The sequence below is a fragment of the Acinonyx jubatus genome, chromosome E3, assembly GCF_027475565.1.
Source record: "Acinonyx jubatus isolate Ajub_Pintada_27869175 chromosome E3, VMU_Ajub_asm_v1.0, whole genome shotgun sequence".
Classification (NCBI taxonomy): Eukaryota; Metazoa; Chordata; class Mammalia; order Carnivora; family Felidae; genus Acinonyx; species Acinonyx jubatus.
In genome coordinates this window covers 31,730,516-32,015,624 of record NC_069398.1, presented here as the reverse complement: position 1 = coordinate 32,015,624, position 285,109 = coordinate 31,730,516, and the positions used below count along the sequence as shown (strand labels likewise).

General features: G+C 46.6%; 7 protein-coding genes, 4 long non-coding RNA genes and 1 other non-coding gene across 31 annotated transcripts in view; 6 read left to right on the top strand and 6 right to left on the bottom strand.

Annotated features, from left to right (window-relative positions):
- The window catches only part of LOC113594549 (uncharacterized), a 7,615-nt gene extending 5,635 nt beyond the window's left edge, over positions 1-1,980 (top strand). The window contains exon 3 of the long non-coding RNA XR_003414942.2: positions 1-1,980. This exon is cut by the window's left edge and continues 153 nt beyond it. This is a non-coding gene — a long non-coding RNA (uncharacterized LOC113594549).
- RNF216 (ring finger protein 216) overlaps positions 1-69,641 on the bottom strand; it is a 139,149-nt gene extending 69,508 nt beyond the window's left edge. The window contains exons 1-13 of one of the 3 annotated variants that reach the window (XM_027042297.2): positions 69,482-69,641; positions 56,572-56,703; positions 51,090-51,223; positions 42,580-43,437; positions 41,353-41,429; positions 34,040-34,142; positions 32,254-32,418; positions 25,174-25,288; positions 21,347-21,486; positions 19,846-19,896; positions 18,797-18,934; positions 17,273-17,421; positions 16,678-16,756 (exon numbers count right to left, since the gene is read on the bottom strand). In XM_027042297.2, the coding sequence (XP_026898098.1) occupies positions 16,678-16,756; positions 17,273-17,421; positions 18,797-18,934; positions 19,846-19,896; positions 21,347-21,486; positions 25,174-25,288; positions 32,254-32,418; positions 34,040-34,142; positions 41,353-41,429; positions 42,580-43,437; positions 51,090-51,223; positions 56,572-56,638 (2,076 nt within the window). In that variant the 5' untranslated portion in view covers positions 56,639-56,703; positions 69,482-69,641. Of the gene's footprint in view, positions 1-16,677; positions 16,757-17,272; positions 17,422-18,796; positions 18,935-19,845; positions 19,897-21,346; positions 21,487-25,173; positions 25,289-32,253; positions 32,419-34,039; positions 34,143-41,352; positions 41,430-42,579; positions 43,438-51,089; positions 51,224-56,571; positions 56,704-68,510; positions 68,650-69,481 lie in introns of those variants that run through there. The other 2 variants (XM_027042298.2, XM_015082722.3) reach the window with 2 other exon arrangements.
- A 44,280-nt stretch (positions 69,642-113,921) lies between these two features.
- LOC128313680 (uncharacterized) lies at positions 113,922-119,989 on the top strand. The gene is made up of 4 exons (XR_008294697.1): positions 113,922-114,351; positions 114,449-114,573; positions 118,302-118,394; positions 119,592-119,989. It is a non-coding gene; the product is annotated as an uncharacterized LOC128313680 (long non-coding RNA).
- Positions 119,990-120,000: 11 nt separating this feature from the next.
- Positions 120,001-135,811, top strand: LOC106984519 (zinc finger protein 658). Of its 4 annotated transcripts, none has more exons than XM_053213560.1 (7): positions 120,001-120,496; positions 122,703-123,013; positions 124,085-124,127; positions 127,786-127,922; positions 131,454-131,580; positions 131,829-131,924; positions 134,295-135,811. In XM_053213560.1, the coding sequence occupies exons 4-7, from the start codon at positions 127,812-127,814 to the stop codon at positions 135,257-135,259; spliced, it is 1,299 nt and encodes a 432-aa protein (XP_053069535.1). In that variant the 5' UTR covers positions 120,001-120,496; positions 122,703-123,013; positions 124,085-124,127; positions 127,786-127,811; the 3' UTR covers positions 135,260-135,811. The 4 variants fall into 4 exon arrangements, with proteins under 4 accessions (XP_053069535.1, XP_053069534.1, XP_014938213.3 ...); XM_053213559.1 differs by having other exon boundaries at positions 120,001-121,186; positions 121,422-123,013; XM_015082727.3 differs by lacking the exon at positions 127,786-127,922 and having other exon boundaries at positions 120,001-121,186; positions 121,422-123,013.
- A 5,376-nt stretch (positions 135,812-141,187) lies between these two features.
- Positions 141,188-193,802, bottom strand: RBAK (RB associated KRAB zinc finger). 4 transcript variants are annotated; one of them, XM_027042276.2, is made up of 5 exons: positions 193,685-193,802; positions 183,764-183,822; positions 172,082-172,208; positions 171,699-171,794; positions 162,434-168,513 (listed from the first exon to the last, which is right to left on the bottom strand). In XM_027042276.2, the coding sequence occupies exons 2-5, from the start codon at positions 183,776-183,778 to the stop codon at positions 166,598-166,600; spliced, it is 2,154 nt and encodes a 717-aa protein (XP_026898077.2). In that variant the 5' UTR covers positions 183,779-183,822; positions 193,685-193,802; the 3' UTR covers positions 162,434-166,597. The 4 variants fall into 4 exon arrangements, with proteins under 4 accessions (XP_053069525.1, XP_026898077.2, XP_026898075.2 ...); XM_027042274.2 differs by lacking the exon at positions 193,685-193,802 and adding an exon at positions 184,990-185,454; XM_027042277.2 differs by lacking the exons at positions 183,764-183,822; positions 193,685-193,802 and adding an exon at positions 184,990-185,454.
- Positions 193,803-194,153: 351 nt separating this feature from the next.
- LOC106982598 (speedy protein E4-like) lies at positions 194,154-201,521 on the top strand. The gene is given in 9 exon segments (XM_027041873.2): positions 194,154-194,213; positions 194,215-194,257; positions 194,260-194,298; positions 194,786-194,983; positions 195,632-195,690; positions 196,187-196,272; positions 198,642-198,810; positions 198,971-199,075; positions 200,699-201,521. Coding segments are annotated over 8 exon segments (678 nt in total). The 5' UTR covers positions 194,154-194,189; the 3' UTR covers positions 199,031-199,075; positions 200,699-201,521.
- Positions 201,522-204,237: 2,716 nt separating this feature from the next.
- On the top strand, positions 204,238-223,441 carry ZNF12 (zinc finger protein 12). 8 transcript variants are annotated; one of them, XM_027042278.2, is made up of 5 exons: positions 204,239-204,715; positions 205,656-205,720; positions 211,327-211,453; positions 211,702-211,797; positions 215,571-222,770. In XM_027042278.2, exons 2-5 carry the CDS (start codon positions 205,682-205,684, stop codon positions 217,418-217,420), a joined length of 2,112 nt encoding a protein of 703 aa, XP_026898079.1. In that variant the 5' UTR covers positions 204,239-204,715; positions 205,656-205,681; the 3' UTR covers positions 217,421-222,770. The 8 variants fall into 8 exon arrangements, with proteins under 8 accessions (XP_053069529.1, XP_026898079.1, XP_053069527.1 ...); XM_053213552.1 differs by lacking the exons at positions 204,239-204,715; positions 205,656-205,720 and adding an exon at positions 205,753-206,275; XM_053213556.1 differs by lacking the exons at positions 204,239-204,715; positions 205,656-205,720 and adding an exon at positions 222,816-223,441 and having other exon boundaries at positions 206,282-211,453; positions 215,571-215,675.
- Positions 213,830-213,914, bottom strand: TRNAL-UAA (transfer RNA leucine (anticodon UAA)). The gene has a single exon. It is a non-coding gene; the product is annotated as a tRNA-Leu (tRNA).
- Positions 223,442-225,156: 1,715 nt separating the features above from the next.
- On the bottom strand, positions 225,157-249,345 carry LOC106982606 (zinc finger protein 33B). 2 transcript variants are annotated; one of them, XM_053213549.1, is made up of 6 exons: positions 249,236-249,345; positions 248,400-248,576; positions 247,459-247,517; positions 236,469-236,610; positions 236,086-236,181; positions 225,157-233,179 (listed from the first exon to the last, which is right to left on the bottom strand). In XM_053213549.1, the coding sequence occupies exons 3-6, from the start codon at positions 247,495-247,497 to the stop codon at positions 230,514-230,516; spliced, it is 2,943 nt and encodes a 980-aa protein (XP_053069524.1). In that variant the 5' UTR covers positions 247,498-247,517; positions 248,400-248,576; positions 249,236-249,345; the 3' UTR covers positions 225,157-230,513. The 2 variants fall into 2 exon arrangements, with proteins under 2 accessions (XP_053069524.1, XP_053069523.1); XM_053213548.1 differs by lacking the exon at positions 249,236-249,345 and adding an exon at positions 248,941-249,193.
- A 2,268-nt stretch (positions 249,346-251,613) lies between these two features.
- Positions 251,614-254,269, bottom strand: LOC113594547 (uncharacterized). Of its 2 annotated transcripts, XR_003414939.2 has the most exons (4): positions 253,178-254,269; positions 252,756-252,879; positions 252,160-252,205; positions 251,614-252,053 (listed from the first exon to the last, which is right to left on the bottom strand). It is a non-coding gene; the product is annotated as an uncharacterized LOC113594547 (long non-coding RNA). The 2 variants fall into 2 exon arrangements; XR_003414938.2 differs by having other exon boundaries at positions 251,614-252,205.
- Positions 253,394-259,273, top strand: LOC128313713 (uncharacterized). Its single transcript, XR_008294768.1, has 3 exons — positions 253,394-253,538; positions 255,684-255,801; positions 257,853-259,273. It is a non-coding gene; the product is annotated as an uncharacterized LOC128313713 (long non-coding RNA).
- Positions 259,274-262,906: 3,633 nt separating this feature from the next.
- ZNF316 (zinc finger protein 316) lies at positions 262,907-282,081 on the bottom strand. 3 transcript variants are annotated; one of them, XM_027042273.2, is made up of 6 exons: positions 281,943-282,081; positions 277,424-277,800; positions 277,093-277,211; positions 276,146-276,272; positions 275,477-275,590; positions 262,907-268,387 (listed from the first exon to the last, which is right to left on the bottom strand). In XM_027042273.2, the coding sequence occupies exons 2-6, from the start codon at positions 277,770-277,772 to the stop codon at positions 266,064-266,066; spliced, it is 3,033 nt and encodes a 1,010-aa protein (XP_026898074.2). In that variant the 5' UTR covers positions 277,773-277,800; positions 281,943-282,081; the 3' UTR covers positions 262,907-266,063. The 3 variants fall into 3 exon arrangements, with proteins under 3 accessions (XP_026898074.2, XP_026898073.2, XP_053069835.1); XM_027042272.2 differs by lacking the exon at positions 281,943-282,081 and adding an exon at positions 278,245-281,779; XM_053213860.1 differs by lacking the exon at positions 281,943-282,081 and adding an exon at positions 281,379-281,779.
- Between the last annotated feature and the right edge of the window lie 3,028 nt (positions 282,082-285,109).

Genomic DNA, 285,109 nt, shown 5'->3' with positions numbered 1-285,109 from the left:
CTGTGTGCTGCCACTAATGTGTGCTGAGCTGGCATTCTGGTTCCTTCACCAGGCTGCACGGGGCAGGAATTTCGCAGCCCCACTCTCATGTTGTCGAAATAGCTAAACGTTTGCTTCCTACCTACTCCTATACTGATTTCTGAACAACATTTACTTACAATCACCTCAAGGGCCCATGGATTTTACAGGTAACAAGGCTACAAATAGATACTTTCTGAAAAACCTTGGCTGACTCACACGCAGACCCACCAGTTGAGAACTGTACTTTTATTAGTCCGGGTTTCTGTGGCCCATCATTAATGGAGGCGATTGGTATACCAACAGACCACTGAGGACACGTACAGATTTGACCTATCCTGGAATCTCTGCAGAGTCCACATGTAACTGAAAGACATAAGCTGGAGGTCTTCCTCAAGCTACACGAACCTGGCACTCAGTCTCTTCCCTGCACCTGCACAATGAAGGTGCCGGGGCCATATGATCTCCCAGGTACCCCTTGCAGATCCAACGCCCGCAATCACAGATTCGGGAAACCAGAGGCCAGGATCACAGAACCGTGCGGGCAGGCCCAGTGCAGCTCCTCCGAACAGGGTCTGAACTACACATTCACGTGTCCCGCTCGGCCAGTGCTGAGGATACCCACACTTGTCCTGACCTCACGCTGCCCATCAGATGGCACGTGACCCACGCCCTGCTCTCGGACACCCCCCGCCCCGCAGCCGGGCCTAAGCCAGAGGTGTGCTCTTTCCAAGGCTGTCTTCTGCTTTTTCACTGCAGTGCAGAAGGCACCGCGGCTCTACACAAGCTTCGTTGTCCTTTTATGGTAGAAAAATGAATTGCTTGCCCAGCAGTGGAGCTGAGAGAGATGACAGAACGGAAAGTTGTCATTTGTTGTGGTTCTGGCAGCAACAGAAGAGAGCGTTCTCCCCTCAGCCACCCTGGGATGGACAGTGCACGCCAGGCATTCAGCGGGGGAAAAGCAAACCCAGCCAAACTGCTCCCAGAGGCATTCCTCCCTTGCCTGGCCTGTGAACGGATGTGTTTATTTATGAAGAGTGTCAAGATTTATTTTGGGGGAAATGCACTTTTTACAAAACAAGGTATAAAAAGGCTGTTTTGTGTTCTGCTAGAAGCTCTTAACAGAGGTACCCCAGAAAACACGGTTCCAATCAGATCGCATCCAAGGAACGGGCTTCATTTCCTTGCAGGATGAGGCTATGGGACTGGAGCTGGGCGGGGAGGTGACCTCGCTCAGAAGGGGGGGGGGGGGGCGCAGCTGTTGCTGAAGGAAGCCCAGCTCAGCCCACTGCCTGTCTGTCTCTGGCTCAGCTCGGAGGGATGGGGGAGTAGCCACCAACTCCAGATAAATACATTCCTGGGAAAAACACACCAATATCCAAGTCCCTGGGGTAATAAACAGCAGTTGGTACCACAGGGCCTTAAATTGTTTGCATTTCTGTCAGGAGGCCCACAGAAAAAAAGCAGGCCTCCCAGCAGCTGGGAAAACATGTTGCAAAAGGAGAATTAGGCAATTCTCTGTATGCACACTGGAGTTAGGGAAATTAAGCTTATCTGAGTGAGAGAAATTAAGCTTATCCAACATGCTTTCAGCTGGAAAACAAGCCATTTTAAATGGGTGGGGGAAAAAACTTTGTGATGGTTACATGGTTTCTTCCATATTTAAAGCACCCAAGGACTAAAAAATCACGCTGGCCACCGAGTGGTAGCTAAGTAGCAGCCACTAAAAGAGGGGCCAAACGTCCAGTTTTCCTACAGCCAGCAATGCAGACCCTTCCGCGCAGCAGGGGGTGTGCTCCAGAGATAGCCAGCCTCTGGACATGTGCACCCAGGATGTGTCCACCTGGCCTGTGAACGGATGTGTTTATTTATGAAGAATGTCAAGATTTATTTCCTTGCACTGTCTCTGCCTCTATCATCGCTCGTAACCACTGCTGCCTTTACCTTCCAGCCTCCCGCGCCCCCCCCCCCCCCCCCCCCCCGTCAGCCCTCGGAAGACCAGCGTTTCTTCAGGGTAATCCACTCCCACCGAAGTCTTCTGGAGAAGGGTCAAAGATTGCTAGTGAACACCCACAACACTGCACTAATGGGCTTTGGGACTGGATGGTTTGTTGACCAAGGACAAAGAAGCACCGTGCATTCCCAGGTCGCGGGTCACTAGGTCACCAGAAGTGACCAGATATTCCAGCCCCCCTAACGCTGTGTATCTAGTCTCTCCCCCCATCATGCCCTCTTTCATGGCTCTACAAGGCCCGCGCTCCCACCAGAACTCTGATCACAACATTCCAGCATTAGGCTCGCAACGGCTCCCTGGGGTGTCTGCAACCAGATTCAGGCCTCTGCTCTGCAAACCCCTTTCTATCTAAGGTCCACTCCTCCTCTCAGTGTGTACTCTTCCTGCTCTGTCACACCCGTCTAACGGCTGACCCTTGTTCGGCTCTGCTTGCATCACTCCCTGGCCAGGAATACTGGTCTACCTGTACCCATCAGGTCCTGTTAGGACTCAGGCCAAGACCCAGCTCTTCCATGAAGTGTTTCCAGACTGCCCAATTAAAGTCCCCCCACCCGCCCCACCCCCCATCCCCAGCTCCCTCCAGCAGCCCCTGTCACCATCTCACTATTTAGCTGTCTGCATAAGGAGTCGGCTTCTCCGACCCTGATCTCAGGGTACGGTTGTGGCTGCCCCTTCTGTATTTCTTCAGGCATGGCAATACTCAGTCAAAATCTGCTGAATGAACCACCAAATTCCAATCAAAGCCAACCGGCCTGTCTTGGCACAAGCCTATGCCGACGGAGCAGCAAAGCAGTGTGTTCAAAGAGGGAAGAAACGTGAGACAGAAGGGGGAAGACCCTCATCAGCTTCTTCTACAGGAAGACAGCAAGGCAAAGGGTTTTAAGCAAGAGCGAATCCAAAGGAAGAACTCAGGGGAGAGAGAAGAGCTGTAGGGCAGAAAGGGCCACGGTGACAAAGGGCTTGGGGGCACGGGGCTTGCCTGGACAGAAGACCCACCCTGGGAGAGCTAAGTGGAGGTCAGAGTGGGCACTGGCCTCAGAAGGGAGGAAGAGGCCTTTACAGGAGGAAAGAGCCTGGGAGCTAAGAGGATTGTGACAACAGGAGACGTTTTAAGCAGCAAAATCTCGAAGAGGGGACAGGAAGGGAAAAGGACATGCAGGAGTCAAAGACAAGAGAAGAAAAAATTGTGACCTATCTCACTCTCTTTGGGCTAGAATCTGGATCAGCTTCTCAGGTACAGGGAGCTTTTGAAATTTAAAATACTTTTCATATGAATTTCTGATGGAAAATAAAACTGAAAAGTGCTTTTATGAGACTACAGGGATTTGATCTGAGAAACTCTTAGCCTGTTTCTCTTTGAAAACGAAATGCCAACACCAGTTTCAAAACCCTCAGTATTCTAGAAACCAGGGACTTTGGACTGGAAGGACACTCGAAAGGTCATCTGGTCTCTTTTCTGGCCTTGAAGCTGCACCACTTGCTGGAAGGCATTCCAGAGAAGGGAGTCTGTCCAGAGCTGTCCAGCAGCCTCTGGCAGGGCCTCAACATAGGGCTCCAGGCTCCTGGAACAGTCTCCCTGTTACAATATGGTCTAGTGACCCATCTTGGATTCCTCCTGGGTACCTCAGGTCTTTTTTCTCAGGGAAGCTGGAAAACACCAGGTCACTACCACTCCTACGGAAGAATCTTGTACAAATAGAGACCCTCTCCCCTGCTCCTCCCTCCTCCTTCCAGGAGGAGGGGCCCTTTCACACCTTCCCACAAAAAGCTTTTGACAGTTTCCTACACATTTTCCTAATCTCTTAAAAAAGTGACAATGCCACAGAACTGGACATCCGATTAAGGGTCTTTCCAGTTCCCAAGACTGAGAGGCCCTCAAAGGAACAAAGTAGGTAAGAGCACAGATACAGAAAAGTCAAGTGAAATCAGATTTTTAAAATGCAGTATTTTTAAAATTAACTTCGTTATGAAAAAATTTAAATATATAAAAAAGTAGGCAATAAACATGAGTGATGGATCCCCACATGCCCATCACTCAGGTTTAATAATGATCAGCTCAGGGCCAATCTGCTTTCTGTACCCCATCTACTCTCCCGTCCTCTCTCACCCAGTGTAATTTTAAGGTAAACCCCAGACGACATATCCTTTCATTTGTAAGCATTTCGGTTTGTATCACCAAAAGATAAGAAAGGAGTGTTAAAACTGGCCAACCATACCCAAATCACACCTAAAACCACAGAACAGTGAGGAAGGCAGCCTTGGATTTGACTCCTGATGTTGTCACTTGCTAGCTGTGACTCTGGAGAGACGAGGAGCAGAAAATCCCTGAGAGGCTGTCGGCTGGAGCTCTGCTGGCAGGCTGCTCGGCATCTGCCTGTCGAACTAGGGAGCCGACCCCCATCTCAAAGGGCCCTGAGCACCTGCGCGAACTTTCTGGCAGAATGGCACAACAGCTTGTGGGTGTGCTTCTTCCCCAACCGCAGCCGACTGGACCGTTTCTCAGCGCTGATCCTAGTCACCAAGGTCATTCTGTGCCCGTTTTCTCAAGGCGCATCAGTACGTAATGCAGATACAGAGCACACAAGCTGCCCTTCAGTTTCATGGGCTGGCAGGGCTGGCTCTTTAGCCTGTGACAGTGGAGACGAAGGGCAATGGGTTCTGGGTCTGGGCGGTTCATCCCACGTAGAACGGTAAACTGGCCCACAGACAGGCACGCGTTTCTAAACATGGTCTGGGAGAAAGCCATGCGGCCTCTGGGGACTAGAGAGGTGACAGAGGCCCTCCTCATTCTCTGTATGTTTGTCTCAAAGTCAGAGAGGACACCAAAGAGTAAAACGCCATGCTCAATGCTTAGTTACTCCACAGCGACAGGAAAATGACCTTGAGTCCAGCGGCACACATGAGAAATCCCACCCTGTGACGGCTCCGCTCCGTGCTTTAAGCCTTCCTCTTTGCTCCCGCCTCCCGTGCCCCCACGCCTCCTCCCTGACACAGACACCCACGGGGAGATGGGGTGTTTTCACGCTTGTGTTGTCACCATAGCAACCATTTCTCTCCTACCTGCAAGGCTGGAAGCCCTCAGTGCTCTGTGCCGAGAATGCAAAGAGGGCACACGAAGGCTCTGTGCTCCACAACACACACACAGCACACATGCACATACACGCAAACACGTGTGATGCATGCACACACTCCTTCAAGGACACTGCAGCCAGAACCACTAAAACAAATTAAAATGCTGACACCGGGTCACACAATTAGCAATTAGACAAAAAGGCAGCAAATGACTATAAAATGACATTTTGTAGACATCAATTCTTGAGGGATTTAAAAAAAAAAATTTTTTTTAATGTTTATTTATTTTTGACAGACATACAGAGCGTGAGCAGGGGACGGGTCAGAGAGAGAGAGAGAGAGAGACACACACACAACACACACACACACACACACACACACAGAATCCGAAGCAAGCTCCAGGCTCCAAGCCGTCAGCACAGAGCCCGATGATGTGGGGCTTGAACCCACAAACCACGCGATCATGACGTGGGCCGAAGTTGGACACTTAACCAACTGAGCCACCCAGGCACCCCAATTCTTGAGAGATTTTTAACGTGAGATTTCTGAAGACTCTGAATCAAAATGCATCTCTCCTCTGATGAGGCACACGCAAAAAAGCCATTAAGTTATTTTAACAAAACATATAAAGGCACTAAACAAATAATGTGTAGTTTCCAGAAAGACAGGCACTGAAAACTTACAGTCCCCCTATGGTTTGTGAACAGGGTTAGACTGTGGAGAGCCTGATACGCAATGGCTCATGGTGGCCACAAAAACCGTGAGAAAGGGGTCAGAGTTTCAATTTTAGTAAGTGCCCATACAAATCTGTTAAAAATTCAGTCTCTCTCTTTATATACTACAGATAACGCATCTTATTAGAAACCAAGACACCAAAGAGAGACAAGGAGGGATGTCTTTTCACTCCAAGGTCAGTGAAAGGTGAGCAGCCCTGACCTCTAGGCCTGCCTGCTGCACTGGCAGTACGTGGGGCAGTCAACACCCCAAGATCAGTACCTTCCCAGGAAGACAAAAAACATACCCAATGAGTCATGGAGACAAACCATGGATTTTTATCTTTACTTTGTGACTAATTCTGACTTCTCTAGCAAAATGTACAATCGTTTTTCTAGGTCCATCCTACACTCATCTCTTTGAATATTATTCCCTGGGATGCCAGTTTTTTCAAATAGGAATAACACCACCACCACTACCACCACCACCACCACAAGAAACTCAAGAGGAGGGACAAACCAGTGCTGTGGACCAAGCAACTGAGACTGACAGAACAGACCCACAGGTAGCCTTCATTAGGACACAGCTCTCCCCAGGGTAGCACAGGTCCCTCTCTGAACTTGAACAACGCAGGCTCAAGCGACAGCAGTCATTTCTTCCAGAATGTATCAGGACAAAATTTAGCTTAAAAAAACCCATCCCCTTTCCACAGTGGCATGCTAGTAAGAAAAGAGTTTTCTGAGTACATGATTTGAAAAACTAGGTATGCAAGGAGTCATTTGTGGGTCCCCCAAGGGACTTCACATCTACCCATTTCAGGGGAATCCCACCCTCTGGTGGTGGCGGACATTTTACAAACCTGGGAGAAGCTCCTCCTTTCTAGGAACTCCTCACCTGCACACGCTCACTGCTGGCATCAGTCTCCCCCTTCCTTGTGCGGCAGCTGTTGTTTCCTGACCTAAGAAGTGCCAGACTCTGGAGCGAGCGCTTCACCTGCATCACGCCGTTTACTCCTGGGCCCCTGCTTTAGGACACACGGCCGTTCTCGTTTCACAGATTAAAGAACCATGGCTCGGGGAGGGGACGTATTTACCCTAAGTCACAAAGTCAAGAAGTGGAAGAGTTGGAATGAAAGCATGAGCCGATTTAACATCAAAATCCCTGGTCTTAACCACTGCGCCAGACTGTCTCCTGAGCCGCAGTGCAGGCGACAGCCACGGGCACCTCGGGGTCTACGGCCTCACCACACCCAGCACAGTGCTGGATCCAGAGCAGCACATCAACGAATGCCTCTCGTATAACTGTTTCTGAAAGAATCTCCAAACAGCGAGCTTAGTAATAAAGCCCAGCAAAAGCGCCTGTTCCAAGCTATGCTGACAGAGGAGGAACACAAAGCCTGGGAACAAGAAGCTGTGTGACTGGCCTCCTGGAAGATGGCAACATTTTAACCATCTAGAGCAGTTTCAATGGGCGAGAAAAGAAGCACTGGAATGTTCTCTGGGAGCAAGACATAGTAATGCCCATGCCCACCTCCTGCAGGTCAAGGAGACAGGCAAATACCAAGTCCACATGGACACTTCAGCCTGTCTGGACCGCCGGGCTCTGAAATGCACTCCACTACCTGGGGGAGGGGCTGCAGTCAAGCCTTGTGCTTCAGGGGAGGAATGCGAGGGCCGTGCCAGCCCTCCTGAGGGGCAGCCATGGCAGCGCTGCCCGTGCCCACTTACCAGCCTCCTCTAAGGCCAAGGGGGACAGGCTGCTGTTTTCACCATTCGGTGCCCATGATCAAGGGATAAAAAGGATGAACTGTAGGAGTAAAAACTACTCCTGTGGGGCTAAGGGGAAACAAAAACAAATGTTTTATTCATACCGGCCTTTTCATTTAGCCCATGTGTGTGTAAATATACGTGTACATATCATTACCTTTCCTCCTCTCAGATAGAAATCTACCTCCCTTTCAAGTAAGTGCTGCAAACAACAGCAGATATGGCATTTACAGGACTTTTACTGGGAAGGCAGGGGAGGAAAGAGGTAAGCAATATTTACCTTCTGTATTTTTATTCTTCTCGGGAACACACAAACACGCACGCACACCCACTGGAAGAACCAAACTCTCTAATCGTTGTTAGATGTGTTAAGATGTCAAATAATGAAGTGTAATTATCAACCAAAATTTTTCAAGGATCAAGCAGCCTATGACGAACAGATTCACTATGCTGTTTGCTATGAGGAACTTTAAAAAGCGGAAAATGACAAAAATATTAAGTTCAACATAGGATTAAATCCTGAAACCTCACTGCCATGATGCCAGCTCTGCTCCGTGCTTGACGGGAGGGCGGCTGACACGGATGCCGCCTGGGATCCCCTCTGGGATCGTGTCTGAGGTGGGGAGGCCTCCCTCTGGGTTCTCGCCACTGGGCGATATTGTCACCCGACTCCACACCTCCGTGGCCACTTGGTAGGGCAGCTGTGGGGAATGCCGGAGTCCTGTGAGGCACCTACCCAGCATGCCTGCGCACCACTGCAGCCCGAGGTCTTAAGCTATTCAGCGAGAACCCTCGGAAGGAAGTGACTCACCTTGCGAGCAGGGGCAGGCCACCTCCCCCGAGAGGGAATTCCCACCCCACCCCACTCCCTGTGTGGACTCGCATCATGCAACATGGACTTCCACGCCAGTGAATGAGCCCTCACTCTGGAACTTAAAAAATCCTTTTGTTACCCAAACATTCGGTTCTTGTCAACATAACTTCCTGAATAAAGATCCTCCCTAGTAGTGGGAACAAGAGGATCAAGCTTCATTCACATCTAGATAAATGTAAATGCCTGTGCTCAGCACAAGAGTCAGTTGACTGGCTGGGGCTCAAATTATAGTGCTGCTAATAAGTGCCAACCGTCCACTGTCACAGCTGGAGCCACCCTGGCACTGACAGCTGGGCCAGGCTCATTGACATGCTCTTCACGCAGCCATTCAGCTACTGTAGGCGGCTGCAGATGCCTGTTTTTTAGCAACAAACTGGCTCACTGCAGATGTGAATTTTGGTTGGATTTCACTGCTACAGAGTCAATCAATAACACTGAAAGCTACAAAGGATAGGACAGGGCCTAGAAAGGGTAGAAAAAGATGTGTAGGGAAGAGAGATGAGAGACATAGGAAAAGAATGCAAGAAAGAGACAGGGAAACAAAGACATGTGACACTGGGAACAGACGAGTGTTTGCACAGCCACACTCACCCTCTTAGCCTCACTAAGGGACACCAAACCAGGTGTCCTTCACAGTTCTGTGGACTGAAGTCTCATGGCCTGATAGGTCTCCCTTCTTGAGCACTTACTTCCTGAATATTCTCAAACCTCCACCTTGTGGCCCTGGCTACCATTCTGGAAAGTTCTACCTACAAACCTCTGAATTTATGGAACAAATCTATGGTTCTGGGAAGGTACAGAAGGACTCAACAGGGAATAAATATTCCAGGAGCATCGCTTTGAAATCTCCTTTTATCTAACACTCAGCAGTCCCACACCAAACATCCAATTCACTCCTAAAAGCAGCATGCTGAAAACAAACTGATGAATCCTTTATCTGAAAACACACAGGGCGCTAAGGGCCTGGACAAAAGCATTCCATCATATCAATGAGACAAAGACTCTCTCTCCATTTCATCAAAGATACAGGATCTCATTCTCTTCAGGGATTTTGGAGGAATGAGTCCAGGCATTCAAGCCCCCGTCTAGATAATGCATTAATATAAACGCCTCATCTCAGAATGACAAGTTCCTGGAAATCTAACCGGAGTTTAGATTACTGGCAAAGATGCTGCAATGAGGAAGCAGATGCCCTTAGTCTCATGTGGGCCAGAATCAGTTTGTGGCTCATTTCTTAAACATTAGCAACCTTCAAGGATGAACGGTTTGTTTAGCCACCTAGTTGAAAAGAAACATCATAAAGATAATTTGTGTAAGTCTAAAGGTCAAAGCGTATGTTCTAAAAACACTGACATCTTTGAGGTTACATTCTGAATGCACATACTGATTTGCTTTGGTACTAAGCCCAAAAGAATACTGTCAATTCTGTTTAGGAGACGGTGTCTTGCTGACTGACATACTTTTGAAATGCTCCAGAGAAAACCCTTCCTCGTGGAGTATCAGTGCCACCTAGTGGTGACTCTCCATAGCGCTTGATAAGAATGGACCAGGTTGGTCCTAATGGTAAGCTCTCCTGGGTGCAGGTTCCCAAGAGACAGTTTTCACTTTATTTTCCATGGTGGGCCAACCTCTGCAGACCTCACCCCAGTGGCAGAGAGCGCGTCTCTAAGGCGAAGGCGCATGCTATCACCTGCAGGGGTGGGTCAAGTTCTGCTGAAGGACACTGTAATTGATAACGCCTGCCTTCTGATGCACTTTCTTTACTGGAAAACGTTACCAAGGGACGTGAAAAGATCTGCATAAATGGAAATACCTACTTTGAAGTTAGCAGGACTCACCACTTTAAAGATAATAATTTCCCCAAACTCACCTATGCATCTGAAGAGATCCTAAATCAAATGCTAGCAACATTTCCTAACTCGGTCACCTACTTCCTAAATGCCCCACCGCAGGCCTGCTGTATTCCCAGCTGCGTTCCCTGTCCCGGGGCTCCCTCCTTTCAATGCTTCTTACTCCTGACTCCCCAGATTTTCCTCTAGCTTAGCTCTCACCTCATGTTCCCGACTCTAGCACTGTGCAAGTAATTCCCGAGCACCTACCACGTGCCAGGCATTAGCAAAACATGCACATACTCAATCTCCCCATCCTCAAAACTCCGCCTTCCCAAAACAGAATTAACCTTCTCTCCTGGAATCTCTTTCTCTTCTATTTTCAATTGTGTGTGAATAGCATCATCACCCACTTAGTGGACTAAACCAGAGAAGTGAGTCATCTGGACTTCTCCCTACCCCCACAGTCAGAATATCTTCTTCGAATCCTATCTCGCCATTATCTTTCAAATCTGCTCTTTTTCCCCATACTCATAGTCTCCATACTCATAGTCATGATCTGTATTGGTCCAGACGTGTTAAGTCATGCTGGTGGGAATAAATTCAAACTCCGGTAGCTCAAGAGAGAGACTTATTTCTACATGTCCATCTTGGCAGAAGGAAAAGAGACAACAAACCATTAGATCTCTCTCTATTGTGTTTAAAAAAAACCAAACAAGTGAAATCCTATTAACAAATCTTACAGTGTACAGTACGGTATCGCTAACTGCGTGTGCACTGTTGCATAGCAGGCCTCTAGAACGTGTGCATCTTGCGTGACTGAAATTTTATACCCACCGCACGGCAGCTTCCAACCCCCCCCCCCCCCCCCGCCGCCTCTGGAGCCACCATTCTACTTTCCGCTTCTGCAAGGGACTACACCTCCAGTAGGTGGAATCCTACAGTATTTGTCCTTCTGTGATGGGCTTGTCTCACTAGTATAGTATTTTCAAGGTTTGCTCATGTTGTAGCATGACAGGATTTCTTTGTTTTTTGGAGAGAGAGCTCATGTGCACTTGAGGAGCAAAGGGAGGGAGGGAGGGAGGGAATCTTGAGAAGGCTCCACACTCAGTGGGGAGCCCGATGCAGAGCCCCGCGAGGCTTGATCTCACAACTCTGAGCCGAAATCAAGAGCTGGATGCTCAACTGACTGAGCCACCCAGGCACCCCAGGACTTGTTTTTTCTAAAAAACCTGAATAACATTCCATTGTATGGATAGATATCTCCTTTAGCCATTCATCCATGGATGGACATTTAGGTTGTTTCCGGATCTTGGCTACCGTGAACAATAATGCAATAAACAGGAGTACAAATATCTCTTCAAGATCCTGTTTCTAATTTTTTAGGACAAATACTCAGCAGTAAGATTCCTAGATTATATGGTAGCTTTATTTTTAATTTTGCAAAGACTTTATTAAGTAATCTCCACACACGAGGCTCAAACTTACTACCCCATGATCAAGAGTCACATGCTTCATCAACTGAGCAAGCCAGGCGCCCCTATTTTTAATTTTCTGAGGACACCCCATGCTGTTTTCCACAGGGATGTACTGTTTTACACGCCCATTAACAACGCACAATGGTTTACATTTCTGCACATCTTTGTCAACACTTGTCATTTTCTTTTTCCTTTTTGTGAGAGTGTACATCCCAGTAGATGTGAAGTGATCTCACTGGGGTTTTGATTTGCATTTCCCTGATGATTAGTTATGTTGAGTACCTTTTCATACACCTGTTGGCCATTTGTACGTCTTCTTTGAAACACTGTCTTTTTTTTTTTTTTTTTTGGGGGACAGAGAGAGACAGAGCATGAACGGGGGAGGGGCAGAGAGAGAGGGAGACACAGAATCGGAAACAGGCTCCAGGCTCTGAGCCATCAGCCCAGAGCCCGACGTGGGGCTCGAACTCACGGACCGCGAGATCGTGACCTGAGCTGAAGTCGGACGCCTAACCAACTGCGCCACCCAGGCGCCCCGAAAAACTGTCTATTCGAGTCCTTTGTTCATGTTTAAACAATTTTTTAACGTTTATTTTTGAGAGAGAGATAGAGACAAAGCAGGAGTGGGGGAAGGAGAGAGAGAGAGAGGGAGACACAGAATCCAAAGCAGACTCCAGGCTCTGAGCTGTCAGCACAGAGCCTGAAGCGGGGCTCGAACTCACAAACCACGAGATCATGACCTGAGCCGAAGGTTGGGCCCTTAGCCGACTGAGCCACTGAGGCGCCCCCTGGCCATTATTTTTTCAAATAAGCTTTCTGTCTTTTTCTCCCTTCTCCTTCTGAAACTCTTATAAGATATACACTGTTTCACTTGATGGTGTCCCTCGCATTTGTCTCTTAAGCTTTCCTTGTTCATTTTTTTTTCTTTTTGCTCTTCTAAGTAATTTCAAATGACTTGTCTTTGAGTTCACTAATTCTTTCTTCTGTTTAGTCAAACTGGATACTGAATCCCTGTAGTGAAATTGTCCATCAGTTACTATACTCTTCAGCTCCAAATTTTGTTGGGATTCTTCTCTATATTTTCTCTTTGTTGATACTCCCATTTTGTTCACGTATCATTTTCCTGAGCTTGTTTAACAGCTTTATGATTATTTTGAATTCTTTGTCATGTAATTCTCATACCTCCCTTTCTACAGGGTCCTTTCTGGAGATCTACTTTGTCCCTTTGGTTGGACCATGTTTTTCTTGTGCCTTGTTACTGTGTGGTAGGATCTACACATTTTAAGCAACAGTCACCTCTCCCAGTCTTTACACACTGGCTTTGTGCAGGGAAAGACCTTCACCAATCAGCCTAGCTAGAGATTCTGGGAGCTGTTACTGAGGATATGTCTTCTCTGGAATTAAGCGTGAATTCCCAATTTGAGAAGTTTCACAGCTTCCTTATTCGTGAGCCTGCAATTTCGTTCTCCCTCTGGTGTCTGTCTATGGTACTGCAGGTTCTCTGGAGCTGGTGTAAACTGTCCAGCTCCTTCTCGTTCTCCGCGGTTCCTGGGCATCTGGAGTACGGTGGGTCTCATCAATGCTGAGCTCGGCAAGTCCCTTAAAAAACCTCCTTCCCCAAGAAGCTAGAAACTGGGTACATGCTCCACTCTTCCTTTCCCTGAGGGAGAAGCTGCCAAGCTGTATCAGCCTCTGCCTCTATCTGTGTGAACTGTGGGTCCTCTGGGGTGGTAGCCAGCCTCTCGGCTCTCCTGTGTTCTCAGAGGCATCCAGGCATCTAGAGCATGCAGGATCCCGTCAGTGCTCTGAGTCCGGCGAGACAACAACCAGTCCTGTAGACAGTACTCCCAAAAGCCGGAAGACTGGACACACGTTCCAACTCTTTCCCTATTCCCGGGGAGAAGCCAGAAGTTGGCAGTTTTTCTCTAGTTCTTTCCACACTAAGTTGAGGGGAAGGGCAAAGGTACAGGAGCGTATGCTAGTTTAAAATACTGCCTTTGGGGGTGCCTGGGTGGTTCATTCGGTAGAGCATCCAATTCTTGATCTAGGGGTCGTGACTTCAAGCCCCATGTTGGGCACAGAGCTACTTAAATTAAAAAAAAATAAAATTAGGGTGCTTGGGTGGCTCAGCTGATGAAGCATCCAACTTCGGCTCAGGTCACGATCTCATGGTTTGTGAGTTCGGACTCTGTGCTGACATCCCGAAGCCTCCTTAGAATTCTGTGTCTCCCTCCCTCTCTGTCCCTCCCCTGTTCATGCCCTGTCTCTCTCTCTCTCTCTCTCTCTCTCTCAAAAACAAAACACTGAAAAACTTAAAAAGTAAATAAATAAATAAAACGTAGTAAGTAAATAAAACGTTGCCTCTGTTCGCAGCAGCCTCCAACCTGGTGCCCCTTCCTGTCAGTGCTTAGATTCAGGAAAGACAGAAGCCAGCCCCTTGGGTAGCTGCCCAAGAAGTCTGGATGCCAGATATAAGCTCCAGTCTTTCCTTTCCCCCCTCCAGGGGGGAAGCTAGGATTTAGGGGTTTCCTGGATGTGCAGGTGGGAGTGGCTCTGGCAACAGAGTTCCATGAATGTTCCCACAGGCTTTAATACAGCTGGCTTTGCAAAGTTTGGAATGAGGGAACCTCTTAACTGGTTTCTAAATTTCTCCCAAAGGGAACTGGTCTGTGTACTGCTCATCAGCGTTTCGGGGGGGGAGGGGGGTGGGGGGGGAGGGGGAGGGTCTGAGGCTGCTGACTGTGCCATCTTCTTGACATTACCCCAAATCATGTCTTGACCACTTTTCCTGCAAGTGACTGACTTCATCCAGACTGGCATTTCATTGACCAAAAGAAGTTACATGACCACCTCCAAGTTCAACAGGGCACGTATATCCCTTCCACAGAAAGGAAGCGGAATATTTGATGTTTCTGCATCAGATCCTTTAAGAGTAGGCTTCATGCCTAGTGTGGAGTCCAACATGGGGCTTGAACTCATGACCCTGAGATTGCGACTTGAGCTGAGATCGGGAGCCGGAAGCTTAACTGACTGAGCCACCCAGACGCCCCTCTGCTTCAGATCTTAAAAGCCACTGGGAGACTTTCACTCACATCTCAGGTTGGATGTTCTCAAGACACTCACAGGACACTGTCAGACACATGAGCGTAACTGTCTTTGGAGAATAATGGCTGTACCTTCAGTCTTCCAAATTGTGTATGAACACTTTTATTGGCAGGGTCTAATTTGGAATTCTATCAGGAAGTGCAGTTCCCAGCTCCACCTTAGGCAATTCATGGAGACTCCACAGTTGGTGGCAGTAATGTGCATCTTTCACCTGGACTACACAACAGCCAGAGAGACCTCCCTGTTACCTGTCCCTTTGTCCCCCCTCTCTTACTGGTGCTCCAGGCCTGCATGGCCTGACCCCACCTACGTCTGTAAGCCTTCAGTATGCTACTGTTCCTCAGACCTAGACTATTCCAACATCTTCACTTCCCCCCACACCCCTACCTTTCCTTCCCTTGGCTACTGGGGCCTCCCCAGGCATTCTGGTGCTGGGTGCATGGGAAGCACACAGGGCAGACAGGTACTACGCTTAGTTCCAAAAGCCGGAGACTATTGGGACAACTGTTATAGCAACAGCCTGCAGTGGGGATAAATTATTACATGGACACATCAGTTCTAAGAACGCATTCAGATTTTACACAGAAATGTGAATGCTGAAAACAAAGGGAATAAAGTTTCGTCCATTAGTTTAGTTTCTTCCTCCTTTTCCAATGACTACTTTCATTTCTCCCCTCTCCCATAAGGCAGAGATATTATAATGTTCAACTCTTGTCATGCTATTTTCTTTTTGAAAGTAGGCTCCATGCCCAGTGCAGAGCCCAATGCAGAGCCCAGTGCAGGGCCTGAACTCACAAACCTGAGAAAAAGACCTGGGTGGACGCTTATCTGAGCCACCCAGGTGCCCCTCTGGTCGTGCTATTTTAGAAAAATGGTTTAAAAATACTTGTCTAGGTTGCTGCCCATATTTATCAAAAGCTCTAAGTGGTTTGTAAACAGTTAACATATTTACATTTTTATTTTATTTTTTAAAATTTTAACGTTTATTTATTATTGAGAGACAGAACATGAGCGTGGGAAAGGCACAGAAGAGGAGGAGACACAAAATCTGAAGCAGGCTCCAGGGTCTGAACTGTTAGCACAGAGCCCAACGTGGGGCTCGAACCCACAAACTGCGAGATCATGACCTGAGCCGAAGCCGGATGTTTAACCGACTGAGCCACCCAGGTGCCCCAATAGTTGACACATTTTAAAACACTTTTAGTTAACAGAGGAGCCTAGTTAAAAAGAAGAAACATTTTCTGCCACGAGGTGCTTAGATGGCTTTGGTCTCACCCGACACAATCAGTTCTCCTGAGAACAGTGAATAATCAGATGCGACAGAGAGGATGCCATGATGCCCAGTCCTTTAATCAAAGCAGTGTCACTTGGACTTCGAAAGCCACAGGGAGGGAGGGGGAGAGAGAGGGAGAGGGAGAGAGAGAATGTGTGTGTGTACACGCATATGTGTGCACACGGGGGAAGTATTTGAGTACAGCAGGGTAGTGAAAAGAGCAATCAAGAAAAATACTGGCCCAGTAGAAGAAACTAGAAACCCTTCACGTTTGACGTGAAGCTATCTGCCCTCCTAGGAAAAGGTATAAAACAGGGGTCCAGAGCTTTGTGACAGGATTCCACACGTGGCCCGTTTCTCTGTAACCAAGTCAAGCATGATTCACAAGTGGTGATCTTCATTTGCTTTCATGAAAAGCAGAGCACACAAATCCTGCTCACAGGTCAGCATGCAACCAGCCACTATCTGGGCCATTAGTGTTGTCCGCAATACCATAATTCAAATATGAATACGGAAGAACATGTGCCTCCCTACCTTTCGGCAGCGAGGATTGGGACAGCTGAACCTCTTCACGTCGCTGTCCAACAGGGCCGGAAAGCTACAGGAGGGGCACCTACGATCAAAACGGCAGAAGGAATATTGCTCAGAATATGGAAGCCTGACTTGGCTCCCTGTGACCGTTCCCACGAAGATGGGGTTTTCGGCGGGACAGCTGTAGCTCCTGACTTTTAATTAAAACATGGACTGAGGCTCTCCATCATGCTGGCTCTTATCAGGAAATGCAGGTGCCACTCTGAGTCCTGCCTCAGTGTAAACCACTCCATAAACACAGACCTTCTACCTTTGTGAGAACGCCTCACACCTATGTCATCTCTCCCCCAGCCCCCCAACCCCATGTGTAATGACGGTCCTATAAACCAAGTGATGAGAGGTGCAAGGAATGTGGTTACAAACATGAAAGGCAGATCTTCCCTTAGTAAAATTATTGTTACTGCTCAGGAGAAAACTGCCAGAAAACCTGGAAGATCCAGCTTTGTTACAGAGGTTTCGTCGTCTGTGACAGTGGTTAGGCAGTCTTCCGAACGGGGACTGAGATCACAGATGACAAGCTCCAACTCAGAGGACTCACCTGACAAGCTCATCAGCGTAAGCGGCGGCCACTTCTTCTTCCGCTTTCCGCTCGTAGTACTTATACAGGACGGTCTGGGGAAGCACCTTCTCCAGTTCGCTTGCTGGGAATGAACACGTGCAACTGCCCTCCATGCAGCTGAGCTCTGACTAGAATTGGAAGGTCAGGAGACAAAGAAAGAAAAGAAAACTCAACCAAGTTTTCAGAAACACAAAAGCCTCAGTGGTTCAATGTATTCCTCAACGGGAAGCAAATAGTGGATAAGAAAGAGATCACACTCAAAATAAGGAAAGCATGAATAAACCCTACAAAGTCCATCTCTGGTGGCACCAGAGGGCCCGTCACAGTCCAAACCACAGGGACACGGGAGAGTGACGAGGAAGGACACGGCACAGTGTCTGAAAAGGAGGGATTTGTGAGAAGCGAACGGATTCCCTCCACAGGCCCTGAAAAGGTTGGAGGTTGAGACCACATGGGAGGCAGAGGTGAGTGGTACAAGGGACTGACGAGAGTACAGAGTAGAGCTCTTCCAGGAGAAAGGACAATGGCCTCCGGGACAGCTGCACCCAAGGGCCCTGGACGTTGTCTTCAAAGCCACCAGCAGCTCACCGAGTCCTTCCCACGTCACGCCACATCCTCTTCTGCTCTCGCATCCATTTTTAAGGACTCCTGTGATTACACTGGGCCCGCCCTGGATAACGCAGGGTCGTCTCCCATTTCAAGGCCACCAGACTAGCAACCTTAGTTCCCCTGTGCCATGGAGGTAACATTCCACAGGCTCTGGGATGAGGACATGGACGTCTCTGGGGAGGCCATCATTCTGCCTGTCACACCGCTCTGCCCCCGTTACTCAGTTCTTGACTCAAGTACAAGCAACTTTAGAATAACTGAGGCTGAGTGGTTTGATTATTGGTTAGGCATTCACAAAAAGCAATTTTGGGTTTTATGTATTTATTAAGACAAAACTCCTTCCCACACCGTGTTATGCTAACGTCAAGAGACACCAACTCTGGACAGAGAAATATGATCTTGTACAGTTATTCATTTTTTTTCTCAAAGCCTACTTACCTATTTTTAAGTAACCTCTACATCCGATGTGGGGCTCAAACTCATGAGCCCAAGATCTAGAGTCACATATTCATCAGACTGAACCAGCCAGGCGCCCAACAGTTATTCATTTTAATGCAACCATCAAATTCTTCAAAAATTTTATTAAAAAAACCCCCAACAACACACTCTCACATATTCACATAGCTGCAAAGACCTCTGAGTTCAGGCTTTTTGTTATGAAAATGAAGATGAGTGAAGGAGGTGCTCCTGGAGCAGGCACAGGGGGGCACCGGGCACGGAGAGTGACGCCACTCGCTTACGACACCATCGCTGCAAGCAGGGACCGCCTAGGAATCTCACACACGCCAGCCTGTCTCACCCCCCAAAGGGCCATTCCACGGGGCATGTGCACTGGTAAGTGTGTCACATCCTCTGTGAACACCTCGCACGCGTGGACATGTCCCATGTTCTCACCTTCCCAGATCCGAAGACGGCCTCTTGGGCGTATCTGATGAGACACTCTTTGCAGAACAAGTGCGCGTCTGCACACTGCGTCAGCTCCTCAAACGGAAACTCCCCGTAGCAGCAGCGGCACTCGATCAGCTGGCCGTCCTGCGGGCCGTCAGAGACACTCGTGAGACGCCCCGCGCGGAAGCAGACAGGCAGCTATGGGCCACGGTCCCCCATCCCCAAACACGTTCTGAGGTAAAAAGCAACCTTCAGACGCCATCAAACAATGATGAATTGTTCTTTCCTCCCCAAGGCTAGCCCGAGATGCTAATACAAACAGTAATCTATAACCGGAGACAGGGAGAACCGTCATGGGTTTTTATTCTTGGGAGGCATCCTTTGTACAAAGTTACCGTATCAGGAATCCCATGTTGCCAGTAGAGCGAGCACACCTACTCTCCGACGCTGACATGATTACACGAGTCAGGGGAAAGTGGCATGAAGGATGTTATTGCGAAAAGCTTCAAAAAGTAGGTTTTGCTCTCTTGTAAGAAGGCAGGAGTGTGAGGGGCTGCATCTGAGCCCCAGCTCTATGTGCAGCGGCCCCTGAAACTAGCTAGTGCAGGAACCTCCGGCACCGTGAGGACCGTGAACTTGCTCCTCTCGCTAATGGTAGAGATCGAGCCAGTCACCAGTCCATTCCCTCCGTGCTAGAAAAGGCCGCTACATGAGGACAGCAGAGAGCGTACAAGTCACCTGGTCCTCAGGTCAGACACGGCGCTTCCTTCTAACCCTTTGGCACCAGAACTAAATTTGCCTCTAAGAGCCTAACGGATTCCAGGCAATGTTTTTCAAGACGAACAATTCTGTCATTCTCTCTGCTTCAATTCTGACCCAGTCTGGGATCAAGAGTGCCAACCATGGTTCAAGTATCTGACTGCAAGTTGGTTGAACCACAAAGTCAGTACATCAACAGGTTATACAGGAACCAAAATCTGCCACCGGGAAATGTCGTAAAGAAAACAGGTCACGTAAATACCCAGAAAAAATGAATGCGTGGGATTTCAAACTACCTTTTGATACTGTTCTTCATTCATCTGCAGGGCGAGCAGAAAGTCTTCATGCTGGGGAACAAAAAATAATACATGCAGATACAATTTAGGAAAGATGCCACAAGCATTTAGCATTTACTTTCATAAACAGAAAAGGACTCAATTACGAAAAATCATCTCTTCGCTTACACGGTGTAGTGGTTTAAAAAGTTACCTCAGAGTAAATTTAAAATGCACCAGAAAGCTAAATATAAAAAAGGAAACCGAACAAATACTGGAAAATATGGGGGAAGCTTGCTTACATCGGATTCAAAATGTGGAAGGAATGAGGGAAAATCCGTGTACATAACACTTCTGAACAGCAAAGACTAGCGCAAGCAAACAGTAATGTGAACGGGCCACAACCTAGTCTGACCCGGTGTTTTGTCGGCATGGCTGGAGCGACGCAGGCACTCCGCTCACATGACCGCTACGGGCACACCTAGCACCACAGGACTAAGTTACGTGAGCAATTACCCTTTGACTCATCACCTGCACTTCCAGGAACGTATCCCCAAGACGCTCTGGGGCAGAAAGGAAATCAGGTACACGTGGGGGTTTTTACCACGGAAACACCTTAAACGTCCACCAAGAGGAATCACCGAATTAACACGGGTAATGCAGAAAACTGCACACCAGGCGGTTTTAAAAAGGAAAGGGGAATCTCTGGCTTGCCTAACAGTGACCAGCAGGGTGCACTATTAAGTTTAAAGGCAAGGGGCAGAAAAGTGGGCTGCCTTCCAGGTAAGAGAGCAAGAACAACAGAAAACAACCTCCTCCCAATATATCTGCTTTTACATAAAATAAGGAAAGACAGACTAAAAACTATTAATAATGGTTACATATAGAGGGACTCAGGGGTCATGGGAAGAAGGGACAGGACAGAAGGTAGGTCTCTCTGTTCCTTGTTTTACAGTTTTGACTTCAGAACTAAAAATATTTTATAAAATCAAATAAAAGCAAATAAAAAACCAACTCCTTAAAACTTACAAACTTGTTTATCATTTATCATATCAAAACCCCGCTGTTTATCAAGTTAATGGCATAACCACATAGACTTATTTCAAGTGACTTTTTAAGTAGGGGCGCCTGGATGGCTCAGTTGGTTCAGTGTCTGACTCTTGATTTTGACTCAGATCATGGTCCCAAGGTCATGGGATTGAGCCCTGTGTCAGGCTCCATGCTGAGCGTGGAGCTTGCTTGGCATTCTCTCTCTCTCTCTCTCTCTCTCTCTCTCTCTCTCTCTCTCCCCCCCCCCCCCCACTGCCCTTCTCCCTAGCTCACACTCTCTCCTGAATAAATAAAAACAACAAAAAAAAGACTTTTAAATCTGCATACCACAACGTGGGGCTTGAACTCATGAGATCAAGAGTCGCATGCTCTTCCAACTGAGCCAGCCAGGCACCCCTTAAAGGACCATTCTATACTAAGCCCTAAGAGCAAACCAGAACCCCAGAAACACACCCCAAATCCACTCTCCTACCTCTGCCATTTCCTTGATTTTCTGCTCATAGAACTCCTGCTCTTGCTGCACAGCTGGAAGAAGGGCACGCCGGTCATAGGACCTACAATGTCGCCGCTTATTTTCCAGAAAGAACATCCTCTTTTCTATTTTTATGTCACCTGGAAGATATGTGACCACACAAGATCATGCAGACAACTAACTGTTGCTAGGAACGCAGGGCGGCCATCCCAGTCTTCTGGGGCCCAGTCCCCCCCGACACCCTCAGGCAGTGCGTTTCTGACTCTCGAGAACACATTCTACCGTCTGGGAAAACTTGGTCCCTTACCGTTCCCTAACCTACCACGCACTTTTTGACTTCCATGTTTTCTTCCCCCTTGTTATGCTCCTCCTGTCGTAGCAGTATTGCACCGTGCGAATATACCAGTTTATTAGCCATTCTACCAAGGGCAGTTGGGTGTATAGTTTTGGGTTGTTAGGAACACGTCTGCACTTCAGCTGAGCACACGTGAAGGAGTGGACGTGCTGGATCATAGAGCTGCATGTCTGCAGCTTCAGAAAACAGCACCAATTTTCCAAACAGTGGTGCCAAGCAAGGTACACTCTCCCTCCTCCGGCAATGCGTGCAAGCTCCAGTCACACCACGTCCTCAGCACCTGTGCCATCGGCCTGTAATTTTAGCCATTCTGGCAGGTGCCCAGGCATCTGATCAACGCTTTTTGAACTTTTTACTTTGAACACCTTCCTACAGAACAGCTCAAATAGTAGTACCTACATTCATGGTAAGCAACATTTAGAAGAAAAAACAACAGAATGACAGATGTCAGACCATGTAATTGACCTGTTCAGGTTTTTTATTTTTGTGGATTTCAGAACTTACATTTTCCAGAAAACTGTCTATTCCACCCAAACCTTCTATTCTTTCACTAAAGTCTCTTCTTCATAGTATCTTTTGCTTTATCAATATTTTCTACATCAGGTTCCTGATACCTCTCCCCCACTTCATTCTTTTTAACAATTAAATTAGCTATTCCAGTACCTTGCCTTTCCCTGTAAATTTTAGGGTAAGGTTGCCTGTAGCCACCAGAAAGTCTTGCTGGGATTTTGACAGGAATTACATTAAGCTTGTGTATCAATTTGGGGAGGATTTATGTCTTTCCTATGCGGAGTCTTCCTGTCCATGAACACAATACACGTCTCCATTGACTTCTTTCTCCTCTGATTTCTTTCTTCAGTGTTCTGTAATTTTTGTCACACAGGTCTTATAAGTGTTTTGTTAGATTTACACCTAAATATTTAATTTGGAGGTGTGGGGGAATAATTATAAATAGCATTGTATTTTAAACTTTGATTTCCACATACTCATTCTGGCATACAATTGGTTTTTGTCGGTTGACGTCGTACCCTGCAATGATACTGAACTTATTCAATAATTCTAGACGTATCCTTGGAGTTTCCTATGTAGACAATCACGTTATCTGCTTATAGGGGCAGTTTATTTCTTCCTTTCTGATCTGTGTGTTTACTTTACTCCACTAGCTATAATTTCCAGTACATGCTGAATAGCAGTAAATAGAAGATATCCTTCCCCTGTTCCCAATTTTAGGGGGCAAGGATTCACCATTAAACAGGACATTAGCTTTAGGTTTTCTTGCAGATGCTACCAAGTTGAAGAAGCTCCTCTCAAATTCCTGAGTTTTAATCATACGCAGGTGTGAAATATTATTAAACACCTTTCTGCACCAATTAATATGATGTAATTTTTCTTCTTTAGTCTCTTAATATGGTGGATTATATGGATTGTTTTCCAAAATATTAAACCAGCCTTGCACCCCTGGAATATACTCGACTTGGTCACAGCACACAATTTTTTTGTGTATCGCTATGTCCTATTTGCTAATATTTTATTAGCGATTTTTGCATGTCTATTTACAGATATTGGTCTAGTTTTTGTACGGTCTTTGTCTGCTTTTGTTATTAGAAGATCCTGTACAGAATTAATGTTCATTCTTCTAAAAAAGTTTGGAAGAATTTTCTAGTGGATTCAACTGAGGCTGGAGATTTCTTTTTTGGAAGACATGGAAAACAGTGGATTCAATTTCCTTAATAGCTACAGGGCTATCCAAATGATCTATCTGAACATGGGTAAGTCTTGGTAGTCTGTGTTTTTTGAGGAACTGGTCCATTTCACTTGTAAAATCTTTGTGTGCAAAGCTGTTCACAATATTCACTTTGGCTGTCTGTAGGGTCTACAGTGATATCCCCCATAAAAGGTGCTAACTCCTAATATTGGCAATTTGTGTCTTATTTTCTTGGTCAGCTTTGCAAGAGATGATAGGTTGTATTTTTTCTTAATGCTCAGTTTACATCCAAATGCTCCCAGAATCTTCATGAGAAGACTGTGTCGTTATCAACGGATTAAACCATAAACAGTGGAGGAAGAATCCTGTCTCCTCTTTGAGCCAAGCAAGGTACAACCCAAATAGCAGTGCTTGGATGGCAAACGGCTGAAAAGGTGGACAATGAGATTCCTGGAACAGATAGAGGACTCTGAGACTTTCTGTACTTATAAGCTGCTGTGAAGAAAGGTTAAATGTATCTGTAAGTCATAAATATCAATGCTGTGTGTTGTCTCCACGCAGCAGACTCACGTGGAGTATGTCCACCCAGACTTTCAAAGAGCTTCTGACAAGCAGAGGAGACACACAGAGAAGGGCAGTCAGGAAGATGAAGCAGCAACAGACAGATTCCAAGTCTTCTCAGAGACAAGAACTACACCCATGGCAGGAAATTTCGGGAACATTTTGACCGGATATAAAAGAACTCCATAAAAGACAGAGCTGACCAACAAGGGAGTGGACCATCTTGCAAAGTGGCACTTTCTTTCCTCTACCACTCAAAGTTAGAAACCAATATGGAATGACTATGTACTTGGGATGCCTAGTCTAAACCGTGGATAAATTTAGCTGAACGAAGAACCACCTACACGCTGTCCCCACTTTCTTAGCCTTTGGCAAACGTGTGAGAACGTCATGGCAGGAGAGCAATGTACCACAGACTAGCTTGGGGACCTCACAACTCAGAGTCTATGGGTTTCCTCAAGAGCTCAGAAACCCAAACACTTTCCAACTCCCTGGTTGCCTCCCAGAGTTTCCATTTAGTCACACCTGCAATCAAGTTACGTTAACTATGTGCAGATTTAAGAGAAAGACAAATAGAAAACAAAAGGGAAATAATCCTTTTTCTGACATAACCTATAGGAAAATTTTATGGCGGGCTCTTTTATTGGACACAAACGACTCGGATCACATCTGATGTAAAATCCAACAAGTTTACTTGGACCAGATGTGATGTAAAGTCCAACCCGAAGTGACCCCTCTGGAAGAGCTTTCAGAAATTATTTCATCAACAACAGAATGTCCAACAAACAAGTGGCTGTTCAGGAGCTGTGTGCTTTTCCCGTGCAGAAGCCACTTTCTCGGGCACACAGATAATCAATCTCTGGTCTAGATAATTTCACCAGAGATAAAGTGAATTCTTGTCACACCTTCAAGACCGGCCCCACCCCCCAAGTTTGAGAGTGTCCCCAAACACTTTCTCACACGTGAACTCTGACACTGCACAGAATGTTCTGGTCATGGTGTTCCCTAGGCAGAAAGAAGGTGGGCGGCATCCACAGCCACTTTCTAAACACATGGATGTGCTCTCAAAGCAGTCCATGCAGTCGGTCCCTGGGCTGGCCCGGCAGGGCGGCCACGCCACGACTGGCCTTTACGGGCTGTGTGGGAAGGAGACGGTCTGCACAGTCACTACACGGGCTGTGAGCAAAACTCAAAGTTGGCCGTTACCTTGTTCAAACTTGAAATCTATGTAAGAATACTGATTCATTTCTTTTCTCTTTTTTCTTTTTCCACTGGTTTCTGGTGATAGCTCCTGCCATTTTTTAATGGCATCAGAAAAGGCCTAGAAATTGAGAAAGGGAAAGGTTACCGCTGTAAATGGGACACAAGAATACACGAAAGCAAGCCAGGCAGCCCCAAACCTTCTCTGACACACAGTTTCAGCTATCTCCCCTGCATGGCTTACCAGAAACGGGCACCAGAAACGGGCCGCAGCAAAATGAATAGGGAGCATTTCATTATTTTCTCTTCTTTCACAAACTGCCACAAGGGCAGAAGCAAAGGCTAACTGACAAAGGGCGACATAAGGAAACACCAACTGTTCAAGCTGTCCTCGACTGCGTCCAGGGTAGGTCACCTAACAGATGGCTGACGAGTTCCACTCTACAGGCATACCCTAAATGGTCTACCTCTGGCCAACACTCCCCATCCACTTTCCACGAACATCCCCATGTTGCTTGCAGCTTCCCCTGAGTCCTCTCCCTGTACAGCACACTGCAAGGCGCGAGTCTTAGGCCAGCAGTAATAATCCTTTTTCTTCCATACCCTCAGCTTCTCTCTTTTTCATATCTTTCCAATCGATACTTCAATGTGTTTGAGCCTTTGCCATCTTAAAGAAAAAATCCTTCCTCCCCTTGCCTCTTTCCCCTTTCAGGTACCAGCCACCACACCCCAGCCCAAACCTGTCAAAGGTGCCATCTGTCCACTGTTTCCTCACCTCCTGGACGTCTTCCAACCCCTTCCTATCGGGCACCGAAGCCCATCTTTCAACTAGCTTACCTACTTGGTAACAGGCGGCAAACTCTAGACCCCGTGTTTTAGTCCCCGTGTCACCAGGCCTCTCAGCAGCACGGATGACGCAGACTGCTCTTCCCTCCCAGGGTCCCGCGCCCTCTCTGCCCACTCCTCCTCGCCACCCTCCTCTACTTGGCTTCTACATGCAGGGAGGCCTCCGGGCAGCCTCAGCTCTCTTCCTGTGCCTACTTCATCCAGGCCGGGGAGGTCACCCTGCGTGTGCTGATGACGCCCACCAACCCACTTCCTTTGGCCATTCAAGCATCCAGATGAATTCTTTGTACTTGTAGGCCTCACAGACCTCACTCAACATGCTGGCAACTCAACACTTTCCAGATGGAATTCATGATCCTTTCCCTTCCACTTAGCTCTTTTACAGTATTCCTCATCCCAGGGAAGGACATCCCCCCAAATCCCTCTCACTGAACTCCTACTTCTAGAACATTCAAGGTTTGTGCTTAATATCTCTTGCTCAGGGAGGTGCTCCCGGAGCCTCTTGGTCCACCTTAGGTCCTCCTGTTACACTTTTTCTGAGCACCTTACATCTTTCTTTCGAAATGCTGCTAACGGTAATTACACACTTATTTGTCTGATTCTGCTTCCTGTTATCCCCTCTACGGACTATGGGCTTCTGGGGGACAAGGATGGCTACCGAGCCCAGGCTGTATCTGCAGCGACCTGCAGAGTTTGCATTTCATACTCATTTGGTGAACAGTAAAAGGTTCAGGGATGTGTACTTGTTATAGGAATGTTGCTAAAAAGTCACATTCTGAATGTCTGTGGGGAGCAGCTAGGTTGGCCCTCTGGTAAAGTGAAAGCAAGAGAAAACGAGCATTCCAGCTCCAATAAAGGGAGTGACACCCTTTCACCTTCACCTACCTTCCGTCCCTTTTCAAAATCTGAGGTCTGGGAACCTGAAGGGAATGGCTGTGCGCCTCCGCACTGATGCGAGCTAAGCCCTTCGTGCGGCATGGATACGACTTATCTCACAGCACCCCCGAGGGAGGTGTTCTTTCACAGCAGAGGCAAGTGAGGCTTACGGACGAAGGACCTGCGCCCAGCCAAGTTGACTAACACTGGGATATGAACTCAGGCCAGTTGCATGACTAAACCTCCTTCCTCTCTTTGACACTGCCTGGTCCTCCCAGAGCGGTTCAGGGAGACCCACCAAGAGCCGGCCAACAGCACAGCTCATCTTACTGCCTTTCCATCTCCCCGACCAACGTCCTCCCTTACTCTGTTTCCTCTTTTCGGAGTTCTATCTGAGGTGTTCCCCACCAACACTTAAAGTCACACGTTTGTGTGGCAAGACCACTAATTCCTACCAAGTTTTACCTAGAAGTAAATGCTCCATACTTGAACCAGGGCTATCTGCAAAAACCCAGGAAAAAAGGCAGGGCAGGCACAATAATCTGAATATTATAAAGGAGGTGATCAAAGGGTAGATGCCATTTGTCAGCAACTAATGAAACCGGAATGTGAACTAAGAGCTTGTAACTGGCAGCCCACTGGGTTTGCAACTGCACCACCCTCCTGTCTAGAAGTGAAATAGGATCACTACCTTTCTCCCATTTAAATACTATTTCTACTGGGGCGCCTGGGTGGCTCAGTCGGTTAAGCGTCTGACTTCGGCTCAGGTCACGATCTCGCGGTCTGTGAGTTCGAGCCCCGCGTCGGGCTCTGTGCTGACTGCTCAGAGCCTGGAGCCTGTTTCAGATTCTGTCTCCCTCTCTCTCTGACCCTCCCCCATTCATGCTCTGTCTCTCTCTGTCTCAAAAATAAATAAGCGTTAAATACTATTTCTACTTAGCAGCAAAAGAATCCAAACTGGTTCTTGTCAGGAAACTGTATCTTAAAACAGATGTTGCCAACAAATTAAGGAGCCTCCGAAATCTTACCTCAGTAGTTGTATCAATCAGCACTTGTCTTAGTATTAACTAAACGTCTAGTGAAACAGACCAAATAAAATTATAAATCAGAATCCTTTCCTTATAGGAACTGCTAGAGTTCACACCTACATACCCAAAGGCACCGTGGTTACTTTTTCTTGCCTCTGCACTCAAGATTCCTCTAGTGAAAACACCCTTCCCTTAAGATCTTATTCAAATGACGCCCTCATTTCTTTCCTAGTGTTCTCGTGTACCTTTATTCACTCTTTTATAACACCATGTTGTTTTAATCATTTTTCCCCTTTTAATCTTCTCAAATAGACTGAAAGCTCTCTGGAAGGAAGTTAATTTGTGTTCTACAGAAGCCACTGTCCTTAGGGTCTAGGTGCTAACTATCACACAGGAAGTACTCAAAAAACCTACCAGGAGGAACACAGGAATACGAGATATTGAAGATCATTTTTCCTTTTACACTTAGCTGGCATTTCTCCCTCCAGCCTGCTCACATTCACAAATCAAATCCCCACTCAAGGTATTGGTCCTGAGAATCAAGGATACAATCTGGTAAGGATACAAGATTCTTAGGATATCTTGACAATAGCCAAAATTCCTTCAAGAGAGGACCTAAAAATACTACAATGGGCATTTGATGAAATAAAAGTTGAGAAGTGGCCAGAGACTCCTGTATGGAGGCTGACTGAGGTCAGGTCTAGAAATGGGGACGTGTCGCCTGCATGGAGACAGAGGTGATCATTAAAGTACACAGGGGAGACATCTAGGAAGGCTGGGGAGTGGAGACACCCAGAATGAGCACATGGCAGAGGACTGAAGGGCTGATTAAAAGACGACACCGCCCACTAGTATTTTAAGCTCCACAGGGGAAAGGATCTTGCAACTGTTCACTGTGACACTCCTAGTGAATGGTCCGTAGCAAGCACTCAACACGCTGTCCGAATGAAAGAATTAGATCTGTGGCAGAATCACAGAGGAAAAACTTGGAGGAGAAACCCAGCGGTACTATCGGCCACGTGTGAGTGTGTACACCAAGAGAAAGTTGTCAGGTCTAGAACACAGAGGATCAACCTCTGTCCAAAGGCAAAGGGAACTCCTAAGCTGACAGCCATGTTAAGAGGTGCAGAGGAGGAGAGGGAAAAAAAATGAACTGAGAACTAATGGATAGGTTTGACAATAGAAGCGTGTTTTAGAGTTGTTGGCCATGAAAAGACAGCCACAGGATCAAAAAATAAAGCAACAACAAAAAAAGCAAATGAAAAAACCAGAGGCAACCAATTTTAACCCCAAGAAAAATAGAAAATTCAATAAAGGAAACATTATTGTAGTATATTATCTTCCCTAGCAGTGAACATTTACATGAATCATAACAAAAACTTTAAAAACAGATTTAACAAAATCACGTATCAAAAAGGTGAGTGTGTACGGGTAAGACGTAGATCCCTGTCTACTATAAAAGAAAACTAAAATAATTATTAAAACTAATAACTCAAGCATAAGCATGTGTTAATAAATGTGGAGGTAAGTACTAGAAAGAAGACAGAGAGAGAGTCGAGTTGTCTCTGGAGAACAGAGGAAGAGGGTGAAGAAGGGGGCTTCAGACCGTGGTTTAAAGAATTACCCACCCCCCCCCCCAAAATTACAAATAAGCATTTTGGCACAAATTGATTTTTAAAACTATGGCTGAAAATTCCTTTGATAAAAATTAGCATTCATTTTACTAAGCAGTTCCTGCCGTGAGTTTTAAGGATGACCTGTTCCCTCTAGTCTAGAAGTTACTTATTTTTGAGAGCACCTTTGTCCCTACAGAGGGTAACAGCTGGAAGAAACATTACTGCAGCTGCACTGTGGTGTGCAAGAAACCTACCCACAGGATACGTCCATAAAAAGAGTTGAGCTAAAATATATCTGACCACACACGCACTGGGGACGAGTCTTCCTGAGCCCTTGGCCTCCATAGCACAGGCTGGGAACAAAGCAGAGTAGGCCCTCGGGTCCTAGGCCCCTCCAGGGGGAGCTCAGTGCTGTGAACTTAAGGAGGCCAAATCACAGAAGGTTCTTGTGCTCTTGTAATAGTACTCTGAGAACGGACTCTTAAAATCACACTGTGAGGCAGTTACCGAGTAATTTCTAAATACAGAGGCTTGACAAGTGTCCCACAGCACACAGAAGGAAGTGTGGAGGGAGGGAACTTCTTACTGAAACCTGATACATGCGAACCACTGTGACGGGCTCGCTCCACACTGTACCCAACCTGATTCTCCCATTAGCCACGTAAGGCATCCACTGTTCACCAAGAAAACTGAAGTCCCACACGTTTAAGACATTTGCTCAAAATCAGAGACCTACCTGGTAGAACTGGAATTAAAACTCAAGGGGTGGGGGAATCAAACCTAAGTTTGATCAAGATTCTAGATCCAACTAGAATCGGTCAGATATGTTAGAACCGGTTAATGATGCCACAGCATACAGTCAGCAAAATCTACATGGTCAAAACCTACAGGATAAATAACCTATTTTTTTCAACAAATGATCAGCAAGTAAAAGTAAAGGGGGAGGAAGGAGAGAGAAGTTATAGATTGAAAGAGATTTAAGTAACCTATCAACCAGCTGCAATAAACAGATTTTACTTGGAACTCAATATAACTGAAGGTTTTTGACACATCCAGAGAAATTTGAACAATGACTGGATACCTAATAATGTTAATTTTTAAGGTGTGATAATGATATTTTGATTATGTTTTTCAAAAAAAGTCTTTATCTTTTAAAGGTAAACACTGAAATAGTTATGGATTTAAAGAAAGTGAAACTTTCCTTGGAATTTGCTTCAAAACAGTCTGGGAGAGAGGGAGTGGGCAGGGTGGGATGAAACAAGACTGGGCGGCACTGATAGTTACTGGAGTGATGGGTAAGCATGGGCTCGTTAAAATACAATCGCTAATTTTATACGTGTTTGATGTTCATAATGAAAGGGGAAAAAAATCCAGGGAACTGTGATGGACTCTGGTGAACATGCGTATGTTAGTAAACTAAGCGATCATCATGCGTGCAGGGTGGCACAGGGAAGGCCTACTGTGGCCATAATGAGAAACATCCCTGGGTGTGCTTCCCACACCCTACCCACGTGGGCGTCGCTGTCTAGGGCAAAACTCTTACGCACCATTTGCATACAGCAGGGAGAGGTTCTGAACAGAGGGCATCAGGTTTTAGCTTCTGCCAAATAGAACTTCCCCTTGAACACCCCACTTCCATTCGAACAGTCCAACCCACCCCATTTCAAAACCCAGTAAAATTTCAAACTACCCACCCAAACAAGCAGACACCACAAAAAATATGAAGGGCCAGAAAAACCAAGAAAGGGATAAGGAAAGTATAAATAACAGGGGAGCCACAAACCCCTACCACCTCCCACCCAAGTGATAAGTGGGCTGTGGGATGACCAGGGACAAGCATCTGCTAGCCAAGTTCCTTTTCCCGGTCCCAGGACGGTGGCAGGGACACTGCTCCCAGGACCAACCCACCCCCAGGCCACAGGAGCTGTCCTTTTCACTTCTCATCTGGGCTCCCTGGGAGCTCAGCAAAGGTGTCAGGCACCAATGGAGCAGTGAAGATGCTAGAAGAGCCTAAAGATGAAAGACCCTTTCTTTCTTGTGGTCGCTGGTTTTGGGGGGAAGCTCATTCACTTTTCCCTGACAGTACAGCATCCTCTATTTAGCGTGAGGAATGAGATTCAGAAATAGAAAGCACTAACTGTGCGGTCCCCTCAGAGTAATTTTACCTAAGCGTAACCTACAATTAGAGGAGTTTGTGGACAGCTGCGTGGATCCTCCTGGCCATCTAAAGGGGGAAGGGGCTAGACTCAGGGTGAGGCCACATTCACCCATGTGACCTGTGCCCAGCTGGAGAGGAAATCAGGGAGGGGCGCTGGAACACACGTTTCACACCTAGCCATCTGGCTCTCCACGTGACATTCGTTACCCTCTATATCCTCACGGGTAAACCAGAACTTCCCTGCTTCTTTTTTGACACATTTTTTTAAAAGTAGGCTCCACACCCAACGTGGGGCTCAAACTCATGACCCCACGATGGAGTTACATGCTCCACTGAATGAAGCAGCCACAAGCCCCTACAACTTCCCTGCTGCTAATCTCTTTCTTTTCATTCAGTTCTTCCTGATCAGCAAATACCTTTGTCTATTTATCTTCACCCTGACAAACTCCTTAGCTCTCTGCCATCATAAACCATCCAATTTCCACAAGCTAAACTCTTCATTCTGTTATCAAGGGAAGAAGTAGTCAAGAGGTGTGACCCCACCAAGAAGACCAATGAGCACCTTTCGGGTGATTGCATAGTGTCCTTTGAGCTCATGCAGGGCCCACTTGATGTCCTGACTGCTGAGCATTTTGAAGTCGGCCATCAGGAGGTCAGCAGCTTGGATGAAGCAGCGCTGGTCAAGAGGAGCCAATTTAGAATAGTCAAAAAAGTCTAGTTTAGGCAACTGAAATGAGAGAGAGGCATAACGTTAGGAGAACAGAAGTGCATTTCCCATGTGGCACAAATCACTTTAAGAACTGCTTATTACAAGGGGCGCCCGGGGAAGCTCGGTCGGTTAAGCATCCAACTTCAGCTCAGGTCATGATCTCGCAGTTCGTGGGTTCGAGCCCCACGTCGGGTTCTGTGCTGACAGCTCAGAGCCTGGAACCTGTTTCGGATTCTGTGTCTCCCTCTTTCTCTGCCCCTCCCCCACTCACGCTCTGTTCCTCTCTGTCTCAAAAATAAACGTTAAAAAAAAAAAAAAAAAAAAAAAACAGAACTGTTCATTACAAAATAGAATACTCTCACTTGTACTGATAATCACTCTATGGGGGTTACCAGCCCTGCACAGAGATGAAGAAATTGATGGTTCAGAGATGCTAAATAAGCTGCCTAGAGTCCGGTGACTAGTTTTACCAGCCAGAACTAGTAAAAAAGTATAGCTATGGATTTGAAACCAATCTGTCAGTCATCTTCTTTCCACAAAATGTTCAGAAAAAACTAGTACTTCTGTTACAGAATATGTAGAAGAGTCAAAACAAGGTGTGGAGAGTAGGACTGAGCAGCCATGAAGCAGTTCTGTTCTAGACTTTCCTTTCCACCTGACACACTAAATACCAGTTAGGATTACAAATAAAAATGATGATTAAGATTTTAGTAAATCAAACTGTTTATACCGTGATACAGGATTTAGTTATATAGGTACATGCACTGTATATAAATCTCACATCAAAAGAAAAACTATAAACAGACAATGAACTCTAGGCAATGAAACGCATGCTTAAGTATGTACGGAGAAGTGGGGCGCCTGGGTGGCTCAGCTGGTTAAGCTTCCGACTTCGGCTCAGGTCACGATCTCACGGCTTGTGAGTTAGAGCCCCGTGTCGGGATCTGTGCTGACAGCTCAGAGCCTGGAGCCTCTTCAGATTCTGTGTCTTTCTCTCTCTCTCTGCCCCTCCCCCACTCACACTCTTTCAAAAATAAAAAAACATTAAAAAAAATTAAAAAGTGCTTGGATCATTTAAAAAAGTGTGTATGGAGCAGTGTTGATGTTTTTGTGATTTACTTTGAAGTGCATCATAATGAAATGAAATATAAGAGAGATGTACTGACAGACAAGTGGATATGTCATTCTATGGGGTGGATATTATAAAGTGGATATAATAAAATGTTAACTTTTACTAGTACTGCTGGTACTTGGGTATAGAGGTGATCCATGTAAAATTCATTTGGCTTTACTTACCATATGTTTGAAAATTTTCATAATAAAATATTGAAAGAAAAAAAAGAAATGAAAAATCTTGGCCAATTCCGGTTTCATTTTAAAAACTTGCTTTGTAAGACTAAAGATATGGAGGGTTTAACTTTTGTGGGAAAGAGAAGATGGAGTGACAGTAAAAGAAGTTAAATACAGAAGCCAAAGTGGCTCAGGATAGAAATCCCACTGAAGGAGAAGTATATTCTGAAATCCTGTTTTGCAGTCTGGTCTTTAAGGATGTGTTCTGACCAAGCACTTTCTTCCCACAAAAATGAAAACAGCAGAGCACTTCCAGGTAGAGACTGCAAACAAAGAGCACGACACTTGCCTTGGTCTCATCTTGGCTGGCAAGCAGGCTGCTACTGGGGTTGATAATGACTCTGTCTTCCCTCTTTGGATAATCTGGATTTTCCAGAAGAAAATTACAAAGTCTGCAAAAATAAATAACATTATTTTCATAGCGCTTCCAAATCCTACACTGCCCACTGATTCAAAGACAACGTTCGAAAAATAACGTGCCTTGTCATACACTATGATTGGCTTAAGAAATTAAAATGTGGATCAGAAAAATGAAACAAATCAAAAAGATACACTTACTTTCTACTTTTTGCTTCTAACTTTAAAAAGCAGTAAGCATACTAAAAACGCACACTTCTCTGAAGTTTTCTATTAGTCAATGTAATGAAGTCACCGAAATTCTTACTGGTTGAACTGGATGGAGCTGGAGAATCTAGATGAAGAGGATCTACCGTTTGTCAGAAAACTCTAACAAATAAAGGATGGGAAAACGTATTCGCATTCACAATTAAAAACAGTTTGCTGGGAGCCTGGGTGGTTCAGTCGGTTGAGCGTCCGACTCTTGATTTCGGCTCAGGTCATATTCTCAGGGTTGTGGGATCGAGACCTTTGTCAGGTTCTGTACTCAGCGTGGAGCCTGCTTGGGATTCTCTCTCCCCCTCTCTCTCTCTCTCTGTCTGCCCCTCACTGCTTGCATTCTCTCTCTCTCACTAAAATAAAACAAAGAACAAAAACCAGCTTGCTAAGTAAATAAATGGAAAAATTAACCTTCTATTAATATTTTTTTTAACCCTATGGCAATATAAATCCCCATGAGCAATTTGAGTGACATTCAGTTTACACAGCTAACTGCAAGGCTGAAGGAACAGGCCATGTCTGCTTAAGAATGGACTGTCTTTTGGCTAAAATGAAATCAGGAGACTATAGATGCTGGAGAGGATGTGGAGAAATGGGAACTCTCTTGCACTGTTGGTGGGAATGCAAACTGGTGCAGCCGCTCTGGAAAACACAATGGAGCTTCCTCAAAAAATTAAAAATAGAACTACCCTACGACCCAGACATAGCACTGCTAGGAATTTACCCAAGGGATCCAGGAGTACTGATGCACAGGGGCACATGTACCACAATGTTTATAGCAGCACTTTCAACAATAGCTAAATTATGGAAAGAGCCTAAATGTCCATCATCTGGTGAATGGATAAATAAGATATGGTTTATAGATACAATGGAGTGCTACTTGGTACTGAGAACGAATAAAATCCTGCCATTTGCAGCAACGTGGATGGAACTGGAGAGTATTATGCTAAGTGAAATAAGTCAGTCAGAGAAAGACAGATATATGTGGAAGTTGAGAAACTTAACAGAAGACCGGGGGGAGGGGAAGGGGGAAAAATTACAGAGGGAGGGAGGCAAACCGTAAGAGACTCTTAAATACAGAGAACAAACTGAGGGTGGATGGGGGTGGGGGGGAGGGGAAAGGGGGTGATGGGCACTGAGGAGGGCACCTGTTGGGATGAGCACTGGGTGTTGTATGGAAACCAATTTGACAATAAATTATGTTAAAAAAAAAAAGGATGGACTCTCTTCATACCAAACCCACAGCCTTGTCCTTTCATCACTCATGAAATACTTTAAAGGTAAGGAATATAAATAACACACGCTGATATATCATTGCCCAGATTTAACAAATGTTAACCAGCAAGGTTCTTCACCCCGAAACGACCCAATATGGCAACAAACTCAGCTCCTGGGACGATTCCACAGCGACAGCAACAGCCTGGGCGGCATGCAGCACAAGCCGCTGCAGTAGCAGGGAAGCTTACGGGCCACGTAAGGGCCACGGGGCTTCCCTGCGGGATGGCTCCTCCATCCTTTTCCCCTCCCTTGCTCCTGCAGGTTCTTAGGATGACTCCGCTCCATGATTCTCAACTCTCTCCTTTCCAGGTCTCTCCTGCCCTGTGTTGGCTCCAATACTGGAGCCTTTACTTGTTAAGACAGGTAGTAAGTAGGTAAATAAGATAGGAAGAGGACAGAGGAAAAGCACTCCCCTCCAGCATCTCTTCTCACCCACGGGCCAGTGCTGGGGAACCGAGCAATGGAGAGGCATGCTTCTTCTGCAACCCCGAGGGCTATCGGCCCGATTGCAAAGCCCCCTCCTCAGCCTCCTCAAGGACCTGGTCAGCACTGGTCGGCATCCCTCCACATCTTCTTCTTCACCATCACTTCAGGAACCCCATGTGCTTACCATATCCAAGCTCTCTTGGTGATCACCATGCCCAGTCTACTGGAACATAGTGCCAGAGGCCCAGAGAGGGAAAATCCTCTTCCTGCACCACAGCTGTAGCAAGGAGAGGCACCCCAGGTCAAGAACTCTGAGCACGTCTCTCTTTGAAACCACAGTCGCTAACGGCGATTCTCTTTTCTGGTATGAAGTGATGAGCATTACGGGCTATACAGATCTTGGCAGGCTGACCTGAGGATTAGCCATCACCAAGAATCACTCAGTATCTACGGGGAAAGGCCTCAAGGTCTAAACTCTGTCCACGTGCACATCTGGACATACTAGAACCCAGAAGTGGAACAGCTCCTCCATTTCAAACATGCCTGTTCGTAATGTTTTGGTAAGTGTGGCTACTACAACCCAACAAACTGCCAGGTATCAGGAATTTGGGGAAAGATAAAAAGGTCACACAGTGAAGAAGCTTCTTTGATAGACTAGTTATCCACGAGTGAAGCCAATGGTCTCCAAGTGGGATGCATGAAAGATGATCTGCTAGGGTACTGGAAGAAACTACTACAACTCCTGTTTTTTAAAGTCTCACCCTTAAAAACGTTTTCTATTTTTACGTATTTTCTAAAGTGTGAAATACAGAATTACAGTATAGGACACAGAGGTAGAATGGGAAGTATACTTTCTGGAAAACAAAACAAAAAACCTCCCAACCATAATTTAGGGGGCTCTTCTCTGACCCATTCACCTTGTATTTTTTATTATTATTTTTAAATGCTTATTTATTTTTGAGAGAGAAAGAGACAGATTGCGAGCAGGGGAGGGGCAGAGAGAGAGACACACAGAATCTGAAGCAGGCTCCAGGCTCTGAGCTGTCAGCACAGAGCCCAACGTGGGGCTCGAAATCACAAGCCGAGAGATCATGACCTGAGCTGAAGTCACTTAACTAACTGTGCCCACCCAGGCACCTCTCATTTTGTATTTTAACATCTTCAGATCACATACTGAAATGCTGCAAGATACGGAATTCCACAAGGCAGAACTCAAGAGGTTCTCATTGTTACATGTTTATGTTCCAATCTTTTTTGATAATTTTAAAAAAAGTTTTACTTATTTTTTCAGACAGAGCATGAGCGGGGGAGGAGCAGAGAGAGAGGGAGATACAGAATCCTAAGCAGGCTCCAGGCTCTGAGCTGTCAGCCTGGAGCCTGACGCGGGGCTTGAACCAACAGACTGTGAGATCATGACCTGAGCCGAAGTCGGATGCTCAACTGACTGAGCCACCCAGGCGTCCCAAAAATTTCAGAAATAAAAAATTCCTGCTTGAAAATACCAGTAGCCTAGAGGATGGTGAAGAAGGCTAAATCTGGTGAGGAATGGAGCATGGGAGGCATGTAGAAGCAGGTTCAAAGGTGCATTATTTGTGAAAATCAAAAAGTGGAAACAACTCAACCGTCTATCAAAAGGAGAGGGAAGGCGTGCCTGGGTGGCTTAGTCAGTTGAACGTCCGACTTCAGCTCAGGTCATGAGCTCATGGCTTGGGAGTTCGAGCCCCGCATCGGGCTCTGTGCTGACAGTGCAGAGTCTGGAGCCTGCTTCAGATTCTCTGTCTCTCTCTGCCCCTCCCCTGCTCGCGTACACTCTCTCTCTCTCTCTCAAATATAAACATTTTAAAAAAAGTAGAAGGAAAAATTACAGTATTTTGATACAAATAGATACCACATGGCAATGAAAATGAATGAATTATACTTACACAGGGCACAGAAGAACCCCAGAAACAGAATGCTGAGTGAAAGAAGGCAGTCACAAAAGAATAGAGACAATATGAAATCTTCACAAAATCTTCAGTGTTCACAGATGGTGGCAACATTCACATTTTTGAGGACTTCTGGGTGGTAGTTACATGCATGCTTGATTTGTGATAAATTAAGCAGCTATCTTTACTTTGTCCATTTTTCCGTATCAGTATTGCAGTCCACAAAAAAAAAGGTTTGAAAAATGCTGAATATTAAAAAAACTTGCAAAGTACATCAAATTATAGTTAGGAGTTCCCAGGAGTCCAAACCTAAGCGAAAGTAAAACCCCAGAGAAGTGAGCTAAACACAGAGGCAAGACCGTCCAGAGTGCACTCATCGATCCTAACAGACTCGAGGCCTTAGTTCCCAGGACGCACAAGGTTAAGAGACAAAGCTCACAAAGCACAAGGAAAAGCAAGCCTGAACACTGACGATGAATGGATGGAGAGGAAAACCAAACGCCCTGTGAGAACTGGTGAAGACCACCCAGTCCTAACCCAGGACTAAATGCTGACTCTCTGGATGATCCTGCAGACAGCCCTGCAGACAACAATCTGAAATATAAAGTGGTACTAGACCAACACCACCCCTGGGCACATGAGGAAAGACACAGCAAATCCTCCCCTGAAGGAAGAGTTTCTATCAAGACCTCAAAAAATGAGCTCACAATCAAAATTTACAAGAAACACAAGGAAACAGGACACCAAGAGAGCCGGCAGAAACAACAGAATGAGATTCATAAGAACTTGACATCAGAATGATCACACTCGGAACACAAGCTACGTTTATTCGCTGTGTTTGAAGAACTAAATGAATTAAAAATACAAGTAAAAAATAACACTAGAAAAATGTTAAGGAGAATTATAAGGATGCCAGAATGAAAAAAATATAGGAACCGGAACCAGAAACATAGTGGATGAGTGTAAAGGCAGATTACACGCCATTAAAAAGACACTTAGTGAGCTGGAAGACATCCCTGAAGAAATCATCCAGAGTGTATCAATCACAGAGACAAAGAGATGGTGTTAAGAGCCACAGAGCACGGGGGAGAGCGTTAAAGCAGAGGGGAGAAAGAGAACAGGATCTGAACAGACAATGGCTACCAAATTTCCAGAACCAAGGAACATCATCCAATCATCCATCTGTGGCCTACAACAGTCTGCATTCTAGCTGTACTGCCTCAATGCATGAAGCACAAAGTAACTATCAAACATTTCTTACTTCATTCAATCAATAGTTTTCATTAATAGTAACATTGGTACAATTTTACCTTATTTTATGTATACTGTAGGACAAAGAAAATATATTAATGTTATTAGAAATTAACGTTTTAGTGGAAGAACACATAAATGTAAAATTTAGAAAGACCAAGAAAAAAAACCTTAAAATGTTAAATCTGGATGGGAAATTATGAATATAAGTCCATGATTTAAAAAGCCTTGTCTGTCCCCTGAAATAGCCTACAAGTGATGACATGGTAGTGGCAATGAGGAGCAGGTCTAGTCCTCAGATATTAGTTTATAGGATCAACCCTTACTCTGTGGAACCTAGGTTTCTTGGAGAAACGACAAGATTCCAGGTTTAGGACAGACAAGTTCAAGGTAAGCAAAGGCAACTCAGTATTTTAGAAAGTAAGGACGCCGGCTCAGACTAATAAGGACCACGCCAAAAAGACACAGATGTATCTTAAGAGGCTCCTACTGGTCAAACTTAGGATAATTCTGTATCAAACACAAAAAGGTTGTAACTGACTGTAAAACACCACTTCTGTAAAACCTTTAACTCCATAGTAACTCTAAAAAAGAGCAAGAAGAAGTAAAGGGGCAAGATGTTCCTTAAGCACATAACAATCCATGTGGCAGATGTTATCGATGCTCACCGTACAGTCTTTTAACCTATGTTAAAAAATACTAGGGGGAAAAAGTCAATGTCATTAAAAAAAGTAAGTGGCGGGGCGCCTGGGTGGCTCAGTCGGTTAAGCGGCCGACTTCGGCTCAGGTCACGATCTTGCGGTCCGTGATTCGAGCCCCGCGTTGGGCTCTGTGCTGACAGCTCAGAGCCTGGAGCCTGTTTCCGATTCTGTGTCTCCCCCTCTCTGACCCTCCCCTGTTCATGCTCTGTCTCTCGGTCTCAAAAATAAATAAACGTTAAAAAAAAAATTTTTTTTTAAAGTAAGTGGGGGACTATTCTAGATTAAACAGCTAAAGAGATAAATACACGATGAAAACCTTGACTCAATCCTGGTTTAAAAACTGGTCACAGCGCTGCCGCTGGGCAGAGGGCAATAGGGTGGCCACTGGCACCAATAGTGTCTTTGTACAAATTAGGAATAAGCATCTCCTCTAGGCTGCTGACCTGGGAAACGGGGCTCTTCCCTCTCGGCCATGGCAGGGAACAGCTCCCAGCTGCACCCTTGCCTGAGTGAGTACCACGGTAGAAGCTATAATCTCTGAGGATGGAGGTTTTGGTATACTCCCCCTTCTGTGTTAATTAGCTGAAAATTTTATTAGTTTCAATATTCTACTGTTCTTAATTAACTTGTAACTGTTTTACCTCCGCACGCTGTAAGGAGGGGAAAGAGTGTGAAAGGAAAGAGACTTACTTTTCATTTTGTATTCTTTGGGACACTGCTATTTTTATTTATTTAAAAAAATTTTTATTCTTCCCCCTCCAACCAGACCATTTATATTTTTACAAAATCACAGTTCACATTTTTATGATAAAGGGACTAAAGAAACACTTCTATGCATTTTCCCAAATAGAGAAAGTGGTTGCAGAACACTGGTACAACCACAGGGAAGAAAATGTCTTTTAACAACCTGACCAAAATACAACCTCGACCAAAATGAGTTATCAATGCTCAGAATTAATGAAACACCTTCATTCCACAGCCACGCAGGATTCAGTAAAACCCAGAAAACAGTCTGTATGTGACAAAAATGAGAAGTCTTCAAATAGGATTATTAAAAATGACAAAATGCTAAGTGAAATAAGCCAGTCACAAAAAGACAAATACTGTGTTATGCTCCTAATATCAAGTCCCTAGGGTAGTCAAATTCAGAGAGACAGAAAGTAGAAGTGTAGGTCCCAGGGCCTGGGGGGCGGAGGAGCGGTGGGAATAAGAAGTTCATGTTAAAGGGGACAGACTGTCAGCTTGGGAAAATGAAAATGTCTGGAGATGGTGTTGATGGTTGTGCAAAAATGTGAAGAAACTTAATGCCAATGGTCTATATACCTAAAAAATGGTAAAAATGATAGGTTTTCATATGATGTGTATTTTACCACAATAAGAAAAAAAAGGCATGGTAGTGTACTTACACATTCAAATCATAATAATTCTTCAAATGAATTATCTCCTCAACATACCCATTTGCAACATCTGGAAATCTTGCTTCCTAAAAAGGAATAAAGACATTATTTGTATTTTATCCACTACAACGGTTTCAAATTGCAATAACAGCCAGAGGGCAAAAAGTAAAATGACTGAAGATGACAAAAGGGCTGTAAAGCAGGTCTGTGCCCCGACTTCTCTGTCTACGGAGACTGTGGACTCTAGAGAGGCCCCTAGCAATTATCTGGTCCTCTGCCACTTTGCATATCCATTCTTCACTCTTTCAAAAAACACTGAACATCTCAGCCCTGGCAAAGGCAATCCAAAGGGGAGTAAAGCACTACCCCTTAAGGTGCACGTGAGCTAGTGTGCCGGATGAAAACACCTGGGGGAAGGAGGGTTAAGGGCTTGTTCAAAGGCAAACAGCAGCTGAGCCAGAACACACAGCCCTGCATTACGTTCTACATCAAGGATATCCAACAGAACTCCATTCAATGATGGAAACGTTCTATTCTGTGCTTGCCACCATGGGAGCTATTCAGCCCCACGTGGCTATCATGCACACCAAATGTGACTAGTACCACTGGAAATGGAATTTCAGGTTCTATTTGTTAAGACATTTAATTTTTTTCTTCAACGTTTATTTATTTTTGAGACAGAGACCGAGCATGAACGGGAGAGGGTCAGAGAGAGAGGGAGACACAGAATCTGAAACAGGCTCCAGGCTCTGAGCTGTCAGCACAGAGCCTGACGCGGGGCTCGAACTCACGGACCGCGAGATCACGACCTGAGCTGAAGTCGGATGCTTAACCGACTGAGCCACCCAGGAGCCCCTATTTGTTAAGACGTTTAAACTTAAACAGCCACACGAGGCTACCACGTTAGACAGTGCACCTCTAGCCTGTTTTATGGGTCCGAATTAGAGTTAACTGAAAGCCTTTTTAAAACCAGGGGGATTGCTCTTATGACAGCACCACGGTACCCATGATCTGCTGCTAAAATCCCATAGGGCTTGTTGGGGGGGGTTAAGGATAGATTAAGGGATCCTAATTTAATTTCTGTATCATCAGAGTTTCTCTTCTTCTGTTCTATATATCTAGCTGTATATCCCTTAAGAAAATGAAGCCCCCCGACCCAACACAATGATTTTGAAGTAAAAGAAAATGCAGCTCATTTAGGGTCTATAATTATTTACTTAATAAAATAAAACTTACTGTTTCTTTCACTAAAAGTGCAACGAGTTCTTGATCTACCTCAGTAGCTTCATGCCCCCAAAGGTTTTCCAAATTGGGCTCCTGAGATCCTTGTAGTGGAAAGGCTGGCCCGGGCTCCTCATCATCTATTGCTAACTGCTGGTCTTCAAGCTCTCCTAGAGGATGGCCAGGCTGCGGAGAGGAGGGGCCCGGAATCCCATCCTGCTGGGGTTCTGGTCTTGGAAAAGCCGGCCTTGGAAAAGCCAGCCCTGGGGGCTCACGTTGATACAACAATGGGCCTGGTTCTGCTTCGGGCTGCTGCCGCTCCTGAGGAACCACCTGGTTTGTTATCTCCCGGGGCTGCTGGTTTAGGGACTGGAAGTAACGATGGTCTAACCAGCAGCCTTCTTCGATGACCTGATCATCCAGGATACCAGGTGATTCTCCAAAGTTTGATAAAAGCTCTGTTTCTGAATCAGATGACTGGTTCTGAGAGTCCAAAGGATCACCTTCTGGTAAAAGAAGGCCACGTTCTTCCAAGATAACGATTTTCTGCTCTGATCTGGGGTTGACAATGTCATTTGCTACTTGGTTATGACTTGGTCCAGGTTTGGGTTCTCTTTCTGTTTGGCCACTTGGCTTAATGAATTCAGAAACTCCAGGAGGCCCAAGATCCAGAAATTCACCGTAGTCATCTTCAGAATCATCCTGTGCCCCAGAATCAAACAATGAGCTGTTACACACTGAAAAATAGCCGTTCTTATCTGATTCAAAGGCTGCTCTAGACTTTTTAGGCCTTTCTTCTCCCAATCTTTTGAGATCTTGCCACTGGGCAGCTGGTTTGATGAGATTGGGTCGTGATGTCTGAGGTTTATTTGTCTAAAAAAAATTAAATTTTAATAATAATAATTCAATTTCTTTCCTATGTCTTTGTCTCCTTGTGTACTTATGTTGAGCTTCTGAGACAGGACAGGAAAGAAACAAAACCCCAAACACCCTAACCCACAAAACCTATTTTTCCCAATAGTGATCTTAACACTGAAATTTGATCACATTATAGTAATTCTAAGAATCAAAGTAGCCATTCATAGATTGGAACCTGAGTTATAGTTTGAATTATAATCTCACCTGAAACCACTAAAAAGTAACTATGAAGTAGAGGAAGTAATGAAGGAATGACAACACAGTAGGAGTGTTCAATAAACATGAAAAGAATCTAAACTTCATTAGTTACTACCAAAATATAAATTAAAAAAGATCCCCCCCCATAAGACTGGCAAACTTTTTAGTTAGATAATATCAAGTACTGATAATTAGTTAGATAATATCAAGTACTCTCGTGCTATTATGGTGAATTTAGGACAGCAATTTGGCATTATTTATTAAATTAAAAAATGTATATAGCCTTAGCAGCTTTAAGTGTAACCTTTTCCCATCTATCCCATGAACCCTTATGTATCTACAGGGGACATATAAAAAGCTTTCACTGCCACATTGCTTGTAACATAAAAAGAAAAAAAAAACAACCAGACATTCTAAAGTTTATGCCCAAGAAATTAAATCAACTATTATCTATTCTACAAAATATTCTCCCAACTCCCCTCCCCCAAAAGAGGTAGCTCTCTATGTACTGAAATGAAAAGCTCACCAAGAAATGTCATTAAGTGAAAAAAGTTGTAAAACAACACAAACACAGAATGATTATTTTAAAAAATCAAAACACAAGACATAAACATAACCACTTCTAAAAGCATATATGTGTAACACACACACTAACACACACACACACACACACTCTCAAAGAAAATGATCTGGAAGAAAACATGTCAAACTGATAACAGCAATTCCTCAGGGAAATCTCTGGAGAGGAAGGGGCTGCTGAAAACAGACTTTAGCTTATCTGGATTGTTTGAATTTCACGTGTTACTTGTAAATGTAAAAAATTGAAACGGATGTCTATTTTAAGGTAGCAGAATACAGATGCCTTTGACCCTTCTCTTCTCGAAATCACCCTGTCCCAGGGAGGAGAATGAGACACAACTGAAAATGTCTGATGAAACCAGCAGACATCTGTAATCCCCAATCATAACATATATGAGGAGGAGCAGAAAAATGCAGTGAGGGAAGCACAACCACAGATTTCAGGCAAAGCAGAGAAAGCATCAGAAAGGCAGAGATTTTTCCCAAAAAGGTGGTGTGCCCTGGAAGGGCAAAACCAATATCTTGTTTGGAACAAAGGGCACCTCTACCCCATTCGGCAGCGAGGAGTTTCTGAGGAGGTTGGACTGTACAAGGACAAACACCTCTGTTGAAAGGTAGGATATCAAAGAGACAGGATGGACAGAACTTTGAAATGGGCGTCTCTGGAATCAGCAATCTCTGTCAGGTGGTAAAAAGTGAAGGCTAAATAAACCTACGTGCATGTGCACAAACACCCCCCTGCCTACACACACACACACACACACCCTCTGTTTTAAGAGGGAGAGCTCTTGCCAGCCAAGAACAGTGCCTGAGCCCCTTCCCAACACAATTGCCTACAAAGAGCTGGTTCTGGAAAACTTCAGCTTCATTCAAAATTGAGTAACAAAAATCAACTAGAAACTATATAAAGATACCCAACTTGAAAAAAAAAGAAATGGCAGATGAAGAACATAATTAGAAAATTAGTACTACATGGGTGCCTGGGTGGCTCAGTTGGTTAAGTGTCTGACTTTGGCCTGGGTCATGATCTCACGGTTAGTGAGTTCAAGCCCCTGCATCAGGCTCGCTGCTGTCAGCACAGAGCCCACTTTGGATCCTCTTGTCTCCCTCTCTCTGCCCCCGCACGCTCTCCCTCTCTCTCTCTCGAAAATAAACATTTAAAAAATAAAATAGTCAAAGAGAAAACAGTAAATTGAATGAGAAGTCAGAAGAAAACAGCCTAAATAAGGCACAGATACAAAATGATTGAAAATTAGGTAAGAAAACAGTAGAAATAAAGAATATAGCAGAAAAAAAGGTTTTACCATCTATGTAAGTGAGTTCTGAAAGAAGAGAGACATAAGCAGTATTTGAAAACAAAATACAAATAGCCAAGGACAGTGCTTGATTTGTTTTAAAGATCTCAGCAGGATGAATTAAAAAACCCCAAACAAGAGAAACCTAACAACAGCACCGCAAGACTTCAGAAATCAAATACAAGATAAATTCTTAAAAGCAGCAGCACATATTGCCTTCCAAAGATAAAGACTGACTTTTCAACATAAAAATGAAAGCCAGAAAACAATGGAATAATATTATTCCATTGTTTTCTGGCTTTCATCTTTCTAGTGTTAAAGGCAAGTAACTGCCACAAAGAATTTTATATTCAATGAAAATATCAGATTTACTGTAAAGGAAATCCTAAGGACTGTTCTTGAGATAGAAGAATAATCTGTTTGTAAGGCCAGAGATGCAGAAAGGAATGAAGAGCAACAAGAAAGGTAAATATTTGGAGAAGATGAAGTGAATGCCGATTGTATAAAATCAAGAACGCATTGTGTAGGGTTTTAAAAATGTATACACAATTAAAGTATATTTAAAAAACAATATGTAAGTCGGGAGATGAGTAAGTAGAATTCAAGTGTTCTAAAGTCTTTACATTATCTAGGAAGACTTTAAAGCACTAATCTATATTAGCGCTGAGGCCTCTACCTGCCCTTAAAATAGATCATATGTTAGACGTGACACCAAAACAATTGACAAAAGAATAAGCTGAATTTCATCAAAGTTTAAAACTGTTATAAAAGCTTCAAAGGAAAAAAAAAAAAGCTTCAAAGGACACTATCAAATAATAAAAAGACAATTCATAGAATGAGAGAAAATCAGGTATTTGATAAGGGTACAGTACCCAGAATATATAAAAATTCAATAATATAAAGATAACCCTTTTTAAAAATGGGCACGGGGTGGGGGGTGGCGGCACCTGGGTGGCTCAGTCAGTTAAGCGTCGGACTTGGGCTCAGGTCACGATCTCACAGTTGGTGGGTTCAAGCCTGACACTGGGGACTGTGCTGACAGCTCGAAGCCTGGTGCCTCCTTCAGATTCTGTGTCTCCTTCTCTCTCTGTCCCTCCCCTGCTTGTGCTCTTCCTCTCTCAAAAATAAATAAACATTAAAAAAATGGGCACAGGATCTGCATAAGCATTTCTCCACAGTAGATAAACAAATGGCCAATAAGCACATCAAAAGAGGCTAAATATCATTAGCCCCAGGGAAATGCAAGTCAAAAGTATGAGATACCACGTCATGTCGACAAGGATGGCTATAATGAAAAAGATCTATACTATACTAACAATTGTCTGAGAGAACATGGAGAAACTGGGAACTGTCATACGCTGCCAGAGGAATGTACAACAGAGCAGCTGCTCTGGAAGACAGTCTAGGAGAGCAAAACACAGTTACCATATGATCCAGCAATTCCATTCGTAGGTGTATGATTTCTATGGTCTGAATGTCTGGGTCTCCCTTCTCCACCCTAACGAACCTGAACAAATGGAATCGGTGCCTTTATGGGAAAGGCTCCGAGATCCCCTGCGTCTTTCACCACATGAAGCCACAGTGAGAAGTGCTACCTATGAACCAGAAAGAAGACCTTCACCAGAACACAACCATGCTGGAACCCTGATCTGGACTTCCAGCCTCCATAACTGTGAGCATTAAATTTTTGGTGTTTATAAACTACCCAGTCAGTGGTATTTTATTATAGCAGCCAGAATGGACTAAGACCATCAAGAGAAACAAAAAGGTATGTCCTCACAAAAACTGCTACGTGAATGTTCACGGCAGCATTATTCATACGAGCAACAGGTGGAAGCGTCCCAAATGTCCATCAATTGATGAATGGATAAACATGTGGTACATCCGCACAATGAAATATTATTCAGCAATAAAAAGGAATAAAGTACTGATTTATGACAGATGAATCTTGAAGACATTATGCTAAATGAAAGCTGGTCACAAAGGATCACATATTGTATGATTCCATTCATATGAAATGTCCATAAGAAGCACGTATGTAGAGACAGGAAGTAAATCAGTGATTGCCTAGCATGGCGGTGGGCAGGGAATTAGGATTCACTGCTAATGGGCACAGGGTTTCCTTTCGGGATAATGAAAATGTCTTAAAATCGACTGTGTTGATCGGTACAAAACTCTGTAAATAAACTAACAACTACTGAACTGTACCCTTTTTTTTTTTATAATGTTTATTCATTTTTTTGAGAGAGAGAGACACAGAGTGTGAATGGGGGAGGGGCAGAGAGAGAGGGAGACACAGAATCTGAAGCAGGCTCCAGGCTCTGAACTGGCAGCACAGAGCCTGACACAGGGCTCAAATTCACAATCTTGAGATCATGACCTGAGCCGAAGTCGGAGGCTTAACTGACTGAGCTACCCAGGCGCCCCTGAACTGTACGCTTTAAACGGAAGAACTGTATGGTATGTGAGCTAGATCTCAAAAAAGTTGTTTAAAAAAAATTTTTTTTTTTTAATATTTGAGAGAGACAGAGCGTGAAGCAAGGGAGGGGCAGAGGGGAAACAGAGACACAGAATCCGAAGCAGGCTCCAGGCCCTAGACCCTGAACTGTCAGCACAAAGCCCGACGTGGGGCTTGAACTCGCAAACTGTGAGATCGTGACCTAAGCTGAAGTTGGATGCTTAACTGCCTGAGTCACCCAGGCACCCCATCAAAAAACTTGTTGTTGTTGTTTCTTATTAAAAGTTTATTTGAGAGAGAGAGCAAGCTGAGGAGGGGCAGAGAGAGGGAGGGGGAGAGAATCCTAAACAGGCTTCACACTGCTAGCGAGGAGCTCGACGTGGGGCTCGAACTCACGAACTGTGAGATCATGACCCAAGCGGAAATCTAGAGTTGGATGCTTAACTGACTGAGCCACCTAGGCACCCAAAAAAGTTGTTTTAAAAAAGGAGAGAGAGAGAGATCCTATGTAGAAGTCCTGAAGAGAGCAATGTCTGCCAGCCTCCAGCTGCTCCAGTCCCCTGCTGCCCAGCTCCAGAACCATCTGGCCACAGTCACATGAGCCAGAACCAACCAGCTGAGCCTTTCTCAAATTCCTGATCCACAGAAACAAACGACTGCAGCTGTCTTAAGCCATTAAGTTTTGAGGTGATACATTACATGGCAATAAGTAACCAGAATAATAATTAATATAAAAGGATAAAAGAAGAATGAATAACTCAAGTAGTAAAAGGACCATAAGATAAATGCTAAGGAAGTATGTTAAATATACTAAAGCAGAAGAAAAGCATTGAAGAGAAAAACAGAAACTGATTAGTAAGAAAACAAATGGTAGCACTATGAAATAAATCTCAAAGCAATTTCTTTCGTAAAAGAGTAAGAGAAGACGGGAGGAAGGAAGATAATGGTTAGTTCATTAAATCAGGAAAAAGGGGATAAAACACAAGTACACAAAACAGAAAAGGAAAATGGAGGAACCATAGATCAGAGGATGTAGAAAGAACAGGTTATTTTGTTTTACTAAATACACTAAAAAACCTTGAAGAAATTATTTTGTAGGAAAATATCTATTATACCAAAAAACTGGTATTAAAAGTAACAGAAAATATAGACATGTCAATGACCACAGAGGAAGCTGAGATAGTTTCAAAGAACTGACCTCTAAGAAAAGCAACAGCTCCAAATGCCTGTATGATAAATTCAGGTAACTCCAATGTTATTTCAAATAGTGTAACAAAGCACAGAAGAACAAAGAAAACTTCTAAATTCTTTTCATGAAGTCAGAATCAATCACGTTTATAAAAAACCTGTCAAGGATAGCACAGGCACACACATACATCCATGGGCCAATCTCACTTATGAGATCTACGAAGAAAACCTTAAGTAAAATCTCATCAAATGGAATTCAAGAGCATACTACCATTATATTACAATACTATTCCGAAGTAGTCTATCCAGAGACAGCAGAATAATTTACCTTAACAGATGAAAGAAAATCCTATGATAATCTGCACAGATGCTGAAACAGAATTTGACAGAATTCTAAATTCACTCATAATAAAAACTTAAAGAAGAGGGGCACCTGGGTGGCTCAGTTGGAGGAGCACCCGACTTCAGCTCAGGTCATGATCTCATGGTTTGAGTTCGAGCCCGACATCGGGCTCTCTGCTGTCAGCACAGGTCCTGCTTAGGATCCTCTGTCACCCTTTCTCTCTGCCCCTCCCCCACTGACATTTTTTCTCTCTCTCTCAAAAATAAATAAGCATTAAAAAAAAACCCACCTTAAAATAGATGGCTCCTTCCTTAATGTACTTTAAAAATGGTATCTCAAGCAAAAACCACCATCACAATTAGCGAAGAAACATTAGAAGTATTCCCATTTAGGGGAACCTGGGTGGCTCAGTCAGTTAAGCATCTGCATGATCCCACAGTTCATGAGTTCAAGCCCTGCATCAGGCTCTGTGCTGACAGCTCAGGAGCCTGGAGCCTGCTTGGTATTCTGTGTCTCCCTCTTTCTCTGCCCCATCCCCACTCATGCTCTCTGTCTTAAAAATAAATAAAACATTAAAAAAAAATTTTTTTTAATGAATAGTAAAAAAATTTTTGTAAATAAAAAGTAAAAAAAAATAATTATTCCCATTTATGTCAGTTGGTATTTTTCTCATTCCTATTACCACTATTAAGGTATAATTTAATTAGATAAGAGAAAAATATAAAAACTGGAAAGGGAGAAACTGCAAGTATCTTTATTTCCAGCTAGATCAGATGCCATCCCTTGAGAAGTTAATAGGGTCAACTGAAAAACAACTACAGACAATAAAAATAAGGTGACCTGAGTATGAAATTATCATAAAACCCAACAGACTCTTCAACTAAAAAAGAAAAATGGTTAAAAGGAACAGTGGGAAAAAAGATGCCATTTACAAAAGCGACAGAAAAGAGAAAATAACCAGAAAGAAACAGCAAAAAATGTTTAAGATTTATAGTAAGAAAAATTCAGAACACTCTGGCTGAGGGATATAAAGGAAGTCCAGACCGAATGGAAGGAGAAAGTTAGAAAGGGTCAGTATTATAAAAATTGTTCTGTAAACTTAACAATAACATGTGTTCTGAATTTATCTACCTTTTGGAATTAGAAAAGCTGACCTCAAGATCTGTATAAAAATAGCACAAAAACATCCAGGATGATTCTGAAAAATGTAGAGTTACAAAGGGGAGATAAACACTACCTGATATTAAGACGCATGATAAGATTTAGTGATTACAACAATGCAGACTCATGCACAAATAGAGCCAATAGTGCAGAAGTCCGGAAACAGACCAAAACATACGGCCTCTAAAGCTATGGGGACACTGGACGGGGTAAAAAGGTACTGCTCTCAGAGATGCAGGGTGACAGCACACATGCAGCGGCACAGGCTGCACGAGCGGTGCTCTCAGGCGTCCTACAAGGCCCTACCTCCCACTGCCCTGGGGCTGAAGAATCAGATCACTAACTTGCAATGATGCCTCATCAGGGTAAGTTTAAGAAAACTCACTTCCGTCAGGATGACATCATCATCCAGGTCCTCTTCGTCATGTTGCTGAGGAGCTGGGGTGACCAGCATGGGAACCCCTTCCTCATCAGAGGAGTCAGATATGGTGATGGGTCCATCTCTGAGATTGATCCAGTCTAAAAGGAGGCAGAGAACACGTTTACCAGGAGGCGGGCACAACCACATTCAGTCTTTTAATTCAATTTTGGCATAAAAAGGGTCAAGCCTAAAGCCAAGCTACTGGTATGTTAGCTTATCTCCTCAAGCAGCATGTGCACCCAAATATTAACAGCCAGGTTTCCATGGAGATCTTCGTAATAATACATTTTGGGAATCCAAAGAAATAATCTGACAGTATTATCAACTTTTTCTTATACAAGGTTGGAAAAATCTGTTGATAAAATCCTCACTGCAAATTTTTAAAAAGTGAAATCACGGTCTCCCCCTCATCTCTACTCCTCCCAGGGAATAAACATTGTTTTATTCAACGGATCGGTCTGAAAAAACTTTCACTCAAACACGGTAAAATTTCATTTAATATTTAAAATATCAAAATTTACTCGCCTTAGACATTAACCTTAAAAATCATTTATGCAAACACAGTTGAGTGTTTTTTTTTTTTAATTTTTATTAGGAAAATTTTTTTTTTTTTACATTTTATTTATTTTTGAGAAACAGAGTGAGACAAAGCGTGAGCGGGGGACGGGCAGAGAGAGAAGGAGACAGAATCTGAAGCAGCCTCCAGGCTCTGAGCAAGCAGTCAGCACAGAGCCTGATGCGGGGCTTGAACCCACAAACTATGAGATCATGACCTGAGCCGAAGTTGGACGCTCAACCGACTGAGCCACCCAGGCGCCCCACAGTTAAGTGTTTTAAACACCATTTAGTATCCATGACAGTAAACAATAGAACTTTCCTAATTTCCTTTTAAATACAACTATCTGGATAACTATATGTTCAAAGTTGCTAACTTTTTTTTTTTTGTCTGAAGATAGAGCGTGTCCAATTTGAATTACTGAATAACAGAAAGTGTTAATTTTTTCCTGCCTGACCCATGGAAATGTTAAAGGTTAAAAGAAGCAACGAAGAGAAAATGCATTCAGTGTCCTAGAGAAAAGGTTAGGGGGAAAAAAAAACCAAAACGAGAAAAGAGGCATCATCATTACAAACACTGAAATTTTTCCATTAAAGCTCTAATATCTTTCTCAAGGTTAACGCCTCATTTATTTTTATGGCACCCAACAATTTGAACAGCAATCTGAAGTCAATTATCTCACATGATTCATCCCTGTGACAGAGCTGTGGGGACAGCAGTTTAAAGCAGGTAAGTCTGTAAAATCTAAGGTTCGACCTCCGAGGTCCAAGTCTCTGCTCTACCATATGCCAGCCATATGAGGCTGTTATCTAACTTCAGCAAGCATCCACTTCTTCAACATTAAAAAAGGTTAGTGCAGAAGGCTCAAATCCGCAGCCTGCAGGGGGGACAACCAACCAGAGCTGGCCTAATACATGCTGCAGAATTCTAGATTTTCCTGAATGTTCTCAATCATTATATGCCTTTGGTCATTTCCAGTCATTAAATGGCTGTTTTTGACAATTTTGTCTCATTTTATCACTGGTTTTGGGGAGAGAATTTGCCAAGCTCCTCGGCCACTCCAAAAGCCCCACCCTGAGGAGGCCCATTATGAAGAGACACTAAGGCAGAGTACTAGACACCAGGCACGGGGTCAAGAGAGGAAAGAGGTGCCCGTGAAATAGAATAACGAACGAGGCCCTGGATGCTTTCTGTTGCTTAGCTCCCAGAATGCTGGCAGCCAGTCTTAGATTCCATATGCAGGAAACTGTAGACTCCTCTCTGGAAGAACTGGTCCAAGAAAAAAAAACACTTAGAGACCACCTTGGAAGACCCAATGAAAAAGCTGGCTTGAAGCTTCTCACCTCATAGTGAGGTCCAATGGTTGGCAAAATACTCCCCCAGCACACCATGTATAAACACATCAGCTTTGAAAAAAATAGTTTAAAAAACTAAAGTGTAACAAAGTCTACGAATCAAAAATATAACTTCATGAATACAAAAGGCCCACAACTGGATGACCATCACCAAGGTCAGTAAATACAACATTTCGAGTACATTAAAAGCTTCCTGACTCCACAGACTAGTTGTGTCTGTTTCTGAGTATGCATTCATTTCTGGCTTTCTTGCAAATACTGGTTCCACGTATCCATGTGGTGGCATGTGCAGTAGCTCTCTCTGCTATCTGCAGTCCACCACGTGACAACATTACAAGTTATTTATTCTTCTGTCAATGGACTTTTGGGTTGGTTCCAGTCTTGGCAATTTTGGATACTGAACATTCTTACACACGTCTCTTGGTGTGCTCATTTCAGTTGGGTACGTTCTAGGAGCAGAAGAGCTGAATTATATGGGAAGCATATGTTCAATTTTAGTGGACGATGCCAAAAAATTTTCCAAATTATGCCAATTTATATTCCCACCAGCAGTGTGGGATGGTACCCGCTACTTCCTGTCCTCACTGGAGCATAGCCATGCTCATTCATTTATATATTATCTACAGCTGCCTTCACTTTTTTTAAAATAATTTTTTAGAATGCTTTTTATTTTTCAGAGAGAGAGAAAAATAAAGACAGAGAGAGAGAGAGAGAGAGAGCACACGTAGGTGAGGGGCAGCGAGAGGGGGACAGAGGATCCAAAGCAGGCACTGCGCTGACAGCAGAGAGCCCAATGCCCCATGCGGGGCTCGAACTCACGAATCATGTGATTGTGACCTGAGCTGAAGTCAGACACCTAAGTGACTGGGCCACCCTGGTGCCCCTGCCTTCAATTTAACATATAGCTGAGTAGCTGCAACAGAGACCACATGACTTATAAGGCAAAAATAGTGACTTGCTGGCTCTTAAAAGTTTGCTGAGCTCAGGTTTAGATTGTTCAGTTAGATGAATCTCATGAGCTTCAAGATTGTATTTTCATTACCATGCAATTAAAAATATTTTCTAATTTTCATTGTGACTTTTTCTTTGAACCATAAATTGTTCTGAAGTGTATTCTTGTTTTCCACGTACAGGGATTTTCTAATTATATTTCTGTAATTGATTTACAACTTAATTCCAGCATGGTTAGAGAACATAATCTATATGATTTCAATCCTCTGACTCTGTTTGGTGGCTCAAAATATGGTCAATTTCGGTAAATACATTGGGTGCAGTACCATCTATCTATTATGTCAAATTTGTTGATTATGTTCTTCCATGTTCTATATTCATACAAATGTTTGCGTATGCTTGCATCAGTTGGTGAAAAATACATTTAAAATCTCCCACTCTGATTGTGGATTTATCCATTTCTTCTTTTAGTTCTGTCAATTTTTGCTTTTGACACCACGTTACTGAGTGTATAGAGGTTAGAAATGTTTTATCTTTCCAGTGCAATAACCCTTTTATCATCATGAACTCTATCTTAATATTAATACTTTGGGCTAAAATGTCTATTTTACCTGATAACACATAGACATACCAGCTCTTTTTTTTTGTGCTACGATTTGCATAACCCATCTTTTTTCATTCTTGTACTTTTAACCTTTATTTTACCTTCATTTTTAAGCCCATTTCCACTGCATATAGAATTCTAGGTACATACTACTCAGCAACTAAAAAGGATTTAATTACTGATACGTGCAACGTGGATGAATCTCAAACCACTCTGTTGGGCAGAAAAATTCAGGCATAAAGGTACACACTGTCTGGTTCCATTTATATGAAGCAGATCAGCGGTCTCCTTAGGCCAGGAGTGGGGTGAGGACTGACCACAGATGGGGCATAAAGGAACCTTTGTGGTAGGACAGAAATGGGTGGTCTATGGGTACATTCATTTTTCAAAGCTCACTGAACTATACAATTAAAATGTGTGCATTTATTTAAGTAAATTATACTTCAATAAAGATGATTTAAAAATTAAAAAAAAAAACTTACAGGGGTTGGCACAATAAAAATTATGGTGAAAACACCACAGCTAATAAAAACAAAACAACACTGCACGCCTAAAAAAATATCCTCATGCTGGGTGCAAAATACATAAACCTTGTCTCACAGAAAAAAATGCTTCCAAAGTCAGTAATTTCCTCAAAGGAATTAGATGTTCTGAAATTCTGTTCAAGTATATTTAAAACCCAGTTAAAACACTACTACAACATTAATTTGATATACATGTGGAAAAATTTTAGAAATGATCACATATACAAATTATAGCTAAGATTTAAAGCTTTCTCAATCACAGTGAATTATGGTTACACTCACTACCAAATTAGAATAAACTATTAATAATAAAATTCTAAAAAATTTAGTACTTCTTTTGCATTCATAATGTGCCTAGTTTAAGCATATTAATTTATTTTTCTCAATATATTTGCTTAATAAAATCTGTTCAACTTCTAATGTTTTCTGAAAGCCAAATGTATATAATTTACACTCTACTGGGAAAAAAATAATCTTCATAAGCACAAAACATTAATAGGAAAAAAACAGCAACAAAAAATGGTATAATTTCTTCCATGGAATCTATACTTGTAAAATATACTTTTTCCCTACTCATCAGCATGAATTTTTTCCTTTTAGCCAAAGTGTAAATGTGAAGTAGGATTTGACAGAAAATTGCATATACATTTAGGAATGTTACATAAATACAAGCTCCTTTCCCTTTAAGAATCAATGAACTTGCCCAAATTTTAAATACTGTAAAATGAATACATGTTCTAAAATTCCCTGTAAGGGGGTGCCTGGGTAGCTCAATTGGTTAAGCGTCCAATTCTTGATCTCAGCTCAGGTCATGATCTCACAGTTTGTGGGTTTGAGCCCTGTGCTAATAGCGTAGAATCTGCTTGGGATTCTCATTCTCTCTCTCTCTTTCGCTCTCTCTCCCCCTCCCTCCCTCCCCGTCCTTTCCCTGGTGTCTCTTTCTCTCTCTCAAAAATAAATATTTAAAAATAAAATAAAATTCCCTGTAAGGCAACCAGAATCTCCTGGCAAAAAATTAAATTAAGCACCATATGAGGGGGCAAAAATGCTCCAGCATCACTTTACAGCATCACCTGTATGCTAGAGCATACAGGCCTGGAGGAGCCCTCCTTTGAAGACCCTATTTCTTCAAAAACAGAACTGCCACTGTTCCTGTATTCCCACTTCACTTCCTAAGATCCAATGACTGCACATTCACAGCTCTTTTTGGCTTGCTCATTAATAGCTTATGAATCCAGTTGTGAGGAAACATTTTTAAACTTCATTCATGCCAGCAGGTATTACCATTTGACACAAAGTTTTAGACCGATGAGTCCATTACATCAGATGTTCTGATGTCTAAAAATGAAATGTCTCTGGGTTCTACGAGGTGCAAAATAGGTTCATTCCAAAGACTATGTAACTGTAACATAAAAGGAGAAAGCAATGATGAAAGGAAGAAAGTGAGAACACTTACCTTGTCCCCGGTGGCAGTGAAAGTTGTTCAAGTGAATTACCTCTTCATTGTTGTTTCCCTCTGCCATTTTCAAACGCAGACATATACATACGTACTTGCTAATATCTGAACATGGTGACTATTCAAAAGGGTCTGAAAAAGAAAAAAAAGAATACTAAGAATGAGGGATTATCGAAACTCTTCCCACATATTTGGTCAAGGTAGCATTCTAAGCTTATGGTGAAAACACCACTAAAGAAAATAATAAAAGAATGTATAACAAAAAAGCTAATGGTGGGGGAAAAGAATAATTAAAAAATAACTAATTATTGCATAAGAACATATAAGAGAGGAATAAAGGATTAAAGAACAGATGGAACAAATAAAGAATAAAAAAAATACACTTAAAAACTCCATTATAGCAACCTATAGAATGAGAGGAAATATTTCCAACTCATAATATCTGGTAAGGGGTTCAAATACAAAAATATACAAAGAACTCCCGCAACTCAATAGCCAAAACCAAGTAATCCAATTTTAAAATGGGCAAAGGACCTAAATAGACATTTTCCCAGTAAGATATTCAAATGGCCAACAGGTACATGAAAAGGTGCTCAGTATCACTAATCACCAGGGAAATGCAAATCAAAACCACAAGCTATCATCTGAACCCTGTTAGAATGGCTATCATCATGGCCTGAGATGAAACCAAGAGTCAGACACTTAACTGACTGTGCCATCCTGGTGCCCCCACCAGAGAAATTAAGAATGAAAGGCAAGCCAACAGGAGAAAAAATCTGCACTACACATAACAAAGGGCTCCTATTCAACAAATAAGAAAGAATGCTTACATGCTGATTGAAAAACAAACCAGACAACTTAAAGGAAAAATGAGCTAAAAGATTTGAACTCCCAATGTTGAGTACCTTAAGGAAACCCAAAAGGCCAGTAAACAAATGAAAAAGTACCCAACATTATGAGACATCAGAGTAATGTAAACTGAAACCACAAAGGAATTCTGACAAGATGGCAGCACCACAGCTTTTGAACTAAGCTTTTATTTTCATCTAAAAACAAAAAATTCCAGGGCGCCTGAGTGGCTCAGTCGGCTGAGCGTCCAACTTCAGCTCAGGTCATCATCTCATGGTTCATGAGTTCGAGCCCCACATTGGGCTCGCTGCTGTCAGCGTGAAGCCTGCTTCAGGTCCTCTGTCCCCCCCACCCTCCACCCCACCCCACCAGCGCTCTCTCTCTCAAAAATAAACATTAAAAAAAGAATTACAAAAAATTCCAAGTTAGAAAAAAAAAAAAAGCTAAGAATAACTTAAACCCCAAAATATGAGCCCGTGAGGACAAATCACCAAGAGCCACATGATCTTTGAAGTACCATTTGTGCTTCAGAAAACACACGGAATTATTCAGACGTGAGGATAAGCCCCAGACAACCAACAGGTATCCACTGAAAAGCACACAGGCTAATCTGAGAAAGCTGTGAACACCAGGAAGGGGTTTGCTCAGCTCAAAAGTGGGTGAATGCAAGGGATGCATGTTAAGGTCTGGGAGGAGTGAAGCAGCCTAGGACCCAGAAAGTTTCAAACCTGATCTAGCAGGGCTCCCTTACAAGATGAAAAGCTGGGAAGAGTGACATTGAGTAAAAAGAGACAACAGAAAGAAAGGAGAGAAGGCAGGTCTACATGAGAACAGAGGACAAAGCCAGGAAATCTCAAAAAGCAAGGTATCGTATTTTGAACACTGCATGAAAAAGGAGTTCGGTGAAGCTAGAAAAGCTATCCCAAACTACTCTCCTGGAAGTCCAAGAAAACCAATTTCATTACAAATGAGCAAAGAAGAGAGCTGATGTCAAAGCTCATATAAAGTTCTAAGAAAAACAAGAAGCAAAACAACATCCCTATAATTAATGAATACATGCCAGGAAGAGGAGACAACCTAAAGGACACTTAAAAAGTACATAAGCCATAAAACAACATAAATCAGAACTAAAAAAACTCAAATGGAATGACAGCTCTCAGGAAAGAATTAGAAATAAAAGGAAAAAAAGCTTTAGGAGTGAAGACAAAATTAGAAGGAACACAAGTGTGAATGAACACAACACATACTGCTTAGAAGAACTAAAAGGTGAAAGGAGGAAAGTTTTAAATAGAAAAATAAAAAGACAAAGGAACAAATAAATAATCAAGGCCAAGACTGTGTAACATAACAAACAGCAGCTCTTGAATAACTCAAAAGGGAAGAGAATACTAAAAACTGAAATGTAAAAAAAAATTTTCCAAACGTGAAAATGTTGAGGGGCGCCCGGGTGGCTCAGTCAGATGAACATCCAACTCAGGTCATGATCTCACAGTTCATGTTATCGAGCCCTGTGTCAGGCTCTGCCCTTACTGTACGAAGCCTGTTTGGGATGCTCTCTGTGCCCCTCCCCTGCTTGTTTACATTCTCTCTTTCTCGCTCTCAAAATAATTAAATAAACTTAAAAAAAAAGTTAAAAGACCACATTTTGAAACAACCCCGTATATACCTAAAACAAAAAACCCCTCACCCAAAATGACAACCATCAAGACACATTCTAGTGAAATTACAGGACTTTAAAGAAAAGAGGTCTCTTTAGGACCTGGGCTTGAGACATATAAAAGAATGAAAATTAGATTAATAATAGACGTTGACCGTGATGCTTTATGCCATTAGAAAAATGGAGTCAAATTCTTTTTTTAAAAAATGGGAGCCAGAGAACACCTGGGTGGCTCAGTCGGTTGAGCATCCAACTCTTGATTTCAGCTCAGGTCATGATCCCAGAGTTGTGGGAGTGAGCCCTGCGTCGGGTTCCACGCTAAGTGTGGAGCCTGCTTGGAATTCTCTCTCTCCCACTCTGCTCCTTCCCCTCTCAGTCTCTCTCAAAAAAAAATTTTTTTTAAATGGGAGCCAGATATTTTCTATCCAGCAAAAATAATTTCAAAGAAAAGGGGCACAAATATATCAACATATAAGAACCTATGGAATACTGATTGCTTCTACAGGTCCTTCCTGAGGAATTCACAGAAAAATAAACTTCAGGCAACCAAAATGACTAAAGACACCACCACGAAGACTGGTAGTGAACATTAAATGTGTAATTACTTGTAGCACAAAGATTAAATGCTAACTAAAATCTAACAATACAGTACAATTATAAAAACTATGGGGAGGGGAAGCATATGCAAAATTTTAAAGGAATGTAATCATATTGGTTGTGATGTTCTGAGACTTTCATTCTGATAGCTGTGTGCATATAAGATAAAAAAACTAGTAGGAGTTATGGAATATTCTAGTTCTATTAATCCCTATGTCCTTGAGAATCAAGATTCTCCATGTGGAAAAAAGAAATTTTACTTATAGAGAAGTAAAACCCTAACAGTCTTAAACTTAAGTTATAAATACTAGTGTGAACAAAAATATTTTAGTTTTGCACACAAAAAAAAGAAAGGCCTGAAAACAACAATTTACTTGTAGCAATCAGTATCTGTAGTGCCTAGATCATGGTCTTGATTTAAAAGTTTATTTATTTGTGGGGGGGGGGGGGAGAGGGAGAGAGAGTGAGTGAGAGAGAGGGAGAATCCCAAGCAGACTCCACACCATCAGTGCACAGCCCGATGTGGGGCTCAAATTCACAAACCGTGAGATCATAACCTGAGCTGAAACCAAGAGTCAGATGCTTAATCAACTAAGCCACCCAGGCGCCCCTAAGTTATGGTCTTGAAATACTATTTCCCACCAAAAGAAACCAGGGATTTTTGGGAGAAATTACTAATTCCATATCTGAAGCAAGAAATGTACAAAATGAGCCTACAACATCTTGTCCCATCACATATCACGGAAACTATCAAAAACTACCTATCAAAGACTGGGTCCTGTCAGAATGACTCAAAGAAAAAAAAAGTTCTGAAGAGGTGCCCATTGGCCAAACATAGAACATTCTGAGCACCAATAAACATAATAATATGACATGACTCTCTGAAGAAAATATATACAAGTGTTCGTAATGATTAAAAAAAATTTTTTTTAATGTTTATTTATTTTTGAGAGAGAGAGAGAGAATGCAAGTGGGTTGGGGCAGAGAGAGAGGGAGACACAGAATCAGAAGCAGGCTCCAGACTCTGAGCTATCAGCACAGAGCCCGACACGGGGCTCAAACCCACGAGCCATGAGATCATGACCTGAGCCGAAGTCGGACACTCAACTGACCGAGCCACCCAGGTGCCCCAATAATTTTTTTTAACAGGTCATTTTTAAAGTATGATATCAACCGATACATTATCTTTAAAATTGGTAAAATCAAGGCACAGATTCAGGTATTTTCTTGTCTTTCCTATATAAACTATAAATCACTGGATAACCAAATAGAGGGTAAGAAAATGGTTTCTTTATAAAAGTATTCCAATATCAATTAAAAACTTCAATTAAGATACGATCATTTTGTAATCCTTAATGAATTACTGGATCTAGACCTTGCAAATCACTGGCTGTTAACATCACAGAGACAAGACAAAAGCGCATTCTGAGAAAAGAACACACTAGCTACAGCCTTGTGAAAGAGATTGAACCAGAGTTTGGTGAAGGATCTGGACTCAGCCACATTTTTAGAATAGAAGCTCCAGGAAAAAAATGAAATTCTGAATTGCACCCTAAGTATGCAATCCAGACCATGTATTCTCAATGGGAGTGCTTTTGCAAGAGTATGAAAAGATCTTAAGGTGTTACAATGGCTTGTGACTCTTCAAAATTCAGTTTCACCCAGCAAAATCTTATTCCTTAGTAATTAATGGGGAGGGTTAGGGGGAAAAATTGTCTAAAAAGGCTCTCTCTATAGGGGAATGATAATTTCTTAGAAGTCTGATGAACACATATTTAGGCTCTGTGAAACTACGGGTCAAACAGTTCAGGTTCAACAACAATTACGTTAAAAGGAAAAAAGAAAAGGAATGGAAGAACCTTAGATTTAAAACATACATCAAATCTTTATTTTTTTTAATCTTTTTTTTTAAGTTTATTTATTTTTGACAGAGAGAGAGAGAGAGAGAGAGAGTGAGTTAGTGTGTGTGTGTGTGTGTGTGTGTGTGTGTGTGTGTGTGTGAGAGAGAGAGCGAGAGAGAGCATGAGCTAGGGAGGGGAAGAGGGAGAGGCAAACACAGAATCAGAAGCAGGCTCCAGGCTGTCAGGACAGAGCCTGATGCGGGGCTTGAACTCACAAGCCGTGAGACCATGACCTGGGCCTAAGTCGGACACTTAACCGACTGAGCCACCCAGGCGTCCCATATGCATCAAATTTTTAAAATGAGTTTATAATACCTAGGGATGTACTCTTGGATGATAAAACCATAGAGAAATACAAGAAAATGACTATAAAAGTCAGACTAATAATTTTAGGGGGAAGGAATGAGTTATGATCAGGACAGGATATGTGGGAGGGTGCTGGGGGTGGTCTACTTTTTAAACTGGGTGGTGAGTACAAGCATCTTATAATTCATTACGCCATACATTTGTTTCACGTGGTTCTAAATATGGTGTTTTAGGGGCACCTGGGTGGCTCAGTCGGTTGAGCGTCCGACTTCGGCTGTCATGATCTCACAGCTCGTGAGTTTAAGCCCCGTGTTGGGCTCTGTGCTGACAGCTCGGAGCCTGGAGCCTGCTTAGGATTCTGTGTCTCCCTCTCTCTCTGCCCCCTAACCCACTCACATCCTGTTTCTGCCTCTCTCAAAAATAAACATAAAAAAAACTCATTTAAATATGGGTGTTTCATTTTGAAGGGTAAGAAAACCCTCACAAGATATTATATACCCACAGAATTGCTAAGGGGCACCTGGGTGGCTCAGTTGGTTAAATGTCTGACTTCAGCTCAGGTCATGATCTCATGGTTTGAGAGTTTGAGCCCCGCACTGGACTCTGCATTGACAGTGAGGAGCCTGCTTAGGATTCTCTCACCCTCTCTCTCTGCCCCTCCCCTGCTCACTCACTCAAAATAAATAAAAAATAAACTTAAAGAAAAAAATATGATAAAGTCTGATACTTTATCATAAATTATAGTGGAAGATGATATGCTCTGACCCAACAGCCCACCACTAGCAATCTAGATTATAGAACCTTTGCTTATATGCACCAGGTCTATGTATAAGAATGTTCACAGCAGTATTTTTCTTTTTTTTTTTTTTTTTTTAACGTTTATTTATTTTTGAGACAGAGAGAGACAGAGCATGAACGGGGGAGGGTCAGAGAGAGGGAGACACAGAATCTGAAACAGGCTCCAGGCTCTGAGCTGTCAGCACAGAGCCCGACACGGGGCTCAAACTCATGGACCACGAAATCATGACCTGAGTCGAAGTCAGCCGCTTAACCGACTGAGCCACCCAGGCACCCCGGCAGTATTTTTCTAAGAGCCAAAAACTAAAAAGGACTCACATCAACGAAGGAATGGACAGATATCCAGTGCTATGTTCACACAATTAAAAACAATACAAAAAAAAAACCCCAAACCATTGTGAAGTCACACACACAACATGGATGGACCCCAAGACATAAAGGTTGAGTGAAGGAATCCAGACATAAGAAAGTATGTATTGAATGATTTCATTTAGATAAAGTTTAGTTTAGGCACAGGCCCAAGCTCAGTCTGGGGTGAAACTTCTTTGTGTGTACTGTATTTCACAATAGAAAAGTTAGGCAAACAAAAGCGATTATAAGAAAAAAAAAAAAAAAAGAAGTGGTTGCCTCTGTGAAACAGTAGGTGGGGCGTCATGAGGGGAGAACTACTTTTAAATCTTCCTGCACTTTGATTTTTGAGCCATTTTCTTGCTTTAATTTGATGAAAGTTAGGAAAATGAAAATAATTAAGAACGAAAGGAGGACAATTCTAACTGCCATGGGGCCCTTTTAGTCCCAAGATCCTATCTATAACCCACCCACTCAATGTTTTTCCTTCTAAGAAAATCTCAATTTTCTTTGCCTTCCTGGGAGAAACCACGTGCTTTAGAGAAAGTAGGTCCCCAGACCCTGGCTTCTCATTAAATGATGTCTACAAAGACTTAAAAGTCAAATTAACATTAGAATTTTTCCAACTTAGAGAATACTAAGTTGTGTATCAAGACTTTTTAAGTCTTTCAACAGAATTCTCTGGTTATCTATACCTGGACAAAGGTAACTCAATTTTTAAAAATTACAAGTCTCACTTGAAATAATAATTAGGACGTCATTTACAAAGAGCACAGGAGAAAGGTAAGAGCTCTGATGTCAAATTTGAACTGCATCTATTCAAGAACTTTACTTTTCTTCCAAATACAATTTTTTAAAAGTATTCTGAACACTTAATTCTACTAGTCAAGTTTCTTGTTTCACCACAAAATTCCTTCAAGTTTATGACAGAAATCCAACAGAAATGTGATTCATTTTACATCTACCTAATTTAGTTAAAATGTCAAACTTGTGGTTGAACAGATTACTCGTGGTGCTTTAAGAGCAAGATTCTGCACAAATGAGTGGTACATAAAAAGACCCCAAGTTGCAGTGAGAAAAGGAGTCTGACGACAGAACTCCTCCTCCTGACTAGCTTCTCTGCAAAGGTCATGTCCTCTCATTCAGGCTTCAGATTAAACTACCTAAGCATGAATGCTGGTTTCACCATTTAGTCAATCAGTGACTGCATAAATTGCTTAATTTCTTGGACCTAGTTCATTTGTGAAATGAGAATAGTGGTTTTAAGATGAACTGCATTAAATATATGAAGTGTTTAGCACGGTACCTGGCACACAGCAAGTGTCACATTATGACTGTTATTTCCTATAATGAAAATAGCTATTCTTACCTTGTAAGGCTGTGGTGGAAGATGAAATCAGAGGCCATTTGTAAATGGTAAATGCCAACAAAACAAGAATTTTGTTATCCCAAGTACACAGATGTATAGTGTTTATTAATTAGTCGGTGAAACATACAAACGTTGGGGGAGGGAAGGGCTTTATTTTCCTTTTCCAGGTTACTTTTTACTAGTTTTATTAGAACTATTCACAGTTAAACTTTTACTTCTTTCTATAAGAAACTTCATTTTTTCTGTGGAAGTAGGTTCTTGATCAAACAGCTGAAGAAAATGGTTAAATAAATGTGGAATCCAGAAATTGGAAATGCTACCTGAGAGTATTTTATCTTGCCTCTTCCTCGTATTGTAAAAATTTTCATATGTACGTTTATGACTATACTCTATAGTCAATAAGGCAGTTGATGCTTCCAAGCCAGAACCAAAAATTAGCATATATTTCATCACTTCATTATTCCGTGGAGAATCTTATGTAGTACTACTATACTGTAAAAACTTAACAAAATTAGATGACAATTCTGTTTTCTCTTCTGCCTCCTACAACTATTTTTCAAATCCCCTTCTTTTCCTTGAGTGGATGTATCAACATATGAAAAAGTCCACATCTGAATCATGTTCTCCACATGTCCTTGACTATCTTATTCATAGCTGTATTTCCTGCATCTCACACAGTGGCTGAATGAATGAGTGGCTCCAAAAACATCTTCCTCTGTCAAGAGTCCGGAGCTGTTCAACAGAGCCATACAGAACCAGAGTCTGATTAAGAGACCACAATCAGTTCATCAGGATTTTCTTCAACTATAAATAATCTTCTTCTCATTCTTCTATTCATGTTACATCTCCATTTTTCCTTCTACAAGTTCCTAATATAATACTGCATGGTCCTAGGGTTTTGTAGTGTTACCACTTTCCAGAGTAATCTCCATCAATGTGTCGGTCACTTCTGCAACACTGATTCTGGGGTAATAAAAGATGTTTCCCACTTAACGAGTTAAACTCTTTGGCCACTCCAGAGAAAGGTGGGCAAAGCCGAGCCAGGCATAATCTGGGAGAAGCTGACATGCCCATGTCATACCGCTCCACAGCACCTCTTCCCGGAATGGTTTCTCAAGTGTCTATAAGTGATTATTGCTCTTCATTCACATTCTAGCTTCTCATCTTAACCATTATTTGGATATCTATTTATTTTAAGTCTGTACTAACAGTTAATTAGCATTAAATCAACAAAACAAAAAGTTAGTGAGGTTATTACTAAGTATTAAGTTTCAGGCAGTTATACTTTTTTGCTTTCTTATACGTTCTGACTTTTCTAGACGATAAAGAGTTCAGCAAATATTTATTATGTTCTTGCCACATGGTATAAAAAAGTTGTTATGCATCACAGGAAAACCCAACACGGATCTTGCCTCAAAAAACTTGGGGGAGTCCGGACAGTGAGAGAAACTACGCACACAATTAAGTACACTACAAATTAGCACAACAGAATGAAGTATTTGTGCAATAAAGACACTATCCCAGTTGGGAGAGGGCAGATAGTTAGGGAAGCTTAGCCAAGATAGCCGTATTTAAGCCAAACTGAATGCTGTGCTAGTTCCAAACTTTGCTTTTAAGATAACTTTTTTTTTTAATGTTTGTTTATTTTAAGAGAGAAAAAGGGAGAGCAAATGTGTGTGCTTGCAAGCAGGGGAGGGGCAGAGAGAGGAAGAGAGAATCCCAAGCAGGCTCCCCGCTGTCGGCAGAGCCCAGTGCAGGGCTGGATCTCAGGAACCACAAGACCATGACCTGGGCCAAAATTCAGAGCTGGACGCTTAACCAACTGACCCCCCCCCCCACCCCCCACCCAGGTGCTCCTAAGAGAACAGCCACTTCCACCCAGGGCTCCTGGAGCCCAGAAACACCATAAGAATTCTGACTACCCTGCTGGAGAGATCACACGGAAAGCCCTAACTTCACGTGGAGAAAATGTGGCTGAGCCCAGCCTCCCAGTAGTCCCTGACAAGGCATGGGAGTGAAAAAGCATTTTGGAAGTAGAACCTCCAACCCTACCACCTCTACTAGCAACATGTGGATCAGAAAAAAACAGCCCAGGTTAGCCCTTCCCTATCTCCTGACTCACAAAATTGCCAACAAATAAAACTGTATTAAGTTACTAGGTCTGGGGGTGGTTTGTTATGCATCTATGGATAACTGAAGCCCGGCTCAAATTTTATTTTCTAACCAATGGAAAGCAATGCACAAAGTTGTACTTTAGGAAAATCAACCTCATTGCAATATGTAAGACTGTACAAATATCTGGTAGCAGGAAACCCAGAAAACAAGAGGCAGTGAAGTATGAACTAGAGGTAACAGTAAGCAGGACGAGGAAAAAAATACGATACCAACCACAGTTAGATTCTAGAGGACTTTTGTATGTAAACAGCCATCGGGAAAGAGGAAGAAAGGAGTCAAAGTTGACCTAGATGTTGGGTGACTGGAGGATGGTGATACTATTAAAAACAAGGAAGGTAGTAAGTTCAGAATAAGAAAACACAATGTGCACAAATTTTAACATGTAGACAAAATGGCTCAGTCAGGTGAGCATCCGACATTTGATTTCAGCTCAGGTTACGATCCCAGCGTCATGGGACCAAGACTTGTGTTGGGCTGCAAGTGAGCATGGAGCCCTCCTGAAATTGTCCGTGTCCCTCTCCCCTGCTTACTTGCGCTCTCCCTTAAAACAAAACAAACCAAACCCTCTTGTTAGTCTTTCCACAAGAGGAAACGTTTTAAACCAAAAATTAAACTCAACGATCTTCCGTGGGTGCACTAAACAGTTTAACATATTAACCTTAACATTTTCCTCAAATGTCAACTGAAAATTGGTTCAGAAATTAGATTAAGCAAGCACATCCTCATCCACAAGAGGGAAAAAAAATCAATGTTTTCAATGATTTTTTTACAGTTCAATGCTCCATGAACTCATGAATGCAGTGCCCCTGCTACCCCACAATGCCTCCAGGTTCTACCCTCTGATGTATTTTCCTATACCACTAAGGGTTTTTTTGTTTTCGTTTTTTTTTTAAATCACAAAATCTCATCATGGTAGAACCAAAATCTCATGGCCTGTGAAATGGTGTCTCGCATGATCCTTGCTGACCTAGCTAACCTCACCTGACACCTCTCCCCCATTCACCATTCTGCAGGGACAATGGTTCAGTCCTTTGAACATGCCATGCTTCTTCCTCCTCTGGTTGACTGATGACTTTTCATTGCCTCCCGGACCAAATTAACTCCATTCATCCTTCAGTTTCTCATTTTAAACGACTCCCTCAGATAAACCTTTCCTGACCATCCCCAATGACAACATATCTCACCCCTTCAAAGTGGCTGCCACAATAACCTACACTTACTTGGGAAGCTACGTTAAATCGCTATCTCCTCTGCTACCATCAGTTCCGAGATTGTAGGACCCTGCAGCTTATTCATTCCATAGCTACAGGACATAGCACGCCGCCTGGCACAAAGCAAATACTCCAGAAGACCTTTTTGAAAAAACATCATTTACAGACATAGCAGAATTATTAGAAATACGAACTATGGAACCAAAATGAGTTCGAGTCCCAGCTCTGACCCAGTTCTGTGACTCAAGAAGTTATTTTTCAGCACCTCATTTTCTTCCTTTTTAAACTAAGGACAATAACAGAACCCCCACCATTGAAGATTGAGAGTTTTTAAAGAAAATGCTTAAAACGGTGTCTAGCACATGGTTAGCATCATGTTTTGTCTCACTGACAATGAAGATAAAATAACATCGCCAGGCAGGAGAATTAGTCCTGAGGTCTGCAAATATCTCAACACAGTCTAGAATATAGTGAACGCTCGTTAAATAGTAGCTATCGGAGTTGGCAAACACAGGCTCACTCAACTACCTTATTTCATAAACTTGCAGTCTCCTTGACTCGTATCTCAACTTCCTTTACCAGATTCCTCCATAGGGGCTGGAAGGCTTCTTTCACTTGCTGCCGCTAGGCTCTATTTAAGAGTTAAGGTGATCCAAAATCTGGTCCCAGGCTCCCTAGCTGTTTCCTCCAGTTCACGCCACTCCCTGCCCCCAGCCCCAATAAATTACCTATAATAATAAACGGAACAAAGCAAGGTTGTTTCTTTGCGGTCTTCAGGCAAGCGTGCAAGACTGAGGTCGGTCCTAAAATCTTCCCTGTCCTCTCCCAGCTCCCAGCAGGGTACAAAAATCTTCTCTTTGCATTAGCAGAGTGCCTAGGACAAGCTGTACCCAGGAACTTATCACACTGTATTGGAGTTATTTACAAGGCCCCCTGGCTGGTTTATATCGGACCCTGCCGGCGCTCAGGGAGCTCTCGCACGAGACTGGAGCGGCCCGAAGTTTCGAGACGAGCGTTCCACACAGCATTCAGCCACATCCCACGCGGGAACAGCGGTCTCGTTCACTGCGCGGCGCTCCAGGTACATTTGACGGGTTCGCGTTCCCCGCGCTGCAGAGGGTTTTGACGCACTTGGATGTCCCCACAAGGGCTGGGTGGGAGTCGCCGGCTTTCTCGAGAAGAGAGCCCTCCTGAACCGAGTCGGGAGGGTTTGGGACTGAGGCCCGGCGCCCCTAGGCCGGGGGCGCCGGAGTTCAAAGTCATAGGGCATCGCCGCCCGCGCGCTCCAGGCCGCGCTCGGCTCCACGGACGCCGCCTCCCGCGAGGTGCCGCCGGGGAAACTCGGTCTTTCGGCGCTTTCGCCTTCGCGCAGCAGGCCGGGGGCCGGCCCGCGAAACTTCCCGAAGTGGCGGGAGCGGGGGAGGGTCCGCCGGCCGCCTGCGCCTTTGTGGCTCCCGCCTCGCCGCCGGCCCCACTGCTCGCGTCCCTCGGCGGCGCCCCGCGCGGCCCCGAGCCCGCTCGCGTTGGGGCGGCCGCCGGGCCAGGCCCGCGCCCCCGACTCCTCGGCCCCGCCGCCCCTCACGGCCGAGGCCCCCGCCCCCGCCCCCACCCCGGGGCTTAATGGAGGCGCCGGGCGGAGACGCCACTCGCCTCACACGGCCTGCCGAGGAGCTGGACGCACCCCGCGGCCGACACTTACTCGCCACTCAGCTCGCCGGCTCGCCAAGCGGGCTCGGCGGCCTCTGTCGCCACGGCTTTTAGTCACCGGGAGCGGCCGCCGACAGCTTCGTCGCCGCCGCCTCCGAGGCTGCCGCTGCACTCCTTCCGGCCCCGCCGCGGCTTCACCCCGCGCCTGCGCACAGCGCCCCCTCCCGACTAATGACAGGAAGAACCATAGAGGCACGCCGGGTGCTAGGGAGGAGGGACCTGGGGAGTAAGACCATAGAGAGGGACGCCTTTCCGCTCACCACCCAGTGAGTCTTGACTCCCCCACGGGGTGGGAGGATGAAGGAAACTGAGGTACCCTTCCCGCCACCCTAGGAAGTGTTGCCATCTCCCTAGAGATGAATAGGTCGGGGGTGGGGGTGGAGGTGGAGGTGGGCAGAAACAGGTGCCCGTGAAAATCCGCTGGATATGCATTTGTTTGCACCCCTTGTCTTTGGCAAGTCATTCATTCAATACGTATTTTCCGAAGAGGTTCCTGTCAGCCAGGCACTGTTCTAGGAATTGGGGATACAACGGTATGGAGGGTCCCTGTTCTCCTGAAGCTTATGTTTTAGCGGGTGGGTATATAGCTAGGGAACTCGCTAACTAGTAAACTAATGAACTAAAATACTGGTTCGGGCAGAAAGTGTTCAGGGAAAGAAAAAAAAACACGCATAGGAAAAATAAAGCAGCGAAAGGGATAGAGCGTGATGTGATGAGGATACCAGTGTGGTCAGGGAGTCTTCCGAAGAGGGGACATTTCAGCAGAATACGGAATGACATAAGGAGGTGAGAGCGATGGTGACCACCTGGAGGAAACACACTTCAAGCACAAGGGAGATGCCTGGCGTGTTAGAAAAACAGCGAGCCTGCAGTGCGGTGAGTGAGACGAGTGTGGTAGGGAATGGGGGTTGGCCAGGTGGTAGGGGGCTAAATCATAGGTCTTTTTTTTAAATCTGTATTTATTTATTTGGGGGGGGGGGAGGGACAAAGAGAGGAGAGAGAGAATCCCAAGCAGGCTGCACACTGTCAACACAGAACCCCACATGGAGCTCCATCCCACCAACTGTGAGATCATGACCTGAGCCCAAATCAAGAGCTGGATGCATAACCGAATGAACTACTCAGGTGCCCTCATAGAAAGTCTTGATAAGAAATTTGATTAAAAAAAAATTTTTTTTTAATCTATTTCGAGAGAGACAGCATGAACAGGGGAGGGGTAAAGAGAGAACAAGAATCCCAAGCAGGCTCCTGCCTGCCAGGACGTAGCCTGATGCGGGGCTGGAACTCAGGAACTGTAAGATCATGATCTGAGCTGAAACCAAGAGTTGGACGCTTAACTGACTGAGCCACCCAAGCGCCCCAGAATCTGGATTTTCTTCCAACTGTGATGGGAAGCCACTAGAGAATTGGGAACAGAGGTGTGGGCTGATTTTTCCGAGAACGTTTTCCAAAGATGACCCTGGTGGCTATTTGAACAACAGACTCTAGAGAGCTCAGAGTAGAAGCAGGAATGTGTTAGGAAGCGATTGCGGGAGTCAAAATAATTATTACGTGATGGTGACTTTAACTAGGATGGTCAGGAAGGAGGTGGTGAGAAATAATCACATTAGGGATTGATTTTTTTTTTTTTTTTTTAGGTAGAACAGAGACATTTGCAGGTGGATTGGATGTGAGGTGAGAGAGAAAGGAATCAAGGGTAACCACAAGGTTTTTGGCGTGTGCAACTGAGTAAATGGTGGTTCCACTCACAACTAGGGGGGGAAATTGGGAGGGACGGGTTTTGGTCGGCCTAGGAAGAAGTGAACGTGTTTTGGACGCATTAAATTGCCAGCTAGACCTTCAAATAGAGATGTCAATAGGCAGTTGGATATATGAGTCTGAAGCTTCAGAAAGACAGGATAACTCAGGCTAGGGATTTACAATGGGGGGGTCACTGAGATATGGATAATGTATAAAGCCATGGGACTGGCTATACTCATACCTAGGGAATGAGTAGATAGAGGAGAGAGGACGGAGCTCAGGGTCACTTCAACGTGTGCCATGTAGAGGAGGGTGCTGAGGAGGAAAGCCCGGTGAAGGAGAAGGAAAACCAGGAGCGTGTGATATCTCAGAGGCCATAGAGACAAAGTGTTCCAGGAAGGAGGAAAATTATCGGTGTTGACAGATGCTGCTCAGAGATGCAATACAATGGAGCTGAATCTCAGGGAAACCAGAAGGAGGGACATTGGCTGAGAGTGAGGCCGGGTGCAAGAACTTGCAGTTTTGTAAAGGAGAGAGACAGGATGAGCTGAATGCTGTGGCCTTGCTGGCTCTGGAGTTCTGTGGTCAGAGATTTAAAGTGAAGCCAGGCAGCAAGGATATGGGGCTTTCTCCAGCCACCCACTTGGATGCAGGGGGAAGAAAGGAGCTGGAGACAGTGGGTCAATGAGAGGTATGCTTGACATTGAGATTTTGGAGATGATGCAGTTGTTGGTAATGATGAGCCAAGGGATCGCTGAAGCGCCACGACGAGGGTGCCTGAGGTAGAGAGGAGGCGTAGATCATCGAAGGGCAGGGATTAAGAAACAAAGGGCTGGGTGTAGATAGATTATATAAGAGGATATTAAATCGTCAAGAAAGATGTCAGAAACAGAGGTGGGGCGTGGAATAAGACAGTTCCCAAAATCTTCAATGAATGAGGAGGACTGACCAGCAGCCCAGCAGATAGTTGCCCAGGAAAGAGGGTGGTATGGTTTCACGGCACGTGCTTTGAAGATTCAGTTAATCGTCATTGTTGTTTTTGATTTGCTTGTCCTGCTCCATCTTCTCAAGATGTCACAGAGGAGCCCACACCTGCCCTGTCACTGAACCACAAAACAGCAGAGCAGGAAAGGGAACAGCCTTTAACAAACCTCAGACTTTTGAGCAGTATGGGAATATCACAATTTTTGCCTAAGTGACCTATTGCCTATAAGTAATATTTTGTTCTTTAGACGGATTCATTTTTCGTCAAAATATATTTTTTTAATTTTTTATGTTTGTTTATTTTTGAGCAGCGCGCGCGCGCACACACACACACACACACACACACACACACACACACACAGTGTGGATGGGGGAGGGGCAGACAGAGAGGGAGACACAGAATCCGAAGCAGGCTCCGGGCTGTCAGCACAGAGCCTGATGCATGGCTCAAACCCACAAACTGTGAGACATGACCTGAGCCAAAGTCAGACACTCAACCAACTGAGCCACTCGGGTGCCCCAAAATATATTTATTTTAAAAGGGAAAACTCATTTCCCTCTATAAATAGAAAACAAGTCTCACTCTCCATAAAGCAGAAAGTGACCATAAAAATAGGTTCCAGGAAATAAAACAATGTTACTGACTTCTTTTTTTTTTTCTTTTTTTTTTAAAGTTTTTTATTTAATGTTTATTTATTTTTGGAGGAGACAGAGAGAGAGAGAGAGACAGAGCGTGAGCAGGGGAGGAGGCACAGAATCCAAAGTAGGCTCCAGGCTCCGAGCTGTCAGCACAGAGCCTGACGTGGGGCTCGAAACGGGAGATCATGATCTGAGCCAAAGTCAGACCCTCAACCTACTGAGCCACCCAGGCACCCCTGTTACTGACTTCTTAAAAAGTTATAATTAGAGGAAACCAACCAATAAACCAGCCAACCAATAAACTAATAAACCAACCAATAAAATACAAGTAAAAATGAAAATACATAACACCGTATGTTAACTAATTGGAATTAAAATAAAACTAAAAAAAAGAAATGAGGGGGGCCTGCATGGCTCAGTTGGTACAGCATGTGACTCTTGATCTTGGGGTTGTGAGTTCGAGCCCCACGTTGGGTAGTACTTAAAAAAATAAAATAAAATAAATTTTAACTTAATTAAAAAAAGAGAAGGATGGAATAGTTTGTGAGCAGTCAGAAGTATTAAGGGATTTTTGCTCCATATTTTTATTATAAGGAAAAATGTTCTATGTCAATAAGAGGAGTCACTTTTTTTTTCTTTTTTTGCTTTTAACGTTAACCAGCACCCAAAATCAGAAAGGGCAGAAGAGATCTGCCTGCAGACAAAACTATTGCCCAGAGCGATGGTTTGCTACTTTCCTAGGAAGAGTTTTCCCATCTATGGAAACTCGTCCCATGTGTATTGGCTATACTTCCGTGCAGTTATGGTGGAAGGTGTGCAACATAAGAACACTCTGAGCCTTCCAGAAAGCTGGGGTATAATTCATACACCTCTGTGAGTCATTGCAGTACTGCTTCCTGTATTTCATTTTCTGGTTACAATTAGTTTAATGTGCCTGCCACCTGTAAAATCATTTATAATCGTAGAGGACTGCCATTTCCACACTCTGTATATCATCCTCACTCCCAAGAGCTGTGAGTATTGCCATCAGTTTTATCTCGATGAAGCCGTGCTAGTCTGGCCATGGAGGAAATTATTCCTGAACTCGATCTGCTTTCAGAAGCAGTAATTTCCTGCTATTCTAGCGCATTGCTTTTTTTTTTTAATCAGTGTTATTGCAGAATGATTTATATGCAATACGACGCGCCCACTGTAAGTGTACATTTCTGAGTTTTGACAGATTCATGTGCCCACGCATATAACCTCCGCTGCAATCAAGATAGAGATCATTCCCATCACCCCCAAATATTCTCTGGTGCTCCTTCCTCAACCTGTAGTGGTTGATCCGCTACCTCCAGTCCTGGATGCTAGGCAACCACTTATCTGCTTTCTGTCACTTTAGATTAGAATTGCTTTTTCTGTAGTTTCAGATAAAGGAGATCATAAAGCATGCACTCTTGTGTCTGGTTTCTTCTGCTCAACATATGTTTATTCTCTCAATTTTTATTGTGGTAAAATGCACACAACAAAATCTCAAATCTTAACCATCTTTAAGTGTATGCCTCAGTCGTATCAAATGTATTCATAATGGATGTTGTGCAAACATCATCACCATCCATCTCCATAACTGTTTTCATTTTGCCAAACTGAAATTCTATACCCATGGGACAATAGCTCCCCATTCCCCGCTCCCCCCCCCCCGGCCCCTGACAACCACCTTTCTACTTTCTGTCCCTATGATTATCAGTGCTCTAAGTACTACGTGTAAGTGGAATCATACAGGATTTGTCTGTGGCTGGTTTTATGTCACTCAGCGGAACATTCTCGAGGTTCATCCATGTTGTAGCATGTGTCAGAATTTCCTTCCTTTTTAAGGCTGAGTAATATTCCATTGTGTGCCTTACCACATTTTGCTTATCCATTCATCTGTCAATGGACATTTGGGTTGCTTTCATGTTTTAACCCTTGTGAATAATGCTGCTATGGACATGAGTATACAGCGATCTCTTTAAATTCTTCTGGATATATATCCAGAGTGGAATCACTGGCTCATAGGGTAATTCTGTTCTTTTTAATTTTTTTTTTAAGAGAGAGAGAAAGAGCACAAATGGGGGAGAAGGGCAGAGGGAGAGAGAGAGAATCCCAAGCAGGCTGCATATCCAGCATGGAGCCTGACACAGGGCTCGATCTGACAATTCCGGGATCACGACCCAAGCTGAAATCAGGAGCCGGACACTCAACCGACTGAGCTACCCAGGCACCCCTGGTAATTCTATTTTTAATTTTCCGGTAAACATCATATTGTTATCCACTATTTGACATTTCCACCGACTGTGTACGACGGTTCCAATTTCTCCACATCTTTACTGATCTTTACTATTTTCTGTTTTTTGAAAGTAGCTATCCTAATGAGTATGAAGTAGTATTATAGTCCTGATTTACATTTCCCTGATGATTAATGATCTTTAGCATTTTTTCACGTGCTTATTCACAGTTGTATATTTTGTTTGGAGAAATGTCTATTCAATATTTTGGCCATTTTTATGTGGATTTGTTTCATTGCTGTTGAGTTTCAGAAGCTGTCTGTATATTGTGAATATTGATCCTTTATCAGATACATGATTCCCAAATATATTCCCCCATTCTGTGGGTTGCCTTTTTAAAAAAAATTTTTTTAATGTTTATTTACTTTTGAGAGACACAGAGACAGAATGCAAGTGGGTTAGGGGCAGAGAGAGAGGGAGACACAGAATCAGAAGCAGGCTCCAGGCTCTGAGCTGTCAGCACAGCTTGAACTCACAAGCTGTGAGCTCATGACCTGAGGTGAAGTCGGACACTCATCCGACTGAGCCACCCAGGTGCCCCATGTGGGTTGCCTTTTTTCACCTTGTTGATATTGTCTTTGATGCACAAAATTTTTAAATATTCACGAAGTCCTGTTGGTCTGTTTTTAAATAGACACCTATACCTTTTGTGTCACAGCCAAGAGATCTCAAGATTTGGCAATCTATAATTGCCAGATCCAATGTCATGAAGCTTTTGCTTATTTTTTTAATTAATTAATTAATTAATTAATTAATTTTTAAGTAGGCTCCACACCCAATGCGGGGCTTGAAATCATGACCTTGTGATTAAGAGTCAGATGCTCTACCAACTGAGCCAGCCAGATGGCCCTAATTTTATAGTTTTAGATTTTCCTTTTAGGTTGATCCATTTTTATATCACTTTTTTTAATATAGAATTCTGTAATTATTTTTTTTTCTTTATGCCAGGACCACACTGTTTTGAGTACTATAGCTTTGGAGTGAGTTTTGAAATCGGGAAGTGTGACTCCTCCAGCTTTGTTTTCCTTTCTCAAGATTGCTTTGGCTATTTAGGGTCCCTTGAGATTCCATATGAATTTTAGGATGGGTTTTTCTGTTTCTATTAAAAAAAGTGTCACTGGGATTTTGATAGAGATTGCCCTGAATCTGTAAGTTTCTTTGGGTGATACTGACATCTTCACAATATTAATACTTCCAACCCATGGACATGGGAGGTGTTTTCATTTGGTTACATCTTCTTTCAGCAATGTTTTGTAGTTTTCATTGTACAAGGCTAGGTCAGCATATGTTTTTGGGGTTCCTCCACTTTGCGTGTGCCAATGGTTTATTCCTTTTGCTGCTGAGTAGAATTCCATGACACAGCTATAGCACAGTTGGTTCCTTTACTCACCAGATGATGGGCATTGAGTTGTGTCCAGTTTGGGGCTATTTTGAATAAAGCTGCTAGGAACATTAATGTACATGTTTGGGGGTGGATATCTGTTCTCATTTTCTGGGTGTGGAATTGCTGAGTCATGTATTAAGTGGCAAACTGTTTTCCAAAGTGGTTGTACCATTTGACTTGTCCCCTGGCAAGGAATGAGAGTTCCGGGTGTCCCTCATGGTCACCCACAGTCTTTAATTCCAGCCATTGTAATGGACGTATAGTGTTGTATTGGTGTGGATTTAATATGCATTTCCCTGATGGCTAATTGTGTTGTGCATCTTTGCTTGTGCCTTTTTACATCTTCTTTTGTGAAGTTTTGGGTTTCTTGTTTGTTTGTATTGGCCCATTATTTTTTTTCAAAGATTTTATTTTTGGGGGTGCCTGGGTGGCTTAGTTAAGCGGCCGACTTCAGCTCAGGTCATGATCTCGCAGCCCATGGGTTCCAGCCCCGTGTCAGGCCCTGTGCTGACAGCTCAGAGTCTGAGCCTGCTTCAGATTCTGTGTTTCCCTCTCTCTTTCTCTCTCTCCGCCCCATCCCCACTCATAATCTGTCTCTCTCCCTGTCTCAAAAAAATAAATAAACACTACAAAAAATTCTTTTAAAGATTTTTAAAAGTAATCTCTGTACCTAACATGGGTCTTGGACCCACAACCCTGAGATCAAGAGTCACATGCTCTAGTGACTGAGGTGCCCCTCGGCCCATGATTTAAATTGAGTTGTTTGTCTTATAATTGAGTTGTAAGAGTTCTTTTTCTATTTTGGATATGAGTCCCTAAGTAGTGTGTATATTTTCTTTCACTCTCTTGCCTTTTCGTTTTCTTTATATTTTGACAACATAATTAACAAGTTTGATCTAATGAACATATATAGAATATTACACGCATCAGGGGAATACATGTTACCTTCAGATATGTATTTATGAAAATGATTATGTACTAGATCATAAAGCAAGCACCAAAAAATCTGATAAACAGTATTTATAAGAAACATTAATGGTAAAATAAATGGAATGTACCATGTTCAAGAAAAGGATTACCCAATAGTCTAAAGATAATTTTCCCCCAAATTGACCTTTAGATATGATGTAATCCCAAACTAAATTTTGGAGGCATTTGTTAAACGAATTACAAAATTTATACAATAATGCAGAGCGAAAAAAAAAAAAAAAAACCCAGTCAAGATATTTCTGATGAAGAATAAGGTAAGAGGACTTACTCCACTGGATCTCAAGACATTTTATAAACACATAGTAAGTAAGACAGTGTGGCAATAATAGAGGAATAGACCGGTGGGATAGATCAGAGAGCCCAGAAACAAATCCACACATACGTGGAAACCTGACATCTGACAGCTGGTATCACAGGGAGAAAAAGGATGCCCTCACCTATATATGATTTTGGTGCACGCGGGTGGCTCAGGCTCAGTTGGTTAAGCGTCCGACTCTTGGTTTCAACTCAGGTCATACCTCATGGTTCATGAGTTTGAGCCCTGTGTCCGGCTCTGTGCTGATGGCGTGGAAACTGCCTGGGATTCTCTCTCCCTCCATCTCTCCGTAACCTCCCCCATGGGTGCGCGCGTGCGCGCGCGCGCACACACACACACACACACACACACACACAGTCTCAAAATAAATAAATAAACATTAAAAAATAAAATTAATTCTTTAAAATATGTAGATTCTTGAGACAACTGATTATCCGTATGGAAAAAAACAAAGAAAATAGATCCCTCCCTCACACACACACACAAATCAACCGCAGATGGAAAAAGGGCCTAAGCAAGAAAGGCAAAACTTTGAGAAAAAAAAATATATAGGAAAAGAAACAATTCTTCAGGCATCCAGATGAAAAAAGGAAAGCTCCTGGTAGCCAAATTACAAAACCACAAATGCCACCTCTGGTCCACATGACCTGACTTCCCTTGTTCCTGCTGAGGCGTTGAGCCCGATAGGTGACCCTGGTTGCTCTCTGCATTCCCCAGTTCTGCGAGTTATTGCTCAGCTTGACTTTCTTGCACAGGCTCCCGGGGACCTCTGTAGCTGCAGAGTGTGACAGGATTCTCCACGGAGCCTAGAGGGTAGTAGGAGGAGAGGCTGGCAGGAGTGGGGTGGGACTGCCTTTGCATTTTCTTAAGAGTGTCTTCTGGGGGCACCTGGGTGGTTCAGTCGGTTAAGCTTCAGCTCAGGTCATGGTTTCACGGTTCGTGAGTTCGAGCCCCACATCAGGCTCTGTGCTGACAGATCAGAGCCTGGAGCCTGCTTCAGATTCTGTGTCTCCCTCTCTCTGTGCCCTCCCCCTGTTCATGCTCTGTTTCTGTCTCCCTCTCTCAAAAATAAATATTTAAAAAAAAATTTTTAAAAAGTGTGTTCTGAAGGGCAAATTTTAGTTTTGATATATATATTTTAAATTTTTTTAAAAAGTTTATGTGTTTTTGAGAGAGAGAGTGCAGGGGAAGGGCAGAGAGGGGGAGAGAAAGAATCCTAGGCAGGCTCTGCACCATCAGCATGGAGCCCGATGTGGGGCTCGAACCCATGAACCATGAGACCATGACCTGAACTTAAGAGTTGGACACTCAACCAACTAAGTCAGTCTGGTGCCCCAGTTCTGATACATATATTTTTAAAATTTCCATTCAATTTAAACATTTTCTTATTTCCCTTGTGATTTCTTTGTTGACCCATGGGTTATTTAGAATTGTGTTTAGGGGTGCCTGGGAGGCTCAGTCGGTTAAACGTCTGACTTTGGCTCAGGGCGTGATCTCTCGGTTTGTGAGTTTGAGCCCTATATTGGGCTCTGCGCCGACAGTGCTGAGCCTGTTTGAGATTCTCTCCCTCTCTCTCTGCCCCTTCCCCACTCTCTCTCTTTCAAAATAAATAAATAAACTTAATTTTTTTTTTATCTTTTAGTTGGGGGAGTTTTAAAGACATTTCTCTGGTTTCTAATTTAATTTCTTTATGGCTAGAAAACATACCGTGTAAGCTGTCCAACTTTAAAAAATTCATTGAGACTTGTTACAGGGCCGGGGAGTTTCTGGCGAATTTTCCATATACATTTGGAAAGAATGTCTATTCTGCCCCTCCTCAGTGGCGTGTTCTGTACATGTCAACTAGGTCAATGTTAAAAGCTACATCCTTCCTGATTTTCCATCCCCTTGTTCTTGTAATTAGTGAGAGTCAAGTCTTGAACCCTCCAGCTGTGACTGTAGGTTTGTTGACAACATAGAGTTGAGTCTTGCATTTTTAGCCAATCTCACAATCTCTGTCAATTAAAGTGTTCAGAGTATTTTAATTAAATATAATTCTTGATGTGATTGGGTCTAAATCTATGTAGATTATCTTGTATTTGTTTTCTATTTGACCCTCCTATTTTTTTTTCCTGTCTTCTTTTGGATTTCACTGAGTAATTTTGAGATTTCTGTTTTTCTCTCTACTATTGGCTTATTAGCTATACTTCCTCGTATTACTATTTTAATGATTTCACGAAGGTTTGTAACATGCATGCTGATCTTATCACAGCCCATCTTTAAATAATGTTATTCCACTTTATGTTTAATCTGAGTCACTTACAAGAATATACTTCCATCTCTGCCTTCATCTTTTGTGGTTTTAATTCCACGTATAATATGAACTCCACAACCCTGCCCTTCCCAACATTATGCCTTCCGATTTCTAGCTGCCTGAGTCTCTGAGTTCTGATCTCTATCTCTTCCGCTTGATAAGGCTCCGGGGTTCTGATGAGATTCCCCTTCCTCGCTCCTCTCTGATCCGGAAATTGCTTCCAGGCATAAGCTGGGGTGGTGTTAGGCTCACTCAGCTCATTTGTTATCTTACTCTTGGGCACCCAGTCCTGGGCTGCATGCCGCCAATGCCTGAAAACCACTGTTTCATGATATGCCCAGTTTTCCAGTTGCTTGCTGTGAGCAGATGACTCACCAACTTAGGGAGTGGAAGTCTTAGCACCATTTTGTCCTTCTCCTGAGCAATAATGTTTTTGAAATCATGGATTTTATATTGTGTTTATATTGCTTGTATTCATATTAAAATAAATAACTGTTGGGGTGCCTTGGGTGGCTCAGTCGGTTAAACGTCCAGCTCTTGATTCCGGCTCAGGTCATGATCTCACTGTTGAGCCCTGCATCAGGCTCCGCACTGTCAGCACAGAGCCTACTTGGGATACTTTCTCTCTCCTTCTCTCTCTGCCTGTCCTCCCTGCTCAAAGTAGGTAAATAAACTGAAAAAAAAAAAAAACCCAACAAAAAACTATTAATGTGAAAACACGTATCAATTAAAATGATTTTGCCCAGCAACAGTGGTATGTGTGTCTGCCTTGGAAAATCTTGAGCCAGTCTAATCTCAAAGTATTATAAATAGCTGGAAAGCAGAGGGCCTGTGACTTGCCTGAGGTCACACGGACTGTTAATTTCCAATTCTGATGTGAAACCCAGGCAGTTTACCAATTTCCAGATTCTTTCTATTGCAAACCCCACCCCATGCCCCATTGCTTTCTCTTCTCCTTTGTCTATCTCTTTTCACATCCATGTTTTAAAGGAAGCTTCTGAGGGAAGAATCAGACTCTAAAATGTGTGTTGAGTGCCTACACTTAGCCTATTCATCATTCAGTCATCGGATCAAATGCTGTTTTTCTCACAGAAACCTTCTCAGACAATTTGGGGGTAGATCAGAGTCCCTTTTGAAATAGTCCTTTATAGTCCATTTACAATTTTTAATTATGTTTGAATTAGTGATTAGTTATTATTGGAGGAATGCTCTCTCCTCCATTGTGGTACACTATGAGGACTGGTGTTTTTCTTTCTTTCTTTCTTTCTTTCTTTCTTTCTTTCTTTCTTTCTTTCTTTCTTTCTTTCTTTCTTCTCTGCTCACTACTCTTCCTCTAGTGCATAGTGGCTAGCACATAGAAGCCACTCAATAAATACGTGTTGAATAAATTTGCTAAAAACATCATCAATAGAGAAGCTTTAAGCCACTCAAAGTCTCAAAGAGATGCCTGAGTAAGATCTGATCAGGACTTGCTGGTTGAGCTCTAAAAAGCAAAAAAGCTGCAGAGTGTATCCCCAGATCCATCAAAGTGACCCTGGTATGGGAGGTCTGGTCTGCCCCTCTGGGGCAGATGACGCCAGCTATCTTTCAGTCACCACCTTGGAAGAATGCCAGGGCACACTCAAACCCCCTGAATTAGCCAACATCACCAGGGGATGTGAGCCTCGGTATTGTCCTGAGATCCAGCCATCACAGACCACCCATTAGAAATCCAAATTCATGACTCTCGTGGGACTCCAGACCAGGGGGAAAGAAGGATTGAGAACCAAAGAAGCGATATTTACACATACCACCAGATGGAGGGACCATCTCATTAAAGGCCGTAGAGGTTGGCATCCCGACAATGATCCTGGGAATTTTACTGCGCATTGGCCATTGGTACGGAGAAGATGAAGTGGGTACAGAACCTTGAAGGACAAAAGCCTTCTTGCTGGCAAGAAGTACCTTGACAGGAAAATGCCCATGTCAGGGGCTTGCCCACGAAGACACCAAACTGCCTTTTCTAGAGAACAGTTGTACACCTGTGGTCCCCAGTGCTCTACCTGCCTGTGAGAAACTCTGAATAACAATCACCTTATTCACCTTGAGAGCCAGCGAGGTACCCAAGAGGTGCTGAAAGTGATTTCCTTCATGCCCTGGCTTGAATTTAATATAGGTGACAAATGTTCTAAATTAGACTTCCGAAGGTAACACTGTATGTCATCTCTAGTAATAAGCTTAGTGTCAAATTCTTAGGAGGGTGATGTTATGGGCTGAGCTGTGTCCCCCAAATATTCATGTGTTGATGTCCTAATCGCTAGTACCTCAGACAGTGACTGTATCTGGAGACAGGGTCTTTAAAAAGGTAATTACGTTAAAAAGAGGTCATTAGGGTGGGTCATAATCCAATATGACTGAAGAGACGAGGACATAGACAAACACACAGAAAAGACCAAGTGAAGACTCAGAGAGAAGGTGGCCATCTTGTGCCAGGGACAGAGACCTCGAAGAAACCAAATCTGCCAACACCTTGATCTTGGACTTCCCAACTTCCAGAACTGTGAGAAAATACATTTCTGTTGTCTAAGCTGCCCAGTCTGTGGTACTTGTTATGGTAGCCCCAGCACACCAATATGGGCAACTAGCCGTAATAATCAAGTAAAGAAATGACGAGAAATACTCACACGGGACAAAGGAAGAAGCTTTGTTAATAAAGATTGTAATGCCCGTACTAAAAAAAAAAATGCATCAATATGGAACTGTAGAGACACAGTGAAGGGGGTGATCATTCATTCCTGGGGGGGTGGAGACTAAAGAGGGAGGGTCCGTCAACGGAGGGTGAGGTGGATTCTGGAAGGATGAGCAGCCATTTATTGGGTGAAGAGTTTGGGCTGGAGGAGGGGAGGAGAGGGTGAAAGAATGTGAAGGGTGCTCGGGAGCAAAGTCCTGATGGTGAGCAAGAACACAGTGAGCAGAGGATCTAGGAGTTGACTAAGTAAATCAGGGAGTGGAGAGGGGCGGGGGGGGGTGGGAGACAAGGGAAGAGAAAAGCTGGGACCAAATCCCAGAAGACTTGGGGCGCCAGGCTGAGGGATCTGACAGCACCATGGAAGGTTCGGGAGCCACTGGAAGCGTTGCAGACTTCCTTTAAAAAAAAAAAAAAACCACTTAGGGGTGCCTGACTGGCTCAGTCTGTAGAGCACACAACTCTTAATCTCAGGGTTGTGAGTTCAAGCCCCACATTGGATGTAGAGCCTACTTAAAAAAAAAAAAAAGAAAAGAAAAGAAAAGAAAAGAAAAGAAAAGAAAAGAAAAGAAAAGAAAAGAAAGAAATGACAAGGGCAGCCTGGGTGGCTCAGTCGGTTAAGCATCTAACTCCTGATCTCACCTCAGGTCTTGATCTCCAGGTCATGAGTTTAAGCCCCATGTTGGGCTCCATGCCAGGCATGAATCCTACTTAAATTAAAAAATAAAATAAAATAAAAATTTAAAAACCCACTTGGAGGATGGCTGTGTCCACTCAAATAAGATCAAAGTCATTGAGACAAGCCTTCCACTGGACACAACAAAAACAATGTGGATGTCGCATAAAACAAATTCTTAAAATAATCACAGAGCCACAAGATCTTGAGTCATTACTGGGCTGAGAGATCCAAAGAGAATGTTAATCCAGGGGAGTCAATCAGGCTCAGGGCTGCCTAGGCCTGGGGTCACTCACTGGTCCTTTCCTAGGAGAGACTCTGAGGGTTTCATGTGACTAGGGAGGGGATGAATGTTCTGACTTGGGAAACTTGACAGGTGGGGTACAGAAGAACTTCCATTCTGGAGGTCAAGGCCGTGCTTTTCAGCTGGGACTTCCTGAGTTGAGATGCCTGCCCCCATGAACCGCCATTGTCTCTCGCCACACGTGGGCTACTCCCCTGTGGTACAGGGTCCATAAAGGGAGCTGCTTTTGAAGAGCCTGGCCATCAGCCTTCCCCCAGGTCCATTTTTGCCTTGCCATGTCCATACTCTTTATCTTGAACTTGGAGTACTTTGGGTTTTCAACTCTGCTCCTCTCCTTGGTTCAGCACTATGGCCCTTTTGGGAAAGCAGGCCCCTAACAAGAAGCCTCTTCTACCAGAACTGCCTTCTCTGCTTTCACAGGAGTCATTTTGAGCCTCAGTTTGTCTCTTTCATGAGGGATCTCCTAGGAAGGTTCCCCAAAGCAGCTGATGTATTCCAACATCCTGAATTTGTCTTGCTAAATTTCTGACCCTAATTCAAGAAGATGTCCCTGCTTAACATGGTGCAAACATTTCCAGATACAGTCCCAAACAGTCATTCCTCTCTGGAGGGCATTTCTGTCCTGCCTGTTTGCCATGTAGGAAATGCTACATACGCAATGAAAGAATGATGGCTGAGATAGCATCGCAAACACATATTGTGCAACTATTTTGTCATGATTATCACGTTTGTTTTCATTTAGGCAAATCTTTCAGAGTTGTTGGCGTTGGTGGGGGGTGGTGGTTTTCAGCAGGGGAGGCTTCTTTTTACTTAGTACTGCTGGAAACCATGTCACAAATACCTCTTAATTCAAGTAGGAAGGTATGTAGGAAGGTGCACGTATCATGAGCTTGATGAATTTTCACGAAGTGAACACACTTGTATAATTGGCCCCCAAAACAAGACAAATAACTTGACCAGAACCCCAGAAAACCCCTCCTGCTCTCTTTCGGGCACTGCCCACCTCTCCCTTAGATGATTAAGGGTAGTCATTATCCTGACTTTTAAGGCCATGGATGGGGTTCTCCAGGCTTTTGTGCCCTTTATTTCCTAAATGTATACAGAATTATATTGGATATACTCTTTTGTGCCTCGCTTCTTTCACTCAGCATTACAACCGGGAGGTTCATTCCTATGTGGGTGTGAGTCATTTTCATTGTTGGAGAGTGGTTCTCGAAGTGTGGTCTGGAGAGCCCTGCGGCTTCCCGAGACTGCTTTCAGGGAGTCTCTGAAGCCAAAACTTTTTTCATAGAAATACTAGGCATTATTTTCTATTTTTGCTAATGTGCAAAACAATGATGGGTAAAAGTGTTGGTGTCTTCACATTAATCGAGACAATGGCACTAACCTATACCCACATGCACTTGCAAGAAAAAAAAATCCAGTTTCACTTAAGAATGTACTTCATTATTGGGTCGCCTGGGTGGCTCAGTCAATCAAGCGCCGGACTTCGGCTCAGGTCATGATCTCACGGTTTGTGGGTTCGAGCGCTGTGTCGGGCTCTGTGCTGACAGCTCGGAGCCCGGAGCCCGCTTCGGTTTCTGTGTCTCTTTCTCTGCCCCTCTCCCTCTCTCTCTCTCTCTCCCTCTCTCTCAAAAATAAAATAAAACATTAAAAATTTTTTTAAAAAATGAATGTACTTCATTAGAAGCAGTGAAAGTATTGACTTCATTGGGACACCTGGTGGCTCACTTGGATGAGCATCCGACTTCAGCTCAGGTCATGATCTCGTAGCTTGTGGGTTCAAGCCTCACATCAGGCTCTCTGCTCTCAGCACAAAGCCTGCTTTGGATCCTCTGTCCCCCTCTCTCTGCCCCTCCCCTGGTTGCACTCTCTCCAAAATAAATAAACATTTAAAAAAAAGTATTGACTTCATTAGATCTGGACCCTTGAGTACATGTCTTTTTCATACTCTGAATGGAGAGTATGCCCGAAACAGGGGTTGTCTTGAGGAAAAGGCTTTGGGTAATAGCTGAGTCATGAACTAAACTGGCTACTTTTTTTTTTTTTAATGGAACACCATCTTTTTTTTTTTAATATTTATTTATTAAAAAAAATTTTTTTTAACATTTATTTATTTTTGAGACAGAGAGAGACAGAGCATGAACGGAGGAGGGGCCGAGAGAGGGAGACACAATTGGAAGCAGGCTCCAGGCTCCGAGCCATCAGCCCAGAGCCCTACGCGGGTCTCAAACTCACGGACTATGAGATCGTGACCTGAGTCGAAGTCGGACGCTTAACCGACTGAGCCACCCAGGTACCCCGTAAATATTTATTTATTTTTGAGAGAGAGAGAGCACACATGGGGGAGGAGCAGAGAGAGAGGGGGACAGAGGAGCTGAAGCGAGTTCCATGCTGACAGCAGAGAGCCCGATGCGGGGCTCAAACTCACGAACTGCGAGGTCATGACCTGAGCTGAAGTCAGACACTCAGCCGACTGAGTCACCCAGGCAGTCCTGGAACACCATCTTTTAAGAACGACTGGCCAATAAAGTATGATATTTCAGACTCTGGCAGTTGGCAGACACTTTCTTGAAAGCAAATTTAAAAAAGTAACCATGTGTTTACTGCCAGTGATAAAATTGGAGCTTTCAAGAGAACATTAGAATTTTAGAACATTTATATCTGCCACTGTGAGCTTGGCAGTTTCCCAATACTTAAAAAAATTTTTTGATGAAATGGGTGGTGATATTAACAGATACTTTATGAAAGTATTTATGAAAGTATCTTATACTTTATGAAATGTGTCAACATTTGGAAAAGATGCATAACTCAGTGAACGAGTATTTTCTGAATGAGCAAAGCCTCATATAACAAAATCATGCACGTGTAAAAGATCACTATAAAATGCAAGATAGACCAAGGGCGCCTGGGTGGCTCAGCTGGTTAAGTGTATGACTCTTGGTTTTGGCTCATGTCATGTTCTCACGGTTTGTGAGTTCAAGTGCCGAATGGGGCTCTGTGCTAACCGCACGGAGCCTGCTTGGGATTCTCTCTGCCCCTCCCTCTCTCTCTCTCAAAGTAAATAAATAAACTTAAAAGAATTATAAAATGCAAGATAGACCAAAGGATTTTAGTGAAACAGAGTTTAAAAATGTAGGTTGAGGGGCTCCTGGATGGCTCATTCAGTTAAGCGGCTGACTCTTGATTTCAACCCAGGTCGTGATCGCGGGGGTCGTGGGATTGAGTGCTGCACCAGGCTCTGTGCTAAGTGTGGAGCCTGCTTGGGATTCTCTCTCACCCTCTCTCTCTGCCCCTCCTCTGCTTTCTCTCTTTCTCTCTCAAAGTAAATAAATAAAATAAACTTTTAAAAAAATATTTAAAAAAAAAAGAAAGAAACTACCACTTGCTGGGGCACCTGGGCAGTTCTTTCGGTTCAGTGTCTGACTCTTGGTCTCAGGATCTTGAGAGATCAAGCCCCGTGTTGGGCTCTGTGCTGGGTGTGGAGCCTACTTAAAAAAAAAAAAAAAGAAAGGCAAAGTAAAAAGAAACTACCACTTGTCAGGTTTTAGTAAGATATCAAAGAAGAATATACATGATTGTTTGAAAAGACTATTAAAACACTCCTTCTTTTCATCATGTATATACGTGTAAGGCCACAATTGCTTTACACACTTCAACTAAAACAACATATTGCAACAGACTGAATGCAGGAGCAGAAGTGAGAATCCACCTGATTCCTATGAAATCTGACATTTAAAGAGATTTGAGAAAATGCAAAACAATGCCATTCTTCCCACTCATGCTTTTTTGAGGGGTTGTTTTGGAAAATATAGTTATTTTCCACAGAAATAAAAATTTATGTTACTCTGTAATAAGTTCATTATTATTTTTTGTTAGTTTGTAATGAGTTCATTATTTCTAAATGACCTTATAATTAAGTATTTAAAGACCTCTCAATTTTAATTCCTAATACAGTAAACACGGTAACACTTTAGGGTCTCAAAATTTATGTAAAGGGCTTACAAAGCAAGTAAATTTGAGAAATTGTGCTGCACCACATTTTTTTAAACTTTTTTTTTTTTTAATTTTAAAAACAGAGGGTAAGAGAGAATCTTAAGCAGGCTCCACACTCAGCAGGGAGCCCAACGTGGGGCTTGATCCCACAACCCTGGGATCATGACCTGAGCCAAAATCAAAAGTCAGGTGTCCAACTGGCTGAGCCACCCAGGCGCCCCTGCATCACATTTTATGAAGGTAAAATTTTAACTGCAAAAAAGAATTTATTTGCAATCATTTCCCCCCCCCCCCCATTACTTGGGGAAAAAGCCACCATTCAATTCTGGGTCAGCGCTCAGCTTGAGCAGAAGTTTGGGACAACACCAGGTCCTAGGCCATGTCGAGGGTACTGGAAATGGGGAGTTTCTCCTAGAGTGGTGGGCTCAGCTATGGAAATGGAAACCAAGGACTATGGTAGGTTGTTCGAGTAATCACCTCCCCGCCCCCACCGGCAACCCAGCCCCAGTGAATCATGTGTCCATGCAATTTGCAGTGTGACTTTGCCCCGCCACCCAAGAGGTGGAGTCAGGTAGACCCCACCCTCTGGATCTGTGGCCTCGAGACCAGCAGAATGCCACAGAAGGGACACCGTGCAGTGGTCATTTTAAAAGTATCGTCAAGATGGGGAGCTTAAACTCTGGAAGCAAAGATTCCTCGGAGAATGACCGAGTTGATAGCACCGTCCCTGTCTGTCTTGGGGATGCTATGATGACTGGGCTGGGATGCCCGCCCAGGGATAACGGAGACATGTATTCGCCCTCCAGGCCAGAGTGGAAGATTGTTATCAGAGATTGCTCATGGAATCAGCCGAGAAGGTGGTGGCTGGTGGGGGTGAGAGGGACCTGGACTCCCAGTGTCGCTTACAGGGTTAAAACTATCAGACCCAAGAAGATTCAGGGTCAGTATCAATGCTGTAGCGGAGGGCCGATTTCTTAAATTTTGTGCATGGCAGGCTTGCGTTGGAGGGATGGGCCAAGCCTGGCGATGCCCGGGGTTGCGTCACACAAGTGGAAGTCGTTCCGAGAGCACTCATTTATTCAAGCCCTTTTTCTCAGCGATCTCGAGTTTCCCCTAGAGGTGGTTCTCTCTGTTGTGTCGAAATGCTTCCTGGATGCTTACTCTTAGCCTCCTTTGGCATGATTTGCTCGATCACGGGAGCTGGTGAGTGCCAGGCATGCCCGTGTGCTCCCACTTTGGGTAGTCACACTGGTTATCATGCTCGCTGTGTTCCGGGCTCTCCGCGGCTGTGATAGGCACGTGAGAGGAGGGGCTTTCTCTAGCGAGGATCAGCTGTGGAACTTTTCCTGGCATGTTCACACTTCCTCTTTTCCCAGGCCAGCTTTTTATCAAAGCACAGTGGTTTTCTGGGAAACGTTTTACAATCTCCTCTCAAAAAAAAAAAAAAAAAAAAGCCATGACTTGCACCATTTGATGATTGCCATGGGTAAATCCTTCCACCGTGACTGATTTCAGCCACCAGCTTGATGTCGACTGACTTGCAAAACTTAAAAATGTAAAAGCCATCGCTTATAAGCCGGCGTGGGCTGGATCCAGCATTCCGCCCGGCCAAGACAGGAGGTATTTTGGAATCTCCTGTGCTACTGGAGTCTTAAACTGTTCCTGCTGTTTTGGGCTGTGTTTCTAACACGCCGGGATAGGCCCTGATCACCCCTGTGAACTTCCTCCTCCGACCTCGCCTCCTGCGCCCCGCCTCCAGTCCACAGCTGTTCCTTAGTCCTGGAGGGCTGACTCAGTCTCCCAGAGCGCAGCACTTCAGAGGCTCTCTGGAGTCATGGGGTGGCACCGCCTGATGGCACAGCTGCTAACTGAACACATCTGGCCTCTGAGAAGAGCCTGGAACCCCTCTGCTCCTGCCGTGGCTGTAGAGGAAACTCCTCCGACAGTGTGGGCGGAAGCCGCTGCAAATCATGGCATCTCACTCTGGTGGGCGCTCAGGGGCATTCCACAAGCCCTCAGATGTCCTTGGTCCCCACTCTGTCACACTCCTCACACCAGCCTTCCCAGCCGTCCACGTCTGTTCATGCCTGCGCATCGTCTGACTTTGCTTCCTCACTGCAGAGATCTGGTCTGCGCTCTCATAGACCTAGACTCTTCTTAGACATCACAGCGAACCATCAAGCCAGTGGCGTGTCGGAGCAGGAAGAGCCCGTTGTGTGCAATTCTTCCTGACTCTGCGTTCAGTGACATCGCACCGGTAGCTTGAAATAGGCCACGGGGGAGCATTTACCCCATAGGAATCAACAGCGCTGCGCACCAGAGCTCACTCCCCAGAGAACCAGTCGTGAAGCTTTTACTAGCCCGTATAGCGTTAGGTCTCTGTTGCAAGGCAATGACTGACCTCCCAACCATTTATCTCATTCCCAGATCTTTCTTTCACTTGCCACTCGATACAGTCTGATCCATTTTGCTATATCTAAGTTTTCCCATAGCTACTTCAGGTCAGGCTTGCTGTAACCCTATCAAACCTGCTTGGTCATCATCGTTAGTCAAGTAAAGTTTCTGGGGCCGACATTGTTAAAATAGTCCCCACTTCTGGATCTGAAATTCAAGAATTATGATGGCAACTACGAAAGAAGTCAAGCACATTTAGAACAGTATGGTGATAAAAGCCACTTCGTGTCAACATTTACGCAACACCACAATGACATAAAGACGATGATCTAAACACGTTTCTGGGGAAACAAAAAAAAGCTAAATAATGAAGTCTGAGGCAAACTTGAAGCAGCAAGAAGAATGACCATAAAGATAGGGTCAACTCAGGAATCAATCAGGCTTTTCCGTCAGGGCCTGCCAGAGACCCCACACATGCCGTGGTTCTCTCTAGCATCACGGCACCTGCCATGGGTACATGGAGCACCACGGCTGGTACCTGTAATATAGGCAAGGACTCCAGCAGCCTGGCCTTTGGCCCCCAGCCCGGGCCTGCTACAGAGCTCTCTCTTGCTCAGGAAGCACTCAAAAATGTCACCCTTCTGAGTCACCTAAAAAATTGTAGCTCTATTCTCATGTGTGATATGTGTCGTCTCCAAAATCTAGAGAGGCCTATCAAATGCCCAGCCTCTTTCTTGACAATAGGAGATAAGATGTATAATAACTTGTCTTGGGCACCTGGGTGGCTCAGTCGGTTAAGCGTCCAACTTGGGCTCAGGTCACGATCTCACAGTTCGTGGGTTCAAGCTCCATGTCTGGCTCTGTGCTGGCAGCTCGGAGCCTGGAGCCTGCTTCAGTTTCTGTCTCTCTCTCTCTCTCTCTCTCTCTCTCTCTCTCTCTCTGCCCCTCCCCTGCTCATACTCTGTGTGTCTCTCTCTCTAAAAAATAAACATTAAAAAAAAAACTTTAACCAACCTTAGCATATGAATCATGGTCCTCCTAGATTCCTAGTCTGATAATTCCAACATCCCTGCTTGTGGGTTTCTGCTGTGGTGAGCTTGACTCTTTCTCTCTGTTCACCTGTCTGTCTAGTTTAGGGGGCAGTGGCTTACCCTACGACCCTTACCCTATGACCTCACCTCTCTGACAGACAAGTTGTTGTTTTCAGTTTGTTGAGTTTCTTACTTGTCGTTGGGATGGAGTGGCACCTTCCCAGACCCTCGCATGCCAGACTGAGATCAGAGTTCTGTCCATCTGTTCTTAGGCCCTTTGTCTGTCTACCTTTGTGTGAATGTGGAAGTTGGTGGGCACTTGGTTGGGGAGAGGTGGCAGGCTCCGCCCTCCCTCATTTTCCCTGTCGGTGTTGTTCACCTCTTTGGGAGTGAGAAGACTGGAAACCTACTGCAAACCAACCAGGCTCCTGCAGCATTAAAACATTTTATTTTCTCAGTGCCTAACATATGCCAGGAATTGGTCTCATCACTGGAGATACAGCAGCTAATAAAACACTGTTCCTACCTCCTGGCACCCGCCTTCCTGCCTGCCTAGGGAGGATGCATTCATCTTTCGAGTGCCAGCCTTCCATGCTGCTTGTTCTGTAAATGTCAGCTGATAGCGTGCTCCGGGGAGGCGGTGGGGGTGGCCGTTAAGACATCAACCTCCTCTAAAGTGCCTGGTGCTGAATGAGGCCCAGATGCATGTAAAAGCTAGAGCAGACAGCGGGAACCGGTGTCACTCCTCTCCAGATCCCATGTTTACATTTCATATTGAATTCCCTTCCGACCTGGAGAGCTGCCTGGAGGCCAGGAGTTGAAGGTGTTTTGACTGCAGAGAAATATTTTCCCATTACCACGTGCAACTCCAGCTGATACAAGAGAAGATCATTTCCCTGCATGCCAACCTCAGGGGCAGAAGGATGATGCCATCTTCCTAAAGGAAGACACAGGAAGAGATAAGCGAATGAGGAAGTCTTGCCTCAGTGCCGTGGTCTCCGCTATCGGCCTATCTACATTCCTCTCCCGCCAACTTGCTCTGCCTCGTTCAATCAAACAACGCTCCTTTGTTCCTCCGAGTGGAGGACAAAGCTTCAGATTTGAAATCAGCCCCCAAATCAGCAGCCCAAATGGACACTCACAGGCTTATCCTCTCTGAATCAACATTTAATTAAAAACAATCCAAACAAAGAATGCGTACAAGGATATGAAGGCTATCTCAACAGTAAATGACTTTTTTTTTTTTTTTTTTTGGTTTCGTTTGTGTTTCCGTTTTAATCTAAGGGGTTGGACTGAGTGGGTGTTCTTGCCACTGGGCCCCAAAGGATCGTGATTCTGCGATTCTGTGTTGCCATGGGGATGGGATTACATGATTCAGATGCGCAGCAGGGTCCGCTGCCGAGGGAATTACAGGCCTCTTCACCCTCTCTCTCAGGGCTTGTTTTCTCACAGATATTAGCCACGAGACGAAATAAGCTCGGGGCCTCAGGTGCTGAGAGAGAAGGGAAAAATCAGCTTTGTGGGAGGTTTTGGAGGAAGTGAAAAATTCCACTTGCTGGTTGACCTGGGTGGTCTCCTGGAGACAGCCGGACACACGGATGGCATGGTTACAAGTGTCTTCAGAAGGCTCATTCCGAGGCACGAGTCAGTGCCTGCCATTCCACAGGGGCCTGCTGGGATCATGGCTAGATGGCGGCGAGACCCAGAAGGTTTGAGTGCTCCAGAAGGCATCAGAACCTTCCAGACCCAGGGTACCATGGAGGATGAGCGGTGAGGAAAGGAGGCATGAGGGAAGTTTCTGACGCGATAGACAATTGTCTCTCCTGACTGGGTTTTAGTTACATGGGTGTATTTGTTAAAACTCATCAAATGGCACACCTCTGTTCTGGGCATTCGCCTAAAATGTAAATTCTATCTCAATAAAAGCAATACTTCAGATGGGAAGGGGAGACGGCAGCCTTGGGGAACCACAGGAGAATAGCCCTAGGGTGTCTCTAAACTTTTTTTTTACCCCCTATGGAGTAGAGATAGTTTAGTATTTGCTACAGGGTACATGGCAGGGCCTGATGTTTGCATTCGTGTTTCATGTGCACATTGACCACCCCGGTTGTGGTCCCCTGAGGATGATCGTGCCAGTCTCCTCCTCCTCCCTCTCAGCCCAGGACCTCCGAGTGTCATTCTGCGTTGCTGTCCTGTGTTGATTGGGAGGGCCTAGCATTGGAGCAGGAGTTGGGGGAGCAGGACTCCAGCCCCTATCTGGTCACTAATCCACTGAACTCTAGTTAAATTCTCTGGGCTGCAGTTTCCCCAGGTGCAAAATGGGGTTAGCGAAGCTCAGGGTCACCACGAAGGGAAAAAGCACCCTGGAGGGGTCTGTCCTCGCAGCGGAGGAGACCGGAGCCTGCCCAACGTGTGAACGGCAGGCGTGATGTAGAACACCGGCAGCTGTCAGGCACTCGGGGGCCTCGGGGTCTTCTGGTTTTGGGGGAAATCAAGAAACAAATCATGCGTGTGGGGTGGGGGGATGCATTTTAGAACAAGGTGGTCAAGTCAAATTGTAGCTTTGCCGCTTCTGATCTTGTATGGCTGGGCCAAGTCATTATTTCATTTCTCCTACATCATAAAGCTCCCTGAGTCTCAGTTTGCACAACTGTGAAACAAAAAGCACGATCACAGCAAGTCAAAGGAGAAGAAAGCAGTGGAAAAGGTAACGTGTCAAAGAAAGTGTAGAATTTCCCACAGCCTGGATTTTGTGGATTGTCTCACTGTGGTGTCCTTGGATATTTTTCTTCTGCTCCTTGTTTTTCCTGTCCTGTGGGCAGTGAGATCCACAGGCTTAGACGGGTTTTGTTTTGTTTTGTTTTTTTCACCACTGCTCCTTGACTATGTTGCCTACAACCATATCAATGAACAGAATATCTGGCTTTCTCGTTTTTGTTTTTGTTTTTGTTTTAAACGTCAGCAGTTGTTGGCGGTCATTGTTTAAGATCATTAGGGATTGCAAAATGACGAATAGTATTATTCTATCAATTCTTAATTGACAGATTACCCCTTATCAGTTACTGGGTTACCCAAGGTACTATTTATATAGGAAAGACAAGATGTCTGCTCCTATATATACCCATTTTAAAAATAATGACTTGAGGGGCACCTGGGTGGCTCAGTCGGTTGAGTGTCTCTTGATCTTGGCTCAGGTCATGATCCTGGGGTCATGGGATCAAGCCCTGTGTCGGGCTCTGTGCTGAGCACGGAGCCTGCTTGAGTTTCTCTCTCTCTCTTTCTCTCTCTCTCTCTCTCTGTCTCTCTCTCCCTCTGCCCCTCTTCCCTGCTCATTAGCACGTGCTCTCTTGCACTAAAATAAGAATAAAAATAAATAAAAAGAATGATGACTTGGTCTCCTAGTATCTTCCAAAGGTGATTAATATTTTTTTCAACGTGTCAGCAAACATGGTTTTTTTCTAGTCTAATAGGTGAGAAATGGCCTCTCGTCTTATCTCTCTTATAATGAATGTGGTTGAGCAATTTTTAATGTTTTAGAGAACTTGCTTTTTTTTTTTTTTCCTGTGAGCTCTCTGTTCATGCCTAGTGTTCATGTTTAGGTAGGGCTTTTGTCTTCTCTAATTTTTAGGATCTCTCTCTGTATTAGGCATAGTAACCCTTTGCCTATGACCTACATGACAGGTATTTTCCCCAGTAAGTTCTTTGCCTTTCTACTCTGGTCATGGTATTTTAAGCTTTGTAAATGTTGTTTAAATTTTCATTCAGTCAAATTTACTAATCTTTCCCACTATTGTATCTGGATTTTAAGTCATATTTATAGGGTAGTTTTCTTCATCCCCAGTAATAGAGGAATTTCCTCGTGTTTTCTTCTTTTTCTTTTTTCTTTCTTTTTTTTTTTTTTTTTTAAGCATGGCACCCAATGTGGGGCTTGAACTCGTTTGTGACCCTGAGATCAAGACCTGAGCTGAGATCAAGAGACACCTAACTGAGCCACCCAGGTGCCCTTCCTTGTGTTTTCTTCTAATACTCACATGGTTTCATTTTTTTATTTTACATTGAAATCTCTGATTCATTTAACATCTATTGGTTGTATGGTGTGAGGAATGGATCTAATTATATCTAATTCCATTAGGCCAGCCAGCTATCCCAGGATCACACATTAAAATGTCCTCTATCCCTCTTACTGATTGGAAATGCTATCTTTATCATGCACTTATTTTGCATCTGCAGTTGATTCTTTTTAAAAATTTTTTTGAAAGTGTATTTATTTATTTTGAGAAAGAGAGTGCAGAAGGGGGCAGAGAGAGAGGGGGAGAGAGAATCCCAAGCAGGCTCTGCACCATCAGCGTAGATCCCGATGTGGGGCTCAAACTCCCAAACTGTGAGATCATGACCTGTGCTGAAATCAAGAGTTGGATGTTCAACCCACTGAGCCACCCAGGCGCCCCTGCAGTTAGTTCTGATTCTGGATTTTGTCTTCTCCTTCTGTGCCCTTCTGTCCATGAACAGGCCGGTGTCCCATTTTTAATGACAGAGGCTGCATCTGTGTTCTAATATATTGAAATCTGGCTGTCTTTCAAGCATTGTGTGGCTGTTCTTATTTCTTCTTTTCCAGATTATAATCCACTTGTTTTTCATTCCAGGGGAAGGAAACTAATAGTATTTTTTCCCCTTGAGATCTTGTTAAATTTATACATCAACTTAGGGAGGGCTGACATCTTCATGATGACCCTATCCAAGAATGTCACGTGACTTGTCATTTGCTGCAGTTCCCCCTTTGCCTTTCAAAAGTGTTGTTAGAGCTTCTTATGTGAATTTTTTAGACATTACTTTTTAATACTTTGCTTAAGTGTTTTATTTTGTGTCACCAATAGGGTCGTCTCTTCCATAATACCTTTTTTCTCCCATTATATCTTTTGAACAGCTTTTGCTTATACAGATTTTTGCATGCCGGTTTTATAACCTTCTTTTACAAAATCTCCTTGTGTTGTAGTGTTTTTCCATTGAGCCTTTTGTGTATTCGAGAATATGATCACACCATCTGAAATTGTAGTTTTATCTCTTTCTTTGTTCTAATTTGTTTTTTCTTATTTCATTGCAGTGAATAATTCCAACACAGTATTAAAGAGCAGCAAACAAAGTGGCCTTATCTTAGTGAGAAAGATTCTAGTATTTTCTCTTTGGGATGAAGTATATATAGTTTTATTATGTTAAGGAAGTATTCATTATCTCCTGTTTTTATATATCTTTTTTTTTTTCCAACTAGGCTTCCCACCCAGCATGGAGCCCAGTGTAGGGCTTGAACTCATGACCCTGAGATTAAGACCTGAGCTGAGGTCATGAGTCGAACGCTTGACTGACTGAGCCACCCAGGTGCCCCTGTATAACACTTTTATCATGAATGGGTGTTGACTTTTCAAAAATGCCCTCTGCTGCTTCTAATTAAAATGGTCACATAAATTTTCCCTTTAGTCCCATTAATATTATATACTAATGACTTTTCCAACATTGAACCACACTTGCAATCCCATTAGAAACTCAATACAATGTCTTACCTTTATTTTATTTTTTAAAGATTTTACTTTTAAGTAGTCTCTGCGTCCAACGTGGGGCTCGAGCTCACAACCCTGAGATCAAGAGTTGCAGGAGATCAAGACTGCCTGGCTGACTGAGCTAGCCAGGGGATCCCAGTGTCTTCCTTTTAAAATAGGATTCTGTTTGCTAATATTTTATTTAGGATTTTTGCCTATTTCATAAGTAAAGTTGGTCTGAAAGTTTCTTTCTGGTGTGTAATTGCTGTGAGCATTGGACATAAATGACATACTTGCTTTATAGAAATATTTTGGTCCTACTTTTCTTTTATCTTTAAAAAATTTTTTTTAGTTAGTTAACATACAGTGCAATATTGGTTTCAGAAGTAGAATTCAGTGATTCATCACTTACATATTACACTCAGTGCCCATCACAAGTGCCCTCCTTAATACCCATCACCCATCTAGCCCGTCCCCCACCCGCCTCCCTCCATCAACGCTCAGTTTGTTCTCTATCCTTAAGAGTCTCTTGTGGTTTGTTTTTCTCCTCTTTTTTACCCCCCTTCCCGTATGTTCATCTGTTTTGTTTCTTAAATTCCACATGTGAATGAAATCGTATGGTATGTGTCTCTCTGACTGACTGATTTTGCTTAGCCGTAATACATTCTATCTCCATCCACGTCATTGCAAATGGCAAGATTTCATTCTTTTTGATGGCTGAGTAATGGTCCATTGTACATCTATGACATCGTCTTTATCCATTCATCACTCAATGGACATTTGAGCTCTCTCCACAGTTTGGCTATTGTTGATAATGCTGCTATAAACATTGGGGTGCATGTACCCTTTTGGGTCTGTATTTTTGTATCCTTTGGGTAAATACCTAGTAGTGCAATTGCTGGATCATAGAGTAGTTCTATTTTTAGTTTTTTTCCTACCTTTATTTATGTTCTGGAAAAGCTTGAGAACAACTGGAATTGTGTAGTCTTTAAAGGTTTGGTATAGGGGCGCCTGGCTGGCTCAGTCTATAGAGCATGTGACTCTTTCTTGGGGTTCTGAGTTTGAGCCCTACGTTGGGCCTAGAGCCTACTTAAAAATATGTTTTTAATTAAAGCTTTCATATAATTTCTCAATTAAACAATGTGGACCTGGTGCTTTTGTATTACTCTTCTCTGTTTCTTCTATGGTAATTGATCTATTTAGGCTGTTTCCAGTGGGGTCAATTTTGAAAAATGGTATTTTTCTAGAAAACTAGAAATTTCACATACGTTTGCCAATCTTTGGATAGAGCTCCAGGTTTTCTAATTTATTTGCATAGAGTTGTGTGAAATAAGCTAGTGTCTTATTATTTTGTAAAATATCCCTGTTTCGGTACCTATTTCCCCTTTGTCGTTTCTGATGGAGACTCATCAGATTTATCCGAAGGCACCCTGCGTTTACCAGGACGGGGAGGTGCTCCTTGATAAAGTCCAATGCAATTCACCGTCATTCTGGTGCAGAGAGTAAAGGTTACAGCGGGAACAGAGACTGAAAGGCCTAGCATATGTGGGAAGATCCATTAAGCAGAAGAAAGTAGGTGCTGTTACATATGTTAATTTTTCAAGGAGCGTTTCTGATAAATACATGTGTGGGTGTGGCCCCCAATCCCTGCTCCTCCCCACACGGTAATGTGAGGAGACTGGTCACGATTAATCCTTTTTAAAAAATATTTATTTATTTACCTTAGACAGAGAGAGCATGAGCAGGGGAGGGGCAGATGAGAGGGAGAGGGAGAATCCCCAGCAGGCTCCTCGCTGTCAGCACAGAGCCGGACATGGGGCTCAAACTCACAAACAATGGGATCATGACCCGAATGGAAATCAAGAGTTGGGCACTTAACTGACTGAGATGCAGGTGCCCCGTGATTAATCTTTTTTTTTTTTTAAGTTTATTTATTTTTTAGAGGGAGAGGGAGACAGAGCATGAGCAGGGGAGGGGCAGAGAGAGAAAGGGAGACAGAATCTGAAGCAGGCTCTAGGCTCTGAGCTGTAAGCACAGGCCTCAAACTCTAGAGCTGTGAGATCATGACCTGAGTGGAAGTTGGACGCTTAACCGACTGAGCCACTCAGGCGCCCACAGGATTAATCTTTTGAAGGAGTGTTTATCTCAAATGAGTTTTAAATTCATAGGCTAGAAATCCCAGACAGCTGGTATCTTGATGAAGAAGAAACCAAGGGGATTCCTGGTTTGTGAGTTCGAGCCCCAAGTCAGGCTTTGCGCTGATAGCATGGAGCCGGCTTTGGATTTTCTCTCTCTCCCCCTCTCTCTACTCCTTCCCTGCTTGTTCTCTCTCTCTCTCTCTCTCTCTCTCTCTCTTTCTTTCTCTCTCTCTCTCAAAAATAAACATTAAAGAAGATGGAAGAGGAGGAGAAGGAGGAAAAGGGGAAGAAGAAGAAACCAAGGAAGTTTTCTGTGCTACTCCGACTCTATCTACTCTCCTCACTTTCTGCTCTGGTTCTCAGCCCAAAGTCCAGGTCTAAACTATAGAGCACCATCCTTTGGCATGCTGGCTTTGGATTCAGAAATGCTGAATTTTTAAAAGAATTTTTTTTAAGTTTATTTTACTTATTTCGGCTCCTGAGCCGAAATCAAGAGTAGGATGCTCAACCAACTGAGCCACCCAGGTGCCCAAGAGATGCTGAATTTTTAATCTTGGCTTCTAACTATGTGAGTTTACACACGTCATTTTAGTCCCTCTCAACCTCGGGATCCGCACTTGTCAATTGGAGATCCTAACGTACCTGTCTCACGGGGTTGTGGTAAGAATCCAACAAATCCCGCATGGGAACAGTCAGGACAGTGGCCGGCGTTCAGTAAGGAATCAGTTCACGTGAATCAGAAGTGCTGGTGGGGTGGCATGGCGTGATAGGCTCATGGGATGCCCTTTGGCTTAGAAAAGGAATTTGGACGTCAGATTTTTGAACTGCTGTGATGGTGGTAACGTTGCTGGCATTTTCGTGATTGTATGGATGAGGGGCTAGTGCTGTGGTTATTTCTTTCTTAAAGTCATCCCGGACATGCCTTTCTCTCTCACCCCACAGCGGATTTATCAGCAAACTCTGTTGACTCTGATATCAAAATGTAATACATATTATATCTAAATTATATTATATATATTCAATATTATCTTTAAACATCCAACCTTATCTCAGAACTTCTACTCGTGTGACCATAAAATAATGTACTCGGATTATCGCAATAATAGCATTTGAAGTCAGGGTCAGCCGACTACTGCCTGCGGGCCGAATTATTGGTTCATATCACTTGCACATTTCAGGCGGGTTTTTTATCTTTTGTGGGTTGATATGTAGGCAGCAGTCATAGAGTCTGGATACTAGTCATTTGTCTACGGTGTGTTTTACGACTGTCATCTCTGAACCTTTAGCTTACTTTCTAACATTATTTATGGTGATATTGTATGTAATTTTTCACATTTTAAATATCAGCTTACTAAATTTTAAGCTCCTGAGGGCATGGGTCTTGATTCGCGCAACTTTTTTTTTTTTTAATTAATATACATATTTTTAAGAGCAGTTAGGTTCACAGCTTATTGAGTGGAAAGTATACGGAGTTCCTGTATAACTCCTGTTCCCATATAGGCACAGGCTCCCCAACTATGGCTACTATGTACAGGGTGCTACATATGTTACAACTGATGAACCCACTTTGATGTACCATAATCACCCAAAGTCCACAGCTTATGTTAGGGTGCACTCTTGCTGTTACACATTCTATGGGTTTGGTGGAATGTATAATGCATATACTTACCACTGTAGTATCGTACAGAATAGTAACATTGCCCTAAAAATCTTCTGTGCCCCACCTATTCATCCCTCCTTCCCTCCTAACCCCTAGCAAGCGCTGATCTTTCACTGTCTCCATAGCTTTGCCTTTTCCAGAATGTCGTATAGTTGGGATCCTACCATATGCAGCCTTTTCAGACTGGCTTCTTTCACTTGAGAAGTATGCATTTACATGGCTTGATAGCTCATTTCTGTTTTAGAATCGAATAATACTCCATCGTCTGGGTTGACCACCGTTTATCTATGCGTTCGCCTACTGAAGAACCCCTTGGTTGCTTCTAGGCTATAAAAATCAGCCTTTTGTGTGGACGTAAGTTTTCAGCTCCATTGCGCAGATACCAAAGACTGTGGTTGCTGGATCATCGGGTAAGAGTATGTCTGGTTTTATAAGAAACAGCCAAACTGTCTTCCAAAGTGGCTGCACCATTTTGCACTCCCGCCAGCCGTGAATGGGAATTCACTCACATCCTCACCAGCATTTGGCGATGTCAGTGTTGGATTCTGACCATTCTCAGAGGTGAGTTAGTGTATCTCATTGTTGTTTTTAATTTGTGATTATCTGATGGCAGATGTGTTCAGGGCAGGTCTACAAGCGACACATTCCCTTAGTTTTGTTTCTATGAGAAAGTCTTTATTTCTTCTTTTCCTTTGAACCATAATTTTGCACGTTACATAATTTTAACTTAGTGGGTTTTTTTCCTCTTAATTCTTTAAATATTTTACTCTGTCCTCTTCTTGCTTGGGTGATTTCCGAGAAGTCAGGTAATTTTTACCTTTGTTCCTCTATAGGTAAGCTGATTTTTCCTTTGATTTTCTGAAGTTTGAGTATGACATGCCTAGATATATTTTTTGTTTGTTTGTGTTTGGGCATTTATCCTGTTTGGTGTTTTCATTTTTGCTTGTTTTTTGTTTTGTTGTTTTGTTTTGTTTTGGTGTTTTCTGAGCTTTCTGGATCTGAGGTTTGATGTCTAACATAAATTCTCAGTCATTTTTGTTTAAAATGTTTCTTCTTTTATCTCTCTCTTCTACTGGTATTTCCATGACCTATATGCTATGTCTTTTTTAGTTGTTCTTAGATATTCTGTTCTGGTTTTTCTTTTTCTTTTTCCTGTTTTTCCCCTCCTCCTCCTCCTCCTTTTTTCTTCACTTTTTAGTTTTTGAGGTTTAAGATTAAAAATTTTATTTATTTATTTATTTTAGAGGTGGCAGGGAAGGGGCAAAGGGAGAGATAGAATCCCAAGCAGGCTCTATGCTCAGCATGGAGCCAGACCTGGGGCTCAATCCCATCACCCTGGGATCATGACCGGAGCTGAAATCAAGAGTTGGACGCTCAACTGACTGAGCCACCCAGGAGCCCCAGTTTTTGAGGGTTTCTATTGAGATGTCCTCAAGCTTAGGAACTCTATCCTCAGATGTGTCCAGTCCCCTGATAAGCCCATCAAAGGCATTCTTTATTTTGGTTACAGTGCTTTTGATTTGTAGCATTTCCTTTTTATTCTTTTTTGGAATTTCCATCTCCCTGCCTACATTATTCACCTGTTTACCTGTTGTCTGCTCTTTCCATTAAAGCCTCAACCATATTAATCACAGTTTTTAAAACTTTTTGGCCTAGGAATCCAACATTTCTGGCATACCCGATTCTCGCTCCCATGGTTGTTCAGTCTCTTCAAACTGTTTTTTGCCTCTTAGTATGCCTTGTAAGTTTGTCTTGATTGCTCGACATGACACACTGGGTAAAAACTGCTGTAATGGGCCTTTAGTAAAGTGGTGGTAAGGTGTCAGGGAGGGAGAGCACATCCAATGACTAGGTCTCAGGTTTGTAGTCACCCTGTGCCTCTGGCCTGTGAGCCTCACACATGCTGCTCATTCCGTCTCCCTCATTGGGTGGGATAGTATAGTTACAGCTGGCTGGAGCTGAGAATCTCCCTTCCTCTGGTCAATTAGGCTCTGATAAGACCCCAGTAGGTTAGGCTCTGGTTAACTAGTTTCTCCTGAGGGCGGGCCTTATTAAGAAGAACAGAATGCTCTGGTGTATTTCAAAATGGCTACCGTTCCCTTCTCCCTGCGGGAAACGTGAGGGAGTTTTCCTCGCATGGTCGCTATGAGCACCGGGGGGAACTCCTGAGGTAAGACTCATGAAAGCGTGTCCCCCTCCCAAGGTTTGGACTCTCAGACTTGTTCAAAACACTGAGCCTCCAGCAACTCATCAGCTTCAGTGCAGGTTTTCTTAACCCAGACCGGTTCACGTGGAGGTTTCTGCTCTGGTAAGTGGTGATTCTCTGAATCTTCCTGCCTCCCTCTCCATTTTGGGGCCCCGTGGCTTGCCCATGCCCTCACCTCCCTGATGGATCTAAGTAGAGTTGTTGGTGTTTTAGTTTGCTCAGTTTTTAACTTGTGAGGGTAGAGTGGCAACGTCTAAGCTCCTTAAGCTACTGTGGTATTTATGTACAGGTGATTTGTTGGCATCTTGGAAAAGTGGAAACAATAGCTTTGGAGGAGAATTGAGCCACCCCAGAGATGCTGAAGGAAGCACGAACTATAATGGAAAACGGTCCAGAGTTGAAAGCAGGAAGGCAGATTCTACTTAGGTACCTGCCACCCACATAAGTGGGGCTATGCAGAATTTTTACAGTAAGGAGTAAGAGATTTACTTCATTAAATTTTTCTGGGGCACCTGGGTGGCTTAGTCGGTTAAGTGTCTGACTCTTGATTTCAGCTCAGGTCATGATCTCACGGTTCCTGGTCTGAGCCCTGCATTGGGCTCTGTGCGGGCAGTGTGGAGCCTGCTTGGGGTTATCTCTCCCCACTCTCTCTACCCCTCCCCTGTTGGTGCTCGCTTGCCTGCTCTCTCTCCCTCTCCCTCCCTCCCTCCCTCCCTCCCTCCCTCCTTCTCTCTCTCTGTCTCTCTCTCTCAAAATAAATAAATTAAAAACATTTTTTTCTAAGGAGGAGAAGATTTCAAATGGGATATTAATTCCTTGGTTGAAACCTGATGATATCAGGAGCTTGTAATACTGAAATCTGGGACTTTTTATAGTGTTGGCGTTGTGTTAGTTTAACCGTGACGTCACTGGCTGTTTGTTAGATTGTTACTGGTTGTCTCAGGAAAATATGGGGCTGCTTTCCCACTTATGGGTGTTTCTATATTTGGAAAGAGATTTGATGCTGAATCTGAGATCTGGAGCTGCTGTCTGGGGCAATATTTCCAACAGGAATGAGCGACAAACCCTGTTGTATAGTTGTATTGGGGATTCCAAGTCCAGCTCCCAAATGGAGGTGCTGAAGGAGCCCATCAGTTCCCATGGAAGACGGCCCAGGCTTCAGTCATGGAAGAAGGAAAGCAGATTCTACCTGGCAAGCCACATACTCTGGACTCAGGTTTCTCATGATTTAAATCCCTGGTCTGATGAGGCTGTAACTCCCTGACTTTGCATAAGCTACGTGATTGTCTTAAACAAGTGGTTCTCGATTTGGGGCAATTTTGCTTTCCCTCCACACCTCAGACACACGTGGCAACGTCCGGAGACATTTTCGGTGGCCGTAAATGTGGAGGGTGCTACTGGCATCTGGGTACCGCTACACGTCCTACAGTGCACAGGACAGCACCCCTGCGACGGAATTAATTTGGCCACAAATGTCAGTGGTGGCAAGGTTGAGAAACTTGTTCAGCAGGGCGTACCTAAAGGTGAAATTGCCGGGGCTTAGCATACATGCATTCATCTGTCCTGTGGCATGCCCAAATGTCACCCTACATTAATCTCCACTCTTCACCAGTAATGAGTGTTGCTGTGGTTTTACTGCTTTGCTCATCCTTGGAGTTGCCTGTGCCGCCTTGGTGGCTTGTAGTTCACGTTTCCTTGATCATTACTAAAGTTGAGCACCTTTTTGTGTCCTTCATTGCCCATTTGGATCTTCTCTTCTGGAAAAATACCTGTCCGTGTTTTTTTGTTTTTTTTTAATTTTTTTTTTAACGTTTATTTATTTTTGAGACAGAGAGACACAGAGCATGAACAGGGGAGGGGCAGAGAGAGAGAGACACACAGAATATGAAACGGGCTCCAGGCTCTGAGCTGTCAGCACAGAGCCTGACGCGGGGCTGGAACCCACAGACCGTGAGATCATGACCTGAGCCGAAGTCGGACGCTCAACCGACCAAGCCACCCAGGCGCCCCCTGTCCGTGTTTTTGATAATTCTTTTTTCCATTGCATCATCTACTTTTTTTTCTTACTGATTTCTAGGAATTCTTAGTTCTTCAGATGAGTCTTTGTAAGTTATGAGTATGATAGATCTCCCACGCTGTGGCCAGTTCATTCATTCTCTTTAGGGTGTCCTTACTCTTGGTGCGACCTTACCAACCTATTCCTTCATAGTTAATGATTTTTGTGTTTTTCTTAGGAAATCACCTTCCTCATTCTGAAAATCACGAAGATATTCTGTAACTTCTCAAAGTGATATAGTTTTGTCTCTCACAACTAGGTCTTTGGGATTTTTGACCCCCTTTATTTTCATTTATCTTCTATTTTACCAGTTTATTCTCCAAACTTAGGATCATTGTCATGCTCATTTCTTTGGGTTTAGTTTGCTGTTCTTTTTCTGAAATTCTTAATATGGGAGTGTAAAAATATTAAACACAGAAAAAAAGCAGCTTATTTGCAGAAGAATAAATCCCCCAAATCAGAAGAAAATGGAATGACATTTATATATATATACATATATATACACACATATATATATACACATTCCTGGGTGCTTCTGAATTCGGTACATAAACATTTATAATTGTTAGCTCCTTCTGATGGATAGACCCTGTAATTATTATATAATGCCCTTCATCATCTCTTGTTACAACCTTTAAAGTCCAGTTTGCCTGATATAAGTATGGCTACTCCAGCTTTCTTTTGACTTCTAGTAGCATGATAGATAGTTCTCCATCCTCTCACTTTGAATCTGTAGGTGTCCTCAGGTCTAAAGTGAGTCTCTTGTGGGGTGCCTGGGTGGCTCAGTCGGTTAGGTGTCCGACTTTGGCTTGGGTCATGAACTCACGGCTCATGAGTTCGAGCCCCACGTCGGGCTCTGTGCTGACAGCTCAGAGCCTGGAGCCTGCTTTGGATTCTGTGTCTGTCTGTCTGTCTCTCTCTGACCCTCCCCCATCATTCTCTGTCTCTGTCTCTCTCAAGAATAAATAAACATTAAAAAAATCTAAAAAAAATAAAGTGAGTCTCTTGTAGATAGCAAATAGATGGGTCTTGTTTTTTTATCCATTCTGATACCCTATGTCCTTTGATTGGAGCATTTAGTCCATTTACATTCAATGTTATTATTGAAAGATAGGGGTTTAGAGTCATTGTGTTATCTGTAGGTTTCATGCTTGTAGTGGTGTCTCTGGTAGTTTGTGGTCCTTGCAACATTTTACTCACAGAGTCCCCCTTAAGATCGCCTGTAGGGCTGGTTTAGTGGTGATGAATTCCTTCAGTTTTTCTTTGTTTGGGAAAACCTTTATCTCTCCTTCTATTCTGAATGGCAGACTTTCTGGGTAAAGGATTCTTGGCTGCATATTTTTCATGTCCATCACATTGAAGATTTCCTGCCATTCCTTTCTGGCCTGCCAAGTTTCAGTAGATAGATCTGCCAGTACTCTTATGTGTCTACTTTAGAGCCTGTTTACCCCTAGCTGCTTTCAGAATTCTCTCTTTATCCTTGTATTTTGCCAGTTTCACTAGCATATGTTGTGCAGAAAATCAATTCAAGTTACGTCTGAAGGGAGTTCTCTGTGCCTCTGGGATTTCAGTGCCTCTTGGCTTCCCCAGATTGAGGAAGTTCTCAGCTTCCCCAGATTGGGATTTGTTCAAGTACACCTTCTTTCCCTTTCTCTCTCTCTCTCTCTTCCTATGATACAGATCTTGTTCTGTTTGATTGAGTCACTTAGTTCTCTAATTCTCCCCTCATGATCCTGGATTTTTTTCTCTCTCTCTTTCTCAGCTTCCTCTATTTCCATAATTTTATCTTCTGATTCACCTATTCTCCCCTCTGCCTCTTCAATCCACACTGTGGCCGCCTTGATTTTATTTTACACCTCATTTATAGCATTTTTAAATTCATCATGACTATTTTTTAGTCCCTTGATCTCTGTAGTAATAGATTCTCTGCTGCCTTCTATGCTTTTTTTCAAGCCCAGTGATTACTTTTATGACTATTATTCTAAATTCTTGTTCAGTTCTGTTGCTTAAATCTATTTTGGTCAATTCTTTAGCTGTCACTTCTTCCTGGAATTTCTTTTGAGGGGAATTCTCCCATATCGTCATTTGGGCTACTTTACTCTCACTTATGAGTTTTAAAAGCTTGTTATGTGCTCTGCACCTGCGAGCACTGCTGTATTAAAGGGGGGTTATACAGGTTATACTAGTGCCTGGCTCATCAGGAGGTGTTTTTTGGAGAGTGTTACTTGCTGTCTGTTGTTGTGACTTTGGTTATTTTATTTCCCTACTCGTAGTGATGTTGTGGACCCTCCACCAGGTGTGCTTTGATTTATTCCTTGAAGTAGCCCGATGGTTTCTCAGGTTGTCCCGGTTTCTTCCTGGTAGACTCAGTCTCTTTTCCTCCCAGACTCTTGGGGTTCAAAGTCCTTTGGCTTCAGGCCTTCTTTGTTTGGGAGACTTGGGAAGTATGGATCCGCCTACTTCTCTGCCATGTTGGCCATCTTTGATCGGAATGACATTTTTTAAAGTGCTGATAGAAAAAAAAAAACAACAAACCTCTGTTGACCTATAATTCTATATCCAGTGAAAATATCTTTCAAAAATGAAGATAAACTTCTGTTTCCAGTGAAGATAGTATAACAGAAACCACATCTACCCTTCTATCTGAAAAAAACAAACAAACAAAATCTAACAAAAGTATATGAAACAATTATTTGGGAGACATACTAAGCAGTGAACTGTCAGTCCTAAGGGGGAGGGAATAAATGAAGGAACCCTACAATTGCCCCAGCCTTGGGAGAGTTTTCAGGTTTAGGTACAAAAAGGATAACCCAGGTGAAGCCCGGAGGACTCCCTGATTTGGGGCCCGGACCTGAGAGCCCAGGGAGATCAAAGTAGTTAGAGGCTCTGAGGACAGAGTGCCGGAGAGTGCTAGGTATGATGTCACATATTTTCTAAAACTAGAAGGTAGATTATGAGATGTTAAAATGGCTTCTGTGAATCTAAAGCAACCACTAAAATAATAAAACAAAGAGTTAGAGCCAATGAGCCAACAAAAGAGAAAGTGTAATTGCTTTATGTGGGGCATTCCGAATGGGGGGCCAGCGGTGCAAGTGGGGGTAAGAATTCACCCAAGGCAGAACCAAGGAGATGGAAGTTTGTTGAATACACCGCAAAGAGCGGCAGGTGGGACAGCAAAGGAGAGACTGTCTGCCAGGAGGTGGGGGGCGGGCTATAGTTAAGGGGGCAATGAGGAGGGTTGGGAACAGATGGAATTTTCCTTTTTTGGTACCTGTGCCCAGTTGTATGTAGCCCATTGGTCTAGGCCAGGGTCTATGGCTGTTTCGAGGTGGTTCCCCTAATGGACTGTTTGCATTCAGCCCGGTGGTCACTGTGGGCCCTTTTGCCTTACTCAGGTTCCCATTGCTCGAGCGTGTTGCCTAAAAGCGGCCTCTACACTGTGGACTGAATGCGTGTCCTCTCCCCCATCCTATGTTGAAGCCTAACCCTGAATGTGATTGTATTAGTAGGCGAGGACTTTGGGAAGTCATGAGTAGAGCCCCCCTTAATGGAACTTGTGCCTTCTAAAAGAGACCCCAGAGAGCTCCCTCCTGGCTTCCACCACGTGAGCACACAGTGAGAAGACCTGAGTCTATAAACCTGGAGGGAGGTCCTCACCAGACACGGAATGTGCTGGCACCTTGATCTTGCACTTTGCAGCCTCCAGAACTGTGAGAAATAATTTTCTGTTGTTGATGAGCCACCTGGTCCAAGGTATTCTGTTCTAGCAGCCCAGATGGACTAGGACGGGAATCCTAAAAAACATTCAAGTAATCCAGAAGAAGGCAGGGAAATATGAAAAGGAGAATAAAAACCAAATAGGACCAATTAAAAACAGTTAGATGAGAGATTTAGACCCAAACATATTGATGACCATATTAAACGTGAATGGCCTTTGCATTGGTTTTATATGATTATATAGAAGCAGGAGAATTCTATGGAAGAACAGGTACTAGGCTGTTTACATTCGTTATTTGGGAATATGGGGGCGGGCGCTATGTGTATTATTGGGTGTGTTAACCCATATGTTTCTTGTGCTCTTCAAATACACTGAAAAACTTGAAAATCTACAATCAGAGCAGTTAGATGCCCCGGGCTCCAGCTCTATCCAGCATATCTGGGTAGCTCTTAGTGCTTATCAATTTCACTCCCATCCCTAGGAGATTAAATTTTGTCCTCTGGTGAAATGGAGAAAATAAAATCCAACACTGTCGACCATCGAACTTGGCGAGGTGGGGCGAGGCTCCTGGTTAATATCCCGATCTGCTTCCACTTGTTTGGCGACACCTCTCCCGCTCTCTTACCTCCTATGGCAGACACTGCTCATTATCTCCCAATATCTGTCTCTGCTTCTCAAGTCATAAATCCTCATTTTTTTAGCTGGGAATACTGCCCTCCCAGAATGAAGACTTCATTTCCCAGTCTTCCCTGTAGTTAGGGGTGGTCACTTGACGAGACTCGCCCAATGGGATGTGAGCAGAAGTGACTTGTGCCTCTTTCAGATTATGCTCTAAAAGAAAGGCCCTTCTCTGCACTGCCTTTCCCTCCTCACTCCTAGGTGAGAGACAGAATGTCATGTTGGCCATCTTGGGAGGGTAGAGTAGTAATTCAGAAGGAGCTCAGATTTCTGACTCCCTTGAGGCTGTCCAGATGAGTTTATGAACAGAAAAAATCATCTGTGATTTTTTTAAGGCACTGTTTTTTTTTCTTTTGGCATCTCTATTTATCACAGTTTTACCCACATCCTAAATAATGTAGCTGCATCCTTTTAGTTCTTCTTTTGTGATTAGCATTGGACTGCTCCTAAGTGGAATGCTCCCATTTATTTTAGTTTCCTTGTAATCTTGATATTAAAGGGTAACTGTAAGAGTTTTATTTTCTCTCTCAGAGAAGAAAAGAAAAAACCGAATTAATAAATCTATTCAGGGTCTTTTCTGGTTCCATACAAATTTTAGGATTACTTGTTCTAGCTCTGTGAAGAATGCTGGTGTTATTTTCATAGGGATTGCATTCAATACATGGATTGCTTTGGGTAGTATCGACATTGTAACAATATCTGTTATTCCTATCCAGGAGCATGGAATCTTTTTCCATTTTTTTGTGCCTTCTTCAATTTCTTTCATAAGCCTTCTACAGTTTTCAGTGTATAGATTTTTCACCTATTTGGTTAGATATATTCCTAGATATTTTATGGTTTTTGGTGCAACTGTAAATGGGATCAATTCCTTGATTTCTCTTTCTGTTGCTTCATTGTTGGCGTACAGGAATGCGACCAATTTCTGTGCGTTGATTTTATATCCTGCAACTTTGCTGAATTCATGAATCAGTTCTAGCAGTTTTTTGATGGAATCTTTAGGGTTTCCCATATAGAGTATCATGTCCTCTGCAAAGAGTGAAAGTTTGACCTCCCCCTGGCCGATTTGGATGCCTTTTATTTCTTGGTGTTGTCTGATTGCAGAGGTTAAGACTTCCAATACTATGTTGAATAACAGTGGTGAGAGTGGACATCCCCTGTCTTGTTCTTGAACTTAGGGGGAAAGCTTTCAGTTTTTCCCCATTGAGGATGAGATGAGCATTGGGTCGTTCATATATGGCTTTTATGATGAAATAATAAACAAATCTAAAGCTCTATGTTTGGGGGAAAAAATAAGTGATAAGTCTCTGATTGTGGTAATCAATACAAAAAGAGATCAATTCCAGGGAAACTCTCTAAAAATAGATCTGGAAATTAAAATTTTTTTTAATGTTTATTTATTTTTGACAGAGAGAGAGAGAGAGAACGCGAGAAGGCGTGTGCGAGCACACAAGTAGGGGAGGGACAGAGAAGGAGTTACAGAATCCAAAGCAGGCTCCAGTCTCTGAGCTGTCAGCACAGAGCCTGACGCGGGGCTCAAACTCAAGAACCATGAGATCATGACCTGAGCCGAAGTCGGACACTCAACCGACTGAGTCACCCAGGCACCTCAGATCTGGAAATTTAAAGTAATTTAAAGTAATAGGCTTAATTAAAAAAAAAAAAACTTAGTGAAAACTTGAAAATACTGAATTAAAGAACAATTTGGGGAAAAAATACATTACCAAGATCAGTTTAACAGGAAGAAAAGAACAAAACAAAAGACATAAAACCCTAAAAGAATTATCCTATAAAAGTTTCTACACTCAGAAGTTTCACGAATGAATCTTCCAAATGTTTTGAAGGGGATAATTTCTACTGTTTGTAACTTTCTCTAGAACAAAAGTTATATATAAAGTTATGTAGCTGAATCTGCAAAGGACTCAGATCCCTGATGTCCAAACATGACACAGGAAGTAGAAATAAAAGGAGAAGCAGCCCCATGTTACAAAACAATAGGATTACTCCCCCCCCCCCAAAAAAAAAGCATGAACTGGGGCACCTGGATGGCTCAGTTGATTAAGTGACCAACTTCGGCTTGGGGTTTGTGGGTTTCAGCCCTGCCTTGGCTCTGTGTTGACAGCTCAGAGCCTATTTTGGATCCTTTGTCTCCCTCTCTCTCTGCCCCTCCTCTGCTCACATTCTCTCTTTCTCTCTCTCTTTCTCTCTCTCTCCCTGTCTCCCTCTCTCCCTCAAAAATAAATAAACATTAAAAAAAAAGCATGTGGGGCACCTAGGTGGCTCAGTCGGTTAAGTGTCCGACTTCAGCTCAGGACAGCTCGGTGCCTGTAGCCTGCTTCAGATTCTGTGTCTCCCCCTCTCTCTGCCCTTCCCCTGCTCTGTCTCTCTCTCTCTCTCTCTCTTAAAAAAAAATACACATTAGGGGCACCTGGGTGGCTCAGTCAGTTAAGCGTCCGACTTCGGCTCAGGTCATGATCTCACACTCCGTGAGTTCGAGCCCCACATTGGGCTCTGTGCTGACAGCTCAGAGCCTGGAGCCTGCTTCAGATTCTGTGTCTCTGTCTCTCTCTGCATTTCCCCCACTCGCGCTCTGTCTCTATCAAAAATAAAAAAATTGTGAAAAAAATTTTTTAACAAATAAACATTAAAAAAAGCATGAACTGAGTCTAATAATATATTCTAAAAGTTCTTATAGGCTCCATCCAAAGATGCAAAATGAATTCATTCATATGAAACTTACTATTTAAATATATTGATAGTTAAAATGATCATTTTAGTAGACTTTTAAAAAAAAAAATCACATGATAAGGCTGCCCCTAGCCCCTCTCTCATACACAATACATGATGGCATAAAGAATATCTATTTAGACCAATATCCTACTTGGTTGTTCAAACTCTGCCAGTAATTCCAGCAACAGTATAGAATAAGTACAATTTATTGGCACTGTTTAGTAGCATGGGTGATCCCAAAGAACTAAATTTTAATAAATCCAGCGGTATAAATGCTTTGAGCAAAGAAAAAGCATAATTTTAAACTTTAAATTTCTTTTACCTTCCCTTACTTTGTGAATTTTGAATAATACATTTATAATGGCAAATGATGAGGGGAAAACCACACAAAAGAGTAGGTAGCCAGAATGAACCAAATCTAGGGGCACCTGGGTGGCTCAGTCGGTTAAGCGTCCGACTTCAGCTCAGGTCATGATCTGTCAGTTGGTGGGTTTGAGCCCTGCTTCGGGGCTCTGTGCTGATGGCTGAGCCTGGAGCCTGCTTCACATTCTGTGTCTCCCTCTTTCTCTGCCCCCTGCCCGCTCACATTCTGTCTGTCTCTCTCCAAAATAAACATTAAAAAAGAATGAACAGAACCTACAGAAAAATATTGACAATTATATCTCTGAAAATAAAAACCGACAAACAGGCCAAGCTTATTTTTTCAGAGCTTGCTGTCTCAAAGCACTCAGTCATGGGGCGCCTGGGTGGCTCGGTCAGTTAAGCGTCTGACTTCGGCTCAGTTCATGATCTCACGGTCTGTGAGTTTGAGCCTGACGTCGGGCTCTGTGCTGACCCCTCAGAGCCGGGAGCCTGTTTCAGATTCTGTGTCTCCCTCTCTCTCTCTGCCTCTCCCCTGTTCATGCTCTGTCTCTGTCTCAAAAATAAATAAATGTTAAAAAAAATTAAAAAAAAAAGCAGTCAGTTGCTGTTAACTTGAGTTTTGGCAGAGACTCAAAGGCAGGCAGGGTAACGGGGAAGTTTTACTATGGGGAGAAAAGGGAAGGTTTCCAAATGCCCTCATTGGTGGCTGATGGCAGGAGGAAGCTGGAGGCAGACTAGCTTGGGAGTGGGGCATCCCATGTGATGGGTTAGCGGGTGTATATTCAATGTTTTCTCTGGTTACTCCTGAGTTAGAAGTGAGGACAAACATTAAGAAAGCTGCCAGTCATTGACGAAGTCCTGGCCATTTGGGACTGTGACAGAAGTTACTGTTCAGCTGCCTGGATTGTTACTAAAGATAGCAATCTGGCTTTCTGCGCTGTTTATTGTAGACAGGGGAGTTGGTTTCTGCGTAGGTGGCGGTGGTGATAGGCCGTTGTCCATTTGTATACTGATTATCTCGTGAGTGTAACTTGATGATTGTCTTATTCTACCATGAGCTGCACACAATATTTGGGCAAGGGTTTGCTGAGACCTGAGACTATTTCAAGGGCTCTTCCAGAGTAAAAATACTGAGAAAGACTGCCTCTGATTCTGTGGAATGGGGATAATGATACCTATGCTGGGGACTGTCATGAGGACTAAAGGATTTGAGTTTGTTTGTTTGTTTGTTTGTTTGTTTGTTTGTTTTACAAAACCAGGTGCCCGACATGGAGCCCCTCAGGTAACAGACTTCTGGGCAGAGGCATACAGACAGACCCAGGCTGGGCGCCCCAATTTGGGGGGGGGGGGGACGGGGGCCATGACCGGTCCCTCAACACGGCGCAGGCTGGGTGCGACCCGGTCCGATCCGGTGGAAAGCCCCCGGGGCGACCGCTGGCTGGCAACAAGGCGGGAGAAGGTGCATTTGCCCACAACCCACTGGTCCACACGGCGCCCGCGGCGCGGCGCCTGCTGGCCCACACCTGCCGCCCCGTGGCCGGAAACGGCTGGGCCGCCGGCCGGAAGTACCTCACCGCGGAGTCTCCCGGGAGTTGTAGTTCCGCCCAGTCCAGGGGCATCTCGGCTGTGCCCGGAGGTCTCCCACAGCAATCTGCGCACTTCCGGACCTTTGGCGGGGTTCGCGTGGCCGGCACCTGGGACTTAGCCAGTCCTGAGGCTCCCGCTGCATCTGGGACTGACGATTCCCTCTGCCCCCGCGGTAGAGAGGGCACGTGTGGCAGAGCCACGGCTGCAGAGCTGGCGGGCCCTGGGAGGGGTTCTCTGCTAGGGGGGTCCGGTGGGCGGCTCTGTCTGACGTCTACTGGGGAGGGTCAGGGTTCCTGTCTGGTTTGGGGCGGGAGCTGTGGGCAGGCTGGTCTCATTGCTTTGCTTTATAGCCCAGAGTCGTCGGAGCCCACCGTCCGTCCACAGAGGGCTTAGCGCGGTGGACCCGTGACAGCCTTGGCCCCGGTGAGCTGGGGGCCAGCTCTTTCCCGAATGGTCACCCTTCTTTCCCGATACTGGATTTGTTTCTGTCCCTTGACCCGGAGCTTTTCTGCCCATCCAGGTCCCTGAACTCCGCCTGGGTGGCCGGGCCTCCCGTGGGTGAGGAGGGACTGCTGAGGAAGCCCCCCCCCCCCCCCTTCTGTCCGACCCTTTGTCACTCCTTCGGACCCCACATCACAGCCAACGGTAGGCTCTGAGCTATGAGGGCAAGGAAGGAGGGAAGTGAAATGATTGGTATTTCAGGGATTTATGGTGTCGGTGTTCCTATGACCAATGTTTATTGAGTGTCTGGGTCAGGCAACTGGTGTAGCACCGGGTTCCATTCTTGGCTAGAGACCTAGGGTGGTGTCGGTCCCCTGAACAGATAAGGGCCACCAAGGTGTGGGTGCTCTGATAATTACTCCTATCTATGGATGAATGGACACCAAGGAGGGAGGTCATTTCCTGCTGGGGGAGGCACAACCGAAGATCAGATTTGAAATAAGGTCTCCATAGGTGAAAAGGGGCAAAAGGGTTGGGGTTAGGGAACAGCCTGTGCAAAAGCATGAAACCCGTGGGTACTGCTGGATTTGGCACCATGGAAGAGCCTGGAAGGGGTGTGTGTGGTGAGACTGGAGGTGGTTCCAGGAGCATATCAACCCAGCAGCTGGGTTAGGGGGTAGGGACTGGGTCCTGTTAGTGCCTGAAGTGTTTTAGGCAAGGCAGTAAGTGTGGTTACATTGGTCTTTGGTGTTACTATACTGGCAGTGAGTGGAGTCAATGGAGACCAAGCTAAGGTAGTGAGAAAAGTAAGTAGGGGAATGTATCTCAGGTTTGTGAAGCTGCCAGCACGGGCAGGGGTGGGTGAAGGTGGGGCTGTGTGAGTGCCTCTGTCTGAATGCTGATCAAGCAGGGAGGAGATAATCAAGCAGGGCGTCTACAGTTCAGTGTAGACTCTTCTTCCCCCGCACTAGATTAGGAGGGAGAGCCACAGTGAGGGTACCACAGTGATGCAGAGATGAGGGAGAATTTGTCTGTCTTTGAGGCTTTTTTGGTCAAGGTAGAACAGACAAGCTGGGGCAGGGAGGGGGGAAACGAAACCTGGTCCTGTAATTGTAAGTCTTAATGTTTTTTTCCATTATAACTTGAATTTGGGTCTTCTTGAAGGAGGTTTTTTTCTATTACAACCCATAACTGTTTCTTACTGTGTTCAATTAGTAACATTAGAAAAGATCTCAAATGTATATAGCAAAGTAACAAAAGGAAACTTTCGTAGTTATCGTTTAGATTGAGCAAATGTTAAAAGTTTATTTGCTTCAGATCTTCTAAAGAACAAAAACCTTATACGTACCACTGGATCCCTTTTAATATCACCCTTCATTCCGTTTCCCTTCCTCTCAGGGTGACAACTCCCGAGATTACTTTATTCTTACATGTTCTTTACTTCCTAGATAGGAATGTGGTCATAAACAATATATTATTTTTTCGTTCGTTACCTTTGCCTGTATTTCTTCTGCTTTGCCTTTTTCTTATTTATTTTTAGTAATTGTTTTCATCTATTCTAGATACAAAACCATTTATAGCTTATGCACATTGTGAAAATCTTAAGTAGTTTGATTGGGCCTGGTGTTTTCTTGATGGGTATAATTCTGAGTACTGATCCATTTTATTTAATGTTTACTGGGGTTCTTTTTCTGTTTTCTGTTGCTTTGTCAATTTTAGTACTTTGTATTTTTCTAGGAAATTGTCCAGTTTAATTTCAGATTTATGGCATTAAATTGTCTATAGTGATCTCATAATTTAAAAACATCTCTACTATATCTGAAATGGTTTCTTTTTTCCCTGTTTAAAAATTGCATTTTTTTGCCTTCTCTCATTTTCTCCATCAGTCATACCTGAACTTAGTGTGTTTTATTAGCTTTAAATACCAACCAATTATGCTATTAGTTTTAATAAATCTTTTCCAAGAGCTGATTTTAGTTTTTTCTTTGTAATTTTTTATTTGGGTACAACTTCAGACTTCAGAGAAAACTCACAAGGGTAGAATAGTACAGAGGATTCCAGAACACCTTTCATCTAAATTTCTCAAGTATGAACATTTTGCCACATTTGTATGGAGGGAGGTCGAGGGATTTGCGAGCCGATTAAAGAAAAAGATGTCACCGTATGACCAGAAATGCACGCAAGCTTTACTGAAGCATGCACGTTGGGGAGAGTTCCCTCGCAGCATGAGACCATCCAGAATTTGGGGCCCAGGGCCCACTTCCCAGGAGGGAGGTGGAAAGGATACCCCTGGGTGTCTCTGGGTCAGAGGCACTTGGGGTCTTGGTAGCCACATGGTGTATTTTATCTATGGCTACCAGATGCTAGCGTATAGTTTCATGGGGCAGGGAAAGCAGGCAGGTTCCAAACGACTAAAAATCTGTTCGTATTTGGGCTATCTTTAAAATGAATGCATGTGTTAACATCTGAGTTTGGTGCTGCTGGTCTTTTGAGCCAATGGTCTCAGCCTGCCAGGGGCCACTCTGCAGAGGCCATCGCTGGGTCATTTATACACAACTTGCTCTCTCTCTCTCTCTCTCTCTCTCTCTTCCTCTCCCCTTGACACATATGTGTGTGTGTGCAAATACTTGGTGTGCATTTCCCAAAGACAAGGCTATTCTGTCACACAGCCGCAGGATAATGATCAAAACCAGGAAATTAGCATTGAGACAATACTGTTGTCTAACCCACGTCTCGTACTCAGCTGTCACCTGTTGTCTCCGTAAGACCCTTTCTAGCTAAAGGAGATCTCGGATCATGCATCTGCTCTCCCATTTTCCTTTGTCGTCTTTTCTCTGGAACAGTACCCCAATCATTCGTTGTCTTTGCTAGCATTGACATTTTTGAGGAGTACAGGCCAGTTATTTTGTGGAACGTTTATCAATGTAGGTCTGACTAATGTTTCACCATGACTAGATTCAGCCTGTGGCAGGCTTTTTCTTTTTTTCACCTGTTCTATTATTTCTTTGGTTTTTCCTTTTTAAAATCTCTGCTCCTACTTGCTTCTTTTGTGTTGCTTGGGTTTACTCTTTGCTGTGTTAGCCTCCTGCGATGAATGTTGTTAATTTTCAGATTTTGTCTAATCTGTATCTTAGGGCTGTGATTTGTTTTAAGTCTGTGTTTGTAACTGTGCACCAGGTTTGATATGTAACATTTTTTGCAGCCATTGTTCTAGATAATTTTGCATTCTTCTTATTTTCTAGTTGTGTTGCTTTTGTGTTGAGAGAGCAGCATCTATGCAATACTGATTTAAGTAACTTGTTGAAGTTTATTTTTAGCTTTTTCGGGTCAATTTTTAGCTCCCAGGTGTGCTTAAAAGAAGAATGTATGTTCTCTAATCAAGTACTTTCTTGTGTCTGATCCAGTAGATCAGGCTTTTAAATTTTTTCTTAATGTTTGATTTTGAGAGAAAGAGAAAAAAAGATGCGTGGGGGAGGGGCAGAGAGAGAGGGAGACACAGAATCCCAAGCAGGCTCCAGGCTCTGAGCTGTCAGCACAGAGCCCGACGTGGGGCTCAAACTCACGGAGCGTGAGATCATGACCTGAGCCGAAGTCGGACGCTTAACCGACTGAGCCACCCAGGCGCCCCAATAGGTCAGGCTTTTCAATTGTTATTCAGATGTTGCACGCTCTTGGGGCGCCTGGGTGGCTCAGTAGGTTAAGGGTCTGACTTGATTTCGCCTCAGGTCACGAGCTCATAGTTTGGCTCAGGTCATGATCTCATAGTTTGTGGGTTCGAATCCCGCATTGGGCTCTGTGCTGACAGGATTCTGTCTCCTCTCTCTGCCCCTCCCCTGCTCACTCTCTATTTCTCTCTCAAAATAAATAAATAGGTTTTTTTTTTTAATGTTGTATACTCTTACTATTTATTTTTTGTATCCCGAATCCTCTAGGTTCTGTTCATGGCGATGTGGAGTTGTCTGTTTCCCCTCGTGGCGTGTGTGTTCCGTGTGTTTGAGCTGCACGCTCATCACGCTCGTGTGTTGGTACGCACAGACCTAAGATCGAGTGGGCCTCAGCTCCTTGCTTTGTCTCTGCAGTGGGTTGTTGTTTCTGGCTTTTTGTACGTCTCGAAGTTTGATTGTTTAAATGAACACCGGGCCGTGTGTGTGGGAGTAGAGACCCTCTTGCTGTGCGCGGGGCTGGTAGGCAGGACGTGGTGCAGTGAGCCTGGTCGGGCATTGCCGGCGCTGGCATTTGCTGTTGCTGTGGTTACGGTCAGGCCCCCGCTGGCTTCAAGTGTCTCTGCTCTGTGCTTAGGGTGGGCCGGTTCCTGTCCCCCGCTCTGGGACCCGCCTACCCCCTTCGACCTTCTCCTCGTGCTCATGCCCCCGCTGGCTCCTCAGTGCTGCCCAGCCTGGTGGTGGAGGGCCCTGGTCCCCGAGTCTGCCCCTCCCGCTGTGGTAGGAGGCTCTGAGTCTGAGTCGAGGACATATGCCTGTCCCCTTCCCCTGGGACAGGGTGTTCTTCTCCTTCTCCCTGCCAGGTGCCATGGGTCTTAGCTGTGCTCTGGGAGCAGTGGGTTGTGCTGCCCTTCCCTCAGCTGCACAAGGCTTTGTTCCTCCACAGGGGAATTTCTAGGAGGATGGGGCTTCCCCGGGTTTCCCTGCATGGCAGCCACTGCCCTCCTCCAGACCTCACCACCCAGGGGGTCTCTCTGTGGTCTCCCAGCCGTCTTCTTTCTCCTGAGCGCCCAGTGGAGAGCCACGGACCAGATTACCACAAATTCAGTGATTGAAAGCTGGGCTGGCTCAGTTGGAAGAGCGCACAACTCTTGATCTTGGGGTCGTGAGTTCGAGCCCCACGTTGGGTGTAGAGATCACATAAATAAAACTTTAAAATAAAATAAAGTAACACCCGCTGTCACCTCACAGCTCTGCAGGCCACAGTCCAGGGCCTCCCAAGGCCAGAGTCAATGTGGTGGATGGTGGGCCTCTTCCCCGAGCGGCTGGAGGTAGAGTCTGTTCTGGGCTCATTGGCGGAAGTCAGTATCTGGTGGTGTTAGGCCCGAGGCCCCCGATTCCTCGCTTGCTGCCAGCAGAGGTTTTGCTCAGCTTTCGCACGGGATGGCGAAGGATCCTTCTTGTGTTTCGCTCTCTCTGGCTTCCCCTGTGCCCCCATCAGAGGCAAATGTGCTGCTAATGTTTTCACATGAGTCTCACAGTGCCGTCTATTGTTTACAGGTGTTCTTAGTGTCTATTGCAAAGGCTTAGAGACAGGCCGTGACCAGGCAGTTCAGTCCTGCTGTGGATTCCAGCTCCTTCTAACCCCCAGACGGCCTCCAGGCGGGAGCTGAGCCTCCGGCCACGGTAAGTTCTCAGCAGGAGAGCAGAGCTTTGCCAGTTGGAGTTGACCCCAGTCCTCAAGCCCCAGGCACCCCACCGATAGAATAATTCTTGGAAAGAAGGTGACCCGACAGCAGCAATCTACTTTGGAAGCAGGGCTCCCTCTCTGAGCTCCCTCTCGTAGCTTAGGGATAAAGTTGGAGGTCACAGAATGGGGTGGCTTCCAGAAAGTGTCCCTAAAACAGCTGAGGACGAGCTTGCTGACCGTGAATTTGGGTGATGCCATCGCATTAGGGGATCTGGAAGGTTTGCTAGGAGGAGAGGGGGTTCCCCGCTTTAAGGTTAGGGAAGCACAAACGAGGGAAGGGATCCCCGCAACACTCAGGCGACCCCCGTGCGGATTTCTCTACACTCGGTGCCTTCACTGTCCTTCTCTACTGCCCCCCGCCCCCCCCCCGCCCCTCACTCCACTGCTTGTGAGATGCAGACCGTCCTCATGTAGTCGAGGCACAAAAGTTGCGTTCTTAACCTAAGAGTATTTCATTTTTCCTTCTCATGTTAAAGACGAAAGAAAATGGGCGTGAGAGAGGTGTTCAGAGCCACCCAGCTTACTAGAGGCCGAGCCAGCACTAGCGCCCAGGGCTCCCGTCCGCCAGGGCCTGCCAGGCGGGGGCTTCCTCCTGGGCGCCTCAGTTCATCGCTAAAACCCGCCCCTTCCCACCTTCCACCCCTTCAGACCCTCTCATGGATCTCCTCTCCTCCAGGGGAAGGACTCTGGTAGGAGGTCATGGAGAGAAAACCCAGTAAGATGATATATGTATATTTTTATGAGATACTTAAACAGTGGGCATATGTTTATTGTCTAAAATAAATTAGAAAATGCCACTATTGTAAAAACAAACGAACACATCCTACCATGCAAAGGTCACCATTGTTAACATTTTGTGTGTTTTGTCCAGATTTTTTCTTCTTCTTTTTTTTTTTTTTTTTTTTTTTTTTTTACAAAAACCCATTCCATGTGCTGAAATTGATGTAGACAAACAGGCAACAGAGCAAAGTGTCCCAGTGTCCCCTTTGACCACTGTTTTGGACCCACTCTATTGGGTCTGCCTTCCTGCACTTGTTCCCTGGGGTTCCTACAAGGTACCACAAACTGAGCTGCCTAAACAACACACACGTGGTCTCTCTTGACTCCCTTGACCTTAGAAGTGAAGGCGCGGGTGTGGCCCGTTCCTTCTGAGGCCCTGATTGGGGGGCCCGTTCCCGGCCTCTTTCCCGCCTTCTGGGGCTTTGCCGGCAATCTGTGCCCATTCTTGGTTTCTGCTGCATCACTCTGAGCTCTGCCATCATCCTCCCTGACGTTCTCCCTGTGTGAGTCCCTGGCCCCAGTTTCCCCCTTTTGTAAGGACGCTAGTCCTTCCTCCTGGACTGGGGCCTGTCCTCATGACCACACCGTCACCTGATCATTGACAAAGGCTCTGTTTCTAAAGAAGGTCACATTGGGGCGCCTGGGTGGCTCAGTCGGTTAAGTGTCTGACTTCAGCTCAGGTCATGATCTCACGGCTCGTGGGTTCGAGCCCCGCGTCAGGCTCTGTGCTAACAGCTCGGAGCCTGGAGCCTGCTTCCGATTCTGTGTCTCCCTCTCTCTGACCCTCCCCCATTCATGCTCTGTCTCTCTCTGCCTCAGAAATAAATAAGCATTAAAAAAATTAAAAAAAAAAAAAAAAGGTCACATTCTGAGATATTGACGGCTAGGATCCCCAGCAGATCTTCCTGGGGCACAGAGTTCAGCCCAGAACACTCTGCTGCCAGGATGACATCTCTGGTAACCCAGAGGGGTCCTGTTACTTGAGGCTGTAATAGGGAACAGTCTCTCCTGGCTCGCTGGTGGGCCAGTGAACATCTCACTGCCACATCCGGGTTCTCTCTCTCCCTGTGGATCTGCAGCCCTCCACTTCCTCCCACCCCCCATGGAGGGCCTGTGATCTCTTCTGTCTCTGCTCCTCCTTAACCCTTCCTTCTCCTCATTGGACCACTTCTTTCTCCACCAGGGGCAGGGGTGGAGAAGGGGAAATGGAAGAGAAGTGACACAGACATTTCCTTGTTGCTTCCGGTAGCTCTCCCCCTGCCCAGCCATCTGTCCTTTATCACGCGGGAGGCCGCCTGATGGCTTTGTAGGGGTGCAGAGCCTGTGACACGAGCAGGGGCTCTCTTCGCAGACCTCTGTGCCCGCTCCTGGCTCAGTGCTCTTGCTTCCCAGGGCTGGCTCTCTGTGTCCCGTAGGCAGCCTGCTTTCTCCCCATGTTGTTCAGGCTCCCCTAGCTTCCTGCCCCCCACGTGGCCCCGGGGAACGCTGCATCCTTGTTCTAACACAGGCAGGCCGTGCAGGTGTCTCCCATTCCTGCCCCCACCCCCCACCCCCCCACCTGGCCACCAAGGTGGCCTCTGCGGGCTTCTCACTTCCAAGAGCTCCCTCCTGCCGTTGGGCTCCCGCATCTGCAAAGCTTCCCCCAGAACGCTTGCGCCCCCCTCTGTTGAACCACCACGTGCCCATGTGTTTCTGTAGCTGGGTATGCGTCCAGCCTGGGGAGCCAGGTTACTCCCCCACTTTTGCCGGCTCAACCGTCCCTCTTGTCTTGGGAGGGGGGTAAAACACCATGTATCTACGTCTTCAGTAGTGCCCCTCCCTGCTCCTTTGCCCTTCCTTATCCGAAGGAAGGTGTCCGTTAGGTTGGGTCTGCCAGCTCCTCCAGAGAATTTGGGGTGTCTGGGAATTGAGCTAAAACTTCAGGTACCCGGGGAAAATACCACCCATCTCTGCCTGTTACCCATCTGTGAGTCATGTGTTTGTGAATTTCATAGCTTCCTTTTTATTTATTTATTTTTTCCCCACTTACTGGTGTTGCCAGAAGCTAGTTCTTACAGATATTCTGTAACAGTTTAAGTTGATTCATAGCATGGCATGCTTTGATTGTGTCATAATTGATTAACCAATCTGTTATTTTTAAGCACTTAGGTAGTCTCCAATTTAAAAACCAAAACCAAAACTCCCTTGGAATTCTTTATGGAGTTTCTGTAATTCTAGAGTTTGAGCGTCTCTGCAGACTTCTTGGACCCAACTCCAGTGTGTGTCTGTCCTGAGTAGGAACATTCCTAAGACCAACCTCGTGTCTGTTCAGGAGAGAGATAGGTGTGGGGTCCCGTTGATGATTCCAGCCACAGTAAACTTGCTCCTGAACCTTCGTGTTCCTGTCCCCTGGCCAAATGAGGAAAGGAGGAGGAGGGCTCAGGAGAAGCCATCAGATCTTGTCCCATGTTTGGTAAGTGGCAGAGCCAGACCGGGACTGCTTCCCGGGCAGAGGCCAGCACAGCCGAGCCAGGGCGGTTCTTCCTGACAGTGAACGTGGACAGGCTGCAGGTGGAACAGAAGCACAGGGGACCCAGCGGGTCCGGGATGGGATTGAGGGCCCCGCCAAGTAGCCCTCAGCTTGTCTCAGCTGAACTCCATTCATTGGACTCTGCCCTTCCAGATCCCATTGTTAGATTTTCCTGTGAGTTGACCCCAGCGTCTACCAGGAGCAGGAGAGGTGACAGAGGTTCGGGTTCGAAGCTTCATAGGCTACAGATATTTAAAAAATAACTTTGGTATACAAAGTACCAGTTTGTCCTAGAAGAGATTAGGAAATTCATCTAAGTACAAAAAAAAAATTGTTCAGTGGTCATCATCTACCTACCTAGGGCTAACTGCTGCTACCTTTTTGCCTTGCATCATCTCAGAGATCTATGTGAGTGTGTGTGTGTGCGCGCGCGTGTGCGTGTGTGTCCGTGTGCATGGGATCAAATAGTCTTCGGCCACCTTTTTTAATTATCCTTATGCTATCCAATAAAACCGTTTTTTCCATGATTTTGTTTTCATTAGCTACATAACGTTTATTTCCCTTTGGAGTAGTGTTTTATTTAACGGGTCCTGTGTAGATGGATATTTCGTCATTTTCTGGGTTTTTTTTTTTTCAGAGTTTTAACGAACTATAATAAACACCTTGGCGACTAACTCTTCGCCTGAACTCATGATTGTTTCTTCAGAATAAATTTCTATTCAATTTCTGAGTAACGAGGGGAGGGGTTAGTAAATTGCACATTGACTATGGAGACAGACATGAGTGCATTAAAGTAGACAAGGAGAATCCAGGTTGAACCCTCGCCAGGTTGGGTCCCCATCACTCTGCAAGGCATGGGCATTATGTGATGTCCTCCGTGGGGGGAGGGGGGAGGGGAGCCTGTCCTCCCCCAGGCCTGGTGGGGGGTGGCAGCAGTTGATCCAGAGGCCCGGGGCAAGCTTGACCTCTCACGTCCTCTCCCCTGCCCTCCCCTCCCCATCTCTGCTTACACAGGTGTCTGCTTTCCCCCGCCCAGCAGGGAAGGACCATGTCCCAGGTGAGTGTGGCATTTCTTTCTACCGCACTGTGCTTTCCCGGGGACTTAGGGATGCTTCTAAGAATGCAGCCAATAAAATACTGCAAGCAGGACCCAAGATCACTGAGGACGCAAGGCGAGTGGAATATGGAGGCCACGGGGAGGGCGGGGCGGATGCGCTGCTGAGGCCGCCACAGTTCTGAGGTGCCTGGTGTCTGCCATTTCTGGCACTTAAAAAAAAAATAGTTTTTTAATGTTTATTTTTGAGAGAGAAACAGAGTGTGAGTGGGGAAGGGGCAGAGAGAGAGGGAGACACAGAATCCGAAGCAGGCTCCAGGCTGTCAGCACAGAGCCCAACGCAGGACTCAAACCCACGAACCGTGAGATCCTGACCTGAGCCGAAGTCAGACGCTTAACTGACTGAGACACCCAGGCGCCCCTCTGGCACTTTTATTTATTTCTTTTATTAAAAATTTTTTTAATGTTTGTTTAAGAGAGAGAGAAAGCCATCGGGGAGGGCAGAGAGAGGGAGAGACAGACAAGCCAAGCAGGCTCTGCACTGTCAGCACTTAGCCCCACGGGACTCAAACCTCCGAACCATGAGATCATGAGCTGAGCCGAAATCAAGAGTCGGACACAACCGACTGAGCCACACAAGCGCCCCAGACGTTTCCGGCACTTTAAAAAGGTTCCATCTAACATAGGATTTGTGTTGTCTGCTTGGGACAAGCACGTCCACGTCCTAGGAGAACTAAAGCTGTTTCCAGTATTAAGAAGGTTCCAGGGTCGGCCTTGGGGTGTGAGGTGTCACAGGCAGGGTCCTGTCTAGTGATGACAGTGAAGTGGACACAACAGCGAGTCTGGACTCTCCGTTGGGTGTAAGCAGTGGGTCTTACGGCCGTGCAGAATCTGTGATGCTGGTTGTTTCAGGGATCAAAATACTCTGTTCTGCGTAAACTGCCTTGTTCTGTCACACTGACCCAGATGAAACCCTGCATTGTCCAGAAGAACAGACGAGTAGCGTGTTCTTCAAATTATCTTCTGTAATAGTTTTTTGACACAGATGGAGAGCAAACAGCCCCGTTTCAGACTTTGGTGGGGGCGGAGAGGGAAGATGGCCAGCGCGCTCTTGGCCTTTTGTCCTGGAGTCTGAGCGTCTTTTCGCCACTCGGACCTCACGCATCTGCCCTTGCTCTGGGCCATCGTTCTCTTTGGACGTCAGTGACGTCATTTGCTGCCGGCCTGTCTGCATTCTCAAATTGGACCTACACGGCCCCTCTCTCTACCGTGAGCATGAACGTGAAGTGTGCTGGCCAGAATCCTTCAAGTGACAAGAGCCAGAAACCCAGCTAGAGCTAGTTTAGGGCCAACCCCAAATCTAGGCCACACCTGGCCTGGTACTCAGGGACAGTCACACCTAAGAATGCATGCGTCTCCCAGAGTCTCTCTTGCCCCTTGTCTGTGACTTCCTTCTCTCATACCGACTGCATCCGTGTGGCCAGAGATAGGCATGGCCCACACCTTTCTTGCGAGGTCTGCCATAGAAAGGGACCAGGTTCTGTATCGTGGAGCCAGTTTGCACAGTCTTTGGGAGAGATGCAGATTTGGGCCAGCTTAGTTCGCGGTTAGGGCTGAGAGGCTGTGTTGGTGGTGGGGCACTCCTAGGAGCTTGAGGTGCTGGAGGGAGAGAGCTAGCCCCAGAGGAAGATGGGCCTCGTGGACAAACATTACAGCTCTCCACTCCAGGAAGAAAAACATATTCACAGGGTCGTGGTTTCTGGCTTGGGGACCTGTCTTGATGAGAGTGTCTGTGCCTAAAAAGCTTGAACCTTCTGGATGTTTGGTACCAGAAACATCTGGGAATAAGACCAGTATGAGAGGTCCGAAACAAGATGGCAGCTCCGTGGCCTCAGAGGAGAGACGTGGGCCGTGACGCGAAGCTGTGAGACCCATATTCAGGGCCCGGGTTTCCTCTGTGCCTCCTAGGGAAATTTGTTCTTTTGTAGGAAACCAGTCTTCACCGGGAACTTCTTAGGGTCATCCACAACAAAGATGGTGACAATAAAAGGTCTAAGCTCCACCTGTTGAGCACTTAACATGTTGCCATTTCATGAATACCTGTGAGATGGGTATTATTAACCCCTCTCCCATTTTAGAGATGAACACACACAGGCTGGAGGTATTAAGCAAGCTGCCTGGGATCTTGCATCTATTAGGTTATGGAGTTGGGATGTGAATGCAGACAGACCTAGAACTGGGCCCTCAGTGATGGAGCCACACTGTAGTTTTCTCTGGCCAAAACACACCCCCGGCAGAGAAATTCAGTTGTACCCTCTACAGTACAGACTTGCACTGTCCAATATGGTAGCCACCAGCCACGAGTGGATACTGAACCCTGGTGGCTAGTGTGGCTGGAGAACTGAGTTTCTCATTCACACTTAAATTTGAAAAGGGAATCAGAGGAAAATACTTTCCCATTAAACGCAACTTTATGGGGGCACCTGGGTAGCTTAGTCGGTTAAGCATCGGACTCTTGATTTCGTCTCAGGTCATGATCTCACGAGTTGTGAGTTTAAGCCCCGCATCTGGCTTTGTGCTGACGGTGGAGCCTGCTTGGGATTCTCTGTCTCCCTCTCTCTCTGCCCTTCCACCCCCCTCAAAATAAATATCAAAATATTAAACACAACTATGTTTTTACAGGACTATATTTCATGAGAGTGAAATTGAAAACATAGTGTCTGAGTTGAGATGTACTGTAAGTGGAAAATACCCACCAGGTTTTGAACATATGGTATGAAAAAGAAGAATGAAAAGTATATCAGCAATTTTAAAATAATTATATATTGAAATGATAATACTCTAGATATATTTGGCTAAAAGATCTTATCTAAATTGTCTCCTTTTTTTCTTAAATGTGACTACTAGAAAATTTTATCTAAGCCACTTTATTGAGGTGTGATTGACCTGCAAAACTGTGTGCTCACAACTCGAGAGGAGTTTAGATAAGTGCACATCTGTGAAACCACCACCACCGACTTAATCCATCACCTCCAAAAGTTTCCTCCAGCCCCCTTTTAAAATATCTGTATTTTTTTTTCTTTTGTGGTGGGAGCACTTAACGTAAGATATGCCCTCTTAGCAAATTTCTAAGGGTGCAACGCAACATGGCTCATTGCGACACTATGCTGTGCAGTGCATCTTCAGAACTTACTCTGCTTCCGTAACGAACACTGAACCTCTGACTAGCGCCTCCCCCTTTCCCTGCCCCTCCCAGTCCTTGGTAACCACCGGTTCTAGGAGTTGACCACTTGAGAATCCTCATAAAAGTGGGCTCACACGGTATTTGTCCTCCCACGGCTGGCATATGTCACTCAGCATATGTCAGGTTCACCTGCTTGTCGCAAATGAAGGGACTTCCTTCTCTCTCCTGGCTGAGTAATGTTCCGTGCCGTGTGTCCACCACACGATCCGTTCGCCCACGGCTGGACACTTCGGTTGTTTCCATCTCTTGGCTCCTGTGGATCATGCTGCGAGGAGCACGAGAATGCACATATCGCGTTGAGACCCGCATTCAGTAAGATCACGTCGTCTTCAAACAGAGATACGTTTATTTCTTCCTTCCTGATTCCAATGTGTTTTATTTCTTTTTCTCGCCGGATTGCTCTGGCCGGACTTCCAGTACTGTGTTGAATAGGAGAGGCAAGAATGGGCCTCCTTGCCTTGTTCCAGATCAAGGAAAGCTTTAGAGGGAAAGCTTTCACCACTGAGTATGATGTTAGCTGTGGGCTTTTCATAAATGGCCTTTATTGTGTTGAGGTAAGTTCCTTCCATTCTTGGTTTGTTGTGAGCTTTTAATCTTTAAAGGGCACTGAAGTTTGTCAAATTTTTTGTGTGTGTGTGCAGCTGTTGAGCGGATTATGTCATTTTTATCCTTTATTCCGTTAACGTGGTGTCTCGTATGGATTATCATATGTTGAACCATCCTTGCATCCCAGGGATAAGTCTTACTTGGTCGTGGTGTCTGATGCTTCTCATGTGCTGTTGGGTTTGATGTGCTAAGACTACCTTGAGGATTTTTGCACCTGCATTTACCAGGGATCCTGGCCTGTAGTTTCCTTTCTGTGTGGTGTCTTTAGTTTTGGTATCATGGTGATGCTGGTCTTGTAGAATGAATTTGGAAGTATTCCCTCTTTTTCTGTTTTTTTTTGGGGGGGGGTATTTAAAAAGGATTGGTAGTAATCTTTAAATTTTCAGTAGAATTTGCCCATAAAGGTCCTGGGCTTTTCTTTATTTGGAGCTTTTTGGTGACTTCTTCATTCTCTTTGTTAGTGCTGTGCTCAGGCTTTCTATCAATTCAGTATCGGTAGGTTGTTTTTTTTATATTTTATTGTATTTAAAAAAATTTTTTTTCTTTAACATTTATTTGTTATTGAGAGACAGACACAGAGCTTGGGCAGGGGTGGGGTAGAGAGAGAAGGAGACACAGAATCTGAAGTAGGCTCCAAGCTCTGAGCTGTCAGCACAGAGCTCCACACGGGGCTCACACTCAAAAACTGCGAGATCATGACCTGAGCTGAAGTCGGTCACTTAACCAACTGAGCCACCCACGCGCCCCATATTTTTTAATTTTTTAAAAATGTTTTATTTATTCTTGAGAGAGAGAGAGAGGCAGACACAATCCCAAGCAGGCTCCAGGCTCTGGGCTGTCGGCACAGGGCCCAACACAGGGCTTGAACTCACAAGCTGTGAGATCATGACCTGAGCCAAAGTCGGACGCCCAACCGACTGAGCCACCCAGGCGCCCCAGGTTTTTTTTTTCTTTTCTTTTTTTTCTTTTTTAGAATTGTGTTCATTTCTTCTAGGTTGTCCAACGAGTTGGCATTGAACTGTCTATAATAGCTATTATCCTTTTGATTTCTGTGACATCTGCTATAATGTCTCCTCTTTCATTTCTGATTTTATTTAGTCTTTTTTTTTCTTAGTCTAGCTAAGGGTTTTTCAATTTTATTTCAAAAAACCAGCTCTTAGTTTCATTTTTTCTATTGTTTTTCTATTCTGTTTCATTTATTTCTGTTCTAATTTTTATTATTTCCCTCTGCCAACTTGGGGTTTAGCTTTTCTTTTTCTAGAGGTGCAAAGTTAGGTTGTTTGAGATCTTTCCTTTTTGAATGTAGATGTTTGTTTCTATAAACGTCCTTCTTAGTGCTGCTGTTGTGGTATCCTGTAAATTTCAATCTGTTGTGTTTTCATCTGTCTTAAGATATTTTATAGTTTCCCTTTTGATTTCTGTGACCCAGCAGTGTTTAAGAATGTGTTAATTTCCAATATTTAAAAATTTTCCCCTTTTCTGTTGATTTCTAGTTTCATTTCATTGTGATTGGAAAAGATACTTAGAATGATTTCAGTCTTCTTAATGTTAACACTTGTTTTGTTAGCTAGCCTATGATCCACCCTGGAGAATGTTGTGTGTGCTCTTGACAAGAATGAGTATTCTGTTGCTAGTGGGTAGAATGTTCTGTAAATATCTTCAAGGCCTATTTGATCTGTAGTGTTGTTCACTTCTGAAGGTTTTGTTTTTACTGATTTTCTGTCTGGATGACTATTGAGAGTGGGTATATAAGTCTCTTACTGTTATTTCATTGCTGTTTCTCCCTTCTGATTGGTCAATGTGTGCTTTATATATTTAGGTCCTTTTGATGTTGGGTGCATATGTATTTAAAACTGTTATATCTTGTTGAAGGGACCATTCTGAAGTTATAGAAGGACTTTGTCTCTCATGACAGTATGTGATTTAAAGGCTGTTTTGTCTGTTTTAAGTATTGCCAGACCAGCTCTCTTCTGATTACCATTGTATGGTATGGGATATCTTTACCTTGTTGCTTTCACCTACTGTATGTCCTGAAATCTAAAGTGAATGTCTTGTAGACAGAAGTTGGTTGGTTGGTTCCCTTTTTGTTAGGGAAGTTGAGTTCATTTACGTCTAAAGTAATTATTGCTAGGTAAAGACTTATATTGCCACTTGGTTAATGGTTTTCTCTTTGGTAGTTTTTTTTTGTTCCTTTCTCTTACTCTTTTATCTTTATTGTGGTTTGAGGATTTCTTATAGTGATAGGTTTTGATTCTTTCCTTTTTATTTTTGTGCATTATAGATTTTTTTTGTCGCTACCATGAGGCTTACATTGAATATTTTTACAGTTCTAGAAGTCTCTCCTAACCTGATAACTTCAGTCATATGTGGAAACTCTATACTTTCTCACACACTCATACTTTGATATTTGTCAGATTTTATTTCCTTTTATATTGCTTTTCCATTAATAAATCTGTGATTATAGTTGTACTTTTGCCTTTTAACTTCCATACTTCTGTTAAAAATGATTTACACAGTATTACAGTATTCAGTGTAAATTAATTTGTTGTTTTGGTCCTTGGTTCATCCAGAGAGAAGATGAAGGAGAAGGGGAAGGAGAGCCAAGCCCTGTTCTGTATTTGTGGAATCCTTTCTGTCCTTTCCTCTTGGTGCTCCCTTAATTTTGACCATGTCTTTGCTTATAATTGTGCCCTAATTTTATTTATTCATTCCCTCCTGGTGATTTCCCACCTTCTTCTACATCGGTCATCTTTTGTCCCTCCCCTCCCTAAAATACCATCATAGGCATCCGCATTGCCCTGTGATTTGTGCATTTGTGCACATGTGCTGTCTCTCTCTCTCACACACACACACACATCCATGCAGTATATTCTGTATTGTTGCTCCCAAGTATTTGCAGTGTCTACCAGATTTTTCTGTGACTCCTTGCCCTCGCTAATGCCGTGCCTCTTGGACACACGGTTTATCTTTCAAGATCATTCTCCAGGGCAGCCTCCAGTGAGGCTTCACTTGACGTCAGGACCTTGAACACGACTGCTGTCTTTGTGTCTGCTTCTTCTGTAATATACTTCCATTGCAGCCTGAGGTGTGATCGCACCACACAGAAGTCTTCTGTCCATCTCGCTCCAGCAGGGCTCCAGGTGCCTGTAGAACAGGAGTAATACTGTGTTCTGCTTCCTGCCCCTCCCACCCCCCCTCCCCACCCCCCGCAGCCCCAGGCGGAATACCGTCAACATACCAAATAGTCTGCAGATGCTTGCATGCCGGATGAATGAATGAATGCAGATCCAGGAGTGAGATCTTTTCTTAGGATCTTTTCTTTTCTGTCCCTGGAAATGTAGCACAGAGTTAGGGGCATGCCAAGCTCCCTAAATAACTTACTGTGGGGCAGTCCGAAGGCGCTAAGAGCCCTCACCTCTGAGCCTTGGCTGCAGAACTCTGCCAAGTATTTCAGGTTCATCAGGCACGTGTCATTCCAGGGCTCATTGTCATTCCGAGACGTGGCTGTGGGGTTCACCCGTAAGGAATGGCAGCATCTGGACCCCACTCAGAGGACGCTGTACCGGGATGTGATGCTCGAGAATTACAGCCACCTGGTCTCAGTAGGTGAGGAAGGCTTCCTGCATTTCCCGATGAATGTCTCTTCTCAGTTATGTAAAACCTCTGAAATGTTTGGCCTTGGGTGTCCGTTGTCTGCAAGCCTTCCTGTCATCCCACTTGCGTTATTCGTGAATTTACCTCCTGTGTGAAATAATCCATTCTCTGGCCGACATGTAAAAGGGCGTTGTGTCCCCTGCTTCCTTGGATGGCCCAGGCGGCTCAGCATAAGTCCTGTGACTTGTTCTCACAAACAGGGTGTCAGGTCACCAAACCGGCTGTGATCTCCAGGTTGGAGCGAGGCCAAGAACCGTGGATGGAGGAGGAAGAACTCGTCAGATGGAGCTTTCCAGGTGAGAGGGGGGCAACGGACACACACTGGGCTGCAGAGCAAAATCTCCTGTGTTTGTTTCAGGCAATTGTTCTCAAAAGCCTTGGATCTTTGCAAGTAGCTGTGGATATTTGGTCCAAGGCCTTGAGATGCCCACATGACTCCTGCTACCTCCACACATCCCACCGCCCAACAGGATTCCTCCTCTTTCCCTGGCCTTTAGAGAGAGGCATATTCTGCTTTCATTCTTTCATTCCACCCTGCCGTCCCCATCTGAGACCTTGCTTGCTCAGTTTTTCTCTAGAATCTTCAGTCTTAACACTTACCCCATGGTTATGAAACAGGCTTTCTCATGTTTTCAGGGATTTGTAGATTCCCGCTATTAAAAATTTTTTTATTTTTGAGAGATACAGAGACAGAGCACGAATGGGGGAGGGGCAGAGAGAGAGAGGGATTCATAGAATCCGAAGCAGGCTCCAGGCTCTGAGCTGTCAGCACAGAGCCTGACGTGGGGCTCAAATTCACGAACTACGAGATCGTGACCAGAGTTGAAGGTGGATGCTTAACTGACTGAGCTGCCCAGGCGCCCCTCCCCCTATTTTAAAATATAACTTATTTTGTGCCACTCATTTTTGTCTTTTCTTTTACTGTGAAATGCCTCAGAAACTTTCTTGCTCCCTTTTATATGACTTTAGATTCCTCTTCTTTCCTAACTACGAAATATGGCCCCATTTTGCTTAATGGGATATGAATGGCACTCCCCCCACATGCATCCTAGTATAATCCCACGGTGGATACTGACTCCCTCTTTCTTTCAGGACAGGGGCCTTTTATCAAGCTTTTGTTCAGGGCACACCAGAAATCAGCTGGGGGCTTTAGAAATACCACCTGCCTGGGTCTCAGCCCAGAAAATCCTCATGGGGAAGATTAGTAGGCATTGATTCTGTCCCTTAGGAATTCAGCACTGGGGCTCAAAGAATTTCCACATTTCTAAACCAAGAAGCTCTGTGGTTGCACTGGGTGTGGGTTTCATGGAGGTGAAACCACGGATAGTTGATGATTTAAAATGTAAGGGAACCGGGGCACCTGGGTGGCTCAGTGGGTTAACTGTCCAACTTTGACTCAGGTCATGATCTCATGGCTCAGGAGTTCAAGCCCCGCATCGGACTCTGTACTGACAGGTTGGAGCCTGGAACCTGCTTCAGATTCTGTGTCTCCCTCTCTCTCTGCCCCTCCCCCCACTTGCACTATCTCTCTCTCTCTCAAAAATAAACATAAAAAAATAATAAATAAAATGTAGGGAAGGGGCACTTGGGTGGCTCAAAGAATGGAACTCTTGGTATTAGCTCAGGTCTTAATCTCAGGGCCATGAGTTCAAGCCCCACGTTGGGCTCCCCTCTGGGCATGAAGCCTACTTAAAAAGAAAAAAGAAAAAAACCTAAATGAAGACAAAACCAAATGAGGATCTAAGCACAGGATTCAGAACCCAACATTTAAGAATCTCAGAGGAGGGGCCACAGTGATGTGGATACCAACATGCCCGAGGAATGGTGCTGTGGGGAGGCTGGTCTGTGGCCAAGTCCATCAGACATCTGGGACGTATCTCATTTTTTCCTTTCAAAAGCCAATGGATGAGGGTATGTTTATAGATTTAGAACTGTGGTGATTGAATCTGGGCACTTAGGTCTGAAATTTATTCTTCCTCCTGTTTCGGATATAATTTTATTTTTTTGCTGGGCGGGGGGGGGGGGGCCTGGGTGGCTTAGTCTGTTAAGCATCCAACTTCGGCTCAGTTCCTGATCTTGCAGCTTGTGGGTTCAAGCCCCGCAGCAGGCTCTCTCCTGTCAGCCTCGAGCCTGGTTTTGATCTGTTTTCCTCTCTTTTTGCCTCTCCCACAGTTCTCTCTCTCTCTCAGAATAAAATTCAAAGTAAATAACATTAGGGACACCTGGGTGGCTTAGTCGGTTAAGTGTCCAACTTCGGCTCAGGTCATGATCGCACGGTTCACAGGTTCAAGCCCCATGTCAGTCTATGTGCTGGCTGCTCAGAGCCCGGAGCCTGCTTCAAATTCTATGTCTTCCTCTCTCCCCACCCCTGCCCGCTTGTACTCGGGCTCTTAAAAATAAACACTAATAAGATTATTTTTAAAATTGTATTGGGGGGGGGGGTATAGGCAGAGAGAGAGAGAGAACACGTGAATCCCAAGCAGAAAAGTGCAGAGCCCGATACGGAGCTTGCACTCACCAACCCCTGAGATCACAACCTGAGTGGAAACCAAGAACCAGATGCTTTACCCACTGGGCCACCCAGCTGCTCCCTGATACCATTTCATTCTGTGGCACGATTCTGGAAACACAAACCCATTCAGGTCATGGTATTTTTTTGCCCCTAGAAGCAATTTTGCAAGTCGACGGTCACGCAGGCAGACCACGGGAGCACCAAGCCACACTTCTGCGGAGCGGCGCCTTCCTGGACGGCCGGGAACCGACCGAGAGAGGGCCCCGGGCCTCCGTCCGCCAGAAGGCAGACCTTGATCCCTCACAACGGCAGGGATGCGCCTGTGACTCGTGTGGCGCGAGTCTGCCGCGTCACGGAGACGGTCGTCCCACCGCCTACCTGGCCAGGAGGCGCTTCGAGTGCGACGGGCAGGGGAACGTGTTCCTCTACTCCAGGCCCGACGGCCCGGCTCCGGGCGCGCGGCCGCGGCAGTGTGAGCGGTGCAGGTGGCCGGGAGGCCGGGCCCGCCGCGGGGAGCCCTTCCCGTGCGAGGCGGCCGTGCGCGCCGATCCGCGGCTGCACGCGGGCCCCGCGCCCCCCGAGGCCGGCCTCTCCAGCCGCCTGGGCTGCCAAGAGCCGCCCGGCGGCCCCGCGCCGCCCCCGCGGTCCGGCCCATCGCTGCCCGCCGCCCTTCTGGCCGGGGGGAAGCCCTACAAGTGCTCCGAGTGCGACAAGACCTTCTCGCACAAGTCCCGCCTCGTCGAGCACCACCGCTCGCACACGGGCGAGAAGCCGTACGGCTGCGGCCAGTGCGGCAAGGCCTTCTCCCGCAAGTCGTGCCTCCTCATCCACCACCGCATCCACACCGGCGAGAAGCCGTTCGGCTGCGGCGAGTGCGGCAAGGCCTTCTTCCAGAAGTCGCACCTCATCCTGCACCGGCGGACCCACACGGGCGAGAGGCCCTACGAGTGCGGCGAGTGCGGGAAGGCCTTCTCGCAGAACTCCTGCCTCATCATCCACAGGAGGACCCACATGGGCAAGAAGCCGTACGAGTGCTCCGAGTGCGGCAAGACCTTCTCCCAGAAGGCCAACCTCATCCGCCACCACAGGATCCACACCCGGGAGAAACTGCACGGCTGACGGGCACAGCCGCCGTGGGCCTCCCTCCCGCGTCCCCGCGCGTCTGGGAACGCGAGGACAAACCTCCGCGTGCCCCCCCCCCGCGCACCACCCTTCAGTGGGAAATCCGGTGCCCCCGCGGGAAGAGAGCGCGACCGAGGGGAAGCCCCTCCCTCGACCGTAGGGAGGGGAGGGTGAGGACACTCTAGAGCCACCTGTTTTTACAAGAGCTGCCTCATGACAGAGGGGATGGCTGTGAATTCACTCTGGTCGTTGAGCTTTCGAGTCTGTAAATAAATGTAATCATTTAAGACAACAGCTGTGAGCAACATGGGAACAGTCCCTGGGACGGGGGCATTTAGGGGTTGTGTTCCCAATGATGCTGCATAGGAGGAATTTTATTTGTCAACGCAGTGGTAATCCAACAGAATTGTGAGCCTGGAGGCACAGCCACCAGACTGTAGAGAATGACCTCTATGGAGCCCCCGCACTAAATCCTACCCTTTGGTCGCTGTAGGGTATGTTATACCCGGAACAGTACGAACTTATTAAACCAGGAGTCCGTGCACCGTACCACTTACCCTTTGTCCCTTTGTTTGCTGGCAACTGTTACAGAGCCCCCAACCCCCGCCACCCTCAGATCTGGAAACTGGCGCTTTCGTAACCTCTCCTCCTAGCTCTCAACCAGTTCCTAAGTAGGTTTCATGTTAAACGTGTCAAGTTAGGACTCCCTTTTCTGGCAACATGACAGACCGGGTAAAGTGAAAGCCCTTCCACTGTGAATGGCCAGAAATGATGACCAATGATAGATTACGTGCTTTTACATGCATAATTCAGCTGGCAACCGGGGAAGTTTCCAGGCGCCAGCGAGAGACGCCGAGCTGAGGGCCAAAAATTAAGTTTGAGAGCCGACCGTGGGTTTAACTTGGTTGACCCAGAAGCCTGGGTTGTTGAAGACTGAAGGAGGGTGCGAAGCAAGGCCTCGGGCACATGAGGCAGAGAGCTGGTAATGAAGTAACTCACAAATTCAGAAATTTCAGAAGCCTGGACATACAGGGAAGGGGTGGACTGGCGAAGCATCTCATTGGCACAGGGAGCTTGTCCATATGTCTGTGGGCTCCGATGGGGGAGGATTTGCCCTGACCAGCATCCCACGTGAGACAGAATTTGTAATTTGCCCTATTGCTGTCCCAGTTCAAAAACCGAACCGTTAATATAGAAAATTTGTCCTGGCCTTTGAGATAAATTATGGAAACAAACAAAACATGTTGTGGAGGAAGGCGCCCTCAACCCATGTTTGCCAGGATTCTGACATACAAACCCAAGATGAGTTCATAATCCCAAACTACAGAACACAAGGAACCAACCCACAGTGAAAGGCAACAGGCAACTTGAACTAAATACGAACGTCCCGGATTTTAAGGGTCATAGAAACCTACAAAACTCCATGAGCTCTATTGTATGGAAACCAATTTGACAAATTATATTTCATATGAAAAAACAGCTGTCTTCACAAACCATTAAAAACGAAAACACCACATGAAAACGAGGCACAAAGAGCGAGCACTGGCTTCTTTCGAAAGGGGACCACCCTGAGTGTCTAGAGTTGACAGATACAGGCACTGAAATGTGAAGCTACACCAAAATAATGAGCCAACAACCCAGCCGGTGCTAACTCGGCTGCCGAGAAGGCGAGCAGAAAGTAGAGCGAAGCAGATTCTTCGGATTCAGTCTACAGAGAGGCGGGAAATGTACATGAAAGGGTGAGACATCTGGATGAAAATAAGAGCAAATAGGAGTTCCTAAAAGACAAAATAGTGGAAGAAAAGGACATTCCAAGAGAAAAAGCGGCTCAGATTTGACAAGACCGGAGATCACCGATTCGGGCAGCACAGTGGACAGGTAGGAAATTCGCGTCTTAGAGCTGGCTAAGCTGTTTCGGGGTGTCCCTGCTCCACACCCGGTTGGTGTGGCCGAGGGATCTGCAGGGACAGGACACTGACACCCGCCTAGATTGCAGCCATGGAGCCACAAGCGACTGCGAGGGCCCATCGTGGCTTCTCCCGCGTCCTTGCGAGCCGCCGTCTCCCCTGCTTGCCTGTCTGCCTTGCGCTCTCCTCGGCTGAGACCCTGTGGAGGTTACCTAACCCCCTCGTTGCTGCTTTGAATTAACCAGTGTGGTCCCAGCCCACCATCTCTATTATAAAGTCACGTGCCCCGGGTTCAATCTCTGTCTGCCTTCTACCTCGACACCCCATGTGGCCCCTCGAGGCCTGCTGTGTACTTCCCGCGGGTCCTGCAAATAATAAACTCCGCCATTTCAGTTTCTCTCCTGGCCTGTTGTCGCACCCGCTGACCACTGGCACCTGTGGTCCTCTTAGCAAACGTTAGTTTAGCAGAGTCCTGACGGTCAGCCGCAGGATCAGGGCGGTAGAGTTGTGCTGGCAGCCGGCTGCCGGGGAGCCTTGGAGCTGCGAAGGGCAGGCTAACCGGCTCTCCCCGGTGGGCAGTTAGTTGGTGGGCGCAGCTTTGACCTTGACCACTGCCCGTCCCAAAGTGCAAGCTGGGGAAGAAGCGACCCGAGTCCTCCAGGGCCTCGGGGCATTGCCCTGGGAGCTGGTTTGCGGTGCACCTGTTCATGCCCCAAGGAGGATGCCTGCCCCCGCTTCCCCACCTGGCCGTGGCTCTCAGGTCCTGTTGCATTGGTTAACGGCCAGGACACGGGTGGCCACCCCGCCCAAGTGCAGGCTATGATAGGGGGACAGAGAGACACCCCGTCCCTGACGGCTGTGCTTGCGGGTGGCACGGGGAGGCGGACTCCTAGTCCCGTCTGGTGACAAACGGCACCCTCACTCGGGGAAGGCACGGCTCCCGGCAAAGGTCGGTGTGGCCGGGGCCTGAGGTCCCTCTGTGGCTGCACACCTTTCTGCTGTCACACGACCCTGTGGGATATTACGGGTCCCACCCCTGGCACATGGTGGCACAGGATCTAGTGGTCTGATGCAAATGGTCCGAGCGCCACCTATAAGGCCGGAGGAAGTTAGCAAGTTCATCGCTAAAGTGAAAGCCCACAGAAGTGGCCGCGGGCCGGTCAGCCTGCAGAGCAGTAACCTGCCAGAGCCCTGGGTCCAGCCCTCAAGGGCTAGGGGTCAGCCCGTGACCTGCCACCGTCACTGTTTTGGAGAGGCCGGGCAGGACAACCCCGAATTGGACCTGGCCCTGGGGGACAGCCACTGCAGATCTTTCCAGTAACAATCTTTAAGGTCAGATCAGTGGCAGATAATAGAGCATCTGAAACTGCCAACTATGGCGTGTTTGGAAGCTGCCAAGAGAGTAAATCTTCAAAGTTCTCATCACAAGGAAGAAAATGCAACCGGGAGTTGCTGATGCTAACTAAAAGGGGTGATCATTTTACAACATACGCATCTATCAAATCGTTGTGTTGTGCACCTGCAACTAACGTTAGCTGCCAATTACACCTCAATAAATAAATGAAAAAAAGAAACCCAAACTCAGTTTCACGCATCTCAAGATTCACAATATTCTCAAAGACTTTGTGCAGCAGGAGGGATTAGGAGGGGCGGCCGGCTGAGAAGCTGTTCACACGGGCTCTGAGCTGCTGCCCACCCCACACGTGGGGCAGAGGCCCGCGGCACGTGACCTTTCACCGGGACCCGGGGACCGGCAGCAGACGCAGGTGCCTTGAGGGAAAGGTAACCACCTCAGGCTCCCGATCAACCACAAGCGATTTTGCCCGAGGGAGGCCCGGCATCTAATCAGATGGTTGTGGTTCCCACTCGATCCGCGCAGCCTGAGTAACAGGATGGCTGGCAGACCCCCGGGGCCTAACCCCAGCTCCAGAGGGGTACTGGAGCAAAACCAGCCCGGCACAGGACCACAGGTGGCTGAGCACCGGGTGTCGGCAGACCCCGCCTGCGGGGCGCCTGGGTGGCTCCGTTGCTTAAACGTTAAACGTCCGACTGTTAATTTCAGCTCAGGTCATGACCTCACGGTTCGTGGGGTGGAGCCTTGCGTCGAGCTCTGTGCTGGTGGGGTGGAACCTGCTTGGGATTCTCGCTCTTTCTCCCTCTCAAAATAAATAATTAACTTACATCAAAATAAACTTAAAAAAAGAAAAGCCATCTGCAAGCATCTCTGAGGATCCAGGGCCTTTTCCCTGCCCCATCAGGACGGTCAAGTTTTCCGGACGCAGCTAGTGTGCTCAGTTACAAGCCTGCTGCTCCCGAGGCTACTTGCGTTGGTAAACTGGGCCCAAGAATTGCCAGCTGAGGTTTACAGCCAGCTCTGACAGACCCCAGAACAGACCCCAGAAGACGCGGTCCTACAGCTTTCTGCCCTTGGACTCCAGAGCTATGCCCCTGGGCCTATAGCCCTTAAGCGAGACGCCCACACAGCCCAGAGCTTGTCTATGGTTTATTCCTCCATCCAGTATTTACTAAGAACTGCCAAGTTCATAGGGTCTGAGACCTGGCTTTAAAGAGCTCACAGTATAATTGAGTGGTAAGTGAAGGAGATGTTTAAATTATATTTTAGACTGCCAGTTTATTTTTAATTTTTTTTTTAATTAGAGAGGGTATGAGCAGGGGAGAGGCAGAGAGAGAGATCCCGAGCAGGCTCCTTGCTGTCCGTGAAGAGCCTTGACTTGGGGCTCAAACTCACAAACCGGGAGATCACGACCTGAGGCGAAATCAAGAGTTGGACACTCAACTGACTGACCTGCCCAGGCGCCCCTAGAGTGACAGCAGTTGTGATTGAGGGGGGGACGGAGAGGGGGGCTGTCTTAGCGTGCTGCACAGACTAGGGGGCTTCTGAACAACGGACATTGCTCACCAGACTGGAGGCCGGGAACTCCAAGATCGAGGTGCTGGCAGATTTCGTGTCTGTTGAGCACCCACCTCTTGTTTGCAAACAGCCGCTTCCTCGCCGTGGCCTCACCCGGTGGAAGGGGAGAGGGAACGTTCTGGAGCCTCCTTTATAAAGGCACTAATCCTGTTAACAAGGGCTCCACCCTCATCACCTAATTACCTCTAGAGGCCCCACCCCTAAGCCCGGCTCCCGGTGATTAGGTTTCCACGTGATGCATTTAGAGGGGGCGGGGGAGGACAAAAACATTCTCGCTACAGCAGTATTTGGGTTGATCACTGAACAACACGCGGCATTTTCACACGTGGAATGCGGAACGAGAGGAAGTGTGCACCGGGGGCATAAGGCAGCAAAGGCAACGCTGAAGGCGTGGCTCGCTGCGCAAACAGAACAGCTGTAGCTCATTTTAAATACAAGGAGGTGCACAGATCTGATGAAGTTTTGAACACCTACCTACCGATGTAATTACCATGCAGATCGAGATCTAGAACATCTCCAGTGCCCAGACCATCCCCCTGTGCCTGTGCCAACCCAGATCCTTCTCCCAGGGAACCACTATTATATCAACCAGCACAGATTAGTCTGTCATTGGCCTTTTACGTACAGGGAGGCATTCAGTTTGCGCTGTCTTGCTGCTTTTTTTTTTTTCTTCCCAAATGTTTATTTTTGAGAGAGACAGAGCATGAGCGGGGGAGGGACAGAGAGTGAGGGAGTCACAGAATCCAAAGCAGGTTCCAGGCTCTGGGCTGTCAGGGCAGAGCCCCATGCGGGGCTTGAACCTACGAACCTCGAGATCATGACCTGAGCCAAAGTCGGACCGACTGAGCCCCCCAGGCGTCCCCATCCCATGACTCTGCCACAAGTCGTTTGCGTCTATTCCATGTTCGTGAACATTTGCATGATTTTCAGTTGTGTATTATAAATTAAGGAACCATAAACTTGTACCTTTTAGCACTCGTTTCTCTTCAAAAGGTACCGTGTGGTCAGAATTTAGAGCAGTTGTTCTCAACCAAGGCTGATTGCGTCCTCCCCCCCCCCCCCCCCCGCCCTCCGCCCTCGGGCAACGTCTAATGACATTGTTTATTATCTCAACTGGGGGGGGGGTGGTGTGCAAGTGGCATCTACTGGGTAGAGACAAGGGGTGGCTGCTGAATATTCTCCAGTGCACGGCCACCAGCGAGAACCGTTCAGCTTGAAATGTCCACAGCAGCCAAAGAACTAGGCTCAAGTCCGATTTTGGAGTCCTTGGGACGCTGGGCTCGGGTTTGTGTCCAGCAGGTCTTGGGGAGCCACAGACGGCTCTGGGATGGTGAGGTTCCCCTCAGTGGGGGAGATCTCAGGCCAGACGCCGTCTGGCACGCAGCATTCGCTGACCTCGGCCCGGACGACGTTCCCTGACGTCCTGCCGCCGACCACCCGCCACAGGGCACCCTGCACGTCCCGGTTGCGCAGCGTGTAGATGGCAGGGTAGAGCAACGGCGTGAGGTTGATGTAGACGAGCGACACCAGCTCGTCCTCCTCGAGGGAGCGGCTGCTCAGGGGTCTGGCGTACATGGCCGTGGCACAGCCATAGTGGAGCACGGCCACGGTGAGATGCGACGCCACCGTGTTGAAGGCCTTGCGGCGGCCTGCCACCCCCCCAACTCCCAGGATGACCGCCAGCACCCTGGTGTAGGACAGCAGGATCAGGACCAGAGGCAGCACCAGCAGCAGCAGGCAGGCGGCCAGCAGGACCCTCTCCTGCAGGTCCCAGTCCCCACAGGCCAGCACCAACACGGCCGGGAGGTCACAGAAGACGTGGTTGACGAGGCCCCCCCGGCAGAAGGGCAGCTGGAAGATGGCCACGGTGAGGCCCAAGGCCAGGAGAGAGCCCCCAACGCAGCAGGAGGCGAGAAGGCACCGGCAGCGCCCCGCGGTCATGAGCCGGGGGTAGCAGAGAGGGCGGCAGATGGCCAGGTAGCGGTCCAGCGCCATGGCGGCCAGCAGCAGGCACTCGGAGCCTCCCAGCGCCACGAAGAGACCCATCTGGGCAGCACAGGTGGAGCGGGCCACCGCCTGGCCCCCCGGGTCAGCAGGAAGCCCGCGAGCATGCGCGGAGTCAGCACCAGCGTGTAGGCCACCTCCACGGCCGACAGCGCCCCCAGAAAGAAGTACATGGGAGTGTGCAGGGCGGGGTCCCCGACGGCCAGGCCCAGGATGAGCAGGTTTCCCACCAGCGTGGCCAGGTAGAGTGGCAGCGGGAAGGCAAAGAGCAGCAGCCGCAGCCCCCGGGGCCACCCGGAGAAACCCAGGATCACGAACTCCCGCGGAGCCGTCCGGTTTGACCCAGGCCAGGGGCTCATGTCGGAACCTGAGGGAGGACAGGGGTGCAGGCCAGAGAGGAGGGTCGCGGTGACACACCCCTCCCAGAAACACAGGGCCCTCGCCTCTCCAGGGTTCAGCCCCCACACCCCCTCCACCAGGGACGCGGGGCGTTCTCCCCAAGCCGGCACCTGTCGCCCCTGTGAGTCCTCCAGGAATGCAGGTGTCTGCAGCCACCGTCCGCTCTCCCTCTGGCTTCCGCGGCCCGTGCTCTTCCAGGCCCCCCACCCGCCCCGTGCCTTCTGCACACCTCTCCACCCCCCCCACCCCCCCGTCCCGGGCCACCATCCAGCTGACCTCCCCGGAGGGGCCTCAGCTGCCTGGGGGAGTCACCGCCTCCAGGCCTCACGGGTACACCCGCAGGTGGATGTCCGCCAACCCCGTCGAACCGCCGGCTCAGGCCGATGCGGCTGCTCCTGTGCACATCCCACCGGCACGCGAGCCGCCCTTCCCGTTTAACCAGCGCGTCCTCTGCTGGGGGTGGGGGCGCTGCTAGCGCATCGAGGGCGTTTCTCCGGGGCACCGTGCCCGCCACCGCACTGTGAACCGCGGCCCTGTCCCTGACCGTCTCCTGTGTGACAGAATATCTAAAGATATTTTGATGTGGGGGCACCTGGGCGGCTCAGTCGGTAGAGCGTCCGACTCTTGGTTGCAGCTCAGGACATGATCTCGTGAGTTTGGGCCCAGCATCAAGCTCCTCGATGACGGTACGTATGGAGCCTGCTTGGGCTTCTCTCTCCCTCTCTCTCTGTCCCTTCCACACTCACTCTGTTTCTCAAAACAAATAAACTTCAAAAACAATCAATAAAGATATCTTGATGTTTCAAGAGCCCAGAAAGAATTCGGAGGGGCATTGCGTTGATCTAGAATACTAGGTCAGTAAGGGAGCATTACACTGGGCCTGTCAGGATTAATTTAGGGGTCTTTGAAGAGCCTCAGACCAGTGCACATCTCAAAACAGCTCTTTCTAGCCAAGCCAGTGTGTGTGTGTGTGTGTCTATTTGCACACGCGTGTGCAGGGCACAGTGAGTGCCTTCTGCCTCATCACCCAGCCCTGGGGTGGCCTCAGATCACAGGGACGCCTGGGGCTGAGTAAGGAGCTTTGCTTTCTGGTCCCGTCTGTGATGCTGCCCAAGCTCCACCTTCTCCTTGGGGCTCAGATTCCTCGTCTGTCACCCTTGATGCAACACAGGCCCTGACGCCCGGGGATGTCATTTTGCAATATCCCCCCCCACCCCCCCCCCGGGCATGAGCCTATCCCGGAGCCCGGATGGCTCAGCGGCACAAGCGGGGCCTCTGGGCTCATGTGCACCTGCTCCGTCTCCACTGTTACACTGACCAGCCGAGACGGCTTGGAGTCTTTACCCTGTGAAGCCCCAGCAGCCTCCTCAGCCCCACAGAACTGTCGTGACGACTAAGTGACATCACGCCCAGCACAAAGCGCCCAGCGCAGCGGGCCCGGCGTGCGGGAGCTGTTATGGAAGGAATCGCCACCCTATCCTGTCGTGTGCTTCCTGCTGCCTGTGTGCCGGGCACGCCCTGCCCTGGCTGAAGATCTCTGGAGGGAAGCGTTGTCTGGAGAGAGCAGAGAGGGAGGTGTGGGGACCGAGGCAGCAGACCGGCGTCACCTGGCCTATCTGCCCGGATTCCGAGACCCCGGAGCCTTCAGGTGTCCCGCCCCTCTGTTTCTCTTCCCCAAGGGTTCCCCCCCACCCCATGCCCCGCAGCTCTTCCCCCAAAGCCTCCCAGAAAGTCGGAAAGTCATCCAGGGACACTGACATCACCTCCAACGACCCTTCGTTGGCAACGCCCCCATATTCCCTCCAAATGCCGACGGGAGGGAGGGGGCGGGATCACAATCGCTGCCGTGTGTCCAGCCCTCACGGTGTGCAGGCGAGCCGTAAACGCCCTGCGTGCACAGTATTCCTGAACATTCTCGAGACCGCTGTGAGGAGTCACACCACCATTACAACTGATTTACAGATGGGGAGGCTGAGATCTGGGGGAGACCCACAGCATCTCCCTTAGCCAGAGGCCCCCAGGTCTGTCTGATTTCACAGTCTCCGCCCTTAAGTAGGGGGAGAGCCCGCTCTTCTCTGTGTCTGCCTCGTCTGTCGGTCCTTCCCCACCCAGATGAGGGGAAAATGGAAAGGGGAGCGGAAGAGAGAGAAGGAAGCAGAGGCAGAGGTGCACAGACAGAATGAGGCCTGCGACCAGGGACAGGCAGCAGCAGGGAGGTGCCTCCGCTCCAAGTGGTTCGCCAGACTCTGGGCTGACAGAGACAGAGATAGAAATGGAGAGGGAGAGGGGGAGAGACAGAAAGGGAAAGATGGAAGGAGAGGAAAGAGAAAGAGAGAAACAGAGAGACAGAGGGGGGGAGAGAGATAAAGAGAAAGACAGGGAGAGACAGAGAGAAGAGAAATGGAGGAAGAGTTGGAAGAGACAAAGAGAGACAGAAAAACAGAGATGGAGAGAGAGACAGGCAGAGAGAGGAGGAAAATCTCCTGTGTCCCCCCGGGCCTTCTGGACCCGAGACCCCCTCCTTGAAGGGTTTCCTCTCTCCCGCAAACATGGGCTTCATCTGGGGCTTTGCCCTCAGTCCCTGGCACCCACACCCCACCTCCCACAGCATCACTGGAGAATTCGAAAATTCCTTTAAAGGAGACAGCCAGACTTGGGGCCCCCCGACCCCGAATCGCAGCCTGAATTAAATCCTCAGCTCCTCGGCTGGCCGGGCGCCTTGCTCACCCCGCTAACCTGGCAGACGTGGTTCCCAGCGGTGACGCCGCAGTTTGGGCTGAGCAGGCGACCAGCGTCCTGGGTGCGAGAAGTGCCAGTTCTGACCATCACAACATAGAGCCCGCAAGCCTTATGGGCGCCCCCATCCCTCTGTCTCCCGCGCACGCCTTCCCCACGAGCCTCGCGGCGGCCTGCTGCCGTCTCCCACTTGTCCCTGACCTTGCGCACCTGTTCCATATCAGAAAGTCCTTCCCCACCTGGAAAGCTACTCGCTCTTCACAGCCCAGCTCAAATAGCAGTTCCTCTGTGGATACAAATTGTAAAGTAGCGGTGGACTGTGGAAGGATTCTGCAGAGAATGGGGAGCAGACCTGCACCACATCAGTCCCCCACTTCTCCCGTGATCTCCACCTCTGTTCCCAGGGCCTCTCTCAGTAAGAAAACACAAGACTTACTTAATAGGTTTCCCAGGGCCCACTTAGGGGTCTGGCTTCCTCCAAAGCCCCGGGGCCTCATTAGTGCTCTTCTCTGTGCATGTGGTGCCTGAGGACCACGGTGGTCTCAGAAGGCTGGGGGCTGAGGGATGAGTGGGGGGAAGACTTGGGAAATCTGAACTGGGGCATCCCGGGAGAGTCTGAGACTTCTGGGCCAAGGGGACAGAGGCTGCCTCTCTACAGGGATGGAGGTAAACTGGGACGGGGGAGGGAGGGAGTAGCCCAAAGTAGCATGGTGGACAGCTCATTGGAGAGAGCAGAGGAAAGCGCCAGCTCTCTCGGCATTTCCCCGAAGTTTGCAATAAGGGGTGGCCGGCAGGCTGGAGATCTCGGAATGGGGTGACTGGTGTAGTGGATGCGGGTGGGCATCTTCACCACCACCACCCCACCACCAGAAAGTACCCCAAGGTGCTGAGCAACAAAACCCAACGACACAGGCATCTTATGTTCTCATTGCCCGTTTACAGGGAAACTTACAGCATTGCAAAACGTATGGTTTTGTATCCCACGATTCCCATTTAACATTGACTTACACACGTTTTCCATTTACTACATAGTCTTCTTAACTATTTTAAGCATTAATTTTATTTTTTATTCATTTTTTAAATGTATATATATTTTAAGAGAAACAGAGAGAGCAGGGTAGGGGCAGAGAGAGAGGGCGAGAGAGAGAATCCCAAGCAGGTTCTGTGCGGTCAGCACAGAGCCCAATGGGAGGCTTGATGTCACAAACTGTACGATGATGACCTGAGTCGAAGTCAAGAGTTGGACACTGAACCAACTGAGCCATCTAGGTGCCCCTAATTTTTTTTCAATATATTTTTTTTAATGTTTATTCACCCTCGAGAGACCAAGCACAAGCAGAGGAGGGGCAGAGAGAGAGGGACACACAGAATCCGAAGCGGGCTCCAGGCTCTGAGCTGTCAGCACAGAGCCTGACGCGGGGCTCAAACTCATAGACCGTGACATCGTGACCTGAGCTGAAGTTGGACGCTTCACCAACTGAGCCACCAGGTGCCCCTTTTATTATTATTTTTTTCAATCTGAAATACTTGTTTCAGATTTCAAAGGGTGTAAAAAAGAGCCTGTCCCAAGAACCCTGCCTCTAAACTCATCCAGAGGCAACAGCTGTTACCCAGTCCCTGTTTCCCCTTACAGAGAGAGTCTAGGGACATGGGCCAGCATGCACGTGTGTGTGCTATTTGCGGCTTTGAAGTGACAAAATGTTAGCAGTGTCCCAAACTGTTGTGCATATGCCCTCTCTCGGTGGGCAGATCTTGAAATCATTCACTATCAGTGTATTTTTAGTGTATTTAACAAACACTTATGTCGTTCTTACTGTCTACCAGACACTGTTCTACGGTGACACAGAAATACTGATCCGTTCAGTCCTCACAAAACCCTACGGTGCGGGTGCCACCGTCACCACTAAGGCCTAGAGAGGTGGAGGGACGTGCCCGCGGCCACATCTCCGGGGCGGGGAGGCAGCACGCGGACGTGGCCAGCGTTTCCGGCTACTCTGCTGTGCGATCTCTGACCATCCTGCGCCACTTCCGAACGATGAACAGCGCCCTCGCTCCCCACCGCGCCACTGCGTAGATGCCGTCATTCGTTTAACAAGACCCTGCTGACGGGTACTCGGGTGGTTGCTCGTTGTTGGCCGGTACAACCAAAACTGAGATAAACATCCTGGTCCACGTGGTATGTGGCTTGTGTGCAAGTAATTAGATCGGTGGGTTTGCGCATCTTAAACCGTCTTGGCTGTCGCGCTGGTTACTGACATGGTCTCTCCATCGTTAGGACGGCGCTAAGCGCCTCCGCCTGGAATACACACAAGCACCCGCCCCTCCACATCTGCCCGACAGGCTGCTGTCAGATCGTTCGTCACTGATCATGCAGAAATGCGTGGTCTCCCTATCATTTTAATTTGTTCTCCATGAGTGAAGCTGACCCTCTTTTCCCATTTGTAAATGACGTTTGAATTGTTGGCACTCTTCATCCATATTCTTTCCCATTTTTTTTTCCTATTTGCACTATTTTTGGCACTCATATTCATATTTCCCATGTTTTTCCTATTTGCTCGTGGCTCTTAGGTTCTTATTGGCTTACAGTAAGAAATCAACTTTGAGGGGCGCCTGGGTGGCTCAGTTGGTTAAGCGTCCGACTTCAGCTCATGTCACGATCTCGCGGTCTGTGAGTTCGAGCCCCGCGTTGGGCTCTGGGCTGATGGCTCAGAGCCTGCAGCCTGCTTCCGATTCTGTGTCTCCCTCTCTCTCTGCCCCTCCCCTGTTCATGCTGTGTCTCTCTCTGTCTCAAAAATAAATAAACGTTAAAAAAAAATTAAAAAAAAAAAAGAAATCAACTTTGACTGTAGGAGGAAATGTAAATCATTTTCCTGGTTTGCTGTGTCTTCTGATATTGTTTGTGATGGGTTCTGCCATAGAGAATTGTTTTATTTCAGTGTAGTCAGGTTTATCAATATTTTCTTTTTTAGCTTCTAGGTTGCACATCATGCTTGCAACACTTAGAAATTATTTCTCAAATATTGGTGGTTTCTTTTTTTTTAACAATTAAGCACTTAATCGATATACAATTTACCCTGTAAGATGTCGAGTAGGAATCCAATGTTATTTTTACCAGATGTTAGTCATCATTAAAAAAATAAATAAACATTATATGGGGCACCTGGGTGGCTCAGTTGGTTGAGCATCTGACTCTTGGTTGGCTCAGGTAATGGTCTCTCCATTCGTGGGATCAAGCCACGCGTTGGGCTCCCTGATGCCAGTTTGGAGTCTGCTTGCAATTCTCTCTCTCTCTCCCTCTGTCTCTGCCTCTCCCCTGCTCATGCTCTCCCTCTCTCAAAACAAATGAGTAAACTTAAAAAACAAGCATTATAATAGACATATGATAGACTTACAGAAAACCACACAGAATAATGGTACAATTGAATTTTCACAGAGTGAAAAAATAGAATATTGCCAGAATTCCAGAAATCCTCCCTACCCCTACCCCACTGCTGTCCTTTTTCTTCCCTAAGGGAAAATAATATATTTTTTAGCACCTTATATTAGTTTTGCTTCTTTTTCAACCCGAAAGCACATATTCTTTTGTGTCTGGTGTCAACGAAAAACGTGCATAGAATCAACCATCAGCGTGCTGTTACTTGTATACAGTGAAGATCAAACCATGCACTGAGTCCTAAACAAGTAAAAAAAAAAAAAAAAAAAAGGAGGGGGGAGAATGAGGATTTAATTTTAAAAAGAGGAAAAGGAAAAAGCGAACACTGCAGAGAGTCTGGGAACAGTGAACCCTGTTTGAACATTTTTGGGGGGCACGCTGATTAGCTATGAACTGGCAAGGAGGTCAGAACAATCTGTCCTTACACAGGCTGATGAGTGGTATTGGGAAAAACGATTTCAGTTGTTCAAAGATTCACCAGGAAACCCTGAGATTAGCTATGGAGAATAAGTGACAAACTATCTTTCTGTAACGTCTGATCTGTGATTTAAAAAAAACCAACAACCTGGAATACACAGAAGCAGGAAAATATGACCCGTAATGACTGATACAGATGACAGATTTAGCAGACAAGGACACTGGGAGTGTTATTACAACTGTATTCCGCATGTTCCAGAAGCTAGAAGAAAGATCAGTCATGCCATGGAGAGACGCAGAGTATATTAAAAAGGCCAACAGCCAAACTTCTGAAGGAGAAAACAGACATGTCCAAATGAAAACTGCACTGGGTGGGGTTAACAGTGTGAGACAATGCAGGAGAGATCAGTGCACTTGAAGACACTGCAGTGGGAACTGTCCAAAGTTAAATACAGGGAGGAGGTGGGGGGAAACGACTAAATAAAAATGAATAAGCAAGATGTGGGACAGAGTGAAGCCAGGTAACAAGCATGTACTTGGAATCTGAAGGAGAGAAGGGGGAAGAAAAATATTTAAGGAAACTCCCAAATTTAATGAAAACCAAATCCACACATCCAAGAATCTCCACATATTCTGAGCCCGAGGAACATGAAGCAAACAACGAGAGAGCTTAAAATCGGTGACAGAAAATATAGAAAAATATAAATTAAGGAAAAACATTCTCTACAGAAGAATAAATGTAGGAGTGATCACTGACTTATCAGTAAGCCTGAAGTCCCCATCTTTAAAGGACTAAAAGGAAAAAAAGAAAAAAGTCTGTACCCAGTGAAAATATCTTTCAAGAAAGTAGGCTCTTAAAAATTTCTGGCTGTACAAAAGCTGAAAGAATTCATCAAGCAGTGAATCTTCTACAATGCATGGCTATCGACATTGGCAAAAATATCTGTAGAGCAGAAACAGACTTCGTTTGACAAGTGTACAAAGCTTTTGAAAATCTACGGTAGAGTCTATGGTTATTAACTGCCTTATTTACCAGCAGGTGCTTTTTGAAAGCCATTTCAACCTATCATGTGTTATGAATCAGGAGCATCAACTGTGAGCTTCATTTGCTCTCCTGAACTTGGTCTTTGAAAATATTCTCACCCATAGTTGTTCCTTCATATCTGTGGGGACTAATTCTTCAATCGCTTCAAACTCGGCATTGGCTTCTCAAATGAATGCACAACCTGAACGGTATTCGTAAGAGCTGTCAACTCTCTGAGAGGTGAGGAAAACCACTCAAAGTCACTTGCCTTGTTTTGAAATTGACTGTTGATGTTGCTCTCCATGTCCTTGACCCTTCTCACCAAAAGCCTAAACGTCTCAGACTATGTTTGTCTTCTCTGTACACGTTTTTTTTTCCAGCTGTCTCCGTCATGATTTAATCAACCTGCCATCAGGTGGGTGGCTCTCCTTGCTTGACTAGAAACTTAGTTTAGTTGCAGCCTCATGTTTATTTTTATTTTTGTGAAGACATTCTGATGCGATGAGATCATCTCTTTTAAGCTTTCTCATGTTTCTGGCTGTTGCCCTTCTATGAGCTGTGTCTAGCCTGGTGAAGTCAATGTTTATTGTACTCTCTAGCAGAGCTATGGTTTGCTATGCCAAACACAATGCTTGGCCATCTAAATCAGTAGCAAAACAGTCTTTACTCCACTGGATCTTAAAAGTACAGTATTTGAAGTTCACTTTTCTTCTTTTATAGATATGTGGATGTACATGGTTTCTGTTGCAGCTGATTTTCGTTGAACCTGCCTGACTCTGCCAATGCAGCCACATGGGGGTGAGTGGTCGTGGTCACGTTCCAGTAACGATTTATGGACGCTGAAATTTGAACTTGGCATAATTTTCACGTGCCACAAAATATTTTTCTTTTGGTTTTTCTCAACCATTTAAAAACGTAAAGCCATTCTTATGTCGGGGCGGTACAAAACCGTGTGGTGGGCTGGATTTGTCAAATGGGCCGAAGTTTGCCAACTGTTGGTTTAAACAGAACATTAGAGTGCTAAGTTCTTCATTAGAAAAAGACCCCCAATCACACTCAGCTTCCACCTTAAGAAATTAGAAAAGGAATGATAGATTAAAAACAAAGTAAGCACAAGAAAGGAAAAAATAAAGATCAGAGCAGAAATCACCAAAATGGGAAAACTAAAACAATAGAGAAAATGAATAAAACCAAGATTTTATTTTTTGCTAAGAGCAGTTAAGATTGATAAACCTCAGGGAAACTGGGTGGCTGAGTCAGTTAAGTGTCCAACTCTTGATTTCAGCTCAGATCATGATCTCACGGCTTGTGGGGACTGAGCCCCACCTCAGGCTCTGCGGTGTCAGTGTGGGATGGATAGGCCACACTTTTCTGTTTCTTTGCATCTCTCTCTCTTTTTATGTAAAACTGGAAATATTTCTTAATTTTGTAAATGTTTATTTATTTTTGAGATGGTGGTGCAGAGAGAGAGAGAGAAAGACACAGAATCCAAAACAGGCTTCAGGCTCTGAGCTGTCAGCACAGAGCCCAACACAGGGCTCGAACCTACAAACTGTGAGATCATGATGGGAGCTGAAGACAGACACTTAACTGCCTGAGCCACACAGACGCCCCTAAAACTGGATATTTTAAATAACATAATGTGGCAATAAGATCCCCTTCCCCCTCCTCAGAGGTTTAGCTCAGTTGTTCTGTTTATTTGGTGATTTTCTTTTCCTAATTCTGTTAAGTCTGTATTCTTTGTTGTGAGAAGCCTCTGCTCAGTTATCCCAGTTTTCTGCTAATGGCTGGGCAGTCCCTTAAAACAGTAAGTCTTTGCCAAGTGGCCCCTCATGTGTTGGGGCCCCCTCACTGCCCTGGCAATCAAGAACTCTGCCCTAGCCCTTACTTCCTGTTTGCTCAGTCTCCAGACCAAGCACATGGGAGAGAGAAATGCTGTCCATGGTATTTCCTGGGCGTGTGCACAGCCTCCTCGTTAAAGGGGCAGTGAGTCACAGCTTTTCATTCTCAAAATGTTCCTTTTAAGTTCTCGACCAGCCTCTTGTTTGCCTCAGCTGATATCATCTCCCCAGACAGCTATGATGTGATTCAAATGCCACTAACTGTTTTTGACAAATGTCCTGGGGATTGGGCTTTACTCCCACAGTGAGCTCTTAATCAGCAAAAATAAAGACCATTCCTGTAGATGGGGCATTTCTGGGGAGCTGCCATTGCGGATTTTTGACAGTTCCCTGGGGATGGGGCTTCTGGGGAGCTTCTAGCCCACTCGGTCCCTCCAATGGCTGATAGCTAGGCTGCTGCTGTTTCTCACTGCTGTGTTTCTGAGGCTGTTGGTTTTCGAGGATTCAGCCATTTTTCTGGAATGAACTCTCCCCAAATTGCTGGAAGCCTTTGGTCACTTTCCAATGTTCTGGGAAAGTTTCTTGTGACAATTTTTTTTTTTTAAATGCTTTGATGGAACAGAAGATGTTCAGATGTCCTTATTCTTCCATAATGGAAGTGCTCGTCTCCTCAGATTTACTCCTGATTCAGTAATAAGGGGGGGGAGGGGGGATGCACATGCGGAATTTTGCTTTTGCAAAAATATTGGCCAAAAAGTTTCTGAATCCAGGGCTGACAAAGCTGAGAGGAAATAGGCTTTTTCTCACACACAGTTGGTGGGAGTGTAGCTTTTCTGGAAGGGAGACGTGGTACTTGTCCTTATAAATTGGAATTTCAGAAAAACCTGTTTTTCTGCTGGAACTTCTTGGGCCAGAGACCCCAGCAGGTTGGAGAGGAGACACCAGCCTCCACCGCCTGAGGGCAGAAGGCCATTTGCTGAGAGGAAGAGGGTGAACAGAGGCAGAACAGAGGCACGTTGCGCCATGCAGGACTGGCCATACAAAGCCTCAACATGCGCAGGAACAGGCAGAGAGGGAGCGAGAACGGGGGCCAAGCCTTCCTTCCCAGCGTGGTGGGGAGATGGCAGGAGAGCTTTCTGACTGCAAGAAGGGAAATGCAGGTGTCGGGGCATGTGGATAGAGAGTTGGCAGCATGATTCTTGTGCACCTTCGAGAGCCAGACCATAGGCGAGATGTAAACACCTTAAGCCAGTAGTTTGGTCCCGTGATCAACAGAGGCCAAACTATCGATGACAGAAGTTGGTTAGACCATGCCTCCTTTTTCACAGGCCCAAACTCCACACCCCAGAGGAAAAGGGGCAGCCTAAGAGGATGGGAACGCCCCCTCCCGTGGGAGGTGCCCCTTCTGTTTTCATTTACAGCTGGGGAAATGGGGCTCCAGATTTTGAGGGGCACAGTCACATCTCAGCAGACTCTCCTGGGTGAGGATGGAAGCTGGGTATCTGTGCCTGTCGGGTATCTCTGGTTCTGGGATTTCACACACCGCCCCCACGCTGGACCTTACCCTGATTCTCTAGAGTAGCTCCATGCTCTGGCGGGGAGGGGGAACAAGGTCAGTCTGCTTTACTCCTGAGCTGTGAATATTCTCCAGCTGGAGGGGCCTCCTTGGGCTCCCAATTCCTCCCCATGCTTCCCAGAGCCTTATTTGGGTACAGTGGGAGGCACCAGCCACTCCCCCTCAGTCCCTAGCTCAGTCTATATTCCCCCTAGAGGCTCTGAAATTCTCTACAGGGCAGACTGACCTGGGGGTATCACAGGGGTCTCCCTGACATAGTCCTGTGTCTGAAACTCTGTCTCCATCTCTGTCTTGGGGCTGGCCCATGGTGTCAGTGAGAAGGGGGTCCCCTCCTTTCCCCAAGACTCCCATCTCAGCTCCTGCTTTTCCCAGACCCAAGGATCCTGGGGGCAGATCCTGAAGAGGAAGAGCCCTTTGAGAGCTCTCCCTGTGTGGCTTCAGGGACCCCTCACCATTCACTACCCATCGAATTTGCAGACATGGGTCTGGATGTGAACGGGAGTTGCCAACAGAAGAACTGGTTGTTGCAGCAAGTAGCCTGCTACCGCATAGAATGTGCTAGCTGTTCCCAGCACCCCTGCATTCTGGCCCCCAAGCTTCCATTTTTGAGTCACAGGGAACCTGAGCCTGGAGCCCACTCCTATCCCAGGTCAGAATGGAAGCATTCAACACTGACAACTATAGAGAGCTAATGAAAGAAATTGAAGAAGACACACAAAAAAGGAAAAATATCCCATGCGCCTGGATATGAAGAAGAAATATTGTTAAAATGTCAATACTACCCAAAGCAATCTAAATACTCAATACAATACCTATCAAAATAACACCAGCATTCTTCACAGAGCTAGAACAAACAATCCTGAAATTTGTATGGAACCAGAAAGACCCTGAATAGCCAAAGCAATCTTGAAAAAGAAAACCAAAACAGGAGGCATCAAAATCCCAGACTTCAAGCTGTATTACAAAGCTGTAACCATTAAGACAGTATGCTACTGGCACACACACAAAAAAGACACTCAGATCAATGGAACAGAATAGAGAACCCAGAAATGGACCCACAAACATATGGCCAACTAATATTTGACGAAGCAGGAAAGAATATCCAATGGAATAAAGACAGTCTCTTCAGCAAATGGTGCTGGGAAAACTGGACAGCGACATGCAGAAAAATGAACCTGGACCACTTTCTTACACCAGACACAAAAATAAACTCAAAATGGATGAAAGACCTCAATGTAAGACAGGAAGCCATCAGAATCCTCGAGGAGAAAGCAGGCAAAAACCTCTTTGACCTTGGCTGCAGCAACTTCTTACTCAACACGTCTCCGGAGGCAAGGGAAACAAAAGCAAAAATAAACTATTAGGACCTCATCAAAATAAAAAGCTTCTGCACAGCAAAGGAAACAATCAGCAAAACTAAAAGGCAACCGACGGAATGGGAGAAGATATTTGCAAGCGACACATCCGATAAAGGGTTAGTATCCAAAATCTATAAAGAACTTATCAAACTCAACACCCAAAAAACAATGTAGTGAAGAAATGGGCAAAAGACAAGAATAGACACTTCTCCAAAGAAGACATCCAGATGGCCAACCGACACGTGAAAAAATGCTCAACATCATTCATCATCAGGGAAATAGAAGTCAAAACCACAATGAGATACCACCTCACACCTGTCAGAATGGCTCACATGAACAACTCAGGCAACAACAGATGTTAGTGAGGATGCAGAGAAAGAGGATCTCTATTGCACTGTTGGTCGGAATGCAAACTGGTACAGCCACTCTGGAAAACAGTATGGAGGTTCCTCAAAAAATTAAAAATAGAACTACCCTACAACCCAGCAATTACACTACCAGGTATTTATCCAAGGGATACAGGTATGCTGTTTTGAAGGGGCACATGCACCCCAATGTTTACAGAAGCACTATGGACAACAGCCAAAGCATGGAAAGAGCCTAAATGTCCATCGATGGATGAATGGATAAAGAAGATGTGGTGTGTGTGTGTTATATAACACACACACACACACACACACACACACACACACACACACACACAATGGAGTATTACTCCATTAGTATTACTCCAAAAAGAATGAAATTTTGCCATCTGCAACTACGTGGATGGAACTAAAGGGTATTATTTTAAGTGAAATTAGAGAAAGACATTATATGACTTCACTCATAGGAGGACTTTAACATACAAACAGATGAACATAGGGAAGGGAGGCAAAAATAACATGAAAACAGGGAGGGAGACAAAACATAATGGACTCTTGAATAGGAGAACAAACAGAGGGTTGCTGGAGAGGTGGGAGGGGGATGGGCTAAATGGGTAAGGGGCATTAAGGAATCTACTCCTGAAATAATTGTTGCATTATATGCTAACGTGGATGTAAATTAAACAAACAAACAAACAAACAAAAAGAATGGAAGTGCTCAGAGCCCAGGACTCTAAGGAGTGATGAACCCAGGCCATGGGCAGCAGCCAGCCCAGAGACCCTGATACCATGGGAGGGCCTGGGTACCTCCTCCCCTCACAGAAAGCCATTTCTCCACTTCTGACCAAACCCCAAACCTGCTTCTCCTCTCTCTTGAGAGCCCGTGTGTGCACACACAGGCACAGACACAGACACAGACAACTCTTGGCCAGCAACTTATGGCAGAGCTTTTCTACCTAATTAAGTCACCATTCCCACACTTCTGTCTTAGGAGGGTGATTCATTCTGCTAATACCTTAGGATCTTTTTACCTGTGTTTTTGAGAGATATTGAACTGAAATTGTTCCTTTCTCAAAATTTACTTTTCAGGAGCACCTGGGTGGCTCAGTTGGTTAAGCATCTGACTTTGGCTCAAGTCATGATCTCCCGGTTGGTGACTTAGAGCCCTGCATCAGGCTTGCTGCTGTCTGCACAGAGCCTGTTTCGGATCCTCTGTGCCCTTCTCTCTCTGCCCCTCCCCTGATCATGCTCTCTCTCTCACAAATAAATAAACATTACATTTTTTTTTTTACTTTTCAGGTTTTGCAACCAGGCTATTCTGGTTTCCTAACACATTTTCTATTCTCTGGAGGAGTTTATGTAAGATTGTCATTAATATTTTTCTAAAGTGTTTAGAAGGATTTGCTAATGAGGTGAGCTGAGCCTATAGATTTTTTTGATGGGAAGATTTTAAACCATAGATTCTATTTCTTGTGTCAGTTTCAGTAAGTTGTGTTTTCTAAAAAGTTGTCCATTTTATCCAGATTTTCAAACTCACTGGCACAGAGTGTTCATAATATCTATGGGCTCTGTAATGATGTCTCACTCTTTTCCATCCTAATGGCTGAGGTGGGGAGAACAAAGATGGACTTCCAGGCAATGAAACAGCATGAGCAAAACCCTAGCACAGCGATTCAATCAGCAGCTGGACCCCCACACCCGTCTGTTTGGAGATTTGAGGCATATGCCCCAAGGATATAGGGGGACCCAGTACCAGGTCCTGCTGATACTGGATAGGCATTTGTGGGCAGAAGCGGCTGCCATTTGATTGGATGGTTCCATCTGGGGCCCCAGAGACAGCCTGAAGAGAAACCTGAGTTATGCTGTGGCCTGAAAACAAGGCCACGGCAACCATCCTGCAGGCTCCCTCTGCACCATTAGGGTGCCATCTCTTGCTGGCTGGTATCTCCATCAGGTATGCTCACTTGGATGCTCACTTGCTCCTCTACCAGCAGGACCCAGCACTGCTTGAGAGCCCAGTTTATAATTACCACCTGGCCCACCCATCCAACCTTATGCCAAGCTTGCTCTGTCAGCACAGTCCTGACCGCTCTGGCCTCCAGCTCAGACCCCTGCCCCTTTTCTCGATGCCCCCACATCCACCTGGCTCTGCGATATGCTAAAAGCAGATGTCATTGTGGGCCAGCTCCTCTGGCTTGGATCAAGCAAGGACCTATCCAGACAATGGCTGGGACTCTCCATAGGCTGAAGCATAGCTGGCCATGCTCATGCTGCTATAGGGCCCAGACACACCCACAGGCACATAACACAGAACCAAAGAGGAATGTGTCATCACTTTAAACTCAAAACTTAGGGGCACCTCAGTTAATCATCTGACTTCAGCTCATGTCATGATCTCATGGTTCGTGGGTTCAAGCCCCACATCGGGCTCTGTGCTGACCGCTCAGAGCCTGGAGCCTGCTTCAGATTCTGCCTCTCTCTCTCTCTCTCTCTCTCTCTCTCTCTCTGCCCCTCCCCTGCTTGCACTTCATCTCTGCCTCTCAAAAATGAATAGACATTACAAAAAAATTTAAACTCAAAACTTAAATCAACAAATAGTGCTTCTTCACCTCTGAACAGAAGTAGGAGTTCCCCACTAGGAATGACTCATTTCTTTTCACTGACCCTTCTCTGTGTGTGTTATCTTCAATTTCAACTTTATGAAATAGGACTCTGGTGTTTTTTAAACTGTCCAATGTGACTGCCACTTTGGGCAATATTGAAATGGGAGCTTGGGGCTGGAGCCTCAGGGAGGGGGTCCCTCCGGACAGCACCCAGTGGACTCAATCATGTACGTCTATTCTTGACAACAAAATGTTTTTGAGAACTAAATGTGAGCACGCTCTGTGGTACTCATCATGCAACACGTTGCTGCTGCAGGAGCTCATAAATTAGGTACAAGAAATAATTTTTATCTGGCCAGGCACTGGGGGACCACCCCTGAACGGAAAACAGCACAGCTGGCTGTAAGACAGAACTTTATTTCTAAATGGAGCTGGGAATGGGTCTGGTAAGGGTACGTCTGTCCCCTGAAGTGCTCTGGTGCCCACCCCCGGCCCCAACAGCTGCTGATGAGCCTGGGAAAGGACAAAAAGTGGGTCTTGGGGGTGGGCTGTTTGAAGTGAGGGAGGCCCCAGGTCTCCTTTCCAGGCAGGCCTCCTTTAAGAAGCTGGCTGCGGATGGCCTGGAGCCGTGGAGGATTCTCACAGAGCCGCAGGCCAGCTGCCTGGGTTTTGGGGCTGCAGCACCACGGCGGACACCTCATAACCCAGGAGGACAGTCAGAGTGAGGAACTCGATTTGGGAACACCCTCAGCCCTCTGTCTCCTCCAGCTTGAGCACCTGGTGAAGGAGAACAGGTTGGGCTCCAGGAAGGGGCTTTCTGGTGCTGGCTGGAAAGGGTGTTGCTCCCCGGCCAGGGACCCTGCTCCTCTGTGCGGTGGCAGTTCCTGGGGAGGCACTTAGAACACGGGGTAGAAGGGCAGCTGTCCCTGTCCCACAGCAAGGGCCCTCCAGGCTGGGTCCCTTGTTCCTCCCTCCCTTCTCTGTCCACCCTTGGGCCCTTAGGGCGGAACCAGCCCAAGCCCACCCCCTTTTTGTCCCCTGTTTTTATCTCGGCCCCTGTCTCTATGCTGTCCCACTTCCTCCCTATTCCTGCCCATCATCTGTCGTTTAACTCCCTGTCTGTCCTTCAGGCACCCACATTTTATCTGTCTTTCCCTTTCTCTGTGTCTCTCCGACTTCTCTTGATGTCTGCCCCCACCCTCTTCCCTTTCCTCCTCCACTCTCCCCACAAACTCCAACAAGAGGCGGTTGCAACCTTGGAGCATGCTCTCCAGGCTGTCCTGGCTTTTGGCATTGGCATCCGGGATGGGAGCGGCAGTGGCACTGGGGACGGGGACGACAGGGAGCAGCAGCAGCAGCAGGACCAGCGGGAGCCACATGGCTTGGCAAGTAGGACTGGCGAGGCAGTGAGGGCTGGGTGGTCCGAGCCCCTGCCCTTTGTCCAGGCACCTCCTCCCACTCCACCCACCTCCCTCTCCCCGACCTCCCCCCCCCCACCCCGAGTCCTGGCCCTCAAGCCTAAGCCTCAATCACGCCTGACCTGATTGAGGAAGACCTGCCAGACTTCCCACCACCCTCGTGTCCGCCCGCAGCCCGGTCAGTGGCCTCTGGGAGCTGCCCCTGGAACTACCTACCCCTTCTCCAACCGGAGCCACGCCCCCTGCCGACCACGCCCAGAACCACCCCCACTTTTGGCCACGCCCCACTCATTGTTACACCCAACGATTCGCAGTGACCACGCCCCCAGGACACAACCACGCCCACACCCCTGGAATCAAGGCAAACTTCCACCCGTTGGCCACTCCCTGATCACAGCAGGCCACGCCCCAGGCCAGAGCCACGCCTCTACTCGTAGAGCAAGGACCCTGGAGTGTGGGGGCCCTCCTGTGTTCCGCTCACAAAGCCCTGTGCCTTCTAGGTCCTTGGCCTTCCAGTTTGTCAGGTTGGGGAGCCCTTCCCCCACTGTGGCCTGGAAGGTCTGTCCAGGCAGCACGCTGGGCACCCACGGGGACCACTTCCTGTGCCCACTGTCCCCATGGCATGACTTTCTTTTGTCCAAGTTTTCAGTTGAATCAGGAGAGTAAATCTGGTTCCTGCTTCCTCACAATGCCTAATAATGGAGGATGACAAATCATTACCATTTGAGGGACGGCCTCTTTATAGAAACATAGAAAATTTTATCTTCAGTATTCTTACATTTCACTTTAATGAAGTATGGATATTTCCATACCTTTCCTGTTTGGAGCATCAGATGTTCTTTTGAGGTCATTTTGGTTTCTTCCCCCACCCCACCCCACCCCACCCCCCCCCGCCTCCGAATACATGAAATTAAGTAGCCCTCGCCCCAAGTAGTTCCTTCTCTGCATCTGTAGTTTCCACCACTTTGGAGATTCCTGTGATCTTGCCCATGCCTCCACGTTTGTACACCTTTCCTGGCACACATTATTCTTGCCGAGGTCTCCTGCACACAGTCCTTGCCACACAGTATCTCCCAGCTCATTAACCACCGGCTCATCGGAACCACTGAATACTGTTTGTACTCAACATCTCACTTCTTTACTTACTCCTACTTCATGTTACCAATACCCTCTAGTTTCCTTGAGGATGTTTATTTAGCATAGGTGCATCAGTTTGCCTTTTTCTTTTCTTTTTTTCATGTTTATTTACTTAGGGCACACATGCGAGCGGCGAAGGGGCAGAGAGAGGCAGAGAGAGAGAGAATTCCAAGTAGGCTCTGCCCTGTCAGCACAGAGCCCGACACGGGGCTCAATCCCATGAACCGTGAGATCATAACCTGAGCCAAAAACAAGAGTTAGATGCTTAACCGACTGAGCCACCCAGGCGCCCCCAGTCTGCTTTTTAGTGGCTGAAGTCTCAGATGTCTCTCTGCCAGAGCTCCTTTTCTCCCGGGAGCCCCTGCAATCCTGCCTGCAGGAAAAGCCAGTCACTCCCGCTTCCCAGAGAAGGTTTCTGGAGAACCCATACGTCACGAAGCTGGCAAAGCTGGTGTTGCCTTTCCCGTCTGTCCACCCCACCCAGACAACCATGATACAAAAGGATTCCCCTTCCTTACTTTTAAACTAAACTACGTCAAATTTCTTCTGTTGTCATGCAAGCTTAGCTGGGGGGGGGGGGTCCTGCCAGGCTGGAGGGCTGTCCTGTGGGCCTGAGCTCAGCACTTGCTTTCTTGTCCCACGGGCATCACGTCAGGTGATCGTGTAGAGAAAAGAACACGGTTTTGAAGCTGGGCTCAGCAGGTGCCATGATATAAGCACCAGTCCCTTCACTGTGTTCCTTCACAGAGAGACCACAACTGCCCTGTCGTCCCTTGGAGGACTGACATTATTTTCTCCCCATACTCTGCTCACAAGTCCACGATTCAACTAGTTCACCAATTTTGAGAGGAGTTCAGGAGTTACAGCAGTTTGATTCCTTTCACGTGACAGGGAATTTACTTTTTTGTCATGATTACCACTGTGGCAACTGAGGGGGCGGGGGGTTACCTACTAGTTGAATTTCTTCATGGCCTCTGTAGAATTTAATTTGGGGAATACTGTAACACTGTTGTGCAAGGGGTCACACGTTTGCCCTCACATTAAAGGGCCTACAACAAAACTGGGCAGGATTTGGGACGGAGTAAGGGGCAGTGGGTGAAGTTTAGCCCTCAGGTGTAAGTGAGCTCGCGTTAATGTCTCTGGCATATTTAAGAGACTTTAGGGAAAAAATCTGAAAAGTTAACTGACCCCAAGCTGAGCAGCAGTAAATATGGGGATGGTGCAGGGCGGGGGGGCAACCCCCTGATGAAAGAGGCAGGCTCTGGCTGGCATGGAAGGGGGGTCACAGCCTTGCCTGACCACATGCCTAGTGGCTGAGCCCGACAGACTGGAGAGAACCGGCAGCTGCCACGGGGGACCGCACCACCGAGCCCCAACTTTCTGATGACTGCACGTTAAGCAAGGCGTTCATCTGTTTACACTGCAAGCTTTGCCTGGTAGGTTAAATGGGAAATCAAATCACGTCCATATCGTCTGCTCCATCCAATGTCATTACTCATCCCCTCTGTGCCACTGAGCTCAACCAGCCCTCTTCCCTCCCCACACCAAGTCCTCATCCTTTTTATGATGCAAAATTGGGCTGTTTCTTTCACATGCACTCATTTGTGCTGTTAACAACAGAGTATCTGTAAAGAAAAAAAAAATTTTTTTTTTAACATTCATCTTTGAGAGACAAAGAGAGACAGAGCGTGAGTGGGAGAGGGGTAGAGAGAGAGAGGGAGACACAGAATATGAAGCAGGCTCCAGGCTCTGAGCTGCCAGCACAGAGCCCGACCCGGGGCTCGAACTCAGAATGCAAGATCATGACCTGAGCTGAAGTCGGACGCTTACCCGACAGCCACCCAGGCACCCCAACAATGGAGTATCTTACATTTGCTGAAAGGAAACCTTCTAAGTACGATTTCCCATCAAGTCAAACTCACCGTTTTATGTATTTACCTCCAAGCAAGGTCACCTCTATGACAGTAATGCAGAAGACGCATCCCGAATTCAGAACGTGAAAAACAACTTGAGAAAATAGGAAATGTTTACACACATTAGTTCTTTATTGGAAGAGGCGGTTCGGACCCATTTATATATGCAAAAGGGAAGGATGACAAAATATGTAATGGCTCTGTCACCTCTTCAAATATTTTACTTAAAATATACTTTATATTAAGCTTTAAGGTCACAGTGTAGGAAATCTCTGTAGTTGCCATTAAACCTACTCTAAGGAGTATTTCCTGCTCAAAATTATGCAGGACTTCAAGATAATATACATGCAGAAAAATACACATATCTTAAGTGCACAGAACACTCAAGATATTGAGCACCCAGATTTAGAAACAGTATTACCAGCACCAGATAAATACCATTTTCAGCCTTGCCTGAGGCTAACGGATATCCTGATTTCTAACTGCATAGAAGTTTTTCTGTTCTTATACTTTAGGTGGAGTCATACAGTATGTTTGCTCCTGTGTCTGGATTCCCTCGTTCAGCTCTGTGAAACTGAGCTATTATTGCAAGTACTTCTGGGTCACTTGTTCCTAATGTTCTAGTCTTCTGCAGTGAATTATACCACTTGGGTTCACTCATTCCACTGCACGCATACCTTCAGAGAATTGTTTCTTGCAGTTTTATGCCAAGAATACTCTAGTATGTCCTTTGGTTGTCATAAATGCACAGATCTGCGAGGTTTGGGTTAAAAGGGTGCATGCATGTTCAAAAGTGACAGCTTTCCAAAACGGTCATACCAGTTGGCAATACCTCCAGCAGGGCACGCTTCCCGCGGCTCACATCCTTGCCAAAACTTGATCCTTTCTCATGCTTTTCATTTTAACCATCTCAGAGGGTGGGTGGTAGTTCCACGTGGCATTTTAAATGTGCGTTTTCCTGATTACTAATAATGTAACTGTTCATGATTATCATCTGGATATCCTCTTAACTGATGTCCCCAATCTTTTTGCCCATTTTCTATTTTTTTCTTGTTGATTTGTAAACGCTCCTTTTAAACTGTTTTTTTAAGTTTTATTTATTTTGAGAGAATGTGGGAGGGACAAAGAGAGAGAATCTCAAGCAGTCCCCGCACTATCAGCACGGTGCCCTATGCAGGGCTCGAACTCACCAAACACGAGATCATTACCTGAGCCAAAATTGAGACAAGAATGCTCAACCAACTGAGCCACCCAGGAGTCCCCGTAAACGCTCTTTTTAAGTTACAGATCCACAGCTGGAAACTATGGCCTGCAGGCCAAATCCGGGCTGTTGCACGTGCTTTTGAACAAAGTATTATTGGGACACAGACATGTTCACAGAGGCTGTCCAGCCCACAAAGCCCCAAGTACTTATTATCTGGCCGCTTCCAAAAATGTTCACCAACCCCTCCCGTATGCTCAAGTCTGCTGTGGTATGTTGTATACATAAGTTGTAAGTACCTTTTCCCTCTGTTTCTTGCCTATTTGCTTTCTTAGTGGGGTCCTTTTGATAAACAGAAGTTTCAAAAAATTAATATATCCAAATTAACTGATTTTATATTTATAGTTCAGTGACTTTGGGATCTTCTTTCTAAAAAAAGTTTTTTTAATGTTTATTTTTGAGAGCGAGCACAAGTAGGAGAGGGGCAGAGAGAGAGAGGGAGACACAGAATCAGAAGCAGGCTCCAGGCTCTGAGTTGTCAGCACAGAGCCGGACGCGGGGCTCGAACTCACGAGCCGTGAGATCATGACCTGAGCCAAAGTCAGACGTTTAACCAACTGAGCCATCCAGGCATCCCCAGTGACTTTGGGATCGTAAGAAAAATTTTGCTTGCTATAAGGTTATATATAGTCTACTAAGTTTTCTTCTTAGAGCTTTATTATTTTACATTTCATATTTAGATCTGCAATCCACCTCAATCCACATTTCTATTTTCTATTAAATTATTAAACGCAATGGCAACACATTTATTAGAAAGAACATCTCTCCCATTACACTGGATTATCATTTTCATCAAAAACCAAGTGACTGTATTATGTATGGGTGTTTCTGGAGCCTTTATTGTCCCAATGGTCAATTTGTTTATGTATGTGTCAATACCACACAATTATAATATAATCTCTATGGCTTTATGACAGGTCTTCTTTGATATCAAGCAACGTAAGTTCTTCTGTTCCATCTATTCCAGAAGATATCCTTGACTATTACTGGCCTTCTGAATTTTCATTTGAATTTGAGAATTAGTTTAATTTTGATAAAAAAAAAATTTACTAGGACTTTTAAGATTGCATTGAACTTATGAATTAATTTGGGGATAATTGAGACCTTTTTAAGGCTGTCCTGGAATCCATGAATCGTATAAGTCCCTCTCAAGTTTTGTCTTTTTTTTTTTTTCCTGGATACAGTTTTTGAAAATATGGTGTTGGGTAATTTTCCCTCTAGGCACTTGAGGATTTTTGATGCTATTGTTGAGTGGTATTGCTTTTAAGTTTTTCACTTTTTATGTTCACTGCTGGTATATTACAACATTTTTTGCATCATGACCTTGTATGCACGGACCTTGCTAAACTTACGTGTTTCCTCAGAATTTTCCATGTACAGAATTACGTCATCTGCAAATAAAAGTGTTAATTCTTTCTAATCCTTATGCTTTCTGATTACTTTTCTTCCCTTACTCTCCTGGCTAGGTCTTTCTGCAGAATACTGAATACAATTAGTGACAGGAAATAACCTTGTCTTTTTTTTTTTTTTTTTGAATCTTGGGAGAAAACTTCGCATATTTCAGCACTAGGCATGCTGCCATTTTGTGGTTTTAGACACTCTTCATCCAAGGAAGGAAGTTCCTCTCAAATCCATAATTTGTGAAGCACATAAACGAATGTTGACTTTACCACCACATGACTTTTCTGCATCCTAGATTACTTCTTTCCATGTGATGTAGTCCAGGAATTAATTTTTGATTATTAAATGACCCCCCCTTGTGTTCCTGGAGTAGTAAAACCCATTGATCGATGTTTTATCCTTTTGCCAACATCCATCTATTCTGTTGGCCCAGAACTGGGTCATGTGACCACTATAAACAAGTTACTGGCGGTCCGAATAGAGTTCTCGTGACTGGTTTACACGAATCAGGATTCACACTCTATGTCATGTGAAGAAACGGCGGATACCCAAACTCTTCCAGCAAGGAATGAGGGGAGAAAGGACACGAGTTCATCAACTAAAGCTGTCTGACAGAAACCTGCATTTGTCCCAAAATACTGGGAGTAAGCAGTGCAGAGAAGAATGACATAGTATTCAAATCAAATCAGAGATGAAATTTCTGAATCACGTGGTATCGGCACATGGCTCGCTCAAACCCATGCAGGATGGCATGAGACTTGTGTGTATCTTACAGACTACACAGTGCAAGGCCCTCTTTCACTGACACAGACTTAACTCCAAATCATCTATGCATAGTTTATGAAAATAGTACTTTAAACTTTTTTTGCTCAAACGTAGTTGAAAACGTTATAAAAACCACGGGCTTACAATTTATTGATGGAGCATTCATGAAAAACCCATTTGTAAATACCTTCAAACAAATAGAAAATTATGTATTTAACTATCTGGTACTTATCAAATGTTTCACCAACAATATATAATCCCGTGTTAGTACATTTTGCCACCTTAATACTCAAATTAGAATAATGCCTTTTCCCAAATAATTCAAATCCGAGTTTGCATAGAATTACTGATAGAACACATTTTTAAAACACGATAGAAACTGCCATATATGTACTGTTCTCATTATAAACTCCTGATGATTTTATACAATGGTTTATTCAGAGCTGATAGCTTCTGGTATCTTCCCTATAAACATGTGAATTTACATCAGAAATATGGCTTTCAGTATAACAATTTCCAAGCAACAGATTTTCCCACATTCATTACTTAGACAGATCTCGCCTTGGTGTGATTCCCTGATATGTAAATACAATTTGAATTCCAAAATAAATATTAAATAGTTATCAAGTTTCACGCCTGTATAAATTATCTAGTGTCCAATGAGTTGTAGGGTCTTGCTTTGAAGGCTCTGTTTCTTCTTGCATCCTTAGGGACTCTCCTCTGTGAAAACATTAGGTGAAGATGAATCCAATGCCTGAAGAATTTTCCCCATTCAGAAGCACGAACTCTCAGACACCGATCTTGGACTCCTTGTTGGATCTCGATATACTCAGAGGGCTCTGACTTCACAGGAGATCCCCCACAGCCAGTACGTTCACACTCCCTCTCCTGTGAATTCTCTGATGGCTATTGAAGGCTGACCTGTGGTGGAATTTTTTCCCACACTCGTTACATTCGTAGGGCTTCTCTCCGGAATGAGTCCTGTAGTGCACGGTGAGGTAGGACTTCTGAGAAAAGACTTTTCCACATTCGTTACATTCGTAGGGCTTCTCTCCCGAATGGCTTCTATAGTGTACAGTGAGGTTCGACATCCGAGAGAAGACTTTCCCACATTTACTACATTCATAGGGCTTCTCTCCCGAGTGGATCCGATGGTGGATAGTGAGATAGGACTTCTGGGAGAAGAACTTCCCACATTCGTAACACTCATAGGGCTTCTCGCCCGTGTGCACTCTTTGATGTCTAAAGAGGGAAGAGTTATGGGAGAAGGTTTTCCCACATTCGCTACAACCATAGGGTTTCTCTTCCGAATGACTTCTATAATGTATAGTGTAGTAGGACAACTCAGAGAACAATTTCCCACATATGTTACATTCATAGGATTTCTCCCCTTTTGGAAGTGACTGGTGCCCACTGAAGGCTGAACCGTCAAGGAAGATTTTCCCACATTCGTTACATTCATAGGGTTTCTCTCCTAAAGGAGCCGGAGGATGGTCGGTGAGATAGGAGAACTGAGAGAACTTTCCGCATTCACTACATTCGTGGGGTTTCTCATCTGTGTGTACCTTCCGATGCCTAATGAAGGCTGAATTTAAATTGAAGGTTTTGCCACACTCATTACATTCATAGGGTTTCTCTTCTAAATGACTTCTGTAATGGATGGTGAGGTACGACACCCGAGAGAAGAACTTGCCACACTCACTGCACTGATAGGGTTTCTCTCCTGTGTGTGTCCTCTGATGGGTAATGAGTGTAGATTTTCGGTAGTAGGATTTCCCACACTCGTTACATTTGTAAAGTTTCTCTCCCGTATGCGTTCTCTGGTGGTCACTGAGGGCAGACTTGCGGGAGAAGGATTTCCCACATTCATTACAGGGGTAGGGTCTCTCTCCTGAATGATTCCTCTGGTGCAGGGTCAGATGGGTCTTTTGGCAGAAGGTTTTCCCACATTCATTACATTCATAGGGCTTCTCGCCTGAATGAGTCCTCAGGTGTTGGGTGAGATGTAGCTTCTGACAGAAGGTTTTCCCACACTCATTGCATTTATAGGGCTTCTCCTCCAAGTGGGATCTCCGATGGACGGTGAGGGTTCCCTTTTGGCTGAAGGACTTCCCACATACATTACATTCATAAGGTTTCTCTCCCGTGTGGGCCCTCTGATGTATGATTAACTTTGACTTTTTACAGAAGGATTTCCCACACTCGCTGCACTCAAAGGGCTTCAATTCCATCTGTGATCTCTGGTAAACATTAAAATTTGACATCTGGATGAAGTCTGACCCGGAGTCATTCCATTCGTAGGGCTTCTCCCCCATATAAGCTCTCTTATGAGTAAGGAAAACAGCTTCGTTGTCTAAGGCTTCCATGCATTCACTGTATTCAAAGGGTTTCTCCAAAAGATTAACGTTCTGAAGAATACTTTCTGCGTTTTGAGAATAGCCTTCCCCATTTTGGTTACACTCATAGGGTTTGTCTCCGTGGTCTGTCTTTCCGCACTCGCTACATTCACTGGGTTTCTTTCTCGCATAGCTGCCGTCACTGATGATTAATTCTGAAGTCGATTCTAAATTCTTTCCACATGAGACACAAGTGTGAGATAGGACGCTCGAAGGAACAAGGCTTGTTTCCACATTATGTGTTGTATCAAATGCATCCTCTCTCTCCTCATTTGGGGTTTTGCTGTTGGTAGAAACAGCCTGCCTTGAAATGTCATCTCCATTTTCTGGGATTCTCTCTATCAGGTCATCAACTTTCCAGACTTCTAAAAAGGAATAAAATTAAACAAACCTTGTGAATCTGAACACAACAGGTACAGAATGGGCTGGCTCTGGCTGTATGGCCAATCTCTGCAATAAAATAGTCACAAGTGTACAATCGTCTGTTCCCCTTTGTTTGTCCTACAAGACAGACACACACACAAATACACACACATATGGGGATGGGGTAGACCCAGGAAAGGGACAAGTGGGATAGGACTGAGAACTATAGACAAAAGGGAGAATAAGTTCACACCGAATAAAGTACCTTTATTACTTCACAAACTATGTTCAAAACTTTGGTAGAAAAGGTGAAATAAACCTTTCACCGACATTTGATGAGCAGAGGGCAATGTCACTGAAAGAGCACTAGATTAAGGCGGACATGGGGGGAATCTGGAGCACATCGGTCAGGCGGTAGAAGAGTAACTGATGTACGAACATTCAAAGAAAATAATCAAGTATGGCCTACGTTTGGAAGCAAGAGATCACCATTTACGTTAAACTGTAATATACTGTTTCACACTTAAGATTACCATGGTGACGTTCTTACTAGCCCAGACCCTTCTGAAATTTTTGCCTTTCTACTCTGTACGTAAATCCAAATAATCATTCTAAAAATTCCAATCTCCTCACCTTTAGAGACAGTCCCCCACCCCTGTCCCCCAGTCCCTCTCCCCTGGGAGTCTCCGACTCCCCAGCCCTGGTTCACCTTCACCTGGAAGGAGAGTTCCTTCCAGGCACATAACTGTCTGAAAGAAATGCAAGATGGACCCGATGGCAAGAGACCCGGCCGCTCAGATCGGCTCTGTGAAGTGTTCTGACGGGCTTACATAAGCCTAACTGCACTTATTTGCACAACAGAGCGTGGCGGCTAAGAGGACAGAGATGAAGCTACCTTGATTCAAATCCACCACTACTGGCTGGGACTTGAGCAAGGTATTTAACTGTGATGCGGCTTCACACAGCTGAAATATGCCCAGACGACCGGGCTGGGAAAGGACCAACTTAGTGCATGCAAATCGCTCAGAATAGTATAGGATATGAAACAAATACCCATCAATTTCTTTCAACTTGCTGACCTCGATTTCCTAAAACCAGTCATGTCCCTGACGTAACACCAAATGAATCCTGAGAACAAAGAGTTTCCATACACGCAGGTTTCATTTTGTACAAAACCTTGAATGTCAGATTTCTAAAGTGGCCCCCACAGTATTAACTTTTATTTCTGCGTATCTTACAAGTTTTTGGAGCCTCTGAGCTATTATCATTAGCTGCTCTCATCCACAATCAGTGCAATGGCCGACAGTTCTGTGCTCAGAAATCTACACCATCCCTGGCCCCAAAGCCCCAAATACCAATAGGAAAAAACAGAGAATTTATCATTCACCAGTAAGATTTTTCAATTACCTGGATTCACAAATATACTCAAAGTAGCATTTGCTAGTCTTCCAAAAATACCTCCTGCTCCAGGAAGCCAGGCTATGCCCACTTATTCCCAACCACCAGCCTGTGCTCATGCCCTTGTTCATTCAATGTGGCTTCCAGCACTGGCTACACTCAAAACCTATCTATACTTCAGGGGAAGCTCTAAAATATTTATTAAATCTTGGGGCACCTGGTGGCTCAGACAGTTTAAGTGTCTGACTTCAGCTCAGGTCATATCTCACAGTTTGTGGGTTCAAGCCCCACATCGGGCTCTGTGTGGACAGCGTGGAGCCTGGGTGGGTTTCTCTTTCTCCCTCTCTCTCTGCCCCTCCCTCACCCGTGCTTTCTCTCTCTCTCTCAAAATAAATAATAAGTATAAAGTTGAACAAAGATCAAAATCGCTGCAGTAATGCTTCCATGAAGCTCAATTTTTTTTTTTTTTTTTTTTAGATTTTATTTTTAAGTGATCTCTATACCCAGTGTGGGGCTCAAACCCACAACCCTGAGATAAAGAGTTGTGTGCTCCTCTGACTGAGCCAGCCAGGTGCCCTGAAGCTTGATTTTAATTTTTTTTTTTAATTTTATTTTTTTAACATTTATTTATTTTTGAGACAGAGAGAGACAGAGCATGAATGGGGGAGAGTCAGAGAGAGAGGAAGACACAGAATCCAAAACAGGCTCCAGGCCCTGAGCTTCAGCACACAGCCTGATGCGGGGCTCGAACTCACAGACCACGAGATCATGACCTAAGCTGAAGTTGGACGCTTAACCGACTGAGCCAACCAGACGCCCCATTAATTTTTTTTTTTAATGTTTACTTGTTTTTGAAGGAAAGACAGAGAGTGAGCAGGGGGAGGAGCAGAGAGAGAGAGGGAGACACAGAATCCGAAAGAGGCTCCAGGCTCTGAGCTGTCAGCACAGAGCCTGATGTGGGACTTGAACTCACAAACCATGAGATCACGACCTGAGCCGAAGTCAGATGCTCAACCAACTGAGCCACCCCCCGAAGCTCAATTTTAAAGTAAGCTTCTTCCTGTCTTCCTCTCCTTTCTTCTCAGCCCATTCAGGAACCCATCACCCCCCTGAAGACTAGCGATGCTGGCAGCATGTACAGTTCTGTCGAGACCCGCTAGATCCTGTATTTCCCTATAAAACCGCCAGTGCCCTCCTCCTGGCGGGCTTGGAGTCTTGAAGGCCACAGCGTGCTGCAGCCTCCTTTGGCCGGCAAAGCGACGCAGCTACTGTTCCTCTTTACCCCGAACTCTGTGTCTGCGTTGTATTTTGGCTGCAAAGCACAGAGGTCCGTTTTCAACAATTTAGGGCCTGCATTCAGCACCACCAAACAGAGCACAGGTGCACCCTCGGCGGAGCAGCTCAGGGAGGGGACAGGTTTTGGTGGCTGAGTGCACAGAGGAAGGAGTGAAATGGGCAGAAAACCAGCCCAAGGCATTTCATAGCAAGGAAGGAAAGACAAAAAGAATGAACGTGAGAGTCTCAAGTTAATTTTTCTCTTAGACTTCTGAACGCCAGAAAACAAAGGAATTCTGTGCTACTGGGGGGAGGCTAAGTTACTAGGGGGGAGACGGGGGTAGGAGAAAGGCACCGGATCCTCAGCACAGGCTCACGCGGAGGTTCCCCACAAGTGCAAATCAAATGCAAAAGGAAAGCAGCCCGCACGGGCGCCTGGGCTCAGAGCAGCCTTCAGTGACTCCCAGGGGTCTGGGGCCACCATGTTTAAAACCGTAATGTGCTCCTGACATACCTGGACGACTCCGACATGGCAGGTCACCTTCCACTACCCACGGCTCCTCTCCCTGCTCCAGCTTGAGGATCACTTTCGGTTTGGTGCTGTCGTACCCTGTGAGTGAGGAATGGAGGCAGGCTGGGACCGGCTGCACACCTTTCAGGTCTCTGAGTCCAAGATGCTGCCTTGGAGGCTGCCTGATGGAGTGCCCGGTTTTGCACCTTAGCAAAATCCAGACGTTTCGATGGAGGATTAAACAGACCAAGAGCCTACCGGGAGCCCAAAAAGAGTTAAATGGTGCTATCATTTATTTCTTCAAACTTGAGGGAAGAAAATCACTAAATTGGCAGGCCCCCGACCCCGCCCCCCAAAGCAGCAACCGGACAGCAGGCTCTCCTCACCCACGGAGACAAGGTGGCTGTAGTTCTCCAGCATCACGTCCCGGTAGGTGGTCTTCTCCTCCGGCTCCAGCTGCTGCCACTCCTCCTGGGTGAAGTCCACGGCCACATCCCTGAATGACACTGGTCCCTGTAATGGCACGGTGATCGAAACCGGTAACATGGAGGAGATGTGTGGGCACAGGAGCTGACCAAGTTCGCCGGTAAAATGAACTATGAACACTGAAAATCTGACTTTATGTCACGGATTGTACAATCAAACAAACCATAATGGAAATACACTGCCTTTGGGTCCTTTTTATTAAGTGTTTATTTATTTTTGAGAGTGAGAGAGAGAGAGGGAGAGGGAGAGGGAGAGAGAGAGAGAGAGAGAGAACAAGCGGGGGAGGGACAGAGAGGAGGAGACACCGAATCCGAAGCAGGGTCCAGGCTCCAAGCTGTCAGCACAGAGCCTAACTTGGGGCTTGAATCCACGGACCGTGAGATCATGACCTGAGCCGAAGTCAGACGCTTAGCCGACTGAGCCACCCAGGTGCCCCTGTCTTTGGTTCCTTTAACTGCCCCCCTAAAAACCAAACCCCCAAACCAGAAAACCAACAGAGTTCCCGTTCTGCCAGTGGGCTGAGTTTTGGGGGACGTGAGGTGAGTAAAGCTCCTGCCAGGGCAACACCACACAAATGGACAAGCATCGGATTCCCTGGCCTTCTCTCTGGCCACCTTTCCTAGCAGGGCCTCCGGCCCCCTCTTCACAGGGTGCGCGTAGGGCCCATCCACGGTCTCCTCCTTCCTGCCTGACGCACCTCCTGCTTCAGCTCTTTCATCTTGGACTTTGACCCTCACGGGGGCTAGCTACCTGGGACCACCTGTGTGGCTAAGTGTTCTACTTCCTCCCTGTGTTAGTCCAAACAGCGCATCTCAAATACCCCTCTCTTGCAGCGACATGGTTGGTTGCGCTGACGAACACCCGAGACGTCAGGGTGAGGTCTATCGCAGGGAGAGTGCCTTAACATACTTTGAATGTTGGGGCACCTGGGTGGCTCAGTCGGTTAAGCGGCCGACTTCAGCTCAGGTCATGATCTCGTGGTCCGTGAGTTCGAGCCCCGCGTGGGGCTCTGTGCTGACAGCTCAGAGCCTGGAGCCTACTTCGGATTCTGTGTCTCCCTCTCTCTCTGCCCCTCCCCTGTTCATGCTCTGTCTCTCTGTCTCAAAAATAAATAAATGTTTAAAAAAATTAAAACAACAACAACAACAAACTGAATGTTATGCTGCCAGGCTTGGCGTCACAGGTGTGGCGGAGTACTGCACGGGGTTCAGGGGGAAAGATGCGAACATGAAAAAGGACCAATGGCTGAAAACAGACAGCATCAGTACTGAACAGGTTGGCAGGGAAGAACAGGGCAAAGAGATCAAGACCCTTCTCCAGGACCACTTTTCTTTTTTTAATGTTCATTTATTTATTTTGGGAGAAAACGCAAGCAGGGGAGGCACACAGAGAGAGGGAGAGAGAGAGAATTCCAAGCAGGCTCCACACAGCACAAGGCCCGACATGGGGCTCGAACTCACGAACCATGAGGTCATGAACTGAGCCGAGATCAAAAGTCAGACACTTAACCGACTGAGCCACTCGGGGGCCCCAAGGACAGCTTTCTGACAATAAGAGTTGATTCCAATTCAGGAGAGGACGCCGAAAGTACACACTTTCCAGCCTCGAAAAGAAAACGAAATCCTCTCATAGTCCAAATCAAAGCGATATAAAAACAGAGACTGTTACCTAGAGCAGGCGTCTCTGAGGAGACTCCGGAGATGTGAGAGCTGCGGAACACAGAGCTGCACGCAGGGCACACGCTGGGCACCGCAAGAGAGGACGGCGGACTCTAATGGAGCCCTGGAGCATCCCCAGGCCCATCAGGAGGGCCCGGGTTCCCTGTCAGCAGCGGAAGTGAAGGGAAATTAACCACAGGCCTACCTGAGCAGCCTGGGTGGCTCCCGGTTTTCAGTGCACACAGCAGCCAGATGAGGGTCAGATGGGAAGAACGCTCTGGCTGCGGGCACTGTGGCCACACACACTTCAGAGCCTCTGTAATTAGGGTGGCCACACGCTCACCGTCCAAACCAAAAACTTCCGTGTGGGGTAAATGTTAAACCAGAAGGAATACAGGTGCAACAAGACGGTCTCAGGCAAACCAGGACATACATGAGCTCCATCCGTGTTGGACACGGATGATTTTCCTGAGGGTGGTGTCTGTCAGCACAGAGCCTGATGCAGGGAAGGCGCGGCCTGGAGCCTGCTTCTGATTCTGTGTTTCTCTCTTTCTCTGCCTCTCTCTCTCTCAAAAATGAAACATTAAAAAAAAATTCTTTTCTAAATAGCATTACCAGGGGCGCCTGGGTGGCTCAGTTGGCCAAGTATCCAACTCTTGATCTCGGCTCGGGTCATGATGTCAGAGTTTGTGAATTCAAGCCCCATGTCGGGCTCTGAGCTGACAGTGTGGAGCCTGCTTGGGATTCTCTCTCTGCCCCTCCAACTCTCTCTCTCAAAATTAACTAAACAAATAGAATTACCATAGGATCCAGCAATTCTTTTGAGTGTACGCTTGTAAGAACTGAAAGCAGGGCCTTCAAAGAGCTACTTATATGTTCACAGCAGCGTTATGTACCATCGCTAAAACATACAAGTAACCCAAGCGTCCACCGACAGGCGAAGAGATAAGCAAGATGTGGTCCACATGTACAACGGAGTCATCCTCAGCCTTAAAAAGAAAAGGAAATCCTGGCACCTGCTCCAACATGGACGAACTCTGAGGACACTATGCTCGTTGAAAATAAACCAGTTACAAAACGATGAACAGTGTGCAAATCTACTTAAATGAGCAATCACACTCAGAGACAGAAAGGGGAATGGCTGCAGGGGCTGGGAGAGAAGGGGAGTTATTATCTGATGTGGAACAGAGTTTCAGTTTTGCAAGATGAGAAGTATTCTTGAGATGGTTGATGGTGATGGTTGCCTAACAATGTGAATGTACTTAATGCCAATGAACTGGGTATCTTAAAATGGTTAAAACAGTGAATGAATTTCACGTCATGTGTAATTTACCACAATAAAAACACTGGAAGAAAAAAATCAAGTGATATCTACCTAAAACACGTATCGCTAATCCACTAACTTCTAGAGCTCCGCAGACTTCCCCTCCACAAGGGAAAGCGCAAAATGGGGTCATTAGGTGAATATATTCACATTAGCTATTAGTAATTTTTCTCTTAAAAACTGAAACTAAAAAAATCAAGAATTCTCACCAACTGAGGAAAAGCGAGTAAGTAAAAGCTAAGCATCAAGGTGAGCTGGTCAGCAATAATGGATTCAATTTCATAAAGGAAACAACTTACAGTTTTTCCAATGATTTATATATTTTTTTTTATTTTTTTTTTCAACATTTATTTATTTTTGGGACAGAGAGAGACAGAGCATGAACAGGGGAGGGGCAGAGAGAGAGGGAGACACAGAATCGGAAACAGGCTCCAGGCTCTGAGCCATCAGCCCAGAGCCTCACGCGGGGCTCGAACTCACGGACCGCGAGATCGTGACCTGGCTGAAGTCGGACGCTTAACCGACTGCGCCACCCAGGCGCCCCTCCACTGATTTATATTTTTTAACAAATTAAGCAGGATATTGCTTCCATAACATGAGAACATTCTCCTAAAAACAGCCATCACAAAATGCTTAGAGATTAAAGACCAAATTGTTGAATTTTTTAAAATCCCCAAGGAACAGGCTTAAATAACAAATGGGACACAAAATATATAATCTAGGAAATCTCTCAGATAACTAGAAATTGAAATGAGATAAAGCTTGAGATATGAAAGCCAAATCTGACAGATTTGACATTTTCACAACGAACGAGAAAAAAAAAAAACAAACAACTGAAAACGATACCTGAGCTGAAGAATCAAGTAAGCCTTCGCATCAAAAGGGGCCATCCAATTCGCAAACAGGACTACTGGGAGGAAAATACAGATCTAGAAATTTCCTGACAAAATACCCAAAGCGGAAAAATTAAGGAAAAAAAATCCTAAAAAGTTACAAGGGTGGAAAAAACACCCTTAGGTACCCCTGGGAACTGCCATTCTACTTCTCACCTGAGAAAAACCCACAGAGAACTGCCCACTGCTTGCGAAGGAAAAAGGATTTCGAACCCAGAACCGTATATGAAGCCAAGCTATCACTGAGGCGTGCAGACATTGTAAAGGTATTTGCAGCGAAGCAGGACAACTGATTTATCAAAGGGAACACTTTTCCTTCAAACACTCGAGACACCCTTCCACCCCAGCCCGAACAGGGGGTACAGAAGCCCCAACGGAGGAGGCAAGAAGGTTTCCAGAGTTGCTGCCAGGAGTAGTTCGGGCGACCGCGAACACTGAACTCGTATTTCAGAAGAGAAGCGCTCAGCAAATGTGCCCCATGGCCCTGCTACTTACTGAGTCCTCATCAACAAGGGATTTATATCACTTACAAAGTCTGCATCAACAAGGGTTCATACCACTGATCCGGATGCCACGGCTGAGACTGCCCGACTGCAGAGTTGAGCTGACTGGCCACCCAGAGCAGAGCGTCCCAGCTGGTCCAGGCCAAGTGAGCCTGTGAACTGCCATGGAGAGTAAGAACCTTCTGGGTTCTCAGTCCACACGGCAAGGAGTACCAGGATTAGAAGACCGATCGATCAATAAATAGGATAGATAAAATTACACGGTATCTCTTACATCAACACAAACATCCACAAAGAAATATCAGCAAACAGAATCCAACACCAGACTGAAACGGTAACATATAATATCTAAGCGGCACTTACTCCAAAAATACAGACCTGTTTAATCTTTGAAAATCCACTGACATAACATGCCGTTATAATACAGCTAAGAAAAGACTGATCTCCACAAAGATGCTGCAAACACCTGACAATATTTGAACTACATACGTGATTAAAAAATTCCTCACGAAAACAGAAATGGATACTTCACTAGCACGGACTTGCATACACGCACACACTCTTGTACCTTGAGACGCAAAGTACGTGTGATACGTGCATACACGTACCCATCTCAATCACACACAAGCACATGTATGCTTTTTAAGTTTACACAGATGAGGACACGCACGCACATGTGTATTTACGGAGACTTCTCGGTTCTAAAATCGGGGTTTTACTTAATGGACAAACACTAGACTCATTCTCAGTAAGATCGGGAATGGGGCAAAGTGCTACCTCCGATTGGAGAAAAACAATCAGAGGCATAACAATCAACAGAGAAAAAGTGAAACTATTATTTGCAGGTGATACACTACACCTAGAATACTCAGAGAGTCAAAAACAAAACCAACTCAATGAAAGAATTCTGTTAGATGACAGGATATAAAATCAACACACAGAAAGCAACAGCCCTCAGGGTGCCTGGCTGGCTCGATGGGAGGAGCTGGCGACTCTTGATCTTGGGGTTGTGAGTTTGAGCCCCAGGCTGGGTGTAAGGATTAGTTAAATAAACTTAAAAAAAGAAAAAAAAAAAAGAAAGAAAAAAATCTTAAAAAAACAAAACAAAGCCAAAAACCCTCATTACGTAAAAAGAAGCGTACAGTTTACAGAGCAACAGAAAAGATAAAACTGTTAATAAGAAATGTATGGAGTGTTATGCTAAGTGAAATAAGTCATACAGAGAAAGACAAATACCGTATGTTTTCACTCTTATGTGGATCCTGAGAAACTTAACAGAAGACCATGGGGGAAAAAAAAGTTAGAGAGGGAGGGAGGTGAACTATAAGAGATTCTTAAAAACTGAGAATAAACTGAAGGTTGGCAGGGGGTGGGGGAAAGGGGAAAGTGGGTGATGGGCATTGAGGAGGGCACCTGTTGGGATGAGCGCTGGGTGTTGTATGGAAACCAATTTGACAATAAATTTCATATATTAAAAAAAAAATGTGTAAAATCTATAGCAGGAAAACTTTAAAAACAGTCCCGAAAGACACAGAGGTACACTTGAACAAATGGCATGACGCTTTGTTCCTGCACAGGTCAACTCAGTAACACAAAGATGCAAGTTACCCCCAATTACTTTACAGATGTGTGATCCCAACAAAAAGATCAAAAAACTTTTTTCGTGGGGGGCCTGGGTGGCTCAGTCGGTTGAGTGTCTAACTCCTACTGAGGTCATGATCTTGCGGCTCGTGTTTTCGAGCCCTGAATTGGGCTCCACGCTGTCAGCACAGAGCCCACTTCTGATCCTCTGTCTGCCTCACTCTGAACTTCCCCAACTTGCACTCTCTCAAAAATAAACAAACACTAAAAAAAAAAAAAAAAAATCTTTTGCCTGGAACTAGGCAAGCTGGCACTAAAGTTCATATGAGGGGAAGAAATCAAGAACAATTAGGAAAATCTCCAAAGACAGCAGCAGTTCAGGGGGCCTAAACCTACCAGTTTTAAAACACAACCTTCATGGGGCGCCTGGCTGGCTCAGTCAGAAGGGCATGAGACTCTTGATCTTGGGGTTGTGAGTCCAAGCCCCACATTACTTAAATAAACATTAAAGAAAAAAAAAGACCCCAACCTTTATGAATGAAATGGTTTGGTTCGGCGCGAGAATGGAGACGTGTCTGTGACGTAGAGCACCAAGTCTAAAAACAGACTTTACAATAATCCACGGAACTGACTGCAATAAACAGTGTTGGAGTAACGGTAGTCATTTGGGCATGGACAAAACAGCATCCGTATCTTACACCATAAAAAAAAAAAGTCCAACTGATCAGTGATCTAAATGTAAAATATTCAGCAACACAGAAAACAAACACACACAAACTATGGGTGAATTTCCCCATAACCAGTGCGGGGAAAGGTTTCTAACTATGACTCAAGATATTGGGACTGCTTTCAGCCAAGATGAAGAAGGACTGGATTTACCCTCCCTCCTGAAAGGACACCAGAAAACAGAATATACAAAGCTGTGGTCTTCAAGATGCTGATCTTGAAGCAACGATCATGGACAGTAATCAGAGACAGGAAATAAACAAGGTGAGGCCTGTGGTTACTGCCTTGAGAGTTTCCAGCCCTGCAGCAGGGAGGGAGAACCCAAACAGAGGTGAGGACGGGTGACACACTGGGGAAACAGGTAGGAAAGTATAGCCCGTACAGAAAATCATCAATCGACCAAAGTGGGCCCAGAGCGGACACAGATGTTATAAGCGCCAGAGCACAAGGAAACAGTTTATAACGGGATTCCTTATATTCAAAATATCTGAGTAGAAACAGGGAGGATATAAACAAAGACTCAGACTGAACTTCTGCACATAAAAGCTACAGTGTCTGAGATGAAAAGTACAGCAGACTAGATGAACACGCTGCCGGAAAAAAAGATCAGTCAACTCAAAGCACAGCAACAGAAGCTTATATAAGATGAAGCACCCAGAGAGAACAGAGTTTGAAGAGAATGAAGAGTGTCAGTGAGCTGTGGGACGACTTCAAGTGGCGGAACATACAGGTAAGAGGAATCCATGCAGGGCGGATGGATGGGGAGATGGGGGGGCACAGCTGAAGAAATACGATCAAAAATTTCTCACAGTTGCCGAAAATCATAAACACACAGATCCAAGAAGTTCAAGGAGATCCCCAAGCACAGAGACATGAAGAAAACAATACCAAGACCTCTCACAATCAAACTGCTCAAAACCAGAAACAAAGAGAAAAGTTTAGGGGTGCCTGGGTGACTCAGTCAGTTAAGCGTCTGACTCTCGATCTCAGCTCAGGTCATGAACTCCCAGTTCGTGAGTTCGAGCCCCGCCTCGGGCTCTGTGCTGACAGTGTAGAACCTGCTTGGGATCTCTCTCTGCCCCTTCCACCCCCTTCTCTGAAAATAAGTAAATAAAAACTTAAAAACTTAAACGCAGCAAGAGGAAGAAAAATAAATAAAAACCAGGTTATATACAGAGAAGGAAGGTGAGGAGGACATCATATTTCTCTTGGAAACAATGTAAGCAAGAAGACAGCAGAGGAACAGGTTTGAAGCACAGGAGAAAAACCAGCATAGCTCCCTTGACATAAAAGCCAACGCAAAAATAAAGGCGTTTTCAGACATACAAGGCCTGAAGGAATTCATCATCAACTAGAAGAGGTGACGGAAGTCCTTCAGGCAGAAGGAAAATGACAGAAAATAAGAGTGGATTTTTTCAGAAAAAATAGTAACTATGCTATTCTCCCTTATTCTTTAAAAGATAACTGTTTACATAACAATCACAATGTACTGCGGGGTTGATCCTGCCTGTAAAAGCAAAATGCAACAACAGTTTAAGGACCCAGAAGGGACAAATGGAAGGGACCATAACCTTCCTGCATGCTAAGCAAAAGAGAACATCACTTCAAGAGAAACTGTGATGAATTAAAGCTGCATACTACAAACCCTAAAGCACCCACTGAAATAAAAACTGTGCTATAGCTAACAACCCCACAAAGGATGTGAAATGGAATCATAAAAAACATGCAATTAGTCCAAAGGAAGGAAAACAAGGAAGAAAGAGGAGACAAAGCTGATGGGACAACTAGAAATCAAAGACAATGGACTACAACCTAACCAGTTATGCCAATAATTGTATTAGGTGTAAATGGCCGAAGCAGCCCAATTAATAGAAACTGTCAGACTGGATTAAAAAAAAAAAAAAAAAAAAAGCAAGACCCCACTATGTGCTGTCTACAGGAAATGCACTTATTAAAAAAATGTTTATTTATTTATTTTGAGAGAGGGAGTATGTGTGCATGAGCAGTGGAGGGACAGAGAGAGAGAAAGGGAGAGAATCCCAAGCAGGTTCCACACTGTCATCACAGAGCCAGACAGGGGGCTCAAATTGAGAAACTGCAAGATCACGACCTGAGCCAAAATCAAGAGCAGACGCTTAACTGGAAATAAAAAATTGCCATAAAAGAAATTACTGGGAAAACTTGTTAAATCAGAAGGTGAACTATACATTCGATAAAAATATTATATCAAAGTTACATTTCCTGAATTCAGTATCTTTGATCTCAGGAGGTACAATCTGAAAAGGGACATGACAGATGACATCCACTCTCAAATGGTTCAGAAAAAAATACATATATGCACAGAGATAATAAAGCAAATGTGGGAACATGTCAAAATCTGGAGTATCTGGGCAAAAGGAACACAGGAGTTCTTTGTACGATCCTTGCAGTTGTTGTGCAATTTGAAGTTTTTTCAAAATAAAATGCTGAATAAAAACGAAAGCTATCGAATATATAGGGGATGTTTCAAAAGACTCAGAAACCAATCTGAAGAGATTCCTCTGGTCAAAGACAGATCTACCTAGACACCAAATAGAGTGACAACTTCAGTGTACTGAAAAACTTAAAACGCGTCTAAACCCGTGAGCTAATGGTAACAAAACGAAACACGCAAACAAAATTCCTGTTGCACAGGAGCCTACTCAATATTGTGGAAATTATCTTTTCTGTGTGAACCACAGAACAATTTGAGAGATGCTTTCCTTTAGAAAAGTATTCTAGCTAGCAAATGAAGAAGAAATGGTAAAGCAGCATGTATCACCTTGTCTCTCCTGAAGAATTGGCAATGAACATCAGCCAATGGAGGTTAACATCACACACAAAACAGACAGGATTAGAACACGGCCTCCAGGACAAAGTAGACAAGGGTCATGAGGAACAAAGTCTTGCCAAAAGAACTGAACGTAAATGCGTAAACTTCCCAAGTTAACTACCAATTTTACAAGACTTACTGGGAATTAAAAAAAAAAAAAGTGTGAAAGTTAAAATGACAGCAATGTGATACAGACCATGGGAAACTAAGGATAAACCCAATTTCTTCAAAACATAAATTACAAAGTAACACTAGAGACACACAGGGGGAGCTACTATTAAAAGATTTAAAAGACAGGGCGCCTGGGTGGCTCTGTCAGTTGAACGTCTGACTCCTGGTCTTGGCTCAGGTCACCATCTCGATCGTGGGATCTTGTGAAATCGAGTCCCATGTGGGGCTCTACAATGACAGCATGGAGCCTGCTTGGGATTCTCTCTCTCCCCCCACCCCTCTCTCTGACCCTTTCCCACTCGAGATCTTTCTCTTTCTCCCTCTCTCAAAAATAAATGGATAAACATTAAAAAAAATTTTAGGGGCACCTGGTGGCTCAGTCAGTTAAGCATCCGACTTCGGCTCAGGCCATGATCTCACAGTTCATGAGTCTGAGCCCCATGTTGGGCTCTGTGCTGGCAGCTCAGAGGATTCTGAGGCATTCACACAGAGGATTCTGTGTCTCCCTCTCTCTGCCCCTCCCCGCTCACACTCGTGTCTCTCTCCCTGTCAAAAATAAATAAACATTTAAAAAAAAAATTTAAAAGACTTATCGGCCAGCCACAACATGTAGACTCTTACGCATATCCTGATTGAAAAGAACAAACCCAAAACATTCAGAAAACTGTGAACCTCTGAACACCAGATATTATATATTAAAAAAGAGAGATAATGTGGGCTGTCCCCACCCCCTCTTTCAAAGACTCCTCATCAGCTCAAGGTTATTTACAGAAATACTTCAGATGACTTGTTTTAGAGGCCAAGAACCAAGAGACCCCAGGAGAAAGTATCCATTTGTAAGTAACAGGTCAACAGCAAACACATGGTGATGTGAGGTAAGGGCTGGATAACGCCCAACGGACTTGACTGTAATGAGGTCAATGCTAATCTTTACCACCACATTCAGGAGAGTGGTGAGGACAAAACCCAAACGCTGAGGATTAACGGAAACAGGCGTGAGGACGCATTTACTAGAGAATACCTTCCCGTACCATTGACGGCACAACCTGAATAAACAGTAACAGAAGCATCTGAAGGATGAACAGGCCGTTTCCTCAGGACTTCGCTTTTACCCCTATATTAAACAGTAGCAGGGAAAATATGTCTGGCTGGATCACAGCATTTTGGTGCGTGTCATTTCTCCCTGGGCAGGCCCTCAGCTCAGATAAGCTACAAGTATAAGCCACGTGTTGCAATGACATTAAAGGTTGTTACCGGGAAAGCTATCCCTGGTTATTTCAATTTTAACAAGAAAATTTTTTTCAAGTCTTGGGAAATCTTTAAAACCCACAAGTAACAAACTGGGTTCTTCTTACAGTCAATACAAATCACATAATGGGCGGTACTCTTCCTTTTCTGTAACTGTCAGGAACATCAGTTACATTTGTAGCTATAGGGGCATGTGGGCAGTCCAGTCAGTTAAGCCTCTTCTGCTCAGGTCATCATCTCCCCGATCTCGCCGTTCGTGGGTTCGAGCGCCATGTCGGGCTCTGTGCTGACAACATGGAGCCTGGGGCCTACTTTGGATTCTCTATCTCCTTCTCTGCCCTTCCACTGCTCAAGCTCTGTCTCTCTCTCTCAAAAGTAAACATTAAAAAAAAAAAGTAAAAAAAATATTTGTAGCTCTACCCCCACAGCCCTGAAGTAGCCCACTATCTACACACATAAACTCAACAAGGACTCTGGGTGCCGATCCAAATCCTAACAATTTTATTTTACACGATGATGTCTTTTATTTATTTCTACATTCCCACTGTAAAATCTGGAACCATATAAACCTCCTAAAATGCATTAAAAAACAAGTAAGAGAACATATACAGACAAAGGAAAGCTCACCTGGGACTCATTCATTTTTTACTGCTCTTGGAAATGCGTACAGACCGTTAACAGTGGACCTAGGGAAGGAGAAAGAAATAACAGAAGTCATGGGTAATCTGGCCTGCCCAGGCAGGAGCATCCTGCGTAGTAACCGCCAAAGAAAAGCTCATAAAATGACACCCTGTGAACACTTACAAGGAGCTAAAGATGTGACAAAGGTGGAACACAAAGCATACCTGTTACTCCCACATATCAGGAGATGTTTGGTTTTAAGTTTTTTAATGTTTGTTTATTTTTGAGAGACAGAGCGTGAGCAGGGGAGGGGCAGAGAGAGAGGGAAACACAGAGTCCAAAGCAGGCTCCAGGCTCCGAGCTGTGAGCACAGACCCTGATGCAGGGCTCGGATTCACAGACCATGAGATCAAGATCTGAGTTGAACTTGGACCCTTAACCAATGGAGCCACCCAGGCGCCCCACAGGAGATGTTTAGATGGGTTACCCTCGTTGGTTAATATAAATATTCACTCCTTTTTCAAATAGTTTGCCTTCATTAAATTAATGTTGCCAAAAAAAAATCTCCCCTTACACCGTTTACAAATTTTCTTACTGTGTCTTCAAACTGTTTAAAATCAAAGTATCCAGAGGGAGAGAATATTAGCTCTCCAAAACGGGACAGATGAGCATCATCAAGGCACGATTTTGTTTTTAAATTATCTAACTTAACTAGGTTACCATTGCACGTAAGAAGAAAACTTTAACAGAGTGGAAGCACATTGGCGCAGGAGTTGAGTCGCATCCACAATCCCACCCATAGACTCGGTCACCCTGCAAGAGCCACCTCCCTTCTCAGGCCCAACCTCCTCCTCTGTCACCCCAGCGGCCGCGGCGGCAGCAGCAGCAAACCCTCGCAGGCTTGTCCTGCACTACACTGGCGGATGCCACAGGGCAGTGCCCGGCGCGGTCGGCACACACTTAGAGCACACAGCACAGGTGCTCAGGGGCGCTTAGAGACCCGCTTGGAAGCCGGAGAGGGCGGCACGGGAGCTAGGGGTATCGGGACTGGAGAACGGAGCGGACACAGAACGTCCGCAGCCCACGCGAGGACGCCCTGCGCTCCCAGGAAACCTGGGCCCCACGAGTCCCGGGGAGAGCCCATCCCTCCCTGGCCGCCGTTCGCGCCCTCGGTTTGCGGCGCGGCCCACAAGATGCACAACCGCCTGGAGACCCGAAAGCCCACGACCTACCTCGTCGGGACCTGCCGAGCTGCCCCGAGGCTCCCGAGGGCTCCGGAGCTGGCGCTACGCCTCCCGGGGCCGCCGTTCCCGAGGAGCCGAATCTGGGCCTCCGGGACAAATTCACTTCGGGCCGACGACCGTCCCGGGGCCCGAATCGGCCGCCTGGGACCTCGCCGTCCCGCGAGCCTCGGCCGAACCGCCGCGGGTGCAAACGGGCCGGGCCCGGGCCCCGCCGCCCTGAGCCGCCGGTGCCGCCGCCCGGCCCCTCCGGCCCAGCCCGCGGGCTCCGGGGCTCGCGCTTGGGGGTCTCCGCTCGAGACTGCGCCCAGCCCGCACAGCTCTGCGCCCGCTGGGTGCCGGCCCGGACGGACGGCGCGCAGCCCCGCAGGCCCTGGGGTCCTTGCCCGCCTGAGGCCGAAGCCTGGGAAGCACGGCCAGCGGTGACCTGGGCACGGACAGGAAGCGAGAGCGGCGCGGCGGAACTGCGCGTGCGCGAACACGCACACAGGGCGAGTCGCACATGCGCAGGACGACGCCGGCAGTGCTCCTGACGGGCGTCCGCCTCGGGAGCGGGACCAATAACCGGACTCTGTTTCCCATAAGTCTAAGCGCCCACATGTTAGGGGACGTCTCGAATGTCTCCACCCTATCTGGTGCTTAAGAGGGCGCTGTGTGGAGGGGATTGACCGCATGGACCTGGGACCCAATTTTCCATTTGTCTTCGCTTCTGTTAGGGATTAAGGGAAGGTGTAGCCTAGAGTAGCGGGCTGTGTTTACGTCCTGGATCCCTGGTCCTTTGCTTGACCTGAGATCTTTCGTGTTGGCACTGAGATTCCCCACGATCAGGAGGGGACAAGGAAAGGGTGTACCATGTGCATGTCACTGAAATATTAGAAGTTTCACTGAAACGCTGGGATACAATTAATACCCAGCCATGACATAAAGTAATAGTATCTATGGGCACATGGTTTTTCCAAGAGGGAGAAGGAAATAGAAGATGTAGCTTGTCCAGATTGCACAACTAATGCGTAAAGACTGTAAAACAATCAGGAAATACACACAAACCAAAAAAAAAAAAAAAAGAAGAAGAAGAAGAAGACAGATACCTGAGATCTTACCTGTCAAAGAGAATTAAGTTTATGTTAGGTTAAAACGTCATTTTTCAAAAATGGGATAAGGACGATGATTTATCATTATTATTATTTTTTTTTTTTTTTTGGTGAAATTATATAACCATGTTCTTGGCCAGTTGTTTCTTAATGCTTTCATAGTTCATCGTAAATTCACCTGGTGATCTGGGTGCCCATCTGTGCTAGTTGTCTCTGTTCAAAGGATAAAGCAAACTATTCACATTTCTCCAACAGCAAGGTAGTTACAGCTCAAAGCAAGGTGCCTAGAGCCCATGCTTAACGACCTCCCTGCCCCCTGTGGTGACAGAGAGGGACAATATCTTCCTAGAGGTTTACATTTCAAAGAGATGGCTCGCAGGTCCTTAAGAAAAACCTTCCTGGGTTGTAATGCTGGCAAGATAATTATTTAGCTTCTAAAGATATTTAGATACATATGCAATCGACAGAGGAAGTATTTATATTTCAAGTTTTCTCAAGGCATTGCTCTTTTAAATGGTAGTAATAGGTACTGATGCATGCAAATGAGTGGTCACATAACCCATTCCTGATTTCTCTAGCTGAGCTGTTGCGTCAAACTAATCCCGCACAAAATGCGTGCTTCTCCCAAAGCTTCTCTTGGCAGTGACTACTTAGCCAGGGACAGTCTTTCCCAGCTCTTGTTGCTATTAAATGTGGCCTGTGCCTGAATTCTCACGAACTGAATGCTGGAATTTGAGTGAGGTGACCACACCTCACCTGGGCCTGAGCCAGGAGAACCTCCAGGCACATTTCTTCCATGTTCTTTTCCACTTTCACCAGGTAAAGGATGAAAGCTTCGCTGAGCTTCTTGGAGAAGACAGGCAGAGTGCCCATCCACCTGGCCCAGCCTCCAGCTCTTGCCTCCCCTACACGTACTGACTGGCTCAGTCTTCAGCCGAAGACTGGGATGCCCTCCTGCCTCTCCCCACTCTGGTTCTCTGCCTGTGAACCCTGGCTGCCATGGGCGCCCCAACACGCAACTCTGTCCCTGCAACTCAGAGACGCACTGGGCTCCCCCACCCCCCCTCCCCTGTACCTTGGCCTGGACACTCTCTGGGTGGTGAACTGGACACTCTCAAGGCTCACCCCTCTCTCCAGATGGCTAAAACCTGTCATTTCATATATCATATATTTCCGCCTTCTAAAAATGTATTTAAGCTGGGAGGGCAAATCTGGACCCTATGTTTCCACCTGGGCCAGAAGCAGCAGAGGCCTGCCTTTCAATGTGGCTTCACTTATTAGTGTTGACAATATAAAGCTTTCTATTTTGGGGTGGAGACACCTGGGTGGCTCAGTTGGTTAAGTGTCCGACTCTTGATTTCGGCTCAGGTCATGATCTCACAGTTCATGGGATCAAGCCCCACGTGGGGCTCTGTGCTGACAGTGCGCAGCATGCTTGGGATTCGCTCTCTCTCTCCCTCTCTCTCTGCCCTTCACACATTCTCTCTCTCAAAATAAATAAACATTAAAAAAAATAAAGCCTTCTCTTTCTGTATTTGTATAAAATACAAATATTTTCCCAATTCATCATCAATCTTCCTAACTTAATCTTTTACTTTCATTTTCTATCACACGGACATTATTTTTTTGTGTTCAAATCATTCAGGCTCTCCTCACATTTCTCATGTGTTGACATTGTACTTGAAGAAGCCTTTCCCACCCTTAATTTTCTAAGTTGTGGCCTGTGTTTGCTCCTGTTTGTTTTCTTTTCTCTGTAATGTGTCAATTTTATTAAGATACCAGCACCCATCTTCAAGATTTGCAAACCATTCTTGAAGTCTTTCACCCATTTTTTCCCCGAAACTAACATATTCACCGTGACCAGGAAATGTGAGAGGCTAAGAAAAAAGTTCAAGTTTCTCATTTGTTTGAAAGAACTGGTTCTTCTCTGGAGCCTCGGGACATGACTTGCTTTAATGGAATGGTCGCCAGAAGTGTCAGGACAGTAACAGTCAAATCTGAATTCCCTCTTATTCAAAATACTGGTTGGATCAGTTTACAGGGAAGCTGTAATGAAGTAAGACCAACCAGGTGGCTTTAACCACAGAAGTGCACTGTCTCCGGTTCTGGAGGCTGGGAGTCCGAGATCCAGGCGTGGACAGGGCTGGTTCCCTCTGAGGGCGGTGGGGGCGGGTGTGCTCCATCTTCTTTCCTTGGCTTGTAGGTGACCATTTTCTCTCCATGTGTCATCACATTGTCTTCCCTCTACTTCAGTGTCTCTGCGTCCAAATTTCCCCTTTTTATAAGGACGCCACCCATACTGAATTAGTGCCCATCCTAATGGCCTCATTTTTTTTAGACTTGATTTCCTCCGTAAAGACCTAACCACCAAATAAGATCACATTCTGAGGTACTAGGGAGTTAGGACTTCAACACATGAACAGGGTGATGGGGATAGGGGCACACAATTCACCCACAGCATTTGTGTACCCGGTCACATCAAATTCACTACAAGTGCTTTCTCACTGCTTTGCTTATGCTGTGGGAAAGGCCCTTAAAGATCATCTTATCTACACCTTTTATTTTATAGATGAAGAAATGGGGGCTTGGAAGGAGGAAGGATTTGCCCAAGGGCACATACTAGTTTATAATAGAACCACTACTTTCCCATTCCCCACCCCCACCTCCATCTTTTGATAGGCACATCATACTAACTAGCTTATGTCCTCCAGATTGTCTGGGCAGATGGAGAAGAGAATGGGATGAACGGGATATAGGACTTGAATCAGAGCAGTCGAGGTGAAACCTGGGATCCTGCTTCAGTCTTTTGAGTTTCACATCCTTTGTTTCTCAAAGACAAAACTCAGGGGCGCCTGGGTGGCTCAGCTGGTTAAGCATCTGACTTTTGATTTCAGCTCAGGTCATGATCTCATGGTTTGTGAGTTCGAGCCCTGTGTTGGGCTCTGTGCTGACAGCATGAAGCCTGCTGAGTATTCTCTTTCTCCTCTCTCTCTGCCCCTCCCCCAATGTCTGTCTGTCTCTTTCTCTCTCAAATAAATTAGTTTTAAAAAAAGGACAAATCCCATCACCCTGTTTTCTCAACTCAACAAAGAAAATGAGACAATCCTCCTGAAAATGCCTTATAAAGGATAACTATCTCAAAACAAGATCTGAAACCATAAATGGGCACATTGGTGTGGAGACAACATTTTATAGCACTTAAGAGAGGCAATAATATCAGACTACAACTAACATGATTTGAGGACCCACTGAGAGTGTGTCAGACATGGTGGAGGGGAGCATAAAAGTTAAAGACCAAGGGGCGCCTGGGTGGCTCAGTCAGTTGAGTGTCTGACTTTGGCTCAGGTTATGATCTCCTGGTTCATGGGTTCGAGCCCTGCATCAGGCTCTGTGCTGACAGTTCAGCTTCAGATCTGTGTCTCCCTCTCTCTCTCTGACCCTCTCCCACTTGCACTCTGTCTCTCTCTCTCAATGTAATGTTAATACATAAACATTAAAAATCTGTAAAGAAATTTAACACAGTGTTTAAAACTTGACATGTAATTGTTAAAAAAAAAAGTTAAAGACTTTAATGATTAGCTTCTGACACCAGATCTTAGAGGTCAGTATCAAGAACCTCATCCCATCTCCCCATCCCAGACACTCTGTGTCGTCTTCCTAGGGTTTTCCCTAGGTCTTACAGGTCACAGGAGGGAAGTACAGAGACCATCACTCACTAGAGAATGACAGGCCAGGGTGAGCAGCCCCTGGCGAGACAGGACTTCCTAGTGGAGAGAGCAGTTTTTCACCAGTACATGCACAGTCACTCAGGATGAACTCTGCTCATGGTTCTATGTATCCAAACCGGCACCCAGGCTGCTGGACAGGTTGTCACCAATAAACTGGCCAGAGGATTGAAGGCTGGTTCCAAAGGACCCCTCAGCCTTGGACTCAAGGCCTGACCATGGTCTTGGCATGTCAGGTATAGATCATGGCTTATTTCATGCAAGTGTGGCTTTGCTTTCTTTAGGACCCCCATTGCCCTGGGGCCCCTGGGTGGCTCAGTCAGTTAAACATCTGACTCTGGATATTGCGATCTGTCACGGGATCAAGCCCCCTGTTGGGCTCTGTGCTGAGCGTGGAGTCTGCCTGAGAGTCTCTCTTTGTCTGCCCCTCCCCCACTCACTCTCTCTCTCAAAATAAATAAACTTAAAAAAAAAAAAAAGGACCCCTATTACCCTGACCTGGGTGGCATGTCCCACAGAGAGATTTCCAAATCTGAATGTGCATCAGTGAATAAGTTAGGGGCACCTGGATGGCTGAGTCAGTTAAGTGACTGACTCTTGATTTCAGCTCAGGTCATGATCTCAAGGTTCGTGAGTTTGAGCCCTGTACTGGGCTCTGTACTGATGGTGTGGAGCCTGCTTGGGATCCTGTTTCTTCCTCCCTCTCTGCCCCTCCCCAGCTTGCTCCTTCTCTCTCAAAATAAATGAATAAACTTTAAAAAGTAAAATAAAAAAAATAAGTTAAAGTGGGCCCTACCCCAGTTCTGTTGAACTAGAACCAATGAGGCTGGATCCGGTATCTGTATCTCAGTTACTTTCCCCACGTGGTCCTCACGCCAGAAGGACTGCATTCGCAAAGCACTTCTGTTTCACCCTGCCAATATTTCTGCAGTAGCTACAGCCACTGTTATAGTAAACTGCCTCCACAGGGGGAAGAGACAGAGAAGAAGTAACAGTTTGCTCTTCCCCGTCTGAGCTGTTTAGCCCATTTTTGGGCAATGTACCAACAGTGTATCTTAGGATGGGCCCTGCCTAACTGTGGAACATCCAGACAAGGTGGTGGGGGAGAAAGGACTACGCAAACTGTCTTGAAGAATCCCCTTCTTCAAAGTAATCCAGGCTTTCATGGCACAGAAGAGAAACTTGAATAGGGACAGAGTATCTGCCTTCTAGTATTGGAAAGCTAGCTTCATCAGGAGGAAGAGTGGCCTTCCATTTTGTTATGGAAGGACCCAACCAGCTATGATGGCTGAAAGCATCATGAATGAAATTTAAGTGCAAACTGGCTTCCTAGGAGTTGAACTTCTCCAGGGGTGAGTCATGTGTCCTTCACACAGCAGTGCCTCTTCCACCAGTGGGGACCTGTGGGAGGGCCCCGGGCCCAAGGATACTGTGCAGGAACCCCAAGGCTGTCTGCATGCTCTCTGAGACCTCGCCCGAGTCTGAAAGTTGACGATTGCAAACAAAGGAGACGCTCAGTCCCCATGCCTTGGATCAACTACTTTCTAACGATCTCGGCCTTATTCAGGTAAAACCGACAAAAAATGGAAAGATATTTAAAGCGTGCATCCAGGTGATTTGATATATGTATCCACCATGAAAGGATTCTTCCCATCCAGTTAATTAACATATCGATCACCTCACCTGCTCACCTTTTTTGGGGTTAGAACACTTAAGTTCTTAGCAAATTTCACTTATACAACACAGTGTTATCAACTGTGGTTCCCAGGTTTTATTTGAGATCCTTAGACCCCATTCATGTTATCACTGAAAGTCTGCACCCTGGCAAACCTCTCTTTTCCTTTCTGTTTCTATGAGTTTGACCTTTTTTTTTTTTTTAAGATTCCACACATAAAGGATACCACGCAGTATTTCTCTTTCTCTGTCTAGCTTATTTCACTCAGCACAATGCCCTCGAGGTCCATCCGTGTTATCACAAATGGCAGGATATCCCTCAGATCTCCATGCGTGTACCTTACATCTTCCTTAGCCATCCATCCGTTGATGGACACAGGTTATCTTGGCTATTGTGAATAATGCTGCAGTGAACACAGGAGGGCAGACATCTCTTTAATATCCTGCTTTCATTTTCTCTCGGTATATACCCAGAAGTGGGGTTGTGGGATCATATGGTAGTTCTGTTTTGAGAACCCTCCACATTGTTTTCTGGGTGAACTGATTTGACTTCACTTATGTCTGGGTGGGGCTAATTAGAAATACGTAAGTGATGAAAATACAAAATAAAACTCTAGGCCCATCCTGAATAACAGATGTGCTTCTCATCAAAGTTCACACAGCGGATGGAAAGCAGGACTCAGAGCCAAAATGTGGAAACGACCCAGGTGTCCATCAACAGATGGATGAACTAAATGTGGTATGTAAATACATATGTGTGTCATATTGTTATTATATTATTATGAAAGGAACATGCAAAAACATGTAGACACACGATGGCTATTACGCATCCTTAAAAGGAAAGGAACTGTGACATGCTATAACATGGATGAGGCTTGAGGACATTTTGCTGAATGAAGTAAGTCAGAAACGAATGGACAAACACTGCATGCTTCCATGATGGGGGGTACCTGGAAGTGGCCGTGTCCATAGAGACAGAAAGTAGGACGGTGGTTGCCAGGGGCTGGGGCGGGGTGGGGGAAGGTGGGGAGGTGGTCCTTACTGGGTGCAGAGTTGCAGCTTCAGGCAAGATAAAAAAAGTTTTGGAGACGGATGGTGCTGAGGGCCGCGTAATAGCACAACAATGTATGTGTGCCTCATGCCACTGAATTATACCGTTAAAAATGGTTAAAATGATAAATTTTATGTTATGTTATTTTACCAAAGAAAGAAAGAAAGAAAGAAAGAAAGAAAGAAAAAGGAAGGAAGGAAGGAAGGAGGGAAGGAAGGAAGGAAAGAAAGGAAGGAAGGAAGAAAAGAAAGAAAGAAGAAAGAAAGAAAAAAAAGAAAAGAAAGAAAGAAAGGGAAGGAAGGAAGGAAGGAAGGAAGGAAGGAAGGAAGGAAGGAAGGAAGGAAAAGGAAGGAAAGGGAAGGGACAGGAGGGAAGGAGAGGGGAGAGAGGGTAGGTGAGAGAGGGGAGGGGAGGGGAGGGGAGGGGAGGGGAGGGGAGGGAAAGGAAAGGAAAGGAAAGGAAAGGAAAGGAAAGGAAAGGAAAGGAAAGGAAAGGAAAGGAAAGGAAAGGAAAAGAAAGGAAAGGAAAAGAAAGGAAAGGAAAAGAAAGGAAAGGAAGAAAGGGCAAGTCTCAGATGCCCGGGTGAGAAGCAGAGGTAGGAGGTAGGTAGGAGGAAGGAGGTTCAGACGACGCTTCCTCTGATACCACAGGGGCAACCAGCTGGTCGTCCGCATTACTACATCCATACTTTCATGTGTCTCCCCACCTCAATAAAACAGATTCTGTCCTGGCGATTTTTCCATTTAGTCTTTTTGTGCATGTGCCATTTTCTTCTTAGGATACACAAATGGTAGTGAAATTTCTGGGTCAGGAGTGATACACATGCTCACAAACTTTATCTGCAGACCGGAGCTGATTAATGGCAACTGACGGGCAGGTTTGGAGCGACCCCTAGACTTCAGAAACTGTAGACACCATTTGAAGCGTGTGTGAGCACGCTTCAAACAGTCTCCCCAAAAAGTCTCTCGGGCTCAGTAGAGCATGAGTGTCCCTCCAGCCCAGAATCGCATCAGTAAACATAGTATCAGTAAACATCGAGCACAGGAGCTCTGTCAAATTCAGCATTTTGAACTAGCTTTTAACCCAACAAATCAATGTCCCTGGGACCTTCTTTACATACTGATTTCACTCTCACAAGGTCTTACCTTCCTGCTAAATTTCCTTGTTGGCTTCCTCCCTCTCCCGCCAGACTGCGCCTTGAAATAGGAGTAGAGGGGTGGAGAGAGTCTGACATGGTTCAAGTTTAGCATGGAGGGAGCCTGGCATCTGCTGGAGAGTGGTCCAGACTCTGGAGGACAGTTCTGGAGGGCGGTCCAAGGCTGGGTTGGCGGCAGGAGATATCCTTTACCCCAATCTCCAAAGGAGACACCTGTCTGGCAGTTACGCGTGTTTTCCTTCAAACTGGTTGCCAGACTGGAATGACCGATGACATCAGAGGCTTCTGACCTTCCTGATTGGAAGGATCAAACTCCATAGTGCTTAGCAGCGGAGGTGGACAACAGCATCTTCTCAGAGCTTTTCTTCACTTCCAGCTTTTCCCCAGCTTGGAGAGGTGATAACGGGCTTGTGTTCAGCCAGAATCCAGAAGAGGAGTTTGAGCAGAACACAATCTCAGTTTTCTGCAAGGGAAGAAAGAGTTTGGGAGAAATCATGGCCGGTTGTCAACCGTGTTCCCAGGTGTGAGGACCAGAGCCCACAGCCCAGCTCCTCAGGGTACCCCTGCAGGCAGTAATGGGTGAAGAAAGCCCAGGACCATCAGGTGAGGAAGCAGGAGGAAGAAGGGACTGGAGAGTGTTGACTAGGAAGGAGGAAGGGGTACAGAAGTCAGAAAGGAGCATGTGAGTAGGGTTTGTGTGACAGGAGAGATTCAGAGAGCCAGGACCTAAGGACAAGGATATCCCCATGGAAGGAAAACCTGGGGGGCAAGGAAGGAGGGTCAGGAGATGAGATCCTCAAATGAGATAAAGGAGGAGAGGAAATTATTCCACTATTCCATTATTCCAATGGGAGAGATTAACTATAATGAGGAAGAGTTTCGAGGACAGGGGGATGGAACAGTGGCAAAGATGAATGGGGGCAGGTGGATATCAACAAGGCAGAAAGATGGAAAGATGGTTTGGGAGAGGCCAATAGTCTCCGAGGTCAGAGAGAATGAGGGGAGGTGTGGGTTGCGGAGGGGCTTGGGTGACCAAAGGCTGAATCCCAAAGACAGAAGCTTTATATTGGAGCCTGGTTTGTTCACTCAGCCCCCCGGGTAGACCCCCATCCCCCGCCTCCCTCCTGTGGCTGGAAGAGGAGAAGGGAGGAGTCAGAGGAGGAGACAGCCCCAGGGGCTGAGGACGTCTGGGTCGTGGAGACGCTGTGTGGACTCAGGATGAAGTTGAAGAGACAGCGGTTGTCTTCAGTGCTGCCTGAGCACCATGAGGTTTTCAACAGGCTGCTGGGTAGGCAGAGCACCCTCCAATCCTATCCTTTCTTTTTTTTCCTTAAAAAACAAGAAACTTCCAACGCCTACACTTTTCCAATGGAAAAGAATTCTCTGCTAGCTGCTGAGCTCTCTCTCCATCCTTGGAGGACCCCATATTGATCCTCATCAGGGACACTTAAAAACGACAGAGGATTAGGTGACACTTGGAGAAAGGTCTGTCTTTGGGACAAGAAACCTTGGTTTTGGTCATGCCCCTGGGACATCTCAGCTCTTAGTGGCCTTTTGAAACTAAATGCCGTCATCTGTGTGAAGGGGGATGACAGGCCATCTTTGTACGCTGCGGTCACTGTCAAATGAGAAAATGATGGTGAATGACTCTATGGTCTCTGTGGCCCCTGCAGCAGTACGTGATAATGACAGAGCACCACTGTTTACTGAAGATCCGAATCCTAGCTCTCTCTTGGCCACCCCGCAAGGATACCACCATATTTTCTTGGCCAAGGAGTGATCTCCTCTCACCTCTGCCCATCAGCCTCACCCTTGGCCACATCCTACAAGCTCTTTCTCCTCTTCAGGGGGAAGCATCATTCTCCTCTTCACTCTGGAATGTTCCCACACTAACCCGGTTCTGGTTCCCAACCTAACACATGCCTTCTTCTCACAGAAGATCCTGTCGTTAAAAGATTCCTGGCCTGGGACAAAAACCTGAGGGTATCTGACAAGGTATCGTCTGTCACTCTCCACTAAGATGTACTCCCGCTCGCTCCAACGTCTGTCCCGGGGCAGGCGGATGCCTTCTGAACCCTCAGCTCTCCTTCTCTCTCCAACCTGATGCTGCCTACACTTACCTTGAGGCGCCTCATGGTTTCTTGCAGATCCTCTGGGATCTGAACCCTTGTTGTGGCTCTCTGGCTGTTGTCACCTTAAGTCCCCTCTCCTCTCAGCTCCTGGGGGCTCCCCTTTGCTCCAGCTTATCAAAGACCCTCCTGAAGCTGGCTATCCTAAAGACAAGCCCCCCAGACAGCAGAGCAAGCCAGCCTGGGAGCACCGGAAACTCTCCCCCTGACTTCCTGGGTTTGCAGCCAACCTTCTGATAAGCAGGTTCAGCCGACATGTGGGAGCAGGAGCACCTGCTGAGGCCTTCCACGCCCTGCCCCCACTTTTGTCCTTCCCCTAGGATGTGATCCCTGTCTTATGGCTTTTTTCCTGTCCCCATCAGTATCTCCTGTCTATGGTCGTAGCTTACTTCAGCCGTGCCGGCCTCTTCCTCTGGCAATTCCAACGAATCCACTTCTTCCTGGCACTGTGAGTATTTTGCCTCGGCCATCAGGGGTACCCAATACCCTGTGACCATGGAGGGGAGAAGTGGGACTCTGGCCTTCATCTGTTCTTTTCAAGCTTATTTGTTTATTTTGAGGGGGGAGAGCCAGAGAGGGAGGGAGAGAGAGAGAACCCCAAGCAGGCTCCACGCTGTGGGCACAGAGCCCATCGCGGGGCACAAACTCACAAACCACGAGATCACGACCTGAGCCAAGATCAAGAGTCAGATGCTTAACTGACTGAGCCACCCAGGCGCCCCTCATCTACTTTTTTTAAACCTGTTTGTAACTGATTATTTTTTAACCTGTTTTTTGTAAACTGTTTAGTCTGTGTATGAAAACGATAGGATGATAGCATAGCGTTTTTTATACTGTTCTTTCTAAACACAAATAACCCTAACGTCAGTTAAGAGACTGAAGAATAGAAAACATAAAACCATCCGAAGAGGAGAGAAGGAAGGAAGTGTACTGCCCTGCCCCAAGCCAAGAGAGAAGCCCAAGTGACATCCATCATTGTCTTCCTCTCCGCATTCCCTGCACAAATGCTTCAGTTCAGGCCCTCAGCACTCAGCACAGACCTACTGTAAATACTCCTGCTGGTGTCTTACAAGGCTGTCCCCAAGCCAGCGGGTGTTATGTGCCTCAAGTCCTTCCAAAGCACCCTTCTCTTGCTTCATCTTCCAACTTCGCCGGCCAGTGGCGCTCTTGGGCAAGGCCAGAGCTCCCAGTTTGGATCCAACCCTCTCCACCCAACCTGCCAAGTACCTTTCCCTCTGTTTCTATATTGCGTTTTCTGTCTAGCTGATTTTACACATGCACCTGAAGAAAATGACCTGTCCTCAAGGTTGATTCCAACTCCCAAATCTTCAGATGCTCCCCTGACCTGTCTGACTTTTGTACCTGAGTACCGCTTCTGTTAAAATCTTAGCTTCATAGGGCACTGAGGTGACTCAGTCAGTTGAGCATTTGGCTCAGGTCATGATCTCATGGTTCAGGAGTTTGAGCCCCACATCCGGCTCTGTGCTGTCCTCACAGAGCCTGCTTGGGATGCTCTGTACCCCCATCTCTCTGCCCTTGCCCCACTCACATTTTCTTTCTCTCTCTCTCTCAGAAATAAATGAACATTAAAAAAACATTTTCAGGGAGCTTGTGTGGCTCAGTTGGTTAAGCGTCCGACTTCGGCTCAGGTCATGATCTCGTAGTATGTGAGGTCAACACCCATGTCATGCTCTGTGCTGACAGCTCAGAGCCTGGAGCCTGCAGCCTCCTTCAGATTCCATGTCTCCCTCTCCCTCTTCCCCTCCCCCACTCATTCTCTCTCTCACTCCCCGCCCCCTGTCTGTCTGTCTCTCTCTCAAAAATACATATTAAAAAACATTTTCAAAAAATAATCCTAGTCTTATGGATATTTTGGACTATAGTTATTTAAAAAATATATTTAATGTGTATTTTTGAGAGAGAGAGAGACAGAGCATGAGCAGGGGAGGGGCAGAGAGAGACAGAGGCAGAATCTGAAACAGGTTCCAGGCTCTGAGCTGTCAGCACAGAGCCTGACGCGGGGCTCTACCTCACAAGGTGAGCTGTGAGATCGTGACCTGAGCCAAAGTCTGACGCTTAACTGACTGAGCCACCCAGGTGCCCCTGGACTATAGCTATTTCTTATCCAGCCCCCACACCCCCTTCCCCAGTCCCATTAGACTAGACACCTGTTGAAGGCAGGTCTTGTCAAAATACCTCCACACTCTCCTCTCCAAACACTCAACACAATCCCTTCCATTCTGCAAATGTTTAAGTTATTTTGAACCTATGAGGTAATCAGTATTGCCCTTGACCATGAGAGAAAGCATTCATTCATTCACTCATTCATTCACTGAACAAAAACTCCCCAAGTATATCTTATATGCCAAGGACCATGAGGCGATGAGAAGAAGGATGGGGGAGAATGCATGTTGAACTAATGCATCCACATGAACCAAGTCCTACATTAGTCATTTGGTAGGAAAGCCACTTTCTGCAGAAATAGAGTGGACTCAGCTCCTGGCCACAGGAACTGTGTATATCCCCAGTCCACACAGGGAGACAGGTGTGTGCACAGACACGGTGAAGGGCAAGGGGCGGGCATGGGGTTGGGAACACAGGGCAGGACATGCCCACCGGCTTCCCTGCTCAGTTCTGTCTTGTCATCACGGTGGGAGACGTCTCTGCCCAGCAGTGCCTTCTTGGTGACTGGGTGGCATCTGGAGACACTGGGTAGTGAGCAGCCTGTGTCCTTTCTGGGAAGCTGAGCTGGGGTGTGTGTGTGGGGGGGGTCCTGCCTGTCCTGCTCCTGACCAGCAACCTGACATCTCTCTCCAGCTACCTGGCCAATGATATGGAAGAAGATAACCAGGCCCCCAAACAGGCCATCTTTTCATTCCTGTATGGGAAGAACCGCTCCCAGCGTCCCTTGTTTCACAAACTGCGGTTTCAATTCATCCGATCCATGGGCTGGAAGACCAGGGTGTCCCGGGAAGAGTGTGAGGAGGTGGGTGGGCTGTGGGGACTTGGGGGGGGTGCCCAGTGGGAGAAAGAGGGGAATATGGAGGGACACGGGCTTCGGGATGAGAAAGAATGAAAGCCTGGACGGTGGCAGGGAGGGGGGCCTACCTGGAGGCTGTCTGCTCAGGGGGCCGTCTGTCTTCCAGATCCAGGCTTTTGATCCAGAGCTATGGGTGTGGGGGCGAGATCGCACCCTCATGCCCTAGAGTTCCCGGGACCACGGAGGCCTGAGGTCATTGGCCTGAGAGAAGGTAGGTCTGTGTCATCAAGGGTACAGGCAGAATAATTTATTGTCCACTTAGGAACTCGGAGGAGTCTAATTGCTGGACGCATGCTCATTGCCCCCCATCCCACACATCAGCCTTCCACACACTGTGAAGTGGGGGCGGCCACACAGCCAGACGCTGACTCACGTCCCAGCCACGAGCTGACAACCACACACCAGGCATGACCTCAGGGAAATATGTGGGTGCCAGACCTCAGGAAAACCAGTTTGTCACAGAGGCATGGACTTGGCTGAAATAACTGCATCCAAAGCAATTGGGCCTGGATGAGAGTTTTGACGACATGTTGATTTTTTGCGTGAAATAGGAAAGTTTCTAATTTTTCTGTATATTGTGTTTTGACTTTCTTGTTTTAACTCATTTTTGGCCTTTAATCCCTGAGAGACTATTAACTCTAGGGATTTCCTTACAACAAAATAAATGTCTAACAATACGATATTTGATGGAAACAGCCTACCTGTCCAGTAATAAAAGATAAATTATGACTAGCTATGTCTTCATCCAAATTTGCTTTCGAGCAAGTTGCTTATGGCCAGACCACATATGCGTTCTTCACCTCACCTGGCCCACTTCCAGAACAGTCTCTTATCTTGTTCAATCACACGTTTCCCCTCAGGTTTATGGTCAAGGAAGTTTGTCAGAACAAGTAAAGGTTAAGGAATACCAGTTTCAGCATGGCTTATTGTGATCGACACATAGTGACAGATTTGGGCAGAGGATTAAGTAAAGATGTGGTCTGAATTGTGCGAACTGGCTCTCTTAGTCTGTTCAGGCTCCTATAACAAAGTACCACAGACTTACGAACAGCAGACATTTCTTTCTCACAGTTGGGAGACTGGGAGGCTGAGAGCAAGATGCCAGACCGTTTTCTGGGCTGCAGACTGCCACCTTCTCGCTGTGTCCTCACCACCTTCTCGCTGCGTCTTCACACAGCGGAAAGGGAGAGCTAGCTCACTGGGGTCTCTTTTATCAGGGCACTAATCTCATTTATGAGGCCTCCACTCACGACCTAATCATCTCCCAAAGGTGCCACACCATCACCTTTTGGGTTAGGATCTCAACATGTTAATGGGGGGGGGGGTGGACACAGGCACTCGGGCCATATAGCACTGACCAAATTTAGGACTAACTGCTTTGGTTAAACATTAGGATTCAGGGTTCAAACGGGAGGTTAGGCATCTGATCTCACGGTTCATGATGTTGTTGTGTTGGTGATGTTTGTAGTATGGTTATTAATTCAGACCGTAAGAAGCAAAAAAGGACCAAGGTGAGCATTGAGTCTAAAGCAACATTCTCTCCTGTTTGTATTACTCCCTGAGAAGAATCACCTAGAGTCCTGGCTACAGCGCATGTAGATAACTGGGCCTGACCTTCACCATAGTAAGACATTTTTGGAGGCAGGGTCCCCAAAGACCAAGGATCAAAATTGAAAATGAACTGAGGTTTAGAATGAAGGATTAAAGATAAAAATGGATTTATAAATCAGCCTAAACTCTGATTACAATTGACTGGGAATGTGAATAATCTTTTCTAACTGGAGACTTGCCTCTTTGCAATGAATCGGACATCCTCTTTTTCTCTCAATTTCAGAGTCCAGGGGAGATGCAGGTTTTCAGCAGGAAGTCCATCCGGATGCTAATGACAGGCCTGAGGAAGGAAGAGAGGAGTCTCTTGTACAGATAATCTGGAAGAACCTAGAACCTTCTAGAATGAGCTGAATAGCGTTATCACACTGTACTCCTAGGAGTTGGGGGCACGTCTAGGAGTCCATGGAAGGACAATGAGAAACCAGGGTTTTGTTCAGGGTCTGTCCCTTCCCAGGGCACCACCAAATATTTCAGATTGTTTTAATTCAAATCTCCTCTGAGGTAGAAGTTGGAGGGCCCGTTTTTTATGCACTGGGACACAGATTAGGAGGGAAGTACTTCAAAAATGTAAAATTAGAGCCAAAGGATTGTTTGTGATAGATAGCCTAACAATATGCCATAAATTTCATTGGTTTATTTTGCAAGTCTTGCCCTTAGAATGATTATATTTATTTTTATACTCTATGTTTATGTATTTATTTTAAATAGTTCTGAAATAGTCATACTTTTCAAAACATGCTGTTCCTACAAAGTTTGTGATGAGATTACAGGTGTTACATATATGTAAATATAATTTTGTTTACATTTTCAGGATACGTTTTGTGTTATTATATTTATATAATATATCAATTATAAGCAGATGGATAGTTCTCTCAAGTTCTTGTAACTACATTTTTAATTGACATTTACTCTTCATTATTCAATTGTGAGAATTCAGTTGTAATTTTTTAACTTGCCTTGATGACACATTTGTATATTATTTTAGATTATTAAAGAGGATACCACAGTGTGTATCTTGGGGAAACATAATAAAGATAAAAAGTCTTCTTACCTTCATGATGTTCATGGTCATCCCAAGTCTGCCCTACCTGTTTGATGTCAAATGATAATGTTGCTTAATGGGGTTGTGATCACTCAACCACATTTCATAACTCTGAAAAATAATTCTGAGTTATTTTTCACATGGAAAAAAGCAATAGAAGACAAGGCAAATCCTGAGCTAGAGTTCTAAAGCCGGAAAACAAGGAGAAGATACTGAGGGAGGAAATGGGGAAGAAAGAAGGAAGAAAGTACTATGGGGACCTAGATCTGAAAGTCACAATGAAGGCAAGGTGACTCAGCAAGATATGCATTCCCAGAGATGGTCCATGGCAAACACACCCACAGGTGCAAGGGAACACACACAGTGTTCATTATTTTAATCATAAGGGGAGTCCTTTTCACAACCTCCAATTCCAGTTTACTGTGGTAGAAGGAAGATCCTTTGTGATGAAAAAGGAACAATTGAAAAGAAGTCAAAGTTTTGGAGAACTTTGTGAGAAGCACGAGAAGGTAAGAGGGGCTAAAGCTGACAAATCAGATAGGCATGGAGAAGAAAGAGCTAATAACATGAATCCTGAATATTGGAGGAAACCATCTAGGGATGTGGTAGCACCAGAGAATACTGGGACTGTCCAAAATACCAAGCTTCAGTGTCCCCAGGGCACACCACCCTCCTGGCACATAGATGTATATCACCAGTCAGGAAGTTCACCTGAGCCTTGGTGACCAGAGTTTGTATTGGGGTTTCATTATGCAAAGTATGATTAATTCTATCACTGGCCATACATTGAACTCAATCTCCAGCCCCCTGCCTTCCTCCAGAGACTGAGCTGATATCATGTGGTTCAAAGCCCCAACCCTGTTGGTCTTCCTGGCATGGCTGGCTCCTATCCTGAGTCACCTTGTGAGCATAAACTCAGTTTTGGTCCAAGAGGCCCATGATGAGTAACAGACACTGCTAGCATTCAGGAAACTCCAAAGATTTAGAGGCTCTCTCCCAGGAACCAGGGACAGGGACAAGATAAATTCTTTTTTTTTTTATTTTTAATTTTTAAATTTACATCCACGTTATTAGCATATAGTGCAACAATGATTTCAGGAGCAGATTCCTTAATGCCCCTTGCCCATTTAGCCCATCCCCCCTCCCACAAGCCCTCCAGTAACCCTCTGTTTGTTCTCCATATGTAAGAGTCTCTTATGTTTTTCCCCCTCCCTGTTATTATATTATTTTTGCTTCCCTTCCCTTGTGTTCACCAGATAAGTTCTTTATACAACACGCTGGCCATGGTCAGGGGTCTGGCAGAACTCAGGTGGTCAGGGAAGGTAAACATTTTAGGACAGATATATCATGGGAGATATTTGAGACACTGAAGAAATAAGGATTGAAATAATGGGGTACTCACAGGGATTTGGGATATCTTAGGAGACATGAGAAATTAGGAGATGAATGTAGTTGTCTATATAGAAGCAGCTAATGACAGTGAGCAACTGAATAAAGAGAGGCCAAAGAAAAAATGTGTGGGGTGGGGGTGCAGTGCTGGTAAGTGAGATCAGCTAATAAGCATGGAGCAATTTCAGAAAGTGAAACCACCAAGGCAAGAAGAGCCACAAGGACAACAGCATCAAATTACAGAAGCTCTAGGAGAGGGACAGCATTCAGACATCGGATGCAGTTGATGGACTGAGGGCAGCAGAAAGACTAGATTCACCAGACATGGAAACAAAGAGGAGAAACAGTCTGACAGGAACAGCTTGGAAACAGATATAACTTATGAGACACCTAGGAATTAAAACATATATTTAAGAAGCTCTAGGTCTCTGCAGGATGGTAGGTGAGGGCAGATTAGGAAATCGCTAAAATGAAACAGCTGAATGAAGAGACACAAGAAACAGGACAGTGGATTCAAACAATAAAGCAATAACAAACAGGCAAGAAAACAGATGGTCAGGTAACTGATGACAGGGTGAGATTCGGGAGTGTTTGGGAAACAGAGAGCATGGTGCAGAGCACCATGGTTTCAGCCAAGACACCTAAAGAACCTGGGATCAGGACTGATCCAGTTGAAGAGGGGTGGGGGGTGGGAGGGGCAACGCCGCCGCTGAGAAGGGGGTGAGGCTTAAGAAATTTGGAGGACAAAGAGGTGGACCAGCTGAGAAAGTGGGAGATGCTGGAGGCAACCGAAGGCTGAGAAGGACTAAGAATCTGGGAGCTGCTTCGGAAATGTGAGCTGATGTCACAAGGATGTGTGGCTCTCAATGGTGGGAAAGTCAGGAACAGGTAGAAAAAGAAGAACAAAGAAGAGTCAGAGCAGCTAGGCTACGGTGGCTGTGGCAAAAGGAACTGTCTCCGGGGTCTGAAAGGACTGACTCAGTGACAGACAAGGGGTGGTCGCTTTGTAAAGACAAAACACTGAGAAAACTATAAAAGAAAAAGGTAGGAGTGACACAGGGAGGGTCCAGCAGGCAACTCAAGGGCCCCTGTCTCTTCAGCTACTCCCATCCTCTCAGCTTTTCCGGTAACATGCAGCCACATATCCTTTACAGCGACTTGCACGCTAGATGAGGTGGGGATTTCTGAGACGTCCCCTAACGTGTGGGCGCTTAGACTTACGGGAAACAGAGTCCGGGTATTGGTCCCGCTCCCGAGGTGGGCTCTGTCAGGCGCACCGCCGGCGTCGTCCTGCGCATGTGCAGCTCGTCCAGTGTGCGTGTTCGCGCACGCGCAGTGCTGCCGCGCCGCTCTAGCTTCCTGTCCGTGCCCAGGTCACCGCTGGCCGTGCTTCCCAGGCTTCGGCCTCAGGCGGGCAAGGACCCCAGGGCCTGCGGGGCTGCACGCCGTCCGTCCGGGCCGGCACCCAGCGGGCGCAGAGCTGTGCGGGCCGGGCGGAGTCTCGAGCGGAGACCCCCAAGCGCGAGCCCCGGAGCCCGCGGGCTGGGCCGGAGTGGCCGGGCGGGCGGCGGCGGCGGCGCAGAGCGTTGGGATCGGGCCCGGCCCGTTTGCACCCGCGACGTCCCGGCCGAGGCTCGCGGTACGGCGAGGCCCCAGGCGGCCGATTTGGGCCCCGAGAGGGTCTTCGGCCCGAAGTGAACTTGTCCCGGAGGCCCAGATTCGGCTCCTCGGGAACGGCGGCCCCGGGAGGCGCCGCGCCAGCTCCGGAGCCCTCGGGAGCCTCGGGGCAGCTCGGCAGGTCCCGACGAGGTAGGTCGTGGGCTTTCGGGTCTCCAGGCGGTTGTGCATCTTGTGGGCCGCGCCGCAAACCGAGGGCGCGAGCGGCGGCCAGGGAGGGATGGGCTCTCCCCGGGACTCGTGGGGCCCAGGTTTCCTGGGAGCGCAGGGGGTCCCCGCGTGGGCTGCGGACGTTCTGTGTCCGCTCCGTTCTCCAGTCCCGATACCCCTTGCTCCGCGTGCCGCCCTCTCCGGCTTCCAAGCGGGTCTCTAAGCGCCCCTGAGCACCTGTGCTGTGTGCTCTAAGTGTGTGCCGACCGCGCTGGGCACTGCCCTGTGGCATCCGCCAGTGTAGTGCAGGACAAGCCTGCGAGGGTTTGCTGCTGCTGCCGCCGCGGCCGCTGGGGTGACAGAGGAGGAGGTTGGGCCTGAGAAGGGAGGTGGCTCTTGCAGGGTGACCGAGTCTATGGGTGGGATTGTGGATGCGACTCAACTCCTCGGCCAATGTGCTGTCCACTCTGTTACGTTTTAAGTCAAAGTAAGTTTCTTAACAAAAGATCCTTTTGAGTAGCACGTTCAAGTGTCTACAGATGATTTAAAGACAGCCATGCGGGTGCACATCTTTTTACTCAGACCATCCTGCATCCTGTTCTGATCTTAAGTAGTTAAAAGCATGGCTAGAAAATAGATGACTGTAACAGAATTTCTTTTTGTATCTTCTTTTGAGTGATGGAGGTTTATCTCAATAGGATACAGTGTTCATTCTCTAATGAGAAACACATCCACTCAGTGACCACATAGTCAGGTGCCAGTTGCAGACAGGTGGGTGCTCCCTCCTTATTCTTCCAGTTAACGTCTGAAGATTTAAAGGGACAGTTCCCCCACAGGTTTCTTCCATGGAACTTTCCAGGAGAGCACTTTCTTGGCAGTGGAGAGCACATACACCTTCATTGCTTCTCTTTTCTTTCCCCAGGTCTGCCCCTACTTTCACTGTTGCCCATGTTTTTACAAGAGGAGCAGAAGATGAGTAGATCTGTGGTAAGTGTTTCTGTTTAATGTATTTATTTCCCACTTCCTTTTATAATATCCCCTAGGAGATGAGTAGTTTAGACTTTAAAGGGGAAGGTAGAGATAGAAAAGAGATATGATTGGTCAGACACGGAGTACCAGAGTGGCAGCAAGCATTTCTGTCGTGTTCACATGTGTAGATAGCATGATCCTTCAGAGCCTTGAAAGCCAAAGTGCAGGGCCTCCTTGGTCTGCTTGACATTCATTGAAAAAAATGACAAATGCCATTCGTTACTGGACTGACACTGACCTGTTGAGAAACAGGTTTGTTTTCTCAAGGGTTTTGCAGTTTCTTTGACCATCTCACTTTAATTGTGACCAGGCTCCCTAAATGGCAGCCCCTAAACCACGGCTGTTGGTGCCTTACTTGTGCCTCCTGTAAGCTGAGACATACTGGTCCAGGGATCACCTAGTGCATATAATTTTTCTGGAAACTACAACATCATTCCATAGATACATTGTTTTTACTGCTTGATCCAGGGGTAAAATGAGGATACTCTGGAGGAATGGCCTTCTCACCCTCCAGTAAGTCTTGCTAAATATTTTTCTATGCTAGCCTATCTGGTGTGCATCTCAGACTGTGCTGTCATGTTTCTGTCAAAGATTGCTTAGTTCCTATTCATGTTTTCTCCTGCAGTCTTGGTTCTGTCCCTGCCTGTCCCCAGAACCTGCCCCAGTTAAGGTTACCCATGAGCTAATGTACAAAGCCAGCGATTTGCCAGTCCTTGCCTTGGACTGCTCTGCTGGCTTTCCATCTTCAAGGTCTGCTCTGTTGGTTCTATGACAAACCTCTTCTACTCTCTTCCTGACTGATCTGCCCTGTTCATGTGCTGTTTTTTCCATCCCTGGCTCACGACCTTTATACCTGTCTGACTTAACCTCCTGTGCTCTGAACTGCCCACTCTGTCCATTCTTCCACATGGACCAGATGCCTCTGCCCAGCCACCTACCAGCGTTTCCATGGAGGTTGTCCAAAGGACACCTCAGGTTAATAGTAATTATTTGTAGCCCCCACCTATGCCTTCTGTTCTCGTCCCTGTCGGCTCTTTGTTCTACTGAGCAGCATGTCACTGAATCCAGAAAAATGGGATTCTTTCTAATCTCTTTCTTCGTTCTCTGTTACCACATTTGCTTGTTCATATTCTTGTTATATTCTTTTTTTGTTTGTTTTAGAGAAAGAGAGAGAGCGAGCGAGGGAGCTCTAGCAGGGGAGAGGGGTAAAGAGAGAGAGAGAGAAAGAGAGAGAGAGAAGGTCTAGCAGGCTCCACGTTGAGCCCCGACATAGGGCTTAATCCTATGACCCTGGGGTCATGACCTGAGCTGAAATCAAGAGTCGGACGCTCAACCAAGTGAGCCACCAGGCGTCCCACAGTAGGTCATTTTTAGAGCAGTTTAGGTTCATCTGAAAATTAAGCAGACAGTACAGAGATCCCATCACTCCTCCATGTCTCAGATTCCCTTGTTATTAACATCTTACATTAGTGTGGTACACTGTTTCAGTGGATGGGCCAGTGTTGATACATTATTATCTGAAGTCCAGAGTTGATGTTAGTTTGCTCCTTGTATGGTTCAGGTTTTGACGTCTGTAAGATGGCGTATGTCCACTGTGACAATATCATACAGAACAGGTTTACTGCCCTGAAAGTTCCCTGGGCACCACATGTTCATTCTTTCCTCCCCCAGTCTCTGGCAATTACGAGCCTCTACGCTGTATGTATGGTTTTGCCCTTCTCAGGATTTCACATACAGGTGACCTTTGCCGAACACGGGTCTGAACTGTTTGGGTTTGCTTATCCATGGATATTTTTCAATAGGTACAGCATGGGACCATACAGGTATCTTCCTCATGATTTTCTTGATATTTTCTGTATTTTTTTGTTGTAAAAATGCAGTCTGCATTCACATAATGTAAAAAACACGTGTTAATCGACTCTTGAGGTTATCAGTAAGGCTTCTGGTCAGCAGCATGCCATTAGTAGTTAGTTTGGCAGAAGTCCAAAGTTATATGTGGACTTTCAACTTTGGGGGTGGGGGTGGTCAGTGTCCCTCACCCCCGCATCAGTCAGTGGCCAGCTACTGTTGGGAGTCATACAGCCTGTAGCTTTTTCAGACTGGTCTGTTTCTGGTTTTATGTGAAATGCCTGTTCACATCCACTGCTAGTCTCTCTGTCCCTATACTATCTTGTTTGTTGTGCTTTTCTTCTTGACTTACAAAGGAGTCTTAATTGTTTCACATTTTGTCTGTTTGGATCATGTTAGTAAACATTTTCTTCCGAGCTTATTTGTCTTTTTACTTTATTTTCCGGCCTTACTATATAGTCCTCTAATGTTTTCATTTTGACGAGTTGAATACTGTACATTTTTTAAATTTCTCAAAATTTGTGTGGGTAGGACTCCTAGTTCCAGAGCGCCCTCAGCAGTCAGCACTGGAGCTGCCACTTCGTTAGTAGACGGTCCACGGTGGTGAGTGGGGAGGACTTCATGGTGTTTCCCTCTTATTTCTGTGCGTTCTTGGTTTTCCTCTCCTGGCTCTGGATGACGGCCGCAGTTGCTGTCCTTGGACAGGCCGCGGACTGGTGTACTGACTTCCTGACTCTGCAGGCCTCACATGTCTGAGAATGTCTTTCTTTTTCCTGGATGTTCAAGAGGAGTCTGGCTCAGTGGGGACCCTTGGACTGCAGTCTTCCCGCCCCAGTAGGCTCTCGCTGTTCTCTGTTGTTTGGGCCCCAGCAAGGCATGTGAGCTCTGTGACATGCAGAGGTGGCTGTGACACACAAGGGCCCCTTGTAAAGTCATTTTGCACTTGGGTCTTTGTCTGCAATCCTCTGAGGGGGTCTCTTTCTCTGTCAGTCTTTACTGATGGAATGCCAGTGCTGTGCCCTTCTAGCCACTGCTGAAAGGAGTCTCAGAAAGGTAAAGAAAACCTGTTCTCCCTCCCCCACACCAGGGGAGAGAGCAGCACTGTCTGCATCAGAAACCTTCTGACAACATGGCAGCTTGAGATGTTCATAGGGTGTTCTTACCCTCATGTCTGACGGTCTGGCTTGTGTGAAACTCTGTAGCCAGCCCTGCATTCTTGATTACAAAGCCATCTCTGGAATATGAGCTGTACTGAGTGTTAAGACAGCAAAGGTTGTTCCCTTTTGAAACTGACCTAAAATCCCTAAATGCAGTTCTGACTGGTTTCTTAATTTGTTAACCAGGTTTTCTGAAACCCATTTTCCTTGAGTTTAAAGTGCTTTTGTAAAGCTGCTTGCTTGAAGCTGGGGAAAGAACAGTGTAGTTTTCTCCCTTTGCACATAAACGTGAACTTGGGCAAACTACTCAAACCCGTCACAAAGAAAAAATTCAGTTTGGAACATTCACGATAAGGCTCTTTTTTAAGGAGCATCACTGCAGTTATTTTACGTGCATTACAAACAACAAAAATTGTAATTTTTTTCTTAGTGTGCTTCCCCCCCAATAAGACCAAAATGCAAGCATTAAAAAAGTCCGCGCAAATTGCACATTTTGTGAAATTACACATGCAAAGCCAGAAGTTAGAATAAGATGTACATTGTTCTATTTATTCATTGAAATGAAACTACGTCCTGTTTCAATCCCTTGCTCTTTTGCTTTTGGTAATAACTTTTGACACGTGAACTTCTGGATGCCGATCTTCATGAGGGCGGCTGCAGTTGTGGCTGGAGGTGTCTGAATGAAGGCCGGGCAGAGCTTCTGGAATACCTCCTTACTGTATCTCCAGGACTGTCTCCTCACAGACCGGGCCTGGGCAGTTCTGCACACAGATTAGTCTGGCCTGGGTGGGAACCACCTCTTACAGCACCCAGTGCCCTGTCAGCAGTTGGTGCTCGGACCTGAACACCTTTACCTGGTCCCTGGTGTCCCCGTACCTGGAGCCTGGGAGAATAACAGGTTCAGGTGACCAGGTGTCTCAGGGAATCTTGCCAACAGCATGTGTCCTGCACTCTTTGATCGTTACGTGTTAAATATTTTAGATTTTTCAGTCAATGTCAGGAGTTTGTCATTCTCTCAAATGGCCCCTGAGCAGGACACAGCCTTCCCCTTCCACACCACTCCTTACATGCCTTGCCAGATCACTGGAGCCTTTTTGCTTTTAATGTACTGGCACTGTTTTATAATCCCTCCTTGGCAACTGCATAAATCTGACAGCCTCATTGGCTTTAGTTGTTTAAATTTATTTCTGTGTTTTCTGGTTAATTTTTGTCCTTATTTGGAAAGAGCGATAAGATACATAATGGATAATCAACAGTAACCTGAGGTGTCATTATGTCCAGAGAACTTAGTTCAGGTCTTTCCATGGATTAGCCCTTTTGATACTGGTATTATGATACTTGACAGGTACCATTGTTACCTTTATCTCAGAATTAGTGATACTGAGGGATGGTTGTAATAACTGGTGTATTTGAGTGGGAACAGTTTATTCAGAAGATCCATATTTAAAGGTTTGGCTTGGGCAGTCTCTGGGTCTGTTTGCCCCTCCTTGGGACCAAGCTCCGGCTTCCCTGGAATGTGTAAATGGGCAGAAAGGGGATTCCTTCTGGGCTTCCCAGCTAGGAATTAGGGACAATTGAACAGGCTATCACTGACAGTTTACGTGGCAGCCATGGTCAGGCCTGCTAGACATACCTTGCGATAAAATACACAACTCACAGGGTGCCTGCGAGGCTCAGTTGGTTGAGCATCTGACTCTTGATTTCGGCTCAGGTCAAGATCTCACAGTTTGTGAGATTGAGCCCCACATCGGGCTCTGTGCTGACAGCATGGAGCCTGCTTGGGATTCTCTCTCCCTCTCCCTCTCCCCTTCCCCTGCTCACTTACTTTCTCTGTCTCTCAAAATAAATAAAAAACATTAAAAAAAAAACACACACACACACACAACAAGGATGTGTGTTGCCTGGCTTCTTCCTTTGCCAGTTGTGGCAAATATCACAGATCAGCTCCTTCCATGCACAGGAGGATCAGGTTGACTGAGAACAGTGGTTGAATTTCAGGCTGTTGAGTTTGGATCTGGGACACGTGTCTAGAATTTAGGAGAGAGGTCTGGCCTGGTGGTAAAGGTTTGTGAAACGCTGACATACTCACAGCAGGTTGCAGATAGCAAAGTGTAAAAGACCAAAGACGGAGTCCCAGGCCCTCTAACTTCAGGATGTCTTGGAGAACAGGGGAGCCAGCAAAGGAGACAGAAGGCAGTCAGCAGGGGAGGTCAAAGGAGATCCAACATCAGTAATGTTCTGGAAGCAAAAAGGAGGAGCAAAGCGTACCCTGCATTTCTCTGAGTGCCTCTCAGGCCTGTGCCCCTTGGCACAGGGGCTGTGTCTGCTGGTCTTCGTGTCCCCAGCAGCCAGGACTGTCCATGGCTCACAGTGCAAGATGGTATTTTCTTTTTTTGGTGACTACTGAATGAGTTCATCCTAGTGTATTTCTGATTTATTTTCTTTCCATGATAAAGGAGATAACAGTGTTTGTAGTTCACTTGACCAGTGAGTTTGGTAAGCTCTTATCCCCGTATGCCTTCTCTACCTCATCTGGTTCCGATCATGGTACCATTACAGGGGCCAGTGTCATTCAGGGACGTGGCTGTGGACTTCACCCAGGAGGAGTGGCAGTATCTGGATCCTGAGCAGAAGACCACCTACCGGGATGTGATGCTGGAGAACTACAGCCACCTCGTCTCTGTGGGTGAGGAGAGCCCGCTCTCTCAATTGCTAAGATACGTGGGATTTCCCTCAGATGTACCGACTGTAACTTTGAATTTGATGGGACAAATGTGAGTGGTCTGTTTTGGGCACCAGGCAGGGCCTTTGGTCTTCACCTCCCCAGTGCAAGGCTCTGATTGTGGTGCAGCTCATAAGGCAGCACCGTTCTGACGATGAGAGACCCGGCAGCCCAGCAGTGAGGCTCAAGTTCTCTCTCATTTCTATTAACAGGCTGTCACATTATCAAACCGGAAGTTATCATCAAGTTGGAACAAGGAGAAGAGCCATGGATAGTAGAAGGAGAATTCCTACCACACAGTTACCCAGGTGTGTTAGTGCAGGCAGTGCGGAGACTGGTAACTCGGAAGTGTTTTTCCCCAGGAATCTCTCATGGTCCTGAGCCTGTAGAAGGGACTACAGACAGTTGTGTGTGTGCTCTAGCTACCCAAGCCTCACTCCCGGAGCCTTCCTCCTTCCCCGTGAGAACCTGTGTTTGCAGAGCTTTTCCGTGCTTTGCCTCTCCCCGGAGCCCAGACCCTGTGGCTCCCTTCTCCCTGCTGAGCCTTGGGTCTTGCTTGCTCCATGGCATTTGCAGTCGCCCGTTATCATGGCTTCTTTCAGGTTTTAGGCATTCGTGTCTGTCATGAAAAAGTAACTGACAGGACTCGTAGGTTTCTTGCCACCTTCCTTACTTCTTCCTCTTTTCTGTGAGATGCCTCAGACAGGTCTCTGTCCCATTTCGTGTCTCCCTTTACTGAGGTCAGATTCCAAACCCCCATCCTGTGCCTGAGCCAGTGACTTTGGTGCACCTCTGCCATTGGTGCGCCTGTGTGCTGCTCATCTGTCCCGAGATCCAACCCTTCTTGAGCTGGGTGACAGCAGTGTCTGGGCCTCCTGTCTGCCCCAGACATGCGTGTCCATCTTGTCCCTTACTCACCGTGCTGTCCCGTCCTAGTGGGTGCTCAGTGAGTGTGGTGCACGGGAATGAGTTATGATTCTTTTCCCTCCACGCTCCAGAAATGTTTCTGAAGGCTCTGCTTCCCCCTTTGCTGGGTTCTGCTTCCTGAGTTCTTCAAAGGGCTTCTCCTGCCATTAGGGTTGTTGTTTGCCTGTTTGTTTTATGCTTTACCATTCCTGTCCTCCTGTCCAATCTCCTGTGGTAGCAGCCAAGTCCCTCGTGCTACGTGCACTTGCAAGATGCATTCCTGGAAATTTCCAGTTGATCTTATCACTGGTCTTCCAGGATGAGCCTTCAGGGGTTTCCCTGCTGCTACTGAAAGGAAGTGTAAATTCCTCGTCTTCCCTGTGGTACCTGGAAAATTAATTTTCTGTTGTTTCCCAGAACTCTTGCTAAATCCACTGGATCCTCCTAAATGTCTTCTGTTCATGTGGTTATTGTCCCTGTTGCTTTAATTCGGAGGGGAGTGCTCTGTTTGCCAGATAACAGCACATTCTTCCAGATAACTGAGCACAGGGCCCAGGTTTTCTGCCCCTCCTTGAAGCTTTTCCTTCCAGCTCTTATTATTATTTCGGTCTCTTCCTTGTCTCAAGGTGACTCTGCCTCAGGGCCATACCTTGAAAAAAGTTAGGTCTGATCAAGTAATCTTACTTGATATTATATATATTTTGCTTGACTTCTTTCTTTCCCAAATTATAATCCTATAAAGAAAAGGGTATGTTCTCCTTGCCAAAGTATGTAACGTGTAGTCCACATTGAGTATGTGTGGAGTCCAGTAGGTGAAAGAACTTTCTTGTCCATCTATTGAGAAGTAATTGATAAGCGGTGCTAAATATTCATACCTGGGTCACATCCCCATTTATTCTGCAGGTGCTTGAAAGATACCCAGAGGTTTCAGATCAAAAGCAACAGCTCTGATTTCAGTTCAGGGGTTCAAAGGAAATAGTGAGTAGTCATACTTTCTAAGAGACAGGATTTGGTTAAGAAAAGAGAGTTGTGTGGTATAATTTACAACTCGCATTTCAGGGGCGCTTGGCTGACTCAGTCAGTAGAGCACACGACTCTTAATCTCAGGTTCATGAGTTCAAGCCCCACACTGGGCACAGAGCCTACTTAAAAGAAACAAAGAGACCCTCAGCATTTCACGTGGAATGTTGATGTTCCAGGCTGAACCACCGTGCTTAAGCCCTTCTATGGGGAGTAGTTATTTTCAACTTTAAGGGGAAATGGATCTAATTGAGGTGAGAAGGGACTTGAGAAGATTTTGCTTGTTTTATTAAAAAAAATTTTTTTTAATGTTTATTCATTTTTGAGAGACAGAGACAGCCTGAGCGACAGAGGGTCAGAGAGAGGGAGACACAGAATCGGAAGCAGACTCCAGGCTCTGAGCTGTCAGCACAGAGCCCGACGTGGGGCTCGAACCCACCAACCACGAGATCATGACCTGAGCTTAAGTCAGATGCTTAACCAACTGAGCCACCCAGGCGCCCCGATGTTTGTTTTTTTAAAGCATGGAACTCTCTGAAAGACAGGTCTTGAGTAGATCAAGGCTGGAAGCCAAGCAGACTGAATAAAGCAATAGAAGCTGAGACTTGTGGTTGAAAGGAGCTGGGCACTGTTGGCACACCATAGCTGTCTCAGAAGCACATGGTGCCTGGGACGGAGGGTCAGGCCCCCTCCCCCACACCTAACTGCCCTGGGATGGGTCCTCTGCCACCTCTTGTCTAGCAAATAGCTTGGTTTACCTGGGGCAGAAATTCTTCTTCATAGGCTGGTAGAAACCCAGGGTGGAATCACACTGTGAATCCGGGAAAAAAGTATTCTCTGTCAGACTTTTTCCCTCGTTTTACCTGTTGATGTTTTGGCAGTGCACTCAGGGAATTGTAGGTTTTGGAGGACAAGGCTGGTACGGTTTCATTTGATGTAGATGACAGCAAGCACGGCCGTCAAGTTCATCCAAAAACTTGTTAAGATAAGTAAAAATAAAGGTCACTGTTTTAGGAACAGTTTGGGGAATCTGATTTTTAAGGTTTGTAAATGAAACCAAATGAAAGTCACGAGTGGCGAACCCTATTCACATTCAGAATTAAGGGACAGTGTGGTATGTCAGAGGCAAGACTAGTTTAAGGGAATCGCCAGGAGTCTGAAAATGGGAAAAATAGTTGTGAAACTCACAGAGCATGTGTTTTGTGCCAGATGCTGTTCTGAGCACTTTATGAGTTTATGTATGTAATCTCACGGCAGCCTGATAAAGTAGGTACCGTTGTCTCCGTCTCACCCCTGGATGATCCTGAATCATAGGTGACTTAAGTACTTGCTGGTCACCCAGCCACAGTGCATGCTGCACCGTCCAAGTAAGAACAAATAGAGTTTCATGGTCAGAATCAGTTCAGTGTAAATCATAGTATCAATAGAGTGTTTATGAAATCTTAAACTTCTGAAGGGCTGGCATGCTCCGAGTTCCTGGGACTCGCCTTTCAAGTGAAACAGAACCAGAGGGATGTTACTCTAAACACAAGGAGGTTTGGGCACACGCTGATTTGGCCCCACTGTGTGGAAGCTGAAATGAAAGAAAGTAGTGTGGAAGGATCTAGGCTGGTCAAAATGCTGTCACAGAAATCTCAGTAAGAAGCGATGGTGCCTGAGCCTGTGATCATCTCCCCCAACTTGATGGGAAACGGTGTGGCACAAAGTGCTGGGCTCCTCCCCTCCCCCACTGCTTCCTGAGGCATCTGTGCACCCCAGCTTGCCTGGTAGCACTCCTCATTCATCCCCGTTTGCTGTGAGTCCTTTCATATCTGCCTGTCAGCTGCTCATCCACCATCCCTTGTCTTCCCATCCCTGCTCTGTGTTTACATTTCACCTTCTCTACCCAGTTTTGAACAAAACCTTATAAAGCAGCAAAGATCAAAGGTGCCTGAGCTTTTCCCCTTTCCTGACCTCAGAGGTATGTGTGTATGTGCGCATGCATGCATGTGTTTACCCCAAACCATGAGGGTAGGGAAAAGAAGTACACTTGGAAATATTTACATCTGCCCATGGAGCTGGCATCTACACCACGATGAAATGCTTGCATGTAAGTCACATTCCATGTCTTAATGTAGGAGATACACGAAATGTTGTTAATTTTGCCTCTTTTTAGAAGAAGTCTGGAAAGCCGATGACCTGGTTGAAAGGGTCCAGGAGAATGAAGACAAACATTCAAGGCAAGCTGTGTCCCTCAACAAAACCCCGACTGAAGAGAGAGGTAATGTTCTCGGTAAGACTTTAAATGTGGAAACGAACCCCATTCCTTCAAGGAAAATGTCCTATAAGTGTGGCTCATGTGAAAAGAGTTTGAAGTCCATTTCAGAATATATCAGTAGTGATGGCAGCTATGCAAGAAGGAAGCCTGATGAATGTGGTGCGTGTGGGAAACCGTTTCCCCGTGTGAAGCTTGAGAAAACTCATCCAGGAGACCAATCTTATGAATTTAATCAAAGTGGGGGAGCTTATAGTCTAAACGAAGAAAGTATTTATCAGAACATTCATATTTTGGGGAAACCCTTCGAATATATTGAATGCCAGAAAGCCTTTCAGAAGGATCCAGGTTTTGCTAACCATATGGAGGAGAAGCCCTATAAGTGGAATGAATCCGAAATAGCCTTTCTTCAAATGTCCAACCTCAGTGTACACCAGAGGTCTCACATGGAAATGAAGCCCTACGAATGCAGTGCATGTGGGAAATCCTTCTGTAAAAAGTCAAAGTTTATCATACACCAGAGGACTCACACAGGAGAGAAACCTTATGAATGTAATCAGTGTGGGAAATCCTTCTGCCAGAAGGGAACCCTCACCGTCCATCAGCGCACACACACAGGGGAGAAGCCCTACGAATGTAATGAATGTGGGAAAACCTTCTACCAGAAGTTGCACCTCATTCAGCATCAGAGAACTCACTCAGGAGAGAAGCCCTACGAATGTAGTTACTGTGGGAAATCCTTCTGCCAGAAGACCCACCTCACACAGCACCAGAGAACACATTCAGGAGAGAGACCCTACGTCTGTCACGACTGTGGGAAAACCTTCTCCCAGAAGTCAGCACTGAACGACCACCAGAAGATTCACACGGGCGTGAAACTCTATAAGTGTAACGAGTGCGGGAAGTGCTTCTGCCGCAAGTCTACTCTCACCACACACCAGCGCACGCACACCGGGGAGAAGCCCTACGAATGTAACGAGTGCGGGAAGTTCTTCTCTCGGCTGTCCTATCTCACCGTGCACTACAGGACTCACTCGGGAGAGAAGCCCTACGAATGTAATGAGTGCGGGAAGACCTTTTACCTGAACTCCGCCCTCATGCGGCATCAACGAGTACACACCGGGGAGAAGCCCTACGAATGTAACGAGTGCGGGAAGCTCTTCTCTCAGCTGTCGTACCTCACCATCCACCACAGGACTCATTCAGGAGTGAAGCCCTACGAATGTAACGAGTGTGGGAAGACCTTCTACCAGAACTCGGCCCTTTGCAGGCACCGGAGAATCCATAAAGGAGAGAAGCCCTACGAGTGTTACATATGTGGGAAGTTCTTCTCTCAGATGTCGTACCTCACCATCCACCATCGGATCCATTCAGGAGAGAAACCGTATGAATGTAACGAGTGTGGGAAAACCTTCTGCCAGAATTCAGCCCTTAATAGACATCAGAGGACACACACGGGAGAGAAAGCCTATGAGTGTTACGAATGTGGGAAGTTCTTCTCCCAGATGTCCTATCTCACCATCCACCATCGCATCCACTCGGGAGAGAAGCCCTTTGAATGTAACGAATGTGGAAAAGCCTTCTCTCGGATGTCCTACCTCACTGTGCACTACAGGACTCATTCTGGAGAGAAGCCCTACGAATGTAACGAGTGTGGGAAAAAATTCTACCACAAGTCAGCCTTCAATAGCCATCAGAGAATTCACAGGAGAGGGAGTGTGAACGTACTGGATGTGGGAAGGCTTCTCTGAAGTCCGAGAACCCTCTCAGCGTGGTGAGCGGGCAGCTCCTGCCGTCGTCCCTCAGAGTTCACACGGGTGATGCACACGAATGAGCCTTTGTGTTAGTCAGACTTGAAATCTGAGAGTTCACAGGGTAGAGACCACAGTTGTAACAAGACCACAGTTGTAACAAGGACTCGTCGGATACCAGACTGTACGGAAGTAAACATTTATAAATATGTAGGATGTGTATGAACTTCACCGTGGACTCAAACTGTTTTACATATCAGGGAATTCATACCAAGGGAAAATCTCTCAATTTAACGAAGGTGGAAAACATACTCCTTTGGAAATTATTAATATTAAATGTTTGTGATGTAGTAACAAGCTTCTTGGAACTTGAATAACTGTTGTGAGTAAAGATACTTGTGCAAACAGAAGCTGTCAGATCAGCAGGTAGTGATCAAGACTGTAGCATCACAACTGACACTCATACGTGAGTGTTCCTGGGAATGTAGGACTTACGTTTTTGAGGAGTTTTTAAGTTTGTTTGTCCACTTGTTTTTAGGATGCTCCATTACAGGAATTGTATGTTCATTTGAATCATGTTTGAAAAGCCATTGTAACCTTAGTAGAATAATTTGTAAGACATGGTAAGATTATCCATTTGAAACTGCTCCACCACATTAGTACCCTAATACTGTCACTGAACTCGTATCTGATCGTGTATGAAGTACACTGCTTCTCCCACTCTTCCCTGTCAATGAACTAAATCGTCTATAAAGAAGCTAATGTTTTTGTAATGTGTTCAACTTTACCTGAGTCAGCAAGAGATAGAAATCTATGCATAAAATAGAAAACCATATAGATAATTTTGTTAATGCCAGAAGTTTCCAGTAGTAAGTTTCCTATAGCACTCGTTGCGTTCTCTACAGTTAAACAGAAAGACTTAAAGTATTTCCATTTGTACTAATTTTTTTTTTTCGATCTGTTCTATTATTTTTTTAGTTCGGATGCCTACATATGTGTAAGTGTGCAGAGCACACATACTGTGTAACTTAGTAATTATCTGTATTTTTACTTGATATAATAATGTTTTTAAATATTGTGCTCTACTCCTTCCTGAATGAATGAAGAACTCTTCATACGGGTTTGTGGCAGACGTTGGTGAACGACCCTCGTCACTCACTTCTTACTGTTTGCTGGCGGAGTTTGGGTATCCATTCCTCCTCATGGAATGAGGGATAGATCCTGACTAGTTTCAGTTAATAATGGTAATCCTTTTCTCATTGCCAGCCATTGGTTTAGAGTGGTCACAGGACCCAGTTCTGTGCAGATGAACAAAGGAGAGATCTGACAGGTTATCTCTGGAAAACATTCCTTCAAAGATTCAAGGGATGAATCATGCAGGGTGAAGTAGAGTCTTCTGTCGAACGTTGCCTTCTCTGCATGGGATGCCTGGTTGTGTCTTTCAAATACGGATTATAATTTAAGCATGGCCGAGCAGAAATATCAGGAGAACCTGGGACCTAGATGATGACGTTGAGCCACTGAACCAACCAGCCATGTAGCTGGGCCACCTCTGGACTGTCTCTTCTGTAGTAGACTAAATTTACTTTTATGCCAGTTGATTTTGGTTGCTCTGTTAGCCATAACTGAAGATACAAAGTTATACCTTTGTAGGAATTATGCAATTGAGAAGTGGACTTTAGGTAAATCATCTATTTAGAAGTAAGTACTGATAGAGAGCTTTATCTTAACTTTCTGTAAATTTGGATGTAAATAGTTTGAGCACTACAAATCAACTTGAAACAATTAAATGTACGTTTCCTTGAATTGTTACATCATTGACCTAAGAACCTTTAGAGCCTGATAAAGTGTCAGGTATACCTTCCTTTTTACAATGCATGACAAATTTTGTTTAGGTTAATTTATGTTATCCATGGATCATCGCTATAGTGTGAGTTGACAACATAGGTGTGGAGGGTAAGGACCTTTGCTTTCCAGTGATTAGCCGAATAGCCTCTATTTGAATAATTGACCCCTTACGGCTGAGATGAAATGCCATATTTTCTGTGTATTTCAATCACTCGTGCCACCTGTTTTTGTTGCTTAGCACTTTCTCTCCACATTCTTCTAGATAATCGTGAGTATGCTACATAGCAGGAATGAAAAGTCTGGTAGGTTGTATAGTTTTGTGTAGGAAAATATACTCATGGTGTATTTGTGGAAATGATACCTACAAAGATTCCCACCGTAGTTTGTCATTATAGCTTTAAATACACAGTATGCATTTTAAGTAAAATACTCAAAAAGTTTCAGTGGTTCACCACATTCTTCTTACCGAGTGCCTACGCATGAAAGAGCCTGGTATACATAAGTGGTCCCGGACTGCCTCTCTGATGATGGAGCGGTGTGATCTGTTCAGTTTCAAACATGTCCGTGCTCTCATATTATTACATCTCTGAAAGTAAGATCAGTGGCATGTTCTTTAATGCCACTGTTTTTCTTCTCTAGAGGCACGTAAAATCATGGTTTTAGACTTGACGGAATACAATATATGAAAAGTTTTTAACTGTCCCTGGCAAGTGTGTAAGGTAACACAGGCCCGAGTTCATAAAGAAAGCACTAGAGGGACTTGAGCCTCCCTGTGCTGCAGTAAGGACTGAAGGGGGGACTGAAAGACTTGGGGGTGAGTTGGGGGGCAGGAGCTCCTGGGTGTTGTACCAGTGACCTCATAATTTGGGGTGTGAGCAGATCATGAACTCTGAGAGGGGTTTCCAGGGGCTGAGCAGAAGGCAGACCCTTCCTGGCCGTGGACACGTGAGATCCCCCAATATTCTGTATCCTCCTCGAGTTAGTGAAGCAGTGGCTTACTGACTCCTTCTCACGTGGATCAAAATGAAGACGTAGTTTTAACACCAAGGCCCTATCCCCTCGGAGTCCCCCAAGTCACCCGCTTCTTTGTTCCAGGTCAGTGAGCTTGGTGGCACTGTCCATCCAGGCTCCCCAGAGAAGAATGTACAGTCCACCGGTTGTGGCCCAGCTAACTGCCAGCTTTGCAGGCTGTCTGCAGTGAAACAAAACAAGGAAATTCCTTTTCCTTCTCACAGAGTTGACATCACAAACCAACGGTGTTTCCCTTCCCTGAATTCAAAGTCCGTGATTCCTGCCAAACTGACGAAGTAGCATGGGCTGCCGACTTGTTTCCCAAGCCCAACTCTGGGGTGCCAGAGAAGCCCAAGCAGTTCACACGTCCAGGGACTGCAGGGGTGCCCTGGGGGCAGATGTGGCTCTCGGCAGGGAGGTGTGAGCAGCCAGAGACAGTAGGGAGGCTGGTGCCAAGGGGAACTCGGGGACTACACGACACTGCTCTCCACTGTAGTGTCCCAAGCACATCACTGCCCACCACGGTCCTTCGTGAGACCGAAAGCAGGTGCGTCAGCCCCATCCAGCTGAGATGAGGGGTGGACGCGACAGACACAGTGTGAGCTGCATCATCCCCTCCTCGTTCCACAGCCATGTCCTTACCATAAGTAGGCACGTTTTTCCGGATGAAGGAGGACCTTCTGGTGATCATGTAATGTGCCAAGAGGGGGTTCCTCCTAGCTGGTGGCGGGCTTTCTCTTCTGTAACACATACGTCTGCTGAGGCCACCCTGAGGAACAGCAATAGGGGTTAGGCCTTTGCCCAGCTCCTTCCATTTGCCGAGATCTCCAGACACCTCAGCAAGAATAAATGCCGGGAGAAGACAAGTTAAGGAGTTTACCAAGAGCACACCATATGTCTCCACCACTAGTGGGATGTAGAAATCCAGATTTCAAAATTGTCTTACTAGACATCCCTTGAGAAAAGTGTATTGGTTATATGAAGCAGGAACAGTTATCCCAAAAGAGGTGGGGGAAAGGGGAAAGGGCATCAATAAATGGCATGAAGTAAATGCTTCACTAGATGAGTTTAACTGCAGAGTGGATGCAGCCAAAAAGCCAGTTAGTGGGCTGAGTGACGACGGCAAATGATTTCGCCCTCGACGCCAGAAAGAAGAAAGAGATACAATGTGAAAAATAAAAGAGAGAGGATGGTAGAACACCCATATCCTGGGGTTCTCAAAAAGACAAGATGGGAAGAAAACCCATGAATTAAAAGTTTCTCAGAATTAAAAAAAGAATGAAATTAAGAGAGGCTTTTGTGATGCCAGAGGGAAAGATCCAGAAAATCTCAGGTCTGTAAAGCAAAATACTGTCTTAACCTAAGGCAAGACCGGTAACTACAACAAATGAGATCCAGTAAAGTGGCAAGAAAAGGGCAGCACATCCACAAGAAGGGATACGACGGTGCTTGGAGTCATCAGTCATTAGAATGCACAAGTTAAAACAAGTTACACTGATCAGAATGGAAAAAATGACAGTGATGTATAATAAATACTGGTAAGGATGTGAATGGTGATTGGTAATATTTGTATACCGTGGGAGTGGGTAAACTGACCTGGAAATACCTTTTAAAATTCATGTATGTGGGGGCACTTGGGCAGCTCAGTCAGTTGAGCGTCCGACTCTTGATTTCAGCTCATGATCTCATGGTTCAGGAGTTCGAGCTCCGCATCGGGCTCTGCACTGACAGCACGGAGTCTGCTCGGGATTCTCTCCCGCTCTCTCTCTGCCCCTCTCCCGCTTGCACACACACTCTCTGTGCAGCTAACAAAGTTATGGAACTTTCTCTGTCAAAATAAACATTTAATAAAAATAAAAAATCTTTAAAATTCATGGATGTGCCTTCTCATGCAGTGGCACTGCTAACACATTTATCCATCCCCAAGAAATTCTGTACACGCGTGGATGTGTACAGGGAATTCTGTCAACAGGATGTTTGAGATGTCCGGGTCACCAGAAGAGGTAATAAAACGCTGATCAAGCAGTGGCGTGCATAATACATTTGATAAAACATGGATATGAACTTTAAAAATGAAAAGGGATTTCGGCAACTAAATATTTGTATTCATTAACATCACACACACACACCCATATACGTTACAATGGAATGTGGTTAAGGTCATAAACCGACCAGCATGAATGGCTGTGAGAAGAGAACAGAATCAGAGTTTGAAATGAAGAGAAAAATCAGGCACAGAATGGCCTCCATGCAGAAACCAACATTGAATATAAATGTTTTGAACCCAGTGGTATGATAAACACTGTTCCCCAGGACTCCTCCAGAAACATTAAAACAAAAATTAAAGGACCTGAGAAGTAAAACTCCTCATCGTTTTATGCTGTTTAGTTTTAGCCAGAGTTTCACGGCTCGGGTGCCTAAATGATGCCTGTGTCTTTTCTGGCAACTTCAACCCAACCCAACTTCCAATAAAGTTGTCGTGGCTGCTCCATTTGTTGGTTCCTCCGTACTTTAACTTTTTTCTTTTTTTAGGTAGACTCCATGCCCAACGTGGGGCTTGAACTCACAACCCTGAGATCAAGAGTTGCACACTTTACAGAGCAGCTGGTGTCCCTGTCACTCTGTACTTTTAAATGTTCTTGCTAGGATGAAGGAGCCCCCAGCTGGGAGTATCTGCACCGTGTTGCAGAGGTCATTTTGTGGGAGAGACTGCATTGCTCAGTGCACCACGGTGCCCCCTTGTACCCAGTTTCAGCTGTGTGCCTCCCTGCAGAGCTGAGTCCCCGGCTTCAGCCAGCAGTGGCCAGGTGACTAAGTTTAGGTCCACAGAATTCGAGCTGGAGGATATGTGATCTTCTGAGTCATATTTGAAGAGGACTGTTGTTCCCCACTGCCTCCTCCTCCCTCCATGGGCTGTGACAGCACCATGGTGACAAGGGTAATACCTGAGGACAGGGCTTGGCCAACTGGGCCTGGGAAGGGCCGGGTGGAAACACTTCAGGCTTTGTGGGTACAGCCCCTCACAGCTGCTCAGCCCCGCCTCCACATGTGACAGCACCTACACAGCCAATGGGGATGGCCTGGCTGTGTCCCAGTAAACCTTTATGTATGGACACAAATTTCAATTTTGTAGAATTTCACATGCCATAAAATATTTGATTTTTTTTAAAAAAAACTGACAAATGTAAAACCCAATCTTGGCTTACGGGATGCACCAAAAGGCAGCAGGCCAAATGTGGCCCATGAACTGTACCTTGCTGACTCCTTTTTAGGGGATGGAAAAGTAACAAGATAAAGGGGACCCTTTCTCTAGAGAACATCCTGGACTGGAGCTATCCTATTTCCCTGGACCGCCTGCCTGGTAGTTTAGAATTGTACATGAGATCGTCATCTTCTCTCTTACCAACTAATCCAACACTGATACAGAATTAGCCAACAGAAAAATGAACCACAGTCATTTCTTCTAAACTGCAACATATATGTTCTTCCCAAACCTAGTGGTATGCTAATGACTTAAGAGTAAGTCACAGGAAGAAAATAAAGGGCAGCCCATTCAAAACCTCTGTAATATAACAAGAGTTCTAGCACAATCAGTAGCAATCCTAATAAAAGATGTGGTTTTAAAATGTTAAGTTCCTAATAAAATATGCAGCATTTCTATCTTTAGAAAAATGTGTGCTCACATCTTGATTTCTAAATATCACACTTTAGAGTAACAGTTTACTCCAAGGCTGATCAGAAAAAATAAAACCACGGAACATTTATCTGTACTAGTAAACAGGAAGTGCTCAGGAACTGATGAGAAGGTATGGCAGAGAGGAGGAAAATGGGGCTCTGCCCATGCCACCCCCCCCCACCCCCGCCCCCCAAGTAGGAACAACTAATGAGCTGGCATCTTCTGCAGAACTCTAGAACTTGGTCCAACATTTCTAAGTATCAGGTGAGGCTTGGTGAGGCAGGGACACAGCTGTGCAGCCAGAAAGATGACTCTCCTGCCCACCTACCACCACCACCCCTGCCCCCACACCTCAGATCAGCTACCAAATGGGTGACAGCCTGCATTCCAGGCCAGTGGGTTGTTCTCAAACAGCTGCAGAGTGGGCTTCACCTACTGGACAGAGGTCTGTAGGAGGGTTTCGAGGGGCATCCTCTTGTCTCCTGGACTCACATCAGTCATGGGCCTGGGCAGCCTCCCAGATGGCTCATGCCGAAAGCATTTAAAGGCACAAGTCCAGGGGCGCCTGGGTAGCTCAGTCGGTTGAGCATCGACTTCAGCTCAGGTCATGATCTCACAGTTCGTGAGTTCGAGCCCTGCATCGGGCTCTGTGCTGACAACTTAGAGCCTGAAGCCTACTTCGGATTCTGTGTCTCCCTCTCTCCCTGCCCCTCCCCCACTTGCTCTTTCTCTGCCTCTCAAAAATAAAGAAACTTAATAAAAATAAATAAACGCAAGAGTCCTGGCTATAGCCAGCTGGAGCAAGAAACAACAGTCAAGGTGAGCAGCAAACTGAGACACCTGGGAAAGAAGAGGTTGAGAAAGGAGAGATGTGTGGCAATGAGGGCTTCTAGAAGCTTCCGTGCATGCCAGGAAATGACGTGTGCCCTGGGTGGGTCACAGCTTAGAAAAGGTGGAGAAGTCCCTAGGCTCTCACCATGGATGGGCCTGCGGGTTCAACAGAAATGAAGTGAAGGCTGAGGCAGAACCGGAACCAGCTTGGCTGAGCAGTGAAGGCATGCTTGATAAAGAGCCAGTCTGCAAAGACTGGGACAACATTGTTTTTCCTCTTTTTCTTTCTCCCCACCTCTTTTTTTGTTTTTTTGTTTGTTGGTTTGTTTTGTTTTTTCAGCTGCAGGTGTTTTAAGCAAAGTGAGAAAATACACCTAACTTCTAAGTTACTGGAACAGAGAACAGTGGCCACACATGACAAGGAATACATACCTACTGATACGGAAAAGTCAATAAAAAGAGCACACAAGAAACAACACAAACTCTGGGGTGAGGGGAAAATTTGATTCCCAGAGCTGCTGATTATATTTTAAATGCCCAGTTTTGGGGTGCCTGGGTGGCTCAGTCAATTAAGCATCTGACTTTGGCTCAGGTCATGATCTTGCAGTTCATGGGCTCGAGCCCCCGCGTCTGGCTCTGTGCTGGAGCCTGCTTGGGATTCTGTGTCTCTCTCTGACCCTCCCATCTGCTCCTGCTCAAAAATGAACATTAAAAAATATGTCCAGTTTTCATCAAGTAATTGTAAAACGTGCAAAGAAACAAAGTATGGTCTACTCACAGGAACGAGAAATTAACAAGCTGTCACCATGAGTCCTACCTCTCTGGTCGCTGGGGATGGATCAAGAGTGTGCCACTCTTGGTGGGCAGCTATTTGAGACTACATTTAAACACAAACTCCAGCAGAACCCCAAAGGCTTGGGAGAAGAGCCTGGTTAAGTCCACTCGGGAGGCTGTCTCTAAGAACTAATGTGGGAAAAGCCAAGAGAGATTTGAAAAACAGAATGAAGAGAGACGTGCTTTTCAATACGTGGCAAAACATTACAGAGACAGAGCAATGAAAACATGGTTTAGCTCATCACAATTCTAAAAGAGGTCTGTAAGACAGAAACAAACAAGCCAGAATCAGAGTACTTACAAGCTACGAGTTAGGACTGGCTGCAAATAGGAGAAAACCCAAGATAACCAAGCGGCTAGCAGCTCCATCATCCAAACCAGCCAACCGCTGGCCTGCGATGTCTATCAAAGCCCAAGCAGGAGCCCCTGTCGAGTCTCGCTGGCCTTAGATTAGGCATCCATCCCAGGAACTAAACTGGGCTCACAGGGCGGCTGCTGTGACTGGCCTGCCAGGGAATGTGCTGGCTCTGGGGTATCAGCTTCCCTTTCTAAAAGGATGTAGGGAAGAGCACTCAGCACACAAAAAGGAAAACCACTCAGGGTGCCTGGGTGGCTCAGTTGGTTAAGCGGCCGACTTCAGCTCAGGTCATGATCTCATGGTCCGTGAGTTCGAGCCCTGCGTCGGGCTCTGTGCTGACAGCTCGGAGCCTGGAGCCCATTTCAGATTCTGTGTCTCCCTCTCTCTCTGACCCTCCCCTGCTCATGCTCTGTCTCTCTCTGTCTCAAAAATAAATAAACGTTAAAAAAAAATTAAAAAAAAAAACACTGCAAATGATCATTTAATCCATGATAAAGACAGTATTTCGAGTCAGGGACAAAAAGATGAGTGGCGTAGACAACTAGCAGTTCATTAGGAAAATAAAAATCAGACACATCAAGCCACATCTTGTCAAGAAAAATGGAAAAGATCAACGAATGACAATTTTTTAAATGTTGTTTCACATAAAGAATACTTGGTATGTAACTGGGTTGCAAAAAGAATTTTCCTGTGCTCCATTTCTTTCAGACAAGAAATAACAGTACTTCATCATTGCATGGAAATTTATAGGGCACAGGGCAGTCACTGAATCATTTCCTCAAAAGAAATCATTCTTGCTCCCAAATTCCTGTATCTAACATATGTGAATTACATAATAAAAATGAAAAAAAAAAAGTATACCTCCGCAATATTAGGATGCTTTATAGCTCCAACGAACAGAAGTCTCAAGTCCAACAGGCGTAAGGAATGTGAACGACCTTCACCTTCCGGGTACAGAGCGGCTTCCGAGCTGGTGAATTCACCATCCGTGTGCTCCCTGCCTGTGGTTCTGCCCTCCCTCAGCTCACCACCCTGACCTCAGCCCTGAGTCACAAGACGCAATCAACAGGTATCCAGATGGACAATGCCATTCTGCCCTGATTCCTCAATGAAGAATCACCCCAAATACTTCCCTAAACATCCTGTTGGCCAGTGTTTGGTCAGACTCTCAGCCCCAAACAGCCTCTGGTGAGGGAGGAAAACCAGGCCACACCAAGGCACTGCCACGAGGAGGAAGGGCTCAGCAGCTGCCGACCTGCTGTCTGGACACTGAGTGAGGAAGGAGACAAGGACAGGACACCGTCTCTGGCGTCCTGTTGCGCACGTGGCCCCTGGGTCCCTCACACGAGAACTCTGTCGCTGTACATCTGTAGGCACCCCAAATACTGTCAGGAGCAGGAAAGAGAAGGGTATTTTCTACACACGCCTGTCTTCAGTGTAACAAACACTCTGTTTTGCTAACAGAGCTGCACCCTGCCTTTGCACACTTAATGACTGTGTTCTTATTAAATCAGCTAAACCCAAGACAGGCAAACACTTTTTTTTTTTAAGGTATTGTTTGCCTTCTTTATTAAAGAGCAGATCAGTAACGATGGGCATCACTATTTATAAATGCCAAAAAGAGAGTGAGAGAATAGATAAGTAGTGAGGTACTTCTCCAAAAGGTTTAACGAAATTTCTCAGAGCTCTGTTAAGAAAAGTAGAGTGGACATCCGTGTCCCGACCACTATGTTCAACACTCACTAAGATCTTGCTACTTTCTGCTTCATCTACTTATGTACGCATAAGCTGCACTTACGTACTTCAAAGCTGCAGACATCATGACAGCTTACCTTTCTGTTCCGCATGGCATCCTAGAAAGATTCCCATCCACAACCACCATTATCACACTTCGGAAGAGTAACTAATTCTGTAATATTACCGAATACCATTCCACATTCAAATTCCTCTCAATGACTCCAAAGTACATACGTGGATGTCTTCTTGAGCTGGATGTTTTGGGGATCCGATCAAGGATCACACACTGCATCTGATTATGTCTTGTTAGTCTCTTTGGATTGAAAGAGTCCCCCTGACCCTTTCTCTCTTTTTAAAAATGACATTGGCTTTTAGAGATCAGGCCAGTTGCCTTGGTGAATGCCCCACAGATTTCGCTGATTGATTTCTCCACTGAAGCTGTTCCTCTCTTCTGTATTTTCTGTAAACTAAAAGACTAAACGCTTGATTAAAACCATATTAAATATCCTGCCAAGACTATGCCCCAGCGCAACGTACGTACGTACCTCACACTGCATCTCAGCAAGAGGCATACAATGTCACCCCTGGTCAATGGGGGTGAACAATCATTCCATTGTGAACGTTACCTTTTACAGGGTCAGTGAGGAAGATGTCTGTGGGAGATTCTCTCACACTGCACAAACTCCCAGTTTCCTTTGTGTCAAATGATCCTGGCATCCACTGATCATCTTTGCCTAGATGCCCTAGGGGTTACAAATTAGCAAATTTTCAAATTCTATCATTCCTCCTACATTTATTAGTGGACACTTTTCTGTAATAATCAGCCTTTCCACAACTGTGCCCACTAAAAGGGCAGGGTGGAAATTCTTCTAATTACAGAGTAAGGCGTTTGGGCAAGATTTGTCTCCAATGGTGGAAATGAGCTCAAGCCCCTTTCTCTTTTTCTGTATTGCTGTGGACAGATTTTTTTGTTTATTCGAATGTTGCCATCAGTCATAGTCGGTCTGTTTGGTCATCAAATTACCTCAAATTTGGCCAAGGAGAAACCCTGCAGGCTAGCTTCTGGGACCTCGGACATCTCCCCATTAATCTTTGAGTATTTCCTTGTTTTCTGACACAAGAGGTCCCAGCCTCATCCTGGACACTTCAGGGCCCAGGTCTAGAACCAGCTGTCTCTCCGGGGAGTCCTGGTTCCTTGTGTGGGAAATGCTGACACCATATCTGCTCATCTGTGGGGGGGTGCCATGGCTTCTGGACCCTCAGTGGACAGTTTTAGATATACAACTTCTAAAAAATAATGAGCAATACTTTCAATTCATATTTCTCATTATGGTAAGGTTTACACAAATTCTTGTTTTTATGGTCACCTCTTCTCTTAAACTGGGGGTTTGGGCTCTGGTATCTCCAATGGTTTCTTTTTGCCTTATCTTACAATATACAAAAACTGGATCCAAAATAACACCAGGATTACTAATAAAATTAACGAGCCATGTTTATAAGTTTTTGCAGGTCTTTGTCCTTAAACATATCCCACTGAAAACATACAGTCCTAATTCTGCATTCACAAGTTTCTTGTAAAAATTATTTTCTCTGTGCGGTTACCAATTTGATATAAAGATGACTTCTGTTTTCAATTTCAGAATGCTTTTATTTTCTATTTTTGAATATGTAAATAATTTTACATTTATTCAAAAGTCAAAATTTCATAAAGAGGTGTAACGAAAGAAATGTTGCTTCCATCCCTGACTCTAGCATGTTCACTCTTGCCTCCAATTCATTTCATTAGTTTACGGTTTATCCTTCTAGTACTTCCCTTTGCAAAAATAAGCGAGTGTGTGTGTGTGTGTGTGTGTGTGTGTGTGTGCAAGTTACTTCCCGACTCTTACACTGAATGTAGCGTGATATGTGGTGTTGTGTACTTCCCTTTCCTTAACAGTCTGTTGGGGTATAGTACTTCAAATTTGTCAAACGTATCACTTATAATGCATATTGTACTATAAAAATATAAAAACACACTGGGGGCATTTAGTGTGAGAAATCTGTCCTGATAATTACTAAACCATGGGGAGATACTTCCTACCGACACCAATTTCAACATCTGCTACATAAACCAAACATACATCATGTGTGTACAAAGCCGTCCTTACTTGGGCACCTCAAGTGTCTCATGCTGTCAGCTGCTGCCATGTGCTTTTCCAAAGGCCTCATACTCCCACAATGAACATCTTCAAAATCTGGTACCACGTCAGAATTATGACTTCTAATGCTACATTATCTCTAGAAAAAACAATGTATCCACATATTCCAAATTGATAGAATTCCCCTCAATATTAATTCCTTTCTTCTACAGAGTTTGATTTTTTTCTTTGAACACTTTCGTGTATGTAAAACATTTATATAGTTCCACTCCAGCATCAATTACCTGGTGATCAGTAAGCTGTGACTCTGTAAATGCTTTTATACTTTTGTTGCACTCTGTGATTTTAGCCCTGTGACTGATTTCTCTGAGACACAGGTTAGATTCATAGGTAGACGCTAATATACGGGACATTGTTAGGGCTGTCTCTCCATGTGAGTTCTTTGATATTTAGTACTGTATGACATGGATACCCCCCCCCGACATTCATTCCAGAGAGAGCCCACAAACCCCCGCTCCCTTGTCTTCTGATGCCAATTAAAGACTGAATTTCCATAGGAGAGGGTCTCCACATTATTAAAGTCATAAGGTTTCTCCTGGGTTCTCTTGGCGTGACAAAATTTGACTTCACTCAGGAGGGTTTTCCATATCTGCTGCATCTTTAGGGTATCTCTCTTGTGTGAATTACCTGATGCTTTGTGAGAGTCGATTTCTTGCAGAAGGACTTCCCACATTTGCTACATTCATAGGGCTTCTCCCCCGTGTGTGTGCGCTGGTGAACCGTGAGTGTCGACTTCATACAGAAGGACTTCCCACATCGCTTACACTCATAGGGCTTCTCCCCTGTGTGAGTTCTCTCATGATTAATGAGGTTTGACTTCACATAAAAAGTTTTCCCACATTCCTTACATTCAAAGGGGTTCTTCCCTGTGTGAGTTCTCTGATGGACAGTGAGGTGTGATTTCATACAGAAAGATTTCTCACATTCATTGCATTTATAAGGTTTCTCTTCTGTGTGAGTTCTCTGATGTATGGTTAAGGCTGACTTATAACAGAAAGATTTCCCACATTTGTTACATTCGTGGGGCTTCTCCCCAGTGTGTGTTCTCTGGTGTTCAATGAGGTGTGACTTCTGGAAGAAGGTTTTTTTACATTCCTTACACTCATAGGGTTTCTCCCTTGTGTGTGTTCGCTGATGTTTAGTGAGGTGGGACTTCTGGAAGAAGGTTTTCCCACATTTCTCACATTCATAAGGTTTTTCCCCCGTGTGTATTCTCTGGTGTTGACTGAGGGCTGACTTCATATAGAAGGATTTCCCACATTCATTACATTTATAGGGTTTCTCCCCCGTGTGAGTCCTCTGGTGTACAGTTAAAGTTGACTTATGGCGAAAGGTCTTCTGACATTCGTTACATTCATAGGGTTTCTCTTCCGAATGTGTCCTCTGATGATCGGTGAGATTGGACTTCATGGAAAAGGCTTTCCCACATTCACTACATACGTGGGGTTTCTTTCCCGTGTGATTTCTCTGATGAATATTAAGAAGTGACTTCACATAGAATGACTTCTCACATTCATTACACTTAAAGGGCTTCTCTCCAGTGTGAGTTCTCTGGTGTATGATGAGGGTTGACTTCATATGGAAGGCCTTCCCACATTTGTCACACTCATGTGGTTTCTCCCCTGTGTGCGTTTTCTGATGTTTAGTGAGGGCTGATTTTTTATAGAAGGACTTCTCACATTCATTGCATCCATAGGGTTTCTCCCCCGTGTGGGTTCTCTGATGTACTATTAGGATGGAATTCATGGGGAAGGCTTTGCCACACTCGTTACATTCATAAGGTTTCAAACCGGTGTGAATTTTCTGATGTTTAGTGAGGTTTGATTTCACACAGAAGGCTTTCCCACATTCCTTACACTCATACGGTTTCTTCCCTGTATGAGATACTTGATGGATAATCAGGGCTGATTTATAGCAGAAGGACTTCCCACAATCTGCACATTTATAGGGTTTCTCTTCTGTATGCTTCCCCTGGTGTACGTGCAGCGCTGACTTATAGTAGAAGGATTTCCCACATTCATTACATCCATAGGGTCTCTCCCCTGTGTGTGTCCTCTGATGGTCAGCAAACTGTGACTTCTGTAAGAACGTTTTCCCACACTCATTGCATTTGAAAGGTTTCTCCCCCGTATGTGTTTTCTGATGTTTAGTTAAGTTCGATTTCACACCGAAGGATTTCCCACATTCCTTACACTCATAAGGTTTCTCCCCTGTGTGAGTCCTCTGATGATGATTGAAGTTTGATTTTGCGTGGAAGGATTTCCCACACTCGGTACACTGATAGGGCTTCTCTCCTGTGTGAATCCTCTGATGGACTTTGAGGGCGGAGTTATGACGAAAAGACTTGTTGCACTCACTGCACACATACAGCCTCCTTTCTGACTGTGTCCTCTGCTGACCAGGAGGGGCCAATTGAACCGGGGCTGTGTCACACTCACTAGGCTTCTCTCCTGGGTGAGATCCCAGAGGGTCTGTGGGTTGTGATTTCTGAAAAGTTTTCCCACATTTATTACTTTCACATGGTTTCTCTCCTGTGTGTATCTTCTGGTGCCGAGTCAGATGAGACTCCTGATAAAAACACTTCCCACAGTGACTACATTCAAAGGTTTTCTCTCCCGTGTGAGTTGCAGGAGGTTGAGTGAGATGGGACTTCTTGCTGAAGTTATTCTCATTTTCATTAGATTCTTGGGTTTTCTCCTCTACGTTAACTTTCTGATGTTTTAAGAGGGCTGACTTCTCACACTCTTTGACCTCAGAGTGACTCTTCCTTGTGTGAGTTTCCTGAAGGACTTGGCAGGCTGACTCATCACTGATATTTCCCCCATGTTCTGTACAATCAGGGGATTTCTCTTCTGTTTGAGCCCTTGTAGGTGGAATGATGGCTGACTTATTAAGGAAGGTTTCTCCACATTCATCATCTTCAAAAAGTAGTCCCAAAGTTTGAATTTTGTGTTGCTCAGTAAGGTCCTGAGTCTGACTGAGGGATTTGCTGTCTTGGCTATGTGCGTCAGATTTTTTCCCAGTAGGAATATTTTCTTGATTATTATCAAAAAGAAATTTCTCACATGCAGTAATTTCATCAGAGTTCCTACTTGAATGACTTTTATCACTAATAACGGATTCTGAAACATTTTTCAAACTCTTTCCACATGAGTCATACTCACAGGGTGTTTTTCTGCAAACATTCTCTCTCTTCTTAGTCAGAGATTTTTTGTTAATGAGTGAAACTCGCCACAAACATTTATCTTGGTTTTCCTGGCTTCTGTCTATAAGGTCATAAATAAGAAAAATTAAGTCTACTTTAAAGATGTTAACACATTTCCTATGATTACCAAGATCAAGATAATTAACACATCCATCACCTTATGTAGTTAACACAAGTAGATTGTGCATGTGGTGAGAATGGTCAACATCTACTCTCAACAACTTTCCTCTGTTCTTACTGTCTTAGTCCCCATGCTGTGCATCACACCCCCAGAACTTGAATAAGTCATTTGTGAGAAAAAAAAAAAATCAAGCTGATCTAAGACAACCATAATAGCATTTAGTGCTAAAAGCAATGGAGAAAGAATGACAAATCCTTCAAGACTAAAAGTAAATCCCAATAGTTTCATATGTAGACAAAATGGTACTCAGGTGAAGTAACGCCAGTGAGTCTGAACATGCAAGAATGCAGGTAAATACTGTTTTCATGAATTCTTAAAGAACCTACTAGAAAATGAACTTCAATCAAGAAATGGTAGGGGTGCCTGGGTGGCTCAGTTAAGCGTCCAACCTCGGCTCAGGTCATGATCTCATGGTTTGTGAGACTGAGCCCCATGTCAGGCTCTGTGCTGACAGTGCAAAGTGTGCTTGGGATTCTCCCTCTGCCTCTCTCTCTGCCCCTCCCCAGCTCGCTCTTTCTCTCTCTCTCTCTCAAAGGAAGGAAGGGAAGAGGGAAGAGGGAAGAGGGAAGAGGGAAGAGGGAAGAGGGAAGGGAAGGGAAGGGAAGGGAACAAGAAACAGTAAAATGTAATACAGCAGGAGACTGCTTCTGAGGACTGATTTGTTGAACTGGGAATCAAGCCTGGAAGCAGGGCCTGGCTATGAGAATACAATGAAAACATAAAGAACTTCAGATCTTCAAATTATTCGATGTTAAATTATAAACGTCCCCAAACCGATCCTCCCCAACCCCCCAGCGCAGTTAACACCTCCCACCACCATCATCATGTTGCTCAGATGGAACGCTTGCCTCCCCCCATCACATGCCACATCTGACTCAGCAGCCAATCCTCCTCTCTAAACACGCAGTCCCGCCTCCCCATGTGCACCAGCTCCTTATTCTAAGCCGCCATCACTTCTCATCTGAAGCAATGCAAGCATGTCTCCCCCACTGAAACCCAACAGCCCACACAGCTCACCATCTAGGCTAACCTGACTAGTGCTCTGCTGTCTTTGTGACAGGACTTTACTCCTGCAGGAAACTCCTGCCCAGGAAGCTACAGATTGCAAGTAATTTTAATGTTCAGTTCAGAAGCTTCCCCAAAACCCTTTTTTTTTTTAATTTTTCAAATTATTATTTTAGAGAAAGAGTGCTAGCAGGGAAGACGGGCAGAGGGAGGCAGAGAATCTGAAGCTGGCTCCACACTCGGTGCAGGGCTCGATCCCACAACCCACAATGATTGTGACCTGAGCCTAAATCAAGAGTTAGACGCTCAGCTGACTGACCACCTAAACACCCTTTCCCAGAAACCTTTCAAATAAACTGCTTAACTTTCCAATAAATAATAAACTTTTTCTCCAGGACTCTTCAATCCTTGTTGTGTTCACACATCCTGAACTATTACATTAGCATCCTTACCCAATGGTTATCAAGATCCTGTCTGAAACCATACCCTCAAATCCCACAAATAACCTGATTTCGTTCACCCACCTACAAGGCACTACTGAAACTGTTAGGGTGAGCAATAAATTCAAATGTGCCATATTGGCGGGTGATTCCGGCAGCGTGCTCATGGGGCCAGCCCTGCATACAGTCTCTGTTTCTACTTTTAACCACCAAACTCACACCCATCTCTGATCTTCTTGGACAGTAGTGGCCACGGAAATTCTTCTAAAATATTCTTTTGCAGAAATCTGTTAACAGCTGCCCATTTCACCAAAAATAGAGTCAAAGCCCTTACCATGCCCTGTAAAACATCATCGGGGCTCTGGCTGACTCTCTGAAGTCATCCCCTACCAGTGTTCCTCTCAAATGCATCCTTGCAGCCACAGTGGCCCCCAGAACACTTCCAACAAACACCTGCCACAAGAGCACGGCCCAGGTATTCACTGTGCCTGGAACCCCTAGAATCCACATAACATTCAATTATCTGCTCTAAGGTGGACCTCATCAAAAAGGTATTCTCTGACCACCTTTTTTTTAAAAATTTTTATTTTTTTAATATTTATTTTTGAGAGAGAGAGAGATAGCGTGTGAATAGGGGAGGGGCAGAGAGGGAGACACAGAATCTGAAGTAGCTCCAGGCTCCAAGCTGTCAGCACAGAGCCTGACACGGGGCTCAAACTCACAAACCATGAGATCATGACCTGAGCTGAAGTTGGACGCCTAACCAACTGAGCCACCCAGGTGCCCAGGTGGGGTGTCAGAGAGCACACCCCACTCCATCTGCTTTTAGCCTACTTTAATTGTCTTCATGGGTCTTGTCACCACTTGATAGGTAAATTTTTTAGTTAGATCTATCTTCTCCTGCTAGCTTGTAAGCTCCAAGAGCTCAGGAAGATTGTTACATTTACTGGTTTATCTCCAACACCAAGAACACGAGTGGCACATAGTAGAAATATCTGCAGAAGAATGAATGAATGAATGCACACGTGGGTGGGGGGGACATAAAAAGAAAATACACCATGAAAATGGAGGAAGATGCACACTAGAGAAAGAAACAGAAGACGCTAAGATGACGCAAGCAAGGGCTCAATACTGGGTATCAGGCAGAAAAGGACAGCAGTGGTATTTACAAGTGATGAAGTAGGGCGATTTGGGTGATTGGAGGTCTGCTAGCTCACTGTTCAGCTACTTCCGAAGGCCTCAGGGCCCAAAATAGAACTACTGAGACACACACCAACCTCAGAACCAGCCCATCCGGGACCTGATTTCTGTGGGCTTCATTCTCCATAATGACTAACTCACCTTGATCACCCTGATCTGGGGATTCTCCCCTTGATGGCCACAGCTCTTCTCCTTGCTCCAACTTGAAGATCACCTCTGGTTTGGTGAGGTGACACCCTGTGAGTGGGATACAGGATAAAACTCCTCACGGGCTGCTTGGGTATCAGGGCCCGTGGAGGACGAGGAAGGTGCAGCTTCAGGAGCCACATGATAAAGGTGCCCATTTGAACCTTTCATTAGGGAGGCAGGAACACATCCTTTCTATGCCCAATGCGAAAATCTTTGACCCATGAGATGTACACACATTATCACTAAACACTCCTTCAAGGGCCCACAAACTCTGGCAGCTAAGAACGAAGAAAAGAAACGCATACTATGAGACATTACACAGGAACATCCCTCACCCACTGAGACCAGGTGGCTGTAGTTCTCCAGCATCACGTCCCGGTACAGCGTCCTCTGTGTGCCTGTCAGTTGTAGCCACTCATCCCGGGTAAAGTCCACAGTCACGTCCTTGAACGACACGGATCCCAGACCAGCGCATTTCTGTTCAAGCCAAAGAGATCAGTATTAGGTGACATGAAATAGATATGTGAGAACGAACTCTTAACGTGTTTACTCTGAGAGTTTACGACAAATATTATACATGTTGCCTACTCTGTATCTTGTTTTGTTTTTATTTTGTGGGGTAAACTGATATGACAGGAAAACCGAGTGTATTAACTTATTAATTCAAATAAAAAAACTACACTTCCCACTGTGTTTCTGAAACTGTCCTACCCTGCCAAGAATATTAAGCTAAATCAGTCCTCTTTTCTTCCCCCTGCCCTTAAGGAGCTTAAGCCTTAGTAAGGAGACAAATCACATTTACAAACACTTATCCTGTAATACGGTATTATGAGAGGTGCATGGGAATCATGTACAGTTAGTGTTAAATAAGGGTAGACAATATGGCTCTATTGTGTATTGTCAGGTTGTGCTTCATCTAGCAGGGGATCTTTGTTAATGTGGCACCATTACACAAGCAGAGCCAAGGAGGCATGACAAACACCCAGAAGTGTGACAGGAGAACGCAGTGTAGGACTCTAAGAAGATAAAGTTCTGCAAAGGTGTTCAGGGATACATTACAGGTGAGTCTGGGTCTTAGTCCTATAGCTGAGTGTCTCTAAAATACTGCACCCTCACCCTAGCAATAAATTTTTGAGCACCTCCAATTAATTTATTTATTAGTAAATAATATATACACCCTGTCAACCCATGCAATAATGATAGGCTTAATTTAACTTTTTTTTTCCCTGGCTAAAAGTTAAATGTAGACAATTGACTGTTTCCTTCCTACTGGAGCATCCTAGGCCCTCTATAGGCAGGAGGCAGGACACTCAAGATAATGAGGAGCCAGTAAGGATTGAAAGCAATCACTGTCACAGCTGCAATGTTTACACTGAAACATAAGACAGATCTCAAATCAAAAACTTCCAAAAACCCTACTTTAAAACTTAAGGTACCAGGAAAAGAAGAAATTAAACCAAAACCCAGCTGAAAGAAATAATAATATCAGAACAGAAATAAACAAAATAGAAAAACAACAGATAAAATGAAAATAAAAGCCGATTTTTCAAAGAGATAAACAAAATGGATAAACTTTTACCTAGATGGACTAAGAAAAAACAGCGAAGTCTCAAATTACTAAAATCAGAAATGAAGAATAAAGACATTACTACTAACTTTGCAGGAATAAAAAGGCTTATAAGACATTACTATGAACTACAGTGTGCCAAAACACTGGAAAACCAAGAGGAAATGGATAGATTACCAGAAACACAAAACCTAGCAAGACTAAATCAGGAGGAAAATAGATGATCTGAACAGAACTGTAACTAGGAAGGAGACTGGGTCAGAAATGAGGAATATAGGGACAAATACAAGTCCAGGACCTCATGGCTTCACTGTTTCATTCTATCAAAAATTCAAAGAAGAGCTAAATTACAATCCTTCTCAAACTTTTCCAGAAAACTGAAGAGGACTGAACACTTCCTAACTCATTCTGTGAGACCAGCATCACCATACCAAAGCCAGAAAAAGACACTGCAAGAAAACTACAGACCATTATCCTTTACGTACAGATGCAAAATCCTCAACAAAATTCTAGCAAACCAAATTCAGCAGTATATTAAAAGTACTACATACCATAACCAAGTAGTTTATTCCTGGAATGTGAAGATAGTTCAAAATATGAAAATCAATCAACATCATATACTACATATTGACTGAAGGAAAGAAAACCATACGATAATCTCAACTGATGGAGAATCATCTGACAAAATCCAGTACCCCTTCTTCATGAAAAAACACTCAATAAACTGTGAATAGTAAGAACCTACCTCAACATAATAAAAGTAATACATGGAAAACCCAGAGAAAACATCACATTCAGTGGTGAAAGAAAGTTTTTCCTCTAAGACCAGGAACAAGACAAGGATGCCCAATTTTTGCCACTTCTATTCAATATAGTACTGGAAATTCTAACCAGAGCAATTATGCAAAAAAAAAAAAAAAAAGAGAAGATATTCAAATCAGAAAGGAAGAAATAACATTACATCTATTTGCAAATAGTATGATCTTGTATGCAGAAAACCCTAAAGAGTCCACAAAAAAACTGAGCTAATAAAAGAATTCAGCAAAGTAGCAGGAAGGATACAAAGTCAACACACAAAAAACAGTTCCATTTCTATACACTAACAACAATTTGAAATGGAAGTTATAAAAACAATCCCATTTACAATAACATCAAAAAGAATAAAATACTAGGAATTAACAAAGGAGGTGAAAATTTGTACAATAAAAGCTACACAACACTGCTTAAAGAAATTAAAGACATAACTAGATAGGAACACACCCCACATTCATGGATTGGAGGACATAACATTGCAAAGATGTCAAGATGCTACCTAAAGCAATCTACAGAATCAACACAATCCCTATCAAAATCCCAATGATTTTTTTTTTTTTACAAAAATAGAAAAACTCTTTTTAAAATTCCCATGGAATCTCAAGGGACCCCAAATAACCCAAAACAATCTTGAAAAAGAAGAGCTGGAGGACTCATATTTCCTGACTGTAAAACTCACTACAAAGCTACAGAAATCAGAACAGTGTGGCACAGGCAATAGACAGACATAGACAAATGGAATAGAGAGCCCAGAAATAAAACCTCACATACAAGGTCAGATAGTTTTTTGTAAAAGTGCCGAGACCATGAAGTGAGTAAAAGACAGTTTTTTTCAACAAATGGCACTGGGAATACTGGGTATCCACATGCAAAAGAATGAAGTTGGAACCCTATTTAACACCACAGACAAAAATTAAAGTGGATCAAAGACCTAAATGTAAGATTTAAAACTATAAAACTCTTAGAAAAAAACTTAAGGCAAAATCTTTATGACACTATACCTGGCTATAATTTTCTGGATAGGACATCACAACAAAAGGGTAGGCAACAAAAGAAAAAACAGATAAACTGAACTTCCTGAAAATTACAAAGTCTGTGCATGAAAAGACACTCTCAACAGAGTAAAATGCAACCCACAGAGTGGGCCAAAATATTTGCAAGTAATATATCTGATAAGGTGTTAATACCCAGAATACATAGAGAACTCCTAGAGCAAAACAACAACAAACCACAAACAACCAGTTCAAAAATGGGCAAAGGACTTCAGCATTTTCCAAAGAAGATACACAGATGGCCAATAAACACATGAAAAGATGGTCAACATCACTGATCATTACAGAAATGCAAATTAAAACTACAATGAAATACCACCTTGCACCCATTAGGTTATGATAATACACACACACACACACACACACACACACACACACACACACCCAAGTGCTGGAGAGGATGTAGAGATAGGGGATCCCCTGTGCACAGTTGGTGGGGATGTGAAATAGTACAGCCATTATGGAAGGGTGTGGCAGTTCTGCAAAAAAGTTAAAAACAGAATTACTGCATGACCCAGAAATTCTGCTTCTGGATATAGACCCAAAAGAATTGAAAGCGGGATTGTGAAGAAATGTTTGTACACCTGTATTTATAGCAGCATTATTCACAATAGCTATAATGTGGAAACAACCCAGGTATTCCTCAACAGATGAACAGATAAGCAAATGTGTTATATACACAAAATAGAATATTATTTATCCTTAAAAAGGAAGGATATTCTGACACATGCTATAATATAGATGAACCTTTAAGACATTATGTTAAGTGAAATAAGCCAGCCACAAAAAGACCGATACTGTATGACATCATTTACATGAGCTAAATATATAGGAATATCAAACATAGATATAAATATATAAATATATCAGATATCAGAATAGTCAATATCACAGACAGAGAATAGTGGTTGCCAGAGACAAGAGGAAGGGTTGCCAGAGACAAGAGGAATACAGTTATTGTTCAATGGGCACAGAATTTCAGTTTTATAAGATTAAAAGAGTTATGGGGATGGATGGTGGAGATGGCTGCACAACATTATGAATGTATTTATTTAATACCACTTAAAAATAATTAGAATGGTAAATTTTATATGCCACAATAAAAAAACTGGGGAAAATTGCATTGAAGAGTGAACCCCCATCAAATGTACATGGCTGGAGAAAGACACACTATGCTAATACTAACCAAAAGAAAGCAGGCGGGCCTATATTATTTTCAGGCTCAGCAGACTTTAATAAAAGTTCCCAAGGATAAAGAGAGGCTTTCATGATGATAAAAGGGTCAATTCTCCAAGAAAAGATAATAATCCTCAATATGTATGTGCCTAACAACAAAATGTCAAATATGTTAAAACTGACAGAACTCCAAGGAGAAAGAGGTGAATCCACCGTTACATAGCTGGAGACTTCAACATTATTCTACCAGAAATGGACAGATCCAGCAGGCAAAAAATCAGTAAGAGAGTTGAACTCAACAATACCATCGGTCAACTGGATCTAACATCTATAGACTACTCCATCTGACAGAAGCAGAATACATTCTTCTCCAGTTCACCTGGAACATTCACCAAGACGGACCACATTCTGGGCCATAAAACACACCTTAATTAATTAATAGGAAATAGAAGTCATACAATTTCTGCCCTCAGACCACAGTGGAATTAAACTATACAGCAATAACAGAAAGATAACTGAAAAACTCCAGAATACATGAAGATCAAACAACACACTTCTAAATAACACACGGGTGAAAGAAGAAATCTCAAAAGAAATTTAAAATAGTTTGTACTAAATGAAAAATAAAACACAATTTATCAAATATTTGTGCAATGCAGCCAGAGCAATACAGCAAAATGTATAGCATTTAGTGCATAGTTAGAAAAGAAGAAAGATCTAAAATCAATCACCTAAGATTCCACCTTAGGAAACTGGAAAAAGATCCACAAACCAAAAGTGAATAGAAGAAAAAGAAATAATAAAAATTAGAGTAGAAATCAAATGGAAATTTCAAAAGAAATTGAAAAATTGAAATCAATAGGAAAAAAAAAGTCAATGAAACCCAAAGCTGATTCTTTGAAAAGATCCAAGAAAAAAAAAATCAATAAACCTCTATCTAGGCTTTCTATGAAAAAAAGAGAGGACACAAAGTACTAAGATGTGAAATCAAAGAGAGGATATAGTGATATCCTAGGGATATTAAAAGATCCTAGGGATGTTAAAATAATAATAGAGGAATACAATGAATAACTCTGTCCACAAATTTGATAACTGCGTGAAGTTATTCAAAGACACAATCTGCCAAACACACAAGAAGAAATACACCAATCTAAATAAGTCTATATCTGTCAAAGAAATTGAGTCAATAATTAATAATCTCCCAAAACAGAAAGCACCAAGCTTAGATGCGTTTACTGGTGAATTCCACCAAACACTTAAGGAAGAAATTATACTACTTCTCTACAATCTCCTTTACAAGATAGAAACAGAGAGGGCGCCTGGGTGGCTCAGTCAGTTAAGTGTCTGACTCTTGATTGCGGCTCAGGTCGTGGTCTCAGGTCGTGAGATTGAGTCCGGCATCAGGCGCCATGCTAGTTGGGGAAGTCTGCTTAAGATTCTCTCTCTCCCTCTCCCTCTACACCTCCCTGGTTCATCATGCATGTGCACTCTTTCTCTCTCTCTAAAAAAGAAAAAAGAAACAGAGTGGAATAGTTCCTATTTCATTCTATGTGGCCATCAATACCCTAATATTAAAATAAGACAGACATTCCAAGAAAACTACACGCCAATATCTCTCATCAACGTAGAAGCAAAATCCTCAATAAAATATTAGCAAAACAAGTCCAACAATGTATAAAAAGAGTTATATATCACAACCAAGTAGTATTTTTCCCAGATACACAAGGCTGGTTAAATATTTAAAATCAATTAAGGTAAACCCATTTCATCAACAGGCTAAAGAAGAAAAATCACATGACCACATCCATAGATGCAGACAAAGCATCTAAAAAATGATAAAAACTCTCAATAAACTAGGAATACAGAGAAAGGTCCTCAACTTGATAAAGAATACCTACCAAAACCTACAGCTAACATCATACTTAATGGTGAGGAACTAGAAGCTTGGGAACTGATTGGGAAGGAAGAAATAAGGTGTCTTTGTTCACAGATGACATGTTCATCTATGTAGAAAATTCAAAAGAATTAACAAAAAAAAGTCCTGAAGCTATTAAGTGATTATAGCAAGTTTGCAGAATACAAGGTTAATATACAGCAGTCAACTGTTTTCCCTTATAACGGCAATGAATAAGTGGAATCTGAAATTAAAAACATAATTTCATGTACATTTTCACCGAGAAAAAAATGATACTTGGGGGGCACCTGGGTGGCTCAGTCGGTTAAAGGTCCGACTTCGGCTCAGGTCATGATCTCACAGTTCGTGGGTTTGAGCCCCATGTCAGGCTCTGTGCTGGCAGCTCAGAGCCTGGAGCCTGCTTCCAATTCTGTGTCTCCCTCTCTCTCTCTGCCCCTCCCCTGCTCATGTTCTGTCTCTCTTATAAAAAAAATAAACTTAAAAAAAATTTTTTTAAATGGTACTTGGGTATAAATCTAACAAAATATATACAAAATATGTATGAGGAAAATCATAAATCTCTGATGAAACAAATACAAAACTAAATAAGTGGAGAGTTAGCCCATGTTTGTGGACAGGAGGACTCAATGTTGTCAAGATATCAGTTCTTCCCAACTTCATCTATAGCTTCAATCCTAATCAATCCTAATCCTCCTAATCAAAATCCCAGCAAGTTATTTTGTGGATATCAACAGACTCTAAAGTTTATACATAAAGGCAAAAACCTACAGTGGCCAATATAATATAGAAAGCAAGGAACAAAGTTGGAAGACCAATACTACCTCACCCCAAGTCTTATATAAAGCTGTAGTAATCAAGGCACCTGCTACTGGTGAAAGAATCAATGGAACAAAACAGAGATCCCAGAAATAGACCTCCATAAATACAGTCAGCTGATCTTTGACATAGGAGCAAAGACAGTCTTTTCAACAAATAGCCCTGCAATAATTGGAAATCCACGTGCCAAAAAATTAATCTACATTCAGATCTTACATCTTTCCCCAAAATTAACTCAGAATGGGTCACAGACCTAAATGTAAAATACAAAGCCATACGACTCCTAGAAGACAAAACAGAAGAAAATCTAGACTTTGGGTTTGGAGATGACTTTTTATATACAACTTCAAAGGCATAATCCACAAAACAAAGAACTGATGACCCAGACTTCATTAAAATTAAAACTTCCACTCTGTGAAAGACATTGTCAAGAGAGTAAGAAGACAAGCCACAGACTGAAAGAAAATATTTGCAATAAAAATATCTGGTAAGGGACTGTTACCCAAAATATACGAAGAACTCTTAAAACTTAACAATAAGCGGGGCACCTGGCTGGCTCACTCAGAAGAGCATGTGACTCTTAATCTTAGGGTCATGAGTTCAAGCCCCACATCAGGTGTAGAGATTATTAAAATAAAATAAATAAACCTAAAAAATAAAAACTCCACACTAAGAAAACAAACAACCTGAGACCTTCAGGGACACCTCACCAAAGACACACAGATAGCAAATAAGCATATAAAAAGGTGCTCCTGGGGCGCCTGGGTGGCTCAGTCGGTTGAGCCTCTGACTTCGTTGAGCGTCTGACTTCGGCTCAGGTCATGATCTCACAGTCTGTGGGTTCAAGCCCCGCGTCAGCTCAGAGCCTGGAGCCCATTTCCAGTCCTGTGTCTCCCTCTCTCTCTGCCCCTCCCCCAGTCTCACTTTGTCTCACTTTGTCTCACTCTGTCTCTCAAAAATAAATAAATATTAAAAAAAAAATTTTAAAGGTGCTCCATATATCATTAGAGAAATGAAAATTAAAATACCACCACACACCTATTAGTATGACCCAGATCCAGAACGTTGATAACACCACATGCTGGTCAGGATGGAACACAACAGGAATTTTCATTCAGTTCTGGTGGGAACGCAAAATGGTATAGCTAGCGTGGACAAGTTTGATGGGTTTCTTATGAAACTAAACATACTCTTACCATATGATCCAGCAATCACACTCCTTGATATTCACTCCATGAAGTTAAAACTTGTGTCCACACAAAAACCTGCACGTGGACATTTATTCCAGCTTTGTTCACTACTGCCAATACTTGGAAGCAACCCAGATGTCTTTCAGTGGGTGATGGATAACTACACTGTGGCCCACCCAGACAGCAGGGCATTATTCAGAGCTGAAATGAAATGAGCTATCAAGCTATGAAAAGACAGACAGGAATCTTTTTTTTTTTTAATGTTTATTTATTTATTTTCGAGAGAGAAAGACAATGTGTGAGCAGGGCAGAGGCAGAGAGAGAGGGAGACACAGAATCCAAAGCAGGCTCTAGGCTCTGAGCTGTCCGCACAGAGCCCTACGTGGGGCTCGAACCCACAGACCGTGAGATCATGATCTGAGCTTAAGTCAGACGCTTAACTGACTGAGCCACCCAGGTGCCCCTTCAGGAATCTTAAATGCATACCACTAAATGAAAAAAAGCCTGTCTGAAAAGGCTACATACTGTACAATCCCAACTATATGACATTCTGGAAAAGGCAAAACTATGAGGACAATGAAAATATCAGTGGTTGCCAGGGGGAGGGAGAAGGGAGGGATGAATAGCACAGAGGATTTCTAAGCACAGTGAAAATGCAGAACATAGGTTTAAACTGCATGGGTCTACTTATACTCAGATTTTTTTTCTTTAAATTTTTATTTACTTTGAGAGAGAGAACATGAGCTGGGGAGGGACAGAGAGAGATACAGAGAGAGAGAATCCCAAGCAGGCTTCATGCTGTCAGTGCAGAGCCCAATGCAGGGCTCAACCTCTTGAAGCGGGAGATCATGACCTCAGCCAAAATCAACAGTCGGATGCTTAACTGAGTGAGCCACCCAGGTGCCCCTGATGTTTTTCAATAAATTCAGTACTACAAATATGTTTTCTCTTCCTTATGAGTTTTTAATGACAGTTTCTTTTTCTCTAGCTTATTTATATTGTAAGAATATAGTATACAATACAGGTAACATAAAAATATGTGTTAATCGACTGTTTATGTTACTAGTAAAGCTTCCAGTCTATTAATAGTTGAGTTTGTGGGGGGAGAGAGCTAAAAGCTATGTGTAAATCTCTGACTGAACGAGGTATTGGTGCACCTAATCCCCAATTCGCTCAAGGGTCAACGGTACGCTGTATGATATCGTAATTGGGTATACATGTTACACATTTGTCAAAAACGCACAGTGTGAACACCAAGAGTGAGCCCTAAGGTAATCTATGGACTTTGGATGATTATGATGTATTAATGTAGGTTCATCAATTACAACAGATGCACCTCTCTGGGGGGGGGGGAGGTGGATAATGGGGAAGGCTGGGGGTGGGGGGTAGGAGTACATGAGAAATCTCTGTACCTTCCACTCAATTTTGGTGGAAACCTAACGCTGCTCTAACAAAAACCAAATCCTTAAAGCAACAACAACAAAACTCCACCTTGTATGATCCGAGACAGCATTCAGGGAAGGGAAAGGACACCCTAATTCTCCCGGATGGCCCTGCTGGGTTCCCAGGTAGGATGGTTACCAAGTAAGAGCAGAGTATGGGGCACCTGGGTGGCTCAGTCGGTTAAGTGTTCAACTTCAGCTCAGGTCATGATCTGGCACGGTTCATGAGTTCGAGCCCCATGGCCAGCTCTGTGCTGACAGCTCAGAACCTGGAGCCTGCTTCGGATTCTGTGTCTCCCTCTCTCTCTGCAACTCCCTCCCCCACTCATGCTCTGTCTCTCCCTCAAAAATAAACATTAAAAAAATTTTTTTAAAAAGGAAGTTCTGATATAGGCTATAGCATGCATGAACCCTGAAAACATTTTAAGTGAAAGAAGCCAGACACAAAGGAATAAAGACTGTGTGATTGCACTTAAATAAAATATCTAGAATAGGGAAATTCATGGAAACAGAAAGCAGTTTTGGGTACCTCTAGCTGGGGGGTGGGGGGAGATCGGGGGTTACTGCTTAAGGATTACAGAGATCTGTCTGGGGAGATGAAAAAGTTTTGAAAATCATGGTGATGGCTGCACAACACTGTGAGTGTAATCAATGCCACTGAACTGTATGCTTATGGTCAAATGGCTAAAATGGCGAATTTTGTTATATACACTTTACCAAAATAAAAGAAACGTGAACGGATAGTGCACAAGCATTTGCCAAAGACTGTGAGTTTGAACAATCTGCTGTCCAACTGTGCAATTTAACAAGTTAAAAAAGAACCAGTCGTCCGTTTCTTTCATTCCTCCAGACAGCCTTCGGGTTTTGTCCCCAGATCAGAGCGGACGTTCGGGCAGCTCTCCAGACTCCGACACCACTGTAGTCCCTGATAAAACCTGAGTTCTGACCTCCACTTCCAATGAGAAATGATTACAGGCAACCAGGGGCTCAATGCAAGGTTCTTCACTACCTGAAGAACTTCAAAGACATTTTTTCCAGACTCCAGAGTCACTAAGTCTCTCTGTCCCAGGAAAAAACTGCCTGGTCTCTCTTTGTGGTCACTGAAAATCCTGCGTAGATCAGGAAGCTCAAAGATAAACGTGTGGGTCACCTTTGATGACTGTAGGGTCGGTCCCGTGACCTGCAGCCAACTGCTCGCTGCCTGCTAGACAGATACCACCCACTCATTCTTCATTGGCCCTGAAGTACTTTTCCTCTATTTCCACTCTTCTGCAATAATGTGTGAACACATTTACAAAAACCACAAAACCTGCCGGAAAAAGAAATCAAGAATAAAGAAAAGAAAATAACTCACCTGGGATTTGTTCATTTTCCGTTGTACTCGGAAGAGCATCAAAACCTGGGAAGGCGTACCTGTAAGAGAAGGACAGAGGAACAGGATAATGAGAGCTGGCTGGCCCTGCAGCATCTGGATTCTTGTACAAACTTCTGCACAAAGGCTGGGTAACCTCTGATGGTGGAGAAGAGAAGGAAGGTGACATCCGTCCCTCTGTGACTCCTGCAATGTTTCCTACTGCTTTAACTACGCCGCGTCCCCCAACACAGAAACGTTAAAAACGGAACTATTATTAAGCAAATTCTGGCACGTCAAAAAAATGAAATACAAGGTCTTCATTAAACCTGACGTTGCAGGGGAGAACAAATCCTAAAGATTGTTTTGTGTATCTGATTTACTAGATAACGTTCACCCCCTGGGTAGGAGAATCCTCAAAGCTTTAGAAAAAGGCACAAGTGCCTTGAATGCAGGTCTTCTAAAAACGTGTTTCTTCTAATTGGACTGATGCTTCTCAAAAGGATCTTTTAGGAGTAAACTTGCTTTGATGGGACTGTGAGGACAGCACCAAGCTTGGAGTCAGGGACTCTGGCTTCTATTCGCCTCTTGTTAATCCTAAATAAGCCGTTTCCTCTGTCAGGATCTTTCCCCCACTTCTGCCAGATGAGACAAAAATAGAAAGAAAGGAAAAAGCCTGGCAAACCTTCCCTGAACTACTACTCTTGAGCCTGTAAGATCGGGACACGAGAGCGCACCTCCACAGGCCCGACGCGGTGAAAGCTGCCCAGCTTCTGGAAAGAATCGGTGGAGAACGAAGGGAGGCAAGAGAGCGTTTGGGGTGCGGTTGAAAAGAAAAGCTGCCCGGCTGTAGAACTCCTAGCGTCCCGCCAACCAGGCGACACTTCTCCCCACGGTCTGTCCCTCGCCACCACCTGGCCCCAGCTGCCGGCAAAGTGACTCACAGCATCTGAATGCGGTGAAATCCCCGGAGCCCTGCCCCCCTTTGCTTCTTTTCCGCGTTTCTTCCGTCTTTCTCTTCTGAGGCTCCGACGGGCTCTGATGCGTTCTTCCCGGCGGGATTCCTGCGCCTGCGGCCCGGTCCTTCCTGCCTCCGTGAAGCTGCTTTGTTCCAGGAGAGCCTAGGGGACAGACACCCGCTGGCTGGCACCTTCACCAGGGGCCCCGGACCCGCCTCCCCGAGAACACACAGCGCCTGTCAGGGAGCGCAAAGCAGGGGGTTGAGGACAAAGGCAGGCGGGCCGCCGCGAAGCGCCCTCAGCCCCCGGACAGCGCAGATTTGGGGAGCACCCTCGGCCCCCGGCGGGCAGGACCCCCGCGGCTCCCCGGGGACCCATATTCCACGGACCCAGGTTGACACGAAAGGAGCCCTGGGATGCACACCGCCGCGGGGCGCGCGCGCGCGCGTGTGCGCGCGTGACCACAATACATTTGGGTCCGACGGGTGCACGGCGGGCAGCGCGCGACACCCGGTCCCCGTCCTACCTCCGAGAAGCGGTCGAGCCGCCTCGGCGCCTACGAGGACGGAGACCCCGCGGCGAGCGCGGCTTCCCCCCAAAACGCCGCACTTCCTGCGCGTTCGCTCGGGGCCCTCCAGAGGCGCCCCCATTCGGTGTCGACTCGGCCCCCGCCGGGGTGGCGGGGGAGGAGGGGCGGCCTGAGCGGGCCCCGAGCGAACCCGAAGCCTCCCTCCCCACGCCCCACGCCGCAGCCTCAGGCCGTCCGCGCGGACCACGGTCCGGACCTCCTGGACCCACCGCCCGCCTTCGCGCCGCCGCACCCGAGTAGGGCCCGGGACAGCCGGCACGCTCCGCTGAGGAGAAACGCGCGCCTGCGCACTAAGCACGACGCCGGCCCGGCCACGCGCACCGCCCAGCGCGCGGGACACTCCGCCCACGTGGGGGGGCGTGGCCTGCGCGGGCCCACCCTTTTCCCCGCCCCCAACACCTGGACTCCCTCCCCACCCCGCTCCTACGTCACCCTGACTCCCGCTCTGCCCCTCCCCCACGTCACCCAACTCCCACCCCATCCTTCCCTTCCCCCACATCGCCCCACTCCCATTCCGCCCCCACGTCACCCCCAGTTCCCCATGTTTCCCCCCCCAACCCCAGCTCCGCGACCTCTCCTGCCAGGAGGTGAGGGGCCTCAAAGCCGCCAAACAAGGGAGAGATTCGGGAATACAGATGAAAATCTTAACGAAATTAGTCCTTGCAATCAATTGCCCAGCCAAGCAATTGGATAATAATGAAATAACCTCCAATGATGTATATATATGAATCTTGTTCAATTTAGTTGCACTAGAAAAATAATGGAAGCAATATAAATTTAGACAATTTAAGTGTCTAATCAATGAATATGTAAAATACATTGGGGAAGGGGGTAGCCATTCAAAACTATACTGTAAGGTAAATAACTCACGTGTAACAATGTTCGTGATCCATTTTGGAATCAAAATATACTTGAAGATACAGGGCGCCTGGGTGGCTCAGTGGGTTGAGTGTTCAACTTTTGATTTCAGCTCAGGTCAGGATCCCAGGGCCGTGGGATCTGTGCTGAGTGTGAAGCCTGCTTGAGATTCTCTCTCTCTCCCTCTGCCCCTCTGCCCCTCTCCCCTGTGCACGTACATTCTCTCTCTGATAGATACATGGATAGATAGATGGACAGATAGATAGATTCCAAGATAGAAGATAGGGTCCTTTTTTAATGTGCCTATGTGCTGTAGAGAATATAAACAAATATGTGGGTTTTTTTTTTTTTAATGTTTACTTTTGAGACAGAGCAAGATAGTGCAGGGGAGGGGCAGAGAGAGAGAGAAGGACAGAGGATCTGAAGCAGGCTCTGTGCTGACAGCAGAGAGCCCGATGTAGGGCTTGAACTCACGAACCAGGAGACCATCACCTGGGCCAAAGTCAGACGCTTAACCGACTGAGCCACCCAGGTGCCCCTGTGTTTTTTTAAATACACAAAGACGAACCCACAAACAGTATAGAACAGTGTAGACATTCTGGACATGGTTCATTCACAGGAGTCTAAGAATGGAATTAACATGTGAATATTAATTTAAGGGACACTACCCTGAAATGCTGGCAAAGCATGTCAGCTTTACCATTCTACAATTCCTGTAAACGTTCAATTTACAATTTAACAAATCTGTATTATTTTTAAATTTGGGCTTACTATGAGATTATTAGTACTTGATTACCATTACCTCAAATCTGCACGATTAAAAGACCTATAGGAATATGACAGTACTCTACTATGTGTCCTCTATATTTGTATATAAAGTCATAGGGAAGGTCAGGATGTCTGCACAATTAATTCGTAACAGTGATGTCTCTGGAGGAGTGGACCTAAGATCCACTTAGTATATATGACTTCAGATTTCTCTACATTTTTCTCCCCCCACAAGGAAAAGATAATTACTTATCTGTGGGATTGTAAGGCACGAGGCAGCACTGCACAGTAGTCCTGCCCAAAAAGGGGGTCAGCTCACATTTGCAAAGATGACGTCAAGCAGGGACAGCCTGGTCCTAGCTGTGGATAACTTTGACTGAGATCCTTCAAATGCCCAGACTTCAGTGCTTCCACCCATAAAGAGCAATGGATGGGTCATGCAGTGAGTTTCCAGCTATGAGATTTCACAAGCCAATGATTTGACCATTCCAGCTGTGCATAAGTCCCCAAACTCTTGGAAATCTGGGATCTGCAATTTCCTAACACCATGAGATAAAAGAAAGACACCACCTTGCTGTTTAGGAATAGAGTTGGCTATATGACATCGTGTTGGTGGGACTATGACTGCAGATAAAAACATGGTTGTGTGTATTTGCACGAATGTGTTCTAAGAGTGTGTCTGAGAAGCAGTTATGCAGAGGGATGGAGCTAGGTCTACAAAATCTCAGTGCCTGGGCCCAAACCACGATTCTCCAGCCTACCAGACCTTGAGACCTTAGGGTGGCTCTCTCTGCCTCACTTTCCTCACCTGTAAAATGGGGATGATCATTCTTACCAGAGGCTTGTAAGGACCAAAGGAGTTGATTCAGCAGTGGCTGGCAGAGCTCTCACCCAATAAGCCAGTGATCAGGGTACATGCACAGGGTGCTGTTCTAGGCATTGGTAGCTTTTAGGTGTTTCTAAGGAATCCATCTGAATGTATACTGTCATCTTGTGTGAGTGTAGTTACATGCACCGTGGTGGTGGGGGGGCACCCCAGTTTCCTTGAAATAAGGCAGGTTATAGACAAACCAAAGAGTAAGAAAATAGTAACTTTATTATGTTATGTGTGTGTTCCTCCCAAATTCACATGTTGAAAACCCAATCCCGGATGATGGCATTTGGAGGTGGGGACTTTGAGAGGTAATTAGGTTGTGAGGGCGGAGCCCTCATGAATGGGATTGATGCCCTTATAAGAAGAGATCAGAGGGGCGCCTGGGTGGCTCAGTGGGTTGAGCAGCCGACTTCGGCTGAGATCATGATCTCGCGGTCCGTGAGTTCGAGCCCCGCGTCGGGCTCTGTGCTGACAGCTCACAGCCTGGAGCCTGTTTCAGATTCTGTGTCTCCCTCTCTCTGACCCTCCCCCGTTCATGCTCTGTCTCTGTCTGTCTCAAAAATAAATAAACGTTAAAAAAAAATTAAAAGAAGAGATCAGAGAGCTAGTTGTGACAATAGCAGAAGTCAGTTTGCAACCCAAAAGAGGGCTCTCACCAGAATCCAAGCGTGCTGGCACATGTCAGGCTTCCAGCCTCCAGAACTGTGGGAAATAAACGTTTGATGTTTAAGCCATCCAGTCTACAGTAATTTGTTACAACAGCCTGAACTAACGCAGACCCCGTGATACTTCGCACTCTCTCCATCCAGGTTCTGCAGCAACCTGTCAGGCTATGTGTTCCAGATGGCACAGGTTCAAAAAGGCAGAGCCTCCTGACCGGTCTGCCTGGTGTCTGCTGTTCCCCGCTCCCCACACACATCACAGGTCTTATGAGGAACAGAAATGGACACCTGTCATGTGCCGCTATGCAGAATCTAGGGCCAGTCATTTGTCACCGAATCAAAGTCTAAGACATTGTACCAAGCTCTCCCCACCTGTAACTCAACAGCAACCCTACCACGTAGCTATGCAGCCCTCTACATGTGGAAAAACTGAAATTTTTCGAAGTTAAGTCACCTGTAGAGGTCATAAAATCAGTACATGTTGGAGTTGAGATCTGAACCACAACCATTTTCTCAGACTTAGCTCTTAACCATAAGGCCAGATTAACACCACTCACAAAAGTATTTGTTCCCCCGTGCTGCCACCAAACCTTATGGGAGAGCCATCCAAGAGGCCATGAGGAAAGGCAGCCATCCAGAATGGACACACCAACTGAGTCAGGCAAGGAAACAGCCCATCAGTGGTGACGTCTTCTTTCTTCCCTCCTCTTCCACCTAAGCCATGAGAACAGAAACTGTTAGAGACAGTTGCATTTGCATCCCTCGCCCTCTCTCACCTTCAAGGAGGAGAGGAAAATGCGGGCACTCCAGGAGGAAATCCACTGGGATCACTCCCAGGGACCCCTCTCTCCCTCCATCCTGATAAAGCTGCTTCTCCACATTCATGGAATAAGCTGGGTCTCGGCCCAAAGGTTCGGTAATTGTGAGGGGCCCTTCCCAGGGGAGTCCTGAGGACCCTATAAAGGGCAGAAATTCAGAACCAGAAGAAAAGCATCCACCCCACCCCACACACCCCCAGGGGCTGCATCGTGAGCACAAAGAGGAAGGAAACAGGAGGGCAGCCGGGTGAAGGCGGGAAGAATGTCACACTGACTTAGCCCATCCCAAGGGAGCATCATGAGACGCGGAAAGCGAGTTTCAGCCAATCGCGAGAGAGTAGGGAGCGTGGAAAGCCAGCCTTAGCCAATCCTGAGGGAGCAGCCCCCTGCGCCAGCCAATCCCCGAAGCACCAGGGGGCGTAGCCGGTGAAAGCTTCAACCAATTAGAGAACGTCATTCATCCCACCAAAGTCCCTATGCGAAAACCGTATTAGTCCGCGGAAAGTTTTCTTTGGGGTTGCAGAAATTTGGCTTACGGAGCTCGGCTTAGGAAATGTAAGTTCTCAATTATTAATGTGAAACAGTAATATCGTCTCCAGCAGAAGGACGCTTGGTTCTTTCTCACACACACACCTGGGAACTCTCCCAGGATTCTCCAAAAGATCTAAACCATCACAAAATAAGAATTTTAGAGAATTTAGAAAATTATCATGCAAGCATCAGTAGTCAACACCTGAAATTAGAATTGGTTTGGCTATCAAGTGGATTTTTTGACTACTTGCATTTTTTAAGGTAAACATTTTTTTTTTTAGAATTTTTTTAAATATCCAGGAAAACTAACAACATTTACTTTTAATTGCAAGGCATTTGATTCCTGTACTGTTTTCCTACCCCACGTAGGAGGTAAGATTTCCTGCTTATAGGAAATAAATAGCTTTCTTGTAACTCTCTTCTGAGCCATTGTGTTTGTTACAACCGCAAGAAACGATGCTTCGTGAGAACTTACCACTAAAGGGTCAGCAGCTGTTTTAAGGGTTTCCACTCATCTGATTCTCAGAACAAAAGCCAGGAGGTAGCCCTTGTGTTGAGATAACAGAGGCACAGTTTTATTGGGGTAATAAGCGACGTAGAGTGAATTGAACATGTATGAAGTTTACAATTGGATAAGTTTTGGTGTATGAATATACCCATAACTCCATCACCACAATCAAGATAATTAACATATTGTGCCCCCCAAAGTTTTCACATGCTCCTTTATAATCCCTGTCTCCCACTTCTCCCTGCCGCCACCCCCAGCCCCGCAACTTCCAGGCAATCACTGATATGCTTTCTATCACTGTAGACGAGTTTGCATGTTCTAGAATTTTAGACTTTTATATAAAGCGAATTTCGTTCCTTTTTGAATGGCTTGTTTAGGCCAACATAACTATTTTGAGAACCATCACTGTTGTTGAGTGCATCAATACTCTATTCCTTTTTATTGCCAAGGGGTCCATTGCACGAACAAACCATTATTTGTTTACCCATTCACCTATTACTGGACATTTAGGTAGGTTCATTCCTCTTAGGTAAATACCTAGGAGTTGAATAGCTGAGTCTAGGGTAGATATATATGTAACATTTTAAGAAACTTCCAAACTGGTTGACTATTTTCCATTCCCACCATCAGTAAATGGGAGTTTAAGTAGTTTCCTGTGTTTGCCAACACTTGGTATGGTTTAGATATTTACAGTCATTTAAAATAGGTGTGTATTGTGTAGTAGTATCCTATCATGGCTTTAATTTGTATTTTCTTAAGATTGATGGTGCTGAGTTTCTTTTCTTGTGCTCAGTTCCCACCCATATATCTACTTTAGTGATGTCCAAATATTTTGCCCATTCAAACACACACACAAAAAAACAACGGGGTTCTTTGTTTTCTTACTATTGAACTTTCAGAGTTTTTAATGTATTTCTGGATACAACCCCTTTATCAGGTATGTGATTTGTATTATTTTCTTTCAGTCTTTTCATTGTCTTTACAATGTCTTTTGAAATTCTTGATTTTAATAAAGTCTATTTATAGGGGTTTCTTTTCTTTTATGGTTCTTGTTGTATCTCAAAAAATTCTTTGCCTAACGAAACATTTATAAAATTTCCCCTGTGTTTTCTCAAAAGCTTCATGGTTTTACATTTGGGTCTGTTATCTCCTTTGAGCTAATTCTGGTATGTTGAGAGAGGTGTGGATCAAAATACAGTTTTAGTCCAGTAGTCAAATAGGAATTTGGAAGAAGAAAATAGAGAGACTGATAGAAAGGCAATATTAGAAATTGCTGTCTAAGAATTTCCAGACTTAGGAAATATGTTCATACACCAGTTCACAAAATAGGTTCTGAGCAGGATAAACTTAAAAGTTCCCACTTTCCCATTAAGTTGCTATCTTTTTTTTTTTTTTTTTGTAGGAGTTCATCAAGTATTTTAGATGATAGTCCCTCGTCAATTTTAGACATTTCAAATATTTCCCTCCTCTGATATCTATTTATTTATCTCTGGAGTCCTGCATAGTGCAAAATTTATAAATTTTGAAGTGATCAAATTCATCAATTATTTGCCTCATGGCTATGATATTGGAGCTTTGTTGTGTCCTTTCCTACCCTGAGGTCCCAAAGATTTCACCTAAATTTCCTTCTGCTAATATTGTGGTTTTACCTTTGTCTTTAGGTCTTCAATGCATCAGGTATCCACCTCTTTATCTGATGTGAAGTAGGGATCCAGTATTATCACCCAGCTTCTCTAACCTCATCTACCAAACAATTTGTGCTTTCTTGTCATTGGTAGGGTAAGTGAACCTCTCTTTACTCTTCTTCTTCCACAGAAATTTATCAAGGCCCTCAAAAAGCCCAACTGAAATTTTTATTGAAATTGCATTATTTATGGATTAATTTGGAGGAGAAAATCTTTGTAGTATTAAGTCATCCCCTCCCAAAGCATGATACAACCATGTATTTAAATTGCTGGTAGAGAAACACCGTTGTTATTTGTAGGTTGATCTTATATGAACTTTTCTATAAGTTCTAGTCTGTGAGCAATGGATTCTGATGTTTCTAGGTATATGGTCATGTTATCTGAGAATTAGAACATTTTTAATTTATCCCATTGTGATTCTTACACCCCCTCTTTCCTTGCATGGAAACTGCAGTATTGTGTTAAATGGTAGAAGGATAGTGAGCACATATGTTTCTAATTTTAAAAGAAATCTATCTAATGTTTTTTCCATTAAATATAATGTTTGTATAGATTTTTGCTATATAACCCTTACAAGGTTAAGACAGCCCCCTTGTGATTCTAGTTGAACTTTAATGTTCTTTCTGTATCAATTGCAATATATAAATGTGATGAATACTGTACACAGTTTAATTATATATGACCGTAATACATAATATTTACTCATAGGGGTATATTATGTATAGTGATATATACAATTTAAACACAGTTATGTATGCACAGAATTTGATGACTAATAAATACAGCTTTAAAACATTCAAAAATACTGTTTTTGAGACATAAATATGCAGCGTAACTCTAACGCATGGGAGCAGTGAACATCAAATTAATGACAGTCACTTCCACGGGGGGAAGAAAGAGAATGAAAGTACACAGGAATACATAGATGAGCTCTACTGCACCTATAACATTTATTTCTAACAAAATGAAAATTCTTGAAGCGATAAAGAAAAACACCAAGTCTGGATATGGATGAAAGATTCCATATCCAAGGGCATTCTGTTTTACCCTTCGGGTTGCCAAAGATCAAGAGGTTTGATTAACACATACTGTTGACGATTGTGTTGGGAAAAAGGGGCCCGTGTTGTTGACCAGAGGTCCAATGTTATAAGGACTTCTGCAAAACTCAAAATCAATGAACCCTTTGACAGAGAAATTCCATTCTAGGAATTTATCATACTAATCATACTAGCAGGCATGTGCAAAGGGCATATATGCCTTCCTGCATTGGTTGTAGTAGCAAAAAAGAGGGAGCATCTAAAATGTCCATTTGCACAATCTTGCGGTCCGTGAGTTCGAGCCCCGCATCAGGCTCTGGGCTGATGGCTCAGAGCCTGGAGCCTGTTTCCGATTCTGTGTCTCCCTCTCTCTCTGCCCCTCCCCCGTTCATGCTCTGTCTCTCTCTGTCCCAAAAATAAATAAACGTTGAAAAAAAATTTTTTAATGTCCATTCAAGGGGAGCTGAGTGAATAAATGTAACATTCATACAATGCAACTATGTGGCATTAAAATGAAGAGGTAGATCTCCTTGTACTGATTAGAAAGTGACTTCAGGATACAAGGTTAAGAGGGTAAAAGCATCCTGTTTGTTATTCCAGCATTTGTTTAAAAAGAAGGTAGGGATATATATGCATTTGAATATGTATATAGTTTCTCTGGGACACAAGAGATTAGTAACAGCAGATGCCTTTCACGAAGGGAACAGCAAGTGGGTGTGACTCCTAGTAGGTGTGAGAAAAAGAATCAACCTTTCCCCCTCCCCCCCTCTAATCTAAAGCCTTGTGATATGTTTGAATTTGTATAATATGTATTAAGTTTTCAAACAGATAAAAGCATTTGTATCAACAGTATTTCAGTATCCTCCTCACCCTTTTGTTTTGCCTTTTCTCAGCAGCTGTTTCCAAAAAGGCAGTCTGTAGTTGCTTCTTTGGGGCTGAGGAGGTACGAGGCTTTGGAAGATAAGGGGGGCAGAGGGGCTCCCCAACTCAGTAGCGAATCGTCACTAGCTAGGGACCACTCCAGACCTGGTGTCTTTATGTCTAGATGTCGCCTTTCCCCCCCTTCGCTTTCCCCCAGGCACGTTTATTGCACAAATTCTTTTTACAGGCACTGTGCTAGTCAGAGGAAGAGAACAAAATAAGCTGTCCCCACCTTGTTGGATGGTACTGGCCCACGGAGGAGGCCGTCATTAAACCAGGAACACAAGTAATCCTGTAATTTGTGCTAAGAACCTTGAAAGTGAGAACTGGGTGTTGCCTTAAGAGGGTGGAACAGGGAAATCTACATTAGGTAAGGGAGCAGAAGACCTGTCTGACAAGCAGATGGTTATGCTGGAGCTTTGCCATTTTAGGACTCTTTCCAGTACAAGTGCAGAAATCCAATCCAAGAGAGCTTAAGCCAAAAACGGAAAACTGCTGTGTATAAGTAACTGAAGAGCCTTGGATAGGGCTCGGGGGAGAGAGCATCAGGAGTGACTGTGGAGACACAAAACTGTTTGGGAACTAGACAGACGTGCTCGTTGCACAACACTGGAAATGTACTAAGTGCCACTGATCTGTACACTTCAAAATGGTTACTTTTATGTGACATACATTTCACCTCAATTAAAAAAAAAAAAAAGTGCCTGTGATTCTACGGCGAGGATCCCAGATCATTAGGAACGGCCTCTGTGGGTGAAGTAGTTAGTAACATCCAGCGGGAGAAGGACAGATGTGTTCTGACCCCGTTCACCAAGGTTCCTTAATGCTCCGATGGCACTCTAAGTCAGATACGGGAATGATGCACCCGCAGTCTCCTGACATGACCCGCAAAAACCGTCCAGAACCACCTAGTTACCACCTTCTGTGTATGGAAGTCACGGTGTTTGCTGATCTTTGGTGGGTAGCTTCATCTGTCATCTGTCCCTGGCTGACACATTACAACCTTGGGACCAGGCGGTGACAACCCACAAATCTTGGTGTGTGCAAGTAGCTTCCTGTGGGGTTCCCTGTTGATGGCAGGGGTTAAGGATATGGTGAGTGGGCATGGGTACCCCTTCTCATTTCCTTCTAAGTGTGCCTGCTGGGGCTGGAACGCTGACTGCTGCATTTCCCAGGCTTCCTTGCTTCTAGGGTTCTGGAATCAAATTAGGCCCTCCAGTTAGATGCACTTGGGTAAGATTTGGCAGACGGAGGAGAAGAGGGCACATCTTCCTGATGCTTTGCGTATTGTGCCAGCAAAAGCACTGTGTGTCTCTTTTGTTTGTTTGGTTTTGTTTTTTGTTTTTTTGGGGTTTTTTTGTAGGCCGTCCAATGCCCAGCACCAGATCCATAAATGAGCGTAACACTTGGAAATAGAGGCACCTGGGTGGCTCAGTCGGTTAAGCTTCCAACTCTTGATTTCGGCTCGGGTCATGATCTCAGTTTGTGGGATCCAGCCCCATGTTGGGCTCTGTGCTGACAGCTCAGAGTCTGCTTGGCATCCTCTCTCTCCTCTCTCTGCTCCTCCCCAGCTTATGCTCTCTCTGTCTCTCAAAATAAGTAAACATTTTTTAAAAAGTGGAAATAAAGCAAATTCACATTTTTGTCACCTGTCCTTCATGTTGCCATCTCTACCTGGAAAGAACCTAAAGGGGACAGGACACAAGGATCAGCATCTTGGCACAGTGATTCAGGAAGGCATGGCTGCTGCTAGGACTGTTGTCACCTGACTAAGTGGGTGACACCTGGCCCAGACCTTCTAAGAATGGGCTGACCATTTGGAAAGGAAGTCCTTGAATGAACACCACAGCCGGGCCTGTGTGCATTGGCTATTGTAAAGGGCTAGGTTTGGGATGGGAGCTAGGGACAGATGGCAAGATGAGATGGAGATAAAGCCCAGAGTGCCACGAGCCAGGATCCAAGAAAAGAGCTTCCCCAGGATTTGCACGAGAGAGACCAGACAATGGAGAATTAAGAAAAGCCTGGAAAGGCAGGATGCCTGCCAAGACGGGAGCCCATCCCTGTGTTCTCATTTGCATCCACCCTGGTAGTGAGTAGAAAAGAGCCACAGCTCACCTGGTCAAGGGGAGGGATCCTGGCCAAAGACGTCCTGGTGAATCAGTTACTGCAGGGGCACAGCGGATGTTCCCCATCGTTTTTTTGGACTCTCCGGGGAGGAATCCTTTGTGTGGGTCTCAGTAGGAGGCAGTGCCTATGTCCCACTATAGATGCCCAAGGGGCCAGGGATTCTCAACCTCCTGGCAGCCGGAAAACGCCCCTGACCCAAGCTCAGCCAATCACATGCTTCCTCCCACCTGGAACTTTGAATCTTCAGGGAATAATGCGAATACCGAGGGTCTATTGAGAAATTACTCCGGCAGCTGCAGCTGATGGTCATCCCAACTGGAAAGTTCCTGGGGCAGAACCTTGGCTATGTCTCCACTGCTGAGCCCACCTTGATCTCGCTCTTGGAGACCCCAGGTACTTGCTGCTTTTCTGCTCAGCCATTCTCAGCATGTGGCTGCCACCCTCAAAGTGACTTCATTGTCTCAAGATGACAGCTGAGCTCTACCCATCACATCCGGCATTTCAGGTACAAGAAAAGGAGAATCAAAGGGCAAAAAGGCACGCCTTCCAGCTGAGTCAGGCCCTTTTAAAGAACTTTCCTGGAAGCCCCATGTAATTATCTTTTCCTTACCTTTTAACTGGCCACTTCTGTATACAGAGGAGGCTGGGAAGTGTCATTGGGGCACGTTGGCTCGCCCAGCAGTGTAGAGGTTCTTTTAGAGCAAAGGAAGGAAAGAATGGATACAGAGTGGACAACGAGGGAGGATGAAGGGAATAAAGTTAAGGGGAAGTAATAAAAGTGATATCGATCTGGGTGAGACAGCACAGCACATTTGCATTCACCACACTCCTTGTTTTGGTCACATAACGACGAAAGATAAAATTTGTCAACAGGTAATGAAAAAGACAGAGCCAGGCTCAGAAAGCGGGGCAGACATCTCTTTGAACCAAAAAATGAGCAGAAACAGTGTGCGTGGTGAGAGAAAAGGCCTCATGGACTCATGGGTTTGGGAGTGAGCAGGAGGCATTGGAGGCTCAGCTCTGGGGGAAAGCCCTTATGAGAAAGGGATCCCAAGCAGGTTCACTGGGTGAAACAGAGCTGGGAACCAGGGCTGCCCACCTGCTGCTGGGGACTGTGGGTTACAGGGAGCTGAGGGCCTAGGGAGGTGGGCGAAGAGGACTGAGCGTCAGCTTCCTGACCGGGAGTCCAGCCCAGCTGTGTGTGCCTCCTTTCCTGGGTCTGCGGCATGCCTGGTATCATCATGGAGCAGTAGCTCAGGGCACTGTTAGCACATTTCTTGGTTACCATGGAGATAACCAACAAATGGTAGACTCCTGGACAAGGAGAGAGAGAGAGAGAGACTGGAAGTCAAACACTGGTCAAAGAAACCCAACAAATAAAAACCCTCCTCCTCAAGATGAGACTGCAAAGTAAGTTACCAAAATATGAAGAAATCTAATGCCAAGAAAAAGTAGACAAATTTACCAATCAAAGCATGACACAAATTAAGCTTATGGAACAATATGACAAGAACCTAAATATGTATGTCCGGGGTAGTCGGGTATACATAAAGACATAACTTCAAAACTGAAAAACAAATTACAAAGCAAAAATTGCACGGAGCCTCACAGTGGCCTCTGCGGCTGCCAGTTATGGGAAGATGTAGCATCAGCATTCAGCGTGTGTCTCCAGGTGGAAACAAGACCCTGGTTCCTCCCCGCCGCAAATCTTGCCTGAAGAGTTTACTTGATGGCCTGTGATGCTCCATGCTGGCTTTTCCAGCCGAGGACCCTTCTTCCCTTCTAGCCTGATTTTCATCCACAGCTGTGCTCTTCCATGTGCAACTTCTCAGGCATATTTCTGACTCTGCTGGTCTCCCCCATTTCACAGAGACCTACTTCCTGAAGCCGTCCATCCTCATGCTCAAATTGGACCGATGCATAGCTGTTGTCCCTGACAGCTCCTTCTCCTGGACTGGCTCCACTATTTCCTGCATCCCAAACCTTCCTCTTTCTTGGTTGACTCTTTCATTCTGTGACACGCCTCCTAAGAGTGGTCAGAAGATGGCCGATTTTCTGAATTCTTGTATATCTAAAAATATCATTTGTCCTCATCACTAGAATACCATGGCTGGATATAGAATTCTAAGCTGGAAATTTTTTTTTTACTTAGAGGAAAAAAATCAGCCTAGTAGCATTGAGCACCCCAGCACCAAATTGTGGTCCCTAAATATCATTTCGCACTAAAGGAATCCTGGCTCCTTGGAGAATTGGTTGATTACAGGGTTGGGATAGGAAAATTGGAAGGCAAACCTGAGATATCTTGTCATACCAGAAAATAGGGAGGCTGTCAACTTGGGGTGAGTGGGGATAGTTTATAGCCACAGGCCCAGAAATACCTTAGCAAAGGCCATGAGTTGTTTCTTTTAATAACCTATTCACGTTTAAAAGAAATAGAAAAATGCAAGCCACTCACCTCTGTAAAATTTAGAACAAAGATGAAAATGATTGTGGATGCCCCGTGTTGGCGAGGCCATGGACCAGCAGCACTTTCTCACTGCACTGGGAGAAGAATATACCATGGGACTGCTTAGCCATTCTTGGTGGCAATTTAGCTATATCCAGAATTTTAAACATACATGCCTTTTGACCTAGCAACATCACCTCTAGTACTTTTTCTCAGACAATTGAACATCTACAGAACTGCACGGAAATATGTACGAGAACCTACATTGCAGCATTGTTTGTAATCAGGAGAAGCTGGAAACAACCGAATACCCGTTGTTGGAGATATAGGTACATAAACTATGGTACACCCATTAAGTGAAATGCTATGACGGAGCAGTTAAAATGAGTGAGGTAGGTCTGTCCAGTAGGAAAGAAATGTCCTGGTACCTTGTTAAATGAAAAGAGAAAGTTGCAAGGGGCACACAAAGCAATCCCCAGCTGTGAAACATCTCTGTGTACGTGGAAGAAATGTGCCCCCATGCCCTCTTGCATCAACTGTGGTGCCTGATGGCTGGATGCAGTGTGACGCTTTAGGAGATGAGAAGTATGCACACAACACACTTTTCTACTGTTGGGAGTTTTGACAACTAGCATGTGCTTTATCATCAGGAAAAAAAATAAATAATGAACAAGGATCATAAAGCTTTATTTAATAAATATAACCAAAAAATCTCAAAATACTTTATTCCATATGTAGCCAATTGGAGAAAGAAAAAAAGTTAGAAGGAAGTGTCTGAAGAGATCAAGTGTAAGGGTCAGGAGACAGGAAGGAGGTTGGGCAAATACAAGCAGTAGACAAACAGGAAAATGACAAAGGTGGGTGGAGGCCACAGGGATGCTCAGAGCCTCAAAACTCTCAGAGTAACTCCTCCTTTCATGGGTCACATCTCACGGGGGCTTCCACTCCTTGGCAATGATCGAAGCTGATAAACTGATACTTGGGGAATTGATTAGGGACTCCATTAATTTAGAAGTCCTCTCAACACCAGAAGGGCTTTTTTTTTCTATGACCATCAGGATTGCCCCCCCCCCCCCATCCCCCAGATAAAAAAGAATTTGTCTGGACGTCTGTAAGCCCTATCAGGGAAGAATTTACCTTTTCTGAATAGACTTCCAGATCCTCAAGGCTATCAATTTTTAACTAGGTCTTAACCTCCATTTGCCTCTCAAAGCCGGTCTTTTTTTTTTTTTTTTTTTTAAACTGAAATATTGGGCTCGGTTCTGATGCTTCGAAATCACATTTGAAAGAGAATTTACTTCATAGTTTGTATTTTCCAAATGCTTGGGGAAAGGGTGGGAGGTCAGATCTGGTTGGGGGGACATCATGTGGTGAGCAGATAGTCAGTAAATCAGCTCAAAGGAAGGTGTTTGGGGTCCTGGGATGTGTGCTTCTCCCCGGCACAGAGCAGGTAAGCCCGGATAAGCCCACGCAGCGCTGGGGCCTCTGAGGAAATGTCTGGGACTCGGCAGGTGTCTGGACCCCCAGGAAGGGGACCTGGCCCCTCTCCTTTGACCGCGGGAAAGCTGGAGCAAACAATCCCAAACACAGTAAGGTTCCAGGATGGGTGTATTACAAAGAGCATGTGGCAGTGTGGCTGGGGACTCCCAGAGAGACGTGGCGGACACAGGCAGCAGGCCAAAGCTCATCGTGGGCTGACTCCTCGGAGGCCAATTTTAGTTTCTGAAAGGAGAAACTCCTTAAACAAACAAACAAACAAACAAACAAAAAACCCTTTTTTCTTCTTTTTCTTTTTTGCAAAAACAAGGCCCGAGCCCTCACAGAGAGCCTCCCTGAGGGCACGGAGGAGCCGAGCGGCAACAACACGGAATGCAGTCAGAAAGCTCATTTCTCCACTCTTTATTAAAGCTAGGTCCTCCTGCCGATGGCTCCGCGGCCAGGCAGCAGCAGCTGGGGCCCAGGAGGGGCACCGAAGGTCAGGTCGTACTCTGAGGGGTGTGCACGGAGGGAGGAGCACGGAGCCGGACCCCGGCCGTGCAGGGCTACTCCGCCCTGCCCTTGGCCCCCGACGTTCCCGGCCCACAGGGAGAGGAAAGAAACTGAGGGCAGGAAGGCATCGCCCAGCACTGCGGACGCCTCCTGGGACCCCTGTCCTCCTCGTCGCCCACCCCACCCCGTCACCTCATCCAGCCAGGCCAATTCTTACCACCACCGTCCACGCCCCCGCCCCACCCACCAACTACTGCGCTTCCTACCCCGCCCCCAGCGCTGGAGAGCCCGGCTGCTGGCTCTCAGGCCCCAAGGCCATGCCTACACTAAAACAGAAGGAACTAGGTCTAAAAGGGAATGCAGTTGTTTCAAAGTCTGTTTTCTGGCCCCACTCACATTGGCCCAAAAGGCATGAGGGAAGAGAGGGCTCTCACGTGAGCCACACTTCAGCTGCCTGCCCAGTGGCTCCCAATGGCCCAACCCGGAGGGTGGGGTGCCCACCAGGTGCGGGCCTTGCATAGCTGGGTGCCTGGCTTGTCACTGAGCCACAGGCTCAAGTCCGCACCCCCAGAGGTGGACTGCCACTGTGCAGACTGTCCATCCTGTGAAATGGGATTCTAAACGGAAACACTACTTGCTTCTAGTACAGAATAGTGACAGAAGCAGAGTTAAAGGGACCTGCGGACATCACAGGGCCCCAAGCCCGTAGGGTTGTGAGAAACGATCCTGCTGCCGACCTGTTGCTTTACAGTTGGTTATTAAATCTAAAGAAGCATTGGGCTCAGAGGGCAGGGCCTTGTGTGTCCACCTGCCCCAGGGGAGGGGACAGCCCAGGCAGCTGAAGGCTGGGGCCTTGGCTCAGCAGCGGGCAAGAGGCCCCCAAGGATCTCTGAGTGTGCCGCCTCTGGCTGTCGGGGGTGAGAGTACCGAAGGGCTCGAAGAGGAGGCTGAGACCGAAACCCACCCGGCAACACGAGTGCCTGGCTGATCCGGGTGCTCCAGTGGGGTGGGGAGAGTGGGTGACTCTCCCCAGAATAAGGCTTCAAACTCCCTCAGGACCCTGCAAACACCTGCAACCCACCAGCCTGGGGCCACAAATTTGGTTTCTGCCGTTTTCTCCTCCCAGATTCTTCAGGCCACACAAGAGATGGAAATAAATATCCACAGTAGACAGAATAAAAGCTCTCCTAGCTGCATGTCTGTCCCCCCGGGGTAGGGAGGAACATCGTCCTCTGGAAACCCTAAGGCTTCCCCTTAGCCACGCGCAGTCCCTAAAACTTCCCGGACACACTCAAATGACCAGAAGGTCCCTGAAGTCTCTCACTGAGGAATGGAAGAAGTCGTCAGCCGAACCCACGGGAGGAGGAGCGGGATGCTCTGCCCTCGACCACCCTCCCCTCCCCTTGACGCAAGGGCATCCCCGCCCTCGCTGTACAACCCACTCACAAACTCGTCGGCCGCCGGTACCCCAGGCCACCCAAATTGGAATCCGAGTGAAATAAATAACATCGCCCGCCATCCCTACCGCTTGGCTTGACAGCACAGACCCAGGGATGCCGCAGTCTTGGTCGGGGTGGCCGCCCCCTGCCTTCGCCTCCTCCGCGCGCGCGGCTCTCCTCTCCCCGCGCGCCCCCTGTACGGCCGGACGGGCTTGGCGGCCCGGTTTCCCCGGGGCCGGGCAGGAGGGGCGCCCGAGGCCGGGCGGGGGCGGGCGGGGCGGTGCACCGGGGGCTGAGGGGAAGGCACCGCACCAGGACTGGGGCCCTCAGCACCCCAAGGACAGAGGAGCAAGGGGCCGGCGGCCCAGCGGGCTGCGCCTCCGTCAGCCTCGGGCCATCACAGGATGCTCTCCTCGTAGGCGCCCGAGGGCCCCGCGAAGGCGGCCGCGGGCTCGGAGCCGAAGCTCGTTCCGCCCGCGAACTCCAGCAGGGTGCTGCCGCGCTCCCCGGGCCCGCTGCCCGCGCCCGGCGGCCCCTTGGCGGGCGCCTCGGCCTTGGACGCGGGGGGCGCGGCCGCCGAGCCGGGGGCGCCGGCCGCGCTGCGGTGCGTCTTCATGTGGGTGAGCAGGTGCGAGCTCTGCGAGAAGCGGCGGCCGCAGTTGGCGCAGGCGTACGGCCGCTCGCCCGTGTGCGTGCGCTGGTGCGTGACGAGCACCGAGCGCTGCGAGAAGCGCTTGCCGCACTCGGGGCACGGGAAGGGCCGCTCGCCCGTGTGGCCGCGCCGGTGCTTGGCCAGGTTGGAGCGCTGCGCGAAGCCGCGGCCGCAGTCGGTGCAGCGGAAGGGCTTCTCGCCCGTGTGCGTGCGCCGGTGCCGCTTGAAGTCTGAGCTGTGGCCGAAGCCCTTGCCGCAGTCGGGGCAGCGGTGCGGCTTCTCCTCGGCGTGCGCCCACTGGTGCCGCGTCAGCGCCGCGCTCTGACCGAAGCGGCGGCCGCACTCGCCGCACGCGTAGGGCCGCTCGCCCGTGTGCGCGCGCCCGTGCGCCGTCAGGTGCGCGCGCCGGCTGAAGCCCGCGCCGCAGACGCCGCACACGAAAGGCTTCTCGCCCGTGTGGCCGCGCACGTGCGCCGCCAGGTGCGAGCCGCGGGCGAAGCGCGCGCCGCACTCGGGGCACGGGAAGGGCCGCTCGCCCGTGTGCGTGCGGCGGTGCCGCGCCAGGTGCGAGCCGTACACGAAGCTCTTGCCGCAGTCCGCGCAGCGGTGCGGCCGCTCGCCCGCGTGGTAGCGCTGGTGCTTGGCCAGCGCCGCCCGGCGCCCGAACGTCTTGCCGCAGTCGGAGCAGATCCACGGGCTCTCCTCCTCGGCCAGCGCCGCGGGCGCAGGCTCGGCCAGCAGCCCCCCGACGGCCGGCGCGAACGCGCGAAGCCCGCCGCCGCCGCCGCCGCCGCCCCCCGGTCCGCTGCCGCCGAAGGGGTCGCAGGCCAGCCCCGCGCCCTCCACCAGGGCGAGCCGGCCCCCCAGGGGTCCCGGCAGGGGGCGCCCGTCGGCCGGCAGCCGGTCCCCGAAGTCCGGGAGGCCCAGGATCGGGAAGCCGTCCGGGTGGAGCCAGGACTTAGGGTGCACGGGAAAGTGGAAGCCGAGGGGGTGCGAGGAAGGGCCTTCGCCCTCCCCCAGGCCGTTGCCCACCTCGAGGAACCGCCTGTCCGGCTCGGGGTCCTCCTTACTCCCGGGGGTGGGCCCCACCGCCGCCGCCTCCTCTCTCGCCTCCACCTCGGCCTCTCCGTCCGCTTCGCCGGCCTCGGCCTCCTCCGGCCCCTCCGGCCCGGCCTCGGCCTCCTCGGGCCCCGCCGCAGGGACCGCGTCGCAGGCCTCCCGCCGAGGGCCTTCGCCGCCGGGCTCCGTGCAACCGCCGCCGCGCCGGTGGCGCTGGAAGTCGGCGCGCAGGCGGAAGGCCTGGCCGCAGTCGGGGCAGCAGTGCGGCCGGTCGGCCGTGTGCACCGCCTGGTGCCGCGCAAGCGCCGAGCTCTGGCTGAAGCTGCGGCCGCAGTGCGGACACGGGTAGGGCCGCTCTCCGGTGTGCGTGCGCTGGTGCGTGACCAGGTAGGAGCGGCGCCCGAAGCCCGCACCGCAGAAGGCGCAGCGGTAGGGCCGCTCGCCCGTGTGGATGCGCCGGTGCGTGACCAGGTGCGACTTGTAGACGAAGCGCTTGCCGCAGTCCGGGCACGGGAAGGGCTTCTCTCCGGTGTGCGTGCGCTGGTGGATGGCCAGGTGCGAGCGGTACACGAAGCCCTTGCCGCACTCGTCGCAGCCGAAGGGCTTGACGGCCGCGTGGTAGCGCTGGTGTTTGGCCAGCCGGGACCGGTGCGGGAACACTTTGCCGCACACGTCGCACGTGGTCTCGGGCCGCCCTGCCGGAGCAGCCACGGTGGCAGGGAACGCCCAGGGTGCCAGCAGGTTCGCGCCAGGCTCCCGGCCCGGCAGGAAAGGCTTCGCCTCGGACCCCTCGGCCAGAACCCCGAGGCCCCCGGGGTCGGGACCCCAACCCTCCGGAGTCTGCGCCGAATCCGAGTCATCGGGGCCCCATGTCCCAGGCACGTCCCCCACGCCATAAGCTGCTGACCAGAGCCCCGGGGGCTCGTTCTCCTCCTCGGCCACCTCCGCCAGGAAGTCCTCGTCCTCCTCCTCCTCGTGGTCCTCTATATCGTCGGTCCAGAACCAGGCCCCTGAAGGTGACAAAGGCAGGCCAGAAGAAAGAGGTGAGAGGCAGCTCCTTGCAGGCTCCTCCCCCTGAGAAATCGCAGCTTGGGCGGGACCATCCCCCGTCTGGGACAGGGCACCTCCGTTTCAGTGAAGCCACCGCCTCCTCCATGGGTGTCCCTCCTAGGGAAGCCGAGATTCCTTCACTTCTTGGACTGTTCTCAAACGGCATCAACTAATTAATGCCACCTGCTGAGGAACAGGGATGCTCTACAAAGTTGGTGACCTTGCCTGCAGGCTCCTGTGAGAATATTACAGGGGGCAGGGGTCCTGTGCTCAGAAAAAGATCCCCAAGCTGTTTTCCTCAAAGCCCCTTGTGTTCCAGAGAATTCCACCCCCCACCCCTGCTTGGCCCAAGGCCAGCAAAACTGTGGTGCCAGCACAGCCCCGGGCCCCTGCCGCTGAGGACCTGCCCTCCTAAGCACCTAAGCTTTGCTGGGCAGCCCTTCACCTCTGAATTCTTCACCAGCCTCAGGCTGGCCAGCAGCCATGGGTCTCCCTCCCATACTCAAGAGCAGAACCAGAAAAGCTACCTTAAGTGGAGGGGACCCAGAGGGGCCACTGGGCCCCAGCTCTCTGCACTCATCCTAACAGCCACCAGCAACTATTCAGGTATAGCCCACGCTCCCCTGCTAAGCCACCCCAAAGCTGGGCTTTTTCTGAGTGTGCATCTGGGAAACAGTCCCCAGGTGGCTAAGACTGGGGGACTGCAAGCACCTTATCACAGGAGGCCAAAGACCGCCCCCTCTCCAAGGTCCTGCAGTTCTGCACCTCCCCCAGCAAACCGCACCCCGACCTCTCCCTTCAGTGCAGGTCATGGATATGGACTCGGGCCTGCAGGGTTTTCTACTTTATATAATGGAGTCCTGATATACCTGCCATTATGATACACCCAGGAGGGAACTACTATTTACGGGGCAGGCACTGAATCCCAAGGAACAGAAGGGAAAAGCCTGACCCACGGTGGCCCCAGGTGTTCCAAAGTACCTGTGTGCCTACTTTCTCGTGAATACTTTGCCCCACGTGTGTCCACAGTGGGCGCACACCATTGCTGTAGCCCACTTCAGAACCCTAACGTCTGGAAGGCTCGGGCTCCGAGGGTGGGAATCCCTTCTACCCCACCTGGGTCCGCCACCAAAACTGTGGCCAGTGCCAGACATCACCTGGCTGGATGAGTCTGATTGCTGAGTCCTGCCCCCAAGGGAAGGTCCGGGCCCGGCAGGGCTGCCCACCCCCGGCTCAGCCCTCGTCCTGTATTTCTGTACGGCACTCTACATGTATGGTGATATGGTCACATGGGCAAACCCAGCACAGCGCAGAGTGAAATAAAGCCAGACACAGGCATGATTTCAGCTGTGAAAAAAAACCACACATCGTGTAAAGGGATACAGAGATGGGTTATTTTATTTTTTCATAATTGCAATCCTTTAAATTTTCTACAGTTAATAATATACCGTTGTAGTAAAAATAAGCTTTAAGCAAGAGACAGAAGTTCCCTGAACTAAGCTCAGTTTGCCTGCAGGTGCCACCCAGGGCATGAGTGGGTGCTGTGGAGTGGCAGCGACCTCAACAGCACAGGGGGCATGCTCCTCACTGCCGAGACTGCAGTGCCCTCACGAGATGGGATTGTCGGTGGGAGGGTCAGGCAGTTGAGCGGATAGATCCACTGGAATTCTTTCCGTGAGTCTCAAAAAGAATTTTAACTCAAGACTCTGGTGAGGGTCGTGACTAGTTTGAATGAGACTCCCTAAGGCAGGGGGAATTCAAGCTGAGGAACAAGTGCAATGTCTTAGTGGGGTGACTGTGCACCCCAGGACCTAGCCTAGGGGCAGGACTTGCTGGCTCCAAAACAGCCACTCAGGCCAAATGAGGGCTCACCAACAGGCGACCTCAGCCACTCAGTACTGGAAGGGGTGGGCCAGGTCCCAGTGACTCACCCACCACACCTCCTCCTTGGGGTCCAGGAGCAGCAGAAAGTTTCCCCCATGCACCCTGGGGTGGGGGGTGAACCCTTGCCCTGCCCCTACCTCGAGCCTCTGAACAAGGCTCTACAGAGAGAGTGATCATAAGAGGGACCTGGGGGACCGGGTCACTAGCCCTGGAACGAGCACAGCCATTTATCCGAGAACAAGACGACACTTAACACACAGCCAGGTCATGGAGAGCACCACTAACACCAAGGGAAGGATGGTAAGGGCAGCCACGTCCCTAGCAGTCAGAGCTGGCTGCACCGCAAGACAGGACCTCTGGAAGGCACAGGACAAAGGGGCCACAGGACAAAGAGCAGAGGAAGAGCAGCCTGCCCTAGGCTGGGCTCTGTTCCCTTGCCTCCTGTCACCAAAGTGGGCCAAGGTCTGGAGGTTGGGCCCTGGAGTGGGGGTGTCCCATGTAAGGGTCACTCCGGGCTGCGATGGGGACAGGGTTTCCAGGGGGCAACCTGGGATCCAAGTGAGCACTTACCAGGTCTACTTGTGACACAAGAGCCAGGACAGAGAGGTTTTGCTCTGACAAAGAGGGTGACGGGACATTTTGCAACAGTGGCCTATGGGGTCAAACACAGTTGCTTCTTCCAGAATCCACAGGGAGAGGGTAGAGGGGAGGACCCTGAGTGGGAGCCGGTGTTCCATCCCCAGAGACATTGCTCCTAAGGAGTGTGACCCTGGGTGATTAGCTAGGCTGGAACCAGCCCTCAGAGGCCCAGTGACAATCCCAGGGGCTGACCAGTGGCAGCCTCAGCACAGCCCCCGAGGTACTTCTAGTAAGTGCCCTACCCAGGCGCTCATCGGAGGGCCTTGGGGAAGGGGAGGGCCCCTGGGCCACACACCTGGTGCACCTGTACCCCTGAGCTGCTCCGCATGACCAACACACAACGCCCGGAGAACGGTGCCACCGTTTACTAGGACTCCCACCCTCAGGCAGCCTCTGCCCCTGTCCAGGGACCCAGAGGCCTGCCCTCAGGCCCAACAGTGAGTCAACTGTGGGTCTGCTCTGACTAAACACCTCTCTGCTGCAACCTCTAAGTAAAGTCCACACCTGCTCCTGCCTCTTCCTCCAGACCCGGAGCCTCGAGGTGGCCTTGGGGAGAGGCCCCCACCTGGGGACAGTTACCAAAGGAGGACACGGACAGGGGCTGGTGTGCTCAAAGCTGCGTATGGCTCCTTCCTCCAGGGCTGCCGGCCAGCTGCCTTTCCTCCCCATTGAGCAGGGATTTGGTAATCAGGGCTGGACTCCAGTGTGACAGCTCCCGACAGGGCCAGGTTTCTGTGCTTCGAACTGTCCTCCCGTGAGGGCAGAGCCCGCCCCCCATCGCTGGCCTCAGCCTCCTCATTTGTACCATGAACTGTAATACCAAGGACCAGTTATTAGCAAGAGCTCGAGGCCGGGCCCCTCCTCACTTGGAATGTTTCCTGGCTCCTTCCCCTTCTGCCGACACTGAACCCCGGGGTCTGAGGCAAGACAGCACCTCCGTGCCTTCTCCCTGGCTCAGACCACGAAGGGGGATTCAGTGATATCCCAGGTCCCCTCGGGGGTGTGACAAAGGGAAAGCCCGTGCTGAGGTCTGACACCCCCCCACCCCAGTTCTCCCAAGGACAGACAGGCACTCACGGGCTGTGTGAGGTAGACACCACCTGCAGGCTGGCGCCCAGCCTGTACCTCCGCTCCACAGCCACTCTGAGTTCCTCCTCTCCAGAACCACTCCCCGCGCTCACCCACCATGGGATTCGCCCACCTTAGTGTTTTACCTCTTACTGCCTTTAAATTTTCTCTCTATCCTCTCCTGCATCATCTTCAGGCAGGTTTAACCCTGCATTCTGTACTCCTCGTCTGTCCTTCACTTTCACGTGAGGGGCAGGACCAGCAGCCAGCCTCACTGGGTGCCAGGCCCGCGCCAGGTACCGTGGAGACAGCACAGGGGTGGACAATACACAGTGCCAGCTCTTATGGAGTCTGCCGGAGGCAGCAGGCAGGAAATGAGGAAGCAAACATCCAGCCAGGACCGTTTCAGACAGCACTGTCTGCTGTACGTGCAGGAAACATCCTGGAGGAAGGCAGGAGGGAGTGCTCCTGAAGTCTATGTGGTCAGAGAACACGCGACTTAGTAGGGACCTAAGAGCTGAGCCAGCCACACAAAGGGCACTCTGGGCAGGGGAAACAGTAGGCACAAAGGCCCTGAGGCAGGTGAGAGCCTGAAGAGAAAGGCTGGCTGTGGAGCTGAGCCTGAAGACCCAAGGGTGTGTGAAGTGAGTCTGGCAGGGCGGCAGGTCTCAAGGCCACAGCAGAGAGCCCAGATGCTATTCCAAGCGCATGGGGAAACTTCCAGAGAGTAAGGCAGACGGCCAGCTCAGGAACACCTGTGCCTGATGGCCTCATAGAAGCGTGGGATGGGGTAGTGCAACGAAGGCAGAGGGACAAGGACCACTCAGGCAGGCAGCCAGGCCCACTCAGGTGCCCAGGACACTGCAAGGAGGGCCTGCGGGGGACAAGCGGGGCCACTTCACGCTGGGGGCTGGGGGGATTCACTGAGGGACGCCCATCAGATAACTGAGTGGAGATGTCAAGCAGACAAGGTCAGGGCTCGAGAAAGCAGCTGAGAATGGGCAGCAGAGATAGAAATGGTACCGGAGGCTCTGGTCCCAGTCACCAGTCACCTAGAGAGGACAGAAGAGGACGCAGGACCGTCCTGGTCTCGTAAACAAGCGAGGGCAGGCGGAGAAGCAGCCGGGAAAGCAGCTGAGAAATCGAGGCACGTGGAGTCCTGAGGCCAAGAGGGTCCATATCTCAGAGAGCAGAGAAGCCAGCCTAGCAAGGACACAAGGCCAGCCCAGCAGGCCAAGGTGGCGGCGGCGTCCTCAGGAGGCCTGTGGTCAGCCCACAGGTATGCCGTATTCCAGCCACGATCCCTGCTCCAGTGCGCGTGTGGGCAGGGAACGGGCTGCTGCCAGGGGCAGGGGTCCGGCAGGCGACTGCACAGGGCAATCACGAGGGAGGGAGAGGTGCTGCTATCTAAGCCAGGTGAGGAGACAGGTGCAGGAAAGGGGTGGGGTCAGAAGAGGCAAGGACAGCCAGCACCCGGGAGCTGGAGGAGGTGGCCACGGGGTGGGGAGCCAGAGCAGGACGCGCCAAGTCAGCACCGGACCGGTCATGGGGTGCCTGAGTCGGGGGAGGCGGACAATGTACCAGACCTCTTGGCCCAATTTTTCAAGCAGCACAAGAGAGGAATACACTTGTGTTTTGCCAGACTCCAATCTAGAAATCCAGAAACTCTGCTGGGTTCAGAACAGTCGGCATCTGTCCCGCCCAGACCCAGCAATCCTCAATTCTCAACTGACTCAGGTGCTCAGAAATGAGTACAGGGAGAAAAGGGAAGGAGGCCGTCTAGCAAACAGACTACAGTTCTAGTTAAGAAGGACCTTAGGTGGATTTAGTGCACCCAAGCTGACCCCAGCCCTGGCTACTGTATCCCCTCCCGGGCACAAGGCCACGTCTAAGACTATGCCTGGTCCTGCCCCTACCTCAGGCTCCCCAGACAGGAGGGGTGGGATAGGGGAGCACTCTGGGCTCACCGGCCCTACCTGGCACAACAACCAGCCACTGGGGAGGACAGAGGGGCGGTGGCCTGGCTAGCCGTCCTCCTCAGGGAGCTGCCAAACTCACCCAGGGTCACAGGTCACATTGTGGGGACCACCCAGGCTGAAACCTGCGAAAGTCTGCACCCCAGGACCCTCCAAGAAGCGTAGACAATGGGGCCACATCTAGACCACATGATAAGAGACAGGCCGACGGAGGTCTGTGGCCCCTTTAATTGCAGGTGACTATGCTGAATAGGGCCGACCCCCCACTAAGGCCCCCTGAGAAACATCACCCACATCCAAGCCTCATCCTGTAAGCAGCTGCCATGGTCTCACCAACTAAAGCCCTCCCCAGTCTGCAGCCCAGGAATGGCTCCCAGACAGGGTCCCGGAGAGGGTGGACAGCTGGGGCAGGAAGGCCATTCTGCAACACCATGGACAGCGGGGCCCGGGCTCTTAACCACCACTTTAGAAGCCGATTTCCTCATCTGCAAGGGAGGCTGCTCTCCTCTGCCCTGCCATGTCACGGGGGGTGCCGTGAGGACACAAAGTAAATGGGAAAATGCTTTGAAGAGTACACGTGTAGGTGTAGCATTGTCTGTGTTTCTCTGTTTTTATTTAAAAACACGTTTAGGAGAGGCTCTGAGTCTATCCAGGCACGTGACCGGCGTGAGCCATCCAGCACCCCTCACTAAGGTGACATCACTCCAACCCAAGGCTGGTACACCCGCCATGCAAGGGCCCCCAGGGAGCCCTGAAACACCGAGCCTAACACACACCTCCTGAAGCACCCCCACAGAACCGACAGTCCCGCGCCCTCAGCCTGGAAATTATGGATTCGGTTCGAATTTCTTTATTCCCTGTGTGAGTAAAGCAAGCAAAGCTCAGGGGGTTAGAGGAACAGAGCCAGAGTCGCCTCAGTCCCCGGAGAAATTTGCCACCCTGAACATTTTCCGTACGCATCCCTCCCAAACCTCCTCCCGGGAAGGGTGCGCGGCTGCCCGCCCAGGCCTGTGGCCGGCCCCCCAGACCCTTCGTTCAGAGATGGCCAAGTGGGTGCAGAAGGCAAAGAGCCGGCTCCAGTCTGGGACCCAGAAGGGCTCTGGCACGGCCAGGACCGAGCGTGCCCACTCCCATCCCTCTGCGCCAAAGACTTAACAACTGGCCCTCGCTTACCAAAACAACTCCAAAACCCAAAGAGACGCTCCAAGGCAGGGACAGGGACAGTGTGAAGGGCTCCTAAGAGGAAGCTCGAGGTTCTGTAAGGACTCCCCAGCCTTGGACGACCACAGGCTGGAATCAAGAGAAGCCAACCCACAAAGGCAGAGACTGGCGCACGACGGCCTCCCTGTCTCCACGCACCCGTCCACGGCCCAGACCGCCAGCACCAGGGCTGCAGCAGAGAGCTAAGGTGAAGGCCAAAGTCGGCAGGGCTCTGAGGAGCTACAGAGGCAGAAACCGCATGAGAGTCCATCTCATACTCACCTGTGTAGACGCCAGTGACAATGTCTCCTTCCTCAGGACGGGGGCTATCTGGGACCCAGGGCTCCTCCCCTTGTTCCAGCCGGAAGATCAGATCCGGCTTGGGGATTGGGTATCCTGGCCAGGAGAAGGACAACCAGCAGCTGCAGGGCCGCTCTGGCCAGGCCCGCCCGCACCCCACGTGGTGCCATCCCAACACCCCAAGCCCTCCTCACTCTCTTGCCGCTCTTCTCCCTCCTTCCCAGGACCAGCTCTCCTGCCTCCCAGCCTCCACGCTGGGAAAGCCCACCTTCACTTCTCTAGAACTTTGCCTTGATACCCCCCAGCTCTTCTGCAGGGCCCCCCCACACCTTCCTCACCCCTCTCCTCTATCACCTGACTCCTCCCCCCTGGAGGCCCCTGGGGAGTATACAGAACAGAGACCACAGCTGGACCGGTGGCTCCCAGAACACATCCACCTGGCTCACGGCACTGCTGGACCACAGGGAAGACCCCAGAACACAGCCCCACCCAGAAGCCAGAGTGGTCCCTAAGGACCCCCAAGAGGTGGGCTGGATCCAGGACCCCCTTCTCCTAGACCCTGGGGTTTCAGAAGCCACTCTCTCAAACAGCTAAGCTGCTGGCAGTCATCACGTAGGAATGCCTCTTGGGGACGGAAGGCCCCCTGCTTACCCAAGGACACCAGGATCCCATAGTTCTCCTGCATGACATCCTTGTAAAGGTCCCGCTCGCCTGTGTCCAGCCTCTCCCACTCCTCCAGCGAGAAATACACAGCCACGTCTTCAAAGGTGACCAGCCCCTGGAAAACAAAGAGCCCTGGCCACTGCCTTAAGCTGCCCTAGGAGAGAGGCAGGGGAGCCCCTAGAAAGAGAGCGACAGAAAATTACTTCAGGAAGAACTGCCCGTGGACCTGCAACATGGAGCTCACGGGGACACAGCCCAACAGCCCAAAGCCCCAGTGGCACCGAGGGCTTCTGAGCCTGGCTGCACCCTGGAAGGCAAGGACCCCACGTCCATTCAGAGGTGAGGAACCCAGGCTCAGACGGGGTGAGCACTCAGCTTGTGTGGGGCAGAGCCAAGACTCTCACACTGAGGCCAGGAGACAATGCAGCTCAAGTCCACGGCCGTGCTAAGAGGTGGTATCCTCCCTTCCTATGTCATCGTCCAACCTAAGCCAGTAGTCGCATCAGCAATGAGAGGGCCCACGCCTGGGTGAGTATGTGGCATCGACTAATCTGCCTGGGCTCGGCAGGAAGCCAGAGCCCGGCCAGGCGAGCGGCACTCCAGGTGAGGGACCACAGCCCGATCCTGGGACAGAGCCAGTCCCCTGAAATAACTACGCACAGAGCAGCTGAGTAAGTGGCAGTCAACACACTCAGGACATCCCAATGGCCTGGGAAGTCTCGGGCCCCCGGGAAGTGGAACCATATCCCATGGCTCTGCGGGTAGAGACCCCCAGCCGCGTCCTGCTGCCCCGTCCCTGCTCACAGCCTGAGCTCGCCCTGATGACCACGGCGCCTCTGCCTTGACAACAGGGCTCTCCAGGACAGCAGGTGCCAGGCTTCCCCCTCAGGAAAGCCTGCCTGGTTAACTGAGCTCCAAGTGAGAGAGCGGCTCACCTGAGACCCAGCTGTCAGGGAATCGTCATCATCTTCCTCGTCCTCCTCGTCTTCATCCTCCTCATCCTCATCCAGGTCCTCATCCCTAGGTGTGGCTGGAGCCTGGCTGGCCTGCAAGGCTGAGGGGAGGATCTCTTAGGGACCTGCCCTCGCCAACAGGCCTCATGGCCACCCCTGCCCAGACAGCAAGTAGGTCAGGAGCCCCCACTCCTCCGTTCCAAAGCCTGGGTCCTGACGCTCCAGCTCCACCCTATCGGGCCAAAGAGCTCTCCCGACCTGCCCTCCCAAGCTCCCTCACCTCCTCCCCCCAAAGCCAGCTCCTTTTTCTTACCTTTTTCCTGAAGAACTGGGGACTTGGCATCACCGGCACGGTGAAGGCGTCCCTGGGTCCCCAACGTGGGACTCTGCTCCTCTGCCACCACCTCGTCCTCGTCCGCCTCCACCTCCACCTCCACCTGCTCCACGTGCCCTGCCTGCCCCCCCTCCTCCTCTTCCTCCTCCACCACCGCCTGGTCCTCCCCGTCCTCTGCTAGGAGCTCCTCCTCCTCCTCCTCCAGCTCCACCTCTTCCCCCTTTTCTTCTTCCTCTTCTTCCTCCTGAGCAGGACCACATCCCAACCCATCCTCCGCCTTCGCCAGCTGCGTGGCTGGTGAGTCCGGGGTCGTACGAAGAGCTGCCATCTTCTCCGGAGGAAAGCCTCAGCTCGGCCTGAAACACAGACGGGCAGCGGGGATGAGCCGCCCCCACCCCCCGCTCGCTCCCACGCGCTGCTCCTCGGGCCTCCCTCCGTCCCCCGGGAGGCAGGACTTATCTCCCCCACTAGATAGTGACACACCAAAGGAGGAAGGACCGAGGCTCTTCCTGTGCTGTCATGAGGCACAACTGGGACACTCTGTGCCCAGAAAGACTAACCACAGAGCCCCTCTCTGTGACCCCATTATGCAGCCTCAGCTCCTTCTTGCCAGAAATTCTGTGCAGGGCACGAACTGCTGTGCCGTCTAGGAGTAAATCAGGGATTTAGCCTAGGTCTTCATCCTCAGGGCCTGTGAGAAGCAGGGGGTCCAGGCCACACGGCCGAGGGTGGCCCACATCTGGCTGCAAGGGGCGAGTGTGGCCTGTGAGCAACAGCCCACCTCCATCCGGGGGACCCACCTCTGCACACCGACACTGTGCCAGCAGGGGTGCGGGAGGAAAGGCCCGGGCTTGGGCAGGGGTGACAGGTAAGACAGGCGGGCTCATTCGCCACCGCCTGGAAGGCAGGCCGGTCGGGCTCCTATTTGCCAGAGGCAGCGACACAAGACGTCGTGGGTCTGCGCTGCCCCCTGCGTCTCCCTGGCCCCTCACTCCATCCAGGGCATTCGGGAAAAGTTCAGCAGCTCGTGGAGACTTGCTTCATCGCCGGACCAGCAGATACAACCTAAAATGCCCTTTAACGGCTCTTCAAGTTTAAGGATCAGAGAATCCCAGGAGGGAACTGTCAAAGGCCCAGTGGCTTCCAGGGTACCACTCACACCAGTGTCACAGCTGCCTCAGCCCAGGTGCTCCGGAGACAGAGCCACGTGGCAGCACGGCCCAGACCCGAGGGCTGGGGGGGGGGGGGGGGGGCGCACCTCCCTCCCAGGTGCACACCCTCCACCAGCCTGTGGAGATCCAAGGGCAGGACAGAGTCACAGTTTTGACAGGTCGGTTTCTGGGGCTCCTTCTTGAGTGAAAACTTGAGGAGCCTACCCCCCAGCCCCGTCAACGTTTCAGACCTAAAGTGGGCCACTCCCGAAGTGATCTGAGCCCACTGCAAACACAGCAACCCCAGCACCCTGGGATGATGGCACGACCGCCAGAAGGATCCTGCAACATCGGGCCACGTGGGGCAGGTGGGCGCAGCGCAGCTCGTCGGGCTCCAGCAGTGGACAGCATCTGCCACGGAACCCCTCCAACGGGACAGGGGCGCCCCACATGGAGACGTGCAGGGTCACGAGAGCGGCTCAGAACACCAGGTATCCACAGGGAAACTGCTCAGTGACAAGCTCTCATTCCACAACCCCTCGCTTTTCTACTAACGAGGCAGCACGCACCGGTTCTCGGCACCACTCTGAGCTGCCGAAGCTTTACACACCCACACTTTCAGAGCAGGTGCCTCGGTGCACCCATGAGAGCCTTCCAGAGACCAAGGCCTGGGTCCAGGGGCTGGGATGTGTGGGCACCCAGAGGCCACCTCTGTCCTGCCCCTCACATTCCCCTCTAGCTGACTAGATTGCAGATTCACAGACACCGAATCCAAGGTCACAGGTGAAGAGCTATGCCTCTACAGGCCACCCCAGCCTCCAGACGCTCCCCCAAACCAACCTCCTCGGTCTCCATGGTTCTTTGGGCACGTGAGGGTGCCCAGGTGTAGAAACGTGTGCCGTGGGTAACGCCAGCCACTTCCAGGAGGGCACAGCCCTCCCCGGCACTCAGGGCACTGAGAGTGTGCTCAGCAAAGGTTTCCCAACCACCACCCACCTCAGGCCCACAGGAGGGCTTTTCTCACCCAGGCCTCGGGCTACAAATCCACACTGAACTCAGACACCACACCAAGCCCAGCAGAGCTGCCTTCTGCCTGGCCACCATCCAGAGCAGACTCCCACAGGCCAGTATGCTGTACCCGAGGACCCACTCACAAAAGAAGAAAACCCCAAGGCTTTGGAATACAGTGGCCCCATGCTGGTCCCACCTCCGGACCTTTGCACATGCCATTCCCTTTCCCCGGCTCTCACTTCCCCTCTTCTTCACTGAGCCTCTGGAAGTAGCCTCCTGGGTCCCCTGTTTCACACAGTTCTCTGAACTCTGCCCTCACGGCGCCTCACTTTTACATATTTACAGAACTGTCTGCTGAGTGCCTGTCTCCCCAAGCACACAGTCCACTGCAGGAAGGCGAAGTTCCCTCTGCTCATCTCTGAACACTCCCCCCACCCCACCCCGTGCCAGGCACAGAGCGAGCACTCAAATATTTATTAAGGAAACGGCTCTAAAGTCTGTAATCAACATGATAACATGAGATTTTAAAAACTCAGGGGCACCTGGCTGGCTCAGTCAGTAGAGCATGCGACTCTCGATCTCGGGGTTGTGAGTGCAAGCCCTACGTTGCGCACAGAGCTCACTAAAAACAAAAACAAAAAACAAAACCCTCGGTATTCTGGCCCCACTGCCACGTTCCACAACAGACTGACCACTCTTTGGGGTCCTTCAAAATGGAACCCATCCCAGAAGCACTATGGAGTCTCTGCCTTCAAAGAGGCTGTCACCTGAAGTCCCTTTTCCTCCAAAATGCACCTGCTGATGACCAGAGAAGGGAAAGGCTCAGCAGCACTGGAGGTCAGCAGTCATTCTGCAGATGGAATCACAGCCTAGCACAAACAGACACCCCACATACCCCAACACAGAATCCAGAACAGAATCATTCCGGAAAACAGACTTCAGTCACTCAGGCACCAGGTTCCTTCTGCCTCACCAGGCAGCTAGGTGCTGGGCACACTCCCCCAGACCCACACGCTCTCCTCTCTCCTCTTCCCAGCCTGCCAGCCCACTGAAACTCACTCTGCCCGCCTCCTGGCATCCGATCCCAGGTCAGAAGCCACAGAGGGTCAGGTAAGCAGCCTCATCAACATAAGCCCCCAGGGCATTCCAGACCCTTACTTCCCTTGGGGCCCTGCACCCTAGGACACAGCACTGCCGACACTCAGAACTGAGGATGACAAAACACCCTCTATGAGAACAGAAAGCAGCAGCAAAGTTTGGAAACTGTTAGAACTCTCCACAAAAGTCCCAAATCCAAGAAGCCTACACAGAAAGAAAGAAACGTGTGGGTACACATATATCTAGGCCCCTTCCTTCCCTCTAGGTGGCCTTACTGACCACACTCCTGTTATTCAAGGCCTTCCAGGTTTTTGCCTCCTTCAAGAAGCCTTCCTTCCTTGACTACTAGGATCCTCACTGTGTGTCCATGGCTCGGGCTCCCCTACTCTCCAGGATTTGCTCCTGGTGCAGGTGTATCCATGGGGCTACTCCCCCAGCTCCCCCAGGCCAGCCCTTCACTATGCTGGCCAGCTCCCCAGACCTGCCAACACTTGTTGAACCAAACCAAGTACCAAGATCTCTCCGCACAGGTGCAGCTAGGGGCCTAATCCCTCTGCACACCTCCCCTTCTCCCTACCCACCTAGTCCTCTACCAAAGGCCAGCCCCTCTCCCACTTCTGCCGCCACATGGGGCGGCCCAGACCCTATCCAACCCCAGGGATGAGTTCCCCTACCGGACGACCAGCAGTAGAAGACGGCATAGCAGCCCACCGGAGCCTCCATTTGCAGAGAGGGAGGACCCAGACGAGGCCCCCAAGGTCACTAAGCAAGCTCCCGGGGCGCCTGGCCAAGCCACTTCCATCCCTCCAGGGGGCTTATCGGGCTCGGGTCTCCCGCAGAGGCTCTGGCGGTGACAGCCCCTCCTGGATGGGTGTGTCCCCGGGGGCGGCCACGGTCCAACCCCCGCCCCTCGGGCCTAGCCGGCGGCGGGCACCTCCCGAGGAGTCCGCGCGTGTCCTCCCCAGCCCCGCCTGCTCCGCGCCGCCGGCCTCTGCCCGCCCCGGGGGTCGGAGCCCGCCCCCATCGCGCGGGGCCGGGCGGGGGTCGGCGGGCGGCGCCGGGCGTGGGCGCGGCCGCCGAGAGCCTGGCCGGCGCGCCGCTCCGGCCCCGCCAGGCCCAGGCCAGGCCCCGTCGGCCCCGCGGCCTCCCAGCGCCGGCGTGGAGGGGCGGCCCGACCCCCCGGCCCGGCCCTCGCGCCCGGCCGCCCGCACCTGCCGCCCGCGCCGCCGCCCACTCACCGCGCGCGCGCCGGGCCGGCCGAGCCGCCGCCGGACGCCGGGGCCGGGCCGGGCCTGCGCGCCCAGCGCTACACAAAGTGACGGCCCCGGAGCTGCGCGGCGGCGGCGCGTGGGCACCGGAAGTGCTGCCGCCGGGCCCCGCCCCGCCCGCGCCCACGGGGGGCCACTTCCGGTCACGCGGGGTCGAGCGCGGCTCCCGGAGGGGGCGTGCGTGGAGGGAGAGGAGGTGCCGCTCGTGCGCGGGAGGGCGCTCTGGGCCCTGGAGCCCGGTGCCCTCATCCCGCGACCCCGACCCAATCCCTGGAGACCCCAGCCCCACCCCTGGGAACTCCAGCGACTCCTGCCCGGAGACCCCATCCCACCCCTAGACACCCCAGCGCCCTTTGCCCCGACCGGACATAGGGCCCCCTGTCCTGGGAACCTCAGCGTCCCCTGCCCAGATCCGAGGCTCAGACCCCACCCCCAGACACCCCATGAGCCCCAACTCTGAGACCTCGACCCCAGCCCCTGGACACCCCAACCCCGCCCTCTCCCTGGAGTCACCGGTGACATCCCTCTCACCTGCGAGCCTACTCCCTCCCCAAGCCCAGTAGAGATTCCTAATTCAACCAAGATTCGGGAATGACTACAGAGTGCCAGACCGGAGTTCATCCCACCCCAACCTTCGGACCCTCTCTAGGTCCGGAGTCGGTGGAAACAGGCCATGATCTATGGAGGAGCCTCGCGGAGGCCATCCATCCAGCTGGCGTGCCATGACACCAGACGAGGGTAGGGGCGCTCCCTTGCAGGTGATGGACAAGAGGGACTGTAGCAGGTGGGCCGGGTGTCCACTGCTCACAGGCACTGCTTTGTGGGACCACTAGTGCCTGTAGGACCAGCGCTGCTAAAGGTAGGGGATTTATCCAGAATGGATGACGATGAGGACTGAAGGTGCGGGGGGCCAGGGCAGCTGAATGAATGCATTGCAATCCTTGCATTGGAGCCCTTGCGTGGAAGGACTTGAAATCAGTACCACGAAGAGGGCCAGCCTCTGAGCACAGAAGGGTCTACCAAGCAGAGGGAGGTACAAACAATAGGTGGCTGTAGGAGCTGTGAGAAGGTGAGGTCGCTGGACTCAGGGTCCACCTGCAGTCCTCCCCAAAACCTGTCTGCATCCACCCCCAGGGGCGAGGCTGGGGTCGGAGCTCTTGTGCCCACAGAGGTCCGGGCCCTTTTCAGCCTGGCTCCACACCCCCAGTCAGGAATGGTGTGGCCCGGCTCCTTCCCTACCTCCCACCCCACAGGTACCATTATTCTTATATTTTCTGTAGCGGTCCCCCAGCCTTGGACCCACCAGACAGAGCAGCAACCTAATGGGCTTCGGGCAGGTTCAAACCTGTCTGAAATACCAGCTTCTGCCCTCCAAAACCTCAGCCCCTGGCTGGTGAGCTTGTCAGGCTTACAGAGGACTCAAACCTGTGTCCTGAAGAGGGGAGGGGTGCAGCCCCCCCCCCCAACCCCAACTCTTGCCTTCTCGAGCCCAGAGCACCAGCTGCCCACCCTAACTCCTCATAATGACTGGCTTTAGCTCCTGGTGGTTTAAAAATGTTTTCAAATTAATATAACACTTAAAAACGGGAAGTCTCTTGTAAGAAGATGGATAAAATCAGAAGTTCTCCCAACACACAGGCCATGGCTTACAGGGCACCTGTTAGGGGGCCCTGAGAAGTGACCAGCAGCCCCTGCTTCTACACGGCACCTCCCGTCTGGTCCTTTGGAGCCCTGGACCCCCAGTGTAGACGCTACCCCCCCCCCAGGTGGTCCCAATGAGAGGCTCTGAATGTAGGTTAAGGAGCAGGAGCAGTGGAGGCCAGGGAAAGAGAAGCAGCGGGAATGGAGGCCCAGAGACTGGCACCTGGACCTACATGGCGGGGGGGGGGGGGTGGCAGGGAGGGATGGTGTCTCCCCAGCCTGTGGAGAGCTGGAGACAGTGCAAATGGGGCCACTCAGTGGGAGCAGCACCTGTGACGAGGCGGGAGAATACTCCACCCTTCCCGCCAGCACTGCCCATTGGCCAAATCCACTTGTACTGTGGGGGTGCAAGGGGGGCCCTGGGGCTGCAGCCACAGTTCGATGCCCAAAGCTGGGCAGAAAGCATATGCGGGTAGAGTGGGGGGCTAAAACAGACCCAACAGCTCCATCCCTGCCTTAGGCTTGTCAGGCAGGGACGGGTATCACCTCAGCATCTGCTCAGAACTTTTCTTGGCCTGTCCCCTCACCTGAGGCCTAAACCAAGACCTGATTTCTTCCCCTCCCTTCTCTGAAGAGATTTTCAAAGGCATGGAGTCCACCAGACTCTCCCCACTCAGCAGGCTCTGCCTGAGTCTCTGCTGCCCACCCCACCTCCCAGGGCCTCTCTGTTTCCTCCCCTCTCTGAGGCTCTGTCTCCCCCCCACCCCCAGGAGCCTCTCCTTCCTCCTGCCCTGTGATGGGCAGAGTCCCCCAAAGCTTGTCCGTCCCAGGACACCAAGTGGTGCAGCCACACAAAGGCCCCACAGTCCACCACCCAGCCGGCGCGTCTGAGGTCAAAGTTAGGCTTGGGACGCTCCCCCCAGTGTACTCCCCCTCTGCCCCACACCTGTGGCTTCAGCAGTAAGGTGTGCTCAGGCAGACCGCCCGCTATTCTGTGAGACTAAAAGCTAAGCTCCTTGATGGGAGCCTTACTTTATAGTCAGATAAATAGAATCCCCTGCTCTTACGACCTCGCCTGATCTGGTTGCTTCCAGCTCAGCTCTCCACTGGATCCAGACTGGGTGCTTGGGGGCCTTGCCAGCCGCCTCAGACTGGCCACGCCTCTGCAGATGACCCTCCTCTGGGCCTTCGTCATCTTCGTGCCTACTCAGGAGCAGTGCTAGGCTGTCCCAAACAGGTCACGCTTGGGACTCTTCATGTCCTGAAGTCACCTGGCCTTGACCCTTCCCGCCACCTAAGCCCAGAGCTGCCGGGGTTCGGAGCTGGCTGCCCCAGGGCCTGTAGGCACGGAACCTGGGCATGACCTAGGGTGGGGCCCCTGCCAGGCGGTCCTCTCCCCACAGGGGTGCTGGAGAGCCAGACCCCCAGGCTCCAGTCTTGATTCCCTGCCTCCTCTCCCCTTTGCTCCATCACACAGTGATGTTTGAAAGCCGCTT

What these genes read in the sequence shown, in the direction of transcription:
- RBAK (XM_027042276.2), bottom strand. An exon ending in CAGCCACCTTGTCTCCGTGG is followed by an intron (nt 171,795 to 172,081) that starts GTGAGGAGAGCC and finishes CCTCACTCACAG; the next exon opens with GGTACGACAGCACCAAACCG. An exon ending in GCCATGTCGGAGTCGTCCAG is followed by an intron (nt 168,514 to 171,698) that starts GTATGTCAGGAG and finishes ATTCCTTTTTAG; the next exon opens with AAGTCTGGAAAGTTGATGAC.
- LOC106984519 (XM_027042295.2), top strand. Translation starts at nt 131,331, where the DNA reads ATGCCAAGCTCCCTAAATAACTTACTGTGGGGCAGTCCGAAGGCGCTA. An exon ending in CAGCCACCTGGTCTCAGTAG is followed by an intron (nt 131,581 to 131,828) that starts GTGAGGAAGGCT and finishes TCTCACAAACAG; the next exon opens with GGTGTCAGGTCACCAAACCG. An exon ending in CGTCAGATGGAGCTTTCCAG is followed by an intron (nt 131,925 to 134,294) that starts GTGAGAGGGGGG and finishes TTTTGCCCCTAG; the next exon opens with AAGCAATTTTGCAAGTCGAC.
- LOC106982606 (XM_053213548.1), bottom strand. Translation starts at nt 249,064, where the DNA reads ATGGGGGCGCCTCTGGAGGGCCCCGAGCGAACGCGCAGGAAGTGCGGC. An exon ending in GGAAAATGAACAAATCCCAG is followed by an intron (nt 236,611 to 247,458) that starts GTGAGTTATTTT and finishes TGGCTTGAACAG; the next exon opens with AAATGCGCTGGTCTGGGATC. An exon ending in CCCAGATCAGGGTGATCAAG is followed by an intron (nt 233,180 to 236,085) that starts GTGAGTTAGTCA and finishes ATGACCTTATAG; the next exon opens with ACAGAAGCCAGGAAAACCAA.
- ZNF12 (XM_053213551.1), top strand. Translation starts at nt 211,282, where the DNA reads ATGCCTTCTCTACCTCATCTGGTTCCGATCATGGTACCATTACAGGGG. An exon ending in CAGCCACCTCGTCTCTGTGG is followed by an intron (nt 211,454 to 211,701) that starts GTGAGGAGAGCC and finishes TTCTATTAACAG; the next exon opens with GCTGTCACATTATCAAACCG. An exon ending in CCTACCACACAGTTACCCAG is followed by an intron (nt 211,798 to 215,570) that starts GTGTGTTAGTGC and finishes GCCTCTTTTTAG; the next exon opens with AAGAAGTCTGGAAAGCCGAT.
- ZNF316 (XM_027042273.2), bottom strand. Translation starts at nt 277,772, where the DNA reads ATGGCAGCTCTTCGTACGACCCCGGACTCACCAGCCACGCAGCTGGCG. An exon ending in TGGGATCCTGGTGTCCTTGG is followed by an intron (nt 275,591 to 276,145) that starts GTAAGCAGGGGG and finishes TCTCCTGGCCAG; the next exon opens with GATACCCAATCCCCAAGCCG. An exon ending in TGTCACTGGCGTCTACACAG is followed by an intron (nt 268,388 to 275,476) that starts GTGAGTATGAGA and finishes TGTCACCTTCAG; the next exon opens with GGGCCTGGTTCTGGACCGAC.